Genomic DNA, 288,358 nt, shown 5'->3' on the forward strand with positions numbered 1-288,358 from the left:
GCCCAAATGGCCCCAACTTGACTACCCACAAGTGCAAATGGTACTCCACCTTAAAGGGGCAACAATGGGGCATCCAGGAACCTCAGGTAACAGGGACAGGGGCTGGTGGAGGTGGGGATTTACACCTGGGGGGCTTGGCTTTACATTTGGGAGGTGGAGGAGGCTTGGGTCTGGTCTTTGAAGCTGGTGGAGCAGCCTTGGACTGGGGTGCAGCAGATGTACCTGGGCCAGCACGGGGTCTCTTGCTCACAGGGGAGGTAGCACGGGAATGGAAAGGGTGGACAGGGGCAGGCTGTGACGTGGGAGGAGTGGACAGGACATGAGGTGGGCACGTTTAGGGATGAGACAGGGTGGGCCAGTGGGTTTGAATAGGTCAACACGGGATAGGAAACGTTTTTTAGGAACAATCGGGGTGGACCTGGAGGAAGGTGTGGGAGTGGAGGTAGAGGGAGTGGTCGTGAAAGGTGTAGGTTTGCCTGATGTGGGTGCAGGTGACTGTGCAGTATGCTGAGGTGTTGTGGATGTGTGTCAGGTGTGTGGGTTTCAAACTTACCAATGTGTGCAATTCTTACTGTTGGGTTCCATTGCTGGCCGTGGCGGTCTGTATCGCCAATGGTCGTTCGACTTCCACTGACGACCGCAGCTGTGATTTGTGCATCATTATTTAGAGGGCAGGGAGTTTGTTTGCTCGGTGGTGGCGTGGTGGGATGTCCTGCATTTTCACTTACAAGGTCCTGGCGGTGACTGGTGGCTGGGAAGTTTTTGACGGATTCAGATTTTTGCATCTTTATATGGCGGGTTTCTGTTCACCGCCAATGGCGGGTTTCTGTTCATTGTCACCACGGCAGGGAACGGTGTTTACTGCCATGTTCATAATGACCCCCTAAATGTCACCAACACATTCTGTATTCTGTAGGTTCAAGTACTTTTAAGGCAGTGGTATGTGTGAACAATGTCAGCAGATACTGTGTTATTGGAGTAGTTCAAGGTGTGAATCTAATAGTGCTGTGATGATAAAATGCATTGTTCTTTTAAACTGTGATTATCTTGATTCGTAATGATGTTACATGAGTAGTCAAAGTGCTTATTTGGGTATGTCACAGATGCTTAGCTGGTCACCGGATATTACTATTACATCATCAAATCAATTGCAATATTTGTCTGAGCACCTCAACATTTGAAATTAATAATCAAAATGTATAAACACTAAAACATTCTTCCTATTAGCTTAGCGCAGATTGAACTTGCTTGTTCTTAAGTTATTCTTGGCTGATGTTTTGAGTGAGATCATGCAGATACCCATCTGTTGTTTCTGGGATTGCCTACCTAGTCTGCACCATCCCATAATGTTTAGAGTGACCCACCCTATCAATACAGCTGAAAAAGAGGGGCATTGTGAGATCGCTGTAGACACCTCAGTTGTAGCATAGGTTTGCATGGTGCACACCAGAGAGCTCAGGAAATGTCAATAATAAGGTAACAGTGCAAACCAAAAATAGAGACGCATCAAGAGTTTTTGGAATGCCTGATGTTAGTCTTGACAGCCTTAGGGTGGTCATCTCCCAACTTTATGCCCGCCTCTCTCCATTTTTCTGACTCTGTTTTTGCTGCTTTTAGGACTCTGCACACTTTACCACTACTGTCCAGTGCTAAAGTGCATATGTTCTCTCCCCTGAACATGGTAAAATTGGTTCCTACCCAATTGGCATATTTAATTTACCTGTAAGTCCCTAGTAAACTGCACCACATGTACCCAGGGCATGTAAATTAAATGCTACTAGTGGGCACTGATTGTGCCACCCACATCAGTAGCCCCTTAATCATGTCTCAGGCCCGCCATTGCAAGGCCTGTGTGTGCAGTTTCACTGCCACTTCGACTTGGCATTTAAAACTACTTGCTAAGCCTTAAACCCCCCCCCCCCCCCCTTTTTCTACATACAAGTCACCCCTAAGGTAGGTCCTAGGTAACCCACAGGACACAGTGCTATATAGGTAAAAGGCAAGACATGTACTTAGGTCTTTCACATGTCCTGGTAGTGAAAAACTCATAAATGTATTTCCCAGTACTGTGAGGCCTGCACCTCTCGTAGACTAGCATTAGAACTGTCATCATATACTCTTAAGTGGTGGATTCTGATCTGGAAGAAGTAGCCATGTCTTGTTTGGTGTTGCCAGAATGGTAATAGAAAATTCTGTTTACTAATGAAGCTGAATTTAATATTACTATTTTAGAAGTGCATGTCTGGTGTGTGCCCGTTGACAGCTCCCTTTGTGCATTCCACCCAGACAACCACTAACACAGGACACTAAGGGCCTCATTCCGACCCTGGCCGGCGGCAGTAGCCGCCGTCCTGGCGGGGCCCGCCAGAATACCTCTGCGCGGTCAAAAGACCGCCGCGGTTATTCTGGGTTTCCCGCTGGGCTGGCGGGCGACCGCCAGAAGGCCGCCCGCCAGCCCAGCGGGAAACACCCTTCCATGAGGATGCCGGCTCCGAATGGAGCCGGCGGAGTGGAAGGGGTGCGATGGGTGCAGTTGCACCCGTCGCGATTTTCAGTGTCTGCATGGCAGACACTGAAAATCTTGGTGGGGCCCTGTTACGGGGGCCCCTGCAGTGCCCATGCCATTGGCATGGGCACTGCAGGGGCCCCCAGGGGCCCCACGACACCCCATACCGCCATTCTCTTCCTGGCGGCCAAAACCGCCAGGAACAGGATGGCGGTATGGGGCTCAGAATCCCCATGGCGGCGCAGCAAGCTGCGCCGCCATGGAGGATTCCCCAGGGCAGCGGGAAACCGGCGGTGCACCGCCGGTTTTCCGTTTGACCGCGGCTGTACCGCCGCGGTCAGAATGCCCATGGGAGCACCGCCAGCCTGTTGGCGGTGCTCCCGCGGTCGTCGGCCCTGGCGGTTTTTACCGCCAGGGTCAGAATGACCCCCTCAGTCACATCTGCATTCATCTGCATACTGATTGGGTCTTCCTGAGCAGGAAGGGTGGAGGGGCTCACACTTACATTTCAGAGGCCAATGGCCTGCCCTCAGGCAATGGACTGGTAACCCACCACAGGGATCCTGGCAGACAGGACTGGGCTGAAAGGGAAACTTCTGCACCTCAAAACCACTCTTTGAAGTTTCCTAGACTTACAAGGGATTTGTGGGTATATAAACTGGGTCTTTGACCCCACCAAATCAGACACTTCTGGACCTACACCTGCACTCTGTCAGAGGAACGTCCTGGCTGTCCAAAGGACTCATCTGGACTGCTTTGCTGAGAAGGACTGCTGCCCTACTTGTTGCCCTGCTGCCCTGCTGGCCTCTGACTCTGCTGGAAGGTCTCTGCCTTCCTCCTGAAGTTCTCTCCAAGGGCTTGGATTGAGCTTGTCTCCTGTTACTGAAGTCTCAGGTCCAACAAAGACTTCACCTATTCAAGAAACTCCTTGTGTGTCAAAACTCGATGCAACGCCTGCAGAAACTGACGCAAAGCCTGCATCGCGGCTGGGAAATTGCCGCACCGCCTGGAACGATGAAGCACCGACTTCCCGACGGAGAATTCGAGGAAGCGCCTCCCCTGCAACAGAAAATTCAATGCATCTCCTACCGGATCGATGCAGCACCTGCTCCTTCTACCGAGGCGTCAAGGATTTTGAATGCATCATCCATTGGCATCAAAATATTCCCACATCGCAGTGAGGAACCAAGAGTGCACACCTCAAAAATGACTCAACCCCTTGCAGCATGCAAAGAAATTACGCATCACCTGTGCCACACCAGAAAATCTGACGCAACACCTTATTTTCCAATGCATCTCCTCCTCTGCGGTCCCCGTGCGTTGGTTTTGTGGGCGCAACGCAGGTACTGTAACAAAGAAACAACTGTTGCTTTCTAAGGATTGAGACTCTTTTAAAACTTTTAAAAGTGACATTTCAACTTGTGCTTATTAGATCTTTGTCATTTTGCCTTATTTTATTCAGAAAAAAAATTGCAATTTTTTAAAACCTGTGTGGTGAATTTTTGTGGTGTTTTCACTGTGTTACTGTATGATTTATTGCACAAATACTTTATACATTACCTTTTAAGTTAAACCTGACTGCTCAGGGCCAAGCCTCCAGAGTGGGGGGGGCACAGGATAATTTAGATTGTGTTGTGACTTACCCGGACTACGATTCTGCTCCCTACTTGGACAAGGGTGAATACTTCTGCTAACTAGATACCTCATTTCAAACACCTGAGTACTGTCATACTAGTCCAGGCTGCAGGACAGATGTGCAGTATGGGTGCTTGGCAAATGTTTCAGGGCTTGAAGCCCACAACATAATGAAGGCAGAGATAGAGATGCGTAGTAAAAGCTATGTGAATCTCTTAATATTGGCGTAGTGGCTCTTAGTGCAATCGTAATAAAGGTATATATTGAAAGCCTCTGTTAATGTTTTAAAAAGGACAGTAAATATGCTGAAGAAAAACACTGTTCTTATTTTCAACATCTACTGCTCACTTGCCTGCTGTACTATGAGAGGGCATTTGCATCATATATACCATTGCCTTGTGCTGCGAAGGGTCATTGGTTAATTTTTCCTTTAAGGAGATACATTTGTCCCATCCCTTACTGGGAAATGTTAGCAAAATACTTTGTTAAATATACTCTGTAGCAGTGTGAACGTGGCCCGTTTTCGCTGCATTACCTTTGCCTTGTCAAAAAAATATACCTAAGTCTGGCCTTACTTATGCCTAGCGTCTTACATATTTCACCCGAGGTTGCCCCTCTACTGTCATGCCCAGGTCCCGGCCTAACACTCAGAACTATCTGGGACCAGATGTACAATTATTAGACCTGCAGCGGCTTCTGAAATGTTTGGTGTGATGTGGCTAACATGTTGCTGTTGTTCTTTCTCTGTGCGTGTGTTCAAGGTGGAGGGTCCTACCTTCAATCCAACGATAACGATTTGGAAAGTAATGATGGGGTGTTTGGAGGAGGAGGGAAGCCTGAGGTGGGTGGGGGCAAGGAGGGTGGAAGAGCAAGCCATGTACATTCTGAATGACTTTCTTGATGTCTTGTGTGTTTTTTCTTTGTGCACAGATGGAGGTTGTTATGAGAACACAAACGAGGAAGTGAAACCATGTCCGAAAGGCAGTAATTCTGATGCTACCGTCTTATTCTTCATACTGAACGGAGAGGAGGCCATGGGCATGCCGGGTGAGACTTTACACTCATGAATGATGAACAGATGAAGGAAAATGGTGTAGCAAGAGTGCCTTTAAGATAAAAATGGAAACAAAGAAACTTGGTAATAAAAGAAATACATACTTTTGGATAGTCATGCCAGAGACGTGTGCCTGCTGGACTAATGATAGTCATGTTGTGACAACCATAATGAGTGGCTTCCATCATCCCTACCCCCGGAAGCACATACGAAGTTCTCCAGTATTGGATCTTTCATAGATTCACATGCATAAATCATCCCAGTCGTCAAGGTGGGAGCCTCACGGTAACCTGAAATACATATAGCAGTACATTTTACACACTACGCCTCAAGGGCCTCCTTAGGTTCTTTTATAGTCTATCCATGTCGTTTTGCAAAAAAGACCAAAAGTTGAAATTCAGCCAATCAGGCGTCGACACCCTCTAGAACACTCCCAACAGAGGCTCTTTCCCTCAGATTTTCTACCGCACGTTGCGTGAAGGGAGTCTCCCTGAGCTCTGCTCAGTATACTTTTCTGACAGGAATTTTTCTCTCAGAAAATTTCACTTTTGCAATTCTAGCATGTCTCAGCAGGCTAAGAAAGGTCTGTTTAGAGACTGTGGCAGTTGTGGGAAGAAGAGACTTCACGTTGATGACCCCCACAAAAAGTGTATATACTGCCTCCATCCTGACCACAAGGTGAGAGACTGTAAAATCTGTTGCACCTTTAGTCAGAAAACCCTCAAGGACCGTGAGGGTAGGCTTCTGTTGTGGCTCCAGAAGCAGAAAGCTATGGAAAACCCATTCTCAGATAAAAGTGAAGCATCATCTTGCTCCCTCAAGCGTCATGGAGGAAAAGAAGAACTGTCTGAGGAACCACCAAGGAAGATGGTAAAAAAGACGAAGCATAAGTCTATGGAAAAACAGGGGCACCAGGAGCCTACAACTGCCAGCTCAGAACACCAGGCAAAATTCTTGAAAAAGGTTCCTTCAGAGCCTACAACACCTGTGGCAAAAAAGGCACCCGCAAAAAGTGCCTCTCTGTCACTGTCGCCGACGAGTGATCCGGTAAGGCCTACCCCTGATATCACCAAAAAACGTCAGTCGACGACACCCCCGTCGACGACACCGTCGACGCTCACAGCGACGACGATGACATCCACGTTTACGACGGCAGTATCGCCAATGATTATAAAATCGTCACCACTGTCGTCGACGACGATCATAACGGCCAAGATATTCAAAAAGGCATCGTCGACGGCGGGAGCAGAAGTAGCTTATCCGTCGATGGCAGTATTACCGTCGATGAAGCATCTGTCATCGAGAAAGACAAAAACAACGTCGACGAAAACACCTGCGCCGTCGACGTGACAACAGTCGACGAGACAACCGTCAATGAGGGACCCGTCGACGACACCACCATTGTCGATGACAGATCCGTCGATGGCGCAACCGTCGTCGAGAGTCCTGTCGGCAGCAACACCGTCGATGAGGGAAGTGTTGACGAGGGGACTGTCCACGACGGATACTGAAATGTCAGCAGCAGGGATGGAGGTTCTGTCCACTCAACCGCTGACTATCATACCCTCTTCCGGAGAGTTGGAAGCACAGCAGGAGTCCTCAAGATTCCTCCCTCTTTCTTTTATCTCCAAGGGAGAAAGGACATCTTCAATCCTTCCAAGCCATACATCTCCAAGTAAAGTCCTGCCATATCCACTGCAGCATCTATTAGATGACGATGACGACAAGTATTCCCAGGATGAAGGAATGTTCGGTGCATCCAGTAGCCCATCTCAGCTGCATGTAAAGTGTCAAGACTTGGATGAGGAGGAGGAAGAACAGCAGCAGCTCTGCTATTCTTCGACGGTGTATCAAGAGGGCTCTTCATACCCGATGGATGAGCCGGAACCGTCGTTTCCCATGCTCAGGTCTCTAGTGTCAAATCTGCAGAGTATGCTTAAAGACTACTATAGACGATTTCCACCATCAATGCCGGGGCAACCCCATCTAGACCGCACGGTCCATGGACACCTATACAAGCCCCGTTTACTAGCCTTCCAGGATCGCCGCAAAGAAGTGTCCCATTTGTGCCACCGCCGCAGGAGGAACACATCTCATCAGATGAAGAGAGAGAGGAAGGAGAAATTTCTGAAGCAGCCCCTAGTGAGTGGGATGACTACCTTATTCCTACGCCGTCTCCTCCGCCAGCAGCACCAGTTGACTTGCCCCCGGAGGACATTGGAGGTTTCCACAATTTAATGGAGAGACCGGCCAAAAGGTTCGAATTGCCTATTGTTTCCCAAGAAACAGATTGTTTCTTATACGATTTCAAAGAGCCATCAAGGAAATCGATAAGGGCAATACCAATAGTGGACTTCCTATGGCAAGAGGGATTGAAGGCGATGAAGAACCCAGCCACAGTGCCTTCACAGATGCCGAAGCTGGAGAAGAAATACAAGGCCCCGGACAACACTCCATCCTGCCTAATATTGTAGCCAAAGCCGGACTCAGTAATATCCCAGGCTGCACAGCGCAGGTCAAAGAACCCTTCGGCACCTATTGCAGCGCCTCCGGACAAGGATGGAAGGAGGTTAGATAATATTGGGAAAAAGTTCTCCTCGGTGGCGGCGATCACAGTAAAGGCGGTCAACTCCTTAGCCATTCTAGGGAGGTACGACAGACAGATGTGGGCTGACATGTCAGCTTACGTGGATTTATTACCTGGGGATGTCAAGGTGGAAGCAAGAAAAGTACTGCAAGAGGGGGAGCGGATCGCAGCGGAAATCATTGACTGCACCATTGACATTTCCTTAACAGGATTCCACCAACTCGTAGGAGCAGCAGTCTTGCGTAGGCAGGGATGGCTCAAGTCTACTTCATTCCACCCAGAAGTTCAGAGCCGCATTCCAGATATGCCGTTTGATGGAGAGAGTCTATTTGGGAAGCATGTGGACGACATGCTGCAATCCATAAAGACGGATACTGATACGGCGAGATCGCTTGGTACTTTGCAGTATCGCAGGCAGCCCTTTCGTGGGGCAAGAGGCAGGGGAAATTACTCCTTTCGAGGGGGTTTTCAACAACATAGACCCCAGTATCGGCCCTCTTCATCGGGACCCAGACAGCAATCCAGCCAACATCAACAACATTACCGGTTACCGCCTACCGCAGCATATCGGCATCCGGCGAAAGGAAGATCAGCGCCAAGGGGAAGAGACACCACCAGGAACAAATGACCAGCTAGCCATACCAGCTTCCTACACTACCAGGGGATTCAAGGTCGGGGGTCGCATCACTTCTCATTTTCTTCGTTGGAAGGCCGTAACATCAGACAAATGGGTGTTGGACGTAGTAGCCATAGGACATACTCTGGAATTCATTCAGAAACCACTGAACGTCCTGCCGTCGGGCACTCCACCTCTGCGAGTAGCCCAACTCCTCAAGGAAGTACAAATGATGCTACGCAAGGGAGCAATAGAGCTGGTCCCTGCCCCTCACAGGAACAAGGGGTTCTACTCACGCTTCTTTCTAGTGAAGAAGCCCTCCGGAGACTGGCGCCCCATTCTGGACTTAAGGTTGCTAAACAAGTTTCTGAGAAAACAGTTGTTCAGGATGGTGACATTGCAGGACATATTGCGCCTCCTGAATACCGGAGATCATATGGCATCCCTAGACCTCCAGGATGCGTATTTTCATGTTCCGATACACCGCAACCACCGGAAACTCCTCAGGTTCAAGGTAGCTGGTATGCACCTACAGTTTCGGGTCCTTCCTTTCGGTTTAAAATCAGCCCCCAGAATTTTTACAAAGATACTGGCTCCAGTGGCGGTTCATCTGCGCCAGTCAGGCGTACAGGTGTTTCCCTATCTCGACGACTGGCTGATAAAAGCAGTGTCAAAACACCAGGTGGTGCGTCACATATCTCTCTGCCTCCAGTTGTTCGATGATCTGGGACTTACTGTCAACTACCAGAAATCACATCTTCATCCAACGCAGACATTGAGCTTTTTAGGAGCAATGCTGGACACTGTCCAAAACAAAGCGTATCCGTCGCAGGAAAGGCAATTAAATCTCAGCAGGTTAGCCCGCAACCTCTCAGCAAAAAAGTGCGTTTCAGTTCACACTTACAAATAATTGCTGGGAATGATCTCATCATGCATTCCACTGGTTCCAGACTGCAGGCTACAAATGCGGCTCCTGCAAGAGCAACTGGATTTGCAATGGCATCAGGTTCAGGGGTCTTTCGAAGACAAGATTCTCATCACATCGGACATGAGAGTAGCCATGGATTGGTGGGCAACACCAACAAATTTGTCCAGAGGTGTCACGTTTCTTCATCAGGTGCCTCGCTATGTCGTGACAACGGATGCTTCCCTCGAAGGGTGGGGTGCCCACCTTCAGGATCTTCGCATCAGTGGGTCTTGGACTCTGAAGGACAGACGGCTCCACATCAGTCACCTGGAGCTCAAAGCTATAGATTTCACCATAAAAGCTTTCCTACCAAGGCTTCAGGGCTCAGATGTTTTGATCAGAATGGTCAATACCACGTGCATGTTTTACCTAAACAAACAAGGTGGCACGAAGTCTCTGAGGCTCTCACAGCAGGCTCAAAACATATGAAAATGGGACATAGAGCACAACATTTCCCTGAAATGAAAGCAGAGTATGTCCCAGGACACAACAACACACTGGCAGACACCCTGAGCAGGACAATAATTCCCTACCACGAGTGGTAACTGGATCAGGAGATTCTGGATCAGTTATTCCAGTTATGGGGCAAACCAAACATCGATCTGTTTGCCACATTCAAGAACAGAAAATGCCCCTCTTACGCAAGCTGGCTTCCCCAAAGAGGATCGTGGGGGAGTGCGCTTTCGATAAGATGGTCCGGCATTTATGCCTACGCTTTTACTCCGATCCCACTCATACCGAGGGTCCTCAGCAAGATGAAAGTGGAGGGTTGTCGCATCCTATTAATAGCACCGAGATGGCCCAGACAGGTGTGGTTCACTAAGCTCCTCATGCTCTCGGAACAACCACATGTGCTACTCAAACGGAAACCAGCCCTATTAACGATGCACCAGGGCCAAGTCAGACAACCGGATCCGTCATCTCTCCACTTATCGGCCTGGCTCCTGAGTTCCATGAGTACTCCAACGTAAACATCTCTTCTGAATGCAGAAAGATTCTAGCTAGGGCTAGAGCGGATACTACCAACAAGACCTACAGGCTAAAATGGAAGCGTTTTTGTCTGTGGTGCGCGGATGAAGGGATGCACCCGATCTCTTCACTTCCAGAACAGGTATTACCGTACTTGTTGCACCTGGCAAAGTCTGGACTCTCATACACTTCTATCCGCGTGCAGGTGGCGGCAATTTCAAGATACCGCAGATCTCAGGAGGCGGTTTCATTGTGTTCCACCAGAATTGTGAAACAGTTCCTTAAGGGGCTGTTTCGTACTTTTCCACCAGTGCAGAAACCTCTAACGTTGTGGTCCTTGAACGTGGTCCTGGAGCAGCTCAGAAAGCCTCCTTTTGAGCCCATTCATAGAGCGGAGTTGAAGTTCATTGCATGGAAGGCGGCGCTGTTGCTGGCTCTTACCTCCGCTAAGAGAGTGAGTGACATACAGGCATTCACAATTAAAGAACCTTTTCTTCAGTTCACCACTACTAGCGTGATTTTAAGAACAAATCCCAAGTACATTCCGAAGGTGCCCTCAACTTTCCATCTAAATGAACCGGTTGTTTTGAAGACTTTGTTTCCTAATCCGCAGACGGTGGCGGAAAAAGCACTGCACTTCCTGGACTTTAAAAGATGTCTGAAATTTTACCTGCAAAAGACTCGGAGCATACGCAGGTCAGACCAGTTATTTGTAGCCTTTGGAAACGCAATGAAGGGATTTGCAGTATCCAAACAAACTATAGCTAGGTGGATTGGCCTGGTCATACAGTTCTGTCATACACAAGCTGGTAAGCCTCTCCACAGCAAGGTACGAGCCCACACGACTAGGTCGGTAGCCGCATCAGCTGTCCTCTTCGTTGGAGTACCCCTATGGCAAATCTGCAAAGCAGCTACATGGTCCAGCCAGCACACCTTCACGAGACACTACTGTCTTGAGAAAGCGAATACCATGGACACAGCAGTGGGCCAAGCAGTCTTGAGGCACTTGTTTCGCTAAGGTGAGCCTCTGGGATCATCCCACCTCCACAACCAGGGTAAGGTGAACAACGTTTTTTTCTTATATTAATCAAGATTAGTCTGTTTCATTTCTTATGTTTTTTGCTAGAGCTTGATTATCATAGCAGCAAATGCATATATATATATATATATATATATATATATATATATATATATATATATATATATATATATATATATATATATATATATATTTGTTATACAAAAGTGATCTGGGCTTATTATGATTGATAGTTACTTGCGGAGTAACAACATTATACTCCATTGACCACTAACTAGAACTACGGTTGCCTTCTCTCCTATTGATATCCGAATGTTGGTTCGGTTGGTATAAATATGGCTATATATCTGCTTACTCAATCTCACTGCTCGCTACTCTAATTCAAGCATGTGAATCTATGAAAGGTCCAATACTGGAGAAGAAAATTAGTTACTTACCTGTAACTGTGGTTCTCCAGTATTGGTATCTTTCATAGATTCACATGCAACCCACCCTCCTCCCCGCAGAGGCTCCCCTTATACGTAAACTCTTATCTTCCCACTTGTACTAGAAAATCTGAGGGAAAGAGCCTCTGTTGGGAGTGTTCTAGAGGGTGTCGACGCCTGATTGGCTGAATTTCAACTTTGGGTCTTTTTTGCAAAACGACATGGATAGACTATAAAAGAACCTAAGGAGGCCCTTGAGGCCTAGTGTGTAAAATATACGGCTATACGTATTTCAGGTTACCGTGAGGCTACCACCTCGACAATGGGGATGATTCAAGCATGTGAATCTATGAAAGATACCAATACTGGAGAACCACAGTTACAGGTAAGTAACTAATTTTCTTTCTGGGCAACTTCAGTTCAATTTCTGACATTAAGTTCACTGTCAGATAATGACTGACTGTTATTCAAGGGCTCTGTAGCATGCGAAAGGATGAGGTTAAGGGCAGAGGAAACAACCAAACATAAGATGGATACGAGCCCTAACAGGCTATTATTAGTCCAGCAGGGCAAGGATGATATGGGCATTGGGGATACAACACATAATGGGGATGGGGAGCCAACTGAAGTAGCTCCAAATGCAGTAAGCCATGGTAAGGAAGAATCACAGAACCAGGAGACTGTCGATAACACCTTTGGGCGCCACTATTTCGCTACATGGAATGTGCAGGGCCTACGTGGCAAAACTGAGATGGAAAAATGGGGTTCATTAATCAGTGAGCTAGATGTGGTTTGCATCCAAGAATCCTGGTGTACCTAGCCTGCCTATGTGCATGGATTTACCTCACACTCACTGCCAGCTACACCATCACAATCTGGGAGGGCCAAGGGGGGATCCTGGTGCTTATTTCTGATAAACTCACTGTAGTGGTTAAAAAGACCTTTTACGGAGACCACACATTTCCAATTGCTGTGGCTTCAGCACAAGAATAAGGTAGATATAGTCATAATTAACTACTATAACAACATCTTTGACGCCACCCGTTGTAGGGTTGCCCACGCCCTGGATCAAAGCATAAGTACGTTTCTATACCCCATCAGCTCTATTCCCATTATTATTTGTTCCGGGGATTTTAATATCCAGCCTTGCACCCGTACCTCCCCTCACTCCTGTGGACTTACTACCCCTGATGGGACAGGATTTGATAATTTTTGCCACAATGAGTATGGAGAGGCCCTTAATATGATGCCGTCCACTTCTGACTTCACGTTTATGGAACGTAAGCACGGAGTTTCTGACGAAATAATTCCAACTCATAGGAGCCCCAACTCATCCTCCGTGATAGACCACATTATTTTGTCATCCTTTGCACTAAATGGCTGTGACACCCTATACTGAGCTGACCCTTCTTAGTGATCATGATCCGATTATCCTCCCTATGTCCTTTTGGGGGCCACAGGATGTGTTTTATACTACCCCAAATCGGATCGAAGAACATAGAACCACTGGGGTGAGACAGAAATGGGAAGACATTGAGCTTGCTGATATTCTGCGGGATGTTATATGTGGCTGCCCACATGAAATTGGTTACTGCCTACAGGAGGATAGTGAGGTACTTATGTTATGAAGATGTTTTGGTACAATCACCGCTTATATAGAGGGGCTCCTGACCTATAGCCCACAACTTAGATGACCTTTGCATAAAAAGGGGTGGTTCAACCAGGCCTGCACGAAAGACAGGAGGAATCTTAAACTAGCCCTGCAGACATCTCCTAGAGACCCGATATTAATTAAGTCCCTCCAAATAAAATATAAGAAGACACAGGAACAAAGGAAAAAGGAACTAAGGGAAGAGGCATGGTCCAAACTAGCCATGGCAACAGAGATTAATAATATCAAACTGTTATGGGAAACCATTAATGCCCCCTTCCTTTCAGAATAGATGCCATCATTTCTGGAATCAAGTGTAGACTGTGTAACATGGGTGGCTCACTACTCAGAGGTTTTTAAGGAAGGGAATGGGTCGGTAGATATAATCGGGCAGACCGAGCTGTGTCAACCCAACTATCCGCAGATCACTACAGATGAGGTTCACTCTGCTATCTTAGCTGATGCTGAAGGTAAGGCCCCAGGACCGGATGGTGTTCCAGTGGATGTCTTTAAATAGAACATCTTTTTTGGGGTACCAGTTTTGACTAGAATATTAAATTCGGCCATATCTGGTGACATCCAGCCGACATGGTACACATCCATTATTATACTAATACATAAGAAGGGAGATAAGGCCGACCCTAAAAACTATCAAACAATTTCTCTGCTGGACTCCTCTTTGAAAACATTTAGTAGAATCATATTGGAAAGATTAAACGACTGGGTCATAGAAAATAACATCTTATCACCGGTACAGTTTGGTTTTAGGAAAGGTCTAGGAACCATAGAGCAATGTGTTAACCTAGACCTAATTATAGGAAAGTATACCAAGGCTGAAAAAGGTGCCCTATATCTATGCTTTGTAGACCTCAGTAGCAGACAGTGTTTTTGACCTAGTAGAACATGCTCTCCTATGGCCTACTCTAATTGAGATAGGCGCCCCAAGGTATATCATCAATTTTTTGGCCTTCCTGTATAGAGCTCTGACATGCAAAGTCTGTTTCGGCCAACTTGGAGAATGCACCACCTCTTTCAAGATAGGTAGACGTATCCGCCGAGGTTGCGTCCTTGCCCCACTATTGTTCTCTCTATACATTAATGGGGTAGATAAACATTTGCAGGGTTTACAGGCTGATACCCCGTACGTGGCCGGACATCCTGTGCCTGCCCTACTCTATGCAGACAATGTTGTCCTGATCTCCAGAACACCCATGGGGCTCCAGAAGTTAATGTGTGGATTTGAACAGTTTATGTCATCTAAGGGTATGATAATCAGTAAATCCAAAACATTTACTATGGGCTGTGGCAAGAAGATAAAGAAATGCAGGCGTTTTTACATTCAGAATATGGAGATTAGTACTGTTAACTGCTTTAACTATTTTGGGGTATTATTTTGTAGCAATGGAAACTGGGACCAGCTGGTTTGTTATGGTAGGAACAAACTTAGAAACAATTCAGGTGCTATATTCAGATTTGCTACTAAACTAGGGAGTCGCCCCATAGGCACTATCCTGGACATTTACAGGGCTAGAGTTGTTTCCACGGTTGCGTATGGTGCCGGGGTGTGGGGTTACACCAAAAGCGCTCCCCTACAATTAGAGGAGAATTGTTTCCTAAAACGCATGTTATGTCTACCCACATCAGCCTCTAATTGGATCACGCATCAAGAAATGGGCATACAATATTTGGAAGATGTGCTACAGCTGAGACCCCTGCTTTTATGGCACAGCATATGGTCTAAGGAAGCCACTGGTTTTACTAACAATCTTATATTATACTGTATGAAACTGGACAACGCCATGTGTATATCCTGGATAGCTTTTATTGAATCTTCCTTTAAATCTGTTTTTAACATATCTATAAAACATAATCCAGCGGACGTGCTGTCTTTATCAAAAAAAGTTATCAAGAACACTTTCATGATATTTAAGGCAGACGCTAGGAAGCTAACTGTATCTACCAAATCCACTGTTGGTCTTTACTTATCCTACTCATTGGATGCAAGTAGGTTTGGTTATCTTTCCATAGTCACCAACATGCAGCACAGGTTTGTGTTAATTATACTAAGACTCGGCAATGCGCACCACCTAGGAGCATTTCCTCAAACTAGGCATTGCCCTCTAGAGTCAGATACATGCCCTTGTGATGCAGTTAGCAAACAAAGCACTTTTCATTTTGTCCTATTCTGTAAATTCTATGAACATCTTAGAATCATCTACCTTAAACCACTTTTTAATGTACTTAATAGAAGAACTTATCCTCCCAGAATTTGTTACACAGTGGCAAATTATATCCTAAAAGCAATTCATGTTTTAAGTACCAATTGTATTTTATCTATTTTATCATTTTTAATTTTAATTTCCAATCCTTTTATGAGCTTATTGATTTATGTTCTACTGTTTTATTGTATTTTATCATGCACTTTTATGGCTTACTCTTGGTATAGCCGAATAATGAGTATAAACTGAACGAAGTGGCTTCCATCTTCCCTACCCCCGGAAGGACATACGAAGTTTCTGGGCAACTTGATCATCCATTCTCTGTTCCCCACGGAAATCCTATTGTGAGATCCCCTCCAGTGCCTGATGTCCAATGACTGCCCCCTGCTATATTAATAATAATTTACAATGTACATTCTGCCACCAGCATGGCCTTAAAACCCCTTCAGCAATCAGGACTTTTTCCACAAGTTTCTGGGTTACCACCACAGACAGAGGTCTGATTAAGCTTGTGATGTGTTAGGGACGCTGTGTTCTTGTCATAGTCTCGGTTAGGTGGATTTATAATTATTCATTAAGCTTTGGGTGTATGCTTTTAGTGTTTAAGGGTTAAGGCCAGAGAGTACTGGCCACTTTTTGTAGGCATTTCCTAGTTCGATAGACAGGCCCATTACCCAGCTGAAGGAGATTAGTGTCTTCTCCTGGTGGCAAAAGCTGTTATGTACCCTGATAACTGACTGCTTTGCAACAGGGGCCACGTTGGAGTTCTGCCAAAAAAATGCTGGTGGATGTCAGTACATACCTGGCCATTGTGTGGTGTGTGGTTTTGAGTAAGTGATAAGTAAATGATAGACAACCGAGAAGCATCCCGAACAACGAGTCCTGAACAAAGAAGTCGTGGAAAACGAAAGCGGAACAACGCTTTCGTTTTCCATGACTTCCTTGTTCAGGGCCTTAACCACGCATGTGCTGAACCAAGTACATGCGTGGTTAAGGCACAGAAGAACGCACGATCAGGGAGGAGGTAAGTTGGGCTGGGACTGGGGCTGTTTTTTTGGGGGTAGGGGGCTCAGGGTGATTAAGGTTTAGGGGCAGAGGAGGGAGGTCAGGGTTTAGGTTTTAGGGGTGGGGTGGGGGTTAGGGTGCTTTAGGTTTTAGGGGTGGGGAGTCGGGGTATTTTTAGTTTTTGGGGGTGGGGGGCTCGGGTGATTAAGGTTTAGGGGCGGGGAGGAGGGTCAGGGTTTCGGTTTTAGGAGTGGGGGGTCTGGGTGCTTTAGGTTTTAGGGGAGGAGGGTTGCGGTAATTTTGGGGGTGGGGGTTGGTGTGGCCGTGGGGGTCGCAGTCATTTTTAGGGGGGGGGCAGGGGGCATGCATGCTGGAACCATGCATGCCATTCAATAATGCCTTTACCAGGAATGCCTTTACAAGAAAAATCGTTGTTAAGGCATTCGTGGTAAAGGCATTAGTGGTAACAACGAGGTCGTTGTTCCGACCTCATTGTTCAGGCATGGGTGGTTCGAGCACTCGTTGTTTTTCCGATATATATAACCATAGACAACCCCATCAGATATCTCTGCCTTTTACGTTTTAGTACAATATAGTCTGTATTAAGCGTTTTCTTGAAATGTCCTTGTGTTTCATGCTACATGAGGGGCAAAGTCAAAACCTTTCCCAACACTCAATAATTGGAAAACAAGCAGGGAAGGAAGGACTGGCCATTCTGCCACTCGCACATTTCCTGTTTGCAGAATCGAGGCTGCTTTAGGGAGGGAAGTGTTGCTATGACACAACCATTGCCTCATTTTAATCATGTTCATCTGTGGTGTGGAGCCGTTTTGAACATTTTTAGGGCGAGCCTAGGCAGCTCGCATGTACTGTCTCTCAGCATGCTGTATCTCCTCTGTGGGCTTTCAGCATGCATATTGCTTGTCATTGGTTGGTTCGTGTGTCTTTCAAAATTCCTTACTTTTCATTGGTAAATCACGGCTGTTTGTCCCTCCTTTTGGTGTGTCGTTTCCTCCCATGGCTACTGGCCCTTTAAAGTGGCTTATTTTGCTTCTTGCCATTCGAGTTCATTATGGCGTACTATTTTTTTAGATTGCCACAACTCGTGTGTTTGGAATGCTGTATTTGTTGGCTTTCTGAGGCAAATGCTGTTCTTCTGAATCGGTCAGCCTCTTTATTTCCAGTCAACCAATTTGCCACTCTTATGTATTTTTAGCAACTTCCCCTCTATGTTCAACCACGCTTCCAGGCACACACACCGAAAGTGTCAACCAACCAATTATGAGCCATTGTGACAATGAGTATGGGTGACCGAAAACAAAAGGCAGCGCCTTTAGGCTCTGCACTGCACAAGTTTAGTAGGGGAGGTCATAGTGGTTAAATCTTTAATAGCCTGGCTATGAAAAAGATATGACCCAAAAACTAGTCAACTGTGAAATAATAAACGCAGCTTCTTATGCTCACTGCCAAGTTTTGCCATGCCGTGTGATCCTGGGCGCATCAAATAATGCATGTATGCCAAAGTTGCTTTATCTGCCAAAAATTACACCATTTATAAACTGCTATAAGGGCGATATGTGGAGATGGATATCTTTACTCACTTGTCGGCAAGCTCAGCCAACACTCATGCTCTTCAACGCTCATAGTTATTCCGAGGGACGCCAGATACCTAAACGTGAACCTGCACATTTGACACTTTCTGCCGCACGTGGCTGAACCTCCAGTGATCACACCTCTATTAACTGTCCACAATAAAATACAGCAAACACACTTCTCTCTCTCATGGCACTCGCCAGTGACCTCATTTCAGTTATTCCTCTCTTGTTCACAGCACTACAAAGCCAAGAAAATGCACGAATGTGCTATATAAAGACACGTTTCTTTAGAAAAAAGACAGTGGGACCCCGGTACATGGAAAGGACAACCAACTCTGACCATTATTCAAATTAGTTCATCCTACCTCTAGGCTCCAAAAGGCATGGAATGTGCTTGCCCAATTGCTCTGCAGAGCGCTGCACACGTTGCTTCTGTGTGCTATAAATGTTCTGGCAATGCTTGGAAGTCCAACAGGCGGGTAACTGGTGATACATGGGTATGTCTGTGGCTTCCATGCAGCACTAGGTTGACAGAACACTGAAGCAAATCTGCACATACTTAACACTTGGTCCAATGCATTCTGGCAATTAATCAAGGTATCTATCAATTTATGACGAAACAATAATTATTACTAATGGCCTTACATATTTATTTATTTGATGGCTTTTTTTTCAAACACCATATTAAATATGTCTACCACCAATAATTTACCACACACTTTGATATCTTTATTGGCTAATGTATTGTAACTGATATTGTGCTGCATGGCTAAACACTTATAAGGTCCCAAAGGCGAGACCTTTGGCTATGCCAACGCTTGATGATTTTGGTTTCCATTTCGGCTCTGAGAACAGGTGCTAAGTGTGAGAAGGTAGCCTCTTTCTAGCCTTGTTACCCCCACTTTTGGCCTGTTTGTGAGTGTATGTCAGGGTGTTTGTCACTGTTTTCACTGTCTCACTGGGAACCTGATAGCCAGGCCTCAGTGCTCATAGTGAAAACACCATGTTTTCAGTATGGTTGTTATGTGTCACTGGGATCCTGCTGGTCAGGACCCCAGTGCTCATAGGTTTGTGGCCTATACGTATGTGTCACTGGGACCCTGTCACACAGGGCCCCAGTGCTCATAGGTGTGCATGTGTATGTTCCCTGTGTGGTGCCTAACTGTCTCACTGAGGCTCTGCTAACCAGAACCTCAGTGGTTATGCTCTCTCATTACTTCCAAATTGTCACTAACAGGCTAGTGACCATTTTTACCAATTTACATTGGCTTACTGGAACACCCTTATAATTCCCTAGTATATGGTACTGAGGTACCCAGGGTATTGGGATTCCAGGAGATCCCTATGGGCTGCAGCATTTCTTTTGCCACCCATAGGGAGCTCTGACAATTCTTACACAGGCCTGCCACTGCAGCCTGAGTGAAATAACGTCCACGTTATTTCACAACCATTTTACACTGCACTTAAGTAACTTATAAGTCACCTATATGTCTAACCTTTACCTGGTAAAGGTTAGGTGCAAAGTTACTTAGTGTGAGGGCACCCTGGCACTAGCCAAGGTGCCCGCACATTGTTCAGAGCCAATTCCCTGAACTTTGTGAGTGCGGGGACACCATTACACGCGTGCACTACATATAGGTCACTACCTATATGAAGCTTCACAATGGTAACTCCGAATATGGCCATGTAACATGTCTATGATCATGAAATTGCCCCCTCTATGCCATCCTGGCATAGTTGGCACAATCCCATGATCACAGTGGTCTGTAGCACAGACCCTGGTACTGCCAAACTGCCCTTCCTGGGGTTTCACTGCAGCTGCTGCTGCTGCCAACCCCTCAGACAGGCATCTGCGCTCCTGGGGTCCAGCCAGGCCTGGCCCTGGATGGCAGAACAAAGAACTTCCTCTGAGAGAGGGTGTGACACCCTCTCCCTTTGGAAAATGGTGTGAAGGCAGGGGAGGAGTAGCCTCCCCCAGCCTCTGGAAATGCTTTGTTGGGCACAGAGGTGCCCAATTCTGCATAAGCCAGTCTACACCGGTTCAGGGGACCCCTTAGCCCTGCTCTGGTGCGAAACTGGACAAAGGAAAGGGGAGTGACCACTCCCCTGACCTGCACCTCCCCTGGGAGGTGTCCAGAGCTCCTCCAGTGTGCTCCAGACCTCTGCCATCTTGGAAACAGAGGTGCTGCTGGCACACTGGACTGCTCTGAGTGGCCAGTGCCACCAGGTGACGTCAGAGACTCCTGCTGATAGGCTCCTTCAGGTGTTAGTAGCCTATCCTCTCTCCTAGGTAGCCAAACCCTCTTTTCTGGCTATTTAGGGTCTCTGTCTCTGGGGAAACTTCAGATAACGAATGCAAGAGCTCATCCGAGTTCCTCTGCATCTCTCTCTTCACCTTCTGATAAGGAAACGACTGCTGACCGCGCTGGAAGCCTGCAAACCTGCAACATAGTAGCAAAGACGACTACTGCAACTCTGTAACGCTGATCCTGCCGCCTTCTCGACTGTTTTCCTGCTTGTGCATCCTGTGGGGGTAGTCTGCCTCCTCTCTGCATCAGAAGCTGCGAAGAAATCTCCTGTGGGTCGACGGAATCTTCCCCCTGCTAAAGCAGGCACCAAAAAGCTGCATCACGGTCCCTTGGGTCTCCTCTCACGACGACGAGCGAGGTCCCACGAATCCAGCAAGACTGTCCAAGTGACCCTCACGGTCCAGTGACTCTTCAGTCCAAGTTTGGTGGAGATAAGTCCTTGCCTCCCCACGCCAGACTGCATTGTTGGTTTTCGCGACTTTTGCAACTTCTCCAGCTCCCGTGCACTTTCGGCAGAAATCCTTTGTGCACCCGGAAGCTGGGGTCCCCGGCACTCTAACCTGCATTGCACGACTTCCTAAGTTGTTCTCCGGCAACGTGGGACTCCTTTGTGTGACTTCAGGCGAGCACCGTTTCATGCATCCTCGTAGTGCCTGTTTCTGGCACTTCTCCGGGTGCTACCTGCTGCTGTGAGGGCTCCTTGTCTTGTTCGACGTCCCCTCTACCTCCTGGTCCAATTTGCACCGTCCTGGTCCATCCTGGGCCACAGCAGCATCCAAAAACGCCAACCGCACGATTTGCCGCTAGCAAGGCTTGTTGGCGTCCATCCGGCGGGAAAACACTTCTGCACGACTCTCCAAGGCGTGGGGGATCCATCCTCCAAAGGGGAAGGCTCTAGACCTTGTCGTTGCTGCAGTATTCACAGTTCTTCAGCCTAGTAAGAGCTTCTTTGCACCAACAGCTGGCATTTCTTGGGCATCTGCCCATCTCCGACTTGCTTGTGACTTTTGGACTTGGTCCCCTTGTTCCACAGGTACCCTCAGTCAGGAATCCATCGTTGTTGCACTGCTGATTTGTGTTTTCCTTGCATTTTCCCTCTATCACGACTTCTGTGTCTTTAGGGGAACTTTAGTGCACTTTGCACTCACTTTCAGGGTCTTGGGGAGGGTTATTTTTCTAACTCTCACTATTTTCTAATAGTCCCAGCGACCCTCTACAAGGTCACATAGGGTTGGGGTCCATTCGTGGTTCGCATTCCACTTTTGGAGTATATGGTTTGTGTTGCCCCTATCCCTATGTTTCCCCATTGCATCCTATTGTAACTATACATTGTTTGCACTGTTTTCTAAGACTATACTGCATATTTTTGCTATTGTGTATATATATCTTGTGTATATTTCCTATCCTCTCACTGAGGGTACACTCTAAGATACTTTGGCAGATTGTCATAAAAATAAAGTACCTTTATTTTTAGTATAACTGTGTATTGTGTTTTCTTATGATATTGTGCATATGACACTAAGTGGTACTGTAGTAGCTTCACACGTCTCCTAGTTCAGCCTAAGCTGCTCTGCTAAGCTACCATTATCTATCAGCCTAAGCTGCTAGACACCCTATACACTAATAAGGGATAACTGGGCCTGGTGGAAGGTGCAAGTACCCCTTGGTACTCACTACAAGCCAGTCCAGCCTCCTACATTGGTTGTGCAGTGGTGGGATAAGTGCTTGAGACTACTTACCACTCTTGTCATTGTACTTTTCATAAGAGAAAAATATACAAAACAAGGTCAGTGTATATACACATAGCCAAAAAGTTTTGCATTTCCTCTTTTCACTCTTTTCTAAGTGCTGAAAAGTACTTCTAAACTTTCAAAAAGTTCTTAAAAGTTTAAAAAGTTTTTTCTGTCTTTCCAAAAAGTTCTGAAAACTTTTTTCTCTTTTTCTGTCACTTTAACTCTCTCTAAAAAATGTCTGGCACAGGCCAAACTGTTGATATGTCCAAACTTGCATATGACAACCTTAGCTGGAAAAGAGCAAGGAGTCTCTGTATAGAGAGAGGTTTGAGTGTAGGGAAAAATCCTTCCTTGGAACTGTTACTTAACATGCTTAGAGAACAGGATAAGGCCATAGGTGCCTCATCTGTTGAAAAAGTACCTAATAGTTCTCAATCTGATTCAGGGACTCCCCCAGGAAAAGATTCAGGAAAGAAACTTCCTAGCCTGCCCATTACTAGACAGTCTAGCATAGTTGGTAATGATGATGAGCCACACCATACAAATAGTGTTGTCTCACATCATAGCAAAAGCATTTATTCTCACCATACTGGTAGTAATGTTTCTGTTAACCAAGCTGTTAGGGTGGCTTCTGTAAGGGACAGGTCCCCTTCTGTTCATTCCCATCATACCTCTGTATCTAGGAATGTCCCTCCCACCAACCCTGATGACAGAATGTTAGAGAGGGAACTCAATAAGTTGAGGGTGGAACAAACCAGACTGAAGCTTAAAAAGCAACAGCTGGATTTGGATAGACAGTCTTTTGAATTAGAGAAGGAAAGACAGAAGTTGGGTTTAGATACCCATGGTGGCAGCAGCAGTATTCCCCATAGTCATCCTGCAAAAGAGCATGATTCCAGGAATCTGCACAAGATAGTTCCCCCTTATAAGGAGGGGGATGACATTAACAAGTGGTTTGCTGCACTTGAGAGGGCCTGTGTTGTACAGGATGTCCCTCAAAGGCAGTGGGCTGCTATCCTATGGCTATCATTTAGTGGAAAAGGTAGGGATAGGCTCCTTACTGTGAAAGAAAATTATGCCAATAATTTTACAGTTCTTAAGAATGCACTCCTGGATGGTTATGGCTTAACCACTGAACAGTACAGGATAAAGTTCAGAGAGACCAAAAAGGAGTCTTCACAAGACTGGGTTGATTTCATTGACCATTCAGTGAAGGCCTTGGAGGGGTGGTTACATGGCAGTAAAGTTACTGATTATGAAAGCCTGTATAACACAATCCTGAGAGAGCATATACTTAATAATTGTGTGTCTGATTTGTTGCACCAGTACCTGGTAGACTCTGATCTGACCTCTCCCCAAGAATTGGGAAAGAAGGCAGACAAATGGGTCAGAACAAGGGTGAACAGAAAAGTTCATACAGGGGGTGACAAAGATGGCAATAAGAAGAAAGATGGTGAAAAATCTCAAGATAAGCATGGGGATAAGGGTAAAACCAAAGATCCCACTTCAAATCTTAAACACTCTTCAGAGGGTGGGGATAAAACTAATTCTTCCTCTTCTTCTCAACCTGCACACATTAAAAAGCCTTGGTGCTTTGTGTGTAAAAACAGAGGCCATAGGCCAGGGGATAAGTCCTGTCCAGGTAAACCCCCTGAGCCTACCACCACTAATACATCAAGCTCTAGTGCCCCTAGCAGTAGTGGTACTAGTGGTGGGACTGCTGGCAACAGTCAAGCAAAAGGTGTAGTTGGGTTCACTTATGGGTCCATAGTAGAAACTGGGGTAGTCAGTCCCAAGACAGTTTCTGTCACACCTAGTGGCACTGGCCTTGCCACACTGGCTGCTTGTCCCCTTACAATGGATAAGTACAGGCAGACAGTTTCAATAAATGGTGTTGAGGCCTTGGCCTACAGGGACACAGGTGCCAGTTTCACTTTGGTGACTGAAAACCTAGTGCACCATGATCAACACATCATTGGACAACAGTATAAGATTATTGATGTCCATAACTCCACTAAGTTTCTTCCCTTAGTTATAATTCAGTTTAGTTGGGGTGGAGTTACTGGCCCTAAGCAGGTGGTGGTATCATCTAGCTTACCTGTAGACTGTCTCTTAGGTAATGACCTAGAGGCCTCAGGTTGGGCTGATGTAGAGTTTTATGCCCATGCAGCCATGCTGGGCATCCCTGAGGAATTGTTCCCTCTCATTTCAAGTGAAATGAAAAAGCAAAGGAGAGAAGGCCTGAAAACTCAGGATCCCTCTCCATCAACAGGTAAAAAGGGTATCACAGTATCCCCTAACCACCCTACCATTCAGGATACTATTCCTGTGGTGGGAGAAACCTCTCCTGGGGTGGCACCTGTTCCAAGGGAATCATCAGCTAGCAAAGCTGGACTCCCTGAGGTGGAAGTACCTCTCTGTGGGATAACTAACATTGGTGAGAAAAACAGCACCATTTTAGTTAACATGGAGCACCCCTCCAACCCTCCCAGAGAAACTTTAGTGCAGAAACCCTGCACTACCTCACAACACTTAGGACAGCATCCCTGCCCTAGTGTGGAGCTCATAGGACAGCATCCCTGCCCTGCTCCAACTCAAGAGAAACAGCATCCCTGTTCTCTCTTCCAGCCAGATGGACAACGTTTTTGCCCAGCTATGGCTTTTCTGAGACAGCATCCCTGTCTGGCATTTCCATCACTACAAATAGGTTCAGTGGACAATTCCCACTGCTCTAAACTAAAACTTACTGATAGAAACTCTGAAAATACATCTTCACATTGTTGCTTAGCTAAAAAACTTCAAACAGGGTGGTTTACATCCCCACAGGGAAGTAACCATATAGTGGATGATAAAGGGAGTGACCAGTCTATTGCAGAGCTACTCTCTACTTATCACCACTTAGACAATAAAGTCTCAACTGGCCAAGGTTAGCCTTATTGTCCTTCGTTTGGGGGGGGTTGTGTGAGAAGGTAGCCTCTTTCTAGCCTTGTTACCCCCACTTTTGGCCTGTTTGTGAGTGTATGTCAGGGTGTTTGTCACTGTTTTCACTGTCTCACTGGGAACCTGATAGCCAGGCCTCAGTGCTCATAGTGAAAACACCATGTTTTCAGTATGGTTGTTATGTGTCACTGGGATCCTGCTGGTCAGGACCCCAGTGCTCATAGGTTTGTGGCCTATATGTATGTGTCACTGGGACCCTGTCACACAGGGCCCCAGTGCTCATAGGTGTGCATGTGTATGTTCCCTGTGTGGTGCCTAACTGTCTCACTGAGGCTCTGCTAACCAGAACCTCAGTGGTTATGCTCTCTCATTACTTCCAAATTGTCACTAACAGGCTAGTGACCATTTTTACCAATTTACATTGGCTTACTGGAACACCCTTATAATTCCCTAGTATATGGTACTGAGGTACCCAGGGTATTGGGGTTCCAGGAGATCCCTATGGGCTGCAGCATTTCTTTTGCCACCCATAGGGAGCTCTGACAATTCTTACACAGGCCTGCCACTGCAGCCTGAGTGAAATAACGTCCACGTTATTTCACAGCCATTTTACACTGCACTTAAGTAACTTATAAGTCACCTATATGTCTAACCTTTACCTGGTAAAGGTTAGGTGCAAAGTTACTTAGTGTGAGGGCACCCTGGCACTAGCCAAGGTGCCCCCACATTGTTCAGAGCCAATTCCCTGAACTTTGTGAGTGCGGGGACACCATTACACGCGTGCACTACATATAGGTCACTACCTATATGTAGCTTCACAATGGTAACTCCGAATATGGCCATGTAACATGTCTATGATCATGGAATTGCCCCCTCTATGCCATCCTGGCATAGTTGGCACAATCCCATGATCACAGTGGTCTGTAGCACAGACCCTGGTACTGCCAAACTGCCCTTCCTGGGGTTTCACTGCAGCTGCTGCTGCTGCCAACCCCTCAGACAGGCATCTGCGCTCCTGGGGTCCAGCCAGGCCTGGCCCAGGATGGCAAAACAAAGAACTTCCTCTGAGAGAGGGTGTGACACCCTCTCCCTTTGGAAAATGGTGTGAAGGCAGGGGAGGAGTAGCCTCCCCCAGCCTCTGGAAATGCTTTGTTGGGCACAGAGGTGCCCAATTCTGCATAAGCCAGTCTACACCGGTTCAGGGGACCCCTTAGCCCTGCTCTGGCGCGAAACTGGACAAAGGAAAGGGGAGTTACCACTCCCCTGACCTGCACCTCCCCTGGGAGGTGTCCAGAGCTCCTCCAGTGTGCTCCAGACCTCTACCATCTTGGAAACAGAGGTGCTGCTGGCACACTGGACTGCTCTGAGTGGCCAGTGCCACCAGGTGACGTCAGAGACTCCTGCTGATAGGCTCCTTCAGGTGTTAGTAGCCTATCCTCTCTCCTAGGTAGCCAAACCCTCTTTTCTGGCTATTTAAGGTCTCTGTCTCTGGGGAAACTTCAGATAACGAATGCAAGAGCTCATCCGAGTTCCTCTGCATCTCTCTCTTCACCTTCTGATAAGGAAACGACTGCTGACCGCGCTGGAAGCCTGCAAACCTGCAACATAGTAGCAAAGACGACTACTGCAACTCTGTAACGCTGATCCTGCCGCCTTCTCGACTGTTTTCCTGCTTGTGCATCCTGTGGGGGTAGTCTGCCTCCTCTCTGCATCAGAAGCTGCGAAGAAATCTCCCGTGGGTCGACGGAATCTTCCCCCTGCTAAAGCAGGCACCAAAAAGCTGCATCACGGTCCCTTGGGTCTCCTCTCACGACGACGAGCGAGGTCCCACGAATCCAGCAAGACTGTCCAAGTGACCCCTACGGTCCAGTGACTCTTCAGTCCAAGTTTGGTGGAGGTAAGTCCTTGCCTCCCCACGCCAGACTGCATTGTTGGTTTTCGCGACTTTTGCAACTTCTCCAGCTCCCGTGCACTTCCGGCGGAAATCCTTTGTGCACCTGGAAGCTGGGGTCCCCGGCACTCTAACCTGCATTGCACGACTTCCTAAGTTGTTCTCCGGCGACGTGGGACTCCTTTGTGTGACTTCAGGCGAGCACTGTTTCATGCATCCTCGTAGTGCCTGTTTCTGGCACTTCTCCGGGTGCTACCTGCTGCTGTGAGGGCTCCTTGTCTTGCTCGACGTCCCCTCTACCTCCTGGTCCAATTTGCACCGTCCTGGTCCATCCTGGGCCACAGCAGCATCCAAAAACGCCAACCGCACGATTTGCAGCTAGCAAGGCTTGTTGGCGTCCATCCGGCGGGAAAACACTTCTGCACGACTCTCCAAGGCGTGGGGGATCCATCCTCCAAAGGGGAAGGCTCTAGACCTTGTCGTTCCTGCAGTATTCACAGTTCTTCAGCCTAGTAAGAGCTTCTTTGCACCAACAGCTGGCATTTCTTGGGCATCTGCCCATCTCCGACTTGCTTGTGACTTTTGGACTTGGTCCCCTTGTTCCACAGGTACCCTCAGTCAGGAATCCATCGTTGTTGCACTGCTGATTTGTGTTTTCCTTGCATTTTCCCTCTATCACGACTTCTGTGTCTTTAGGGGAACTTTAGTGCACTTTGCACTCACTTTTCAGGGTCTTGGGGAGGGTTATTTTTCTAACTCTCACTATTTTCTAATAGTCCCAGCGACCCTCTACAAGGTCACATAGGGTTGGGGTCCATTCGTGGTTCGCATTCCACTTTTGGAGTATATGGTTTGTGTTGCCCCTATCCCTATGTTTCCCCATTGCATCCTATTGTAACTATACATTGTTTGCACTGTTTTCTAAGACTATACTGCATATTTTTGCTATTGTGTATATATATCTTGTGTATATTTCCTATCCTCTCACTGAGGGTACACTCTAAGATACTTTGGCAGATTGTCATAAAAATAAAGTACCTTTATTTTTAGTATAACTGTGTATTGTGTTTCCTTATGATATTGTGCATATGACACTAAGTGGTACTGTAGTAGCTTCACACGTCTCCTAGTTCAGCCTAAGCTGCTCTGCTAAGCTACCATTATCTATCAGCCTAAGCTGCTAGACACCCTATACACTAATAAGGGATAACTGGGCCTGGTGCAAGGTGCAAGTACCCCTTGGTACTCACTACAAGCCAGTCCAGCCTCCTACACTAAGATTGAAAATAAGAGCACAGCTGGCTTCTTTCTAATTCTGTCTGCTATTTACTTCCATATAGACGGAGGATCCTATATAAACCGCTCTGAGCTGCTGACCGTAGGAGCTAAGGACATCATCTCAACAGGTAACTGAAAATGGTGGCCTGTGGAAGGCTGCTTGTGCCTGCGGCACAGGGAAGTCTTGCTTTACAGTTCATAACCCTCAATGCTATGCCTCTAATGCTTCCTAACCATAACTGCCAAGCTTTCATATTGCTACGTTTGACGTTTTCAAAATTTCAGTGTAATAATTAGTGACATTTCAACGACTACTTTCTTGCAAGCAAAATCAAGTGATGAAGACAAGTGAACCATATAAATATCGTAATATATCGAGAATCCTATACCCCCGTTGTACACCAGCGCCACCTTGTGGCCTTTGATAGACACTATTTGGAGCTTACGTAGCAAAGGGCCAGATGTAGCAAAGCGTTTGCGAGTCGCAAACGGCGAAAAACGCCATTTGCGAGGCGCAAAAGCCTCACCGGTATTCAGAAATGCATTTTGCGAGTCGGATCCGACTAGCAAAATGCATTTCTGACTCGCAAATAGGAAGGGGTGTTCCCTTCCTATTTGCGACTCGCAATGCAATTCAATTCCATTTGCGACCGCAAAAGCGGTCGCAAATGGAATCGCAGTTACCATCCACTTGAAATGGATGGTAACCCAGTCGCAAACAGGAAGGGGTCCCCATGGAACCCCTTCCCCTTTGGGACTGGAAAAAAAAATATTTTTTCAGAGCAGGCAGTGGTCCAATGGACCACTACCTGCCCTGAAAAAATCAGAAACTAAAGGTTTCATTTTTTTTTTCAAAGTGCAGCTCGTTTTCCTTTAAGGAAAACGGGCTGCACTTAGAAAAAAAAAACTGCTTTATTAAAAAGCAGTCACGGACATGGTGGTCTGCTGTCTCCAGCAGGCCACCATCCCTGTGAGTGCCCATACTCGCAAGGGGGTCGCAAACTGCGACCCACCTCATTAATATTAATGAGGTTGGTCTTTGCGACCCCATTGCGAGTTGCAGAAGGTGTCTGAGACACCTTTCTGCATACCAAATTGCGATTTTTGCAATGCACAAATGCATATTGCGAGTCGTTACCGACTCGCAATATGCATGTGCGACTCGCAAATAGGAAGGGGTGTTCCCTTCCTATTTGCGACTCGCAATGGTATGCAATACCATTTGCGACCGCATATGCAGTCGCAAATGGCATCGCAGTTACCATCCACTTCAAGTGGATGGTAACACAATCGCAAATTGGAAGGGGTCCCCATGGGACCCCTTCCAGTTTGTGATTGCACCCAAAAATAGTTTTTCAGGGCAGGGAGTGGTCCAAGGGACCACTCCCTGCCCTGAAAAAACCGAAACAAAAGGTTTCGGATTTTTTTAAAATGCAGCTCGTTTTCCCTTAGGGAAAACGGGCTACATTTAAAAAAAAAAAAAACCTGCTTTATTGAGCAGCAGGTCGCTAACATGGAGGACTGCTGACGTCAGCAGGCCTCCATGTTAGCGAGTGCCCATAGTCGCTATGGGGCCGCAATTTGCGACCCACCTCATTAATATTAATGAGGTGGGTCTTTGCGACCCCACAGCGACTTGCAGAAGGTGTCTGAGACACCTTTCTGCATCCCAAATTGCGACTTGCAATTTGCGAGTCGCAGAGACTCGCAAATTGCAAATCGCAATTTGGTTTTTTCGTACATCTGGCCCTTTGACACCTCACAGTGACAATCAGATATGGGATGGGTTTACCAAAGTCCATTCTAGCAGATCTCTCCACCATTTCTCCTTCCAACCTATACCAGCACAGGACCATAAACTTTAAACAAAATACCTAAGAAAGGACAACAAGGTGCTGTAATCAGCTAACGGGGGAGCTAGGTTAACTAATAAAACACAGGCACTTAGATCAAATTGCTGACCTGTAGCGCTTGATTTTTGCAACTTGTAAACGTTCACGAAAGTTTATGTACACTGCCACACACACCTAAATCAAAATAGAGGTCCTACAATTCCACCAACACTACGATTTCTGTCCGTATAATTCAGACTGTCATGCGATACGTATTTGGTTAAACTTTTATCTGAGGTAATCTCAAAATGTTCACTCCTACTCACTCCTCGACTTCTGTTCCCTCATGTGGAATGACAGCAACAGCCAGTGCTTTCAAGGCGATGAAAAAGGTGGGGGTATGGTAGCTAAGAGGGGCATGGCCAAATATGCACGACTAGAAATGATTTCCAAAATGCATGGCCTATATAGTTAGGGTACAGCTTAAACATATTGTTTGCCAAACAGTGCCACTTGTCCCGTATTTGGGTGCATCTCTGAGAGTTTTCTCTCACTATATACAATAAGTCACCCAACAACAAACACTCTCCAAAAACAAGTCAGATCTATTGGCATTACCAGTGCTTGTAAGCTGAATCGGGAAAATGATTAGCACAAAGATTTTGTTGTGAGAAATTAGAATTGAAAATCTTCAAGTCTGAAAATATGACACTGTGAATTAATCATTCCTAGGCATGCGGAAGGGGTAGTGGTCTTCAGATTGTCTCCTTCATTTCTTTTCTCTAATTCACCCCACTTTCCTCTGCAGTTTCTCACTTTTCTCTTCATGCCTCTTTTCTTCCCACAACTTTCTGAAATGCTCCATCTGCATATCACTCTTCAACTCCTTCCTCTTCATCAGTGCCTTTTCACCCTGACCTCCTGCAAATACTTCCATGCGTTAGCTCCCCTTAACCATGCCATACTCTCAATCACACAGAAACCCGTTCTCTCTTCTTCTCTCCTCACCTGTAAGACACAGCATTTTCTTCTCCTTTTGTGCTCTCAATATTTCGCCAGCTGTGTACCTCGTTCACACACTTTCACATATAATGGTAATTGCAATGGGAACAAATTTGACCATCACTCTATGCCCTTTGCAGAGTGACTAAAGGACTGGATGATGAGCATCTAGTCTGAACAACTTTATGGTCCACTGACAGGTGCTGTAAGAAATAGTATGTTACTGTAGGAGGCTGGCATGGCTTATAGTGGGTACCTTGTGGTACTTACACCTTGTGCCATGTCCATTTATCCCTTATTAGTAGATTAGAGGTGTTCTAGCAGCTTAGGCTGATAGAGGTAGCTATAGCAGAGCAGCTTAGGCTGAACTAGGAGACATGCAAAGCTCCTACTATTACACTTATATCACTTAGTACTATATCATAAGAAAACACAATACTCAGAGTTACTAAAAATAAAGGTACTTTATTTTAGTGACAATATGCCAAAAGTATCTCAGAGGATATACTCCCTTAGGAGGTAAGTAATATACACAAAATATATACACACAAACCAAATCAGGTAAGTAAACAGTTAGAAAAGTAGTGCAAACACTGTAGAACACAATAGAATGCAATATTGAAAAATAGACCTAGGGGAAACACAAACCATATACTCCAAAAGTGGAATGCGAACCACGAATGGACCCCAGGACTAGTGTAGTGTGTAGAGGGTCGCTGGGAGTGTAAGAAAACACTAAGGGTGTCCAAGATACCCCACCCCAAGACCCTGAAAAGTAGGAGTAAAGTTACCCTACTACCCCAGAAAGACAGTAAAGTCGAGATATGGGATTCTGCAAGGACAACAACTGACTGCAAAGCACTGAAGACGGATTCCTGGACCTGAGGACCTGTAAAGGAAGGGGACCAAGTCCAAGAGTCACGCAAGTGTCCAGGGGGGGACAGAAGCCCACTAAACCCCGGATGAAGGTGCAAAAGGGCTGCCTTTGGGTGGAAGAACCCAAAGATTCTGCAACAACGGAAGGTGCCAGGAACTTTTCCTTTGGTCAGAAGATGTCTCAAGGCGTGCTGGAGGATGCAGAGTTGTTTCCACGCACAAAAACTACAAACAAGCATTGCTAGCTGCAAGAGTCACGGTTGAGGATTTTGGGTGCTGCCAGGGCGCAGGAAGGAACAGGAGGTCGCCCCTTGGAGGAGGAGACAGAGGGGGCGCTCAGCAACACAGAGAGCCTGCGCAGAAGCAGGCAGCACCCGCAGAAGCCCCTGAAAAGGCATCCAGAAGATCTGAGCATGATGGTTGACTCAGCACTACGAAATTGGGTCCCACGAAGGTGGAGTCCAACTCAGCGAGTTGGGCAATGCAGGACGGAGTGCTGGGGACCTGGGCTAGGTTGTGCACAAAGGAAGTCTTGCAAAAGTGCACAGAAGCCCGAGCAGCTGCAGTTCACGCAGTACACAGGATTACTGTCTGGCGTTGGGAGGCAAGGACTTACCTCCACCAAATTTGGATAGAAGGGCCACTGGACTGTCGGGGACACTTGGACCCAGCTCCTGTGTTCCAGGGACCACGCTCGTCAGGATGAGACGGGACCCAGAGGACCGGTGATGCAGAAGTTTGGTGCCTGTATTGGCAGGGGGAAGATTCCGTCGACCCACAGCAGATTTCTTCTTGGCTTCCAGTGCAGGGGGAAGGCAGACAGCCCTCAGAGTATGCACCACCAGGAAACAGTCGAGAAAGCCAGCAGGATGAGGCGCTACAATGTTGCTGGTAGTCTTCTTGCTACTTTGTTGCGGTTTTGCAGGCGTCCTAGAGCAGTCAGCGGTCGATCCTTGGCAGAAGTCGAAAAGAGGGAAGTGCAGAGGAACTCTGGTGAGCTCTTGCATTTGTTATCTGGTGAGATACCCACAGGAGAGACCCTAAATAGCCCTCAGAGGAGGATTGGCTACAGAGAAAGATAAGCACCTATCAGGAGAGGTCTCTGATGTCACCTGCTGGCACTGGCCACTCAGAGATGCCCATTGTGCCCTCACACCTCTGCATCCAAGTTGGCAGAGGTCTGGGACACACTGGAGGAGCTCTGGGCACCTCCCCTGGGAGGTATTGGTCAGGGGAGTGGTCACTCCCCTTTCCTTTGTCCAGTTTCGCGCCAGAGCAGGGCTGGGGGATCCCTGAACTGGTGTAGACTGGCTTATGCAAGGAGGGACCATCTGTGCCCTTCAAAGCATTTCCAGAGGCCAGGAGAGGCTACTCCTCCAAGGCCCTTCACACCTATTTCCAAAGGGGGAGGGTGTAACACCCTCTCTAAGAGGAAATCGTTTGTTCTGCCTTCCTGGGACTGGGCTGCCCAGGCCCCAGGGGGGCAGAATCCTGTCTGAGGGCTGGCAGCAGCAGTAGCTGCAGAGAAAGCCCCGGAGAGTTAGTTTGGCAGTAGCCGGGCTCTATGCTGGAGACCCGGGGATGCATGGAATTGTCCCCCCAATACCAGAATGGTATTGGGGTGACAATTCCATGATCCTAGACATGTTACATGGCCATTTCGGAGTTACCATTGTGACACTACATATTCTGGGGAATTTGCCCTGTACAATGTGGGGGCACCTTGGCTAGTGCCAGGGTTCCCACACACTAAGGGGGTCATTCTGACCCCGGCGGTAAAAGCCGCTTACCGCCGGTCAGAAGACCGCCACAATACCGCCGCGGCCGCGGTCAGCCGCTACGGACATTCTGACCCACAACTGCCAAACCTCCAAAAATCCGACCTCCATTGCAGTCTGCCACATCAGCGGCCAGCGATAAACTGGAGATGACCAAACCTCCACCGCCACGCCAACAGAAATACGCCCATGCCATTACGATCCACAAATCCACGCGGCGGTCTTTCAAACGCGGTAGTCTATTGGCGGTACACACCGCCGCGGTCAAAATACACACACCTTTACAAAACACTACCACATTGGACAATTTGAAATACACACACCTGATACACATACAAACACCACTCCCACACACCCAACACAATATAAAACACACACCCACATCACCCACAAACCCCTACAACCAAAAATCAGAGACGAAGGAGAGAGAGACACATCAGAGAATAGAGAGCCAGACACACAGAGGCACACCACAACATCACACACACCACATAGTAGCACAAAGCACCACACACCAACACACTCATCACCACATACACCACCCCACACCTCATCCACACCACCCCATGGCACCACAAAGACACCCACGCTTTACGGACCAAGAACTCAGGGTGATGGTGGAGGAAATCGTAAGAGTGGAACCCCAGCTCTTCGGCTCACAGGTGCAGCACACCACTATAGCAAGGAAGGCGGAGCTATGGCAGCGGATCGTGGACAGGGTCAACGCGGTGGGACAGCATCCCAGAAATAGGGACGACATCCGCAAACGATGGAACGACCTACGGGGGAAGGTGCGCTCGATGGTGTCGCGACACAACATCGCGGTGCAGAAGACTGGCGGAGGACCCCCACCCACCCCACCAGAATTCACAGCATGGGAGCAAGAAGTATTAAACATCCTGCATCCTTTCGGCCTCGCTGGAGTACCCGGAGGAATGGACTCTGGTAAGTCCTATCTCATATACTACATCCCCCCCACCCCACCAGCCTGCCAACCCACACCCTCACCCCCAACCCCCATCACACATCATCCCTGAGAATGTTTCCCTAGCACAACCCACCCAACCTCTCACCAACCCTTGCATGCCACCACAAACATTGGACACACATTACCTAAGCATGACCACTGCACATACCCATCCCCCCCACAAACCACCCTCACAACACCACCCACAAGGGAATGCCTGCACTGGGGGACAAGGGCACCCATAAATCGCACGCTATTTCACACACAGAAACAATAACCATACTCTCTCACCCCATGCAGGACCCGAACGCCAACACACCGGTCAGGAGGGTCCTCAAATGTCCATCCCACCCCCGGAACAGGCCCCCAGTGATGACAGCAGCTCGGTCGACCTGGAAGCTGATGACCAGCCCGGACCATCGGGGACCTCTGGGCAGTGGGTTCCCCAAACACAGACACAGGCCACAGCAGACCCAAACCCCCCTGGGAACAACAGCACAGCTCCCACCCAGCGGGCCCATGCCTCTGTCTCTAGGACAGGTCAAGCAGCGGTGTGTCTGCCACTACAGGGCACCCAGGCTAACCCAACACCCCAACAACAACAGGGACCTGGGGGCAGTGGTAGTGGGCACACCGTCCAGGGGACAGAGGCCCAGGCAAACAGGGCAACTCGGAGGGCTGCCGTGCGACAGGGGGGGGAGGAGAGGCCCAGGGAACCCACTCTCCAAGAGGCCCTCACTACCATCATGGGAGCATACCACCACTCCCAAGAGACGATGGCGACGGTACTGGCCAGGTTCACCGAGATCCAGGCACAGCAGGAAGAACGCTACATGGGGTTCAGCAACCAACTCACCACCATCGCTACCGCCATGGGGAGCATGGTCCAGGCCCTCAACAGGATAGAGGACACGTTGCGGGACCATGTGGCACCACACAGGGCCACTGTCACTAGCCAGGAAAAGCCTACCACCTCTGCCGGCGCTAGTGGACAGGAGGCCCACACACAACGACAGGCCACAAGAACCCCACCTCCTGCTGAAGAACAACCACCCCACAAGAGGAGCCTAAGACCCAAAAAAAAAACAGAGTAGCATGCCAAGACCACTGCCAGCATGAGATACCCCCAGAAGTCATCCCACTGTCCCACATTGCCACCCTGTCCAAACTCAAACAGCCCCTGCTCCATCCTTCCACAGGCATATGGACAATACACCTGTCAGACTGAGAACTGGACTCTGCCATGGACATTACTCCACCCCCACCCATCACCGTTTTAACATAATGTACCATTATCTAAGCACACAAAATAAAACAATTATTGCACAGAAAACCGTTTGGAGTCATGCTGTATTCTCAAAAAATTGTACAACACATAACAGTTCACCATATGTGATGTCAGTTAGTGATGACAACATACCAATGTCAATACGCTGTAGTACATGGCGAAACCAAGCAGAAGTCGGGCTATGAGTCATTAAGCACTGAGAAAGGAAGGGAAAAAGAATATGTTATTCAAAAGAGCTGGGGGAAATACATAAAGTTGAGATGCATGAGGCTCTAAGTAAATGGGAAATGGCGTGGCTGAACCTTACCTGTGTGCTACTGAAAATACTGTTGTATGACAGCTTCCCTGTTGTCTGTTTCCTCACCGTCGTCTTCCTCCTCTTCACTCTCCACAGGCTCCACGGCTTCTACGACACCACCATCTGGACCATCCTCCTGCAGGAAAGGCACCTGGCGTCGCAAAGCCAGGTTGTGAAGCATACAGCAGGCCACGATGATGTGGCACACCTTCTTTGGTGAGTACATTAGGGATCCACCTGTCATATGCAGGCACCTAAACCTGGCCTTCAGGAGGCCGAAGGTCCTTTCTATGACCCTCCTAGTACGCCCATGGGCCTCATTGTACCGTTCCTCTGCCCTGGTCCTGGGATTCCTCACTGGGGTCAATAGCCACGGCAGGTTGGGGTAACCAGAGTCACCTATTAGCCACACACGCTGTCTCTGTAGCTGTTCCATCACATAGGGGACGCTGCTATTACGCATAACATAAGCGTCATGCACTGACCCAGGAAACTTGGCATTCACATGGGAGATGTACTGGTTTGCCAAACAGACCACCTGCACATTCATAGAATGGTAATTTTTCCTATTTCTGTACACCTGTTCATCGTCGTTTGGGGGTACTAATGCCACATGGGTCCCATCAATGGCACCAATGATGTTGGGGATATGTCCAAGGGCATAGAAATCACCCTTCACTGTGGCCAAATCAGCCTCTTCTGGGAATATGATGTAGCTCCTCATGAGTTTCATCAGGGCAGACAACACTCTGGACAGAATCTTTGAAAACATAGGCTGAGACATTCCAGATGACATGTCCACTGTTGTCTGGAATGAGCCACTTGCCAAAAAATGGAGGACTGATAGAACCTGCACTAGAGGGGGAATTCCTGTGGGTTGGCGGATGGGTGACATCAGGTCTGGCTCCAGCTGGGCACACAGTCCATGTATAGTGGCTCGGTCAAGTCGGTATCGGAGTATTATATGGCGTTCTTCCATTGTCGACAGGTCAACCAGCGGCCGGTACACGGGAGGATTCCTCCTTCTCCTCGCAAGTCCCTGCTGACGGTGCCTAGGAAGGACAACATGGAGCACTGAGTCAATCAATTCACAGGTACGTACAACACAGCTTGCACAGTACACGAAAATGTATTGATTGCTATGTTTGTATGTGTGCAAAAGCAAGGCCTAGGCCTGTGTGACGCAGTAGAATTTAAGCCATGTGGGCCCTTGAAATGGCGGCTGCCTGACCTGTGAAGTGGGACAATGGGATGTGAGGTCAATGCGCTGGCGGGGCACACCGTGGCGGTAGGCGGTCGAAGACCGCTGTACGAAGTCGCATTGGTTAACATTGAACCCTATGGGATTCAGGAGCCAATGACGATGTGCGCCGGCGGTCGCGGTACGCACCGCCGCGGTACGCACCGCCGCGGGCGTGACCGCCATTTTCTATCTGATTAATCACTCGAGACCTGATCATCCACAGGAGAGGACCTATACTGCAAGTGCTGCTGTGAACTCGGTCTGGAAGTGACAATGGCTGCTGCGACTGGGGAAGGGCCCCTGCCTTCATGTCTGAAGAGTTGGAGAAACTTGTGGACGGGGTCCTCCCCCAGTATGCGCTACTCTACGGTCCCCCAGACCAACAGGTGAGTACACTGAGTGCACATTGAATGGGTAATGCCTGTGTGGAGTGGGGTGGCTGTCAGTTGGTGGGGTGGGGAGAAAATGAGGAATGCAACGCACAACTGATGAGAGTATGGGCCACATGGCAAGGTTGGGGAGGGGGGGCATGTACTCCAAACACGCAGAAATGTGACGTTTTCTCTTTCCCACCCTGTACATGTCAAACAGGTGAGCGCCCATCAGAAAATCGATATTTGGCGTGCCATCGCCAAGGAAGTCCAGGCCCTGGGGGTCTACACCAGACGGGGCACCCACTGTCGGAAGAGGTGGGAGGACATCCGCCGCGGAACCCGAAAGACCGCCGAGTCACTGCTGGGGATGGCCTCCCGACCTAGGAGGGGTGCCAGTCGTACCCTGACCCCCCTGAGGTCCCGGATCCTGGCGGTGGCCTAACCTGATTTGGATGGGCGCTGGAGGACATCACAGCAGACACAAGGGGGTGAGTATTAGCACATTCTCCTATCTTTACGCGCAGTGGAGGCGTCTGGGTGGGGGAGGAGGGCTGTGGGTGACAGTAGGCCAGGGCGCTTTCTGTAGTGTAGTCCCCTCCCTTAGACATGGCCCTGTGCCCCCGCCCACCACCTCTGTAGGGTGCCAAGTGCAGCTATCCATGGTCCAACATCACCCATGAGCGCGTCTGTTGTCCCTAGACCTGTTGGCCTAGTCAGAAGTACAGAGTAGTGTACCCCAAGTTCGCGGCTTAGTGCATGAGGCACCTGTGTCTGTCCTTTCCGCCAAGGCTATTGACAAGGCATGCACTCAACTTTGTTTTATTTCTCCCCCCACCCTTATTCTTTGTTTCTTGTGCATTAGCATCATCAGGCGGAGGAGAATTGGCGTCGGAGCACGAGGGAGCTGCAGGTCACCAGGCCCCGGTGGGCACTGACACAGACACCGAGGGCACCAGTGATCCGGAGGGCGAGGGGAGCACCACAACGGGGGCCGGTGGAGACACCAGCGACACGGACACGTCCTCGTGTGGGAGCTCCCTAGCGGGGGCGGCAACATCTGTGCCCCCCGCAACAACAGGTACAGCCACCACCCAGCGCACCAGCACCGCCCTCCCAGCAGCCCCTCAGTCTTCGCTCCGTGCCCGTTCGCCCAGGAAGGCGCGCGTCTCCTTCTCCCCAGGCACCTCAGCCCCTGCCTCTGTTACCCCTGCTGCCCTCAGTACGGAGCTCATTGACCTCGTGAGGACGCTCATTGTTGGGCAGACTACCCTTTTGAATGCCATCCAGGGGGTGCAAAGGGAGGTGCAACAGAGCAATGCCTACCTGGAGGGCATTCATTCGGGTCAGGCTGCCCATCAACAAGCGTTCACTTCTCTGGCCTCAGCACTGACGGCAGCCATTGTCCCTGTCTCCAGTCTCCCTCTTCTAACTGCCTCCAGCCTTTCTCTGTCTCCTGTTCCTCAGCCTATCCCATCCACACCATCTGACCAGCCTGCACACACCTCAACACCCAAGGCCAGCTCATCCAAACATAAGCACCACAGAACACACAAGCATTCACCCAAGCAACACCCAGATGCAGACATACCAACAGTCACTACCACCTCTGTGTCCCCCTCCTCCTCGTCTCCCTCCTCCCTCCCTGTGACGTCTACACTCACACCTGCATGCACACCAACATCAGCCAGTTCTTCCATCACCAGCACACCCTCCACTACAGTCCTCACACGTGCAGTCACCACCCCCACTGCCATGTACACGTCCCCTGTGTCCTCTCCCACTGTGTCTGTCACCCCCTCTTCCAAGACACATAAACGCAGGCAGACACCCAAACAACAGCCAACCACCTCACGACAGCCTACGTCTCAGTCACCTGCACCCAAAGACAGCACACCTGACTCTCCTACAACCACATCCTCTTCCTCCACTTCTATCTCCACTACTCCTACCCTTTACCTTGGTCGAAAGAAATATTTCCTCTCAAATGTTAACCTCTTTCCCTCCCCTGACCCACCCCCTCCATCTGGGAAAAGTCCCAAAGGCACCTCAGCCACCACCAGCCCAGCTTCTAAGGTACAAGTGGTGCATGGAATATGGAGTCCACCCTTTGGCGGCAGTGACACTTCACTGAGCAGCAAGGGGACTGGCAGCCCCCCCCAGGCAAGAGGACCCGGAAAGTGAAGGGCCGCCGTGAGCGGACTGAGACGGCTGCCCCCAAGGAGGTGACTCTGGCCACTTCACCTGCCACAACAGCCAGGGGAGCTAAGGGCCCGAGAGCACCATCTAAGGAGCGGAAGGACAGCAGGGCGGAGAGGCCAGCCAGCAGGAGCGCGGAGCAGGAGGGCCCCACACGCCCCATCCCGGCTGCAAGGGACGACACCAAAGGGCCCAGGACTCCGTCTCCGAAGGGGCCTGACACTGCACGTTCGGAGGGCGAGTGAGCAGGTTGTCCAGGCCAGGTCTGACTCCCTACACTGACTGGAAGAGCACCGCTGAACAGGGCCCCGCCGTGAAGACAGGCACCGCTGAACAGGGCCCCGCCGTGCAGAAGAGCACCGCTGAACAGGGCCCCGCCGTGAAGACAAGCACCGCTGAACCGGGCCCCGCCGTGAAGACAAGCACCGCTGAACCGGGCCCCGCCGTGAAGACAGGCACCGCTGAACAGGGCCCGCCGTGCAGAAGAGCACCGCTGAACAGGGCCCCGCCGTGAAGACAAGCACCGCTGAACAGGGCCCCGCCGTGCAGAAGAGCACCGCTGAACAGGGCCCGCCGTGAAGACAAGCACCGCTGAACCGGGCCCTGCCGTAAAGACAAGCACCGCTGAACCGGGCCCCGCCGTGAAGACAGGCACCGCTGAACAGGGCCCCGCCGTGCAGAAGAGCACCGCTGAACCGGGCCCCACCGTGAAGACAAGCACCGCTGAACCGGGCCCCGCCGTGAAGACAGGCACCGCTGAACAGGGCCCCGCCGTGAAGACAGGCACCGCTGAACAGGGCCCCGCCGTGCAGAAGAGCACCGCTGAACCGGGCCCCGCCGTGAAGACAAGCACCGCTGAACCGGGCCCCGCCGTGAAGACAAGCACCGCTGAACCGAGCCCTGCCGTGAAGACAGGCACCGCTGAACAGGGCCCCGCCGTGCAGAAGAGCACCGCTGAACAGGGCCCTGCCGTGAAGACAAGCACCGCTGAACAGGGCCCCGCCGTGCAGAAGAGCACCGCTGAACAGGGCCCCGCCGTCTCAAGCCCCGCTCCGCTGGGCCCTTCATCTCAAGCACCGCTCCGCTGGGCCCTTCATCACAAGCACCGCTCCGCTGGGCCCTTCCTGTCAAGCACCGCTCCGCTGGGCCCCGCCGTCTCAAGCACCGCTCCGCTGGGCCCTTCATCACAAGCACCGCTCCGCTGGGCCCCGCCGTCTCAAGCACCGCTCCGCTGGGCCCTTCATCACAAGCACCGCTCCGCTGGGCCCTTCCTGTCAAGCACCGCTCCGCTGGGCCCCGCCGTCTCAAGAACCGCTCCGCTGCGCCCTTCATCACAAGCACCGCTCCGCTGGGCCCTCATCACAAGCACCGCTCCGCTGGGCCCCGCCGTCTCAAGCACCGCTCCGCTGGGCCCTTCATCACAAGCACCGCTCCGCTGGGCCCCGCCGTCTCAAGCACCGCTCCACTGGGCCCTTCATCACAAGCACCGCTCCGCTGGGCCCTTCATCACAAGCACCGCTCCGCTGGGCCCCGCCGTCTCAAGCACCGCTCCGCTGGGCCCTTCATCACAAGCACCGCTCCGCTGGGCCCTTCATCACAAGCACCGCTCCGCTGGGCCCCGCCGTCTCAAGCACCGCTCCGCTGGGCCCTTCATCACAAGCACCGCTCCGCTGGGCCCCGCCGTCTCAAGCACCGCTCCGCTGGGCCCTTCATCACAAGCACCGCTCCGCTGGGCCCTTCATCACAAGCACCGCTCCGCTGGGCCCTTCCTGTCAGGCACTGTTCAGGGTTCACTGTGCCCACCATGCATCCTCCTTGTCCAGTGGGGACATTTATCCACCTGATGGACTGTGGCTTTGCACACCCCAGGATGGCACAGTGGGTAAGCCACCCACTGTAGAGACTTGAGAGACTGTGGCTTTGCACTCCCCAGGATGGCACAGTGGGCAATCCACCCACTGTAGAGACTTTGCGAGACTGTGGCTTTGCACTCCCCAAGATATGGCAGTGGGCATGGTGGGCCCTTCGTGGATCTGGCGTCGTGGACTCATGTGGCTGTGGTGCCCCCCCTTCCCTTCCCCCTGAGGTGCCTGTAGTTTTGTCACCAGGTGCCCCTGCAGTGTTCTCTCCAAAGGACTCAGGTCTCCTGCGTGGGCTTTGCCCTTGTTTCGCTACACTTTGGCCCACGGACATGATGGATTCGTAAGATGTGCAGGACTACTTGCTTCAGTTATCCACTGCTGTGTAAATAATTTGTTTATCAGAAAAAATTTTGATGGTTGAAAAATACTTTTCTGACACTATTTTGTACATAAATATTTTTTCTCAATTTGGTTATGTGATTGTATTTTTTCCGGGTGTTTGGGTGGTGTCACTGTGACTTGTTGCTCTGCATTGGTGTGTACATCTTGGGGGGGTGGTGGGGGTCGCATATGTGTGTGCCCGTAACCTTTCCTCCTCCCCCCCTCCCGTGTGTCGTAGGTGCAGTACTCACCGTTGACGTCTGCGGCGGAGTTCGTACTCGTAGTAGATGAGCAGGTAGACGAGAGCAGGTAGGATGTTCAATTCGGGTTCCATGCTGTCCTCCGTCCTCGTGGAGTGCGTAGAGGTGAGCGTTTTCCCGTTCGTAGTCTGTTTCCGCCGTGTTTTTATCGGCGGGGCTCCCGCCCCGGAAAAGGTGGCGGATTGGTGAGTTGTGATAGGGTGGGCGGTACATTGTCTGCCGCCTGCCTGTTGGCGGTGACCGCCGCGCTGTTTGTTTGTCCCGCCGTGGCGGTCGGAGTGTTAAAGTGGCGGTCTCTGTTGGCGGTTCCCGCCAGGGTCAGAATTCCATTTTTTGGACCGCCAGCCTGTTGGCGGGTTGGCCGCCGCTTTATCACCGACCGCCAGGGTTGGAATGACCCCCTAAGTAACTTTGCACCTAACCTTCACCAGGTGAAGGTTAGACATATAGGTGACTTATAAGTTACTTAAGTGCAGTATAAAATGGCTGTGAAATAAGGTGGACGTTATTTCACTCAGGCTGCAGTGGGAGTCCTGTGTAAGAATTGCCTGAGCTCCCTATGGGTGGCAAAAGAAATGCTGCAGCCCCTAGGGATCTTCTGGAGCCCCAATACCCTGGGTACCTAGGTACCATATACTAGGGAATTATAAGGGTGTTCCAGTGTGCCAATAAGAATTGGTAAAATTAGTCACTAGCCTGCAGTGACAATTTTAAAAGCAGAGAGAGCATAAACACTGAGGTTCTGGTTAGCAGAGCCTCAGTGATACAGCTAGGCACCACACAGGGAACACATACAGGGCATACTTTATGAGCACTGGGGTCCTGGCTAGCAGGATTCCAGTGACACAGGCAAAAACAAAACATACATACAGTAAAAACGGGGGTAACATGCCAGGCAAGATGGTACTTTCCTACAGTTACCTATACTTCTTAGTCTTTACATCGTGAATGCTCACATCAAGGGTATTACATCAGGAGTCTTTACTTCGCAGGTAAGTTTTTACTATTTTACTTCACTGACGTTGTCAGCAGGTAAGTTCGTTTTAGTGTCCTAAACTTTACACTATACATACACATATATGTATATAGAGATAGATTGATAGATAGATAGATAGATAGATAGATAGATAGATAGATAGATAGATAGATAGATAGATAGATAGATAGATAGATAGATACAGAGAGAGACAAAGATATTACTCAGTGACAGTCACCACTTTGTTGTTGTAGCTAGGTCTGAGTTTCCATAGGAAAAGTGTTTTTGGGTTCGTAATATCTTTGGAGCCATTTTCAGTATTATACTTTGCTGGTCTTGTCTTTGCTTTCCTGGTGAGCTAGTTATAAGTGTTCTAAATATATATATATATATATATACATATATATATATATATATATATATATATATATATATATATATATATATATATATATATATATATAATAATACATATATAAAAACAAACAACACAGTCCTCCTTATGGCACGCTATTTCATGCTGGTGCAGTTTTGAGGAATGGGCCTTTCCTCTAAATATTTCCAAAACAAACAGTTGAAAACAACTGCAACACTGCACTCCAGGAGAACAATTTACTCTTTTCTTTATTTGCAGTAAAAAAAAGTCACCAACAATCACCACCGACGCGTTTCGACCTACTGGTCTTGTTCACAGTATCTCAATCTTTTTTCAATGTCTATTATTTATAGTCTCTTCACTATTGTCCATTCTAATGCATTATGGGAAATGTAGTGTGATTAAAAACACATATTACAACCTTTTTGAGCCCCCTTTTTCTCTGCTCCCGCTTAACGGATCATCCCCCCTATTTTTTTTGTTTTAAAACTCTTTCTATAAAATTTTTCAACTGGTGCATACCAGATACAAAAAATACTTACTGTACTTTAACACCAAAAGTAGCAAAGGTGGAACAACCGTGAATCCCTCCCTCCCCCCCAGCCTCCACAGACAGACTTGCATAGTCTTAAATAGTTCTTTATGTAGTTCCCGTTCTCTTGAGCATGAGTCTCAGTCCCCCCCATCCTGCCATAGATTACAGACCTCCTTGAGCCCCCATGGAACCGACCGACTTTGCCTCCCTACAGAGATAGTGAATGATACGTTAACCAAGCGCTCCATATCCTTTCAAACTTTCTCAGACAACCTCTGTTTGTATATGTTACCTTTTCTGCCATCATGAAGTCATCCATCCCACTACTCCACGTCTGTACCGTGGGTCCAGGCGCCGTGCGCCACGTCACTCATAGCCACCACCAACCCATGATTGCCGAATAAAAGTTTTGCAGTGGGCACATCTACATCATTGGGGATGCCCAGGAGGATATATTTGTGATCAAGCGGTAGCCACTCTGCATCCCCCTGTAGGTCCCCCCACAGTCTTCCCCCAGTATTCCTGCAGTACCGGCCAACTCATATGGTATGGAAAAAGGTGCCTATCTGCCCCTGACATCGTACACAGTTCGGGTCTTGCACCCACCCCATAGTATGTAGGCGCTGCCTATCATAATAGATTCTATGAAGGATCTTAAATTGAATGAGTCGCAGCCTCGACCTGATGGCAATTTCTCGGGGAAACATCAGCGCAGCTTACCAGTCAATATCCTCCATGTCCACTAAGTCAGCCTCCCATCATCGGCATAGTTTACCAAGGGAGTCCGGCACATTATTATTAAGGGTCCTATATAACGTAGAGACGGCTTTCACCGTTAACTGTTCAGTCAACAGTCTACCTTCCAGCAGGACATATTCTGGTATTTCCATCCCAGGGAGGCCCTCTGCCCTCGAAGCGTGCCTCAGTCGAGCATAGTAAAGGAACTGCATCTCTCTGAGCCCATAGGCGTCCCTCAGTGCACCAAAGGGCATAAGAGTCCCACCTTCCAACACATCTACTAGATCAGAAATTCCAATGCAATCCCATGTCTCAAATCCTGTCAGTTTTCTGATTTTTCACAACCAGCCACCCTCCCGCAGGGGGGGTCATCCTGATGAGTCTGCGCATCCAACCGAGAACCTTAGTTGCCCTAGCCCAGGCTCCAAGAGCCACCTGTGTAGCGGGCAGTAGCCACCGCACTCCCCTACCAACATATAAATAGTGGAAACATGCCCTTCACTCCCATTGCAATCTCTCCAGCCTAAAAGTAGGGTGGTCACCGGGGGCAAACATCCAGTCATTAATGTTGATCAGGTGCACATCCCAATAATATGCTTCCACGTCCAGCAGGGACAGGTCCCCCGCTGTAATGAATACATTGCAGGGTTTTGAGCGCCAGGCGCAGGTGTTTCTTTTTCCATAAAAAGGCTCGCACATCCCACTGTGGGACCCCCTGTGGGATCTGATAATATGTGTTTTGTAGGACATATGATAACTTTAGTAGGGGATCATTTTAAACATGGCCACCCAACCCTATACTGGGCATTGCGTAGTCGAGCTCTGCTTTCTTACTCTGCCACTGCTCTATATTCTGCTCTAGTTAGCTCCAGGCGATGAAGGGCGTAAGGAGTCGGAACCTGTGCCAGGGACCCTTCTATCTCTAGAAGTTGCTGCTCATATTTTTCCAGCATTTCTGATGCCTTCTTCCTCTTCTGTGCCACTAAGTTCTGAGCACTGTCCCTTATCACTGTTTTATACGCCTCCCAGAGTATCACCGAGGGCTCAACTGACCCCTGATTTTCATTAAAGTATAGTTCCGTGTCCATACGGAGCCCATGCGCCACATCATGGTCTTGCAGGTTCCAAGCCCGAGCTTCCATTTTTGGGGTCTCCCTTCTGACTTCCCAATCTGTAGCATTGGGGGGAATGGTCCGATAAACCCATGGCCAGATAATCCACTTGGCGGATCACCTTCACATCCCTGGCGGGGGTAAAAATTTAATCAAACCTAGAAAATAATTTATGTGCCCCTGAAAAGTAAGAGTATTTCCTTTCCGTGGGGTGGGCGCTTCTCCAAAGATCTGACAGACCCAACGTTGCAGCAAATTGGTATAGTGGAGTATGGGAGCCACGCCCCACAGCCACCCATGAGAGATCTAGCTCCATATCCATTACGTCATTAAAGCCACTTCCCACCACGTGGGTCAAGGAGTCCGCTGCCAATAAAATCTATGCAAGCTTATCCAAAACAGGAGCCTGAAGTCTAAGCGGGACATATACACTTATAAACAGTACTTTCTGTCTACGGATTAAAATCGCCACCCCACAGGAAGACTACCCAACACAACCCCTGACACGAGGAAACTTGGGTAATGTCTAGATTGCGGTCCAGCACCACCTACTGCTCCACTTCATCCTTGCATGAGATGGTTCTATCACGTTCAGCTCCTGCTCCTTCGGTCCCACATGATTGCATTGCTTCCAAAGCCCCCCCTTCCACCCCGAGAACCACTTCTTCAGTTTCTAGGTGGGTGATGTCTGCCACCAGCGGATGTGGAGTCCCCGCTGTTGACCCTGCGGTCGTACTCAGGCCATCTCTCCCATGTCCGGCACGGATTCCACCCCTCAGCCTCTCCTCCAGATCACAGGGGCCCGATTGTCCCCTGATTCGGATGATGCCGCTCCGTTCTTTGGCAATCGACTCTCTCGCCACGACGTGACTCCATCTCCCCTTCGCTGCCTCTGTCCCCATCCCCTGGGTCGTGACCGACCTCGCCACCCCGTGGCCAGAGAGGGCCTAGGTCGTCCGTTTGACTCATTGCCACCTCTCCCGGGCAGTTGAGGGCATTCCTCTAGCCACTTCCATGCAACCTCCGGGGATTGAAAGAAAAGCGTTTTTCCTTGGAAGATGACTTTTAGTTTAGCTGGGAGAGGAGCATGTATTGTAGCTGGAGGTTACTGAGTTTAGCCTTCACAGAGTCAAAAGTGCGCCGCTGCCTCTGAAACTCCCTGGTGTAATCAGGGAAGATGAGGATTTTAGAGTTTTCATGCCGCACCTCACCCATCTTACGGACCTCCGTCAGGATCATGTCTCTACTGAATTTTTTTAAATTTAGGAAACGGGTGATCATGGGCCTCGGTGGTGCCCTGGGGCGGGGGGGCAGCCCCCAGAGCCCAGTGGGCACGTTCAATCACGAAGCAGGACGAAAACGTCTCTGTCGGCAAGACAATTTTCAGCCACGTTTCCAGGAACCGGTCTGCATTTTTCCCTTCCGTTCCTTCCAGGAAACCCATGAATTTCAGATTGTTCCTGCGAGCCCAGCTTTCTGCATCCTCCAGCCACCACATAATATCTTTGTTGAGGACCCTAGTCGCGGCCATTTCCATGCTCAGATTCTGGGCCATGTCTTCCAAATCCGATATCCGCGTTTCTGCCAAGGTGACCCTTACTGCCACGTCCCGGAGATCTTGACACAGGAGGGATACCTCAAAATGTTCTTCTCCCACTCGTCCCTCCAGCACCTCCCTCGAGGACTGAATAGCCAACAGAAGGGTGGGGTTATAAGGTACCGCCGGGGGTCAGGAGGCTCACCACCTGCATATAGCCATCTATACGCCCCTGTCTGGGTGGCTTGGGTTCCTTATCTCTCACCATCCTAGTGTTTATGGCCTACAACCTCTTCCACTGACAGTCCTCCACAAACGATCAGGACCTCGGCCCATTCCTTTGCGATGCGCTCCCCCCAGCGAAACCCTGGAGGAGGGGGGGTGTTTCCTGCCAGACAGGCTTTCCTCTCAAACAGGTTAGTCCTTCCAGACAACAGACGGGGGCCGGGCGGGGAGGTCAGACTTCACAATCCTCCACCAAAACACTTCAACTACTGGAACCCACCGTTGGTTACTCGTTGCCACCTCTGGTCTGCCAACCCCCACAAGCCAATCACAGGTCATGAGAGCCAGGTCCGTGAAGGTGCCTTGATCCGTTGGCACCAGTCTCTACCTCAGTGTTACAGCCCCTCGCCCAGGGGGTTTGGAGGGCATGGGGGCGGTATCACCTCCGACCCCCCATGCCTCACTGTGAACTTCTTGCCCCCCTAGCATTGCTTCTTCCTGTAGGGTGGGGTTTGGTGGCGGAGGCCACCAGGGGCCCCTCTGTTTCCCCCCTCTGCCTTTTCTGGCACGACCTCGCCGGCAAAGCTCTGGGCCACGCCTCCGTATCATTTCACTTCATGTCGGGCCCACCTCTCCCGGGCAGTTGAGGGCATTCCTCTAGCCACTTCCATGCATCCTCCGGGGATTGAAAGAAAAGCGTTTTTCCTTGGAAGATGACTTTTAGTTTAGCTGGGAGAGGAGCATGTATTGTAGCTGGAGGTTACTGAGTTTAGCCTTCACAGAGTCAAAAGTGCGCCGCTGCCTCTGAAACTCCCTGGTGTAATCAGGGAAGATGAGGATTTTAGAGTTTTCATGCCGCACCTCACCCATCTTACGGACCTCCGTCAGGATCATGTCTCTACTGAATTTTTTTAAATTTAGGAAACGGGTGATCATGGGCCTCGGTGGTGCCCTGGGGCGGGGGGGCAGCCCCCAGAGCCCAGTGGGCACGTTCAATCACGAAGCAGGACGAAAACGTCTCTGTCGGCAAGACAATTTTCAGCCACGTTTCCAGGAACCGGTCTGCATTTTTCCCTTCCGTTCCTTCCAGGAAACCCATGAATTTCAGATTGTTCCTGCGAGCCCAGCTTTCTGCATCCTCCAGCCACCACATAATATCTTTGTTGAGGACCCTAGTCGCGGCCATTTCCATGCTCAGATTCTGGGCCATGTCTTCCAAATCCGATATCCGCGTTTCTGCCAAGGTGACCCTTACTGCCACGTCCCGGAGATCTTGACACAGGAGGGATACCTCAAAATGTTCTTCTCCCACTCGTCCCTCCAGCACCTCCCTCGAGGACTGAATAGCCAACAGAAGGGTGGGGTTATAAGGTACCGCCGGGGGTCAGGAGGCTCACCACCTGCATATAGCCATCTATACGCCCCTGTCTGGGTGGCTTGGGTTCCTTATCTCTCACCATCCTAGTGTTTATGGCCTACAACCTCTTCCACTGACAGTCCTCCACAAACGATCAGGACCTCGGCCCATTCCTTTGCGATGCGCTCCCCCCAGCGAAACCCTGGAGGAGGGGGGGTGTTTCCTGCCAGACAGGCTTTCCTCTCAAACAGGTTAGTCCTTCCAGACAACAGACGGGGGCCGGGCGGGGAGGTCAGACTTCACAATCCTCCACCAAAACACTTCAACTACTGGAACCCACCGTTGGTTACTCGTTGCCACCTCTGGTCTGCCAACCCCCACAAGCCAATCACAGGTCATGAGAGCCAGGTCCGTGAAGGTGCCTTGATCCGTTGGCACCAGTCTCTACCTCAGTGTTACAGCCCCTCGCCCAGGGGGTTTGGAGGGCATGGGGGCGGTATCACCTCCGACCCCCCATGCCTCACTGTGAACTTCTTGCCCCCCTAGCATTGCTTCTTCCTGTAGGGTGGGGTTTGGTGGCGGAGGCCACCAGGGGCCCCTCTGTTTCCCCCCTCTGCCTTTTCTGGCACGACCTCGCCGGCAAAGCTCTGGGCCACGCCTCCGTATCATTTCACTTCATGTCGGGCCCAGTTGCCCCAGTCAATCTCCCCTCCCCCTTTCCAGGTGGAGGGAGCATCTGGATGGATGGAGACAAAGGCAGAGGGCCAATCAGAAGCCCCCTCCGCCCAGGAGGCCCTCCCGGCGACTCCCAGGGCTTGTGTGGCACCCTCGGACCAGCCCTGCCCTCAGGGAGGATCATGCCTCGCCAGCCAGCCGCTGGTAAGGTGGCTCGGGGGTTGCTGCAGATCTGCCCCCACTGCTACACCGCCATACCTCTGTTTCCCTTCGGGTGCCAGGGCAGATGGGGAAAGAGTCAGGGGGCCGATCAGAGCACCTGTCGCCAGGGAGGCCCGCTCAGCGACTCTTGGACCTCGCTCAGCGACTCTGGTCCGGTCCCGTCTTTGGGACGGCACAGGCCTTGTCGGGCTGCTACCTAGTAAGTGGGTCAGGGGAGTGCTGCACAGCCGCCCCCGCTGCTACGGCCCCATCGGGGGCGCCGCCTCCCCTCCAACTTCACACGGGAGGCCAGCTGGGAGACAGCCGGATCTCCTACCAGGATTTTTTTCCGGGGCCCAGACGGAGCTATCTCAAGGTGCATCCGTCCTCCCGCCATCTGTGTGCAACAAGAATCACTGCAACACTTTTTTGGGAAAATTCTGTGAAGATTCATCAAACGGTGCCAAAGATATAGGCAAGTCAAAAAATGATTTTCCTATGGAAACATAGGTGGTCATTTTGAACATGGCGGTGTGGCCCACCATGCCGGCTGTGGCGGATAAAACCGCCAGCCGGCATGGCAGGCCACACCGCCACATTAAGAAGACCTTGAGGGCCGCCATCGGCAGCCCTCACTCACCGCCAGGCTGCCTCCGTCAGGCAGCCTGTCGGTGGTCGGAATCATTATCCGACAGGGCAGCGGTGCTGCCCCTTGGATAATAATCCCTAATCCTCCAGCCTTTCCCTGGTGGGGAAACCCGGCAGGGAAAGGCTGGCGGAGGGGGTGCCCCAAGGCACCCCTGAGGGCCCCTGCACCGCCCATGCACTTGGCATGGGCAGTGCAGGGGCCCCTGTGCAGTGCCCCATCACTCAGGTCCCTGGCCGATTTTCGGGCAGTGATCTGCATGACGGGTGCAGCTGCACCCACCGCACGGAGGCATTGGCGGCAGCTCCATGTGGAGCCGCCGTCAATGTCCCGGCCAGGCATTCCTCTGGGCCGGCGGGCGGAAACAATGTTTCCGCTCGGTGGCCCAGAGGAATGGTCTTAATATGGCCGGCGGGGATCCGGGGACGCTGGCGGTCAGTGTTTTGATCACCAGCATGAACACGGAAGTTTCGACCGCCGTGTTCATTATGAGGGCCATAGTCCTAACTATAACTATCTAGTGGCAAGTGTCACTAGGTGAGTTATATATATATATTCACTTAAAAAACAAAGGGTACACGGACATTATAGTTAGGCTCACATTTTAAACGCTTGAAACCATAGAAATTCACCAGTTATAGTTAGAGTTCCCTCAAGTAACTATAACTTGGGTCCTAAAGTAACTATAACTCGCCATGCACAGTTTTTTTGTCAAAAATGTTACTGCAAATATTACATTGATATTATCAATGATGTTATCAAAGATGTCATAAGTGCCGTAATTTATGGGGCAATTAGCAGTGCATGGTGAGGGCGCGAGTTATAGTTACCTTAGGGCACAAGCTATAGTTATTTGAGGGAACTGTTACTATAACTGGTGAATTTATATGGTTTTGTACTTTTAAAATGTGAGTCTACCTATAATGTTCCTGTAACATTTGTTTTTTTCAGTGAATTTCTATGTTTTTTTTAACGTACAGTCATTTTCATTACTATACATTAATCCAACCACTGCCGCACACGGGCATCGGCTGTGCCCGGTTGCAGTTGGCCGCAGGGCCTGGTTTTTGGCCAAGCCTTGAGGCCACCCCCCTAAAAGCACCGGACCGTGCACAGCCTTCACCCATGCGCAGTGGAGGTTGCCTGCAAAACCTGGTCTGCAGCCAGACCCTGCGGCAAACTCCCCTAACGAATTTAAAAGAGTAAGATCACCTTTCAGTATGAGCCTTAAACATTTGAAATAAAAATAAAAAAAGAGGAAAATGACCAGGTGTAGGAAAGTACCATCTTGCCTGGCATGTTACCCCCATAGTTCACTGTATATATGTTGTTTTAGTGTATGTGTCAATGGGACCCTGCCAGCCAGGGCCCCAGTGCTCATAAGTGTGCCCTGTATGTGTTCCCTGTGTGATGACTAACTGTCTCACTGAGGCTCGGCCAACCAGAACCTCAGTGGTTATGCTCTCTCTGCTTTCAAAATTGTCACTAACAGGCTAGTGACCATTTTCACCAATTCACATTGGCATACTGGAACACCCTTATAATTCCCTAGTATATGGTACTGAGGTGCCCACGGTATTGTGGTTCCAGGAGATCCCTATGGGCTGCAGCATTTCTTTTGCCACCCATAGGGAGCTCTGATCATTCTTATACAGGCCTGCCACTGCAGCCTGAGTGAAATAACGTCCACGTTATTTCACAGCCATTTACCACTGCACTTAAGTAACTTATAAGTTACCAATAGGTCTAACCTTCACCTGGTGAAGGTTGGGTGCTAAGTTACTTAGTGTGAGGGCACCCTGGCACTAGCCAAGGTGCCCCCACATTGTTCAGGGCAAATTCCCCGGACTTTGTCAGTGCGGGACACCATTACACGCGTGCACTATACATAGGTCACTACCTATGTATAGCGTCACAATGGTAACTCCGAACATGGCCATGTAACATGTCTAAGATCATGGAATTGTCAGACCCGGGTACTGCCAAACTACCTTTCCCGGGGTTTCACTGCAGCTGCGGCTGCTGCCAACCCCTCAGACAGGTTTCTGCCCTCCTGGGGTCCAGCCAGGCTTGGCCCAGGAAGGCAGAACAAAGGACTTCCTCAGAGAGAGGGTGTTCCACCCTCTCCCTTTGGAAAAAGGTGTTAGCGCTGGGGAGGAGTAGCCTCCCCCAGCCTCTGGAAATGTTTTTTGATGGGCACAGATGGTGCCCATCTCTGCATAAGCCAGTCTACACTGGTTCAGGGATCCCCCAGCCCTGCTCTGGCGTGAAACTGGACAAAGGAAAGGGGAGTGACCACTCCCCTGACCTGCGCCTCCCAGGGGAGGTGCCCAGAGCCCCTCCAGCTTGCCCCAGACCTCTGCCATCTTGGATTCAGAGGTGTGCTGGCAAGGGTCGCGGTTAGGGTTTTTGGATGCTGCTGTGGCCCAGGAGGGACCAGGATGTTGCCACTTGGATGAGGAGACAGAGGGGACGCCCAGCAAGTCAGGGAGCCCTCACAGAAGCAGGCAGCACCCGCAGAAGTACCGGATCAGGCACTTAGCGGAGGAATGAACCGGAGTCCACCCGAAGTCACAAAAGGGAGTCCCACGACACCGGAGGACAACTCAGAAGGTTGTGCACTGCAGGTTAGCGTGTCGGGGACCCAGGCTTGGCTGTGCACGATGGAAATCCTGGAAGAGTGCACAGGAGCCGGAGCAGCTGCAAATCACGCGCTACCCAGCAATGCAGTCTAGCGTGGGGAGGCAAGGACTTACCTCCACCAAACTTGGACTGAAGAGTCACTGGACTGTGGGAGTCACTTGGACAGAGTTGCTGAGTTCCAGGGACCAAGCTTGTCGTGCTGAGAGGGGACCCAGAGGACCGGTGATGCAGTCTTTTGTTGCCTGCGGTTGCAGGGGGAAGATTCCGTCGACCCACAGGAGATTTCTTCAGAGCTCCTGGTGCAAGAAGGAGGCAGGCTACCCCCAGAGCATGCACCACCAGGAAACAGGCGAGAAAGCCGTCAGGATGAATCGATACAAGGTTGCAGTAGTCGTCTTTGCTACTTTGTTGCGGTTTTGCAGGCGTCCTGAGCAGTCAGCGGTCGATCCTTTGGCAGAAGGTGAAGAGGGAGATGCAGAGGAACTCTGGTGAGCTCTTGCATTCGTTATCTGAAGAATTCCCCAAAGCAGAGACCCTAAATAGCCAGAAAAGGAGGTTTGGCTACCTAGGAAGGAGGATAGTAAGAAAGGTAAGAGCCTATCAGAAGGAGTCTCTGACATCACCTGATGGCACTGGCCACTCAGAACAGTCCAGTGTGCCAGCAACACCTCTGTTTCCAAGATGGCAGAGGTCTGGAGCACACTGGAGGAGCTCTGGGCAGGTGCAGGTCAGGGGAGTGGTCCCTCCCCTTTCCTTTGTCCAGTTTTGCGCCAGAGCAGGGCTGGGGGATCCCTGAACTGGTGTAGACTGGCTTATGCAGAGATGGGCACCATCTGTGCCCATCAAAGCATTTCCAGAGGGTAGGGGAGGCTACTCCTCCCCAGCCCTGACACATTTTTCCAAAGGGAGAGGGTGTAACACCATCTCTCTGAGGAGGTCCTTTGTTCTGCCTTCCTGGGCCAGGCCTGGCTGGACCCCAGGAGGGCAGAAACCTGTCTCAGGGGTTGGCAGCAGCTGCAGTGAAACCCAGGGAAAGGCAGTTTGGCAGTACCCGGGTTCTGTGCTATAGACCTGGGGGATCATGGAATTGTCCCCACAATGCCAGAATGGCATTGGGGTGACAATTCCATGATCTTAGACATGTTACATGGCCATGTTCTGAGTTACCATTGTGGCGCTATACATAGGTAGTGACCTATGCATAGTGCACACGTGAAATGGTGTCCCCGCACTGACAAAGTCCGGGGAATTTGCCCTGAATGATGTGGGGGCACCTTGGGTAGTGCCAGGGTGCCCACACACTAAGTAACTTTGCCCCCAACCTCCACCAGGTGAATATTACACATATAGGTTACTTATAAGATACTTAAGTGCAGTGGTAAATGGCTGTGAAATAACGTGGACGTTATTTCACTCAGGCTGCACTGGCAGGCCTGTGTAAGAATTGTCAGATATCCATATGGGTGTCAAAAGAAATGCTGCAGCCCATAGGGATCTCCTGGAACCCCAATACTCTGGGTACCTCAGTACCATATACTAGGGATTTATAAGGGTGTTCCAGTATGCCAATGTGAATTGGTGAAATTGGTCACTAGCCTGTTAGTGACAATTTGGAAAGCAGAGAGAGCATAACCACTGAGGTTCTGATTAGCAGAGCCTCAGTGAGACAGTTAGTCATCACACAGGGAACACATACAGGGCACACTTATGAGCACTGGGGCCCTGGCTGGCAGGGTCCCAGTGACACATACACTAAAACAACATATATACAGATAACATGCAAGGCAAGATGGTACTTTCCTACACAACCCCCCCCCCCTCCAAACGAAGGACAATAAGACTAGCCATGATCTGATGAGTCTTCATTGTCTAAGTGGAAATATCTGGAGAATCCATCTTCATTGGAGTGGGTACTCCCAGGTCTATGTTCCACTGTATAGTCCATTCCCTGTAGAGATATGGACCACCTCAACAATTTAGGGTTTTCCCCTTTCATTTGTTTTAGCCAAAGTAGAGGTTTGTGGTCTGTCTGAACAATGAAGTGAGTGCCAAACAGGTATGGCCTCAACTTCTTCAGTGCCCAGACCACAGCAAAGGCCTCCCTATCTATGGCAGACCAACGCTTTTCTCTAGGGGTCAACCTCCTGTTGATAAAAGCAACAGGTTGATCCTGGCCCTCAGAATTGAGTTGAGATAAGACTGCCCCTACCCCTAATTCAGATGCATCAGTTTGAACAAATAATTTCTTGGAGTAACATGGGCTTTTTAGGACAGGTGCAGTGCCCATGGCCTGTTTGAGCTCCTCAAAAGCTTTCTGACAGCTAGCTGTCCACAATACCTTTTTAGGCGTCTTCTTGCTAGTGAGATCATTAAGTGGGGCTGCAATGGAGCCATAGTTTTTAATGAATCTCCTGTAATACCCAGTGAGGCCTAGGAAGGCTCTCACCTGGGTCTGAGTTGTAGGGGGAACCCAATCCATGATTGTCTGGATTTTCCCCTGAAGTGGTGCAATCTGTTCTCCACCTACCAGGTGTCCCAGATAAACCACTTTCCCCTGCCCTATCTGGCACTTTGAAGCCGTGATAGTGAGGCCTGCCTTTTGCAGGGCCTCCAAAACTTTCCACAGGTGGACCAGGTGATCATCCCAGGAGGAGCTAAAGACAGCTATATCGTCCAGATATGCTGCACTAAAAGCCTCAAACCCTTGCAGGACTGTATTCACCAAACTCTGAAAAGTGGCAGGTGCATTTTTCAAACCAAAGGGCATTACTGTGAATTGGTAGTGCCCTCCAATAGTCGAAAATGCAGTTTTTGCTTTAGCATCCTCTGATAACTTGATCTGCCAATTCCCTGCAGTCAAATCAAAGGTGCTTGGATACTTGGCAGATACCAGTGTATCTATGAGCTCATCTGCCCTGGGTATAGGGTGAGCATCAGTTTTTGTTACCTGGTTGAGACCACTGTAATCAACACAAAACCTCATCTCTCTTTTTCCATCTTTTGAGTGAGGCTTTGGTACAAGCACCACAGGAGAGGCCCATGGGCTTTCAGAATGTTCAACCACTCCTAGTTCAAGCATTTTCTGAACTTCTTGTTTTATGCCGTCCCTGACATGATCGGGCTGCCTATAGATTTTACTTTTGACAGGCATGCTGTCTCCAGTATCTATTGTGTGCTCACACCAAGATGTGGTGCCTGGCACAGTTGAAAAGAGTTCAGAAAACTGACCTAGGAGATTTATGCAGTTGTCTTTCTGCTCAGCAGTAAGACAGTCTGCCAACACTACACCTTCCACTAGAGCATCCTGTTCTGTGGAAGAGAAGAGATCAGGGAGAGGGTCACTCTCTTCTTCCTGTCCCTCATCTGTTGCCATGAGCAGGGTGAGATCAGCCCTGTCATAGTAGGGTTTTAGGCGGTTGACATGGAGCACCCTAAGGGGACTTCTGCCAGTGCCTAGGTCAACCAAGTAGGTGACCTCGCCCTTCTTTTCAAGAATGAGATGGGGTCCACTCCATTTGTCTTGGAGTGCTCTTGGGGCTACAGGCTCCAATACCCACACCTTCTGTCTGTTTGGTACTGAATCAGAACAGCCTTCTGGTCATGCCATTGCTTTTGGAGCTCTTGGCTGGCCTGAAGGTTTTTACTGGCCTTTTTCATGTACTCCGCCATTCTGGATCTTAGGCCAAGTACATAGTCCACTATATCTTGCTTAGGAGCTTTTAAAGGTTGTTCCCAACCCTCCTTCACAGGTGTTAGAGGACCTCTTACAGGGTGTCCAAATAGGAGTTCAAAGGGGCTGAAGCCCACTCCTTTCTGGGGTACCTCCCTGTAAGCAAAAAGGAGGAAAGGTAACAGGACATCCCATCTCCTACAGAGGTTTTCAGGGAGTCCCATTATCATTCCTTTAAAAGTTTTATTAAACCTCTCTACCAGTCCATTTGTTTGTGGATGATAAGGTGTGGTGAATTTGTATGTTACACCACATTCCTTCCACATGGCCTTCAAGTATGCAGACATAAAGTTGCTACCCCTGTCTGATACAACCTCTTTTGGAAAACCCACCCTGGAAAAGATCCCCAGGAGGGCTTTTGCCACTGCAGGTGCTGTAGTGGTCCTCAGAGGAATTGCTTCAGGATATCTTGTGGCATGGTCCACTACCACCAAGATAAACCTATTGCCTGAAGAAGTAGGAGGGTCAAGGGGGCCAACTATGTCAACCCCTACCCTTTCAAAGGGAACCCCAACCACAGGCAGTGGAATAAGGGGAGCCTTTGGAGTGCCACCAGTGTTGCCACTGGCTTGGCAGGTCACGCAAAATTTACAAAAGTCTTTTGTGTCCTCTGACATCTTAGGTCATTGAAACAGTGGGACAAGCCTTTCCCATGTTTTAATCTGACCAAAAAGTCCAGCCAAAGGAATGTCATGTGCCAGAGTTAGGAGGAACTCTCTGTACTGCAGGGGAATGACCAATCTCCTGGCTGCTCCAGGTTTTGGATCCCTTGCCTCTGTGTACAAGAGGTTGTCCTCCCAGTAAACTCTATGTGATTCACTGACATCCCCATTTTGCTGTTTGACAGCTTGCTGTCTGAGACCCTCTAATGTGGGACAGGATTGCTGTGCCACACTCAGCTCCTCCCTGGCAGGCCCACCTCCACCCAAAAGCTCAGCAGTGTCTGCTGCCAGCTCCTCTGGTGAAGGTTCTGCACAGGGGGGAAGTTCTTCTTCCTCAGAAGTTGAATCATTTGTAGAGGGAGGGATAGTGGGTAGGGATTTACCCTTACTAACCCTAGCTTTAGGGAGCACTTGGTCCATTGTTCCAGGATCCAAGTCACCCTGTCCTTTTTGCTTTTTGGCCTGAGCCCTTGTCAAAGCAAAAATATGCCCAGGAATGCTCAGCATTGCTGCATGAGCCTCCAACTCCACTTCTGCCCAAGCTGATGTCTCTAAATCATTTCCTAGTAGACAGTCTACAGGTAAATCTGAAGCAACCACAACTTTCTTTGGACCATTAACCCCCCCCCCCAGTTGAGATTCACAACAGCCATGGGGTGGATAAGAGTGTTGTTATGAGCGTCTGTCACTTGGTACTGGTGACCAAGTAGGTGTTGTTCAGAGTGTACCAGTTTCTCTATTACCATGGTAACACTGGCAACTGTGTCCCTGTAGGCCTGAACCTCAACACCATTGATTAGGGGAAGTTGCTTGTACTTATCCATATTAAGGGGACAAGCAACAAAGGTGGCCAAATCAATGGCACCTTCAGAGACTAACACAGCCTCTATGGTCTCCCTAACAAGACCAACCCCAACTAAATTACCAAAAGTGAGCCCAGCTACTCCCTTGGATTGGCTATTGGTAGGTTTGCTCCCACCACCACTGCTATTACTGGGGGAACTAGAGGTTGTAGTAGGGGTTGTGGTAGAGGGAGGTTTGGTGCTTTTCTTTGGACAACTGGCATCAGTTGTCCAATTACCTTTTACTTTACATAAATAGCACCAAGGTTTTTTTACTTGATTAGAAGAGGATTTGGACCCACCACCCCCACCAGAGTGTTTTTGTGGGCCTGATGAAGACTCATTTTTAGATTTGTCCCCACCCTTGTATGAAGACTTACCATCCTTCTTCTTGCCATCATTGTCACCCCCTGTATGAAGTTTTTTGTTCACTCTTGTTCTGACCCATTTGTCTGCCTTCTTTCCCAATTCTTGGGGAGAGGTCAGATCTGAGTCTACTAGATATTGGTGTAACAAATCAGACACACAGTTATTCAGAATATGCTCTCGCAGGATTAGATTGTACAGGCTTTCATAGTCAGAAACTTTACTGCCATGTAACCACCCCTCCAAGGCCTTCACTGAATAGTCAACAAAGTCTACCCAGTCTTGTGAGGACTCTTTTCTTGTTTCTCTGAACTTAACCATCTATTGTCCAGTGGTTAAGCCAAATCCATCCAAGAGTGCATCCTTCAAAACTGCAAAGTTATTGGCATCACTTTCTCTAACAGTAAGGAGCCTATCCCTACCCTTTCCACTGAAAGATAGCCATAGGATAGCAGCCCACTGCCTTTGAGGGACCCCCTGTACCATACAGGCCCTTTCAAGTGCAGAAAACCACTTGTTAATGTCATCCCCCTCCTTGTAAGGGGGAACTATCTTGTGCAGATTCCTGGAATCATGCTCTCTCACAGGATTGCTATCAGGAATACTGCTGCTGCCACCATGGGGTCCAAACCCCAACCTCTGTCTCTCCTTCTCCAGATCTAGGGATTCCCTGTCTACATCCAGCTGTTGCTGTTTAAGCTTCAGCCTGGTCTCTTCCACTCTCAACTTATTGAGTTCCCTTTCTAACAATTTGTCTTGAGGGTGGGTGGGTTGGGAATGCTTTGACACAGAAGAAATATTGGATTCAACAGAGGGAGACCTGCCTCTAACAGCTTGCACTCTAACAACCTGGCCTTCAGGAACAAAAACATCCCTACTGTGATGGGAGCTTATATTACTACCAGCAATGCTAGGTGGTCTGCTAAGGGGCAGATTAGGAAGAGACCTGTACCACTCCCTCAAGGGGCTCCCCTTAGTCAGAGTATGAGCTATCTACTAACTTTTCAGATGAGGTGCCACCCTGGGCCTTATCATTCTCAATAAGCTTGTTAGACAGAAATTCTCTAGAGGGGTTCTTTCCTACCACTAAACCTCTATCAAAGCAGAGACTCCTTAGGCTCTTAAAGTTAAGACTGTCATATGTTGTATTGACCATTTTAAGAGAAGTTCCTACATCAGACTTGATAGAAGAAGGTTTAGGGACAGAGAGAAGAGAGAAAAAGTTTCAGGACTTTTTAAAGAACAGAAAAAAAAACTTTTTCAAACTTTTTCAAACTTTTAGAAAGTTTAGGAGTACTTTTCAGCACTTAGCAGAAAGTGTAAGAGAAGAAAAACAAAACTTTTTGGTAAGGTGTACATACACTGAACTTGTTTTGTGTATTATTCTCTTATGAAAAGTACAATATGAAAAAGTGGTAAGTAGTTACAAGTACTCATCCCACCGCTGCACAACCAATGTTGGAGGCTGGCCTGGCTTGTAGTGGGTACCAAGGGGTACTTACACTCTATACCAGGTCCAGTTATCCCTTATTAGTGTAGAGGAGGTGTTTCTAGCAGCTTAGGCTGGTAGAAGGTAGCTATAGCAGAGCAGCTTAGGCTGAACTAAGAGACACGCAAAGCTCCTACTATACCACTGGTGTCATATGCACAATATCATAAGAAAACACAATACACAGATATAATAAAAATAAAGGTACTTTATTTTTATGACAATATGCCAAAAGTATCTCAGTGAGTACCCTCAGTATGAGGATGCCAAATATACACAAGATATATGTACACAATACCAAAAATATGCAGTAATAGCAAAAGGAAGTAATGCAAGCAATGTAAAGTTACAGTAGATTACAATAGGAGCACATAGGTATAGGGACAACACAAACCATATACTCCAAAAGTGGAATGCGAACCACGAATGGACCCCAAACCTATGTGAGCTTGTAGAGAGTCCTGGGACTGTAAGAAAACAGCAAGGGTTAGAAAAATAGCCCACCCCAAGACCCTGTAAGGTAGGTGTAAAGTGCACCTACAACCCCCAGAGAGCACAGAAGTCGTGATAGGGGGATTCTGCAAGGAAAACCAACAACAGCAATGCAACAACAGTGGATTTCTGGACCTGAGTACCTGTAAGACAAGGGGACCAAGTCCAAGAGTCGCGATAGCGTCGAGAGTGGGCAGGAGCCCAGGAAATGCCAGCTGAGGGTGCAAGGAAACTGCCACTGGATGGGAGAAGCTTGGTGTTTTGCAAGAACGAAGAGGACTAGGAACTTCCCCTTTGGAGGATGGATGTCCCACATCGTGAAGAAGCTTGCAGAGGTGTTCCCACGCAGAAAGACCGCAAACAAGCCTTGCTAGCTGCAAGGGTCGCAGTTGGGTTTTTGGATGCTGCTGTGTCCCAGAAGGGACCAGGATGTCGCCACTTGGATGAGGAGACAGAGGGGGCGCCCAGCAAGTCAGGGAGCCCTCACAGAAGCAGGCAGCACCCGCAGAAGTACCGGATCACGCACTTAGAGGAGGAGTGAACCGGTGTCCACCCGAAGTCACAAAAGGGAGTCCCACGATGCCGGGGGACAACTCAGAAGGTTGTGCACTGCAGGTTAGAGTGTCGGGTACCCAGGCTTGGCTGTGCACGAAGGAAATCCTGGAAGAGTGCACAGGAGCCGGAGCAGCTGCAAATCACGCGGTACCCAGCAATGCAGTCTAGCGTGGGGAGGCAAGGACTTACCTCCACCAAACTTGGACTGAAAAGTCACTGGACTGTGGGAGTCACTTGGACAGAGTTGCTGAGTTCCAGGGACCACGCTTGTCGTGCTGAGAGGGGACCCAGAGGACCGGTGATGCAGTCTTTTGTTGCCTGCGGTTGCAGGGGGAAGATTCCGTCGACCCACAGGAGATTTCTTCAGAGCTCCTGTTGCAAGAAGGAGGCAGGCTACCCCCAGAGCATGCACCACCAGGAAACAGGCGAGAAAGCCGGCAGGATGAAGCGATACAAGGTTGCAGTAGTCGTCTTTGCTACTTTGTTGCGATTTTGCAGGCGTCCTGAGCAGTCAGCGGTCGATCCTTTGGCAGAAGGTGAAGAGGGAGATGCAGAGGAACTCTGGTGAGCTCTTGCATTCGTTATCTGAAGAATTCCCCAAAGCAGAGACCCTAAATAGCCAGAAAAGGAGGTTTGGCTACCTAGGAAGGAGGATAGGCTAGTAAGAAAGGTAAGAGCCTATCAGAAGGAGTCTCTGACGTCACCTGATGGCACTGTCCACTCAGAGCAGTCCAGTGTGCCAGCAACACCTCTGTTTCCAAGATGGCAGAGGTCTGGAGCACACTGGAGGAGCTCTGGGCACCTCCACTGGGAGGTGCAGGTCAGGGGAGTGGTCCCTCCCCTTTCCTTTGTCCAGTTTTGCGCCAGAGCAGGGCTGGGGGATCCCTGAACCGGTGTAGACTGGCTTATGCAGAGATGGGCACCAGCTGTGCCCATCAAAGCATTTCCAGAGGCTGAAGGGGGGGTACTCCTCCCAAGCCCTGACACCTTTTTGCAAAGGGAGAGGGTGTAACACCCTCTCTCTGAGGAAGTCCTTTGTTTTGCCTTCTTGGGCCAGGCCGGCTGGACCCCAGGAGGGCAGAAACCTGTCTGAGGAGTTGGCAGCAGCAGCTGCAGTGAAACCCCAGGGAAGGCAGTTTGGCAGTACCCGGGTTCTGTGCTAGAGACCCGGGGGATCATGGAATTGTCCGCCCAATGCCGGAATGGCATTGGGGGGACAATTCCATGATCTTAGACATGTTACATGGCCATGTTCGGAGTTACCATTGTGACGCTATACATAGGTAGTGACCTATGTATAGTGCACGCGTGAAATGATGTCCCCGCACTCACAAAGTCCGGGGAATTTGCCCTGAACTATGTGGGGGCACCTTGGCTAGTGCCAGGGTGCCCACACACTAAGTAACTTTGCACCCAACCTTCACCAGGTGATGGTTAGACATATAGGTGACTTATAAGTTACTTAAGTGGAGTGGTAAATGGCTGTGAAATAACGTGGACGTCATTTCACTCAGGCTGCACTGGCAGGCCTGTGTAAGAATTGTCAGATCTCTCTATGGGTGGCAAAAGAAATGCTGCAGCCCATAGGGATCTCCTGGAGCCCCAATACCCTGGGTACCTCAGTACCATATACTAGGGAACTATAAGGGTGTTCCAGTATGCCAATGTGAATTGGTGAAATTGGTCACTAGCCTGTTAGTGACAATTTGGAAAGCAGAGAGAGCATAACCACTGAGGTTCTGGTTAGCAGAGCCTCACTGAGACAGTTAGTCATCACACAGGGAACACATACAGGCACACTTATGAGCACTGGGGCCCTGGCTGGCAGGGTCCCAGTGACACATACACTAAAACAACATATATACAGCAAAATATGGGGGTAACATGCCAGGCAAGATGGTACTTTCCTACAGTACCCTCAGTAAGAAGGTAAGTAATATACACAAGTTATATATACACATACCCAAAACAGATAAGTAAGAGTAAGAAAAGTAATGCAAACAGTGTAGAATTACAATGGGATGCAATAGGTGAACATAGGTCTAGGGGCAACACAAACCATATACTCCAAAAGTGGAATGCAAATCACAAATGGGCCCCAGACCTATGGGACCTTGTAAAGGGTCGCTGGGACTGTAAGAAAACAGTCAGGGTGTCCAAGATACCCCACCCCAAGACCCTGAAAAGTAGGAGTAAAGTACACCTACTACCCCAAAAGAGCACAATAGTCGTGATAGGGGGATTCTGCAAGAACCACAAACACCAGCAAAGCACTGAAGACGGATTCCTGGACCTGAGGACCTGCAAGGCAAGTGGACCAAGTCCAAGAGTCGCTATAGTGTCCAGGGGGGGCAGGATCCCAGGAAACCCCGGATGAAGGTGCAAGGAAGCTGCCTCCGGATGGAAGAAGCTTGGATTTCTGCAACAACGAAGAGGACTAGGAACTTCTCCTTTGGATGGAAGATGTCCCACATCGCGATGAAGGTTGTAGAAGTGTTCCCATGCAGAAATACTGCAAACAAGCCTTGCTAGCTGCAAGGGTCGCAGTAGAGGTTTTTGGGTGATGCTGGGGACCAGGAAGGACCAGGATGTGGCCCCTTGGAGGAGGAGACAGAGGGGGCGCTCAGCAACTCAGAGAGCCCCCACAGAAGCAGGCAGCACCCGCAGAAGCACCGGAGCAGGCACTGTGAACCAGATTTGTGAACCGGAGTTCACGCAGAGTTCCAAAGGAGGGTCCCACGACGATGGAGGCCAACTCAGAGGGTTGAGCACTGCAGGATGGAGTGCTGGGGATGCAGGCTAGGCTGTGCATGAAAGAAATCCTGGAAGAGTGCACAGGAGCCGGAGCAGCTGCAAATCATGCAGTACACAGGTTTGCAGTCTAGCGTGGGGAGGCAAGGACTTACCTCCACCAAACGTGGACTGAAGGATCACTGGACTGTGGGAGTCACTTGGATAGAGTTCCTGTGTTCCAGGGACCACGCTTGTCAGGATGAGAGGGGACCCAGAGGACCGGTGATGCAGTCTTTTGGTGCCTGCGTTAGCAGGGGAAAGATTCCGTCGACCCACAGCAGATTTCTTCTTGGCTTCCAGTGCAGGGTGAAAGCAGTTGACCCCCAGAGCATGCACCACCAGGAAACAGTCGAGAAAGCCGGCAGGATGAGGCGCTACAATGTTGCTGGTAGTTGTCTTGCTACTTTCTTGTGGTTTTGCAGGCGTCCTGGAGCAGTCAGAGGTCGATCCTTGGCACAAGTCAAAGAGGGAAGTGCAGGGGAACTCTGGTGAGCTCTTGCATTCGTTATCTGAAGAATTCCACAGAGGAGAGACCCTAAATAGCCAGAAAAGGAGGTTTGGCTACCAAGAAAGGAGGATAGGCTACCAAGAGAGGTAAGAGCCTATCAGAGGGGGTCTCTGACGTCACGTGCTGGCACTGGCCATTCAGAGCAGTCCAGTGTGCCCCCAACACCTCTGTTTCCAAGATGGCATAGGTCTGGGACACACTGGAGGAGCTCTGGGCACCTCCCCTGGGACGTGCAGGTCAGGGGAGTGGTCACTCCCCTTTCCTTTGTCCAGTTTCGCGCCAGAGCAGGGCTGGGGGATCCCTGAACCGGTGTAGACTGGCTTATGCAGAGATGGGCACCATCTGTGCCCATCAAAGCATTTCCAGAGGCTGGGGGAGGCTACTCCTCCCCAGCCCTTCACACCTATTTCCAAAGGGAGAGGGTGTAACACCCTCTCTCAGAGGTAATCCTCTGTTCTGCCTTCCTGGGACAGGGCTGCCTGGACCCCAGGAGGGCAGAAACCTGTCTGAGGGGTTGTCAGCAGCAGCAGCTGCAGTGGAAACCCCGGAAAGGCAGTTTGGCAGTACGCAGGTTCTGTGCTAGAGACCCGGGGAATCATGGAATTGTCCCCCCAATACCAGAATGGTACTGGGGTGACAATTCCATGATCCTAGACATGTTACATGGCCATTTCGGAGTTACCATTGTGACGCTACATATTCTGGGGAATTTGCCCTGTACAATGTGGGGGCACCTTGGCTAGTGCCAGGGTGCCCACACACTAAGTAACTTTGCACCTAACCTTCAGAAAGTGAGGGTTAGACATATAGGTGACTTATAAGTTATTTAAGTGCAGTGTAAAATGGCTGTGAAAAAAGGTGAACATTATTTCACTCAGGCTGCAGTGGCAGTCCTGTGTAAGAATTTTCTGAGCTCCCTATGGGTGGCAAAAGAAATGCTGCAGCCCCTAGGGATCTCCTGGAACCCCAATACCCTGGGTACCTAGGTACCATATACTAGGGAATTATAAGGGTGTTCCAGTGTGCCAATAAGAATTGGTAAATTTAGTGTAGGAGGCTGGACTGGCTTGTAGTGAGTACCAAGGGGTACTTGCACCTTGCACCAGGCCCAGTTATCCCTTATTAGTGTATAGGGTGTCTAGCAGCTTAGGCTGATAGATAATGGTAGCTTAGCAGAGCAGCTTAGGCTGAACTAGGAGACGTGTGAAGCTACTACAGTACCACTCAGTGTCATATGCACAATATCATAAGAAAACACAATACACAGTTATACTAAAAATAAAGGTACTTTATTTTTATGACAATATGCCAAAGTATCTTAGAGTGTACCCTCAGTGAGAGGATAGGAAATATACACAAGATATATATACACAATAGCAAAAATATGCAGTATAGTCTTAGAAAACAGTGCAAACAATGTATAGTTACAATAGGATGCAATGGGGAAACATAGGGATAGGGGCAACACAAACCATATACTCCAAAAGTGGAATGCGAACCACAAATGGACCCCAAACCTATGTGACCTTGTAGAGGGTCGCTGGGACTATTAGAAAATAGTGAGAGTTAGAAAAATAACCCTCCCCAAGACCCTGAAAAGTGAGTGCAAAGTGCACTAAAGTTCCCCTAAGGACAAAGAAGTTGTGTTAGAGGAATAATGCAGGAAAGACACAAACCAACAATGCAACAACTGTGGATTTCCAATCTAGGGTACCTGTGGAACAAGGGGACCAAGTCCAAAAGTCACAAGCAAGTCGGAGATGGGCAAATGCCCAGGAAATGCCAGCTGCGGGTGCAAAGAAGCTTCTACTGGACAGAAGAAGCTGAGGTTTCTGCAAGAACGAAAATGGCTAGAGACTTCCCCTTTGGTGGACGGATCCCACTTGCCGTGGAGAGTCGTGCAGAAGTGTTTTCCCGCCGAAAGAACGCCAACAAGCCTTGCTAGATGCAAATCGTGCTGCTAGCGTTTTTGGACACTGCTGTGGCCCTGGAGGGACCAGGAGGTCGCAAATTGGACCAGGAGAGAGAGGGGATGTCGAGCAAGACAAGGAGCCCTCTCAGCAGCAGGTAGCACCCGGAGAAGTGCCAGAAATAGGCACTACGAGGATGCGTGAAACGGTGCTCACCCGAAGTCGCACAAAGGAGTCCCACGTCGCCGGAGACCAACTTAGAAAGTCGTGCAATGCAGGTTAGAGTGCCGTGGACCCAAGCTTGGCTGTGCACAAAGGATTTCCGCCGGAAGTGCACAGGGGCCGGAGTAGCTGCAAAAGTCGCAGTTCCCAGCAATGCAGCCCAGCGAGGTGAGGCAAGCACTTACCTCCACCAAACTTGGACTGAAGAGTCACTGGACTGTGGGGGTCACTTGGACAGAGTCGCTGGATTCGAGGGACCTCGCTCGTCGTGCTGAGAGGAGACCCAAGGGACCGGTAATGCAGCTTTTTGGTGCCTGCGGTTGCAGGGGGAAGATTCCGTCGACCCACGGGAGATTTCTTCGGAGCTTCTGGTGCAGAGAGGAGGCAGACTATCCCCACAGCATGCACAAGCAGGAAAACAGTCGAGAAGGCGGCAGGATCAGCGTTACAGAGTTGCAGTAGTCGTCTTTGCTACTATGTTGCAGGTTTGCAGGCTTCCAGCGCGGTCAGCAGTGGATTCCTTGGCAGAAGGTGAAGAGAGAGATGCAGAGGAACTCGGATGAGCTCTTGCATTCGTTATCTAAAGTTTCCCCAGAGACAGAGACCCTAAATAGCCAGAAAAGAGGGTTTGGCTACCTAGGAGAGAGGATAGGCTACTAACACCTGAAGGAGCCTATCAGAAGGAGTCTCTGACGTCACCTGGTGGCACTGGCCACTCAGAGCAGTCCAGTGTGCCAGCAGCACCTCTGTTTCCAAGATGGCAGAGGTCTGGAGCACACTGGAGGAGCTCTGGACACCTCCCAGGGGAGGTGCAGGTCAGGGGAGTGGTCACTCCCCTTTCCTTTGTCCAGTTTCGCGCCAGAGCAGGGCTAAGGGGTCCCCTGAACCGGTGTAGACTGGCTTATGCAGAATTGGGCACATCTGTGCCCAAGAAAGCATTTCCAGAGGCTGGGGGAGGCTACTCCTCCCCTGCCTTCACACCATTTTCCAAAGGGAGAGGGTGTCACACCCTCTCTCAGAGGAAGTTCTTTGTTCTGCCATCCTGGGCCAGGCCTGGCTGGACCCCAGGAGGGCAGATGCCTGTCTGAGGGGTTGGCAGCAGCAGCAGCTGCAGTGAAACCCCAGGAAGGGCAGTTTGGCAGTACCAGGGTCTGTGCTACAGACCACTGGGATCATGGGATTGTGCCAACTATGCCAGGATGGCATAGAGGGGGCAATTCCACGATCATAGACATGTTACATGGCCATATTCGGAGTTACCATTGTGAAGCTACATATAGGTAGTGACCTATATGTAGTGCACGCGTGTAATGGTGTCCCTCCACCCACAAAGTTCAGGGAATTGGCTCTGAACAATGTGGGGGCACCTTGGCTAGTGCCAGGGTGCCCTCACACTAAGTAACTTTGCACCTAACCTTTACCAGGTAAAGGTTAGACATATAGGTGACTTATAAGTTACTTAAGTGCAGTGTAAAATGGCTGTGAAATAACGTGGACGTTATTTCACTCAGGCTGCAGTGGCAGGCCTGTGTACGAATTGTCAGAGCTCCCTATGGGTGGCAAAAGAAATGCTGCAGCCCATAGGGATCTCCTGGAACCCCAATACCCTGGGTACCTCAGTACCATATACTAGGGAATTATAAGGGTGTTCCAGTAAGCCAATGTAAATTGGTAAAAATCGTCACTAGCCTGTTAGTGACAATTTGGAAAGAAATGAGAGAGCATAACCACTGAGGTTCTGATTAGCAGAGCCTCAGTGAGACAGTTAGTCACTACACAGGTAACACATTCAGGCACACTTATGAGCACTGGGGCCCTGGGTTACCAGGGTCCCAGTGACACATACAACTACAACAACATATATACAGTGAAAAATGGGGGTAACATGCCAGGCAAGATGGTACTTTCCTACACAACCCCCCCCCCCAAACGAAGGACAATAAGACTAGCCATGACCTGATGAGTCTTCATTGTCTAAGTGGAAATATCTGGAGAGTCCATCTGTATTGGAGTGGCTACTCCCAGGTCTATGTTCCACTGTATAGTCCATTCCCTGTAGGGATATGGACCACCTCAACAATTTAGGATTTTCACCTTTCATTTGTTTTAGCCAAAGTAGAGGTTTGTGGTCTGTCTGAACAATGAAGTGAGTGCCAAACAGGTATGGCCTCAACTTCTTCAGAGCCCAGACCACAGCAAAGGCCTCCCTCTCAATGGCAGACCAACGCTTTTCTCTAGGGGTCAACCTCCTACTAATAAAAGCAACAGGTTGATCCTGGCCTTCAGAATTAAGTTGTGATAGGACTGCCCCTACTCCTAATTCAGATGCATAAGTTTGGACATAGAATTTTTTAGAGTAACAAGGGCTTTTCAGGACAGGTGCAGAGCACATGGCCTGCTTCAGCTCCTCAAAAGCTTTCTGACAGTTTGCTGTCCATAATACCTTTTTAGGCATTTTCTTGGATGTGAGGTCATTAAGAGGGGCTGCAATGGAGCCATAGTCCTTAATGAACCTCCTGTAATACCCAGTGAGGCCTAGGAAGGCTCTCACCTGAGTCTGAGTGGTAGGGGGAACCCAATCAATAATTGTTTGGATTTTCCTCTGAAGTGGTGCAATCTGTTCCCCACCAACTAGGTGTCCCAGATAAACCACCTTACCCTGCCCTATCTGGCACTTTGAAGCCTTGATAGTGAGGCCTGCCTTTTGCAGGGCCTCCAAAACTTTCCATAGGTGGACCAGGTGATAATCCCAGCTGGAGCTAAAGACAGCTATATCGTCCAAATATGCTGCACTGAAAGCTTCCAGCCCTTGCAGGACTGTGTTCACCAACCTCTGAAAAGTGGCAGGTGCATTTTTCAAACCAAAAGGCATTACAGTAAACTGGTAATGTCCTCCAATGGTTGAAAATGCAGTCTTAGGTTTAGCATCTTCTGACAATTTGATCTGCCAATACCGTGCAGTCAAGTCAAAAGTGCTTAGATACTTGGCAGATGCCAGTGTATCTATGAGCTCATCTGCCCTGGGTATAGGGTGAGCATCAGTTTTGGTTACCAAGTTGAGACCTCTATAGTCTACACAAAACCGCATTTCCTTCTTTCCATCTTTGGAATGGGGTTTTGGTACCAGTACCACAGGAGAAGCCCATGGACTGTCAGAGTGCTCAACCACTCCTAGTTCTAACATTTTCTGGACCTCTTGCTTTATGCAGTCCCTGACATGGTCAGGCTGCCTATAGATCTTACTTTTGACAGGCAAGCTGTCTCCAGTATCTATAGTGTGCTCACACCAAGAAGTGGTACCTGGCACAGTAGAGAAGAGTTCAGAGAATTGATCTAGGAGATTTATGCAATTGTCTTTCTGCTCAGCAGTAAGACAATCAGCCAAAACTACACCTTCCACCAGAGCATCTTGTTCTGTGGAAGAGAAGAGATCAGGTAGAGGATCACTGTCTTCTTCCTGTCCCTCATCAGTTGCCATGAGCAGGGTGAGATCAGACCTGTCATAGTAGGGTTTCAGGCGGTTGACATGGAGCACCCTAAGGGGACTCCTGGCAGTGCCTAAGTCAACTAAATAGGTGACTTCTCCCTTCTTTTCAACAATTGTGTGGGGTCCACTCCAGTTATCTTGGAGTGCTCTTGGGGCCACAGGCTCCAAGACCCACACTTTCTGCCCTGGTTGGTACTGAACCAAAACAGCCTTCTGATCATGCCATTGCTTCTGGAGCTCTTGGCTGGCCTGAAGGTTTTTACTGGCCTTTTTCATGTACTCAGCCATCCTTGATCTGAGGCCAAGTACATAATCCACAATATCCTGCTTAGGAGCTTTTAAAGGTTGTTCCCAACCCTCCTTTACAAGTGTGAGTGGACCCCTAACAGGGTGTCCAAAAAGAAGTTCAAAGGGGCTGAAGCCCACTCCTTTCTGGGGTACCTCCCTGTAGGCTAAAAGGAGGCATGGTAGAAGGATATCCCATCTCCTGCGGAGTTTTTCAGGGAGACCCATAATCATGCCTTTGAGAGTTTTATTAAATCTCTCCACCAGTCCATTTGTTTGTGGATGATAGGGTGTTGTGAACTTGTACGTTACACCACACTCCTTCCACATGGCCTTTAAGTATGCAGACATGAAATTGCATCCCCTGTCTGATACTACTTCCTTTGGGAAGCCCACCCTGGAAAATATTCCCAGGAGGGCCTTTGCCACTGCAGGAGCTGTAGTGGTCCTTAAAGGAATAGCTTCAGGATATCTTGTGGCATGGTCCACTACCACTAAGATGAATCTATTGCCTGAAGCAGTGGGAGGGTCAAGGGGGCCAACTATGTCAACCCCTACCCTTTCAAAGGGAACCCCAACCACAGGCAGTGGAATAAGGGGTGCCTTTGGGGTGCCACCTGTCTTGCCACTGGCTTGACAGGTTTCACAGGACTTACAAAATTCCTTTGTGTCCTCAGACATCCTAGGCCAATGAAACAATGGAACCAGTCTGTCCCAAGTTTTCATTTGACCCAGGTGCCCAGCTAGGGGAATGTCATGTGCCAGGGTTAGGAGGAACTTTCTGTACTCCTGAGGAATCACTAATCTCCTGGCAGCTCCAGGTTTAGGATTCATATGCTCAGTGTACAAGAGGTTGTCCTCACAGTAAACTCTGTGAGAGTCACTGACATCCCCATTAGCCTGTTTGACAGCTTGCTGTCTGAGACCCTCTAATGTGGGACAGGTTTGCTGTGCCACACTCAGCTCCTCTCTGGCAGGCCCCCCTTCACCCAAAAGCTCAGCAGTGTCTGCTTCCAGCTCCTCTGGTGTAGGTTCTGCACAGGTAGGGAATTCTTCTTCCTCAGAAGTAGAATCCACTGTAGAGGGAGGGATAGTAGGAAGTGGTTTGCTTCTACTAGCCCTAGCTTTAGGGAGCACTTGGTCCATTGTTCCAGGATCCAAGCTTCCCTGTCCTTTTTGCTTTTTGGCCTGAGCCCTTGTCAAAGCAAAAATATGCCCTGGGATGCCCAGCATTGCTGCATGGGCCTCCAACTGCACATCTGACCAAGCTGATGTCTCCAAATCATTCCCTAATAGACAGTCTACAGGTAAATCTGAAGCTACCACAACTTTCTTTGGACCAGTAACCCCCCCCCAGTTGAGATTTACAACAGCCATGGGGTGGCTAAGTGTGTTGTTGTGAGCATCGGTTACTTGGTACTGGTGACCAAGTAGGTGTTGTTCAGGGTGGACCAGTTTCTCTATGACCATAGTCACACTGGCACCAGTGTCCCTGTAGGCCTGAACCTCAACACCATTTATTAGGGGTAGCTGCTTGTACTTATCCATATTAAGGGGACAAGCAACTAAGGTGGCTAAATCAATAGCCCCCTCAGAGACTAACACAGCCTCTGTGGCCTCCCTAACAAGGCCAACCCCAACTAAGTTACCAATAGTGAGCCCAGCTACTCCCTTGGATTGGCTATTAGTAGGGTTGCTCCCACCACCACTGCTATTAGTAGGGACACTAGGTGTAGCAGTAGGGGTTGTAGTGGTAGGAGGCTTGGTGCCTTTCTTTGGACAACTGGGATCTGTTGTCCAATGGCCTTTTATTTTACATAAATAGCACCATGGTTTCTTTTCCTTGTTCTGATTAAAAGAGGATTTGGGCCCACCACCCCCACCAGAGTGTTTTTGTGGGCCTGATGAAGACTCATTTTTAGATTTGTCCCCACCCTTGTCAGAAGACTTACCATCCTTCTTTTTGTTGCCATCTTTGTCACCCCCTGTATGAACTTTTCTGTTCACCCTTGTTCTGACCAGTTTGTCTGCCTTCTTTCCCAATTCTTGGGGAGAGGTCAGATCAGAGTCCACCAAGTACTGGTGCAACAAATCAGACACACAATTATTAAGAATATGCTCTCTCAGGATCAAGTTATACAGGCTGTCATAATCAGTAACTTTACTGCCATGTAACCACCCCTCCAAGGCCTTCACTGAATGGTCAATGAAATCAACCCAGTCTTGTGAAGACTCCTTTTTGGTCTCTCTGAACTTTATCCTGTATTGTTCAGTGGTTAAGCCATAACCATCCAGGAGTGCATTCTTAAGAACTTGGAAATTATTAGCATCATTTTCTTTCACAGTAAGGAGCCTATCCCTACCTTTTCCACTAAATGATAGCCATAGGATAGCAGCCCACTGCCTTTGAGGGACATCCTGTACAACACAGGCCCTCTCAAGTGCAGCAAACCACTTGTTAATGTCATCCCCCTCCTTATAAGGGGGAACTATCTTGTGCAGATTCCTGGAATCATGCTCTTTTGCAGGATGACTATGGGGAATACTGCTGCTGCCACCATGGGTTTCTAAACCCAGTTTCTGTCTCTCTTTCTCTACTTCTAAAGTCTGCCTATCCAAATCCAGCTGTTGCTTCTTGAGCTTCAGTCTGGTTTGTTCCACTCTCAATCTATTGAGCTCCCTTTCTAACAATCTGTCATCAGGGTGGGTGGGAGGGACATGCCTTGAAACAGAAGTATGGTGAGAATGGACAGAAGGAGACCTGTCCCTTACAGAAGCCACCCTAACAGCTTGGCTAACAGAAACATCACTACCAGTATGGTGAGAATAAATGCTTTTGCTATGATGTGAGACAACACTATTTATATGGTGTGGCTCATCATCATTACCAACTATGCTAGACTGTCTAGTAATGGGCAGGCTAGGAAGTTTCTTTCCTGAATCTTTTCCTGGGGGAGTCCCTGGATCAGATTGAGAACCATTAGCTATTTTTTCAACAGGTGGGGCACTTCTAGCCTTATCCTGTTCTCTAAGCATGTTAAGTAACAGTTCCAAGGAAGGATTCTTCCCTACACTCAAACCTCTCTCTACACAGAGACTCCTTGCTCCTTTCCAGCTAAGGTGGTCATATGCAAGTTTGGACAGATCAACATTTTGGCCTGTGCCAGACATTTTTAGAGAGAGTTAAAGTGATAGTAAAAGATAAAAAGTTTGTCAGAGCTTTTAGAAAGACAGAGAAAAAAAAATTGTTAAACTTTTTAGAACTTTTTAGAAAGTTAGGAGTACTTTTCAGCACTTAGAAAAGAGTGAAAAGAGGAAATGCAAAACTTTTTGGCTATGTGTATATACACTGACCTTGTTTTGTATATTTTTCTCTTATGAAAAGTACAATGACAAGAGTGGTAAGTAGTCTCAAAGCACTTATCCCACTGCTGCACAACCAATGTAGGAGGCTGGACTGGCTTGTAGTGAGTACCAAGGGGTACTTGCACCTTGCACCAGGCCCAGTTATCCCTTATTAGTGTATAGGGTGTCTAGCAGCTTAGGCTGATAGATAATGGTAGCTTAGCAGAGCAGCTTAGGCTGAACTAGGAGACGTGTGAAGCTACTACAGTACCACTCAGTGTCATATGCACAATATCATAAGAAAACACAATACACAGTTATACTAAAAATAAAGGTACTTTATTTTTATGACAATATGCCAAAGTATCTTAGAGTGTACCCTCAGTGAGAGGATAGGAAATATACACAAGATATATATACACAATAGCAAAAATATGCACTATAGTCTTAGAAAACAGTGCAAACAATGTATAGTTACAATAGGATGCAATGGGGAAACATAGGGATAGGGGCAACACAAACCATATACTCCAAAAGTGGAATGCGAACCACGAATGGACCCCAAACCTATGTGACCTTGTAGAGGGTCGCTGGGACTATTAGAAAATAGTGAGAGTTAGAAAAATAACCCTCCCCAAGACCCTGAAAAGTGAGTGCAAAGTGCACTAAAGTTCCCCTAAGGACAAAGAAGTCGTGTTAGAGGAATAATGCAGGAAAGACACAAACCAACAATGCAACAACTGTGGATTTCCAATCAAAGGTACCTGTGGAACAAGGGGACCAAGTCCAAAAGTCACAAGCAAGTCGGAGATGGGCAAATGCCCAGGAAATGCCAGCTGCGGGTGCAAAGAAGCTTCTACTGGACAGAAGAAGCTGAGGTTTCTGCAGGAACGAAAAGGGCTAGAGACTTTCCCATTGGTGGAAGGATCCCACTCGCCGTGGAGAGTCGTGAAGAAGTGTTTTCCCGCCAAAAGAACGCCAACAAGCCTTGCTAGCTGCAAATAGTGCGGTTAGCGTTTTTGGATGCTGCTGTGGCCCTGGAGAGACCAGGAGGTCGCAAATTGGACCAGGAGAGAGAGGGGACGTCGAGCAAGACAAGGAACCCTCTCAGCAGCAGGTAGCACCCGGAGAAGTGCCAGAAACAGGCACTACGAGGATGCGTGAAATGGTGCTCACCCGAAGTTGCACAAAGGAGTCCCACGTCGCCGGAGACCAACTTAGAAAGTCGTGCAATGCAGGTTAGAGTGCCGTGGACCCAGGCTTGGCTGTGCACAAAGGATTTCCGCCGGAAGTGCACAGGGGCCGGAGTAGCTGCAAAAGTCGCCGTTCCCAGCAATGCAGCCCAGCGAGGTGAGGCAAGCACTTACCTCCACCAAACTTGGACTGAAGAGTCACTGGACTGTGCGGGTCACTTGGACAGAGTCGCTGGATTCGAGGGACCTCGCTCGTCGTGCTGAGAGGAGACCCAAGGGACCGGTAATGCAGCTTTTTGGTGCCTGCGGTTGCAGGGGGAAGATTCCGTCGACCCACGGGAGATTTCTTCGGAGCTTCTGGTGCAGAGAGGAGGCAGACTACCCCCACAGCATGCCCAAGCAGGAAAACAGTCGAGAAGGCGGCAGGATCAGCGTTACAGAGTTGCAGTAGTCGTCTTTGCTACTATGTTGCAGGTTTGCAGGCTTCCAGCGCGGTCAGCAGTCGATTCCTTGGCAGAAGGTGAAGAGAGAGATGCAGAGGAACTCGGATGAGCTCTTGCATTCATTATCTAAAGTTTCCCCAGAGACAGAGACCCTAAATAGCCAGAAAAGAGGGTTTGGCTACCTAGGAGAGAGGATAGGCTACTAACACCTGAAGGAGCCTATCAGAAGGAGTCTCTGATGTCACCTGGTGGCACTGGCCACTCAGAGCAGTCCAGTGTGCCAGCAGCACCTCTGTTTCCAAGATGGCAGAGGTCTGGAGCACACTGGAGGAGCTCTGGACACCTCCCAGGGGAGGTGCAGGTCAGGGGAGTGGTCAATCCCCTTTCCTTTGTCCAGTTTCGCGCCAGAGCAGGGCTAAGGGGTCCCCTGAACCGGTGTAGACTGGCTTATGCAGAATTGGGCACATCTGTGCCCAACAAAGCATTTCCAGAGGCTGGGGGAGGCTACTCCTCCCCTGCCTTCACACCATTTTCCAAAGGGAGAGGGTGTCACACCCTCTCTCAGAGGAAGTTCTTTGTTCTGCCATCCTGGGCCAGGCCTGGCTGGACCCCAGGAGGGCAGATGCCTGTCTGAGGGGTTGGCAGCAGCAGCAGCTGCAGTGAAACCCCAGGAAGGGCAGTTTGGCAGTACCAGGGTCTGTGCTACAGACCACTGGGATCATGGGATTGTGCCAACTATGCCAGGATGGCATAGAGGGGGCAATTCCACGATCATAGACATGTTACATGGCCATATTCGGAGTTACCATTGTGAAGCTACATATAGGTAGTGACCTATATGTAGTGCACGCGTGTAATGGTGTCCCCGCACTCACAAAGTTCAGGGAATTGGCTCTGAACAATGTGGGGGCCCCTTGGCTAGTGCCAGGGTGCCCTCACACTAAGTAACTTTGCACCTAACCTTTACCAGGTAAAGGTTAGACATATAGGTGACTTATAAGTTACTTAAGTGCAGTGTAAAATGGCTGTGAAATAACGTGGACGTTATTTCACTCAGGCTGCAGTGGCAGGCCTGTGTACGAATTGTCAGAGCTCCCTATGGGTGGCAAAAGAAATGCTGCAGCCCATAGGGATCTCCTGGAACCCCAATACCCTGGGTACCTCAGTACCATATACTAGGGAATTATAAGGGTGTTCCAGTAAGCCAATGTAAATTGGTAAAAATGGTCACTAGCCTGTTAGTGACAATTTGGAAAGAAATGAGAGAGCATAACCACTGAGGTTCTGATTAGCAGAGCCTCAGTGAGACAGTTAGTCACTACACAGGTAACACATTCAGGCACACTTATGAGCACTGGGTTACCAGGGTCCCAGTGACACATACAACTAAAACAACATATATACAGTGAAAAATGGGGGTAACATGCCAGGCAAGATGGTACTTTCCTACACAACACCCCCCCAAACGAAGGACAATAAGACTAGCCATGACCTGATGAGTCTTCATTGTCTAAGTGGAAATATCTGGAGAGTCCATCTGCATTGGAGTGGCTACTCCCAGGTCTATGTTCCACTGTATAGTCCATTCCCTGTAGGGATATGGACCACCTCAACAATTTAGGATTTTCACCTTTCATTTGTTTTAGCCAAAGTAGAGGTTTGTGGTCTGTCTGAACAATGAAGTGAGTGCCAAACAGGTATGGCCTCAACTTCTTCAGAGCCCAGACCACAGCAAAGGACTCCCTCTCAATGGCAGACCAACGCTTTTCTCTAGGGGTCAACCTCCTACTAATAAAAGCAACAGGTTGATCCTGGCCCTCAGAATTAAGTTGTGATAGGACTGCCCCTACTCCTAATTCAGATGCGTCAGTTTGGACATATAATTTTTTAGAGTAACAAGGGCTTTTCAGGACAGGTGCAGAGCACATGGCCTGCTTCAGCTCCTCAAAAGCTTTCTGACAGTTTGCTGTCCATAATACCTTTTTAGGCATTTTCTTGGATGTGAGGTCATTAAGAGGGGCTGCAATGGAGCCATAGTCCTTAATGAACCTCCTGTAATACCCAGTGAGGCCTAGGAAGGCTCTCACCTGAGTCTGAGTGGTAGGGGGAACCCAATCAATAATTGTTTGGATTTTCCCCTGAAGTGGTGCAATCTGTTCCCCACCAACAAGGTGTTCCAGATAAACCACCTTACCCTGCCCTATCTGGCACTTTGAAGCCTTGATAGTGAGGCCTGCCTTTTGCAGGGCCTCCAAAACTTTCCATAGGTGGACCAGGTGATCATCCCAGCTGGAGCTAAAGACAGCTATATCGTCCAAATATGCTGCACTGAAAGCTTCCAGCCCTTGCAGGACTGTGTTCACCAACCTCTGAAAAGTGGCAGGTGCATTTTTCAAACCAAAAGGCATTACAGTAAACTGGTAATGTCCTCCAATGGTTGAAAATGCAGTCTTAGGTTTAGCATCTTCTGACAATTTGATCTGCCAATACCCTGCAGTCAAGTCAAAAGTGCTTAGATACTTGGCAGATGCCAGTGTATCTATGAGCTCATCTGCCCTGGGTATAGGGTGAGCATCAGTTTTGGTTACCAAGTTGAGACCTCTATAGTCTACACAAAACCGCATTTCCTTCTTTCCATCTTTGGAATGGGGTTTTGGTACCAGTACCACAGGAGAAGCCCATGGACTGTCAGAGTGCTCAACCACTCCTAGTTCTAACATTTTCTGGACCTCTTGCTTTATGCAGTCCCTGACATGGTCAGGCTGCCTATAGATCTTACTTTTGACAGGCAAGCTGTCTCCAGTATCTATAGTGTGCTCACACCAAGAAGTGGTACCTGGCACAGTAGAGAAGAGTTCAGAGAATTGATCTAGGAGATTTATGCAATTGTCTTTCTGCTCAGCAGTAAGACAATCAGCCAAAACTACACCTTCCACCAGAGCATCTTGTTCTGTGGAAGAGAAGAGATCAGGTAGAGGATCACTGTCTTCTTCCTGTCCCTCATCAGTTGCCATGAGCAGGGTGAGATCAGCCCTGTCATAGTAGGGTTTCAGGCGGTTGACATGGAGCACCCTAAGGGGACTCCTGGCAGTGCCTAAGTCAACTAAATAGGTGACTTCTCCCTTCTTTTCAACAATTGTGTGGGGTCCACTCCAGTTATCTTGGAGTGCTCTTGGGGCCACAGGCTCCAAGACCCACACTTTCTGCCCTGGTTGGTACTGAACCAAAACAGCCTTCTGATCATGCCATTGCTTCTGGAGCTCTTGGCTGGCCTGAAGGTTTTTACTGGCCTTTTTCATGTACTCAGCCATCCTTGATCTGAGGCCAAGTACATAATCCACAATATCCTGCTTAGGAGCTTTTAAAGGTTGTTCCCAACCCTCCTTTACACGTGTGAGTGGACCCCTAACAGGGTGTCCAAAAAGAAGTTCAAAGGGGCTGAAGCCCACTCCTTTCTGGGGTACCTCCCTGTAGGCTAAAAGGAGGCATGGTAGAAGGATATCCCATCTCCTGCAGAGTTTTTCAGGGAGACCCATAATCATGCCTTTGAGAGTTTTGTTAAATCTCTCCACCAGTCCATTTGTTTGTGGATGATAGGGTGAAGAGAAAAAAGTTTTCAGAACTTTTTGGAAAGACAGAAAAAACTTTTTAAACTTTTAAGAACTTTTTGAAAGTTTAGAAGTACTTTTCAGCACTTAGAAAAGAGTGAAAAGAGGAAATGCAAAACTTTTTGGCTATGTGTATATACACTGACCTTGTTTTGTATATTTTTCTCTTATGAAAAGTACAATGACAAGAGTGGTAAGTAGTCTCAAAGCACTTATCCCACCGCTGCCACCAATGTAGGAGGCTGGACTGGCTTGTAGTGAGTACCAAGGGGTACTTGCACCTTGCACCAGGCCCAGTTATCCCTTATTAGTGTATAGGGTGTCTAGCAGCTTAGGCTGATAGATAATGGTAGCTTAGCAAAGCAGCTCAGGCTGAACTAGGAGACGTGTGAAGCTACTACAGTACCACTTAGTGTCATATGCACAATATCATAAGAAAACACAATACACAGTTATACTAAAAATAAAGGTACTTTATTTTTATGACAATATGCCAAAGTATCTTAGAGTGTACCCTCAGTGAGAGGATAGGAAATATACACAAGATATATATACACAATCGCAAAAATATGCAGTATAGTCTTAGAAAACAGTGCAAACAATGTATAGTTACAATAGGATGCAATGGGGAAACATAGGGATAGGGGCAACACAAACCATATACTCCAGAAGTGGAATGCGAACCACGAATGGACCCCAAACCTATGTGACCTTGTAGAGGGTCGCTGGGACTATTGGAAAATAGTGAGAGTTAGCAAAATATCCCTCCCCAAGACCCTGAAAAGTGAGTGCAAAGTGCACTAAAGTTCCCCTAAGGACAAAATAGTCGTGTTAGAGGGAAAATGCAAGGAAAACACAAATCAGCAATGCAACAACGATGGATTCCTGACTGAGGGTACCTGTGGAACAAGGGGACCAAGTCCAAAAGTCACAAGCAGCTCGGAGATGGGCAGATGCCCAAGAAATGCCAGCGGTTGGTGCAAAGAAGCTCTTACTAGGCTGAAGAACTATGAATACTGCAGGAACGACAAGGGCTAGAGACATCCCCTTTGGAGGATGGATCCCCCACGCCTTGGAGAGTCGTGCAGAAGTGTTTTCCCGCCGGATGGATGCCAACAAGCCTTGCTACACGCAAATCGTGCGTTTGGCGTTTTTGGACGCTGCTGGGGCCCAGGAGGGACCAGGAGGTCGCAAATTGGACCTGCAGAGAGAGGGGACATCGAGCAAGACAAAGAGCCCTCACTAAAGCAGGTAGCACCCGGAGAAGTGCCAGAAACAGGCACTACGAGGATGCGTGAAACGGTGCTCGCCGAAGTTGCACAAAGGAGTCCCACGTCGCCGGAGACCAACTTAGAAAGTCGTGCAATGCAGGTTAGAGTGCCGTGGACCCAGGCTTGGCTGTGCATGAAGGATTTCCGCCGGAAGTGCACAGGGGCCGGAGTAGCTTGCAAAGTCGCGGTTCCCAGCAATGCAGCCCAGCGAGGTGAGGCAAGGACTTACCTCCACCAAACTCGGGCTGAAGAGTCACTGGACTGTGGGGGTCACTTGGACGGTGTCGCTGGATTCGAGGGACCTCGCTCGTCGTGCTGAGAGGAGACCCAAGGGACCGGTAATGCAGCTTTTTGGTGCCTGCGGTTGCAGGGGGAAGATTCCGTCGACCCACGGGAGATTTCTTCGGAGCTTCTGGTGCAGAGAGGAGGCAGGCTACCCCCACAGCATGCACAAGCAGGAAAACAGTCGAGAAGGCGGCAGGATCAGCGTTACAGAGTTGCAGTAGTCGTCTTTGCTACTATGTTGCAGGTTTGCAGGCTTCCAGCGCGGTCAGCGGTCGATTCCTTATCAGAAGGTGAAGAGGGAGATGCAGAGGAACTCGGCTGAGCTCATGCATTCGTTATCTAAAGTTTCCCCAGAGACAGAGACCCTAAATAGCCAGAAAAGAGGGTTTGGCTACCTAGGAGAGAGGAAAGGCTACTAACACCTGAAGGAGCCTATCAGCAGGAGTCTCTGACGTCACCTGGTGGCACTGGCCACTCAGAGCAGTCCAGTGTGCCAGCAGCACCTCTGTTTCCAAGATGGCAGAGGTCTGGAGCACACTGGAGGAGCTCTGGACACCTCCCAGGGGAGGTGCAGGTCAGGGGAGTGGTCACTCCCCTTTCCTTTGTCCAGTTTCGCGCCAGAGCAGGGGCTAAGGGGTCCCTGAACCGGTGTAGACTGGCTTATGCAGAATTGGGCACATCTGTGCCCAACAAAGCATTTCCAGAGGCTGGGAGAGGCTACTCCTCCCCTGCCTTCACACCATTTTCCAAAGGGAGAGGGTGTCACACCCTCTCTCAGAGGAAGTTCTTTGTTCTGCCATCCTGGGCCAGGCCTGGCTGGACCCCAGGAGGGTAGCTGCCTGTCTGAGGGGTTGGCAGCAGCAGCAGCTGCAGAGAAACCCCAGGAAGGGCAGTCTGGCAGTACCAGGGTCTGTGCTACAGACCACTGGGATCATGGAATTGTACCAACAATGCCAGGATGGCATAGAGGGGGCAATTCCATGATCATAGACATGTTACATGGCCATATTCGGAGTTACCATGGTGAAGCTACATATAGGTAGTGACCTATATGTAGTGCACGCGTGTAATGGTGTCCCCGCACTCACAAAGTTCAGTGAATTGGCTCTGAACAATGTGGGGGCACCTTGGCTAGTGCCAGGGTGCCCTCACACTAAGTAACTTTGCACCTAACCTTTACCAGGTAAAGGTTAGACATATAGGTGACTTATAAGTTACTTAAGTGCAGTGTAAAATGGCTGTGAAATAACGTGGACGTTATTTCACTTAGGCTGCAGTGGCAGGCCTGTGTAAGAATTGTCAGAGCTCCCTATGGGTGGCAAAAGAAATGCTGCAGCCCATAGGGATCTCCTGGAACCCCAATACCCTGGGTACCTCAGTACCATATACTAGGGAATTATAAGGGTGTTCCAGTAAGCCAATGTAAATTGGTAAAAATGGTCACTAGCCTGTCAGTGACAATTTGGAAAGAAATGAGAGAGCATAACCACTGAGGTTCTGATTAGCAGAGCCTCAGTGAGACAGTTAGTCACTACACAGGTAACACATTCAGGCACACTTATGAGCACTGGGGCCCTGGGTTACCAGGGTCCCAGTGACACATACAACTAAAACAACATCTATACAGTGAAAAATGGGGGTAACATGCCAGGCAAGATGGTACTTTCCTACAGTTGTGAACTTGTACGTTACACCACACTCCTTCCACATGGCCTTTAAGTATGCAGACATGAAATTGCATCCCCTGTCTGATACTACTTCCTTTGGGAAGCCCACCCTGGAAAATATTCCCAGGAGGGCCTTTGCCACTGCAGGAGCTGTAGTGGTCCTTAAAGGAATAGCTTCAGGATATCTTGTGGCATGGTCCACTACCACTAAGATGAATCTATTGCCTGAAGCAGTGGGAGGGTCAAGGGGACCAACTATGTCAACCCCTACCCTTTCAAAGGGAACCCCAACCACAGGCAGTGGAATAAGGGGTGCCTTTGGGGTGCCACCTGTCTTGCCACTGGCTTGACAGGTTTCACAGGACTTACAAAATTCCTTTGTGTCCTCAGACATCCTAGGCCAATAAAACAATGGAACCAGTCTGTCCCAAGTTTTCATTTGACCCAGGTGCCCAGCTAGGGGAATGTCATGTGCCAGGGTTAGGAGGAACTTTCTGTACTCCTGAGGAATCACTAATCTCCTGGCAGCTCCAGGTTTAGGATCCCTATGCTCAGTGTACAAGAGGTTGTCCTCCCAGTAAACTCTGTGAGAGTCACTGACATCCCCATTAGCCTGTTTGACAGCTTGCTGTCTGAGACCCTCTAATGTGGGACAGGTTTGCTGTGCCACACTCAGCTCCTCTCTGGCAGGCCCCCCTTCACCCAAAAGCTCAGCAGTGTCTGCTTCCAGCTCCTCTGGTGTAGGTTCTGCACAGGTAGGGAATTCTTCTTCCTCAGAAGTAGAATCCACTGTAGAGGGAGGGATAGTAGGAAGTGGTTTGCTTCTACTAGCCCTAGCTTTAGGGAGCACTTGGTCCATTGTTCCAGGATCCAAGCTTCCCTGTCCTTTTTGCTTTTTGGCCTGAGCCCTTGTCAAAGCAAAAATATGCCCTGGGATGCCCAGCATTGCTGCATGGGCCTCCAACTCCACATCTGACCAAGCTGATGTCTCCAAATCATTCCCTAATAGACAGTCTACAGGTAAATCTGAAGCTACCACAACTTTCTTTGGACCAGTAACCCCCCCCCAGTTGAGATTTACAACAGCCATGGGGTGGCTAAGTGTGTTGTTGTGAGCATCGGTTACTTGGTACTGGTGACCAAGTATGTGTTGTTCAGGGTGGACCAGTTTCTCTATGACCATAGTCACACTGGCACCAGTGTCCCTGTAGGCCTGAACCTCAACACCATTTATTAGGGGTAGCTGCTTGTACTTATCCATATTAAGGGGACAAGCAACTAAGGTGGCTAAATCAATAGCCCCCTCAGAGACTAACACAGCCTCTGTGGCCTCCCTAACAAGGCCAACCCCAACTAAGTTACCAATAGTGAGCCCAGCTACTCCCTTGGATTGGCTATTAGTAGGTTTGCTCCCACCACCACTGCTATTAGTAGGGACACTAGGTGTAGCAGTAGGGGTTGTAGTGGTAGGAGGCTTGGTGCCTTTCTTTGGACAACTGGGATCTGTTGTCCAATGGCCTTTTATTTTACATAAATAGCACCATGGTTTCTTTTCCTTGTTCTGATTAAAAGAGGATTTGGGCCCACCACCCCCACCAGAGTGTTTTTGTGGGCCTGATGAAGACTCATTTTTAGATTTGTCCCCACCCTTGTCAGAAGACTTACCATCCTTCTTTTTGTTGCCATCTTTGTCACCCCCTGTATGAACTTTTCTGTTCACCCTTGTTCTGACCAATTTGTCTGCCTTCTTTCCCAATTCTTGGGGAGAGGTCAGATCAGAGTCCACCAAGTACTGGTGCAACAAATCAGACACACAATTATTAAGAATATGCTCTCTCAGGATCAAGTTATACAGGCTGTCATAATCAGTAACTTTACTGCCATGTAACCACCCCTCCAAGGCCTTCACTGAATGGTCAATGAAATCAACCCAGTCTTGTGAAGACTCCTTTTTGGTCTCTCTGAACTTTATCCTGTAGTGTTCAGTGGTTAAGCCATAACCATCCAGGAGTGCATTCTTAAGAACTTGGAAATTATTAGCATCGTTTTCTTTCACAGTAAGGAGCCTATCCCTACCTTTTCCACTAAATGATAGCCATAGGATAGCAGCCCACTGCCTTTGAGGGACATCCTGTACAACACAGGCCCTCTCAAGTGCAGCAAACCACTTGTTAATGTCACCCCCCTCCTTATAAGGGGGAACTATCTTGTGCAGATTCCTGGAATCATGCTCTTTTGCAGGATGACTATGGGGAATACTGCTGCTGCCACCATGGGTTTCTAAACCCAGTTTCTGTCTCTCTTTCTCTACTTCTAAAGTCTGTCTATCCAAATCCAGCTGTTGCTTCTTGAGCTTCAGTCTGGTTTGTTCCACTCTCAATCTATTGAGCTCCCTTTCTAACAATCTGTCATCAGGGTGGGTGGGAGGGACATGCCTTGAAACAGAAGTATGGTGAGAATGGACAGAAGGAGACCTGTCCCTTACAGAAGCCACCCTAACAGCTTGGCTAACAGAAACATCACTACCAGTATGGTGAGAATAAATGCTTTTGCTATGATGTGAGACAACACTATTTATATGGTGTGGCTCATCATCATTACCAACTATGCTGGACTGTCTAGTAATGGGCAGGCTAGGAAGTTTCTTTCCTGAATCTTTTCCTGGGGGAGTCCCTGGATCAGATTGAGAACCATTAGCTACTTTTTCAACAGATGGGGCACTTCTAGCCTTATCCTGTTCTCTAAGCATGTTAAGTAACAGTTCCAAGGAAGGATTCTTCCCTACACTCAAACCTCTCTCTACACAGAGACTCCTTGCTCCTTTCCAGCTAAGGTGGTCATATGCAAGTTTGGACAGATCAACATTTTGGCCTGTGCCAGACATTTTTAGAGAGAGTTAAAGTGATAGTAAAAGATAAAAAGTTTGTCAGAGCTTTTAGAAAGACAGAGAAAAAAAATTTGTTACACTTTTTAGAACTTTTTAGAAAGTTAGGAGTACTTTTCAGCACTTAGAAAAGAGTGAAAAGAGGAAATGCAAAACTTTTTGGCTATGTGTATATACACTGACCTTGTTTTGTATATTTTTCTCTTATGAAAAGTACAATGACAAGAGTGGTAAGTAGTCTCAAAGCACTTATCCCACCGCTCCACAACCAATGTAGGAGGCTGGACTGGCTTGTAGTGAGTACCAAGGGGTACTTGCACCTTGCACCAGGCCCAGTTATCCCTTATTAGTGTATAGGGTGTCTAGCAGCTTAGGCTGATAGATAATGGTAGCTTAGCAGAGCAGCTTAGGCTGAACTAGGAGACGTGTGAAGCTACTACAGTACCACTCAGTGTCATATGCACAATATCATAAGAAAACACAATACACAGTTATACTAAAAATAAAGGTACTTTATTTTTATGACAATATGCCAAAGTATCTTAGAGTGTACCCTCAGTGAGAGGATAGGAAATATACACAAGATATATATACACAATAGCAAAAATATGCAGTATAGTCTTAGAAAACAGTGCAAACAATGTATAGTTACAATAGGATGCAATGGGGAAACATAGGGATAGGGGCAACACAAACCATATACTCCAAAAGTGGAATGCGAACCACGAATGGACCCCAAACCTATGTGACCTTGTAGAGGGTCGCTGGGATTATTAGAAAATAGTGAGAGTTAGAAAAATAACCCTCCCCAAGACCCTGAAAAGTGAGTGCAAAGTGCACTAAAGTTCCCCTAAGGACAAAGAAGTCGTGTTAGAGGAATAATGCAGGAAAGACACAAACCAACAATGCAACAACTGTGGATTTCCAATCTAGGGTACCTGTGGAACAAGGGGACCAAGTCCAAAAGTCACAAGCAAGTCAGAGATGGGCAAATGCCCAGGAAATGCCAGCTGCGGGTGCAAAGAAGCTTCTACTGGACAGAAGAAGCTGAGGTTTCTGCAGGAACGAAAAGGGCTAGAGACTTCCCCTTTGGTGGACGGATCCCTCTCGCCGTGGAGAGTTGTGCAGAAGTGGTTTCCCGCCAAAAGAACACCAACAAGCCTTGCTAGCTGCAAATCGTGTGGTTAGCGTTTTTGGACACTGCTGTGGCCCTGGAGGGACCAGGAGGTCGCAAATTGGACCAGGAGAGAGAGGGGACGTCGAGCAAGACAAGGAGCCCTCTCAGCAGCAGGTAGCACCCGGAGAAGTGCCAGAAACAGGCACTACGAGGATGCGTGAAATGGTGCTCACCCGAAGTCGCACAAAGGAGTCCCACGTCGCCGGAGACCAACTTAGAAAGTCGTGCAATGCAGGTTAGTGTGCCGTGGACCCAGGCTTGGCTGTGCACAAAGGATTTCCGCCGGAAGTGCACAGGGGCCGGAGTAGCTGCAAAAGTCGCGGTTCCCAGAAATGCAGCCCAGCGAGGTGAGGCAAGCACTTACCTCCACCAAACTTGGACTGAAGAGTCACTGGACTGTGGGGGTCACTTGGACAGAGTCGCTGGATTCGAGGGACCTCGCTCGTCGTGCTGAGAGGAGACCCAAGGGACCGGTAATGCAGCTTTTTGGTGCCTGCGGTTGCAGGGGGAAGATTCCGTCGACCCACGGGAGATTTCTTCGGAGCTTCTGGTGCAGAGAGGAGGCAGACTACCCCCACAGCATGCCCAAGCAGGAAAACAGTCGAGAAGGCGGCAGGATCAGCATTACAGAGTTGCAGTAGTCGTCTTTGCTACTATGTTGCAGGTTTGCAGGCTTCCAGCGCGGTCAGCAGTCGATTACTTGGCAGAAGGTGAAGAGAGAGATGCAGAGGAACTCGGATGAGCTCTTGCATTCGTTATCTAAAGTTTCCCCAGAGACAGAGACCCTAAATAGCCAGAAAAGAGGGTTTGGCTACCTAGGAAAGAGGATAGGCTACTAACACCTGAAGGAGCCTATCAGAAGGAGTCTCTGACGTCACCTGGTGGCACTGGCCACTCAGAGCAGTCCAGTGTGCCAGCAGCACCTCTGTTTCCAAGATGGCAGAGGTCTGGAGCACACTGGAGGAGCTCTGGACACCTCCCAGGGGAGGTGCAGGTCAGGGGAGTGGTCACTCCCCTTTCCTTTGTCCAGTTTCGCGCCAGAGCAGGGCTAAGGGGTCCCCTGAACCGGTGTAGACTGGCTTATGCAGAATTGGGCACATCTGTGCCCAACAAAGTATTTCCAGAGGCTGGGGGAGGCTACTCCTCCCCTGCCTTCACACCATTTTCCAAAGGGAGAGGATGTCACACCCTCTCTCAGAGGAAGTTCTTTGTTCTGCCATCCTGGGCCAGGCCTGGCTGGACCCCAGGAGGGCAGATGCCTGTCTGAGGGGTTGGCAGCAGCAGCAGCTGCAGTGAAACCCCAGGAAGGGCAGTTTGGCAGTACCAGGGTCTGTGCTACAGACCACTGGGATCATTGGATTGTGCCAACTATGCCAGGATGGCATAGAGGGGGCAATTCCACGATCATAGACATGTTACATGGCCATATTCGGAGTTACCATTGTGAAGCTACATATAGGTAGTGACCTATATGTAGTGCACGCGTGTAATGGTGTCCCCGCACTCACAAAGTTCAGGGAATTGGCTCTGAACAATGTGGGGGCACCTTGGCTAGTGCCAGGGTGCCCTCACACTAAGTAACTTTGCACCTAACCTTTACCAGGTAAAGGTTAGACATATAGGTGACTTATAAGTTACTTAAGTGCAGTGTAAAATGGCTGTGAAATAACGTGGACGTTATTTCACTCAGGCTGCAGTGGCAGGCCTGTGTACGAATTGTCAGAGCTCCCTATGGGTGGCAAAAGAAATGCTGCAGCCCATAGGGATCTCCTGGAACCCCAATACCCTGGGTACCTCAGTACCATATACTAGGGAATTATAAGGGTGTTCCAGTAAGCCAATGTAAATTGGTAAAAATGGTCACTAGCCTGTTAGTGACGATTTGGAAAGAAATGAGAGAGCATAACCACTGAGGTTCAGATTAGCAGAGCCTCAGTGAGACAGTTAGTCACTACACAGGTAACACATTCAGGCACACTTATGAGCACTGGGGCCCTGGGTTACCAGGGTCCCAGTGACACATACAACTAAAACAACATATATACAGTGAAAAATGGGGGTAACATGCCAGGCAAGATGGTACTTTCCTACATTTAGTCACTAGCCTGCAGTGACAATTTTAAAAGCAGAGAGAGCATAAACACTGAGGTTCTGGTTAGCAGAGCCTCAGTGATACAGTTAGGCGCCACACAGGGAACACATACAGGGCACATACTATGAGCGCTGGGGTCCTGCCTAGCAGGATCCCTGTGACACAGGGGCTAAAACATACATACATTGAAAATAGGGGTAACATGCCAAGCAAGATGGTGCTTTCCTACACAACTCCCCCCCCCCCAAACGAAGGACAATAAGAATAGCCATGTCCTGATGAGTCTTCATTGTCTAAGTGAAAATATCTGGAGAGTCCATCTGCATTGGAGTGGGTACTCCCAGGTCTATGTTCCACTGTATAGTCCATTCCCTGTAGAGATATGGACCACCTCAACAATTTAAGATGTTCACCTTTCGTTCATTTTAGGCAAAGTAGAGGTTTGTGGTCTGTCTGGACAATAAAGTGAGTGCCAAACATGTATGGCCCCAACTTTTTCAGTGCCCAGACCACAGCAAAGGCCTCCCTCTCTATGGCAGACCAACGCTTTTCTCTAGGGGTCAACCTTCTACTGATAAAAGCAACTGGTTAATCCTGGCCATTAGAATTCAGTTGTGATAAGACTGCCCCTACCCCTAATTCAGATGCATCCGTTTGAACAATTAATTTTTTGGAGTATGTAGGAGGCTGGACTGGCTTGTAGTGAGTACCAAGGGGTACTTACACCTTGCACCAGGCCCAGGTATCCCTTATTAGTGTAGAGGGGTGTCTAGCAGCTTAGGCTGATAGAAAAGGTAGCTTAGCAGAGCAGCTTAGGCTGAACTAGGAGACGAGTGAAGCTCCTACAGTACCACTAGTGTCAAATGCACAATATCATAAGAAAACACAATACACAGATATACTAAAAATAAAGGTACTTTATTTTTATGACAATATGCCAAAAGTATCTCAGTGAGTACCCTCAGTATGAGGATAGCAAATATACACAAGATATATGTACACAATACCAAAATATGCAGTAATAGCAATAGAAAACAGTGCAAACAATGTACAGTCACAATAGAATGCAATGGGGGCACATAGGGAGAGGGGCAACACAAACCATATACTCTAGAAGTGGAATGCGAACCACGAATGGACCCCAAACCTATGTGACCTTGTAGAGGGTCGCTGGGACTGTAAGAAAACAGCGAGGGTTAGAAAAATAGCCCACCCCAAGACCCTGAAAAGTGGGTGCAAAGTGCACCTAAGTTCCCCAAAGAGCACAGAAGTCGTGATAGGGGTATTCTGCCAGAAACAACAACACCAGCAATGCAACAACAATAGATTTCCTGACGAGAGTACCTGTGGAACAAGGGGACCAAGTCCAAGAGTCACAATCAAGTCGGGAGTGGGCAGATGCCCAGGAAATGCCAGCTGTGGGTGCAATGAAGCTGCCACCGGATGGTAGAAGCTGTGGATTCTGCAAGAACGACAAGGGCTAGAAACTTCCCCTTTGGAGGATGGATGTCCCACGTCGTGAAGAGTCGTGCAGAAGTGTTTCCGTGCAGAAAGACCGCAAACAAGCCTTGCTAGCTGAAAGGATTGCGTTTAGGGTTTTTGAATGCTGCTGTGGCCCAGGAGGGACCAGGATGTCGCCAATTGCGTGAGGAGACAGAGGGGGTGCCCAGAAAGAGAAGGAGCCCACTCAGAAGCAAGCAGCACCCGCAGAAGTGCTGGAACAGGCACTACGAAGAGGAGTGAACCAGAGCTCACCCGAAGTTGCACAAGAGGGTCCCACGAAGCCGGAGGACAACTCAGGAGGTCGTGCAATGCAGGTTACAGTGCCGGGGACCCAGGCTTGGCTGTGCACAAAGGAAATCCTCGAAGAGTGCACAGGAGCTGGAGTAGCTGCAAAACACGCGGTTCGCAGCAATGCAGTCTACCGTGGGGAGGCAAGGACTTACCTCCACCAAATTTGGACTGAAGAGTCACTGGACTGTGGGAGTCACTTGGACAGAGTTGCTGAGTTCAAGGGACCTCGCTCGTTGTGCTGAGAGGAGACCCAGAGGACCGGTGATGCAGTTCTTTGGTGCCTGCTGTTGCAGGGGGAAGATTCCGTCGACCCACGGGAGATTTCTTCAGAGCTTCTATTGCAGAGAGGAGGCAGACTACCCCCACAGCATGCACCACCAGGAAAACAGTCGAGAAGGCGGCAGGATCAGCGTTACAAGGTCGCAATAGTCGTTCTTGCTACTTTGTTGCAGTTTTGCAGGCTTCCAGCGCGGTCAGCAGTCGATTCCGTGGCAGAAGGTGAAGAGAGAGATGCAGAGGAACTCTGATGAGCTTTTGCATTCGTTATCTAAAGAATTCCCCAAAGCAGAGACCCTAAATAGCCAGAAAAGGAGGTTTGGCTACTTAGGATAGAGGATAGGCTAGCAACACCTGAAGGAGCCTATCAGAAGGAGTCTCTGATGTCACCTGCTGGCCCTGGCCACTCAGAGCAGTCCAGTGTGCCAGCAGCACCTCTGTTTCCAAGATGGCAGAGGTCTGGAGCACACTGGAGGAGCTCTGGGCACCTCCCAGGGGAGGTGCAGGTCAGGGGAGTGGTCACTCCCCTTTCCTTTGTCCAGTTTCGCGCCAGAGCAGGGCTGGGGGATCCCTGAACCGGTGTAGACTGGCTTATGCAGAGATGGGCACCATCTGTGCCCATGAAAGCATTTCCAGAGGCTGGGGGAGGCTACTCCTCCCCAGCCCTGACACCTTATTCCAAAGGGAGAGGGTGTAACACCCTCTCTCTGAGGAAGTCCTTTGTTCTGCCTTCCTGGGCCAAGCCTGGCTGGACCCCAGGAGGGCAGAAACCTGTCTGAGGGGTTGGCAGCAGCAGCAGCTGCAGTGAAACCACGGGAAAGGTAGTTTGGTAGTACCCGGGTCTGTGCTAGAGACCCGTGGGATCATGAGATTGTCTCACAGGATGGCATTGGGGGGGCAATTCCATGATCTTAGACATGTTACATGGCCATATTCGGAGTTACCATTGTGAAGCTTTACATAGGTAGTGACCTATGTATAGTGCATGCGTGTAATGGTGTCCCCGCACTCACAAAGTCCGGGCAATTTGCCCTGAACAATGTGGGGGCACCTTGGCTAGTGCCAGGGTGCCCACGCACTAAGTAACTTAGCACCCAACCTTTACCAGGTAAAGGTTAGACATATAGGTGACTTATAAGTTACTTAAGTGCAGTGGTAAATGGCTGTGAAATAACGTGGACGTTATTTCACTCAGTCTGCAGTGGCAGGCCTGCGTAAGAATTGTCAGAGCTCCCTATGGGTGGCAAAAGAAATGCTGCAGCCCATAGGGATCTCCTGGAACCCCAATACCCTGGGTACCTCAGTACCATATACTAGAGAATTATGAGGGTGTTCCAGTATGCCAATGTAAATTGGTAAAATTGGTCACTAGCCTGTTAGTGACAATTTGGAAAGAAATGAGAGAGCATAACCACTGAGGTTCTGATTAGCAGAGCCTCAGTGAGACAGTTAGTCATAACACATGTAACACATACAGGGCACACTTATGAGCACTGGGGCCCTGGCTGGCAGGATCCCAGTGACACATACAACTAAAACAACATATATACAGTGAAATATGGGGGTAACATGCCAGGCAAGGTGGTACTTTCCTACAGAGTAACCTGGGCTTTTTAGGACAGGTGCAGAGCACATGGCCTGTTTGAGCTCCTCAAAGGTTTTCTGACAGCTAACTGTCCATAACACCTTCTTAGGCATTTTCTAGCTTGTGAGATCATAAAGAGGGGCTGATATGGAGCCATAATTCTTGATGAATCTCCTGTAGTATCCTATGAGGCCTAAAAAGGCTCTCACCTGGGTCTGAGTTGTAGGTAGAACCCAATCCATGATTGTCTGGATTTTCCCCTGTAGTGGTGCAATCTGTTCTCCACCTACCAGGCGTCCCAGATAAACCACTTTCCCCTGCCCTATCTGGCACTTTGAGGCCTTGATAGTGAGGCCTGCCTTTTGCAGGACCTCCAAAACTTTCCAAAGGTGGACCAGGTGTTCATCCTAGGTTGAGCTAGAGACAGCAATATCATCAAGATATGCGGCACTGAAAGCCTCCAACCCTTGCAGGACTGTGTTCACCAACCTCTGAAAAGTGGCAGGTGCATTTTTCAAACCAAACGGCATTACTATGAATTGGTAGTGCCCTCCTATAGTAGAAAATGCAGTCTTTGGTTTAGCATCTACTGCCAATCTGATCTGCCAATACCCTGTCAATGAGCTCATCTGCCCTGGGTATAGGGTGAGCATCAGTTTTTGTTACCTGATTGAGCCCTCTGTAATCTACATAAAACCTCATCTCCCTTTTTCCATCTTTCCAACCCACCCACCCTGAGGATAACTTGTTAGAAAGGGAACTCAAAAAGTTGAGGGTTGAAGAGACCGGACTGAAGCTTAAACAGCAACATCTGGCCTTAGATAGGGAATCCCTAGACATTGAGAAGGAAAGACAGAGGTTGGGGTTAGGACCCCATAGTGGCAACAGCAGTATTCCTGATAGTAAGCCTGTTAGAGAGCATGATTCCAGGAATCTGCACAAGATAGTCCCCCCTTACAAGGAGGGGGATGACATCAACAAGTGGTTTGCTGTATTTGAGAGGGCCTGTATGGTACAGTTGGTCCATCAAAGGCAGTGGGCTGCTATTTTGTGGCTATCTTTCACTGGAAAGGGTAGGGATAGGCTCCTTACTGTTAGAGAAAGTAAAGCTAACAACTACACAGTATTGAAGGATGCACTCTTGGATGGATTTGGTTTAACCATGAACAATACAGGTTTGAGTTCAGAGACACCAGAAAAGAGTCCCCTCAAGACTGGACAGATTTTGTGGACTGTTCAGTGAAGGCCTTGGAAGGGTGGTTACATGGCAGTAACTTATCTGACTATGAAAGCCTGTATAATCTTATTCTGAGAAAGCATATTCTGAACAACTGTATGTCTGACTTCTTGCACCAATACTTAGTGGACTTGGATCTGACCTCTCCCCAAGAATTTGGAAAGAAGGCAGACAAGTGGGGCAGAACAAGGGTGAACAGAAAAGTTCATACAGGGGGTGACAAGGATGGCAAGAAGAAGGATGGTAAGTCTTCTGACAAGGTTGGGGACAAAAGTAAACATTCTGAGTCTTCATCAGGCCCACAAAATCCTCTGGGGGTGGTGGGTTAAAATCCTCTTCCAATAATCAACCTAAAAAGCCTTGGTGTTATTTGTGTAAAGTCAAAGGCCTTTGGGCACCTGAATCCAGTTGTCCAAGGAAAAACACCAAACCTCCCACCACCACAACCCCTGCTGCAAATTCTAGTGCCCCAGGTAATAGATGTGGTGGTGGGAAATCTGCTAATAGCCAATCCAAGGGTGTAGCTGGGCTCACTTTTGGCAATGTAGTTGGGGTTGGTCTTGTTAGGGAGACCACAGAGGCTGTTTTAGTCTCTGAAGGTGCCATTGATTTGGCCACCTTGGTTGCTTGTCCCCTTAATATGGATAAGTAAAAGCAACTTCCCCTAATAAATGGTGTTGAGGTCCAGGCCTACAGGGATACGGGAGCCAGTGTAACTATGGTGATAGAGAAACAGGTCCACCCTGAACAACACCTTCTTGGTCAGCAGTACCAAGTGACAGATGCTCATAACAATACTCTTAGCCACCCCATGGCTGTTGTGAATCTCAACTGGGAGGGGGGGGGGTTACTGGTCCAAAAAAAGATGTGGTTGCCTCAGATTTACCTGTAGACTGTCTACTAGGGAATGATTTAGAGACATCAGCTTGGGCAGAAGTGGAGTTGGAGGCTCATGCAGCAATGCTGGGCATTCCTGGGCATATTTTTGCTTTAACCAGGGCTCAGGCCAAAAAGCAAAAAGGACAGGGTAACTTGGATCCTGGAACAATAGACCAAGTGCTCCCTAAAGCTAGGGGTAGCAAGGGTAAATCCCTACCCACTATCCCTCCCTCTACAGATGATTCCCCTTCTGAGGAAGAGGAATTTCCTCCCTGTGCAGAACCTTCACCAGATGAGCTGGCAGTAGACACTGCTGAGCTTTTGGGTGGAGGGGGGCCTGACAGGGAAGAGCTGAGTGTGGCACAGCAAACCTGTCCCACATTAGAGGGTCTCAGACAGCAAGCTGTCAAACAGCAAAATGGGGATGTCAGTGACAGTCATAGAGTATACTGGGAGGACAACCTCTTGTACACAGAGGCAAGGGACCCAAAACCTGGAGCAGCCAGGAGATTGCTCATTCCCCTGCAGTACTAAGAGTTTATTCTCACTCTTGCACATGACATTCCTTTGGCTGGGCATTTGGGCCAGATAAAAACACGGGAAAGACTTGTCTCCTTGTTTCACTTTCCTAGGATGTCAGAGGACACCAAAGATTTTTGCAAGTCTTGCGTGACCTGCCGGGCCAGTGGCAAGACTGGTGGCACTCCAAAGGCCCCCCTGATCCCACTTCCCGTGGTTGGGGTACCCTTTGAAAGGGTAGGGGTTGACATAGTTGGCCCCCTTGACCCTCCTACTGCTTCAGGCAATAGGTTTATCTTGGTGGTTGTGGACCATGCCACAAGATATCCTGAAGCAATTCCTCTAAGGACCACTACAGCTCCTGTAGTGGCAAAGGCCCTCCTGGGAATCTTTTCCATGATGTGTTTTCCTAAAGAGGCAGTATCAGACAGGGGTAGCAACTTCATGTCTTCATACTTGAAAGCAATGTGGAAGGAGTGTAGTGTTACCTACAAGTTCACCACTCCTTACCAACCACAGACTAACGGACTGGTAGAGAGGTTTAATAAAAGGGGGGGTCTCTGACATCACCTGCTGGCACTGGCCATTTAGAGCAGTCCAGTGTGCCCCCAACACCTCTGTTTCCTAGATGGCAGAGGTCTGGGACACATTGAAGGAGCTCTGGGCACCTCCCCTGGGAGGTACTGGTCAGGGGAGTGGTCACTCCCCTTTCCTTTGTCCTGTTTCGTGCCAGAGCAGGACTGGGGGATCCCTGAACCTGTGTAGACTGGCTTATGCAGATATGGGCAGCATCTGTGCCCATCAAAGCATTTCCAGAGGCTGGGGGAGGCTACTCCTCCCTAGCCCTTCTCACCTGTTTCCAAAGGGAGAGGGTGTAACACCCTCTCTCAGAGGAAATCCTTTGTTCTGCCTTCCTGGGCCAGGGCTGCCTGGACCCCAGGAGGGCAGAAACCTGTCTGAGGGGTTAGCAGCAGCAGCAGATGCAGTTGAAACCCCGAAAGGCAGTTTGGCAGCACCCAGGTTCTGTGCTAGAGACCAGGGGGATCATGGGATTGACCCCCCCCCCCCAATACCAGAATGGCATTGTGGTGACAATTCCATGATCTTAGACATGTCACATGGCCATGTTCGGAGTTACCATTGTGACGGTATACATAGGTAGTGACCTATGTATAAGGCACGCGTGTAATGGTGTCCCGCACTCACAAAGTCCGGGGAATTTGCCCTGAACGATGTGGGGGCACCTTGGCTAGTGCCAGGGTGCCCACACACTAAGTAACTTGGCACCCAACCTTCACGAGGTGAAGGTTAGACATATAGGTGACTTATAAGTTACTTATGTGCAGTGTAAAATGGCTGTGAAATAACGTGGATGTTATTTCACTCAGGCTGCAGTGGCAGGCCTGTTTAAGGATTGTCAGAGCTCCCTATGGGTGGCAAAAGAAATGCTGCAGCCCATAGGGATCTCCTGGAACCCCAATACCCTGGGTACCTAAGTACCATATACAAGGGAATTATATGGGTGTACCAGTGTGCCAATGAGAATTGGTAAATGTAGTCACTAGCCTGCAGTGACAAATTTAGAAAGCAGAGAGAGCATAAACACTGAGGTTCTGGTTAGTAGAGCCTCAGTGATGCAGTTAGGCACCACACAGGAAACACATACAGGGGCTACAACATACATACATACAGTGAAAATGGGGGTAACATGCCAGGCAAGATGGTGCTTTCCTACAATAACTATAACTACCTAGTGGTGACCGCCATTAGGTTGAAATAAAATATACAGATATATATATATATATATATATATATATATATATATATATATATATATATATATATATATATATATATATATTGTATATATTTATATGTATATATATATATATATATACACACACACACATATTTATCCATATATATATATATATATACATATATACACATATATACATATATCTATATATATATATACATATATATCTACATATATATATCTATATATCTATACGCAAACACATACATATATATTTATACACACACACATATATATACACACACACACATATATATACACACACACACATATATACACACACACACACATATATATATATATTTAGATATATAGAAATACAAATATATATATACACACACACACACACATTACTATATGTATTTATATATAAGATGTATATATAACTATATATGTATTCAGCTGTTATAGTTACAGACATTTCAAGTAGCTATAACTCGTTCACTAAGGTAACTGTAACTCGCGCCTTCACCATGCACAGTTTTCTCATCAATGATTTTACTGCAAATGTTACAGTGACATGATCAATGATGTCATAGAAGATGTAATGAGTGATGGAATATCTGGGGTAATTAGCAGTGCATAGTGAGGGCGCAAGTTGATAGTTACCTTAGGGCAGAAATTATAGTTATTTGAAATTGCTCTAACTTAGCTGAATTTCTATGGTGTTGTGCGTGTTAATTAAGAAAGTAACCATAACGTCCCTGTAACCTTTGTTTTTTTCAGTGAATTTCTAAGGTTTTTGTAATGCTAAATCCTGAATATAACGTCCCTGTAACATTTGTTTTTTTCAGTGGATTTCTGTGGGATTTTTACGCAGTGGGGAGATGGCCCTTCGGCCAACCTCCCGCATGCATCCAGCCCTGTGCACACCCTTACGCTGTGCAAGATGGGGTTAACACAGGGTCTGGCCTGTGGCCAGGCCCTGCAGCCAACCCCTGCAATCATCCAGCCCCGCGCCATGCACACACTTCACCTGTGTGCGGCGGGGATAGTCCACAGGGCCTCGCCACAGGCCAGGCCCTGCAGCCAACCTGCCGTCGGCATCCAGCTCTGCGCCTCACTAGCCATTCGACCATGTGCAGGGGGGTTGGCTTTGGCCAAGACCAACAACTTGGAATAATTTGTACTTTATGGAAGTAGAGCTTCCGTTGTGGCACCTGCTTTTATAGTTGTAATTGCTTCCCATTGTGATTTAAGTTTTGTGAAATGAGCATTGGTGCTAGAATGCATCTTGATCTGCTTATTTATCCAAGGAGAGTCCAGAGTGTTACACAAAATGTTTACCTAACAGGAGTACTTTCTACTGCCTAATTAATAAGTGCTAACTCAATGGGTAAATGTATAGTGCATCTCCTACAATACAGCTGCATAAAGGAGCACAAAGTAATGTCTCTAGGGACCTTGTGTGTCTGTAGTTTTGGCAATGTGATAGTTCCTTGAGCATCTACATACGGAAATCTATGATAGCGTGAATCCTGGTGTGGCGAAGACGACAAGACTACAAAGAGTTGAATCTCCAGCAAACAATTGTACTTTCTCTTAATTCTATGTAGTGAATGCTCTGTTTGGTGGAGATGTGCTTATATTCCTTTGCATCAAGAATACATCTTTAAAATCACCTGGGAAATGCACTTCGTTTTTTTTTTAGTGTGCTATCCATCATCCTGAGAAAAGGCGGGAAGACCTTACATACCACTAACGTATACTGTATGTGCGGGGCCAAGTGGGTGGGTCTTCTAGGTCATTTTACATACTGGTAGATGTTAAAAGCGAGTGTGACAATGTTTGATTCTCCTTGGGACCGGGGGAGCCTCAACACCCCTGCAGTGCCTGCCGGCTCCTCGCCTCCAGTTGGAGCCTGCATTGCTCCCCAATTCACAAAGCAGCTGAAAATGCTGCTCCTTGTGTGCACAACTAATCCTTTAATTAAACAGATGAAAATTCCGCTCCCAGTGAGCGGGAACAGTTTTCCTGTTCCTGCCCGCTGCGAGCGGTTTAAAGTTTGCTCTCGCTTGGATGGAGCTGTCAAAGCATCCTCCAAGCAAAAGCAAACTGCTGTCTCCCGAGGGTAGGCTCCACAGGAGATAGAGAGCCGGCCCTGAGGGGTGGCAGTACCCACTGCCATTAGTGGCTTTAGAACGGGGGGCACGCGACCGCCCTCCTTTCTTTTTGCATGGGCCAGCCCCAAGTGGGTGGTGGTCCCAGGAGCCGTTGATGGCCTGGGAAAGTCCAACTCTCCCTTAATTTTAATTTATGGCCTGGGGCAGTAGTGGTCCCTGGAGTCCTCTAGGGCTATGGAGCAGAGTCTGTGCAGCCCCTCCAATAAATTAACTATTACCAGGAACAGGAAGGGGGCCACGTTGCCTCCCTCCAATTTTTAAAATATGTCCCAGGGAGGTGGTGGTCCCCGGTGCTCCAAGGAGCCTGTGGCGGGGGGTCCAGCAGCCCCTCTTCCAATACACAATATAAAGTCCCACATAGGTGATAGTCTCCAGAGCTCAAATGAGCTTCAGGAGGGGAGCTGCAAGCACTCCTCCTCCATTTTGAAAAATCTGCATGCCCCTGGGACCTGGTTCATCCGGGGGCTGATAGAAAAAACAAATGTGGGAAACCAGGCTTGGTTTTATTTTTTTTTCCATTTTTCACCAGATCCACTGCAGTTTCTGCCAAAAAGGGGCAAAAATGGCTTTCTGCCCTCGTGGGGTCCCAGGGGGACCCCAGCACCAGGGCTAGGGGGTCAGGGCATTCCTGCGCTGCCCCCGTTTCTTTATGTTTATGTTTTGTTTTGGAACTCAACTCAGTCCGACTCCCAAAATAGCTGCCAACACTTCCTGGTTGAAGTGTTGGCACCTAGTCAGATTTCAGCACGGGGACTGTTGGATCCATGGAGGAGCGAGTGTCCCTAGATATAAAAATGTTGTTTTCAGTTAATACCTCTAAAACTCCTGAACACCAAATAACAAAAAGGGCTCTTTCTGGACCATGAGCAAGCTTCCTTCCAAATTTGGTGTAATTCCGTCAGGCGATTTGGGCTGTAGTTGTGTTCTAAATACCTATGGGAAACCTCATGTGGAAAACACGTTTTGAGAACACTGTTTTTCTCTCCCGCCTCTTGACGTATCACCCCAAAACCTTTAAGACAGCACCTGAAGTAGCTGGCAAACTAGTTTTGAAAATTCTGTGAAGAATCGTCAAACTGCACTAAAGTTATTGTATTGGCAAAACAAAAAACATTTCTATGGAAACTGTCCTAACTATAACTACCTAGTGGCGACCCCAGTAGGTGATATATACTTGTACCCCAAGGTAACTTTAAGACATGCCCTCACCATGCACAGCTAATTACCCCACATTTTACACCATTGATGACATCTTTTATGGCATCATTGATAGGATCACTGCAACATTTGCAATAAAACTATTGATGAGAAAACTTTGCATGGAGGGGCCGCAACTCTATGAGAGCTGAATTTCCATGGTTTTGTGCATGTAAATTCAGAACCCAACTTCAACGTTTTAACTGTAACCTTTGTTTTTTTCAATGAATTTTTAAGTTTCTTTTAAAATTCTGCTTCCTAACTATAACATCTCCATAACCTTTGTTTTTTTAGTGAATTATATTGGGATGGAAGAGAGATTGTCATTACAATAGTCTCTATATGCATTGATTCCAAAGAGTAAGACTACAAGATGTTTGGTATGAATGTTATATTTATGTTTGGATGCCAAGCAGAACAGAGTCACTTCTGGGCTAATGGTCAAGGTCTTGTGCTGTCACTCAGTAGGCTGAAGCTTCAAATCCTAGTATTGCTTGGCAGTGTGTTTGTTTATTTACTAGTGTTTGGAAATATATCATTCTAAGTATATCATTCATCAAAACCCAAAAATGTCTCTGTCTCCCTCTCACTCTATTTCTCTCTCAGTTTCTCTTTTTTTAATCTCTTTCTCCCACTCCGACACTACTTAGACCCTTACGCACCTACTCACAGACCCACTCAGACACTCACACACCCACTCACAGACCCACTCAGACCCTCATGCACCCACTCACAGTCCCACTCAGACCCTCCTGCACCCACACACAGACCCACTCAGACACTCACACACCCACTCACAGAACTACTGAAACCCTCACACACCCAATCACAGACCCACACAGACACTGACGCACCCACTCACAGACTCAGTAAGACACTGATACACCCACTCTCACACCCAGATATTCTCACAGCCACTCTCACACCCAGATCTACCTTCTCACTCCTATTCTCACACCCAGAGAGAGAGGCCGTGGCCAACTCCTGCCATGCAGGGCTAAAGGCCATGCATAGAGTGGGTTTGGGTGGTTAAGGGGTTGGCCACATGGCCTCCCCAAAGGCCTGGCCCTGCGGTCAAATCCCTCTTCTCACGGCGAAAGGTGAGTGTGGTGGTGGTTGGATTAACGTATAGTAAAGAAAATTCATTTACGTTAAAAAAAAAATGAAATTCACTGAAAAAAACAAAGGTTACATGGGTTTTTATAGTTAGGAAATAGAATTGAAAAAAACATCAAAATTTACTTTAAAAAAACAAAGGTTACAAGCACGTTATAGTTAGACTCACGTTAAAGGGACAAAGGCATAGAAATTCTCCTGTTATAGTTAGAGGTGGGAGTGGTGTAGTTACATTAGGGCATGAGTTATAGTTACTTGAGATAACTGTAATTATAACAGGTGAATTTCTATAGTTTTGTATGTTTATAAAATGACCTTAACTATAACATCCCTGTAACCTTTATCTTTTTAGGTGAATTTCTATGTTTTTTTAGTTCCATTTCCTAACTATAACATCACTGTAACCTTTGTTTTTCAGGGAATATATATATATATATATATATATATATATATATATATATATATATATATATTACCTAGTGGTAGTCGCCACTAGGTAGTTATAGTTAGGACCTAGTTTCGATAGAAAAAGCTGTTTTTTGCTTCCCTATATCTTTGCCGCCGCTAGAGGAATCTTTACGAAAGTTTCCCAAAAGATTTGACAGTCATGTGAACTGCTATCTGAAAACTTTTGGGGTGATTTTTCAAGCGGGCCGAGATAATGGGGGGGGGGGGGGAAATTTTGAGCGTTTCCAATGTTAATTCCCATAGGAAAAATTGAACAGCAATAGCACAAAAAACACTGAACAGAATTACACAAAATTTGGCAGTAAGGTAGGTCTTGGTCCAGAAAGAGCCCTTTTTGTTATTTGGTGTAAATCGGTTCAGTAGTTTTTGAGAAATTTTAGGAAAATCCAAATTTGTATATATGGGGACGCAATAGATTCACGACCCCTCCTGATCTCGTGCTGAGATCTGATTGGTTAAGAACACTACAACAACAGAAGTGTTGTCAGCCATCTTGGGGCCTTCGCCATGCACTGCTAATTACCCCACAAATTTGACAAAAAAACTGTGCATTGCAGGGGTGCAAGTTATAGTTACCTTATGGCACGAGTTATAGTTACTCGATGTAACTATAACTGTTGAATTTCTATGCTTTTGTACATTTAAAATGTGAGCCTAACTATAACGTCCCTGTAACTTTTTTTGGGGTTGAGTGAATAAATATATATGTGTGGGTGTGTGTGTATATATATATATATATATATATATATATATATATATATATATATATATGTATATATATATACACACACACACATGCTACCACTGGCAGCTGTGGTGCTCCAGAATGAGGGGGCGGGCGGTGTCCGGTGCCAATTTGAAATCTGAAAAAGGTCAGACACAGCAAGGATCTGTGCAAACAATTCACTTATTGCATTACCACCGCACAATGCATTTAGGCCGATCAACATGCTGTAATTCCAATATATAAAAAGGGTGACCGCCTTAAGCCAGCCTGTTACAGGCCAATTTCCCTGCTGGACACAACAGCTAAACTAGCAGGGAGAATAATCCTGAATAGGCTGCAATCATGGGCAGAGGAAAAGAACGTTCTATCTCCGGTCCAGTATGGATTCCGGAAAGGAATCGGAACAGTGGAACAAAGTCTAAATCTAAGTCTCATCATCGCAAAGTATACTAAGATTAGAACAGGCAATTTGTACCTGGCCTTTATTGACTTATCATCAGCTTTCGACTGCGTAATCCATGACAAATTGTGGGACATCTTAAAAAGCATGGGGGTGGAACCAGCCCTAATTCAATTTATTCGCGAAATGTACACAGGGTGCAGAGCAAGAGTGAGGTACAGCCTAAAAGGGGAATGTACTCGCCCCTTTGGTCTACACAGAGGAGTGCGCCAAGGCTGCGTTCTCGCACCGTTTCTGTTCTCAATGTATATAAACAATCTAGACAAAGAATTGCCCACTAGGTGTAAAGATGTACCACAAATAGATAAGCAACCTGTCCCAGCATTACTTTACGCAGAAGACGCAGTACTAATGGCCAGAACACCAATAGCTCTCCAGAAACTTCTAACAACCTGTATTACATACATGACACAGCTGGGACTCACTGTCAATCGCTCTAAAACCTTCATCATGAACTGCGGAAGGAAGCGCGGCAAGACTTATAACACCACCATTCTAGATAGCAAGGTCGAAATCACGCAAACCTTTTCATACCTGGGCATAACATTTGATAAGCTGGGTTCCTGGGCCAACTGCAGGAAGATGAAGAGAGTACACCTGACCAAAACAACGATGGCACTTCGACTCTTCTCCAAAAGACTTGGGGGGATTACACCACCTAACATGATAAAGATCTATAAAGCTAAGTGTATTCCGGCCGTTACGTACGGGGCTGGAATTTGGGGACATACAAACTGTGATTTAGTGCAGACAGTGGAAAATGACTTCCTACGGCATTTGCTGAGGGTACCAAAAGGCACCTCATCGTATGTCACACATTCGGAACTCGGGGTTCCCTACATCACAGACTTGATAAAGATCCAGCCACTACTACAATGGCACAAAGTCTGGACTTCGGAACACACCAGTTTTAATAAGGCTATCCTGACCGACTGTACGAAATCATTATACATATCAAGGGTATCATGGTTAAAACACATCATGACCTTTTTCGAAAAAATGGGCAAGCAAGACTACTACACAAACCCAGTCTCTTTGCAGAAGATATCCAGGAAGGACCTGAGTATCTTGGAACTAAACTATCTAGAAGACATACGATGGGAGGTGGAATCAAAAAAAACCTCAGTCATTTATAATCAAATAATTTTGACGGCTGAGGGTATGCAGCCGTATTTGGCAAACATGGTACTTCCTCGCCACCGTTACGTTCTCACAAGATTTAGACTAGACACATTCCACCGTCTAGTCTCATTCCCAAATATGAACGATTGGTCCACTGTGTTAAAACCATGTCCCTGTGATGCAAAAACACTTCAATCTACAATTCATGTGGTTTTATTCTGTAATTTCTACGCCTACCAGAGGAAGCGTCTAGTTGTTCCGCTTCTAAGGTCAATTAATTCCCCCCAGTGTCGCACAGCCTATGTCTGTCTCCAGTCACTATCTTCTTTAGAGATGTGCGGAATCCTAGCTAATTTTTTATGTTCTGTATTAAAGATAAGGAAATCTATGGAGGAGGCGATTGAATTGTAACTCATTTTTGATAAGGTTTTTATTTTTTTATTTATTGATATATTAGACTGACTCTGTGTTGTGTGCTTTTACATCTTTTTATTATTATTCTTACTATTTTATCTTATCTCCTTGACTTTTTTTTTCTTTTCTTTTTTTTTTATCATTGAATTGTATGCACGCATCATAATTGGAGATCTTTTATGACTGTTATGTCTTTTATGACTTGTTGAAAGTCGAATAAAGATTTTTGTACTATTAGTGAGAGACACTTTTTTTCCTGTATTTTTAGTACAACGCACCAACGTACTCAATAGAGAAAAATTCTGTGCTTTTAAAGTTGATAATGCCTCATAATTACAAAAACTGAAATATAAACAGTGAAAACTTAACTAAATACCAGCAAACCATATGACAAAGCTATCTCATCAAATAGGAGAAAATTGGTTAACAAGGACACAAAAATTGTCAAACAAAGCAGAAAAGCAATACACACCATTTTAAGCAATATACACTGATTATCAAATCCGAATGTCTCAGTTGTGCAGAATTTATTGATTCTTCATAATTAAACACATTCATTACACATTCTAAATATTACAAGCATCAATTAGCAACATGGATCTTATTGCAAGATCATGCCCAAGTGGAGTGTGCTCAAATTGTGAATACCAAAAAATATGTTGTCATTTAGCCCGAAAACACGTATCTACATACATGACGATTTACCACACTTATAAAGATATAATCACTGTTCCTGAGAATGTATATGGGCACCATAGATAAATACCATGAGCTGGAATTCTGCCCAAGTGGGCTATTCTCTGACCGACAGCATGAATAAACCAAACAAAACAAAAGCATGATTTGAAAAAAAAGGCATATCAAATACTTAAACAGCTTCAACTAAAAGAAATTGTAATTTCTCATAGAAGATAATTGCTTGAACGCTGCAGAAGCAGAGAGGTATTAAAGATGTACATATAGTGCTTCTTCAGTATTCAAACCTACTGGCATTTTAATGTTCACACTTAAAATATAAACTCTGATCTTTATTCTTTATTGCTCTCACATCCTGGAGAATCCTCTTATGGATGTGCACGATTGTGCTTCCTAAATACAATTTAGGACCCTTGAGAACACATACAACAAAATCAACATTACAATGGTAAGCACCACAAATTTTGAATGGAGTATTTGTCTTTGGCATCATGACTTCAGTTGATTTAACCTCATATTGACAAGCCTTATATTTACAGCATTTTTAGAAATCCTTGTTGCTGGTTAACCAATTATTTGCTGGTTTCATTTCAGGACTACTGATTACCATTTACTGTCTCATAGATTTAGCCTGTGTAAAGGTCAACTGTGGTTTGCTGTGCATAGTATGCCCAATAATGCGATCAATCTTGATTAAGTGCCAATGCTTAGTTAGTATTTTCCTGTTCTACACAGTATCCTGTAATCATCCTAATCATATGTTGCTGACATGTCTGCTGGGCTTTCTTTGAGAACACAAGAGTTTCTTGTTTTTTGTATCTGCAGCTCCTGAATGGTATCTTGGCAGTATCCCCTATAAACAAATCTATCTGGGAGCTCAATTTGTGCCTGTCCTAATTGTTTATCCTCACTACAATTCCTCCGTATACACAGAATCTCAGCATAAGGGATATTCCTTTTAAGTCTGTTAGGATATAAGCAAAGACATGTAATTTAGTAATACCAGCATTGGGTTCCTGTATGTTTTAGTATGTTTCCTATTGCCCTTGACATACACTGTCAAATCTAAAAAGTGTACTTATTGTCTGCTGACCAAACTGCTAAAATGTAAATTCAAAATTTTCTAATAAATTTTCTCTGTAAAGTTAAATTTGTAAATATCGGGTCCATGAAACCACATTTTCTGTACACTCTTCAGCAAAGTGTTGTACCAGCACCCGCTCCTCCCACTAACCCATAAACAGATTAGCATAGCTGATTGCTCATCAAACAAGAAAAGGGAGACCAATTGTGTCCTCCATCAATTCCCTACGTAAAAGCCAGTATGGATTTCCTGATTAGGATCTAAGGAAAAGATTTGGAGGATGATATTCTGTTACTGACCCTTGACGTAGCAAGCCTGTACACACATATGAAACATTCTGATGGCATTGGCACCTGCAAGCAATTTTTTAAGGGCCAGATCCCTCTCATTATTTTGTCATACAGATATGTGCTTCAAATGATTCAATTCTGTCTTCAACATAATTCTTTTGTAATTGGAAACAAACTCTTCTGTCAAAAGCAAGGGACCACAATGGATACCTGCACTAAGGCTTCTAATGGGCTGAATATAGTTGAGGTACTGTCTGTCCACCTAGGCTGATGAGAATAGATGAAATATTCTAAATATTTGTACTTAGATTATTCACTTATCTTTGTTTTGCTCCTTTGTATAGATTTCTCCCTCCCCTTTAGCATCAATCTCTTGTTCTATATGAATTACTGGATGCGTTACCTGCCAGTCTGTTTTGGATAGCTGCTATTCTTCTCCTCTGTGTGAGTTTTCTAAAACGATTTTATGATTTCACACTCGATGTAATGTACATGTTTGTTGTTCACCACACTTTTGCTTGGGTTGCACGGTATGTACATATCAGTTTTTCTCATTGCATTACAGGTACTTTGCTTATTGGAATGTATGGCCTGTACTTATCTTGAGAAATTGTGGAGATATTTTGCTTATTTTTTGTGAGTTATTGATGTCTATCAAGAACTACATGGTAGGGTAATATTGGTGTCTGTTTTACTCCTGTATTTTGGCCCGTGGAAGACATCACTTTGTCTATGGACAACACAAACTTTGGCCCAAATAGTTCAATTTCCATTGGTTCTAATATGAAATTTCCCACTTGGACATTATGTTATATAGTGTAGCAATTTAAACTGTGATGATTTTTTTGGTTTCCTCTTGTTTAAGTGCCCAACATGATGCCTAGTCATTGGTGACATTATGGCCCTCATTACAACCCTGGCGGTAAAAGCCGCTTACCGCCATGCTGGCGGCCGCCAACATACCGTGACCGTGGCAGTAATCCGCCACAGGTATTATGACCCACACATAGAAAAACGCCACTATACAGACACTCACACAAGTCCGCCAGACCAAAGGTCAGTGATAAACTGGCGATAGCAAAACCCACACTGTTATGCCAACAGGAATACGCCCACAGTATCACGACCCACGAATCAATGCAGCAGTCTTTCAACCGTGGTAAACCATTGGCGGTACACACCGCCGCACTCAAAATACACACACATTTACAAAACTACACCACATTGGACAATTCAAAATACACACACCTGACACATATACACACACCACACCCACACACTCACACCACTATAAAACACATACCCACATTACCCACAACCCTTTACGACCAACAATAATTTGCGAACAGAGAGAGACACAAGCCAGGAGCACCCACTCAATCTGAGCCACAGAACACCCATACACCATCCAAGCAACTCACAGCACACACCACAACACAGCACCCCACACCTCACCCCACACATCCTCACACATATCACTCACACCACATCCAAGGCACCCCAAAGACACCCCAGGTTCTCAGAGGAGGAGCTAAGGGTCATGGTGGAGGAAATCATCCGGGTAGAGCCACATCTATTCGGATCACAGGTGCAGCAGACATCTACTGCAAGGAAGATGGAGCTATGGCGGAGAGTCGTGGACAGGGTCAACGCCGTGGGACAGCATCCAAGAACAAGAGATGACATCAGGAAGAGGTGGAATGACCTGCGGGGGAAGGTGCGTTCCATGGCCTCAAGACACCAGATTGCTGTACAGAGGACTGGTGGTGGACCACCCCCACCTCCTCCCCCACAACTAACAACATGGGAGGATCAAGTCTTGGCGATCATGCATCCTGAGGGCCTCGAAGGAGTAGCAGAAGGACTGGACTCTGGTAAGTCAAATCTTTACTACTTTATTCCCCCCCCTTCCTGCATGTCATCACAAACACCTACCCCCAGCCCCATCACTCCACCAACTCACATATACCCCACTAACACAACCCACCCATCCGAAGACCAAGCACTGTATGCACTCCAATGCATGGACACCAATCAAAGTCCTGCATGGACACCCATCACCCCAGCATGCTCAACAGTGAAACTCATCCAGCCCACAAAATCACCACTCACACAAGTCCAAGACGACAGGTAAATCACATTCATAGAGGGAAACACATCCATGCACAAGATGGCACACACAGATACATTGACAATGCATTTTCCTCCCAACAGGACCCCTACCCAACGTCACCGCAGAGGAGGTGCCAGCCACATCCAGCCCCCCCCCCCAGAAGAGGCCCACAGTGATGACAGCAGTTTTGCACGTCTGGATCATGATGACCAACCTGGCCCAGTCCCAAACCACCACTGAGCCTCCCCCTCAGGAAACACCAGCACAGCACCCACCCAGCGGGCCAATCCCTCTGTCCCCAGGACACGTCAATCATTAGTGTGTCCACCACTACAGGGACCCCATGCAACCCCACAAACACAGGACGATCAGGGACCTGGGGTCAGTGGCAGTGGGCACACGGTTCAGGGAACAGAGGCACAGGACAACAGGGAAGCTGGGAGGGCTGCTGTGTGACAGGGGGAGGACAGGCCCAGGAACCAACCCTCCACAAGGCACTCTCAAACATCATGGGAGCGTACCACCATTCCCAGGAGACCATGGGCCAGGTACTGCTCAAGTTACAGGAGACCCAGCGGCTGCAGGAGGGACAGTACCTGGGGATCAAGGAGGACCTAACAAAAATATACACCATCCTGGTCACCATTGCAGGGGTGCTGGCTGACATGGGCAAGACCATGAGGGAGTCAGTGGCACAACAACGGGCGCCTGACACTAGCCAAACCTAGGAACAGCCTTCCACCTCAGCCGGCGCTAGTGGAGAGGAGGCCCCGCCACAGGACCAACAGGCCACCAGAAACACTCCCTGCAGAAGGAGCCCCGCAAACGGTCCCTGCAATCCAGGAAGAAGACAGAGACCCCTGCCAGGAAATAAGAGCCTCCTGATTGTCACCCTTCGGTCCCACCATGTCACCCTGTCCACTTCGTATGTGCCCTTGGACAACGCACCTGTGATACCAATAGCCTGGACTCTAACTGGACATTCCCCCACCATCACCCCAGCCCCTTGCACATACCCCCATACTTATTGGGCACAAAAATAAACACCCATGAAACAAATACCATATTGGAGTCAGTGTCATGAATTGATAAATGTATTAGTACAACATTATCAAAGCATTGCAATGTATATCTACAGTGAAATGTACTACAGGATGACCTTTGGTGGGCAGCAGTACATATAGCAGGAGCCAGAATGGGGGACACAGATCTGAGAATACAGAATCCAAAGAGTACAGTCAGTATCCATAGACAGAGGGTAAGAGGCTGCCATGTACAATGTCCAAAAGATTACTGAAAAGTAAAGTTGAATTACAGTCTCATACCTGTGTGTCACTGGACGTACTGCTGTATAATGTTTGTTCTGTTTTCCACATCTTCTTCATCTGCCTCCTCCTCCTTACTGTCCACAGGCTCCACCGCTGCCACAAGACCATCTCCAGGCTCATCCTCCTGCAGAAAAGGCACTTGACATCTCAAGGCCAGGTTGTGCAACATACAGCATGCCACGATTATCTGGCACACCTTCTTGGGTGAGTAGTACAGGGATCCACCGGTAAGATGGAGGCACCGGAACCTGGCCTTCAGGAGGCCGAAGGTTCTCTCACTAATCCTCCTTGTACGCCCATGCGCCTAATTGTAACGTTCCTCTGCCCTTGTCCTGGGATTCCTCACTGGGGTCAGTAGCCATGACAGGTTGGGGTAACCACAGTCACCTGTAAATATGGAGGGACAACTGTTAGACACACACTAACCCTTAGGGACAACCCCATACCCAGACACCCACTTATAGTGGGTGGGGACCTTGGGCTCACCTATTAGCCACACCCGGTGCCTCTAAAGTTGGCCCATCACATAAGGGATGCTGCTATTCCTCAAGATATAGGCGTCATGCACAGAGCCAGGATATTTGGCATTGACATGGGAGATGTACTGGTCCGCCAAACACACCATCTGCATATTCATCGAGTGATAGCTTTTCCTATTCCTGTAAACCTGGTCATTTCTCCGGGGGGAACAAATGCCACATGTGTACCATAAACAGCATCAATGATGTTTGGGATATGTCCCAAGGCATAGAAGTCAGCTTTCAGTGTGGCCAAATCCTCCACTTGGGTGAATACGATGTAGCTGCGCATGTGTTTCAGCAGGGCAGACAACACTCTGGACAACATGTTGGAGAACATTGGCTGAGACATTCCTGATGCCATGGCCACTGTAGTTTGAAATGAACCACTTGCCAGGAAATGCAGCACTGACAGAACCTGCCCTAGAAGGGGTATTCCTGTGGGCTGGCGGATAGCTGACATCAGGTCTGTCTCCAACTGGTCAAACAGCTCTTGAATTGTGGCACAATCAAGTCTGTTTGTAATGATAATGTGTCTGTCCTCCATTGTCGACAGGTCCACTAGGGGTCTGTACACCGGAGGATGTCGCCATCGCATCATCTGCCTCAGCGGTTGTAGCCTATGGAAGAGAACGGTGAGCAGAAGGTCATATTTCCACATAGAATGCACAACTGTTGCTGAAGTTAGGTCACAGAAGCAGTATGTGAAGTCGAGAGTCTGTTGATGGGCCAATGTCTGCTGTGACGCAGTTAGGTGCCATGCCATGTGCCCCCCTGAAATGGTGGCTGCCTGACCTGTGAGGAAGGACAAGTGGAAATGAGATAAGTGCGCTGGTGTTGTGCGGCTTCGCGGTAGGCTGTCGATGACCACTGCGCAACTTCACATTGGTTATCATTGAGCTCTATGGGTTCCAGGGCCAATGGCGATGTACGCTGGAGTTGACGGTACGCACCGCCGTGGACCTGGCCGCCAATTTCCAACTACTCACTGACTTGCTACCTGACCGTCAACAGGAGAGGACCTCCACTGCAAGTGCTGCTGTGAACTGAGTCTGGAAGCGACAATGGCTACAGTGTCTGGGGAAATGGCCCCTGCCTTCACTGCAGAGGAGTTGGAGAAACTGGTGGATGGGGTCCTACCCCAGAACACAGTACTCTACGGTCCTCCAGACAAACAGGTGAGTACAGTGAGAGCATGATGTGTGGGCAATGCATGTTTGGAGTGGTGTGGATGTAAGCCACATGTTGGGGGGTGCTGAGGCATCCTGGCCTGTGAGCTACATGAGAGGTGGTCAGTGTATGTGTGTCAGGGCATGGGTGGGAACTGGGGGGCAATGAGTATGCCGGTCCAGACGGGTGAGTAATTTCCTTTCCTCCTGTCTTTTCCCTCTAGGTCAGCGACCACCAGAAAAAGGGTATTTGGCGTGCCATCGCCAAGGAGGTGCGGACCCTGGGGGTCTATCACAGGCGGAGCACCCACTGCTGCAAGAGATGGAAGGACCTGCACCGTTGGACGAAGAAAACAGCAGAGGCCCAGCTGGGGCTGGCCTCCCAACGTGAAAGGGGTGCCCGTCGCACCATGACCCCCCTGGTGTTCCGCATCCTGGTGGTGGCCTATCCGGAGTTAAATGGGCACTTGAGGGCATCACAGCAGCCACAAGGGGGTGAGTACAGATCCTGAATCCTGACTTTGCGCACTTTAGGAGGTAGCTGGGTAGGGAATGTGGGCTGTGGAGGACACTAGGCCCGGGTGATCATGGCAGGGTAGGTCCCCTGTGTGCAGGTTCTGAAGCACTCCAAACCCAATGGTGTAAGTGGGCATATACTACTGGGCAGGGTCCTGTGGGTGTCAGGTGTGCAGATGCCTGTGTTAGCCATTGGACCCCATGGGCTTGTGACTACCTTAGTGACTGGTTGGGCATGGCCTAGTGCATAGGGCCGCTCCCTGTGTGTTGTGTACGCCAACGGTAGTGTTGATGCTGGCATTGGCCAAGTGTATCCTCTGTCTCTCCCTCCCTTTTTGTTTTGTCACCCTGTCCTTGTGTGCATTAGCGTCATCTGGTGGAGGAGCAAATGCACCAGCGACGAAGGGAGCTGCATCCCACATGGCCCATGAGGGCGAATCCACTGAGGGTAAAGGCACCAGTGGGATGGAGGGAGAGGGGAGCACCACGATGTGGACAGGAGGGGAGACCAGTGACAGCGACTCCTCCTCCGATGGAAGCTCCCTGGCGGTAGAAGACACCTCTGTGCCCACCCCAACAACAGGTACAGCAGCCACCCCCCCTTCTAGCACCGCCCTCCCAGCAGCCCCTCAGTGTGTTTCCCCTGCCCGCTCACCCAGGAGGGTGGGCATCTCCTTCGCCCCAGGCACCTCAGGCCCTACCCCAGTCAGCCCTGCTGCCCTCAGTGAGGAGGCTATTGACCTCCTGAGATCCCTCCCTGTTGGGCAGACAACTATTCTGAATGCCATCCAGGGTGTTGAGTTGCATTTTCAACAAACAAATGCATACCTGGAGGGCATTCACTCTGCCGTGGCGGCCCAACAGAGAGCATTTCAGGCTCTGGCATCAGCACTGATGGCAGCCATTGTCCCTGTGTCTAGCCTCTCCCCTCCAACTTCCCCTACCTAGTCCCAATCCACTCAACCCCAGCCTAACCCAAGCACACCTTCAGACCAACAGTCACCCAAGTCAACACACAGAAGTGGCTCAGGCAAACACAAGCACCACACTTCATCCCACAGGCACTCACACAAGCACCATCCCCATGCAGACACACCAACATCCACTGGCTCCACTGTGTCCCCCTCCTCCTCCTCGTCCGCCCCCTCCCAGTATCGTTTCCACTCACAGCTGCATGCACTACATCCTCATCCACTACATCCATCACCAGCACACCGATCACAACACACTCCTCATGAGCTGTCACCACCCCTACAACCATGCACATGTCCCCTGTGTCTTCTCGCAGTGTGTCTGTGACCCCTCCTCCCAAAGCACACAAACGCAAGAACCCACCCACCCAACAGCCATCCACCTCACAACAGCATCCAGCCCATGCACCTACACCCAAACTCAGCAGAAAGACACCTCCTACAACCACTCCCACTTCCTCCACTCCCAAACCCTCTCCATCTTCATGTCCCAGTGTGTCTAAAAACATTTCCTTGCAAAGTTTGACCTCTTCCCTACGCCTCCCCACGTCCTTCCCCTCGGGCCAGGGTGTCAAGATCCAGGCCTCCAAGTCCCAGGGGATCAAAGGGGTACCTGTCAGGGCTGCCAGTGTGCCAGCGACCCCTGCAAAGGACTAACCCATTCCACCACCTGCCAAGGTGAAGAGGGTGCCAGCAAGCAGCACGGCCAAAAAGCACGACCCACCCAGCAAGGCCTCCTCCAAAACTGCATCTGCCAGTGCCAAGGTCCCAGCAGCGTCTGGCAAGGTGGGGAAGGGCAAGAAAACCCAAGGCAAGGCATGCCAGGCCTCAGAGCCTCCAGGTGATGGACTGGTGCCCACCATAAGTACTGACAGCCCAGCAACCTGTACCGCGGAAGGCACCGCCACAGGCACTGCCACCTGCACCGCCATCTGCCCTGCCACCTGCACCGCCACCTGCACCGTCGCTGCCACAACAACAGTCAGCAGTATCATCCACAGTGGACAACCGTCCGAGGCTGCAGGAGATGGCCTGGACCCACCACTTGAAGCACCACCACCAGCACCAGCACTACCAGCAGTTTGCAGCCTAAGTCGCCGCAGGATGAACTGTGGCTCTGCCTCCATGGAGTATCATGCTACCTGTTCCCTGCACACCTCGTGCCTCAGACACCCAGGTGAGGGAATGGGAACTGCCACACCCCAGATGCAATATCACTGGGCACAGGGCCCCCTCCAGAACAAGTGGAGATATGCATCCACTATCACTTTCCTTGGCAGGATGAAGCATCACTGGGCACAAGGCCCCCTCCAGAAAACAGTGGAGATATGCATCCACTATCACTTTCCTTGGCAGGATGAGGCACACTGGGCACTAAGCCCCCTCCAGAACCAGTGGAACATGTCACCCACTTGAGAGACTGTGGCTTTGCACTCCACAGGACTAAGCAATGGGCAAACCACCCACTTGAGAGACTGTAGCTTTGCACTCCCCAGGACCAAGCAGTGGGCAAACCAACCACTTGAGAGACTGTGGCTTTGCTCTCCCCAGGACCAAGCAGTGGGCAAACCACCCACTTGAGAGACTTGAGAGACTGTGGCTTTGCACTCCCCAGGACATCGCCGTGGGCATGTTGCCCCCTCCAGGAGCAGTGGCGTAGTACTATCTTCCGGCTGAGGTGCCCCCCCCCCTTCCCCCTGAGGTGCCTGTGTGTTTTCAACCTGATGCCCATGCAGTGTTCTCTCCGTTTTGAGGCAGGAGTCGAGTGTGGGCTTCGCCCATTTTTGTTTACTGTAGGAAAGTACCATCTTGCCTGGCATGTTACCCCCATTTGTCACTGTATATATGTTGTTTTAGTTGTATGTGTCACTGGGACCCTGCCAGCCAGGGCCCCAGTGCTCATAAGTGTGCCTGAAAGTGTTACCTGTGTTGTGACTAACTGTCTCACTGAGGCTCTGCTAATCAGAACCTCAGTGGTTATGCTCTCTCATTTCTTTCAAATTGTCACTAACAGGCTAGTGACCAATTTTACCAATTTACATTGGCTTACTGGAACACCCTTATAATTCCCTAGTATATGGTACTGAGGTACACAGGGTATTGGGGTTCCAGGAGATCCCTATGGGTTGCAGCATTTCTTTTGCCACCCATAGGGAGCTCTGACAATTCTTACACAGGCCTGCCAGTGCAGCCTGAGTGAAATAACGTCCACGTTATTTCACAGCCATTTTACACTGCACTTAAGTAACTTATAAGTCACCTATATGTCTAACCTTTACCTGGTAAAGGTTGGGTGCTAAGTTACTTAGTATGTGGGCACCCTGGCACTAGCCAAGGTGCCCCCACATTGTTCAGAGCCAATTCCCCGGACTTTGTGAGTGCGGGGACACCATTACACGCGTGCACTACATATAGGTCACTACCTATGTGTAGCTTCACAATGGTAACTCCGAATATGGCCATGTAACATGTCTATGATCATGGAATTGCCCCCTCTATGCCATCCTGGCATTGTTGGTGCAATCCCATGATCCCACGGGTCTCTAGCACAGACTCTGGCACTGCCAAACTGCCTTTCCCGGGGTTTCACTGCAGCTGCTGCTGCTGCCAACCCCTCAGACAGGTTTCTGCCCTCCTGGGGTCCAGCCAGGCTTGGCCCAGGATGGCAGAACAAAGGACTTCCTCTGAGAGAGGGTGTTACACCCTCTCCCTTTGGAAAATGGTATGAAGGCAGGGGAGGAGTAGCCTCCCCCAGCCTCTGGAAATGCTTTCATGGGCACACATGGTGCCCATTTCTGCATAAGCCAGTCTACACCGGTTCAGGGACCCCTCAGCCCTGCTCTGGTGCGAAACAGGACAAAGGGAAGGGGAGTGACCACTCCCCTGACCTGCACCTCCCCTGGGAGGTGCCCAGAGCTCCTCCAGTGTGCTCCAGACCTCTGCCATCTTGGAAACAGAGGTGCTGCTGGCACACTGGACTGCTCTGAGTGGCCAGGGCCAGCAGGTGATGTCAGAGACTCCTTCTGATAGGCTCCTTCAGGTGTTGCTAGCCTATCTTCTCTCCTAAGTAGCCAAACCCTCTTTTCTGGCTATTTAGGGTCTCTGCTTTGGGGATTTCCTTAGATAACGAATGCAAGAGCTCATCCGAGTTCCTCTGCATCTCTCTCTTCACCTTCTGCCAAGGAATCGACTGCTGACCGCGCTGGAAGCCTGCAAAACTGCAACAAAGTAGCGAAGACAACTACTGCAACTCTGTAACGCTGATCCTGCCGCCTTCTCGACTGTTTTCCTGGTGGTGCATGCTGTGGGGGTAGTCTGCCTCCTCTCTGCACTAGAAGCTCCGAAGAAATCTCCCGTGGGTCGACGGAATCGTCCCCCTGCAACCGCAGGCACCAAAGAACTGCATCACCAGTACCCTGGGTCTCCTCTCAGCACGACGAGCGAGGTCCCTTGAATCCAGCAACTCTGTCCAAGTGGCTCCCACAGTCCAGTGACTCTTCAGTCCAAGTTTGGTGGAGGTAAGTCCTTGCCTCCCCACGCCAGACTGCATTGCTGGGAACCGCGACTTTTGCAGCTACTCGGGCCTCCGTGCACTTCCGGCGGAAATCCTTTGTGCACAGTCCAGCCTGGGTCCACAGCACTCTAACCTGCATTGCACGACCTCCTAAGTTGTTGGCGGTCTTTCTTCAGGAAAATACTTCTGCACGACTCTCCACGGCGTGGGTGATGCGTCCTCCAAAGGGGAAGTTCCTAGGCCTTGTCGTTCCTGCAGAATCTTCAGCTTCTACTGTCCAGTAGCAGCTTCTTTGCATCCACATCTGGCATTTCCTGGGCATTTGCCCATCTCCGACTTGCTTGTGACTTTTGGACTTGGTGCCCTTGTTCCACAGGTACCCTCGTGTGGAAATCCATCGTTGTTGCATTGCTGATTTGTGTCTTTCCTGCAGAATTCCCCTATCACGACTTCTATGTCCTTTGGGGAACTTTAGTGCACTTTGCACTCACTTTTCAGGGTCTTGGGGTGGGCTATTTTTCTAACCCTAACTGTTTTCTTACAGTCCCAGCGACCCTCTACAAGGTCACATAGGGTTGGGGTCCATTCGTGGTTCGCATTCCACTTTTGGAGTATATGGTTTGTGTTGCCCCTATCCCTATGTGTCCCCATTGCATCCTATTGTAACTATACATTGTTTGCACTGTTTTCTAATACTATACTGCATATTTTTGGTATTGTGTACATATATCTTGTGTATATTTGCTATCCTCATACTGAGGGTACTTGTAGGAGGCTGGACTGGCTTGTAGTGAGTACCAAGGGGTACTTGCACCTTGCACCAGGCCCAGTTATCCCTTATTAGTGTATAGGGTGTCTAGCAGCTTAGGCTGATAGATAATGGTAGCTTAGCAGAGCAGCTTAGGCTGAACTAGGAGACGTGTGAAGCTACTACAGTACCACTTAGTGTCATATGCACAATATCATAAGAAAACACAATACACAGTTATACTAAAAATAAAGGTACTTTATTTTTATGACAATATGCCAAAGTATCTTAGAGTGTACCCTCAGTGAGAGGATAGGAAATATACACAAGATATATATACACAATAGCAAAAATATGCAGTATAGTCTTAGAAAACAGTGCAAACAATGTATAGTTACAATAGGATGCAATGGGGAAACATAGGGATAGGGGCAACACAAACCATATACTCCAGAAGTGGAATGCGAACCACGAATGGACCCCAAACCTATGTGACCTTGTAGAGGGTCGCTGGGACTATTAGAAAATAGTGAGAGTTAGAAAAATAACCCTCCCCAAGACCCTGAAAAGTGAGTGCAAAGTGCACTAAAGTTCCCCTAAGGACAAAATAGTCGTGTTAGAGGGAGAATGCAAGGAAAACACAAATCAGCAATGCAACAACGATGGATTCCTGTCTGGAGGTACCTGTGGAACAAGGGGACCAAGTCCAAAAGTCACAAGCAGCTCGGAGATGGGCAGATGCCCAAGAAATGCCAGCGGTTGGTGCAAAGAAGCTCTTACTAGGCTGAAGAACTGTGAATACTGCAGGAACGACAAGGGCTAGAGACTTCCCCTTTGGAGGATAGATCCCCCACGCCTTGGAGAGTCGTGCAGAAGTGTTTTCCCGCCGGATGGACGCCAACAAGCCTTGCTACACGCAAATCGTGCGTTTGGCGTTTTTGGACGCTGCTGGGGCCCAGGAGGGACCAGGAGGTCGCAAATTGGACCTGCAGAGAGAGGGGACGTCGAGCAAGACAAGGAGCCCTCACTGAAGCAGGTAGCACCCGGAGAAGTGCCAGAAACAGGCACTACGAGGATGCGTGAAACGGTGCTCGCCGAAGTTGCACAAAGGAGTCCCACGTCGCCGGAGACCAACTTAGAAAGTCGTGCAATGCAGGTTAGAGTGCCGTGGACCCAGGCTTGGCTGTGCACGAAGGATTTCCGCCGGAAGTGCACAGGGGCCGGAGAAGCTTGCAAAGTCGCGGTTCCCAGCAATGCAGCCCAGCGAGGTGAGGCAAGGACTTACCTCCACCAAACTTGGGCTGAAGAGTCACTGGACTGTGGGGGTCACTTGGACGGTGTCGCTGGATTCGAGGGACCTCGCTCGTCGTGCTGAGAGGAGACCCAAGGGACCGGAGATGCAGCTTTTTGGTGCCTGCGGTTGCAGGGGGAAGATTCCGTCGACCCACGGGAGATTTCTTCGGATCTTCTGGTGCAGAGAGGAGGCAGACTACCCCCACAGCATGCACAAGCAGGAAAACAGTCGAGAAGGCGGCAGGATCAGCGTTACAGAGTTGCAGTAGTCGTCTTTGCTACTATGTTGCAGGTTTGCAGGCTTCCAGCGCGGTCAGCGGTCGATTCCTTATCAGAAGGTGAAGAGGGAGATGCAGAGGAACTCGGCTGAGCTCATGCATTCGTTATCTAAAGTTTCCCCAGAGACAGAGACCCTAAATAGCCAGAAAAGAGGGTTTGGCTACCTAGGAGAGAGGAAAGGCTACTAACACCTGAAGGAGCCTATCAGCAGGAGTCTCTGACGTCACCTGGTGGCACTGGCCACTCAGAGCAGTCCAGTGTGCCAGCAGCACCTCTGTTTCCAAGATGGCAGAGGTCTGGAGCACACTGGAGGAGCTCTGGACACCTCCCAGGGGAGGTGCAGGTCAGGGGAGTGGTCACTCCCCTTTCCTTTGTCCAGTTTCGCGCCAGAGCAGGGGCTAAGGGGTCCCTGAACCGGTGTAGACTGGCTTATGCAGAATTGGGCACATCTGTGCCCAACAAAGCATTTCCAGAGGCTGGGGGAGGCTACTCCTCCCCTGCCTTCACACCATTTTCCAAAGGGAGAGGGTGTCACACCCTCTCTCAGAGGAAGTTCTTTGTTCTGCCATCCTGGGCCAGGCCTGGCTGGACCCCAGGAGGGCAGCTGCCTGTCTGAGGGGTTGGCAGCAGCAGCAGCTGCAGTGAAACCCCAGGAAGGGCAGTTTGGCAGTACCAGGGTCTGTGCTACAGACCACTGGGATCATGGGATTGTGCCAACTATGCCAGGATGGTATAGAGAGGGCAATTCCATGATCATAGACATGTTACATGGCCATATTCGGAGTTACCATGGTGAAGCTACATATAGGTAGTGACCTATATGTAGTGCACGCATGTAATGGTGTCCCCGCACTCACAAAGTTCAGGGAATTGGCTCTGAACAATGTGGGGGCACCTTGGCTAGTGCCAGGGTGCCCTCACACTAAGTAACTTTGCACCTAACCTTTACCAGGTAAAGGTTAGACATATAGGTGACTTATAAGTTACTTAAGTGCAGTGTAAAATGGCTGTGAAATAACGTGGACGTTATTTCACTCAGGCTGCAGTGGCAGGCCTGTGTAAGAATTGTCAGAGCTCCCTATGGGTGGCAAAAGAAATGCTGCAGCCCATAGGGATCTCCTGGAACCCCAATACCCTGGGTACCTCAGTACCATATACTAGGGAATTATAAGGGTGTTCCAGTAAGCCAATGTAAATTGGTAAAAATGGTCACTAGCCTGTCAGTGACAATTTGGAAGTAATGAGAGAGCATAACCACTGAGGTTCTGGTTAGCAGAGCCTCAGTGAGACAGTTAGGCACCACACAGGGAACATATACATGCACACCTATGAGCACTGGGGCCCTGTGTGACAGGGTCCCAGTGACACATACATATAGGCCACAAACCTATGAGCACTGGGGTCCTGACCAGCAGGATCCCAGTGACACATAACAACCATACTGAAAACATAGTGTTTTCACTATGAGCACTGAGGCCTGGCTATCAGGATCCCAGTGAGACAGTGAAAACAGTGACAAACACCCTGACATACACTCACAAACAGGCCAAAAGTGGGGGTAACAAGGCTAGAAAGAGGCTACCTTCTCACACAACCCCCCCCCAAACGAAGGACAATAAGGCTAACCTTGGCCAGTTGAGACTTTATTGTCTAAGTGGTGATAAGTAGAGAGTAGCTCTGCAATAGACTGGTTACTCCCTTTATCATCCACTATATGGTTACTTCCCTGTGGGGATGTAAACCACCCTGTTTGAAGTTTTTTAGCTAAGCAACAATGTGAAGATGTATTTTCAGAGTTTCTATCAGTAAGTTTTAGTTTAGAGCAGTGGGAATTGTCCACTGAACCTATTTGTAGTGATGGAAATGCCAGACAGGGATGCTGTCTCAGAAAAGCCATAGCTGGGCAAAAACTTTGTCCATCTGGCTGGAAGAGAGAACAGGGATGCTGTTTCTCTTGAGTTGGAGCAGGGCAGGGATGCTGTCCTATCAGCTCCACACTAGGGCAGGGATGCTGTCCTAAGTGTTGTGAGGCAGTGCAGAGTTTCTGCACTAAAGTTTCTCTGGGAGGGTTGGAGGGATGCTCCATGTTAACTAAAATGGTGCTCTTTTTCTCACCAATGTTAGTTATCCCACAGAGAGGTACTTCTACCTCAGGGAGTCCAGCTTTGCCAGCTGATGATTCCCTTGGAACAGGTGCCACCCTAGGAGAGGTTTCTCCCACCACAGGAATAGTATCCTGAATGGTAGGGTGGTTAGGGGATACTGTGATACCCTTTTTACCTGTTGATGGAGAGGGATCCTGAGTTTTCAGGCCTTCTCTCCTTTGCTTTTTCATTTCACTTGAAATGAGAGGGAACAATTCCTCAGGGATGCCCAGCATGGCTGCATGGGCATAAAACTCTACATCAGCCCAACCTGAGGCCTCTAGGTCATTACCTAAGAGACAGTCTACAGGTAAGCTAGGTGATACCACCACCTGCTTAGGGCCAGTAACTCCACCCCAACTAAACTGAATTATAGCTAAGGGAAGAAACTTAGTGGAGTTATGGACATCAATAATCTTATACTGTTGTCCAATGATGTGTTGTTCAGGAGGCACTAGGTTTTCAGTCACCAAAGTGAAACTGGCACCTGTGTCCCTGTAGGCCAAGGCCTCAACACCATTTATTGAAACTGTCTGCCTGTACTTATCCATTGTAAGGGGACAAGCAGCCAGTGTGGCAAGGCCAATGCCACTAGGTGTGACAGAAACTGTCTTGGGACTGATTACATCAGTTTCCACTATGGACCCATAAGTGAACCCAACTACACCCTTTGCTTGACTGTTGCCAGCAGTCCCACCACTAGTACCACTACTGCTAGGGGCACTAGAGCTTGATGTATTAGTGGTGGTAGGCTGAGGGGGTTTACCTGGACAGGACTTATCCCCTGGCCTATGGCCTCTGTTTTTACACACAAAGCACCAAGGCTTTTTAATGTGTGCAGGTTGGGAAGAAGAGGAAGAATTTGTTTTATCCCCACCCTCTGAAGAGTGTTTAAGATTTGAAGTGGGATCTTTGGTTTTACCCTTATCCCCATGCTTATCTTGAGATTTTTCACCATCTTTCTTCTTATTGCCATCTTTGTCACCCCCTGTATGAACTTTTCTGTTCACCCTTGTTCTGACCCATTTGTCTGCCTTCTTTCCCAATTCTTGGGGAGAGGTCAGATCAGAGTCTACCAGGTACTGGTGCAACAAATCAGACACACAATTATTAAGTATATGCTCTCTCAGGATTGTGTTATACAGGCTTTCATAATCAGTAACTTTACTGCCATGTAACCACCCCTCCAAGGCCTTCACTGCCTGGTCAATGAAATCAACCCAGTCTTGTGAAGACTCCTTTTTGGTCTCTCTGAACTTTATCCTGTACTGTTCAGTGGTTAAGCCATAACCATCCAGGAGTGCATTCTTAAGAACTTGGAAATTATTAGCATCATTTTCTTTTACAGTAAGGAGCCTATCCCTACCTTTTCCAGTGAATGATAGCCATAGGATAGCAGCCCACTGCTTTTGAGGGACATCCTGTACAGCACAGGCCCTCTCAAGTGCAGCAAACCACTTGTTAATGTCATCCCCCTCCTTGTAAGGGGGAACTATCTTATGCAGATTCCTGGAATCATGCTCTTTTGCAGGATGACTATGGGGAATACTGCTGCTGCCACCATGGGTATCTAAACCCAACTTCTGTCTTTCCCTCTCTACTTCTAAAGACTGTCTATCCAAATCCAGCTGTTGCTTCTTGAGCTTCAGTCTGGTTTGTTCCACTCTCAATCTATTGAGCTCCCTTTCTAACAATCTGTCATCAGGGTGGGTGGGAGGGACATTTCTAGATACAGAGGTATGATGGGAATGAACAGAAGGAGACCTGTCCCTTACAGAGGGCACCCTAACAGCTTGGCTACCAGCATAATGTGAGAGCACATCATCAGTATGATGTGATTCAACCTCTGTACCAACTATGCTAGACTGTCTAGTAATGGGCAGGCTGAGAAGTTTCTTTCCTGAACCTTTTCCTGGGGGAGTCCCTGGATCAGATTGAGAACCATTAGCTACTTTTTCTACAGATTGGGCACTTATGGCCTTATCCTGTACTCTAAGCATATTAATTAACAGTTCTAAGGAAGGATTCTTCCCTACACTCAAACCTCTCTCTATGCAGAGACTCCTTGCTCCTTTCCAGCTAAGGTGATCATATGCAAGTTTGGACAGTTCAACTTTTTGGCCTGTGCCAGACATTTTTAGAGAGAGTTAAAGTGATAGACAAAGAGAAAAAAGTTTTCAGAACTTTTTAGAAAGACAGAAAAAACTTTTTAAACTTTTAAGAACTTTTTGAAAGTTTAGAAGTACTTTTCAGCACTTAGAAAAGAGTGAAAAGAGGAAATGCAAAACTTTTTGGCTATGTGTATATACACTGACCTTGTTTTGTATATTTTTCTCTTATGAAAAGTACAATGACAAGAGTGGTAAGTAGTCTCAAAGCACTTATCCCACCGCTGCACAACCAATGTAGGAGGCTGGACTGGCTTGTAGTGAGTACCAAGGGGTACTTGCACCTTGCACCAGGCCCAGTTATCCCTTATTAGTGTATAGGGTGTCTAGCAGCTTAGGCTGATAGATAATGGTAGCTTAGCAGAGCAGCTTAGGCTGAACTAGGAGACGTGTGAAGCTACTACAGTACCACTTAGTGTCATATGCACAATATCATAAGAAAACACAATACACAGTTATACTAAAAATAAAGGTACTTTATTTTTATGACAATATGCCAAAGTATCTTAGAGTGTACCCTCAGTGAGAGGATAGGAAATATACACAAGATATATATACACAATAGCAAAAATATGCAGTATAGTCTTAGAAAACAGTGCAAACAATGTATAGTTACAATAGGATGCAATGGGGAAACATAGGGATAGGGGCAACACAAACCATATACTCCAGAAGTGGAATGCGAACCACGAATGGACCCCAAACCTATGTGACCTTGTAGAGGGTCGCTGGGACTATTAGAAAATAGTGAGAGTTAGAAAAATAACCCTCCCCAAGACCCTGAAAAGTGAGTGCAAAGTGCACTAAAGTTCCCCTAAGGACAAAATAGTCGTGTTAGAGGGAGAATGCAAGGAAAACACAAATCAGCAATGCAACAACGATGGATTCCTGTCTGGAGGTACCTGTGGAACAAGGGGACCAAGTCCAAAAGTCACAAGCAGCTCGGAGATGGGCAGATGCCCAAGAAATGCCAGCGGTTGGTGCAAAGAAGCTCTTACTAGGCTGAAGAACTGTGAATACTGCAGGAACGACAAGGGCTAGAGACTTCCCCTTTGGAGGATAGATCCCCCACGCCTTGGAGAGTCGTGCAGAAGTGTTTTCCCGCCGGATGGACGCCAACAAGCCTTGCTACACGCAAATCGTGCGTTTGGCGTTTTTGGACGCTGCTGGGGCCCAGGAGGGACCAGGAGGTCGCAAATTGGACCTGCAGAGAGAGGGGACGTCGAGCAAGACAAGGAGCCCTCACTGAAGCAGGTAGCACCCGGAGAAGTGCCAGAAACAGGCACTACGAGGATGCGTGAAACGGTGCTCGCCGAAGTTGCACAAAGGAGTCCCACGTCGCCGGAGACCAACTTAGAAAGTCGTGCAATGCAGGTTAGAGTGCCGTGGACCCAGGCTTGGCTGTGCACGAAGGATTTCCGCCGGAAGTGCACAGGGGCCGGAGAAGCTTGCAAAGTCGCGGTTCCCAGCAATGCAGCCCAGCGAGGTGAGGCAAGGACTTACCTCCACCAAACTTGGGCTGAAGAGTCACTGGACTGTGGGGGTCACTTGGACGGTGTCGCTGGATTCGAGGGACCTCGCTCGTCGTGCTGAGAGGAGACCCAAGGGACCGGAGATGCAGCTTTTTGGTGCCTGCGGTTGCAGGGGGAAGATTCCGTCGACCCACGGGAGATTTCTTCGGATCTTCTGGTGCAGAGAGGAGGCAGACTACCCCCACAGCATGCACAAGCAGGAAAACAGTCGAGAAGGCGGCAGGATCAGCGTTACAGAGTTGCAGTAGTCGTCTTTGCTACTATGTTGCAGGTTTGCAGGCTTCCAGCGCGGTCAGCGGTCGATTCCTTATCAGAAGGTGAAGAGGGAGATGCAGAGGAACTCGGCTGAGCTCATGCATTCGTTATCTAAAGTTTCCCCAGAGACAGAGACCCTAAATAGCCAGAAAAGAGGGTTTGGCTACCTAGGAGAGAGGAAAGGCTACTAACACCTGAAGGAGCCTATCAGCAGGAGTCTCTGACGTCACCTGGTGGCACTGGCCACTCAGAGCAGTCCAGTGTGCCAGCAGCACCTCTGTTTCCAAGATGGCAGAGGTCTGGAGCACACTGGAGGAGCTCTGGACACCTCCCAGGGGAGGTGCAGGTCAGGGGAGTGGTCACTCCCCTTTCCTTTGTCCAGTTTCGCGCCAGAGCAGGGGCTAAGGGGTCCCTGAACCGGTGTAGACTGGCTTATGCAGAATTGGGCACATCTGTGCCCAACAAAGCATTTCCAGAGGCTGGGGGAGGCTACTCCTCCCCTGCCTTCACACCATTTTCCAAAGGGAGAGGGTGTCACACCCTCTCTCAGAGGAAGTTCTTTGTTCTGCCATCCTGGGCCAGGCCTGGCTGGACCCCAGGAGGGCAGCTGCCTGTCTGAGGGGTTGGCAGCAGCAGCAGCTGCAGTGAAACCCCAGGAAGGGCAGTTTGGCAGTACCAGGGTCTGTGCTACAGACCACTGGGATCATGGGATTGTGCCAACTATGCCAGGATGGTATAGAGAGGGCAATTCCATGATCATAGACATGTTACATGGCCATATTCGGAGTTACCATGGTGAAGCTACATATAGGTAGTGACCTATATGTAGTGCACGCATGTAATGGTGTCCCCGCACTCACAAAGTTCAGGGAATTGGCTCTGAACAATGTGGGGGCACCTTGGCTAGTGCCAGGGTGCCCTCACACTAAGTAACTTTGCACCTAACCTTTACCAGGTAAAGGTTAGACATATAGGTGACTTATAAGTTACTTAAGTGCAGTGTAAAATGGCTGTGAAATAACGTGGACGTTATTTCACTCAGGCTGCAGTGGCAGGCCTGTGTAAGAATTGTCAGAGCTCCCTATGGGTGGCAAAAGAAATGCTGCAGCCCATAGGGATCTCCTGGAACCCCAATACCCTGGGTACCTCAGTACCATATACTAGGGAATTATAAGGGTGTTCCAGTAAGCCAATGTAAATTGGTAAAAATGGTCACTAGCCTGTCAGTGACAATTTGGAAGTAATGAGAGAGCATAACCACTGAGGTTCTGGTTAGCAGAGCCTCAGTGAGACAGTTAGGCACCACACAGGGAACATATACATGCACACCTATGAGCACTGGGGCCCTGTGTGACAGGGTCCCAGTGACACATACATATAGGCCACAAACCTATGAGCACTGGGGTCCTGACCAGCAGGATCCCAGTGACACATAACAACCATACTGAAAACATAGTGTTTTCACTATGAGCACTGAGGCCTGGCTATCAGGATCCCAGTGAGACAGTGAAAACAGTGACAAACACCCTGACATACACTCACAAACAGGCCAAAAGTGGGGGTAACAAGGCTAGAAAGAGGCTACCTTCTCACAGTACTCACTGAGATACTTTTGGCATATTGTCATAAAAATAAAGTACCTTTATTTTTAGTATATCTGTGTATTGTGTTTTCTTATGATATTGTGCAAATGACACTAGTGGTACTGTAGGAGCTTCACTCGTCTCCTAGTTCAGCCTAAGCTGCTCTGCTAAGCTACCATTATCTATCAGCCTAAGCTGCTAGACACCCTATACACTAATAAGGGATAACTGGGCCTGGTGCAAGGTGTAAGTACCCCTAGGTACTCACTACAAGCCAGTCCAGCCTCCTACAACATTGGTTGTGCAGTGGTGGGATAAGTGCTCTGTAACTACTTACCACTTTTGTCATTGTACTTTTCATAAGAGAAAAATATACAAAACAAGTTCAGTGTATGTACACCTAACCAAAAAGTTTTGCATTTCTTTTCTCACTTCTTTTCTAAAGTGCTGAAAAGTACTTCTAAACTTTTAAAAAGTTCTTAAAAAGTTAAAAAAGTTTTTTTCTGTCTTTCAAAAAGTTCTGACAAACTTTTTGTTCCTTTTTCTGTCACTAAAACACTTTCTAAAATGTCTGGCACAGGCCAAACTGTTGATCTGTCCAAACTTGCTTATGATCACCTTAGCTGGAAAGGAGCAAGGAGTCTCTGCATAGAAAGAGGTTTAAGTGTAGGGAAGAATCCCCCCAGAGAACTATTGGTTAACATGCTTATAGAACAGGATAAGGCTAGAGGTGCCCCATCTGTTGAAAAAGTAGCTAATGGTTCACAATCTGATCCAGGGACACCCCTAGAAAAAGATTCAGGAAATAAACTTCCTAGCCTGCCCATTACAAGACAGCCTAGCATAGTTGGTACTGAAGTAGAGTAACACCATACTAATAGTGTTGTCTCACATCATAGCAAGAGTATTCCTTCACATCATAGTAGAAGTGATGTTTCTGTTAACCAAGCTGTTAGGATGCCTTCTGTAAGGAATGGGTCTCCTTCTGTACATTCTCACCATACTTCTGTTTCAAGGAATGTCCCACCCACCCACCCTGATGACAGAGTGTTAGAAAGGGAGCCCAATAGTTTGAGAGTGGAACAAACCAGACTGAAGCTCAAGAAGCAACAGCTGGATTTGGATAGACAGTCCTTAGAAGTGGAAAGGGAAAGACAGAAATTGGGTTTGGAAACCCATGGTGGTAGCAGCAGTATTCCCCATAGTCATCCTGCAAAAGAGCATGATTCTAGGAATCTGCACAAGATAGTTACCCCTTATAAGGAGGGGGATGACATTAACAAGTGGTTTGCTGCACTTGAGAGGGCCTGTGTTGTACAGGATGTCCCTTAAAGGCAGTGGGCTGCTATCCTATGGCTATCATTTAGTGGAAAGGGTAGGGATAGGCTCCTTACTGTGAAAGAAAGTGATGCCAATAATTTTACAGTTCTTAAGAATGCACTCCTGGATGGTTATGGCTTAACCACTGAACAGTACAGGATGAAGTTCAGAGAGACCAAAAAGGAGTCTTCACAAGACTGGGTTGATTTTGTTGACCATTCAGTGAAGGCCTTGGAGGGGTGGTTACATGGCAGTAAAGTTACTGATTATGAAAGCCTGTATAACGTGATCCTGAGAGAGCATATTCTTAATAATTGTGTGTCTGATTTGTTGCACCAGTACCTGGTAGACTCTGATCTGACCTCTCCCCAAGAATTGGGAAAGAAGGCAGACAAATGGGTCAGAACAAGGGTGAACAGAAAAGTTCATACAGGGGGTGACAAAGAAGCAATAAGAAGAAGGATGGTAAGTCTTCTGACAAGGGTGGCGACAAATCTAAAAATGAGTCTTCATCAGGCCCACAAAAACACTCTGGTGGGGGTGGTGGGCCCAAATCCTCTTCTAATCAAAACAATGAAAAGAAACCATGGTGTTATTTATGTAAAATAAAAGGCCATTGGACAACAGATCCCAGTTGTCCAAAGAAAAGCACCAAGCCTCCTCCCACTACAACCCCTACTGCTACACCTAGTGTCCCTACTAATAGCAGTCGTGGTGGGAGCAAACCTACTAATAGCCAATCCAAGGGAGTAGCTGGGCTCACTTTTGGTAACTTAGTTGGGGTTGGTCTGATTAGGGAGACCACAGAGGCTGTGTTAGTCTCTGAGGGGGCTATTGATTTAGCCACCTTAGTTGCTTGTCCCCTTAACATGGATAAGTACAAGCAACTACCCCTAATAAATGGTGTTGAGGTTCAGGCCTACAGGGACACTGGTGCCAGTGTTACTATGGTAATAGAGAAACTGGTCCACCCTGAACAACACCTACTTGGTCACCAGTACCAAGTAACCGATGCTCACAACAACACACTTAGCCACCCCATGGCTGTTGTAAATCTCAACTGGGGGGGGGGTTACTGGTCCAAAGAAAGTTGTGGTTGCCTTAGAGTTACCTGTAGACTGTCTACTAGGAAATGATTTAGAGACATCAGCTTGGTCAGATGTGGAGTTGGAGGCCCATGCAGCAATGCTGGGCGTCCCAGGGCATATTTTTGTTTAACCAGGGCTCAGGCCAAAAAGCAAAAAGGACAGGGTGACTTGGATCCTGGAACAATGGACCAAGTGCTCCCTAAAGCTAGGGCTAGTAGAAGTAAAGCACTACCTACTATCCCTCCCTCTACAGTGGATTCTACTTCTGAGGAAGAAGAATTTCCACCCTGTGCAGAACCTACACCAGAGGAGCTGGAAGCAGACACTGCTGAGCTTTTGGGTGAAGGGGGGCCTGCCAGGGAGGAGCTGAGTGTGGCACAGCAGACCTGTCCCACACTAGAGGGTCTAAGACAGCAAGCTGTCAAACAAGCAAATGGGGATGTCAGTGACTCTCACAGAGTTTACTGGGAGGACAACCTCTTGTACACTGAAGCAAGGGATCCTAAACCTCGAACTGCCAGGAGATTAGTGATTCCTCAGGCGTACAGAACGTTCCTCCTAACTCTAGCCCACGACATTCCCTTAGCTGGACATTTGGGGCAAATGAAAACTTGGAACAGGCTTGTTCCCTTGTTTCATTGGCCTAGAATGTCAGAGGACACAAAGGAATTTTGTAAGTCCTGTGAAACCTGTCAAGCCAGTGGCAAGACAGGTGGCACTCCAAAGGCACCCCTTATTCCACTGCCTGTGGTTGGGGCTCCCTTTGAAAGGGTAGGGGTTGACATAGTTGGCCCCCTTGACCCTCCTACTGCTTCAGGCAATAGGTTTATCTTGGTGGTAGTGGACCATGTCACCAGATATCCTGAAGCAATTCCTCTAAGGACCACTACAGCACCTGCAGTGGCAAAGGCCCACCTGGGAATATTTTCCAGGGTGGGCTTCCCAAAAGAGGTGTTATCAGACAGGGGAAGCAATTTCATGTCTGCTTACTTAAAGGCCATGTGGAAGGAGTGTGGTGTGACATACAAGTTCACTACACCCTATCATCCACAAACAAATGGACTGGTGGAGAGATTTAACAAAACTCTCAAAGGCATGATTATGGGACTCCCTGAAAAACTCTATAGGAGATGGGATATCCTTTTACCATGCCTCCTTTTTGCTTACAGGGAGGTACCCAAGAAAGGAGTGGGCTTCAGCCCCTTTGAACTCCTCTTTGGACACCCAGTAAGAGGTCCTCTAACACTGGTTAAGGAGGGTTGGGAACAACCTTTAAAAGCTCGAAAGCAAGACATAGGCCCTCATTCTGACCTTGGCGGGCGGCGGAGGCCGCACGCCAAAGTCCCGCCGTCAGGTTACCGTTCCGCGGTCGAAAGACCGCGGCGGTAATTCTGACTTTCCCGCTGGGCTGGCGGGCGGTCGCCTTCAGACCGCCAGCCAGCCCAGCGGGAAAGAGGCTTCCACGATGAAGCCGGCTCGGAATCGAGCCGGCGGAGTGGAAGCTGTGCGACGGGTGCAGTTGCACCCGTCGCGTATTTCACTGTCTGCGCAGCAGACAGTGAAATACATGTAGGGGCCCTCTTACGGGGGCCCCTGCAATGCCCATGCCAGTGGCATGGGCACTGCAGGGGCCCCCAGGGGCCCGCGACCCCCCCTACCGCCATCCGGATCTCGGCGGTCCGACCGCCGGGATCTGGATGGCGGTAGGGGGGGTCGGAATCCCCGCGGCGGTGCAGCAAGCTGCGCCGCCGCGGAGGATTCAATGGGGCCGCGGTACACTGGCGGGACCCCGCCAGTGGTGCCGGTCCGACCGCGGCTTTACCGCCGCGGTCGGAATCCCCATTGGAGCACCGCCGGCCTGTCGGCGGTGCTCCCGCGGTCCTCCGCCCTGGCGGTCAAAGACCGCCAGGGTCAGAATGACCACCATAGTGGACTATGTACTTGGCCTCAGATCAAGGATGGCTGAGTACATGAAAAAGGCCAGTAAAAACCTTCAGGCCAGCCAAGAGCTCCAAAGGCAATGGCATGACCAGAAGGCTGTTTTGGTTCAGTACCAACCAGGGCAGAAAGAGTGGGTCTTGGAGCCTGTGGCCCCAAGAGCACTTCAAGATAAATGGAGTGGGCCCCACACAATTGTTGAGAAAAAGGGTGAAGTCACCTACTTAGTTGACTTAGGTACTGCCAGGAGTCCCCTTAGGGTACTCCATGTCAATCGCCTGAAACCCTACTATGACAGGGCTGATCTCACCCTGCTCATGGCAACTGATGAGGGACAGGAAGAAGAGAGTGACCCTCTCCCTGATCTCTTTTCTTCCACAGAACAAGATGCTCTAGTGGAAGGTGTAGTTTTGGCTGATTGTCTTACTGCTGAGCAGAGAGACCATTGCATAAATCTCCTGGGTTAGTTTTCTGAACTCTTCTCTACTGTGCCAGGTACCACTTCTTGGTGTGAGCACACTATAGATACTGGAGACAGCTTGCCTGTCAAAAGTAAAATCTATAGGCAGCCTGACCATGTCAGAGACTGCATAAAGCAAGAGGTGCAGAAAATGTTAGAACTGGGAGTGGTTGAGCTCCCATGGAAAGTCCATGGGCTTCTCCTGTGGTACTTGTACCAAAACCTCATTCCAAAGATGGAAAGAAGGAAATGCGGTTTTGTGTAGACTACAGAGGTCTCAACCAGGTAACCAAAACTGATGCTCACCCTATACCCAGGGCAGATGAGCTCATAGATACACTGGCGTCTGCCAAGTATCTAAGCACTTTTGACTTGACTGCAGGGTATTGGCAGATCAAATTATCAGAAGATGCAAAAGCAAAAACTGCATTTTCAACCATTGGAGGCCATTACCAATTCACAGTAATGCCTTTTGGATTGCAAAATGCACCTGCCACTTTTCAAAGGTTGGTGAATACAGTCCTGCAAGGGCTGGAAGCTTTTAGTGCAGCATATCTGGACGATATAGCTGTCTTTAGCTCCAGTTGGGATGATCACCTGGTCCACCTATGGAAAGTTTTGGAGGCCCTGCAAAAGGCAGGCCTCACTATCAAGGCTTCAAAGTGCCAGATAGGGCAGGGAAAGGTGGTTTATCTGGGACACCTGGTTTGTGGAGACCAGATTGCACCACTTCAGGGGAAAATCCAAACTATTATAGATTGGGTTCCCCCTACTACTCAGACCCAGGTGAGAGCCTTTTTAGGCCTCACTGGGTATTACAGGAGGTCCATTAAGAACTATGGCTCCATTGCAGCCCCTCTTAATGACCTCACATCCAAGAAAATGCCTAAGAAGGTATTGTGGACAGCTAGCTGTCAGAAAGCTTTTGAGGAGCTGAAGCAGGCCATGTGCTCTGCACCTGTCCTGAAAAGCCCTTGTTACTCTAAAAAATTCTATGTCCAAACTGATGCATCTGAATTAGGAGTAGGGGAAGTCCTATCACAACTTAATTCTGAGGGCCAGGATCAACCTGTTGCTTTTATTAGTAGGAGGTTGACCCCTAGAGAAAAGCGTTGGTCTGCCATTGAGAGGGAGGCCTTGTAGGAGGCTGGACTGGCTTGTAGTGAGTACCAAGGGGTACTTGCACCTTGCACCAGGCCCAGTTATCCCTTATTAGTGTATAGGGTGTCTAGCAGCTTAGGCTGATAGATAATGGTAGCTTAGCAGAGCAGCTTAGGCTGAACTAGGAGACGTGTGAAGCTACTACAGTACCACCTAGTGTCACATGCACAATATCATAAGAAAACACAATACACAGTTATACTAAAAATAAAGGTAATTTATTTTTATGACAATATGCAAAAGTATCTTAGAGTGTACCCTCAGTGAGAGGATAGGAAATATACACAAGATATATATACACAATAGCAAAAATATGCAGTATAGTCTTAGAAAACAGTGCAAACAATGTATAGTTACAATAGGATGCAATGGGGAAACATAGGGATAGGGGCAACACAAACCATATACTCCAAAAGTGGAATGCGAACCACGAATGGACCCCAAACCTATGTGACCTTGTAGAGGGTCGCTGGGACTATTAGAAAATAGTGAGAGTTAGAAAAATAACCCTCCCCAAGACCCTGAAAAGTGAGTGCAAAGTGCACTAAAGTTCCCCTAAGGACAAAATAGTCGTGTTAGAGGAATAATGCAGGAAAGACACAAACCAGCAATGCAACAACTGTGGATTTCCAATCTAGGGTACCTGTGGAACAAGGGGACCAAGTTCAAAAGTCACAAGCAAGTCGGAGATGGGCAGATGCCCAGGAAATGCCAGCTGCGGGTGCAAAGAAGCTTTGACTGGACAGAAGAAGCTGAGGTTTCTGCAGGAACGAAAAGGGCTAGAGACTTCCCCTTTGGTGGACGGATCCCTCTCGCCTTGGAGAGTCGTGCAGAAGTGTTTTCCCGCTGAAAGGACGGCAACAAGCCTTGCTAGCCGCTAATCGTGCGTTTGGCGTTTTTGGACGCTGCCGGGGCCCAGGAGGGACCAGGAGGTCGCAAATTGGAACTGAAGAGAGAGGGGACGTCGAGCAAGACAAAGAGCCCTCACTGAAGCAGGTAGCACCCGGAAAAGTGCCAGAAACAGGCACTACAAAGATGCGTGAAATGGTGCTTGCCGAAGTTGCACAAAGGAGTCCCACGTCGCCGGAGACCAACTTAGAAAGTTGTGCAATGCAGGTTAGAGTGCCGTGGACCCAGGCTTGGCTGTGCACAAAGGATTTCCGCCGGAAGTGCACAGGGGCCGGAGTAGCTGCAAAGTCGCGGTTCCCAGCAATGCAGCCCAGCGAGGTGAGGCAAGGACTTACCTCCACCAAACTTGGGCTGAAGAGTCACTGGACTGTGTGGGTCACTTGGACAGAGTCACTGGATTCGAGGGACCTCGCTCGTCGTGCTGAGAGGAGACCCAAGGGACCGGTAATGCAGCTTTTTGGTGCCTGCGGTTGCAGGGGGAAGATTCCGTCGACCCACGGGAGATTTCTTCGGAGCTTCTGGTGCAGAGAGGAGGCAGACTACCCCCACAGCATGCACAAGCAGGAAAACAGTCGAGAAGGCGGCAGGATCAGCGTTACAGAGTTGCAGTAGTCGTCTTTGCTACTATGTTACAGGTTTGCAGGCTTCCAGCGCGGTCAGCGGTCGATTCCTTATCAGAAGGTGAAGAGAGAGATGCAGAGGAACTCGGCTGAGCTCATGCATTCGTTATTTAAAGTTTCCCCAGAGACAGAGACCCTAAATAGCCAGAAAAGAGGGTTTGGCTACCTAGGAGAGAGGATAGGCTACTAACACCTGAAGGAGCCTATCAGCAGGAGTCTCTGACGTCACCTGGTGGCACTGGCCACTCAGAGCAGTCCAGTGTGCCAGCAGCACCTCTGTTTCCAAGATGGCAGAGGTCTGGAGCACACTGGAGGAGCTCTGGACACCTCCCAGGGGAGGTGCAGGTCAGGGGAGTGGTCACTCCCCTTTCCTTTGTCCAGTTTCGCGCCAGAGCAGGGGCTAAGGGGTCCCTGAACCGGTGTAGACTGGCTTATGCAGAATTGGGCACCTCTGTGCCCAACAAAGCATTTCCAGAGGCTGGGGGAGGCTACTCTTCCCCTGCCTTCACACCATTTTCCAAAGGGAGAGGGTGTCACACCCTCTCTCAGAGGAAGTTCTTTGTTCTGCCATCCTGGGCCAGGCCTGGCTGGACCCCAGGAGGGCAGATGCCTGTCTGAGGGGTTGGCAGCAGCAGCAGCTGCAGTGAAACCCCAGGAAGGGCAGTTTGGCAGTACCAGGGTCTGTGCTACAGACCACTGGGATCATGGGATTGTGCCAACTATGCCAGGATGGCATAGAGGGGGCAATTCCATGATCATAGACATGTTACATGGCCATTTTCGGAGTTACCATTGTGAAGCTACATATAGGTAGTGACCTATATGTAGTGCACGCGTGTAATGGTGTCCCCGCACTCACAAAGTTCAGTGAATTGGCTCTGAACAATGTGGGGGCACCTTGGCTAGTGCCAGGGTGCCCTCACACTAAGTAACTTTGCACCTAACCTTTACCAGGTAAAGGTTAGACATATAGGTGACTTATAAGTTACTTAAGTGCAGTGTAAAATGGCTGTGAAATAACGTGGACGTTATTTCACTCAGGCTGCAGTGGCAGGCCTGTGTAAGAATTATCAGAGCTCCGTATGGGTGGCTAAAGAAATGATGCAGCCCATAGGGATCTCCTGGAACCCCAATACCCTGGGTACCTCAGTACCATATACTAGGGAATTATAAGGGTGTTCCAGTAAACCAATGTAAATTGGTAAACATGGTCACTAGCCTGTTAGTGACAATTTGGAAAGAAATGAGAGAGCATAACCACTGAGGTTCTGGTTAGCAGAGCCTCAGTGAGACAGTTAGGCACCACACAGGGAACACATACATGCACACCTATGAGCACTGGGGCCCTGTGTGACAGGGTCCCAGTGACACATACATATAGGCCACAACCTTATGAGCACTGGGGTCCTGACTAGCAGGGTCCCAGTGACACATAACAAACATACTGAAAACATAGTGTTTTCACTATGTGCACTGGGGCCTAGCCATCAGGCTCCCAGTGAGACAGTGAAAACAGTGACAAACATCCTGACATACACTCACAAACAGGCCAAAAGTGGGGGTAACAAGGCTAGAAAGAGGCTACTTTTTCACAGGCCTTTGTTGTGGTCTGGGCACTGAAGTTGAGGCCATACCTGTTTGGCACTCACTTCATTGTTCAGACAGACCACAAACCTCTACTTTGGCTAAAACAAATGAAAGGTGAAAATCCTAAATTGTTGAGGTGGTCTATATCCCTATAGGGAATGGACTATACGGTGGAACATAGACCTGGTGTGGTGTTTATCACTTTATCGGTGCCTCGCGAAGACGGTTTCCACGGTGACGCCGTGTGAGAACCCTCGCGCGGGCCCCGTGGGAGGCGAGTGGCTCGCGGAAGGGGGAGACGGTTGGTGGCGGTGGAGTAATGTCGGAGATGCGTTACTGATGGCTGGGGCATTTATATAATAAACTCACCTTAAAGATCGGCGAGTCTGTTGTTGTATTTAACGCCCGATCTCACACTGGCGACGAGGATGGTCCAATTGTTGCCCAAACATCAAAGGGAACTTCTATAACGGCAAACCGAGGGTCCATTGGTGGAACACGTGCGTCTTTCAACGCGAGGAGCAAATAGCAAGGAAAACGAAGGGAGTACACTGGAGTCGTGTTGAGGAGGTGAAAGACTCTGGATTTATTGAGTTCCTGGAGGCAGGGTTTCATCTTAAAGGCATGGATGTGGAACAATTTTAAAGGGGAGGTTTTCCTTTCTACACAGAAGAAAGGGCAATGATTTCAGGATTTCCTGGAGGCATGGCTTTTACTTAAAGGGATAGTTGTGGAACAACGTTAAAGGGGAAGTGTTGCACACTGTTGTACTGCATTGTCAAGGATGGATTCCTCTGTTGAACTGCATTCTAAATGATGGATTCAATAAGTTGGAAGATCTGCGGTATCAGTACACGGTGATAGGCACACCTTTTACATCTAAGTGCATTTGCCTGTCATGTACATTGCACAGTGACGGGCACACCTATTGGAAGTGAGATTTTGAAGAGTTCAAACACGTTTTCAAAATTCTGTTTTAATTTGCCAGTCGTATACATTTGTACGGTGACAGGCACACCATTGGGAAAGGGATTATTTTGAATGAGTTTAAACGCGCAGATAACTTGAATATGTGTATTGATGAAAATTACATAGGAAATTTGAGGATTTAGGATTCTGTCTACAATAGCACAGTTAGTGTTTGTGTTAGTTATTTTTTTTAAATGTAATTACATCAAAATGCAGAACGTAACACCCCCTCCCTTTTTCTTAAGCAGTCCAGGTGATCCTACATATTCTTGGTCTAAGTGGAAAAAAATGTTTGTTCACTATGCTAGAGTGTGTGGACCGACACTCAGCGCAGAGAGGAAACACGCACTTTTAATGCACTGTTTAGGGGGTGAAGGTCAAGAGGTACTTGAAAACCTACCAGATTTAAGTCTTGAAGAATCTAGAAATCTAAATGAATACGAATTGTGCATTAAAAAGTTGGACAAACATTATATACCAAGAATCAGTACAATAATGGAGAGGTACTATTTTGGGAGAAGGGAACAAGGGAAAGATGAATCGGTGGAAGAATACATTACTAGTTTGAGAAAACTGGCAGCCTCTTGTAAATTTGGATCTTTAGTGGATGAAAGAATTAGAGATCAGTGTGTGATTAGGTGCAGTAGTGACAAAATAAGGGAAGAATTGTGGTTAAAGGATGAACCACCTTTAGAAGAAGTAATTTTGGTAGCTAAAGGAGTTGAGCATATGCTTAAATGTGTTAAAGAACTAGGCAGTAACAAAGTTATAACTGGTGATTCTACAAGGGTTGATGAAGTGATTTGTGAAGTAAAAAGTACAGAACTTACTACTTTGAGGAAAAAAAATGATGAGTCTAAGTTTAAAGGAGAATGTTTTCGATGTGGGAGAACTGGCCACAAAGCCAATGCTAGCAATTGTCCAGCTCTAAATGTGGTGTGCAATGGCTGTGGGAGAAAAGGTCACTACTATAGATGTTGTCGTAACAAGAATAAAAAGTATGGTAACAGCAACACCATGAAAGAGATTAAAGAAGTGTCTCAGGAGGTGGTTTTCCAAGTTAAAGCATGGGAGAAATGTAAGGAACATCCAAGTGAAGTGATGAAAGTAGAGGGAGTTGATCTGTTGATGAGGTTTGATTCATGTTCACAATTAACAATAATTTCTAAGAAAAACTTTGACCTATTAGCAAAGAAAGTTAGAGTTTTGAATAAAATGGATGTATGTCCAGGTGGTTATGGTGGACAACCAATAACAATGTTAGGATACTTTGAGGGTCATCTTGAACTAAAAGGGAGACATGTAATAGGAAAAGTCTATGTGTCCAATCAAGGGGACAATCTTTTAAGTTGGGCACATCAAAGGTTGTTGGGGGTAGTATTAAATCCCAATGCACAACCACAAGTGCAGGTACAGTGTGTTAAGGGTGTGGAAGAAGGGGTAATCTCTGAATTTCATGGAGTGTTTTTGGAGACGTTAGGTTGTCTAAAAGGATACAGACATAGAATTAGATTGAAGAAGGGTGCCACTCCGGTAGTAGCTAAGGTGAGGAAAATACCTTTGGCGCTACAAGACCCGGTGAGGTCAGAGCTCAAAAGATTGCATGATTTGGGTATAATAGAGGAAGTGGAAGCAACAGAATGGTTAGCACCCATAGTGGTAGCAAGGAAGGGAGATGGAGACATCAGATTATGTGTGGATCTTAGAGCTCTAAACAGAGAAGTTGTAGTGGACAGATTTCCTCTTCCAAATATTGAAGAAATTGTGTCCACGATTGGAGGAGCAAAATATTTTTCCACTTTAGACTTAACATCAGCGTACCATCAGGTTGAGCTAGAAGAGAGTTCACAGGAGTTGACGGCATTCATCACTCCTTTTGGCGCCTTTAAATTTAAGAGGATGCCTTTTGGATTAGTATCGGCAGCCTCTGTATTCCAACGCATTATGCACAAGGTTTTGGGGAATGTAGAGGGTGTGAAATGTTACCAGGACGATGTTTTAATCTTTGCAGACACAGTGGGAGAACATTGGGAGCGTGTGAGGTTAGTGTTGAGGAGGTTAAGTCAAGCTGGTTTTACTCTTAAAAGGAAAAAATGTTGGTTTGGTCTAAAGGAAGTCGAGTATTTAGGACATTTAATCACAGGGGAAGGTGTGAAACCCAAACCTGAGTTAGTCTCGACAATAAGAAAATTATTAGCTCCTCAAACCAAGGAAGAAGTGTGTTCATTTTTGGGGATGGTAGAGTATTATGGGAGGTACATCAAGAACTTGTCTGAGAAGACTACGAACATGAGACTTCTTTTAAAAAAAGGGAAGGAATTTATTTGGGACACTGATTGTGAAAAGGAATTTATTAAGGTTAAGGAAGAATTGAACAATGCTCCTTGTCTTCAGGCTTTTAAACCGGACAAGTCTACCTTTATTGTCACTGATGCCAGTGCGAAGGGTTTGGGTGCAATTTTAATGCAAGATGACAAAGGGAAGAAATGTTTAATTGCTTGTGCATCTAAAGCTTTGAGTGGAGCTGAGAAAAATTACTCTGTAATAGAAAGGGAGTCATTGGCCATTCACTGGGCACTAAGGAAATTCAAGCATTTTGTTTGGGGAACAGAATTTGTGGTGCTATCCGATCATAAGCCTTTAGTTGAGGTATTTTGCAACAAAGGTTTGAATTCTATTTCTGCAAGAATCCGGAGGTGGATTATTTCTCTGCAAGAATTCAGATTTAAAGTGGAATATCTGCCAGGGATGTTGAATTTTAGCGCAGATTGTCTATCCAGATTGGTTGTGGAAGATGTTAAGGAGAATGGAAAAGGATTACAGGGACAGGAAGATAAAGATTATGAATTATTCTCTGATGTATGGAAATTACATGTGGGGTGATATCTGAGCAAGAGTGGAAAGAAGCGATGAAGGATGATGTAGAACTGCGGGAGGCGTGTGAAGCACTGGAGAATGGAAGATTTAGATCACTAAATAGAGTGTGGTTTTTGATAAAAAAATGAATTAGCAGTGGATAATGGCATGTTGTTGAGAGGCACAAGATTGGTTCCACCTGAAGTATTAAGGACTAAAATAATGAACCAAGCTCATGAGGGTCATATGGGAATTGTTAAGACAAAAGAAAGTTTGAGAGAGTGTTTCTGGTGGCCAGGAATGGATTTGGAGGTGGAACGTGTGGTGAGAGAGTGTATACCATGTTCGCAAAGTGATAAAGTATTGAGGACTCGCAATGTACCTATGTGTTGTAGGCAATTGCCTTGCAAACCCTGGGATGAAGTTGCTATAGACATTGTTGGTCCATTATCGGGTGAACATTCTACCCCATATTTGATTGTATTAATTGATTTATATTCCAGATGGGTGGAGGTCAAAAGTGTATGTGATGTCTCCTCTTCCAGTGTAATGTGTTTCTTAGAGGACATTTTTAGGAAAGAAGGTTTTCCTAAATCTTTGCTATCTGACAATGGTCCACAATTTTGTTCTACTAGCTTTGAGAAATTTATGAGAGAGTGTGGCATCAAACACAAAAAATCAGCAATATATCATCCCGAGACAAATGGCGCGGTGGAGAGATTTAATAAATTTATTAAAGAAAGTATCCAACTGGCAAAGGTGAACACATTAAATTGGAGGACAGAGCTTTTGAAGAGGATCACAAGTTATCAATTTTCACCACATGCCACCACTGGGAAGTCTCCTTTTGTGTTGTTCAAGAAGAGATTACCAAATACCAAGTTGTGTCCTGGTTGGATGGATTGGAGGAAAAATTGCTTCAATTTAGACAATTCTGATTGGCGGGACAGAGAACTAAGACTTTTGGAGAAGAGGAAACAAGAATTTGATGCAAGGAAAAAAGTTTCGGAAATGAAGCTAGCTGTAGGTGATGTGATAAAGATTAAGGCACCCACAGGGTGTGTAAAAAATTCAAATTTCACAAGACCTTTTGTAGTGATCAAACTTTTTAAAAATGCTATAAAAACTTCTGATGGCAGAATTTGGATCATGAACCGAGTGGTTCGCATTAATGATGTGGTGCGACCAGAGTCAAGTAATGGAGGTAAAAGCAGTAGTAATTCTGAGTCAAGAACACAAAGTGACAGCCTGTGTGGTGATACTAGGTGTGAAGGGATAAGAAGAAGTTGTAGAAGGAGAACTTCTCCTGAACACCTGAAGGACTTTGTTCTGAATTGAATGTAGTTTCTTAACACCTGAAAGACTATTGTTATAAATTGAATGTAATTTTGTGTAATAGGTTATGGGGTGTTTTATTCTCTGATTTCTTAGAGCAATATTTCATACAAGAGATAATGGTTGTGGGGTCTCTGTTTGGGATGCAATCATCTTTTGGGAAACATTTACGGTAGTTGGTCTATGTTCATGATCTTTCATTTAGTTAAAATACTCTTCTATGTTGAAAATGTTGTTCATTATAAGGGAGGGAGATGTGTGGTGTTTATCACTTTATCGGTGCCGCGCGAAGACGGTTTCCACGGTGACGCCGTGTGAGAACCCTCGCGCGGGCCCCGTGGGAGGCGAGTGGCTCGCGGAAGGGGGAGACGGTTGGTGGCGGTGGAGTAATGTCGGAGATGCGTTACTGATGGCTGGGGCATTTATATAATAAACTCACCTTAAAGATCGGCGAGTCTGTTACAGTGGAACATAGACCTGGGAGTACCCACTCCAATGCAGATGGACTCTCCAGATATTTCCACTTAGACAATGAAGACTCATCAGATCATGGCTAGTCTTATTGTCCTTCGTTTGGGGGGGGTTGTGTAGGAAAGTACCATCTTGCCTGGCGTGTTACCCCCATTTTTCACTGTATATATGTTGTTTTAGTTGTATGTGTCACTGGGACCCTGCCAGCCAGGGCCCCAGTGCTCATAAGTGTGCCTGAAAGTGTTACCTGTGTTATGACTAACTGTCTCACTGAGGCTCTGCTAATCAGAACCTCAGTGGTTATGCTCTCTCATTTCTTTCAAATTGTCACTAACAGGCTAGTGACCAATTTTACCAATTTACATTGGCTTACTGGAACACCCTTATAATTCCCTAGTATATGGTACTGAGGTACCCAGGGTATTGGGGTTACAGGAGATCCCTATGGGCTGCATCATTTCTTTTGCCACCCATAGGGAGCTCTGACAATTCTTACACAGGCCTGCCACTGCAGCCTGAGTGAAATAACGTCCACGTTATTTCACAGCCATTTTACACTGCACTTAAGTAACTTATAAGTCACCTATATGTCTAACCTTTACCTGGTAAAGGTTGGGTGCTAAGTTACTTAGTGTGTGGGCACCCTGGCACTAGCCAAGGTGCCCCCACATTGTTCAGGGCCAATTCCCCAGACTTTGTGAGTGCGGGGACACCATTACACGCGTGCACTACATATAGGTCACTACCTATGTGTAGCTTCACAATGGTAACTCCGAATATGGCCATGTAACATGTCTAAGATCATGGAATCGCCTCCTCTATACCATCCTGGCATTGTTGGTGCAATCCCATGATCCCACGGGTCTCTAGCACAGACCCTGGCACTGCCAAACTGCCTTTCCCGGGGTTTCACTGCAGCTGCTGCTGCTGCCAACCCCTCAGATAGGTTTCTGCCCTCCTGGGGTCCAGCCAGGCTTGGCCCAGGATGGCAGAACAAAGGACTTCGTCTGAGAGAGGGTGTTACACCCTCTCCCTTTGGAAAATGGTGTGAAGGCAGGGGAGGAGTAGCCTCCCCCAGCCTCTGGAAATGCTTTCATGGGCATAGATGGTGCCCATTTCTGCATAAGCCAGTCTACACCGGTTCAGGGACCCCTCAGCCCTGCTCTGGCGCGAAACTGGACAAAGGGAAGGGGAGTGACCACTCCCCTAACCTGCACCTCCCCTGGGAGGTGCCCAGAGCTCCTCCAGTGTGCTCCAGACCTCTGCCATCTTGGAAACAGAGGTGCTGCTGGCACACTGGACTGCTCTGAGTGGCCAGGGCCAGCAGGTGACGTCAGAGACTCCTTCTGATAGGCTCCTTCAGGTGTTGCTAGCCTATCTTCTCTCCTAAGTAGCCAAACCCTCTTTTCTGGCTATTTAGGGTCTCTGCTTTTGGGGATTTCATTAGATAACGAATGCAAGAGCTCATCCGAGTTCCTCTGCATCTCTCTCTTCACCTTCTCCCAAGGAACCGACTTCTGACCGCGCTGGAAGCCTGCAAAACTGCAACAAAGTAGCGAAGACGACTACTGCAACTCTGTAACGCTGATCCTGCCGCCTTCTCGACTGTTTTCCTGGTGGTGCATGCTGTGGGGGTAGTCTGCCTCCTCTCTGCACTAGAAGCTCTGAAGAAATCTCCCGTGGGTCGACGAAATTGTCCCCCTGCAACCGCAGGCACCAAAGAACTGCATCACCGGTACCCTGGGTCTCCTCTCAGCACGACGAGCGAGGTCCCTTGAATCCAGCAACTCTGTCCAAGTGACTCCCACAGTCCAGTGACTCTTCAGTCCAAGTTTGGTGGAGGTAAGTCCTTGCCTCTTCACGCCAGACTGCATTGCTGGGAACCGTGACTTTTGCAGCTACTCCGGCCTCCGTGCACTTCCGGCGGAAATCCTTTGTGCACAGTACAGCCTGGGTCCACTGCACTCTAACCTGCATTGCACGACCTCCTAAGTTGTCCTCCGGCGGCGTGGGACTCCTTTGTGCGACTTCGGGTGAGCACTGTTTCACTCCACTTTATAGTGCCTGTTCTGGCACTTCTGCGGGTGCTGCCTGCTTCTGAGAGGGCTCCTTATCTTGCTCGACGCGCCCTCTGTCCCCAGACGCAATTGGCGACATCCTGGTCCCCCCTGGGCCACAGCAGCATCCAAAAACCCAAACCACATGATTTGCAGCTAGCAAGGCTTGTTTGCAGTCTTTCTTCAGGAAAATACTTCTGCACGACTCTCCACGGCGTGGGAAATCCGTCCTCCAAAGGGGAAGTTCCTAGCCCTTGTCGTTCCTGCAGAATCTTCAGCTTCTACTGTCCAGTAGCAGCTTCTTTGCATCCACAGCTGGCATTTCCTGGGCATCTGCCCATCTCCGACTTGCTTGTGACTTTTGGACTTGGTCCCCTTGTTCCACAGGTACCCTCGTTTGAAAATCCATTGTTGTTGCATTGCTGATTTGCGTCTTTCCTGCAGAATTCCCCTATCACGACTTCTATGTCCTTTGGGGAACTTTAGTGCACTTTGCACTCACTTTTCAGGGTCTTGGGGTGGGCTATTTTTCTAACCCTAACTGTTTTCTTACAGTCCCAGCAACCCTCTACAAGGTCACATAGGTTTGGGGTCCATTCGTGGTTCGCATTCTACTTTTGGAGTATATGGTTTGTGTTGCCCCTATCCCTATGTGTCCCCATTGCATCCTATTGTAACTATACATTGTTTGCACTGTTTTCTAATACTATACTGCATATTTTTGGTATTGTGTACATATATCTTGTGTATATTTGCTATCCTCATACTGAGGGTACTCACTGAGATACTTGTGGCATATTGTCATAAAAATAAAGTACCTTTATTTTTAGTATTTCTGTGTATTGTGTTTTCTTATGATATTGTGCATATGACACTAGTGGTGCTGTAGGAGCTTCACTCGTCTCCTAGTTCAGCCTAAGCTGCTCTGCTAAGCTACCATTATCTATCAGCCTAAGCTGCTAGACACCCTATACACTAATAAGGGATAACTGGGCCTGGTGCAAGGTGTAAGTACCCCTAGGTACTCACTACAAGCCAGTCCAGCCTCCTACATTTGCCCACTGGGCCACGGACATTTGCAAAGGACAGTGTCCTGCCTTCTGTACATATTGTAAATATTTGCATTTACTGTTGTTTACAATCTTTAACTTTATCTGCATATTTCTAAATATCACTATTTGCACTCAATTCCTTTTGTCCTTGCGTTCTTCCAGGGGGTTACAGGGTGTAAATGTAATGTTGCTGCATGTTTTTGTGTGTATGGTGTTGTTGGTGAGGGTAGGGGTGGGGATGTTGCATGTTGCATGTGTGTGTCACTCTCTTTTTTCTCCCCCCTCCCCTGTGTGCACGGTGCAGTACTCACTGTGGCCGTCGCCACCGCCTTCTTTGATATTCCTGGTGTATTAGCAGATACACCAGCATCGGCAGGACCTATAGTTCGGGCTCCATGGCGTCCTGGTTCTTCGTTGAGTGTTGAAAGGTGAGTGGTTCCCCTTCTGTGTACTGTTTCTGCCGTGCTTTTGATGGCGTTGGTACCCCCTGGAAAAGCTGGCGGATTGGTGGGTTGTGATAGGGTGGGCTGTACATTGTCTTCCGCCTGTCTGTTGGCAGTGACCGCCGCGGTGTTTGTTGCTACTGCTGTGGCGGCCTGAGTGTTAAAGTGGCTGTCTGTGTTGGCAGTTTCCGCTGTGGTGGTGATCCCATTTTTTTTACCACCAGCCTGTTGGCGGTATTACCGCCGCTTTAACACCGACCACCAGGTTTGTAATGAGGGCCTATGTGTGCTTTCCTTCGTTATCAGAAGTAAGCACCATGCATACTATACATTTTTTGTGATATATTTTGGTGTGCCACAATTTTCTTTAGAGGCATTTTATTTATATATTATTTTTCCTTTAAGTGGGGTCCTGGACTATTTTTATTTGTTGCACTTGATATATGTGAGCGTTACATATGGAACATATTCTTACTTTGATCTTTTATTAGATCCATTGGAGGGCTTTGCCCACTTGAGCATTGTATGACATTTATATGAGCAGCACTTGTATACCTTCCCTTTACCATTAGGAAGATTATGCTATTTATAAAAGACATTTGTAGTCTCTGCATACATGGCTAGTGGAAATGATCTGGCAGCCCTTTCTTTTAAATGCCCGTGTTACAAAATTGTTTGTTGACCCTCAGGGCAATTATTAATGAATCTGATTTATTGCTTACACATGCACAGCGCCCATAGGTCGGGACTAAGGGCCTCTTTATGAGGCTTGCGGTCCAAGGACCGCTAGCCTCGCAGTGACAGTCGGACCGCCTCAACTGTGGCGGTTCGACTTCCACATTACAACCCTAGTGGGCGGACCCACCATGAGACCACCATTCCCGCCGGGAACATTGTTCCTGACTGGGTGATTGCTGTCTCAGTTGTACTCAGGGCGGTGCTGAACTGAGTGCCGCCTGGCTGATTACAACTCATCTTACCACCAGCCTTTTTGTGGCGGTCACCCAGCCATGGTAAGGCTGACGGTAAGGGTGTGCACTGCTCCCACTGATCAGCCCGGCGGAAACACGTTCTGTTGGTCAGCCCGGCAGGAACATTGTAATATGCTCGGGGAGACGCCACCACCATGGCGGTGACTTTCTCCTCGCAAGTTTGGCGGTCCCGCGGTGGGACCAACAAACTCCTAATTAGACCCTATTTTTATGCCCCCCCAAATATGAATTAATGTCACTGGCAGTATACGTGGTAAAATTTACATTTCTGTTCTTATTTAAAAATACATTTTTTCTCTAGGATTATTTATTCTGATTACATTAAGAGTGCCACCATGCACTAATGTTCTTTACTATGTGGATGTTATTTCGTATTTGAGGCAATGTATTGATGGCTGCCACACTATGTACCTGCAGCTGGGAGATATGCTTGTCCTTTTTTATGTTTTCACTGGGTGATAAATACTTTGTGAGTCCATGACGACTTACATGTAAACAAGGCCCGGGGACCGAAACATGCAGCGTGCTATCATCCATTTTATGTATGACATTATTAAAAAAAAAAGACTACCTTCTAGCACGCACTGCTGGAGTGCTCCTATGCTGCTGGGGAGAGCACTACTTTGTTCCCAGTGAGTTTGTGGATTATAGTGGGAAGCCTTGCCCGAGTATAGTATAGTAATTGTAACTCACGACCTAAGGTACCTGTAACTCCCGCCCTCGCCCTGCACTGCTAACTACCCCAGCCATTACAGCGTTCATGATAACTTTTATAACGTCAATAAAAATATCAATGAAACAATAGCAGTCAAATTATTGAAGAAAAATCTATGCATGGCAGGGGCGTGAGTTATGGTTACCTAAAGTTGCGAGTTATTGTTGAAATAACTATAACTATAACTGCTGAATTTGCCTGTTTTTGTGCGAGTAAATTCAGTACCTAACTATAACGTCCCTGTAACTTTAAGTGAATTTCTATGGTATTTTTAATTCTATTTCCTACCTCTTATGTCCCTGTGACCTAGAGAGAGAGAGATTAGAAAGTGGGACTCACTATTTTGTAGTTATAGTTAGGTCAGAGTTTCCATAGGAAGAGTGCTTATTTTTTTACAAATAACTTTGATGCCATTTGACAACGGTGTAACAAACATTGCAAACAGAAAAATTCATACACTTCAGTTCCTTTCTGGAATGTTTCAGGGTGATCCATGAAGCAGGAGCCAAAAAAAAGGGGGGTTTGGGGAATGGGGGGGAGCAGACAGATGAAGAGTCCCAAAGCATTGATTTTCCATGTTAATTTGGATAAGAACTTTTGTAAAACGGTACAGAAAAAACAGAGAATGGCCTTACACCAGATTTGGTGGAATACTCAGAAACACTTTACTTAGAAAGCACGCTTTTTGTTATTTGGTGTAAATCTGTTGTCATTTTCAAAAAATGTGTTTAAAGAGGGGCTTGCGTTGGCATGGACAGGGATAAATATTATTGGTGTCCAGATGTGCTCTGATTGGCCTATTTAAAGGAGACTAGCAATCATGCTTGGACTCAGGGCAGGGCCCTCGCATCCTAAAAATTTATTAAAAAAATATAAGGGGGGCAGGGCCAGCACACCCTAACCCCCACAGGAATGTGGTGGATCCTTTGGCTGGCCACAACATGAACAGCATGTTGTGGCAGCCATTAGAGTTCTCATGGACGAGTCTTCATTAACATATTGTAACCGGGTAGCAAGGGCCCTGGCTACAAATATTGACCCTGGCCCGATCGACCTATGCCCCGGGGGTAACCAGCAGTAGAACAGAGGTGGCAAAGTCCCTCTCAAGCCCGGATATCCGGGTTACAAAGAAAGTAAAAGAAGGACTATCGGCGCGCTCGGCGCCGGAGAAAAGGATAGAAGATGGATGCCGGCCGGAGCATGGAACAGAGCGTCTGAATACAGAGGAGGAGAGAGGAACTCCAGGAATCGGGGGCTTGAGCGGTGATCAAGGCACAGAGACGCCGATTGCGGAACAACATTTGGAACAGTTTCCCGCCACGTCCCTGGAGGGATGTGGCTCTCGCAGGTACGTACCTGCTTCTGGAAACCTCATAACCTACTTTTCGGGTGGGGAAGGAAGGCGGGTGGGGTGGGGACAAGTGCAGGCGAAGGATAACAAAATTAACCCAGCACCAATGACTTGACCAATAATTTTTTTTTTTTTTCTCTTCGTTTCCAATTTCTTGTTTTAACTTCGCACTAACTTGCACAAAACAAGAGCTGTGAAACTTAACAGTCTCACTTCTAGATGCAAGAAGGAAACTTGTAAGACACCCGAACACACTGGTGAGACGTTGGGCACCTATTACGTTTTTTTTCCTTTCTGTCCCAGCCCCACCACGCTGCACTTTTCTTTCTAACCCTTACCAAAAGTCCCTGAACAAACCACTTACCTTTCGTTATTTTTATTTTTTTCTGTTCTGTTCAGTTCTGCCCGGACATTGGCAAGGTTCAAGCCGAAGAAGGAGATCCCTAAAAGAAAAGAAACAAAGGGCAAGTTAGAACCAGAGAAAACATAAGAAAGGAGAAACACAGAGGACAGAAGAATCTAAAAGAAAGAAACACAAAACAAAGAGGACACTGATTGGATAGAATCCTTGAGAAACTACGGGACTTAAATAAATGTGAAAATAAATAATGTTATTACCAAAGAAAACTGAGTTATTTATATCGCTCCTTCAGTCATGCTATACCCTAGCCTCTACAGTGGTGTCAGAAGTGGGATAGCGCTAGTGGAAGAAGGGAGAGGCCATAGTCCATCCTCTGAAATGGAAGTTAGACCCACGATTGAGGACATGATCCAGCAGCTGGCAGAGGGACAACGCCACCTACAAGTCGTATGGGAGGAACACCAAAGGGAAGCGAGAACAGACAGAGAAACCCTCCAAAGTGCATTCAAAGAGAAAGGCCATTATTATAGCGAATAACCAGCTTGTTCATGAGACCGTGTTACACAAACTAACTGAAACCATAGCTGCAACATGGGTCCATCCCAACGTGCCTAGCTCTGTCCTCCAGAAGTATCAAGAAGGTGAAGTTCCTGATGCATTCCTCACCAACTTTGACGTGGCCAGAAGATAGGTGGGGACAGTATGTGGCCCCCCTACTGACGCGCAATCTACAAGCTGCATATCAAGCGGTGAACCCTGGGGGTACTACCCCGTATGCGGACATAAAGAAAAGTATATTGGAGTGGGCTGGCTTTGATACTGCATACTACAGACTGAAATTTAGGAAAACAAAGTGGTGTCCGTCAGAAAATCCCCGTGCCCTCTATTTCCGGGTACAGGATCTGGGGCTGAAGTGGTTGGGACCTATTGGCACCGACAGAGAGGATGTTATTCAAGCAATCCTTCTCGAACAATACCTGGATGCCTTACTGTCAGCCACACACAACTGAATCAAACAGCACCCCAATGTGGATACTACTGCAGCAATCGACCTGGCGTGTGCATAGCATTGATCCGTGGACTTCAAAGCTGGACCGTCAAAAGGAACCCACCCCACCGGTCGACCTATAGGAACCTCATACTGTCCTACACCTCAAAAGAACCCTGAGGAAACCTTTATTTCCAGATTCATCGAGAAAAGCCCTAACCAACAACCCCAGTGCTACAATTGTGGGGACTGGGGCCACATTGCCCGCACATGTCCCCACAAAGAAGAGAAACCGAAACCCATGGAAATCGGTGTTACCCATGGAAGGGTATTTTATACCGGAAAAGAGAACTCGAAGTATACGAAAGAGATGGTTGTTAATGGACACAACACTACCGTACTAGTTGACTCAGGCTGCAGTCAATCCGTTATTAGAGCAAACTTGGTGGACCCAGAAACACTTTCTATATGTTGTATTCACGGTGACATGAGGGAAGATCCTTTGGTCTCTGTCTCCGTTGCATGGGAAGACCGATGAGACGTAATAGAGATGGGAGTCATCGACCATTGAGGAAGTCATTGTGGGCACTGTTTACATATATTTTTCCGATCTATTGGGTAGTACACAAACCAAAAACCAGATGGACCTATGGTGGGAGGAAGACCCCTTTGCTGGAATACACATATAACCGGGGGAATACCTGTACAAACTCAGCAAGAAGTAAAAAAGAGAAGGAAAGAAATTACACCAAGTGAAAGAAGAGACCAGTAGATTGAGAGATACAAAGAAGGTAGAAGTCACCTCTCTTCCCCCTTTCGCAGTAGCCAAAGAGGGGATCCTACCCTCCAACATGCCTGGAGATCAGCTACGTCCGAGATAACGGGAGAGGTGGGTCCCTATTTTCTTGTACAAAAGGGCCTCCTATATAGGGTCATGAAATATAATAACCAGGAAAAAAAACAGTTATGATTCCGGAACCCTACCGCACTCAAGCCCTACATCTAGCTCATAGCCACATGGGGGGGAGGACACTTCAGGAGGGAAAAGACGGAAGAATACCTGTTGCACCAGTTTTACTGGCCTGGTGTATTTTCACATATCCGATGGTTCTGCCAACAGTGTCTCAGAAGCCACCTAATAAACCCTGGACCCCAAAAAAGAGCACCCCTGTACCTTATGCCTATTATCGGCATTCCATTTTCAAGAATAGGTATGGACCTGGTAGGCCCACTCGTTCCCTCCTCCACAGGGTATACTTATATCCTTGCCCTAGTCGACTACGCGACTAGGTACCCAGAGGCTATACCTCTATCTAGGATGAACACCAAAAGTGTGGCACATGCCATGGTCGGGTTCTTCTCGCGAGTAGGGTTCCCCAAGGAAATTCTAACAGATCAGGGAACCCCGTTCATGTCACATCTAGGGGGTCATTACGACCCTGGCGGACGGTGTTAAAGGTGCGGTAATATCGCAAACAGGCCGGCGGACCAAAAAATTGAATCATGCCCCTGGAGGAATCCGCCAACAAATACAGCCACTTTAACACACCGCCCGCCACGGCGGTACAGACAAGCAGCGCAGCGGTCACCGCCAACAGACAGGCAGAAGACAATGTACCGCCCACACTATTACAACCCGCCAATCTGCCACCTTTTCCGGGGCAGATTCACCGTGGATAAAAACACGGCGGAAACAGTTTCTGCAATGGGAAAACGCTCACCTTCGCACATCCCACGAGGAAGGAGGACACCATGGAGCCGGAATTACAAATCCTACCTGCCCTTGTTTTTCTGCTCCTTTACGACCAACAGCTACGTAGGCACAGAAGATACCGGTGAGTACTGCATCTACGACACGGGGAGGCAAAAGTTAGGGGGACACCCACCAAACACCCCCACCCCCATCCTCGCATATTACAACATACACACCAATGCAGTCACAAAAATCACAGTAACAACCCACAATCCCCCCGGAAGAATGCAAAGACAATGCGAAATTCGGTCAAACATTATAATGTGCCAATATACATGTCATACAAAAATATACAGATATATATCTCAAAATCACTCTTATTTACACATACAATCCGAGAAGTAGTGCAGATATGTACACAACAATGCCCGTGCACCAACAGTCCAAAAATGCATGGGCAAGCCCCACAATAGATACCTGATCAAAATCTGAGAGAACACTGCCGGGGCATCAGATAGAAACACTACAGGCACCTCAGGGGGAAGGGAAGGGGGGGCACCTCAGCCAGATGAATGCGAAGCCAGATCCACGACGGGGCTACATGCCCATTGATGTATCCTGGGGAGTGCAAAGCCACAGTCTCTCAAGTCTCTACAGTGGGTGGGTTGCCCACTGTGCCATCCTGGGGAGTGCAAAGCCACAGTCTCTCAAGTCTCTACAGTGGGTGGCTTGCCCACTGTGCCATCCTGGGGAGTGCAAAGCCACAGTCTCTCAAGTCTCTACAGTGGGTGGGTTGCCCACTGTGCCATCCTGGGGAGTGCAAAGCCACAGTCTCACAAGTCTCTACAGTGGGTGGTTTGGCCACTGTGCCATCCTGGGGAGTGCAAAGCCACAGTCTCTCAAGTAGATGCAGGTCTCCACTGGTTCTGGAGGGGGACTGGTGCCCAGACTGGATGAGTCTCCCCGTGAAAGTGCCTGTCCTGTCCCTGTCCCAGCTGCACATGGGAGAAGGATGCCTGATGTGGCGGTCCATTCATTCCTACACGGTGCATGCCCTGTTCAGCGGTGCTTTGACATGGCGGTTCTGGACTGTTCAGCTGTGCTTTGCCATGGCGGTCTTTGCCCTGTTCAGCGGTGCTTTGCCATGGCGGTCTTTGCCCTGTTCAGCGGTGCTTTGACATGGCGGTTCTGGACTGTTCAGCCGTGCTTTGCCATGGCAGTCTTTGCCCTGTTCAGCGGTGCTTTGACATGGCGGTTCTGGACAGTTCAGCGGTGCTTTGCCATGGCGGTCTTTGCCACGTTCAGCGTTGCTTTGCCATGGCGGTCTTTGCCCTGTTCAGTGGTGCTTTGACATGGCGGTTCTGGACTGTTCAGCGGTGCTTTGCCATGGCGGTCTTTGCCCCGTTCAGCGGTGCTTTGCCATGGCAGTCTTTGCCCTGTTCAGCGGTGCTTTGACATGGCGGTTCTGGACTGTTCAGCGGTGCTTTGCCATGGCGGTCTTTGCCCCGTTCAGCGGTGCTTTGCCATGGCGGTCTTTGCCCGGTTCAGCGGTGATTTGACATGGCGGTTCTGGACTGTTCAGCTGTGCTTTGCCATGGCGGTTCTGATACGGACATTGGTGTGTGGCATGTCGATCTCTACACTGGGCATTGGTGTGTGGCATGACGATCTCTACACTGGGCATTGGTGTGTGGCATGACGATCTCCACACTGGGCATTGGTGTGTGGCATGACGATCCCTACAATGGGCATTGGTGTGTGGCATGACGATTCCTACAACGGGCATTGGTGTGTGGCATGACGTTCCATCATTGACCAGCGGGGCTGTGGCATCCTGGCCCCTCATGGGCTGTGACTCTGGTGGTGGTCTCTGGACCAGTGACGATACTTGTGCCCTCCTGGGCTGTGACTCCGGCGGTGGTCTCTGGACCAGTGACGATACTTGGGCCCTCCTGGGCTGTGACTCCGGCAGTGGTCTCTGGACCAGTGACGATACTTGTGCCCTCCCGGGCTGTGACTCCGGCGGTGGTCTCTGGACCAGTGACGATACTTGGGCCCTCCTGGGCTGTGACTCCGGCGGTGGTCTCTGGACCAGTGACGATACTTGGGCCCTCCTGGGCTGTGACTCCGGCGGTGGTCTCTGGACCAGTGACGATACTTGTGCCCTCCTGGGCTGTGACTCTGGCGTTGGTCTCTGGACCAGTGACGACGGTGCTGGCGGTTGTGTCTGGACTGCCGGAAATGATGGCGCACTTCTCCGCCGTGACACTCACAACAGGCTGGGCAGACTTCCTCTGGACCTTCCCCCCCTTTTTGGAGTTACAGCTGACTCACCAATCGCCTTCGATCCCATGTCACTTGTTGTCCCACCAGGAGTCTTAAGACGGTCCCGTCGTCCTCTCTCCAATTTCAGAGCCTTTACAGGGGGTGGGCTGCCAGTGCCTTGGCTCCGGGTCCTACTGCCTGCCCTGGTGGCCGGTGCACTCCAAAAACCTGGAACACGCACCACTGGTACTGGAGGCTTTTTGGCTGAGGCGCTACGACGGGACTGATGAATTGGAGAGGGGGTGGGGGAAAAAAGGTCAATTTGACATAGGGACAGTTTCTGATGGACACTGGGATGGGTAGCTGGAGGGGGTCTGGGAGTGGAGGTAGAGGAGGTGGTTGCAGGAGGTGTCACTTTAGGTGTTTTGGGTGCAGGTGCAGGCACTGGAGGCTGTCATGAGGTGGATGGATGTTGGGTGTGTGATTGCCGGCGTTTGTGTACTTTGGGAGGGGGCGTCACAGACACACTGGGAGAGGACAGGGGACGTGTAAATGGCAGTGGAGGTGGTGAGTGCAGGTGAGCGGCTTGTGGTGCTGGGTGTCCTGGTGCGAGTCCTAGTGCCTGTAGATGTGGTGCATGCAGGTGTGTGTGTAGACGAGACTGGGAGGGAGGAGGGAGAAGAGGAGGAGGGGGACACAGTGGAGGCAGTGGATGTTGCTGTGTCTGTATGTGGGTGAGGCTTGCGTGAGTGCCTGTGGTGTGTGTGGTGCCTATGTTTGCTTGAGCTACTTTTGTGTGTTGACTTGTGTGCATGCTGGTCTGTAGGTGTGCTTGGGATGGGCTGGGGTACAGGAGATTGGGTCTGGGTGGAGGAAGTTGGAGGGGGGAGGCTAGACACAAGGGCAATGGCTGCCATCAGTGCTGAGGCCAGAGATTGCTGGGTTCGCTGAAGGACAGCCTGACCAGAATGAATGCCCTCCAGGAATGCATTACCGTGTTGCAACTCCCATTCTACACCCTGGATGGCATTCACAATGGTAGACTGCCCAACAGTGAGTGACCTGAGGAGGTCAATGGCCTCCTCACTGAGGGCAGCAGAGGTGACTGGGGCAGGGCCAGAGGTGCCTGGGGCGAAGGTGATGCCCACCCTCCTGGGTGAGCGGGCACGGGGCGAACGCTGAGGGGCTGCTGGGAGGGCGGTGCTGGTAGGGGAGGTGGCGGCTGTACCTGTAGAAGTGGGGCGCACAGATGGTGCCACCACCACAGGGGGGCTCCCATCGGCGGACGAGTCTGTGTCGCTGGTTGGTGATCCAGTGGCCGACGTGAAGCTCCCCTCGCCCTCCATCCCACTGGTGCATTCAGAGTCTGTGGTGTGGCCCTCCATGGCCATGTGGGATGCAGCTCCCTCGTGCTCCGGTGCCACTGTACGTCCGCCTGATGATGCTGATGTACAAAAGGACAGGGAGAGCAGGAAAAGGGGGGGAGACAGAACAAAGAGAGTTTTAGTGCATGGCATGCCGCTACCGTTGGCGGACAAGACAGACGCAGCAGCCCCCTGCATTACGCCGTGCTCAACTTGGCACTCTGCTGAGGTGGGGTTGAGTGCCACATGGCCTACATTACGGAGGGGCCTTGCCTACCTAACTCGCCCTGGCATAGGGACACCCACAGCCCACCTCCCCCACCCAGACACCTCTACTGCGCGCAAAGTCAGCAGAATGAGGTTGTACTCACCCCCTTGTGTCTGCTGTGATGCCCTCAAGCTCCCATCCAACTCCGGGTAGGCCACCTCCAGGATCCGGAACATCAGGGGGGTCATGGTGCGACGGGCACCCCTCCCACCTTGGGAGGCCATCCCCAGCTGAGCCTCTGCCGTCTTCTTGCTGCAGCATCGAATGTCCTCCCATCTCTTACGGCAGTGGGTGCCCCGTCTCTGGTGGGCCCCAAGGAGCCGGGCCTCCTTGGCGATGGCACGCCAAATGTCCCTCTTCTGGTGGGCGCTGACCTACATGACATGCACAAGGGAAGAGGAACAGTCATTACCAACTGCACCGTCAATGTGAGTGGCCCCCTCCCTACTCTGGCCATGTGGCCCATTCATTCCCAGGCATTAATGTTCTATGAACTCTGGCCCCTTCCCTCTTCCACCCAGCACTCTCCACCCAGGCCTAGCCCATACAACGTGCTCCCTGTGTACTAACCTGTTGGTCTGGAGGACCGTAGAGTAGCATGTACTGGGGAAGGACCACATCCACAAGTTTCTCCAACTCCTGTGCAGTGAAGGCAGGGGCCCTTTCCCCAGACGCAGCAGCCATCGTCGCTTCCAGACCGAGGTCACAGCAGCACTAGCAGTGTAGGTCAGTATGAGGATGCCAAATATACACAAGATATATGTACACAATACCAAAAATATGCAGTAATAGCAAAAGGAAGTAATGCAAGCAATGTAAAACTACAGTAGATTGCAATAGGAGCACATAGATATAGGGGCAACACAAACCATATATTCCAAAAGTGGAATGCGAACCACGAATGGACCCCAAACCTATGTGAGCTTGTAGAGGGTCTCTGGGACTGTAAGAAAACAGTGAGGGTTAGAAAAATAGCCCACCCCAAGACCCTGTAAGGTAGGTGTAAAGTGCACCTACAACCCCCAGAGAGCACAGAAGTCGTGATAGGGGGATTCTGCAAGGAAAACCAACACCAGCAAAGCAACAACAGTGGATTTCCGGGCCTGAGTACCTGTAAGAGAAGGGGACCAAGTCCAAGAGTCGCGACAGTGTCGAGAGTGGGCAAATGCCCAGGAAATGCCAGCTGAGGGTGCAAGGAAGCTGCCACCGGATGGGAGAAGCTTGGTGTTTTGCAAGAACGAAGAGGACTAGGAATTTCCCCGTTGGAGGATGGATGTCCCACGTCGCGAAGAAGCTTGCAGAGGTGTTGCGGTTAGGGTTTTTGGATTCTGCTGTGGCCCAGGAGGGACCAGGATGTCGCCACTTGGATGAGGAGACAGAGGGGATACCCAGCAAGTCAGGGAGCCCTCACAGAAGCAGGCAGCCCCCGCAGAAGTACCAGAACAGGCACTTAGAAGAGGACTGAACCGGATTCCACCCGAAGTCACAAAAGGGAGTCCCACGACGCCGGAGGACAACTCAGAAGGTTGTGCACTGCAGGTTAGAGTGTCGGGGACCCAGGCTTGGCTGTGCACGAAGGAAATCCTGGAAGAGTGCACAGGAGCCGGAGCAGCTGCAAATCACGCGGTCCCCAGCAATGCAGTCTAGCATGGGGAGGCAAGGACTTACCTCCACCAAACTTGGACTGAAGAGTCACTGGACTGTGGGAGTCACTTGGACAGAGTTGCTGAGTTCCAGGGACCACGCTCGTCGTGCTGAGAGGGGACCCAGAGGACCGGTGATGCAGTCTTTTGTTGCCTGCGGTTGCCGGGGGAATATTCCGTCGACCCACGGGAGATTTCTTCAGAGCTCCTGGTGCAAGGAGGAGGCAGGCAACCCCCAGAGCATGCACCACCAGGAAACAGGCGAGAAAGCCGGAAGGATGAAGCGATACAAGATTGCAGTAATCGTCTTTGCTACTTTGTTTGCGGTTTTGCAGGCGTCTTGAGCAGTCAGCAGTCGATCCTTTGACAGAAGGTAAAGAGGGAGATGCAGAGGAACTCTGGTGAGCTCTTGCATTCAGTATCTGAAGAATTCCCCAAAGCAGAGACCCTAACTAGCCAGAAAAGGAGGTTTGGCCACCTAGGAAGGAGGATAGGCTAGTAAGAAATGTAAGAGCCTATCAGAAGGAGTCTCTGACGTCACCTGATGGCACTGGCCACTCAGAGCAGTCCAGTGTGCCAGCAACACCTCTGTTTCCAAGATGGCAGAGGTCTGGGGCACGCTGGAGGAGCTCTGGGCACCTCCCCTGGGAGGTGCAGGTCAGGGGAGTGGTCACTCCCCTTTCCTTTGTCCAGTTTCATGCCAGAGCAGGGCTGGGGGATCCCTAAACCGGTGTAAACTGGCTTATGTAGAGATGGGTAGCATCTGTGCCCATCAAAGCATTTCCAGAGGCTGGGGGAGGCTACTCCTCCTCAGCCATCACACCTATTTCCAAAGGGAGAGGGTGTCACACCCTCTCTCAGAGGAAATCCTTTGTTCTGCCTTCCTGGGCCAGGGCTGCCTGGACCCCAGGAGGGCAGAAACCTGTCTGAGGGGTTGGCAGCAGCAGCAGCGGAGACCCCGGAAAGGCAGTTTGGCAGTTCCCGGGTTCTGTGCTAGAGACCCGGGGGATCATGGAATTGTCTCCCCAATGCCAGAATGGCATTGGCGTGACAATTCCATGATCTTAGACATGTTACATGGCCATGTTCGGAGTTACCATTGTGACGCTATACATAGGTAGTGACCTATGTATAGTGCACGCGTGAAATGGTGTCCCCGCACTCACAAAGTCCGGGGAATTTGCCCTGAACAATGTGGGGGCACCTTGGCTAGTGCCAGGGTGTCCACACACTAAGTAACTTTGGACCTAACCTTCACCAGGTGAAGGTTAGACATATAGGTGACTTTTATGTTACTTAAGTGCAGTGGTAAATGGCTGTGAAATAACGTGGACGTTATTTTACTCAGGCTGCACTGGCAGGCCTGTGTAAGAATTGTCAGATCTCCCTATGGGTGGCAAAAGAGATGCTGCAGCCCATAGGGATCTCCCGGAACCCCAATACCCTGGATACCTCAGTACCATATACTAGGGAATTATATGGGTGTACCAGTATGCCAATGTAAATTGGTGAAATTGGTCACTAGCCTGTTAGTGACAATTTGGAAAGCAGATAGAGCATAACCACTGAGGTTCTGGTTAGCAGAGCCTCAGTGAGACAGTTAGGCATCACACAGGGAACACATACATGTAGGCCACAAACTTATGAGCACTGGGCTCCTGGCTAGCAGGGTCCCAGTGACACATAACAAACATACTGACAACATAGGGTTTTCACTATGAGCACTGGGCCCTGGCTAGCAGGATCCTAGTGAGACAGTGAAAACACCCTGACATATACTCACAAACAGGCAAAAAGTGGGGGTAAGAAGGCTAGAAAGAGGCTACTTTCTCACACAACCCCACCCCCCCAAACGAAGGACAATAAGGCTAACCTTGGGCAGTTGAGTCTTTATTGTCTAAGTGGTGATAAGTAGAGAGTAGGTCTGCAATAGACTGGTTACTCCCTTTATTATCCACTATATGGTTACTTCCCTGTGGGGATGGAAACCACCCTGTTTGAAGTTTTTTAGCTAACCAACAATGTGAAGCTATATTTTCAGAGTTTCTATCAGTAAGTTTTAGTTTAGAACAGTGGGAATTGTCCACTGGACCTATTTCTAGTGATGAGAATGCCAGACAGGGATGCTGTCTCAGTAAAGCCATAGCTGGGCAAAACTTTGTCCATATGGCTGTAAGAGAGAACAGGGATGCTGTTTCTCTTGAGTTGGAGCAGGGCAGGGATGCTGTCATATGAGCTCCACACTAGGGCAGGGCTGCTGTCCTAAGTGTTGTGAGGCAGTGCAGGGTTTCTGCACTAAAGTTTCTCTGGGAGGGTTGGAGGGATGCTCCATGTTAACTACAATGGTGGACTTTTTCTCACCAATATTAGTTATCCCACAGAGAGGTACTTCCACCTCAGGGAGTACAGCTATGCCAGCTGATGATTCCCTTGGTACAGGTGCTACCCCAGGAGAGGTTTCTCCCACCACAGGAATGGTATCCTGAATGGCAGCGTGGGTAGGGGATACTGTGATACCCTTTTTACCTGGTGTTGGAGAGGGATCCTCAGTTTTCAGGCCTTTTTCTCTCCTTTGCTTTTTCATTTCAGTAGAAATGAGAGGGAACAATTCCTCAGGGATACCCAGCATGGCTGCATGGGTATAAAACTCTACCTCAGCCCAACCCAAGGTCTCTAGGTCATTACCTAAGAGACAGTCTACAGGTAAGCTAGGTAACACTACCACCTGCTTAGGGCCAGTAACTCCACCACAACTAAGCTGAACTATAGCTAAGGGAAGAAACTTAGTGGAGTTATGGACATCAATAATCTTGTACTGTTGTCCAATGATGTGTTGTTCAGGAGCCACTAGGTTTTCAGTCACCAAAGTGATACTGGCACATGTGTCCCTGTAGGCCTGGGCCTCAACACCATTTATTGAAACTGTCTGCCTGTACTTATCCATTGTAAGGGGACAAGCAGACAGTGTGGCAAGGCCAATGCCACTAGGTGTGACAGAAACTGTCTTGGGACTTACTACCCCAGTTTCTATGATGGACCCATAAGTGAACCCAACTACACCCTTAGTTTGACTGTTGCAAGCAGTCCCACCAATATTACCACTACTGCTAGGGGCACTAGAGTTTGATGTATTAGTGATGGTAGGCTCAGGGGGTTTACCTGGAAAGGACTTATCCCCTGGCCTATGGCCTTTATTTTTACACCCAAAGCACCAAGGCTTTTTAATGTGTGTATGTTGTGAAGAAGAGGAAGAATTTGATTTATCCCCACCCCCTGAAGAGTGTTTAGGATTTGAAGAAGGATCTTTGGTTTTACCCTTATCCCCATGCTTATCCTGAGATTTCTCACCATCTTTCTTCTTGCCATCCTTGTCACCCCCTGTATGAACTTTTCTGTTCCCTCTTGTTCTGACCCATTTATCTGCCTTCTTTCCCAATTCTTGGGGAGAGGTCAGATCTGAGTCCACTAGATATTGGTGTAACAAGTCAGACACACAGTTATTCAGAATATGCTCTCTCAGAATTAGATTGTACAGGCTTTCATAGTCAGAAACTTTACTGTCATCGAACCACCCCTCCAAGGGCTTCACTGAACAGTCAACAAAGTCTATCCAGTCTTGTGAGGTGTCTTTTCTGGTGTCTCTGAACTTAATCCTGTATTGTTCAGTGGTTAAGCCAAATCCATCCAAGAGTGCATCCTTCAAAACTGCAAAATGTTTGGCATCACTTTCCTTCACAGTAAGGAGCCTATACCTACCCTTTCCATTGAAAGATAGCCATAGGATAGCAGCCCACTGCATCTGAGGGACCCCCTGTACAACACAGGCCCTCTCAAGTGCAGCAAACCACTTGTTAATGTCATCCCCCTCCTTGTAAGGGGGAACTATCTTATGCAGATTCCTAGAATCATGCTCTTTCACAGGATTACTATCTGGAATACTGCTGCTGCCACCATGGGGTCCAAAACCCAACCTCTGTCTCTCTTTTTCTAAGTCTAAAGATTCCCTGTCTAGAGCCAGCTGTTACTGTTTAAGCTTCAGCCTGGACTCGTCCACTCTCATTCTATTCAGTTCCCTTTCTAACAATCTGTCATCAGGGTGGGTGGGTTGGGCATGCTTTGACACATAAGAATGATGTGAATGAACAGAGGGAGACCTGTCCCTAACAGTTGGCACCCTAACAACCTGGCCTGCAGGAATAACATCATCCCTACTGTGATGTGAGGTCACATTACTACCAGCTATGCTAGGTGGTCTGCTAAGTGGCAGGTTGGGAAGGTCACCTTCTAACACTCTTACTGGGGGCTCCCCTGAGTCAGAGTGTGAACTATCTCCTAACTTCTCAATGGAAGTGCCAGCTAAGGCCTTTTCATTCTCAATAAGCATGTTAGACAACAATTCTCTAGAGGGATTATTTCCCACCCCTAAACCTCTATCAATGCAGAGACTCCTTAAACCCTTCCAGTTAAGGTGGTCATAAGCTGAGCTGACCAAGTTAGTAGAAGTTCCTACATCAGACAAGATAGAAAAAGGTTTAGGGACAGATAAAAGAGAGAAAAAGTTTCAGGACTTTTTAAGGAAACAGAAAAAAAACTTTTTCAACTTTTTAGAAACTTTTTGAAAATTTAGAGGTACTTTTCAGCACTTAGCAGATAGTGTAAGAGAAGAAAAGCAAAACTTTTTGGTTAGGTGTACACACACTGAACTTGTTTTGTATATTATTCTCTTATGAAAAGTACAAAATGACAAAGTGGTAAGTAGTTACAAGTACTTATCCCACCGCTGCACAACCAATGTAGGAGGCTGGCCTGGCCTGTAGTGGGTACCAAGGGGTACTTACACCTTGTGCCAGGTCTAGTTATCCCTTATTAGTGTAGAAGAGGTGTTTCTAGCAGCTTAGGCTGATAGAAGGTAGCTATAGAAGAGCAGCTTAGGCTGAACTAGGAGACATGCAAAGCTCCTACTATACCACTGGTGTTACATGCACAATATCATAAGAAAACACAATACACAGATATACTAAAAATAAAGGTACTTTATTTTTATGACAATATGCCAAAAGTATCTCATTGAGTACCCTCAGGATGAGGATGCCAAATATACACAAGCTATATGTACACAATACCAAAAATATGCAGTAATAGCAAAAGGAAGTAATGCAAGCAATGTAAAGTTACAGTAGATTGCAATAGGAGCACATAGGTATAGGGGCAACACAAATGATATACTCCAAAACTGGAATGTGAACCACGAATGGACCCCAAACCTATGTGAGCTTGTAGAGGGTCGCTGGGACTGTAAGAAAACAGTGAAGGTTAGAAAAATAGCCCACCCCAAGACCCTGTAAGGTAGGTGTAAAGTGCACCTACAACCCCCAGAGAGCACAGAAGTCGTGACAGGGGGATTCTGCAAGGAAAACCAACACCAGCAAAGCAACAACAGTGGATTTCCGGGCCTGAGTACCTGTAAGAGAAGGGGACCAAGTCCAAGAGCTGCGACAGTGTCGAGAGTGGGCAAATGCCCAGGAAACGCCAGCTGAAGGTGTAAGGAAGCTGCCACCGGATGGGAGAAGCTTGGTGTTTTGCAAGAACGAAGAGGACTAGGAACTTCCCCTTTGGAGGATGGAAGTCCCACGTCATGAAGAAGCTTGCAGAGGTATTCCCACGCAGAAAAAACGCAAACAAGCCTTGCTAGCTGCAAGGGTCATGGTTAGGGTTTTTGGATGCTGCTGTGGCCCAGGAGGGACCAGGATGTCGCCACTTGGATGAGGAGACAGAAATGGCGCCCAGCTAGTCAGGGAGCCCTCACAGAAGCAGGCAGCACCCGCAGAAGTACCGGAACAGGCACTTAGAAGAGGAGTGAACCGGATTCCACCCGAAGTCACAAAAGGGAGTCCCACGACGCCAGAGGACAACTCAGAAGGTTGTGCACTGCAGGTTAGAGTGTCGGAGACCCAGGCTTGGCTGTGCATGAAGAAAATCCTGGAAGAGTGCACAGGAGCCGGAGCAGCTGCAAATCATGCGGTACCCAGCGATGCAGTGTAGCTTGGGGAGGCAAGGACTTACCTCCACCAAACTTGGACTGAAGAGTCACTGGACTGTGGGAGTCACTTGGACAGAGTTGCTGAGTTCCAGGGACCACGCTCGTCGTGCTGAGAGGGGACCCAGAGGACCGGTGATGCAGTCTTTTGTTGCCTGCGGTTGCCGGGGGAATATTCCGTCGACCCACGGGAGATTTCTTCAGAGCTCCTGGTGCAAGGAGGAGGCAGGCAACCCCCAGAGCATGCACCACCAGGAAACAGGCGAGAAAGCCGGAAGGATGAAGCGATACAAGATTGCAGTAATCGTCTTTCCTACTTTGTTGCGGTTTTGCAGGCGTCCTGAGTAGTCAGCGGTCAATCCTTTGGCAGAAGGTGAAGAGGGAGATGCAGAGGAACTCTGGTGAGCTCTTGCATTCGGTATCTGAAGAATTCCCCAAAGCAGAGACCCTAAATAGCCAGAAAAGGAGGTCTGGCTACCTAGGAAGGAGGATAGGCTAGTAAGAAATGTAAGAGCCTATCAGAAGGAGTCTCTGACGTCACCTGATGGCACTGGCCACTCAGAGCAGTCCAGTGTGCCAGCAACACCTCTGGTTCCAAGATGGTAGAGGTCTGGGGCACACTGGAGGAGCTCTGGGCACCTCCCCTGGGAGGTGCAGGTCAGGGGAGTGGTCACTCCCCTTTCCTTTGTCCAGTTTCGTGCCAGAGCAGGGCTGGGGGATCCCTAAACCGGTGTAAACTGGCTTATGCAGAGATGGGCAGCATCTGTGCCCATCAAAGCATTTCTAGAGGCTGGGGGAGGCTACTCCTCCCCAGCCATCACACCTATTTCCAAAGGGAGAGGGTGTAACACCCTCTCTCAGAGGAAATCCTTTGTTCTGCCTTCCTGGGCCAGGGCTGCCTGGACCCCAGGAGGGCAGAAGCCTGTCTGAGGGGTTGGCAGCAGCGGAGACCCCGGAAAGGCAGTTTGGCAGTACCCGGGTTCTGTGCTAGAGACCCGGGGGATCATGGAATTGTCTCCCCAATGCCAGAATGGCATTGGGGTGACAATTCCATGATCTTAGACATGTTACAGGGCCATGTTCGGAGTTACCATTGTGACGCTATACATAGGTAGTGACCTATGTATAGTGCACGTGTGAAATGGTGTCCCCGCACTCACTAAGTCCGGGGAATTTGCCCTGAACAATGTAGGGGCACCTTGGCTAGTGCCAGGGTGCCCACACACTAAGTAACTTTGCACCCAACCTTCACCAGGTGAAGGTTAGACATATAGGTGACTTATAAGTTACTTAAGTGCAGTGGTAAATGGCTGTGAAATAACGTGGACGTTAATTCACTCAGGCTGCACTGGCAGGCCTGTGTAAGAATTGTCAGATCTCCCTATGGGTGGCAAAAGAGATGCTGCAGCCCATAGGGATCTCCTGGAACCTCAATCCCCTGGGTACCTCAGTACCATATACTAGGGAATTATATGGGTGTACCAGTATGCCAATGTAAATTGGTGAAATTGGTCACTAGCCTGTTAGTGACAATTTGGAAAGCAGAGAGAGCATAACCACTGAGGTTCTGGTTAGCAGAGCCTCTGTGAGACAGTTAGGCATCACACAGGGAACACATACATATAGGCCACAAACTTATGAGCACTGGGATCCTGGCTAGCAGGGTCCCAGTGACACATAACAAACATACTGACAACATAGGGTTTTCACTATGAGCACTGGGCCCTGGCTAGCAGGATCCCAGTGAGACAGTGAAAATATTCTGACATATACTCACAAACAGGCCAAAAGTGGGGGTAACAAGGCTAGAAAGAGGCTTCTTTCTCACTCCGGTGATGCAGACGTATGGTGCCTGCGTTGGCAGGGGGGAAGATTCCGTCGACCCACGGGAGATTTCTTCTAGGCTTCCAGTGCAGGGTGAAGGCAGACAGCCCTCACAGCATGCACCACCAGTAAACAGTCGAGAAAGCCGGCAGGATGAAGCGCTACAATGTTGCTGGTAGTCTTCTTGCTACTTTGTTGCAGTTTTGCAGGCGTCCTGGAGCAGTCAGCGGTCGATCCTTGGCAGAAGTCGAAGAGGGAAGTGTAGAGGAACTCTGGTGAGCTCTTGCATTTGTTATCTGGTGAGATACCCACAGGAGAGACCCTAAATAGCCCTCAAAGGAGGATTGGCTACAGAGAAAGGTAAGCACCTATCAGGAGTCGTCTCTGACGTCACCTGCTGGCACTGGCCATTCAGAGCTGTCCATTGTGCCCTCACACCTCTGCATCCAATATGGCAGAGGTCTGGGACACACTGAAGGAGCTCTGGGCTTCTCCCCTGGGAGGTGCTGGTCAGGGGAGTGGTCACTCCCCTTTCCTTTGTCCAGTTTCGCGCCAGAGCAGGGCTGGGGGGATCCCTGAACCGGCTTCAAAGCATTTCCAGAGGCCAGGAGAGGCTACTCCTCTCAGGCCCTTCACACCTATTTCCAAAGGGAGAAGGTGCAACACCTTCTATCAGAGGAAATCCTTTTTTCTGCCTTCCTGGGACTGGGCTGCCCAGGCCCCAGGGGGGCAGAAACCTGTCTGAGGGTTGGCAGCAGCGGTAGCTGCAGAGAAACCCCCGGTAAGTTAGTTTGGCAGTACACGGGCTCTATGCTGGAGACCCAGGGATGCATGGAATCGTCACCCCAATACCAGAATAGTATTGGGGTGACAATTCCATGATCCTAGACATGTTACATGGCCATGCTCGGAGTTACCATGGTAATGTGACATACAGGTATTGACCTAAATGTAGTGCACACCTGTAATGGTGTCCCCGCACTCTCAAAGTTTGGGAAATTGCCCTGAACAATGTGGGGGCACCTTGGCTAGTGCCAGGGTGCCCTCACACTAAGTAACTTTGCACCTAACCTTCACTAAGTTACTTAAGTGCAGTGTAAAATGGCTGTGAAATAACGTGGACGTTATTTCACGCAGGCTGCAGTGGCAGTCCTGTGTAAGAATTGTCTGAGCTCCCTTTGGGTGGCAAAAGAAATGCTGCAGCCCTCCTGGAACCCCAATACCCTGGGTACCTAGGTACCATATATTAGGGAATTATAAGGGTGTTCCAGTGTGCCAATCAGAATTGGTAAAATTAGTCACTAGCCTGCAGTGACAATTTTAAAAGCAGAGAGAGCATAAATACTGAGGTTCTGGTTAGCAGAACCTCAGTGATACAGTTAAGCACCACACAGGGAACACATACAGGGCACACTTTATGAGCACTGGGGTCCTGACTAGCATGATCCCAGTAACACATAGGCAGAAACAAACATACATACAGTAAAAATGGGGGTAACATGCCAGGCAAGATGGTACTTTCCTACACAGTTAAATGTTCTTCTTGCCAAACTTAAGTCACTATTTTCCTCGTGTAGGAGGCTGGACTGGCTTGTAGTGAGTACCAAGGGGTACTTGCACCTTGCACCAGGCCCAGTTATCCCTTATTAGTGTATAGGGTGTCTAGCAGCTTAGGCTGATAGATAATGGTAGCTTAGCAGAGCAGCTTAGGCTGAACTAGGAGACGTGTGAAGCTACTACAGTACCACTTAGTGTCATATGCACAATATCATAAGAAAACACAATACACAGTTATACTAAAAATAAAGGTACTTTATTTTTATGACAATATGCCAAAGTATCTTAGAGTGTACCCTCAGTGAGAGGATAGGAAATATACACAAGATATATATACACAATAGCAAAAATATGCAGTATAGTCTTAGAAAACAGTGCAAACAATGTATAGTTACAATAGGATGCAATGGGGAAACATAGGGATAGGGGCAACACAAACCATATACTCCAGAAGTGGAATGCGAACCACGAATGGACCCCAAACCTATGTGACCTTGTAGAGGGTCGCTGGGACTATTGGAAAATAGTGAGAGTTAGAAAAATAACCCTCCCCAAGACCCTGAAAAGCGAGTGCAAAGTGCACCAAAGTTCCCCTAAGGACGAAATAGTCGTGTTAGAGGGAGAATGCAAGGAAAACACAAATCAGCAATGCAACAACGATGGATTCCTGTCTGAAGGTACCTGTGGAACAAGGGGACCAAGTCCAAAAGTCACAAGCAGCTCGGAGATGGGCAGATGCCCAAGAAATGCCAGCGGTTGGTGCAAAGAAGCTCTTACTAGGCTGAAGAACTGTGAATACTGCAGGAACGACAAGGGCTAGAGACTTCCCCTTTGGAGGATGGATCCCCCACGCCTTGGAGAGTCGTGCAGAAGTGTTTTCCCGCCGGATGGACGCCAACAAGCCTTGCTACACGCAAATCGTGCGTTTGGCGTTTTTGGACGCTGCTGGGGCCCAGGAGGGACCAGAAGGTCGCAAATTGGACCTGCAGAGAGAGGGGACGTCGAGCAAGACAAAGAGCCCTCACTAAAGCAGGTAGCACCCGGAGAAGTGCCAGAAACAGGCACTACGAGGATGCGTGAAACGGTGCTCGCCGAAGTTGCACAAAGGAGTCCCACGTCGCCGGAGACCAACTTAGAAAGTCGTGCAATGCAGGTTAGAGTGCCGTGGACCCAGGCTTGGCTGTGCACGAAGGATTTCCGCCGGAAGTGCACAGGGGCCGGAGAAGCTTGCAAAGTCGCGGTTCCCAGCAATGCAGCCCAGCGAGGTGAGGCAAGGACTTACCTCCACCAAACTTGGGCTGAAGAGTCACTGGACTGTGGGGGTCACTTGGACGGTGTCGCTGGATTCGAGGGACCTCGCTCGTCGTGCTGAGAGGAGACCCAAGGGACCGGAGATGCAGCTTTTTGGTGCCTGCGGTTGCAGGGGGAAGATTCCGTCGACCCACGGGAGATTTCTTCGGAGCTTCTGGTGCAGAGAGGAGGCAGACTACCCCCACAGCATGCACAAGCAGGAAAACAGTCGAGAAGGCGGCAGGATCAGCGTTACAGAGTTGCAGTAGTCGTCTTTGCTACTATGTTGCAGGTTTGCAGGCTTCCAGCGCGGTCAGCGGTCGATTCCTTATCAGAAGGTGAAGAGGGAGATGCAGAGGAACTCGGCTGAGCTCATGCATTCGTTATCTGAAGTTTCCCCAGAGACAGAGACCCTAAATAGCCAGAAAAGAGGGTTTGGCTACCTAGGAGAGAGGAAAGGCTACTAACACCTGAAGGAGCCTATCAGCAGGAGTCTCTGACGTCACCTGGTGGCACTGGCCACTCAGAGCAGTCCAGTGTGCCAGCAGCACCTCTGTTTCCAAGATGGCAGAGGTCTGGAGCACACTGGAGGAGCTCTGGACACCTCCCAGGGGAGGTGCAGGTCAGGGGAGTGGTCACTCCCCTTTCCTTTGTCCAGTTTCGCGCCAGAGCAGGGGCTAAGGGGTCCCTGAACCGGTGTAGACTGGCTTATGCAGAATTGGGCACATCTGTGCCCAACAAAGCATTTCCAGAGGCTGGGGGAGGCTACTCCTCCCCTGCCTTCACACCATTTTCCAAAGGGAGAGGGTGTCACACCCTCTCTCAGAGGAAGTTCTTTGTTCTGCCATCCTGGGCCAGGCCTGGCTGGACCCCAGGAGGGCAGCTGCCTGTCTGAGGGGTTGGCAGCAGCAGCAGCTGCAGAGAAACCCCAGGAAGGGCAGTCTGGCAGTACCAGGGTCTGTGCTACAGACCACTGGGATCATGGAATTGTACCAACAATGCCAGGATGGCATAGAGGGGGCAATTCCATGATCATAGACATGTTACATGGCCATATTCGGAGTTACCATGGTGAAGCTACATATAGGTAGTGACCTATATGTAGTGCACGCGTGTAATGGTGTCCCCGCACTCACAAAGTTCAGTGAATTGGCTCTGAACAATGTGGGGGCACCTTGGCTAGTGCCAGGGTGCCCTCACACTAAGTAACTTTGCACCTAACCTTTACCAGGTAAAGGTTAGACATATAGGTGACTTATAAGTTACTTAAGTGCAGTGTAAAATGGCTGTGAAATAACGTGGACGTTATTTCACTCAGGCTGCAGTGGCAGGCCTGTGTAAGAATTGTCAGAGCTCCCTATGGGTGGCAAAAGAAATGCTGCAGCCCATAGGGATCTCCTGGAACCCCAATACCCTGGGTACCTCAGTACCATATACTAGGGGATTATAAGGGTGTTCCAGTAAGCCAATGTAAATTGGTAAAAATGGTCACTAGCCTGTCAGTGACAATTTGGAAAGAAATGAGAGAGCATAACCACTGAGGTTCTGATTAGCAGAGCCTCAGTGAGACAGTTAGTCACTACACAGGTAACACATACAGGCACACTTATGAGCACTGGGGCCCTGGGTTACCAGGGTCCCAGTGACACATACAACTAAAACAACATATATACAGTGAAAAATGGGGGTAACATGCCAGGCAAGATGGTACTTTCCTACACAACCCCCCCCCAAACGAAGGACAATAAGACTAGCCATTACCTGATGAGTCTTCATTGTCTAAGTGGAAATATCTGGAGAGTCCATCTGCATTGGAGTGGCTACTCCCAGGTCTATGTTCCACTGTATAGTCCATTCCCTGTAGGGATATGGACCACCTCAACAATTTAGGATTTTCACCTTTCATTTGTTTTAGCCAAAGTAGAGGTTTGTGGTCTGTCTGAACAATGAAGTGAGTGCCAAACAGGTATGGCCTCAACTTCTTCAGAGCCCAGACCACAGCAAAGGCCTCCCTCTCAATGGCAGACCAACGCTTTTCTCTAGGGGTCAACCTTCTACTAATAAAAGCAACAGGTTGATCCTGGCCCTCAGAATTAAGTTGTGATAGGACTGCCCCTACTCCTAATTCAGATGCATCAGTTTGGACATAGAATTTTTTAGAGTAACAAGGGCTTTTCAGGACAGGTGCAGAGCACATGGCCTGCTTCAGCTCCTCAAAAGCTTTCTGACAGTTTGCTGTCCATAATACCTTTTTAGGCATTTTCTTGGATGTGAGGTCATTAAGAGGGGCTGCAATGGAGCCATAGTTCTTAATGAACCTCCTGTAATACCCAGTGAGGCCTAGGAAGGCTCTCACCTGAGTCTGAGTGGTAGGGGGAATCCAATCAATAATAGTTTGGATTTTCCCCTGAAGTGGTGCAATCTGTTCCCCACCAACAAGGTGTCCCAGATAAACCACCTTACCCTGCCCTATCTGGCACTTTGAAGCCTTGATAGTGAGGCCTGCCTTTTGCAGGGCCTCCAAAACTTTCCAAAGGTGGACCAGGTGATCATCCCAGCTGGAGCTAAAGACAGCTATATCATCCAAATATGCTGCACTGAAAGCTTCCAGCCCTTGCAGGACTGTGTTCACCAACCTCTGAAAAGTGGCAGGTGCATTTTTCAAACCAAAAGGCATTACAGTAAACTGGTAATGTCCTCCAATGGTAGAAAATGCAGTCTTAGGTTTAGCATCTTCTGACATTTTGATCTGCCAATACCCTGCAGTCAAATCAAAAGTGCTTAGATACTTGGCAGATGCCAGTGTATCTATTAGCTCATCTGCCCTGGGTATAGGGTGAGCATCTGTTTTGGTTACCAAGTTGAGACCTCTATAGTCTACACAAAACCTCATTTCCTTCTTTCCATCTTTAGAATTGGGTTTTGGTACCAGTACCACAGGAGAAGCCCATGGACTGTCAGAGTGCTCAACCACTCCTAGTTCTAACATCTTCTGAACTTCTTGCTTTATGCAGTCCCTGACATGGTCAGGCTGCCTATAGATCTTACTTTTGACAGGTAAACTGTCTCCAGTATCTATAGTGTGCTCACACCAAGAAGTGGTGCCTGGCACAATGGAGAAGAGTTCTGAAAATTGTCCTAGGAGATTTATGCAATTATCTTTCTGCTCAGCAGTAAGACAATCAGCCAAAACTACCCCTTCCACAAGAGCATCTTGTTCTGTGGAAGAGAAGAGGTCAGGTAGAGGATCACTGTCTTCTTCCTGTCCCTCATCTGTTGCCATGAGCAGGGTGAGATCAGCCCTGTCATAGTAGGGTTTCAGGCGATTGACATGGAGCACCCTAAGGGGACTCCTGGCAGTGCCTAAGTCAACCAAGTAGGTGACTTCACCCTTCTTTTCAACAATTGTGTGTGGACCACTCCATTTATCTTGGAGTGCTCTTGGGGCCACAGGCTCCAAGACCCACACTTTCTGCCCTGGTTGGTACTGAACCAAAACAGCCTTCTGATCATGCCATTGCTTCTGGAGCTCTTGGCTGGCCTGAAGGTTTTTACTGGCCTTTTTCATGTACTCAGCCATCCTTGATCTGAGGCCAAGTACATAATCCACAATATCCTGCTTAGGAGCTTTCAAAGGTTGTTCCCAACCCTCCTTTACAAGTGTGAGTGGACCCCTAACAGGGTGTCCAAAAAGAAGTTCAAAGGGGCTGAAGCCCACTCCTTTCTGGGGTACCTCCCTGTAGGCAAAAAGGAGGCATGGTAGAAGGATATCCCATCTCCTGCGGAGTTTTTCAGGGAGTCCCATAATCATGCCTTTGAGAGTTTTATTAAATCTCTCCACCAGTCCATTTGTTTGTGGATGATAGGGTGTTGTGAACTTGTAAGTTACACCACACTCCTTCCACATGGCCTTTAAGTATGCAGACATGAAATTGCTTCCTCTGTCTGATACTACTTCCTTTGGGAAGCCCACCCTGGAAAATATTCCCAGGAGGGCCTTTGCCACTGCAGGAGCTGTAGTGGTCCTTAAAGGAATTGCTTCAGGATACCTTGTGGCATGGTCCACTACCACTAAGATAAACCTATTGCCTGAAGCAGTAGGAGGGTCAAGGGGGCCAACTATGTCAACCCCTACCCTTTCAAAGGGAACCCCAACCACAGGCAGTGGGATAAGGGGTGCCTTTGGAGTGCCACCTGTCTTGCCACTGGCTTGACAGGTTTCACAGGACTTACAAAATTCTTTTGTGTCCTCAGACATCCTAGGCCAATGAAACAGTGGTACCAATCTGTCCCAAGTTTTCATTTGACCCAGGTGCCCAGCTAAGGGAATGTCATGTGCCAGTGTTAGGAGGAACTTTCTGTACTCCTGAGGAATCACTAATCTCCTGGCAGCTCCAGGTTTAGGATCCCTATGCTCAGTGTACAAGAGGTTGTCCTCCCAGTAAACTCTGTGTGAGTCACTGACATCCCCATTAGCCTGTTTGACAGCTTGCTGTCTGAGACCCTCTAATGTGGGACAGGTTTGCTGTGCCACACTCAGCTCCTCTCTGGCAGGCCCCCCTTCACCCAAAAGCTCAGCAGTGTCTGCTTCCAGCTCCTCTGGTGTAGGTTCTGCACAGGGAGGGAATTCTTCTTCCTCAGAAGTAGAATCCACTGTAGAGGGAGGGATAGTAGGAAGTGGTTTGCTTCTACTAGCCCTAGCTTTAGGGAGCACTTGGTCCATTGTTCCAGGATCCAAGCTTCCCTGTCCTTTTTGCTTTTTGGCCTGAGCCCTTGTCAAAGCAAAAATATGCCCTGGGATGCCCAGCATTGCTGCATGGGCCTCCAACTCCACATCTGACCAAGCTGATGTCTCCAAATCGTTCCCTAATAGACAGTCTACAGGTAAATCTGAAGCTACCACAACTTTCTTTGGACCAGATACCCCCCCCCCAGTTGAGATTTACAACAGCCATGGGGTGGCTTTGTGTTATGTTGTGAGCATCGGTTACTTGGTACTGGTGTCCAAGTATGTGTTGTTCAGGGTGCACCAGTTTCTCAATCACCATTGTGACACTGGCACCTGTGTCCCTGTAGGCCTGGACCTCAACACCATTTATTAGGGTTAGTTGCTTGTACTTCTCCAAGTTATGGGGGCAAGCAACCAAAGTGGCTAAGTCAATAGCCCCTTCAGAGACTAAAGTAGCCTCTGTGGTCTCCCTAATCAGACCAACCCCAACTAAATTACCAAAAGTGAGCCCAGCTACTCCCTTGGATTGGCTATTAGTAGGTTTGCTCCCACCACCACTGCTATTAGTAGGGACACTAGGTGTAGCAGTAGGGGTTGTAGTGGTAGGAGCTGTGGTGCCTTTCTTTGGACAACTGGGATCTGTTGTCCAATGGCCTTTTATCTTACATAAATAGCACCATGGTTTCTTTTCCTTGTTCTGATTAGAGGAGGGTTTGGGCCCACCACCCCCACCAGAGTGTTTTTGTGGGCCTGATGAAGACTCATTTTTAGATTTGTCCCCACCCTTGTCAGAAGACTTACCATCCTTCTTTTTGTTGCCATCTTTGTCACCCCCTGTATGAACTTTTCTGTTCACTCTTGTTCTGACCCATTTGTCTGCCTTCTTTCCCAATTCTTGGGGAGAGGTCAGATCAGAGTCCACCAAGTACTGGTGCAACAAATCAGACACACAATTATTAAGAATATGCTCTCTCAGGATTAAGTTATACAGGCTGTCATAATCAGTAACTTTACTGCCATGTAACCACCCCTCCAAGGCCTTCACTGCCTGGTCAATGAAATCAACCCAGTCTTGTGAAGACTCCTTTTTGGTATCTCTGAACTTGATCCTGTACTGTTCAGTGGTTAAGCCATAACCATCCAGGAGTGCATTCTTAAGAACTTGGAAATTGTTAGCATCATTTTCTTTTACAGTAAGGAGCCTATCCCTACCTTTTCCAGTAAATGATAGCCATAGGATAGCAGCCCACTGCCTTTGAGGGACATCCTGTACAGCACAGGCCCTCTCAAGTGCAGCAAACCACTTGTTAATGTCATCCCCCTCCTTGTAAGGGGGAACTATCTTATGCAGATTCCTGGAATCATGCTCTTTTGCAGGATGACTATGGGGAATACTGCTGCTGCCACCATGGGTATCTAAACCCATTTTCTGTCTTTCCCTCTCTATTTCTAAAGACTGTCTATCCAAATCCAGCTGTTGCTTCTTGAGCTTCAGTCTGGTTTGCTCCACTCTCAATCTATTGAGCTCCCTTTCCAACAATCTGTCATCAGGGTGGGTGGGAGGGACATTTCTAGATACAGAGGTATGATGGGAATGAACAGAAGGAGACCTGTCCCTTACAGAGGGCACCCTAACAGCTTGGCTACCAGTATAATGTGAGAGCACATCATCAGTATGATGTGATTCAACCTCTGTACCAACTATGCTAGACTGTCTAGTAATGGGCAGGCTGAGAAGTTTCTTTCCTGAACCTTTTCCTGGGGGAGTCCCTGGATCAGATTGAGAACCATTAGCTACTTTTTCTACAGATTGGGCACTTATGGCCTTATCCTGTACTCTAAGCATATTAATTAACAGTTCTAAGGAAGGATTCTTCCCTACACTCAAACCTCTCTCTATGCAGAGACTCCTTGCTCCTTTCCAGCTAAGGTGATCATATGCAAGTTTGGACAGTTCAACTTTTTGGCCTGTGCCAGACATTTTTAGAGAGAGTTAAAGTGATAGACAAAAGAGAAAAAAGTTTTCAGAACTTTTTGGAAAGACAGAAAAAAAACTTTTTAAACTTTTAAGAACTTTTTGAAAGTTTAGTAGTACTTTTCAGCACTTAGAAAAGAGTGAAAAGAGGAAATGCAAAACTTTTTGGCTATGTGTATATACACTGACCTTGTTTTGTATATTTTTCTCTTATGAAAAGTACAATGACAAGAGTGGTAAGTAGTCTCAAGCACTTATCCCACCACTGCACAACCAATGTAGGAGGCTGGACTGGCTTGTAGTGAGTACCAAGGGGTACTTGCACCTTGCACCAGGCCCAGTTATCCCTTATTAGTGTATAGGGTGTCTAGCAGCTTAGGCTGATAGATAATGGTAGCTTAGCAGAGCAGCTTAGGCTGAACTAGGAGACGTGTGAAGCTACTACAGTACCACTTAGTGTCATATGCACAATATCATAAGAAAACACAATACACAGTTATACTAAAAATAAAGGTACTTTATTTTTATGACAATATGCCAAAGTATCTTAGAGTGTACCCTCAGTGAGAGGATAGGAAATATACACAAGATATATATACACAATAGCAAAAATATGCAGTATAGTCTTAGAAAACAGTGCAAACAATGTATAGTTACAATAGGATGCAATGGGGAAACATAGGGATAGGGGCAACACAAACCATATACTCCAGAAGTGGAATGCGAACCACGAATGGACCCCAAACCTATGTGACCTTGTAGAGGGTCGCTGGGACTATTGGAAAATAGTGAGAGTTAGAAAAATAACCCTCCCCAAGACCCTGAAAAGTGAGTGCAAAGTGCACCAAAGTTCCCCTAAGGACGAAATAGTCGTGTTAGAGGGAGAATGCAAGGAAAACACAAATCAGCAATGCAACAACGATGGATTCCTGTCTGAAGGTACCTGTGGAACAAGGGGACCAAGTCCAAAAGTCACAAGCAGCTCGGAGATGGGCAGATGCCCAAGAAATGCCAGCGGTTGGTGCAAAGAAGCTCTTACTAGGCTGAAGAACTGTGAATACTGCAGGAACGACAAGGGCTAGAGACTTCCCCTTTGGAGGATGGATCCCCCACGCCTTGGAGAGTCGTGCAGAAGTGTTTTCCCGCCGGATGGACGCCAACAAGCCTTGCTACACGCAAATCGTGCGTTTGGCGTTTTTGGACGCTGCTGGGGCCCAGGAGGGACCAGAAGGTCGCAAATTGGACCTGCAGAGAGAGGGGACGTCGAGCAAGACAAAGAGCCCTCACTGAAGCAGGTAGCACCCGGAGAAGTGCCAGAAACAGGCACTACGAGGATGCGTGAAACGGTGCTCGCCGAAGTTGCACAAAGGAGTCCCACGTCGCCGGAGACCAACTTAGAAAGTCATGCAATGCAGGTTAGAGTGCCGTGGACCCAGGCTTGGCTGTGCACGAAGGATTTCCGCCGGAAGTGCACAGGGGCCGGAGAAGCTTGCAAAGTCGCGGTTCCCAGCAATGCAGCCCAGCGAGGTGAGGCAAGGACTTACCTCCACCAAACTTGGGCTGAAGAGTCACTGGACTGTGGGGGTCACTTGGACGGTGTCGCTGGATTCGAGGGACCTCGCTCGTCGTGCTGAGAGGAGACCCAAGGGACCGGAGATGCAGCTTTTTGGTGCCTGCGGTTGCAGGGGGAAGATTCCGTCGACCCACGGGAGATTTCTTCGGAGCTTCTGGTGCAGAGAGGAGGCAGACTACCCCCACAGCATGCACAAGCAGGAAAACAGTCGAGAAGGCGGCAGGATCAGCGTTACAGAGTTGCAGTAGTCGTCTTTGCTACTATGTTGCAGGTTTGCAGGCTTCCAGCGCGGTCAGCGGTCGATTCCTTATCAGAAGGTGAAGAGGGAGATGCAGAGGAACTCGGCTGAGCTCATGCATTCGTTATCTGAAGTTTCCCCAGAGACAGAGACCCTAAATAGCCAGAAAAGAGGGTTTGGCTACCTAGGAGAGAGGAAAGGCTACTAACACCTGAAGGAGCCTATCAGCAGGAGTCTCTGACGTCACCTGGTGGCACTGGCCACTCAGAGCAGTCCAGTGTGCCAGCAGCACCTCTGTTTCCAAGATGGCAGAGGTCTGGAGCACACTGGAGGAGCTCTGGACACCTCCCAGGGGAGGTGCAGGTCAGGGGAGTGGTCACTCCCCTTTCCTTTGTCCAGTTTCGCGCCAGAGCAGGGGCTAAGGGGTCCCTGAACCGGTGTAGACTGGCTTATGCAGAATTGGGCACATCTGTGCCCAACAAAGCATTTCCAGAGGCTGGGGGAGGCTACTCCTCCCCTGCCTTCACACCATTTTCCAAAGGGAGAGGGTGTCACACCCTCTCTCAGAGGAAGTTCTTTGTTCTGCCATCCTGGGCCAGGCCTGGCTGGACCCCAGGAGGGCAGCTGCCTGTCTGAGGGGTTGGCAGCAGCAGCAGCTGCAGAGAAACCCCAGGAAGGGCAGTCTGGCAGTACCAGGGTCTGTGCTACAGACCACTGGGATCATGGAATTGTACCAACAATGCCAGGATGGCATAGAGGGGGCAATTCCATGATCATAGACATGTTACATGGCCATATTCGGAGTTACCATGGTGAAGCTACATATAGGTAGTGACCTATATGTAGTGCACGCGTGTAATGGTGTCCCCGCACTCACAAAGTTCAGTGAATTGGCTCTGAACAATGTGGGGGCACCTTGGCTAGTGCCAGGGTGCCCTCACACTAAGTAACTTTGCACCTAACCTTTACCAGGTAAAGGTTAGACATATAGGTGACTTATAAGTTACTTAAGTGCAGTGTAAAATGGCTGTGAAATAACGTGGACGTTATTTCACTCAGGCTGCAGTGGCAGGCCTGTGTAAGAATTGTCAGAGCTCCCTATGGGTGGCAAAAGAAATGCTGCAGCCCATAGGGATCTCCTGGAACCCCAATACCCTGGGTACCTCAGTACATTATACTAGGGGATTATAAGGGTGTTCCAGTAAGCCAATGTAAATTGGTAAAAATGGTCACTAGCCTGTCAGTGACAATTTGGAAAGAAATGAGAGAGCATAACCACTGAGGTTCTGATTAGCAGAGCCTCAGTGAGACAGTTAGTCACTACACAGGTAACACATACAGGCACACTTATGAGCACTGGGGCCCTGGGTTACCAGGGTCCCAGTGACACATACAACTAAAACAACATATATACAGTGAAAAATGGGGGTAACATGCCAGGCAAGATGGTACTTTCCTACACCTCGACACCCGGGAAGAACACCCTAATCCAACACCACATTAAAACCCAACCCGGAAAGGTGATTCGCCTCCGACCTTATCGAATCCCAGAAGCCCAGAAACAACTGGAGGAACAAGAAATGGGGAAAATGCTACACATGGGCATTATAGAACCCTCTGTGAGTCCATGGTGCTCCCCAGTCGTTCTTGTGCCTAAACTGGATGGATCCATCTGGTCTTGTATTGACTTTAGGCAGTTAAACAGTATATCGCAATTAGACACTGTAGGAGGCTGGACTGGCTTGTAGTGAGTACCAAGGGGTACTTACACCTTGCACCAGGCCATGTTATCCCTAATTAGTATATAGGGTGTCTAGCAGCTTAGGCTGATAGATAATGGTAGCTTAGCAGAGCAGCTTAGGCTGAACTAGGAGACGAGTGAAGCTCCTACAGTACCACTAGTGTCATATGCACAATATCATAAGAAAACACAATACACAGATATACTAAAAATAAAGGTACTTTATTTTTATGACAATATGCCAAAAGTATCTCAGTGAGTACCCTCAGTATGAGGATAGCAAATATACACAAGATATATGTACACAATCCCAAAAATATGCAGTATAGTATTAGAAAGCAGTGCAAACAATGTATAGTTACAATAGGATGCAATGGGGACACATAGGGATAGAGGCAACACAAACCATATACTCCAAAAGTGGAATGCGAACCACGAATGGACCCCGAACCTATGTGACCTTGTAGAGGGTCGCTGGGACTGTAAGAAAACAGTTAGGGTAAGAAAAATAGCCCACCCCAAGACCCTGAAAAGTGAGTGCAAAGTGCACTAAAGTTCCCCAAAGGACATGGAAGTCGTGATAGGGGAAATCTGCAGGAAAGACACAAATCAGCAATGCAACAACGATGGATTTCCAAACGAGGGTACCTGTGGAACAAGGGGACCAAGTCCAAAAGTCACAAGCAAGTCGGAGATGGGCAGATGCCCAGGAAATGCCAGCTGTGGGTGCAAAGAAGCTGCTACTGGACAGTAGAAGCTGAAGATTCTGCAGGAACGACAAGGGCTAGGAACTTCCCCTTTGGAGGACGGATCCCCCACGCCGTGGAGAGTCGTGCAAAAGTACTTTCCTGAAGAAAGACCGCCAACAAGCCTTGCTAGCTGCAAATCGTGCGGTTAGGGTTTTTGGATGCTGCTGTGGCCCAGGAGGGACCAGGATGTCACCAATTGCGTCTGGGGACAGAAGGGGCGTCGAGCAAGAAAAGGAGCCCTCTCAGAAGCAGGCAGCACCCGCAGAAGTGTCAGAACAGGCACTACAAAGTGGAGGGAAACGGTGCTCACCCGAAGTTGCACAAAGGAGTCCCACGCCGCCGGAGGACAACTTAGGAGGTCGTGCAATGCAGGTTAGAGTGCCGTGGACCCAGGCTGGACTGTGCACAAAGGATTTCCACCGGAAGTGCACGGAGGCCGGAGTAGCTGCAAAAGTCGCGGTACCCAGCAATGCAGTCTGGCGTGGGGAGGCAACGACTTACCTCCACCAAACTTGGACTGAAGAGTCACTGGACTGTGGGAGTCACTTGGACAGAGTTGCTGGATTCAAGGGACCTCGCTCGTCGTGCTGAGAGGAGACCCAGGGTACCGGTGATGCAGTTCTTTGGTGCCTGCGGTTGCAGGGGGACGATTCCGTCGACCCACAGGAGATTTCTTCGGAGCTTCTAGTGCAGAGAGGAGGCAGACTACCCCCACAGCATGCACCACCAGGAAAGCAGTCGAGAAAGCGGCAGGATCAGCATTACAGAGTTGCAGTAGTAGTCTTCGCTACTTTGTTGCAGTTTTGCAGGCTTCCAGCGCGGTCAGCAGTCGATTCCTTGGCAGAAGGTGAAGAGAGAGATGCAGAGGAACTCGGATGAGCTCTTGCATTCGTTATCTAAGGAAATCCCCAAAGCAGAGACCCTAAATAGCCAGAAAAGAGGGTTTGGCTACTTAGGAGAGAAGATAGGCTAGCAACACCTGAAGGAGCCTATCAGAAGGAGTCTCTGACGTCACCTGCTGGCCCTGGCCACTCAGAGCAGTCCAGTGTGCCAGCAGCACCTCTGTTTCGAAGATGGCAGAAGTCTGGAGCACACTGGAGGAGCTCTGGGCACCTCCCAGGGGAGGTGCAGGTCAGGGGAGTGGTCACTCCCCTTCCCTTTGTCCAGTTTCGCGCCAGAGCAGGGCTGAGGGGTCCCTGAACCGGTGTAGACTGGCTTATGCAGAAATGGGCACCATGTGTGCCCATGAAAGCATTTCCAGAGGCTGGGGGAGGCTACTCCTCCCCTGCCTTCACACCATTTTCCAAAGGGAGAGGGTGTAACACCCTGTCTCAGAGGAAGTCCTTTGTTCTGCCATCCTGGGCCAGGCCTGGCTGGACCCCAGGAGGGCAGAAACCTGTCTGAGGGGTTAGCAGCAGCAGCAGATGCAGTGAAACCCCGGGAAAGGCAGTTTGGCAGTGCCAGGGTCTGTGCTAGAGACCCGTGGGATCATGGGATTGCACCAACAATGCCAGGATGGCATAGAGGGGGCAATTCCATGATCTTAGACATGTTACATGGCCATATTTGGAGTTACCATTGTGAAGCTACACATAGGTAGTGACCTATATGTAGTGCACGCATGTAATGGTGTCCCCGAACTCACAAAGTCCGGGGAATTGGCCCTGAACAATGTGGGGGTACCTTGGCTAGTGCCAGGGTGCCCACACACTAAGTAACTTAGCACCCAACCTTTACCAGGTAAAGGTTAGACATATAGGTGACTTATAAGTTACTTAAGTGCAGTGTAAAATGGCTGTGAAATAACGTGGACGTTATTTCACTCAGGCTGCAGTGGCAGGCCTGTGTAAGAATTGTCAGAGCTCCCTATGGGTGGCAAAAGAAATGCTGCAGCCCATAGGGATCTCCTGGAACCCCAATGCCCTGGGTACCTCAGTACCATATACTAGGGAATTATAAGGGTGTTCCAGTAAGCCAATGTAAATTGGTAAAATTGGTCACTAGCCTGTTAGTGACAATTTGAAAGAAATGAGAGAGCATAACCACTGAGGTTCTGATTAGCAGAGCGTCAGTGAGACAGTTAGTCATAACACAGGTAACACATTCAGGCACACTTATGAGCACTGGGGCCCTCGCTGGCAGGGTCCCAGTGACACATACAACTAAAACAACATATATACAGTGAAAAATGGGGGTAACATGCCAGGCAAGATGGTACTTTCCTACACAACCCCCCCCCCCAAACGAAGGACAATAAGACTAGCCATGACCTGATGAGTCTTCATTGTCTAAGTGGAAATATCTGGAGAGTCCATCTGCATTGGAGTGGGTACTCCCAGGTCTATGTTCCACTGTATAGTCCATTCCCTGTAGGGATATGGACCACCTCAATAATTTAGGATTTTCACCTTTCATTTGTTTTAGCCAAAGTAGAGGTTTGTGGTCTGTCTGAAGAATGAAGTGAGTGCCAAACAGGTATGGCCTCAACTTCTTCAGTGCCCAGACCACAGCAAAGGCCTCCCTCTCAATGGCAGACCAACGCTTTTCTCTAGGGGTCAACCTCCTACTAATAAAAGCAACAGGTTGATCCTGGCCCTCAGAATTAAGTTGTGATAGGACTGCCCCTACTCCTAATTCAGATGCATCAGTTTGGACATAGAATTTTTTAGAGTAACAAGGGCTTTTCAGGACAGGTGCAGAGCACATGGCCTGCTTCAGCTCCTCAAAAGCTTTCTGACAGCTAGCTGTCCACAATACCTTCTTAGGCATTTTCTTGGATGTGAGGTCATTAAGAGGGGCTGCAATGGAGCCATAGTTCTTAATGAACCTCCTGTAATACCCAGTGAGGCCTAAAAAGGCTCTCACCTGGGTCTGAGTGGTAGGGGGAACCCAATCTATAATAGTTTGGATTTTCCCCTGAAGTGGTGCAATCTGGTCTCCACCAACCAGGTGTCCCAGATAAACCACCTTCCCCTGCCCTATCTGGCACTTTTGAACCCTTGATAGTGAGGCCTGCCTTTTGCAGGGCCTCTAAAACTTTCCATAGGTGGACCAGGTGATCATCCCAACTGGAGCTATAGACAGCTATATCGTCCAGATATGCTGCACTAAAAGCTTCCAGCCCTTGCAGGACTGTATTCACCAAGCTCTGAAAAGTGGCAGGTGCATTTTTCAATCCAAAAGGCATTACTGTGAATTGGTAATGGCCTCCAATGGTTGAAAATGCAGTTTTTGCTTTTGCATCTTCTGATAATTTGATCTGCCAATACCCTGCAGTCAAGTCAAAAGTGCTTAGATACTTGGCAGATGCCAGTGTATCTATGAGCTCATCTGCCCTGGGTATAGGGTGAGCATCAGTTTTGGTTACCTGGTTGAGACCTCTGTAGTCTACACAAAACCGCATTTCCTTCTTTCCATCCTTGGAATGAGGTACCACAGGAGAAGCCCATGGACTTTCAGAGTGCTCAACCACTCCCAGTTCTAACATTTTCTGCACCTCTTGCTTTATGCAGTCTCTGACATGGTCAGGCTGCCTATAGATTTTACTTTTGACAGGCAAGCTGTCTCCAGTATCTATAGTGTGCTCACACCAAGAAGTGGTACCTGACACAGTAGAGAAGAGTTTAGAAAACTGACCCAGGAGATTTATGCAATGGTGTCTCTGCTCAGCAGTGAGACAATCAGCCAAAACTACACCTTCCACTAGAGCATCTTGTTCGGTGGAAGAGAAGAGATCAGGGTAAGGGTCACTCTCTTCTTCCTGTCCCTCATCAGTTGCCATGAGCAGGGTGAGATCAGCCCTGTCATAGTAGGGTTTCAGGCGATTGACAAGGAGCACCCTAAGGGGACTCCTGGCAGTGCCTAAGTCAACTAAGTAGGTGACTTCACCCTTTTTCTCAAGAATTGTGTGGGGTCCACTCCATTTATCTTGGAGTGCTCTTGGGGCCACAGGCTCCAAGACCCACACTTTCTGCCCTGGTTGGTACTGAACCAAAACAGCCTTCTGGTCATGCCATTGCTTTTGAAGGTCTTGGCTGGCCTGAAGGTTTTTACTGGCCTTTTTCATGTACTCAGCCATCCTTGATCTGAGGCCAAGTACATAGTCCACTATTTCTTGCTTTGGAGCTTTTAAAGGTTGTTCCCAACCCTCCTTAACAAGTGTTAGAGGACCTCTTACTGGGTGTCCAAAGAGGAGTTCAAAGGGGCTGAAGCCCACTCCTTTCTGGGGTACCTCCCTGTAAGCAAAAAGGAGGCATGGTAAAATGATATCCCATCTCCTGCGGAGTTTTTCTGGGAGTCCCATAATCATGCCTTTGAGAGTTTTGTTAAATCTCTCCACCAGTCCATTTGTTTGTGGATGATAGGGTGTAGTGAACTTGTATGTCACACCACACTCCTTCCACATGGCCTTTAAGTAAGCAGACATGAAATTGCTTCCCCTGTCTGATACTACCTCTTTTGGGAAGCCCACCCTGGAAAATATTCCCAGGAGGGCCTTTGCCAATGCAGGTGCTGTAGTGGTCCTTAGAGGAATTGCTTCAGGATATCTTGTGGCATGGTCCACTACCACCAAGATAAACTTATTGCCTGAAGCAGTAGGAGGGTCAAGGGGGCCAACTATGTCAACCCCTACCCTTTCAAAGGGAACCCCCACCACAGGCAGTGGAATAAGGGGTGCCTTTGGAGTGCCACATGTCTTGCCACTGGCTTGACAGGTTTCACAGGACTTACAAAATTCCTTTGTGTCCTCTGACATTCTAGGCCAATGAAACAAGGGAACAAGCCTGTCCCAAGTTTTCATTTGCCCCAAATGTCCAGCTAAGGGAATGTCGTGGGCTAGAGTTAGGAGGAACTTTCTGTACTCCTGAGGAATCACTAACCTCCTGGCAGTTCCAGGTTTAGGATCCCTTCCTTCAGTTTACAAGAGGTTGTCCTCCCAGTAAACTCTGTGAGAGTCACTGACATCCCCATTTGCTTATTTGACAGCTTGCTGTCTTAGACCCTCTAGTGTGGGACAGGTATGCTGTGCCACACTCAGCTCCTCCCTGGCAGGCCCCCCTTCACCCAAAAGCTCAGCAGTGTCTGCTTCCAGCTCCTCTGGTGTAGGTTCTGCACAGGGTGGAAATTCTTCTTCTTCAGAAGTAGAATCCACTGTAGAGGGAGGGATAGTAGGTAGTGCTTTACTTCTACTACCCCTAGCTTTAGGGAGCACTTGGTCCATTGTTCCAGGATCCAAGTCACCCTGTCCTTTTTGCTTTTTGGCCTGAGCTCTTGTCAAAGCAAAAATATGCCCTGGAATGCCCAGCATTGCTGCATGGACCTCCAACTCCACATCTGACCAAGCTGATGTCTCTAAATCATTTCCTAGTAGACAGTCTACAGGTAAATCTGAGGCAACCACAACTTTCTTTGGACCAGTAACCCCCCCCCCCCAGTTGAGATTTACAACAGCCATGGGGTGGCTAAGTGTGTTGTTGTGAGCATCGGTTACTTGGTACTGGTGACCAAGTAGGTGTTGTTCAGGGTGGACCAGTTTCTCTATTACCACAGTAACACTGGCACCAGAGTCCCTGTTGGCCTGAACCTCAACACCATTTATTAGGGGTAGTTGCTTGTACTTATCCATGTTAAGGGGACAAGCAACCAAGGTGGCTAAATCAATAGCCCCCTGTAGGAGGCTGGACTGGCTTGTAGTGAGTACCTAGGGGTACTTGCACCTTGCACCGGGCCCAGTTATCCCTTATTAGTGTATAGGGTGTCTAGCAGCTTAGGCTGATAGATAATGGTAGCTTAGCAGAGCAGCTTAGGCTGAACTAGGAGACGAGTGAAGCTCCTACAGTACCACTAGTGTCATATGCACAATATCATAAGAAAACACAATACAGAGATATACTAAAAATAAAGGTACTTTATTTTTATGACAATATGCCAAAAGTATCTCAGTGAGTACCCTCAGTATGAGGATAGCAAATATACACAAGATATATGTACACAATACCAAAATATGCAGTAATAGTCTTAGAAAACAGTGCAAACAATGTATAGTTACAATAGGATGCAATGGGAACACATAGGGATAGGGGCAACACAAACCATATACTCCAAAAGTGGAATGCGAACCACGAATGGACCCCAAACCTATGTGACCTTGTAGAGGGTCGCTGGGACTATTAGAAAATAGTAAGGGTTAGAAAAATAGCCCACCCCAAGACCCTGAAAAGTGAGTGCAAAGTGCACTAAAGTTCCCCAAAGGACATAGAAGTCATGATAGGGGAATTCTGCAGGAAAGACACAAACCAGCAATGCAACAACGATGGATTTCCAGTCGAGGGTACCTGTGGAACAAGGGGACCAAGTCCAAAAGTCACAAGCAAGTCGGAGATGGGCAGATGCCCAGGAAATGCCAGCTGTGGATGCAAAGAAGCTGCTACTGGACAGTAGAAGCTGAGGTTTCTGCAGGAACGACAAGGGCTAGGAACTTCCCCTTTGGAGGACGGATCTGCCACACCATGGAGAGTCGTGCAAAAGTTTTTTCCTTAAGAAAGACCGCCAACAAGCCTTGCTAGCTGCAAATCGTGTAGTTAGGGTTTTTGGATGCTGCTGTGGCCCAGGAGGGACCAGGATGTCGCCAATTGCGTCTGGTGACAGAGGGGGTGTCGAGCAAGACAAGGAGCCCAATCATAAGCAGGCAGCACCCGCAGAAGTGCCATAACAGGCACTACGAAGATGCGTTAAACGGTGCTCACCCGAAGTCGCACAAAGGAGTCCCACGTCGCCGGAGGACAACTTAGGAGGTCGTGCAATGCAGGTTAGAGTGCCGTGGACCCAGGCTGGACTGTGCACAAAGGATTTCCACCGGAAGTGCACGGAGGCCGGAGTAGCTGCAAAAGTCACAGTTCCCAGCAATGCAGTCTGGCGTGGGGAGGTAAGGACTTACCTCCACCAAACTTGGACTGAAGAGTCACTGGACTGTGGGAGTCACTTGGACAGAGTTGCTGGATTCAAGGGACCTCGCTCGTCGTGCTGAGGGGAGACCCAGGGTACCGGTGATTCAGTTCTATGGTGCCTGCGGTTGCAGGGGGACGATTCCTTCGACCCACGGGAGATTTCTTCGGAGCTTCTAGTGCAGAGAGGAGGCAGACTACCCCCACAGCATGCACCACCAGGAAAGCAGTCGAGAAGGCGGCAGGATCAGCGTTACAGAGTTGCAGTAGTCATCTTTGCTACTTTGTTGCAGTTTTGCAGGCTTCCAGCGCGGCAGCAGTCGATTCCTTGGCAGAAGGTGAAGAGAGAGATGCGGAGGAACTCGGATGAGCTCTTGCATTCGTTATCTAAGGAATCCCCAAAGACAGAGACCCTAAATAGCCAGAAAAGAGGGTTTGGCTACTTAGAAGAGAGGATAGGCTAGCAACACCTGAAGGAGCCTATCAGAAGGAGTCTCTGACGTCACCTGCTGGCACTGGCCACTCAGAGCAGTCCAGTGTGCCAGCAGCACCTCTGTTTCCAAGATGGCAGAGGTCTGGAGCACACTGGAGGAGCTCTGGGCACCTCCCAGGGGAGGTGCAGGTCAGGGGAGTGGTCACTCCCCTTCCCTTTGTCCAGTTTCGCGCCAGAGCAGGGCTGAGGGGTCCCTGAACCGGTGTAGACTGGCTTATGCAGAAATGGGCACCATGTGTGCCCATGAAAGCATTTCCAGAGGCTGGGGGAGGCTACTCCTCCCCTGCCTTCACACCATTTTCCAAAGGGAGAGGGTGTAACACAGGGTGTAACACCCTCTCTCAGAGGAAGTCCTTTGTTCTGCCATCCTGGGCCAGGCCTGGCTGGACCCCAGGAGGGCAGAAGCCTGTCTGAGGGGTTGGCAGCAGCAGCAGCTGCAGTGAAACCCCGGGAAAGGCAGTTTGGCAGTACCAGGTTCTGTGCTACAGACCACTGGGATCATGGGATTGTGCCAACTATGCCAGGATGGCATAGAGGGGGCAATTCCATGATCATAGACATGTTACATGGCCATATTCGGAGTTACCATTGTGAAGCTACATATAGGTAGTGACCTATATGTAGTGCACGCGTGTAATGGTGTCCCCGCACTCACAAAGTCCGGGGAATTGGCCCTGAACAATGTGGGGGCACCTTGGCTAGTGCCAGGGTGCCCTCACACTAAGTAACTTTGCACCTAACCTTTACCAGGTAAAGGTTAGACATATAGGTGACTTATAAGTTACTTAAGTGCAGTGTAAAATGGCTGTGAAATAACGTGGACGTTATTTCACTCAGGCTGCAGTGGCAGGCCTGTGTAAGAATTGTCAGAGCTCCCTATGGGTGGCAAAAGAAATGCTGCAGCCCATAGGGATCTCCTGGAACTCCAATACCCTGGGTACCTCAGTACCATATACTAGGGAATTATAAGGGTGTTCCAGTAAGCCATTGTAAATTGGTAAAATTGGTCACTAGCCTGTTAGTGACAATTTGAAAGAAATGAGAGAGCATAACCACTGAGGTTCTGGTTAGCAGAGCCTCAGTGAGACAGTTAGGCATCACACAGGGAACACATACATATAGGTCACAAACTTATGAGCACTGGCGTCCTGGCTAGCAGGGTCCCAGTGACACATAACAAACATACTGAAAACATAGGGTTTTCACTATGAGCACTGGGCCCTGGCTGGCAGGATCCCAGTGAGACAGTGAAAACACCCTGGCATACACTCACAAACAGGCCAAAAGTGGGGGTAATAAGGGTAGAAAGAGGCTACTTTCGCACACAACCCCCCCCCCCCCAAACGAAGGACAATAAGGCTAACCTTGGCCAGTTGAGACTTTATTGTCTAAGTGGTGATAAGTAGAGAGTAGCTCTGCAATAGACTGGTTACTCCCTTTATCATCCACTATATGGTTACTTCCCTGTGAGGATGTAAACCACCCTGTTTGAAGTTTTTTAGCTAAGCAACAATGTGAAGATGTATTTTCAGAGTTTCTATCAGTAAGTTTTAGTTTAGAGCAGTGGGAATTGTCCACTGAACCTATTTGTAGTGATGGAAATGCCAGACAGGGATGCGGTCTCAGAAAAGCCATAGCTGGGCAAAAACTTTGTCCATATGGCTGGAAGAGAGAACAGGGATGCTGTTTCTCTTGGGTTGGAGCAGGGCAGGGATGCTGTCCTATCAGCTCCACACAAGGGCAGGGATGCTGTCCTAAGTGTTGTGAGGCAGTGTGAGAAAGTAGCCTCTTTCTAGCCTTGTTACCCCCACTTTTGGCCTGTTTGTGAGTGTATGTCATGGTATTTTCACTGTCTCACTGGGATCCTGCTAGCCAGGGCCCAGTGCTCATAGTGAAAACCCCATGTTTTCAGTATGTTTGTTATGTGTCACTGGGACCCTGCTAGTCAGGACCCCAGTGCTCATAAGTTTGTGGCCTATATGTATGTGTTCCCTGTGTGGTACCTAACTGTCTCACTGAGGCTCTGCTAACCAGAACCTCAGTGGTTATGCTCTCTCATTTCTTTCCAAATTGTCACTAACAGGCTAGTGACCATTTTTACCAATTTACATTGGCTTACTGGAACACCCTTATAATTCCCTAGTATATGGTACTGAGGTACCCAGGGTATTGGGGTTCCAGGAGATCCCTATGGGCTGCAGCATTTCTTTTGCCACCCATAGGGAGCTCTGACAATTCTTACACAGGCCTGCCACTGCAGCCTGAGTGAAATAACGTCCACGTTATTTCACAGCCATTTTACACTGCACTTAAGTAACTTATAAGTCACCTATATGTCTAACCTTTACCTGGTAAAGGTTAGGTGCAAAGTTACTTAGTGTGAGGGCACCCTGGCACTAGCCAAGGTGCCCCCACATTGTTCAGAGCCAATTCCCTGAACTTTGTGAGTGCGGGGACACCATTACACGCGTGCACTATATATAGGTCACTACCTATATGTAGCTTCACAATGGTAACTCCGAATATGGCCATGTAACATGTCTATGATCATGGAATTGCCCCCTCTATGCCATCCTGGCATAGTTGGCACAATCCCATGATCCCAGTGGTCTGTAGCACAGACCCTGGTACTGCCAAACTGCCCTTCCTGGGGTTTCACTGCAGCTGCTGCTGCTGCCAACCCCTCAGACAGGCATCTGCCCTCCTGGGGTCCAGCCAGGCCTGGCCCAGGATGGCAGAACAAAGAACTTCCTCTGAGAGAGGGTGTGACACCCTCTCCCTTTGGAAAATGGTGTGAAGGCAGGGGAGGAGTAGCCTCCCCCAGCCTCTGGAAATGCTTTGTTGGGCACAGATGTGCCCAATTCTGCATAAGCCAGTCTACACCGGTTCAGGGGACCCCTTAGCCCTGCTCTGGCGCGAAACTGGACAAAGGAAAGGGGAGTGACCACTCCCCTGACCTGCACCTCCCCTGGGAGGTGTCCAGAGCTCCTCCAGTGTGCTCCAGACCTTTGCCATCTTGGAAACAGAGGTGCTGCTGGCACACTGGACTGCTCTGAGTGGCCAGTGCCACCAGGTGACGTCAGAGACTCCTTGTGATAGGCTCCTTCAGGTGTTGCTAGCCTATCCTCTCTCCTAAGTAGCCAAACCCTCTTTTCTGGCTATTTAGGGTCTCTGTCTCTGGGGAAACTTTAGATAACGAATGCAAGAGCTCATCCGAGTTCCTCTGCATCTCTCTCTTCTCCTTCTGCCAAGGAATCGACTGCTGACCGCGCTGGAAGCCTGCAAACCTGCAACATAGTAGCAAAGACGACTACTGCAACTCTGTAACGCTGATCCTGCCGCCTTCTCGACTGTTTTCCTGGTGGTGCATGCTGTGGGGGTAGTCTGCCTCCTCTCTGCACTAGAAGCTCTGAAGAAATCTCCCGTGGGTCGACGGAATCTTCCCCCTGCAACCGCAGGCACCAAAAAGCTGCATTACCGGTCCCTTGGGTCTCCTCTCAGCACGACGAGCGAGGTCCCTCGAATCCAGCAACTCTGTCCAAGTGGCCCCCACAGTCCAGTGACTCTTCAGTCCAAGTTTGGTGGAGGTAAGTCCTTGCCTTACCTCGCTAGACTGCATTGCTGGGAACCGCGACTTTTGCAGCTACTCCGGCCTCCGTGCACTTCTGGCGGAAATCCTTCGTGCACAGCCAAGCCTGGGTCCACGGCACTCTAACCTGCATTGCACGACTTTCTAAGTTGGTCTCCGGCGACGTGGGACTCCTTTGTGTAACTTCGGGTGAGCACCGTTTCACGCATCCTCGTAGTGCCTGTTTCTGGCACTTCTCCGGGTGCTACCTGCTGGTGAGAGGGCTCCTTGTCTTGCTCGACGTCCCCTCTCTCTCCTGGTCCAATTTGCGACCTCCTGGTCCCTCCAGGGCCACAGCAGTGTCCAAAAACTCTATCCGCACGATTTGCAGCTATCAAGGCTTGTTGGCATTCTTTCGGCGGGAAAACACTTCTGCACGACTCTCCAAGGCGAGAGGGATCCGTCCACTAAAGGGGAAGTCTCTAGCCTTTTTCGTTCCTGCAGAAACCTCAGCTTCTTCTGTCCAGTAGAAGCTTCTTTGCACCCGCAGCTGGCATTTCCTGGGCATCTGCCCATCTCCGACTTGCTTGTGACTTTTGGACTTGGTCCCCTTGTTCCACAGGTACCCTAGATTGGAAATCCACAGTTGTTGCATTGTTGGTTTGTGTCTTTCCTGCATTATTCCTCTAACACGACTTCTTTGTCCTTAGGGGAACTTTAGTGCACTTTGCAATCACTTTTCAGGGTCTTGGGGAGGGTTATTTTTCTAACTCTCACTATTTTCTAATAGTCCCAGCGACCCTCTACAAGGTCACATAGGTTTGGGGTCCATTCGTGGTTCGCATTCCACTTTTGGAGTATATGGTTTGTGTTGCCCCTATCCCTATGTTTCCCCATTGTATCCTATTGTAACTATACATTGTTTGCTCTGTTTTCTAAGACTATACTGCATATTTTTGCTATTGTGTATATATATCTTGTGTATATTTCCTATCCTCTCACTGAGGGTACACGCTAAGATACTTTGGCATATTGTCATAAAAATAAAGTACCTTTATTTTTAGTATAACTGTGTATTGTGTTTTCTTATGATATTGTGCATATGACACTAAGTGGTACTGTAGTAGCTTCACACGTCTCCTAGTTCAGCCTAAGCTGCTCTGCTAAGCTACCATTATCTATCAGCCTAAGCTGCTAGACACCCTATACACTAATAAGGGATAACTGGGCCTGGTGCAAGGTGCAAGTACCCCTTGGTACTCACTACAAGCCAGTCCAGCCTCCTACATTGGTTGTGCAGCGGTGGGATAAGTGCTTTGAGACTACTTACCACTCTTGTCATTGTACTTTTCATAAGAGAAAAATATACAAAACAAGTTCAGTGTATATACACATAGCCAAAAAGTTTTGCATTTCCTCTTTTCACTCTTTTCTAAGTGCTGAAAAGTACTTCTAAACTTTCAAAAAGTTCTTAAAAGTTGTAAAAGTTGTTTTTCTGTCTTTCTAAAAAGTTCTGAAAACTTTTTTCTCTTTTTCTATCACTTTAACTCTCTCTAAAAATGTCTGGCACAGGCCAAAATGTTGATCTGTCCAAACTTGCATATGATCACCTTAGCTGGAAAGGAGCAAGGAGTCTCTGCATAGAGAGAGGTTTGAGTGTAGGGAAGAATCCTTCCTTGGAACTGTTACTTAACATGCTTAGAGAACAAGATAAGGCTATAGGTGCCCTATCTGTTGAAAAAGTACCTAATAGTTCCCAATCTGATTCAGGGACTCCCCCAGGAAAAGATTCAGGAAAGAAACTTCCTAGCCTGCCCATTACTAGACAGTCTAGCATAGTTGGTAATGATAATGAGCCACACAATACAAATAGTGTTGTCTCACATCATAGCAAAAGCATTTATTCTCACCATACTGGTAGTAATGTTTCTGTTAGCCAAGCTGTTAGGGTGGCTTCTGTAAGGGACAGGTCTCCTTCTGTTCATTCCCATCATACCTCTGTATCTAGGAATGTCCCTCCCACCAACCCTGATGACAGAATGTTAGAGAGGGAACTCAATAAGTTGAGGGTGGAACAAACCAGACTGAAGCTTAAAAAGCAACAGCTGGATTTGGATAGACAGTCTTTTGAACTAGAGAAGGAAAGACAGAAGTTGGGTTTAGAAACCCATGGTGGCAGCAGCAGTATTCCCCATAGTCATCCTGCAAAAGAGCATGATTCCAGGAATCTGCACAAGATAGTTCCCCCTTATAAGGAGGGGGATGACATTAACAAGTGGTTTGCTGCACTTGAGAGGGCCTGTGTTGTACAGGATGTCCCTCAAAGGCAGTGGGCTGCTATCCTATGGCTATCATTTAGTGGAAAAGGTAGGGATAGGCTCCTTACTGTGAAAGAAAGTGATGCCAATAATTTTACAGTTCTTAAGAATGCACTCCTGGATGGTTATGGCTTAACCACTGAACAATACAGGATAAAGTTCAGAGAGACCAAAAAGGAGTCTTCACAAGACTGGGTTGATTTCATTGACCATTCAGTGAAGGCCTTGGAGGGGTTGTTACATGGCAGTAAAGTTACTGATTATGAAAGCCTGTATAACACAATCCTGAGAGAGCATATACTTAATAATTGTGTGTCTGATTTGTTGCACCAGTACCTGGTAGACTCTGATCTGACCTCTCCCCAAGAATTGGGAAAGAAGGCAGACAAATGGGTCAGAACAAGGGTGAACAGAAAAGTTCATACGGGGGTGACAAAGATGGCAATAAGAAGAAAGATGGTGAAAAATCTCAAGATAAGCATGGGGATAAGGGTAAAACCAAAGATCCCACTTCAAATCTTAAACACTCTTCAGAGGGTGGGGATAAAACAAATTCTTCCTCTTCTTCTCAACCTACACAATTTAAAAAGCCTTGGTGCTTTCTGTGTAAAAACAGAGGCCATAGGCCAGGGGATAAGTCCTGTCCAGGTAAACCCCCTGAGCCTACCACCACTAATACATCAAGCTCTAGTGCCCCTAGCAGTAGTGGTACTAGTGGTGGGACTGCTGGCAACAGTCAAGCAAAGGGTGTAGTTGGATTCACTTATGGGTCCATAATAGAAACAGAGGTATGATGAGAATTGACAGAAGGAGATCTATCCCTTACAGAAGGCACCCTAACAGCTTGGTTAACAGAAACATCACTTCTACTGTGGTGAGAAGCAATACTCTTGCTATGATGTGAGATAACACTATCTGTATGGTGTGCCTCTACATCAGTACCAACTATGCTAGACTGTCTTCTAATGGGCAGGCTAAGAAGTTTCTTTCCTGAATCTTTTCCTAGGGGAGTCCCTGGATCAGATTGGGAACCATTAGCTACTTTTTCAACAGATGGGGCCCTTCTGGCCTTATCTTGCTCTTTAAGCATGTTAAGCAATAATTACAAGGAAGGATTCTTCCCTACACTCAAACCTCTCTCTATGCAGAGACTCCTTGCTCCTTTCCAGCTAAGGTGATCATATGCAAGTTTGGACAGATCAACATTTTGGCCCGTGCCAGACATTTTTAGAAAGAGTTTAAGTGACAGAAAAAGAGAAAAAAGTTTTCAGAACTTTTAGAAAGACAGAAAAAAAAAAAACTTTTTAAACTTTTAAGAACTTCTTAGAAAGTTTAGAGGTACTTTTCAGCACTTTAGAAAAGAAGTGAGAAAAGAAATGCAAAACTTTTTGGTTAGGTGTACATACACTGAACTTGTTTTGTATATTTTTCTCTTATGAAAAGTACAATGACAAAAGTGGTAAGTAGTCTCAAAGCACTTATCCCACCGCTGCACAACCAATGTAGGAGGCTGGACTGGCTTGTAGTGAGTACCTAGGGGTACTTACACCTTGCACCAGGCCCAGTTATCCCTTATTAGTGTATAGGGTGTCTAGCAGCTTAGGCTGATAGATAATGGTAGCTTAGCAGAGCAGCTTAGGCTGAACTAGGAGACGAGTGAAGCTCCTACAGTACCACTAGTGTCATATGCACAATATCATAAGAAAACACAATACACAGATATACTAAAAATAAAGGTACTTTTTATGACAATATGACAAAGTATCTCAGTGAGTACCCTCAGTATGAGGATAGCAAATATACACAAGATATATGTACACAATACCAAAAATATGCAGTATAGTATTAGAAAGCAGTGCAAACAATGTATAGTTACAATAGGATGCAATGGGGACTCATAGGGATAGGGGCAACACAAACCATATACTCCAAAAGTGGAATGCGAACCACGAATGGACTCCAAACCTATGTGACCTTGTAGAGGGTCGCTGGGACTGTAAGAAAACAGTTAGGGTTAGAAAAATAGCCCACCCCAAGACCCTGAAAAGTGAGTGCAAACTGCACTAAAGTTCCCCAAAGGACATAGAAGTCGTGATAGGGGAATTCTGCAGGAAAGACACAAACCAGCAATGCAACAACGATGGATTTCCAGTCGAGGGTACCTGTGGAACAAGGGGACCAAGTCCAAAAGTCACAAGCAAGTCGGAGATGGGCAGATGCCCAGGAAATGCATGCTGTGGGTACAAAGAAGCTGCTACTGGACAGTAGAAGCTGAGGTTTCTGCAGGAACGAAATAGGCTAGGAACTTCCCCTTTGGAGGACGGATCCCTCACACTGTGGAAAGTTGTGCAGATGTGTTTTCCTGAAGAAAGACTGCCAACAAGCCTTGCTAGCTGCAAATCGTGCAGTTAGGGTTTTTGGATGCTGCTGTGGCCCAGGAGGGACCAGGATGTCGCCAATTGCGCCTGGGGACAGAGGGGGCGTCGAGCAAGACAAGGAGCTCTCTCAGAAGCAGGCAGCACCTACAGAAGTGCCGGAACAGGCACTACAAAGATGCGTGAAACGGTGCTCACCCGAAGTCGCACAAAGGAGTCCCACGTCGCCGGAGGACAACTTAGGAGGTCGTGCAATGCAGGTTAGAGTGCCGTGGACCCAGGCTGGACTGTGCACAAAGGATTTCCACCGGAAGTGCACGGAGGCCGGAGTAGCTGCAAAAGTCGCAGGTCCCAGCAATGCAGTCTGGCGTGGGGAGGCAAGGACTTACCTCCACCAAACTTCGACTGAAGAGTCACTGGACTGTGGGATCACTTGGACAGAGTTGCTGGATTCAAGGGACCTCGCTCGTCGTGCTGAGAGGAGACCCAGGGTACCGGTGATGCAGTTCTTTGGTGCCTGCGGTTGCAGGGGGACGATTCCGTCGACCCACAGGAGATTTCTTCAGAGCTTCTAGTGCAGAGAGGAGGCAGACTACCCCCACAGCATGCACCACCAGGAAAGCAGTCGAGAAGGCGGCAGGATCAGCGTTACAGAGTTGCAGTAGTCGTCTTTGCTACTTTGTTGCAGTTTTGCAGGCTTCCAGCGCGGTCAGCAGTCGATTCCTTGGCAGAAGGTGAAGAGAGAAATGCAGAGGAACTCGGATGAGCACTTGCATTAGTTATCTAAGGAATCTCCAAAGACAGAGACCCTAAATAGCCAGAAAAGAGGGTTTGGCTACTTAGGAGAGAGGATAGGCTAGCAACACCTGAAGGAGCCTATCAGAAGGAGTCTCTGACGTCACCTGCTGGCACTGGCCACTCAGAGCAGTCCAGTGTGCCAGCAGCACCTCTGTTTCCAAGATGGCAGAGGTCTGGAGCACACTGGAGGAGCTCTGGGCACCTCCCAGGGGAGGTGCAGGTCAGGGGAGTGGTTACTCCCCTTTCCTTTGTCCAGTTTCGCGCCAGAGCAGGGCTGAGGGGTCCCTGAACTGGTGTAGACTGGCTTATGCAGAAATGGGCACCATGTGTGCCCATGAAAGCATTTCCAGAGGCTGGGGGAGGCTACTCCTCCCCTGCCTTCACACCATTTTCCAAAGGGAGAGGGTGTAACACCCTCTCTCAGAGGAAGTCCTTTGTTCTGCCATCCTGGGCCAGGCCTGGCTGGACCCCAGGAGGGCAGAAGCCTGTCTGAGGGGTTGGCAGCAGCTGCAGTGAAACCCCGGGAAAGGCAGTTTGGCAGTACCAGGGTCTGTGCTACAGACCACTGGGATCATGTGATTGTGCCAACTATGCCAGGATGGCATAGAGGGGGCAATTCCATGATCATAGACATGTTACATGGCCATATTCGGAGTTACCATTGTGAAGCTACATATAGGTAGTGACCTATATGTAGTGCACGCGTGTAATGGTGTCCCCGCACTCACAAAGTCCGGGGAATTGGCCCTGAACAATGTGGGGGCACCTTGGCTAGTGCCAGGGTGCCCTCACACTAAGTAACTTAGCACCTAACCTTTACCAGGTAAAGGTTAGACATATAGGTGACTTATAAGTTACTTAAGTGCAGTGTAAAATGGCTGTGAAATAACGTGGACGTTATTTCACTCAGGCTGCAGTGGCAGGCCTGTGTAAGAATTGTCAGAGCTTCCTATGGGTGGCAAAAGAAATGCTGCAGCCCATAGGGATCTCCTGGAACCCCAATACCCTGGGTACCTCAGTACCATATACTAGGGAATTATAAGGGTGTTCCAGTAAGCCAATGTAAATTGGTAAAATTGGTCACTAGCCTGTGACAATTTGAAAGAAATGAGAGAGCATAACCACTGAGGTTCTGGTTAGCAGAGCCTCAGTGAGACAGTTAGGCATCACACAGGGAACACATACATATAGGTCACAAACTTATGAGCACTGGGGTCCTGGCTAGCAGGGTCCCAGTGACACATAACAAACATACTGAAAACATAGGGTTTTCACTATGAGCACTGGGCCCTGGCTGGCAAGATCCCAGTGAGACAGTGAAAACACCCTGGCATACACTCACAAACATGCCAAAAGTGGGGGTAATAAGGCTAGAAAGAGGCTACTTTCTCACACCCCCTCAGAGACTAACACAGCCTCTGTGGTCTCCCTAATCAGACCAACCTCAACTAAGTTACCAAAAGTGAGCCCAGCTACTCCCTTCTATTGGCTATTAGTAGGTTTGCTCCCACCACCACTGCTATTAGTATGGACACTAGGGGTAGCAGTAGGGGTTGTAGTGGTAGGAGGTTTGGTGCTTTTCTTTGGACAACTGGGATCTGTTGTCCAATGGCCTTTTATTTTACATAAATAGCAACATGGTTTCTTTTCTTTGTTTTGATTAGAAGAGGATTTGGGCCCACCACCCCCACCAGAGTGTTTTTGTGGGCCTGATGAAGACTCATTTTTAGATTTGTCCCCACCCTTGTCAGAAGACTTACCATCCTTCTTCTTGTTGCCATCTTTGTCACCCCCTGTATGAACTTTTCTGTTCACCCTTGTTCTGACCCATTTGTCTGCCTTCTTTCCCAATTCTTGGTGAGAGGTCAGATCAGAGTCTACCAGGTACTGGTGCAACAAATCAGACACACAATTATTAAGAATATGCTCTCTCAGGATCAAGTTATACAGGCTTTCATAATCAGTAACTTTACTTCCATGTAACCACCCCTCCAAGGCCTTCACTGAATGGTCAACAAAATCAACCCAGTCTTGTGAAGACTCCTTTTTGGTCTCTCTGAACTTCATCCTGTACTGTTCAGTGGTTAAGCCATAACCATCCAGGAGTGCATTCTTAAGAACTGTAAAATTATTGGCATCACTTTCTTTCACAGTAAGGAGCCTATCCCTACCCTTTCCACTAAATGATAGCCATAGGATAGCAGCCCACTGCCTTTGAGGGACATCCTGTACAACACAGGCCCTCTCAAGTGCAGCAAACCACTTGTTAATGTCATCCCCCTCCTTATAAGGGGGAACTATCTTGTGCAGATTCCTAGAATCATGCTCTTTTGCAGGATGACTATTGGGAATACTGCTGCTGCCACCATGGGTTTCTAAACCCAATTTCTGTCTTTCCCTTTCCACTTCTAAGGACTGTCTATCCAAATCCAGCTGTTGCTTCTTGAGCTTCAGTCTGGTTTGTTCGACTCTCAATCTATTGAGCTCCCTTTCTAACAATCTGTCATGAGGGTGGGTGGGTGGGACATTCCTTGAAACAGAAGTATGGTGAGAATGTAGAGAAGGAGAGCCATCCCTTACAGAGGGCATCCTAACAGCTTGGTTAACAGAAACATCACTTCTACTATGATGTGAAGGAATACTCTTGCTGTGATGTGAGACAACACTATCAGTATGGTGAGACTCTACATCAGTACCAACTATGCTAGGCTGTCTTGTAAAGGGCAGGCTAGGAAGTTTCTTTACTGAATCTTTTTCTAGGGGAGTCCCTGGATCAGATTGGGAACCATTAGCTACTCTTTCAACAGAAGGGGCACCTCTGGCCTTATCCTGTTCTATAAGCATGTTAACCAACAGATCTCTGGGGGGATTCTTACCTACATTTAAACCTCTTTCTATGCAGAGACTCCTTACTCCTTTCCAGCTAAGGTGATCATAAGCAAGTTTGGACAGATCAACAGTTTGGCCTGTGCCAGACATTTTAGAAAGTGTTTTAGTGACAGAAAAAGGAACAAAAAGTTTGTCAGAACTTTTAGAAAGACAGGGAAAAAAACTTTTAAAACTTTTTAAGAACTTTTTAGAAAGTTTAGAAGTACTTTTCAGCACTTTAGAAAAGAAGTGAGAAAAGAAATGCAAAACTTTTTGGTTAGGTGTACATACACTGAACTTGTTTTAATATTTTTCGCTTATGAAAAGTACAATGACAAAAGTGGTAAGTAGTTGCAAGCACTTATCCCACCACTGCACAACCAATGTAGGAGGCTGGACTGGCTTGTAGTGAGTACCAAGGGGTACTTACACCTTGCACCAGGCCCAGTTATCCCTTATTAGTGTATAGGGTGTCTAGCAGCTTAGGCTGATAGATAATGGTAGCTTAGCAGAGCAGCTTACGCTGAACTAGGAGACGAGTGAAGCTCCTACAGTACCACTAGTGTCATATGCACAATATCATAAGAAAACACAATACACAGATATACTAAAAATAAAGGTACTTTATTTTTATGACAATATGCCAAAGTATCTCAGTGAGTACCCTCAGTATGAGGATAGCAAATATACACAAGATATATGTACACAATACCAAAAATATGCAGTATAGTATTAGAAAGCAGTGCAAACAATGTATAGTTACAATAGGATGCAATGGGGACTCATAGGGATAGGGGCAACACAAACCATATACTCCAAAAGTGGAATGCGAACCACGAATGGACCCCAAACCTATGTGACCTTGTAGAGGGTCGCTGGGACTGTAAGAAAACAGTTAGGGTTAGAAAAATAGCCCACCCCAAGACCCTGAAAAGTGAGTGCAAAGTGCACTAAAGTTCCCCAAAGGACATAGAAGTCGTGATAGGGGAATTCTGCAGGAAAGACACAAATCAGCAATGCAACAACGATGGATTTCCAAACGAGGGTACCTGTGGAACAAGGGGACCAAGTCCAAAAGTCACAAGCAAGTCGGAGATGGGCAGATGCCCAGGAAATGCCAGCTGTGGGTGCAAAGAAGCTGCTACTGGACAGTAGAAGCTGAAGATTCTGCAGCAACGACAAGGGCTAGGAACTTTCCCTTTGGAGGACGGATCCTCCACGCCGTGGAGAGTCGTGCAGAAGTGTTTTCCTGAAGAAAGACCGCCAACAAGCCTTGCTAGCTGCAAATCGTGCGGTTAAGGTTTTTGGATGCTGCTGTGGCCCAGGAGGGACCAGGATGTCGGCAATTGCGTCTGGGGACAGAGGGGGCGTCGAGCAAAACAAGGAGCCCTCTCAGAAGCAGGCAACACCCGCAGAAGTGCCGGAACAGGCACTACGAAGTGGAGAGAAATGGTGCTCACCCGAAGTTGCACAAAGGAGTCCCACGCCGCCGGAGGACAACTTAGGAGGTCGTGCAATGCAGGTTAGAGTGCCGTGGACCCAGGCTGGACTGTGCACAAAGGATTTCCGCCGGAAGTGCATGGAGGCCGGAGTAGCTGCAAAAGTCGCGGTTCCCAGCAATGCAGTCTGGCGTGGGGAGGCAAGGACTTACCTCCACCAAACTTGGACTGAAGAGTCACTGGACTGTGGGAGTCACTTGGACAGATTTGCTGGATTCAAGGGACCTTGCTTGTCGTGCTGAGAGGAGACCCAGGGTACCGGTGATGCAGTTCCTTGGTGCCTGCGGTTGCAGGGGGACGATTCCGTCGACCCACGGGAGATTTCTTCGGAGCTTCTAGTGCAGAGAGGAGGCAGACTACGCCCACAGCATGCACCACCAGGAAAGCAGTCGAGAAGGCGGCAGGATCAGCGTTACAGAGTTGCAGTAGTCGTCTTCCCTACTTTGTTGCAGTTTTGCAGGCTTCCAGCGCGGTCAGCAGTCGATTCCTTGGCAGAAGGTGAAGAGAGAGATGCAGAGGAACTCAGATGAGCTCTTGCATTCGTTATCTAAGGAAATCCCCAAAGCAGAGACCCTAAATAGCCAGAAAAGAGGGTTTGGCTACTTAGGAGAGAAGATAGGCTAGCAACACCTGAAGAAGCCTATCAGAAGGAGTCTCTGACGTCACCTGCTGGCCCTGGCCACTCAGACCAGTCCAGTGTGCCAGCAGCACCTCTGTTTCCAAGATGGCAGAGGTCTGGAGCACACTGGAGGAGCTCTGGGCACCTCCCAGGGGAGGTGCAGGTCAGAGGAGTGGTCACTCCCCTTCCCTTTGTCCAGTTTCGCGCCAGAGCAGGGCTAAGGGGTTCCTGAACCGGTGTAGACTGGCTTATGCAGAAATGGGCACCATGTGTGCCCATGAAAGCATTTCCAGAGGCTGGGGGAGGCTACTCCTCCCCTGCCTTCACACCATTTTCCAAAGGGAGAGGGTGTAACACCCTCTCTCAGAGTAAGTCCTTTGTTCTGCCATCCTGGGCCAGGCCTGGCTGGACCCCAGGAGGGCAGAAGCCTGTCTGAGGGGTTGGCAGCAGCAGCAGCTGCAGTGAAACCCCGGGAAAGGCAGTTTGGCAGTGCCAGGGTCTGTGCTAGAGACCCGTGGGATCATGGGATTGCACCAACAATGCCAGGATGGCATAGAGGTGGCAATTCCATGATCTTAGACATGTTACATGGCCATATTCGGAGTTACCATTGTGAAGCTACACATAGGTAGTGACCTATATGTAGTGCACACGTGTAATGGTGTCCCCGCACTCACAAAGTCCGGGGAATTGGCCCTGAACAATGTGGGGGTACCTTGGCTAGTGCCAGGGTGCCCACACACTAAGTAACTTAGCACCCAACCTTTACCAGGTAAAGGTTAGACATATAGGTGACTTATAAGTTACTTAAGTGCAGTGTAAAATGGCTGTGAAATAACGTGGACGTTATTTCACTCAGGCTGCAGTGGCAGGCCTGTGTAAGAATTGTCAGAGCTCCCTATGGGTGGCAAAAGAAATGCTGCAGCTCATAGGGATCTCCTGGAACCCCAATACCCTGGGTACCTCAGTACCATATACTAGGGAATTATAAGGGTGTTCCAGTAAGCCAATGTAAATTGGTAAAATTGGTCACAAGCCTGTTAGTGACAATTTGAAAGAAATGAGGGATCATAACCACTGAGGTTCTGATTAGCAGAGCCTCAGTGAGACAGTTAGTCATAACACAGGTAACACATTCAGGCACACTTATGAGCACTGGGGCCCTGGCTGGCAGGGTCCCAGTGACACATACAACTAAAACAACATATATACAGTGAAAAATGGGGATAACATGCCAGGCAAGATGGTACTTTCCTACAGACACCTACCCTATTCCACGGGTTGACAAACTCCTAGAACGGCTAAGAAAAGCCCAATATATGTCCACGTTGGACCTCACTAGACTATACCACTTTACTGTACTCCCTTTTGGGTTGCATTGGGCCCCGGCAACCTTCCAAAGACTCATGGATACTTTGCTAAGATCTCACACTACCTACGCTGCTGCCTACCTCGATGACATAGTGATTTATAGTGAATCATGGGCAGAACACGTTGTCGCGTAGGCTCTCATTATTCTAATGAGACTACTGGGTTTTGAGCAGCAAGATTGTCCAAGGTGTGGGAGACTGAGTCTGACCCACTGTGGGCGACACCTGTCGCTCCAAATCCGGGTTTTGCTCTGGCTAACTAGCAGTGCCTCATCTCTACCAGAGGATATTGATGATTGGGCAGCCGAGCGCATGACATATTAGGCTTCTCAGGGAAGTCGTGGTTACTCAGGTCGCATCCGGTTCTCTCATTCACAATTCAGTCTCATATATAAATGACAAACAAACGCAGTATATGTTTTAATGATTGGTTTAATAAACCAACTGCAACTTACATAGCAAAGCGTGAGCTGCAATAACCAGGACGACACAACATGACAGTTTTAAAATGGTGACGAGAAGAGTGAAGCATAAGAATAACGCTATCATATTGTCACTATAATCGATGGATTATTTCTTATTTAAGTCATAATTTGAGCACAGCATGTTAAGCTTTAATTTTGCCTTTCAGGTTCCCCCGGGGAGACATCAACCCTCATACCTGAGCAAAGGCCTGTAGTCTGCATTAGCATCTGTAACGAAGCATTCAGCGATCAGAGTACAGTCGTGGTTCCCTGGCTGGAATCTCCCTCTTAACGTATAATGGGACTAGGAAGTGTTTATATAATAATACAGCTAATGTTCTGAGAAAATGTCCCTACATAAGGATGTGTATTTTCTACGAATGTTGGAGACTAAGGGGATCATTTCGACCTCGGCGGTCTTTTGACAAGACCGCCGAGGGACCGCCGTGCTGAAGACCGCCAGTGGTGGCAGTTTTCTGCTCGGCGTATTATGCCTGCTGGCAGCCCTCCGTCCTTTTTCCGGACGGAGAGCTGCCAGCAGCCATACTGGCGGGGAAGTGGAGGTTGCTCCACCTCCACGTCAACAGAACACCGCCCACCGAATCACGTTTTGTGATTCGGCGTGACGGTGTCCTGTTGATGGTGTGGTGGCGGCAGAGCAGCCCCCATGGATCCCGTCCCCTCCCGGAGGATCAACAGACCAGGTAAGTTGATCGTCCGTTAGGGGAGGGGTGTGAAGGGGTGTTGTGTGTTGTGTGCATGCATGGGGGTGTGCGTTTGTGTATGTAGAGGGGGTGTGTGAGTGCGTGTATGCATGCAGGGGTGTTGTGTGTTTGGAAATGAGTGCGTGTCTGTCTGTATGTATGTCTGTATGGATGTGTGCATGTATGTCTGAATGTGGGTGTGTGCGTATGACTGTGTGTGTGGCTGTTGGCATGTATGTTGGTGTGTGTGCGGGTATGTGTGTTGGTGGTGCCTGCGTGCATGTCGGGTGTGAATGTGTAATGTAATGTTGGGGGTAGGAGTGGGGAGGGGGGTCCTGCCACCTTTGGGGGTGGCAGGGGTGGTGGGGGGTGTAGAGGAAGGACTCATGGTGGGGGTGGGGGGTGGGGGAGACCCCTATGAGTGCCAGGGAAGGAATTCCATGGCACTGATAGTGCTCACCGCCATGGATTTCATGGCGGTTCCAAACCCCATGAAAATAATGGCGGTCAGCCGAGTCATGTTACTGCCGGTGGTATTGTGACGACCGCCGGGCTGGAGACCCAGGTCTCCAGCCCAGCGGTCATCTCCGCCCTGGCAGGTGGATCGGAGAAGTGGCGGATGACCATGGCGGTAACCGCCATGGTCATAATTCCAAAATTGTTACCGCCAGCCTGTTGGCGGTAGGACCGCCGCTTCTCTGCCAACCGCCAGGGTTGTAATGAGGGCCTAAGTTTCTACCACGTTCACCGGCAATGTACCGAACTGTAGCCTTGAATGAAGCACAAAGTGATCAAGAATGTCTTGTTTGAGAACACAGTGCTAGGCTAAGCAAAACAGTTAGATAGATGAAAAATAAAACAAGACCGTAAAAATGGTTATTGTAAAATAACAATGCAAAGCCAAATAGAATATCTAGGTTAAAGTGCACAGTGGCCTGGTGTGTTAAAATAACGTGCATGGAGCTATAACTAAAATGGCTAGACAACACCCTCACCTTGTCGCTTGAAAGTGGTTCAAAGCCAAAACTTAAATTTCATTACTAAAAGCTCAACCTAGGATATTTAAAAACCAGGTCTATTTGGACAAGTTAAAAAGACACACAAGCATACTACGTGGCAATTTAAAACATGAGCATGTGACCTATAGCTGAATTAAAAGGACATGTCAATTTAGAAAAGTTCCAAACTAGGTACGAGTCATGGAGAACAGGAGATCTTCCACTTCAGCAGATGTCAAAGCTGGAAAGTCCTCGCCTAAAAGGATCAAGGAGCAGGTGTGTGCCATAGCCACAGTGTCAACCAAGGCGGCATCCCGTGGAGTGCCCATTGATGAGTTGTCAACAACTTCCTCCAGGAAGGGTAACTCATAAAGGGCTTCACGCAGCAAATGCAACCTCACTGCGCATGTCTGGTAATGAACCCTCAGCGAGAACATCAACAGATCAGCATCTACTGCAGGCAAGCACTGCTGTGAAAGACAAACTTCCAGTGCATGTTCGAAAGAGCACCACAGGCACCGAAACACGGGCTGCACACAATACAGAACCAGTCTGAATGACAAAGACCAGTCACACTCCAATTGCTCCAGGAGTGTTGCTCGAAAATACTGCATCATACGCTCACGACACAGCTGCGCTGATGGGAGCACCGTCATTTCTCCTCGTTGCGACTGGATAGCCATTGCGCATAAACAACAGCAACAGCAGGATGCCAGCTAATAAAGCCAAAGTTATCAGAAATCCCCCACAAATACTACTGAAAATTGAGTGGATAGCTGAAGGTATCAAACCGAATATGGAGGAGAAGGTGTGAACGAAACCAGAACCAACAGCTTTGAAAAAATTGTGATTCCAGTTGTACTGGACGCATTAAATATTCATCCCACGAGTTCACCAAAGTGTCTTGGAAAGTTTGTATTTAACAGGGACTGTATTTCTGCTGAAGACCTTGCCACTTGAAGTGCATAGGTCTCGCGCGCAGATGTAGGGCCACATGCTTTTGAAACAATAAAGCCTTGAGTCTACTTAACTTGTTGAAATTCAAGTTTGAAGTAGCAATGTAAGGCCAAATATCAGCTACCTCCTTAAATTTAGTGGGGGGAAAACAGTACGTTCCCGCAGCATGTAACAACCTTAGAGACCGAAACAACGCAAACTATTCCGGCCTGCATGCCACAAAACCTTCACTATTGAGAAGGACGTAGTTGCTGTTTGAAAGCACCTGGAACGTAGGTCTAATAAAAGGGACTGGGACTCCCTTCACATAACAAGCCAAGTTTGCAGCTGAGGCGTTACACGCCCCATGCAAGGACAGCTGTTTACAAATCATCGAATGGCTGACTGAGGTCTCGCATTCACTACCGCTAAGAAAGACCTCTTCCATGGCACTGAAGCATTTGTACGAGAAGGGAAGCTCCCACACCTCATGAATGTAACTATCTCCCAGTTTTTCATATCTGCCTACCGGAATGTGTTTTCAACAGGAGGTGAATTGTAGTGTGGAAATAGGCAGATTAATAACCCCATGTATTAGCCACTCAGCCGAGGGTATTTCGGCCATGGTAAAAGGCAACTTTTCTAATTTCCTGATGTTAAGCATGACATAAGTCGTTTCCTTCTTAGCCATTAGTTGTTGTTGTCGCGTTAGATTAAAAGAAGAAAATATCTGCCTTGCACTGAAGTGCTGCCATGGGACGCGACCAGCCTTCAATGTTTGAAGCGTCCAACCCAACTGCATAATGGACCTGATCTGACAATGTCCATGGTGTAGAAGACATATCTGATTGTATAATGTCTATAGCTTAAGAGACAATATTATTTATGGTGTATATCCGGTCGGACAAAGTGTTAATCCCATTATCCACAATAGCTAATGCCTTTTTTAGATTTTCCTGATCTATTTGCCTTAACCGGGCAGCAGCATCTTGTTGGGAAAGATTCCAAATCTCATTATATACTGCATATAAGAAACGCTTCCTACGTGGAGTTCTGGGGCCTGACAAGAAATCTTGTACATCAGTAGGGTTAGACAGGAGACTGAGGTGTTCTCTAACCGTGTCTAGTGAGCATGATTTTAGCCACTGCTGGCATAATTTTCCCACACTATATGTTGTAATTATATCTGCATGCTCTGATGATATATAGCGAGGGTCTGGCCTACTTGTCCTAAAACCCCGAGGAGTTAATAAAACATTGATGACACCCATTGGTATCTATTGGCCACAATAGCCACCCGCCAGGACGTGTCAGTGAAGCATTAAATGTACCATTCTGGACCCACTCATCAAGCTCATTTTCAGTTACATTTGGATATTTTTGCCATTTATAAAACTATGCGGGGGCAGGTATACTGAGCATGCTTAATTCCCTAATTTTAGCTAAGCCTAAAAAATTTGTCTGTTGTACCGTTTCATTTAAAAAGATAATTTGTACAGGAATAAAGCATGCTCTAAACAATGTTTCCTTTCCCTTAATTTGCCAATTTTTTGTTCCCCACACACTTTTCAGATCAATTGATTTGAACCAATATTCATAGCCTTCTACCGCTAACTGGGAAACAAACGATTCCGAATATATTAATTTCGTATTGGACAATAACATATGTATGTCCTTAGTAGGTGGTACTTTAAAGTAATATGACTCAGCATTCTTTTGATTGTGCCCAGAAAAATATGCAAACTTTCCAGAATATGTTTTGGAACTCCCTTGTGGCAGGGTCGGACAATGTTCCCATTGCGTGTAATTAAAAACAGTTTTAGGACTGCTCGCTCTATGTATGAAGTGGTGCCCATAATAATTATAACAAAACATATCACGATATTTTTCCTTAAATTGGTAAACATCTTTGTTTTCAAAGACAGTATAATATTGCAATTCAGTCATCATACAATCTACTGTTTTCACATCCCAGTCATCAGAGACAATGCCTGGTATCACTATATCATTCATTGATAATTTGAACACATACGGTATTTGAATAACTTCCGTGGGACCATATATATCAAACATTACTTTGGCCCAAACAATCCCATCAGGAATTGGCACTGCGGAAATGTTCACAAAAGATAAGTCTCTTCGGACTTTATGTGATGAAAAATGTGGTTTCAAAACCTCCTCCACCAGTTCAACTGTTGATCTTTCAGGAAGAAAATGACCATGTATTAAAAAGAAAAATGTTATGACAAAACCAAATCAAAGTAGAAAGGCTAGGACAGTCAAAGAGAGTCATTGATAGTTCCATGGAAAAATAAAATACATTTCTTTAGGCCAGTTTGTTAGCTTCCGTGTATTTGACAAATCAGCTGTCAAAGAGGCAAATGAGTCTGAGAAATCATCATTGAAGTCGGCAAAAGAACCAAAGGCAGTTCGTGCAAATGGCAGAGCCATTGTCAGTGGTGGAGTTGGTGTTTCCTGCGGTGGCAGCCTATAGATAGCACCATCCCTTTGTGTAGGAGTCGAGTTGACATGGTTAAATGTTTCTAAATTAGTTGACGTTAGTGGAACTTATGCAAGATCATCTTCCACCCTCCCCAAGCTCGGAGAGGTGCCGGTGTAACCAACTTGTAGAGGAATTTCTTCACCAGTAGTGAGAGAGATTCGGAAACTACTGGATGTTCCTCTTGGTCGGCTGTGCAGGATCGGCCACGTGGTGTAGTTTGACATTGTCAATGGAGACAAAATGATTTTCTGTGGCACCCGCCAACGGTGGTAGAATAACAGTTCTGGTACCGTGTATCCCTAGCATAGGGACTGGTGCTCGATAAGAAGGGTCAAATTCCTTTTTCACAGCGACTTTCTCACGTACAAGATCCCCAACTCTGGGAATCCAGCCGGTAGATGTTACAGGCACATCCTTAATTCCTGTGGAGGTGGCACTGTTAGAAGAATTATCATCACGGAACTGTTGCAATTCCTGTAAGACAGTGACACGTTCATTTATGTCAAAAGGTGTTTCTGCTGCCTCCACGCCAGGAACATCAAGATACGGAACATACATTTGAGTTCCGAACAGGCACTCATATGAAGTACTACCCCCTAGGGACCTTCTAGGCAGGTTATTTAGTGCTCTTTGGACGCCATACAGGTGATTAAGCCAACTATGACCCGTACCTAAGACTCTGGCTGTTAAGGATTGCTTTAAATCACGGTTTATTCGCTCCACAACACTATTTCCCTTGGGATGAAATGGAGATGAGTACTGGAGTTGGACCCCCAACAAAGCCATGGTGTCCCTGAATGCCCCTGAGGCGGAAGCAGGGCCCTGGTCAGAATGGAAAGCCGCAACTGCATATGTACCGATAAAGACTCGCAAATCTTTAATAACAGTCCGAGCGTCAGCCAAGCGTTGTGGCCACACCCATACAAATATGGAGCTTGAATCAACAGCGACTAAAATATATTTGCATGCACTATCAAGTGTTAGGGGACCACAGTGGTCCAAGTAAACACATTGTAATGGTTTGTTTGAAATTAAGAGGTGTCTGCGGCGGGCGCTTGGCAGTGGAAAAATTGATTTGTTGACAGATGTCACAACAAAGGACATACTGCTTAGTCTCTTTGTAGAGACCTGGCCACCAATAACGGGCCTGCAAGATCGAAATTGTAGCCGCCACACCACCATGGGCAGATGCCACCCCCTCATGTGCTGCTTTAATCAATTGTGATCTTATGTCTTTGTTGGGGATGTCTTGTACACCTACGCCTGGTATCTTAACCTCAGCGTTCAGCATACCTCCCATACAATAGTGATATTTGTTAGGAAATCCTTTAGGATAGGGCGTACCATCAGCCGTAGCTGTCACAGCAGCCCAAATGTCTGCATCCGGTTTTGAACTCAAACAAGTCACTGCAGCTACAGCGGCCAAAGCCACTGCTGACTTTGCGGCTTCATCAGCCAGTGTATTTCCAGCAACATGTATTCCAACGCGCTGGTGTCCAAGTGTGTGCACAACATTGACATTCAATAGCGTCTCTTTCAGGTCAGCCACTCTCCCCCACAGTAGTCTGTGTTTAATGGTGTTGCCTTTGGAATCTCTGAACCCATTCTGGCGCCAATAATGCAGGTATTCATGAAAGGACTGGACACAATAATATGAATCACAAACAATCAGCATAGGCTGTGCAGGATCTGTGTGTTCCAGTGCCATCAGCAGAGCTTTTAGCTCTGCCAATTGTGCTGTACAATCCCCTAGAGTTTGTGTAAAGATATGTAGAGGCCAAAATGTATTGCCCTCCATGTAGCCACTTACGACTGCGCGAGCAGCAGAATATTGATGTTTAGTTCCAATTGCAGGTTGTGCTGAGCCATCAGTGTACATGACTCTATGATATTGTTCAATAGGCAATGTATTAGCTGGAACTGGGTATTCCATTTCATATTGTAAAAATTCCTCAGTTTGTAGCTTTGGGTCAAAAATGTAGTCTACATCAGTGGCTGTCAGAGACGTAGCCCATTGTATCCAACGTGGATGTAATGCTTTTGCGTTTGGAACACTAGCTTTTGTAACAGCCTCTAGAGTTGGGATTAGAGAAACGACAATAATGCGTTTTCCTTGGGCAAGAGGTCTTTCTTTAATGACAGCCATCTGTACAGCAGTGAGAATTTTCTCAGACGGGAGCAAAGCATTGTTCTGCTGCTGAGTACAAGTACAATTTGTAAGCAATCGGGACTGTCTCACCCTCATTAAATGTCACATGGTTGAAACCGATGGCCCCAGCTATTACTCTGATTACCAAATGTGTTTTGTTGTCCCTCGTATGTAAATGTTGTGCTGCAAGCATATCTGTCTGCAACTCTCGAAGAATACGTGTATGTTCAATTGTCCAGAACTTACTTGAAAAATTGGGACATATTAAGTCATATAAAGGTTTTATGAGTGTAGCATAATCTGGAATGTATGTTCTGCCAAAATTTAGGAAACCCAATAGTGATTGGAGTTTTTTTAATCGTATTCGGTGATTGTAACTGCGCATTTCTCTAAGAATTGTGGCGCTATGCTCATCCCTTCACTTGACAGCTCATATCCTAAGAACAGGACGCTGAGGAAGGCTATTTTTTTAAAAATTTTTATTAAATGTGTAGCAAAATTCACCAAAATCCTACAACAATGCGGGCTACCTGTCTTAAATGTTGTAGGAATTCATCATCCGTGAGATAGATATCATCTACATAGGACAATGCTTCAGGGTCAATCTCGTGCAAAATAGCAGTGACACGAGCTGCAAACAGTCCTGGGCTGTTCTTATACCCCTGGGGTAAACAACAGAATTTGTTCTGGGAACCTTGTGCACTGAAACTTGTTAAGTCTCTACTCTCAGGTGCTATATTCTTGCAGAAAAACCCATTGGAAATGTCCAGTGTTGTTTTGTATTTTTTACGCATTATGTTGCTCATTAGTGCTTTGCTATGCGAGTTTTGGATAGCATGGGTACGTGTATGACTATTTAAATGTCTGTAGTCTAAGACTATTCTGTATGAATGGTCTGGTTTAGCTACGGAGAATAATGGGTTATTCATTGGCGAGACACAGGGTTCAATCACACCCTGGTACTCTAATTGCGTGAGTATTTCCCTCACTGGTGCTTTTGCTTCATGTTTTGTAGGATGCTGCGGTTGTGGCTGAGGTTCACTTTTGATTGGAATTACATGGTAGGGGGATACTTTATCCGATCATACATGATTTCTGTATAATGCAGGTGCTTGTGCCAAAGCCCATTCAATGGAATAGGATTCAGCGAATTCCTCTGGAACAAGGGGCGAGAAGGAAGGATTAATGACTTCTTCTCCATATGGGCAGGTACGGACAAAGTCAGGTGGCTAATCTTGTTCGGCTAACAAGACATCATATACTTTTACCACGCGATCCTAAAAGATTGCGTCTATTGTGCATTCAATGTCTCCTTCTAACTGTAACGTTTCTTTGTACACCCTATCAGGCTTGGAGACACGCATGTCCGCAGTCTCTACTTGTATAAAGTCACCAGTTGCTTTCACCTCCAGATGCTCTAGAAGATTCAGCCGAACTATTGTGACCTCTACCGCGCTGTCTAGCAATGCTAGAGCCCAATTCTTGTTCTTCAAGAGGACCCTCTTCCTGTGTGGCATGTCGGACTACAACCGCTGCCACTTTTTTCTTTTTAGATTGTTGTTTTTGTTGGGCGGGTTTCTCTTACTTTTTAACAGAAACCTCCTAAGAGCGTTGTGATTCCTTTCTCGGTTTCATGTACTCTGTTCTTCGCTCTGATTGCCCACCTCTCTCATTTCTTTTTTCCGATGAGTCCTGAAAGGAACGAGATTGACGTGTATCAGTATATTGACATCTATCAGGCGGTTTTATATTATCTCTGTTTCTGAGATTATACCTATTCTGTGGGGTCTCCATGCGTGGAGATTCTCCCCTGTCTTTTTTAGGTGTTTTTTGCTTTTTATCCCAGCGTTTCTTATTACCCTCAGGTGCTTGCTTGGGGTAATCTTTGTTCGATTTACCCTGAAATTGTGTTTTTTGTGATCTGGCCCCTAAGCTATCTCAACCAATACTCAAATAGGTCTCAGCTATTATTTTAGGCAGCTCTCGTTCCTGATCCTGTTGTGGAACGTCACAAAGCCGCATGCGCACTGCAAGTGCGACCGCTTCCCCTTTAAGGTTACTTAAAATGACTGAGGATACCGTGGCAAAATTGCCCATCAATTGTATTCCCAAATCTAGGGCGTAGGCAGCCCTGCATTTATCTTCAATTTACTTCCGGTAAATTGGCACATGTCTGTGTACCATGTGCGGTTGTATAGAGCGCGGCAAATACCGTGCCCCAGGTATTACAGTTTTCTACTGTAGGGACCATCCGAAAAGGCAAGCACATTGTTAGTATTCTATGTTTATCCTGAGGTCCCGTATGGGGAAATACTGCCTCCAGCGTATTAATTTTCTGTGCTAACCAAAACTGAGCCTCCTCTCGTTTGGATGGTACTTTACCCATAATGGAATGTACTGTCGCAGGATTTATACCTGGCGTTGCTGCATGTGGATGTGCTGGAGCAGCACGTGCTGGGTTTGTATTTAGTGTTTGCATCACAAATTGTACTAATCGTCTATATATTGCTATTAATTCAATTATAAGCGACGAACCTCAGCTACTGCTAAATTTGCAACAGCAGGATGTGGTGTATAGGTGTCCAATAAAGGCCAGGTAGGACCGTCATTACTTAGTGGACCTAACCTTACTGGTAATATTGTGTGGGGTAGGACGCCATCAAGCCAATTATTATGTTCTTGATAAGATAGAGGTATCTCTAAATATGCATATGCTCTGTATTGTCCAGGCGCATTTGCAGGTGTATATTGGTGAAATGTATTCGTGTTCCCATCAACTGCTGGAAATGTGACCCAAGAGTAAAAAAGTTCTGTTCTATAAGCTGCATGGGCGTCCACCACAAATGTGACTGGACCCTCCTGGGCCGTTAGGCCATTCGCTAACAAATGTGCAGTTAGAGGTCGTCTCATGTTAACCGCTATTTGTACCTGTTGTGGATTCGCCATGATAGTAACACTATGAGTTCAGAGAAGGCACACCAAAATAGGGTTTTCCTTTTAAAGTTCAAGCTTGAACAACCTCCAGCTGTAGTAGGATCACCTACACAGCTGTGGTGAAAATCCTCAGCACCACGGACGTCTCCGCCTATGGCATTGAGGTGTCATTATATATAATGAAACAGAAATGCCCTGGAGGATCCAAAAATTACAGCCTGACCAAACGTTGGGCGCCATGTCGCGTAGGCTCTCATTATTCTAATGAGACTACTGGATTTTGAGCAGCAAGATCATCCACGGTGTGGGAGACTGAGTCTGACCCACTGTGGGTGACACCTGTCGCTCCAAATCCGGGTTTTGCTCTGGCTAACTAGCAGTGCCTCATCTCTACCCTAGGATAGTGATTATTGGGCAGCCAAGCACATGACATATTAGGCTTCTCAGGGAAGTCGTGGTCACTCAGGTCGCATCCGGTTCTCTCATTCACAATTCAGTCTCATATATAAATGACAAACAGAAGCAGTATATGTTTTAATGATTGGTTTAATAAAACGACTGCATCTTAGATAGCAAAGCGTGAGCTGCAATAATGAGGACAACACAACATGACAGTATTAAAATGGTGATGAGAAGAGTGAAGCATCAGAATAACACTATCATTTTGTCACTATAATCAATGGATTATTTCCTATCTAAGTCATAATTTGAGCACAGCATGTTAAGGTCTAATTCTGCCTTTCAGGTTCCCCCTGGGAGACATCAATCGTCATAGCTGAGCAAAGGCCTGCAGTCTACATTAGCATCTGTAACAAAGCATTCAGCGATCAGCATACAGTCGTGGTTCCCTGGCTGGAATCTCCCTCTTAACGTATAATGGGACTAGGAAGTGTTTTTCTAATAACACAGCTAATGTTCGGAGAAAATGTCCCTACGTAAGGATGTGTATTTTCTACGAATGTTGGTGACTAAACTTCTACCACTTTCACCGGCAATGTATCGAACTGTACCTTGAATGAAGCACAAAGTGCTCAAGAATGTCTTGTTTGAGAACACAGCGCTAGGCTAAGCAAAACAGTTAGATAGATGAAAAATAAAACACAACCGTAAAAATGGTTATTGTAAAATAACAATGCGAAGCCAAATAGAATATCTAGGTTAAAGTGCACAGCAGGCTAGTGTGTTAAAATAACATGCATTGAGCTATAACTAAAATGGCTACACAACAAAGTGGCTCACCTAGACAACATTTTCCAAATGTTATAAAACACAGGACTCACCGCAAACCCTTCTAAATGTAAACTAGAATGCATCGAGATTGCATATCTCGGCTGTTATATAGGAAGAGGCCAAATTAAACCTCAGATAAGTAAAATAGAAGCCATCCTCCGAATACCTACCCCGTCCACGAAAAAAGACTTACGCTCCTTTCTAGGTCTGGTAGGATACTATAGAAGGTTTATCCCACACTATTCCACACTAGCTGCCTCTTTAACTGATCTCTTAAAAAAGGGTCAACCCACAAATATAGCAAGCCTTACTCTGGCCCAACAACACAGCTATTCCAGCCTACAGAGAAGTCTCACCACTGAACTAGTGTTACGTTGCCCAGACTTTCAGAAACAATTCTATCTACAAACTGATGCTTCTGACATGGGAATAGGGGCCGTATTGTTTCAAAAAGATGAAGCAGATAACAACCACCCCATTGTATTCATAAGTCATAAACTCCTGCCCCGTGAACAACGCTACCCCATAATTGAAAGACAGTGTCTGGCAATCAAATGGGCCATCGGGAATCTCCAATATTACCTGTTGGGACACCCCTTTATACTACATACCGATCATGCTCCCCTCACATGGCTGTCCCACCATAAGAATACTAATTCACACATACTTTGTTTGTTTATGGAACTGCAACTGTTTACCTTTCAGGTACAACACCTCCCAGGACATCAACTGTGTACTGCTGATTATTTATCAAGATACCCCATTGACCAGGAACTCGAAAAGTTCCTTTCAAGGGAGGGGATGTGTGACCGGGTAGCAAGGGCCCTGGCTATAAATATTAAACTTGGTCCGATTGGCCTATGCCCCGGGGGCACCGACGGGAGAACAGAGGCGGAAAAGTCCCTCTCAAGCCCGGATATCCGGGTTACAAAGAAAGTAAAAGAAGGACTATCGGCGCGCTCAGCGCCGGAGAAAAGGATAGAAGATGGAGGCGTGCCGGAGCATGGAACAAAGCATATCGATACAGAGGACGAGAGGAACTCCAGGAATCGTCGGCTTGAGCGGTGATCAAGGCACAGAGACGCCGATAGCGAACAACGTTGGGAAGCGGTTTCCCGCCACGTCCCTGGAAACCTCCTAACCTACTTTTCGGGTCGGGGAAGGAAGGGGGGTAGGGTGGGGACAAGCGCAGGGGAAGTATAACAAAACGAACCCAGCGCCAGTGACTTGACCAGTAAAATATTGTTTTTTTTCTCTTCGTTTCCGATTTCTTGTTTTAACTTCGCATTAACTTGCACAAAACGAGGGCTGTGAAACTTAGTTTCACTTCTAGATGCAAGAAGGAAACCTGTAAGACACCCGAACACACTGGTGAGACGTTGGGCACCTATTAAGTTTTTTTTCCTTTCTGTCCCAGCCCCACCACGCTGCACTTTCCCTTCTAACTCTTACCAAAAGTCCCTGAACAAACCACTTACCTTTCGTTGTATTTTTTTTGTTTTCCGACCGGTGGTCCCTCCGGTACTGCCCGGACGTTGGCAAGGATCAAGCCGAAGAAGTAGATCCCTAAAAGAAAAGAAACAAAGAACAAGTTAGAACCAGAGAGAACATAAGAAAGGAGAAACATAGAGGACAGAAGAATCCAAAAGTAAGAAACACAAAACAAAGAGGACACTGATTGGATAGAACCCTTGAGAAACTACAGGACTTAAATAAACGTGAAAATAAATAACATTGGGTCTCCAACTGAGTTTTTTATATCACTCCTTCAGTCACGCTATGCCCTAGCCTCTACACATACATTACATGAATGCCAGGTGTTAGGGGTCACAAATAAGAGCATATTTAAGGTAAGGGTGATAACAGATTTTAGTCACAATATAAATCATTTGTTCATGGTTTTATATTAATTTTAGAAACACTGGTGAGTTCTATATCATTAAAGCAGGGGGAAACGTTGATGCCCCCCACCTTTATGGGTTACCACTACTGCTGGGCACTTTGTGTAGGAGGCTGGACTGGCTTGTAGTGAGTACCAAGGGGTACTTGCACCTTGCACCAGGCCCAGTTATCCCTTATTAGTGTATAGGGTGTCTAGCAGCTTAGGCTGATAGATAATGGTAGCTTAGCAGAGCAGCTTAGGCTGAACTAGGAGACGTGTGAAGCTACTACAGTACCACTTAGTGTCATATGCACAATATCATAAGAAAACACAATACACAGTTATACTAAAAATAAAGGTACTTTATTTTTATGACAATATGCCAAAGTATCTTAGAGTGTACCCTCAGTGAGAGGATAGGAAATATACACAAGATATATATACACAATAGTAAAAATATGCAGTATAGTCTTAGAAAACAGTGCAAACAATGTATAGTTACAATAGGATGCAATGGGGAAACATAGGGATAGTGGCAACACAAACCATATACTCCAAAAGTGTAATGCGAACCACGAATGGACCCCAAACCTATGTGACCTTGTAGAGAGTCGCTGGGACTATTAGAAAATAGTGAGAGTTAGAAAAATAACCCTCCCCAAGACCCTGAAAAGTGAGTGCAAAGTGCACTAAAGTTCCCCTAAGGACAAAGAAGTCGTGTTAGAGGAATAATGCAGGAAAGACACAAACCAACAAAGCAACAACTGTGGATTTCCAATCTAGGGTACCTGTGGAACAAGGGGACCAAGTCCAAAAGTCACAAGCAAGTCGGAGATGGGCAGATGCCCAGGAAATGCCAGCTGCGGGTGCAAAGAAGCTTCTACTGGACAGAAGAAGCTGAGGTTTCTGCAAGAACGAAAAGGGCTAGAGACTTTCCCTTTGGTGGACGGATCCCTGTTGCCGTGGAGAGTCGTGCAGAAGTGTTTTCCCGCCGAAAGAACGCCAACAAGCCTTGCTAGCTGCAAATCATGCAGTTAGCGTTTTTGGATGCTGCTGTGGCCCTGGAGGGACCAGGAGGTCGCAAATTAGACCAGGAGAGAGAGGGGACGTCGAGCAAGACAAGGAGCCCTCTCAGCAGCAGGTAGCACCCGGGGAAGTGCCAGAAACAGGCACTACGAGGATGCGTGAAACGGTGCTCACCCGAAGTTACACAAAGGAGTCCCACGTCGCCGGAGACCAACTTAGAAAGTCGTGCAATGCAGGTTAGAGTGCCGTGGACCCAGGCTGGACTGTGCACAAAGGATTTCCGCCGGAAGTGCACGGAGGCCGGAGTAGCTGCAAAAGTCGCGGTTCCCAGCAATGCAGTCTAGCGAGGTGAGGCAAGGACTTACCTCCACCAAACTTGGACTGAAGAGTCACTGGACTGTGGGAGTCACTTGGACAGAGTTGCTGGATTCGAGGGACCTCGCTCGTCGTGCTGAGAGGAGACCCAAGGGACCGGTAATGCAGCTTTTTGGTGCCTGCGGTTGCAGGGGGAAGATTCCGTCGACCCATGGGAGATTTCTTCGGAGCTTCTAGTGCAGAGAGGAGGCAGACTACCCCCACAGTGTGCACCACCAGGAAAACATTCGAGAAGGCGGCAGGATCAGCGTTACAGAGTTGCAGTAGTCGTCTTTGCTACTATGTTGCAGTTTTGCAGGCTTCCAGCGCGGTCAGCAGTCGATTCCTTGGCAGAAGGTGAAGAGAGAGATGCAGAGGAACTCGGCTGAGCTCTTGCATTCGTTATCTAAAGTTTCCCCAGAGACAGAGACCCTAAATAGCCAGAAAAGAGGGTTTGGCTACCTAGGAGAGAGGATAGGCTAGCAACACCTGAAGGAGCCTATCACAAGGAGTCTCTGACGTCACCTGGTGGCACTGGCCACTCAGAGCAGTCCAGTGTGCCAGCAGCACCTCTGTTTCCAAGATGGCAGAGGTCTGGAGCACACTGGAGGAGCTCTGGACACCTCCCAGGGGAGGTGCAGGTCAGGGGAGTGGTCACTCCCCTTTCCTTTGTCCAGTTTCACGCCAGAGCAGGGCTAAGGGGTCCCCTGAACCGGTGTAGACTGGCTTATGCAGAATTGGGCACATCTGTGCCCAACAAAGCATTTCCAGAGGCTGGGGGAGGCTACTCCTCCCCTGCCTTCACACCATTTTCCAAAGGGAGAGGGTGTCACACCCTCTCTCAGAGGAAGTTCTTTGTTCTGCCATCCTGGGCCAGGCCTGGCTGGACCCCAGGAGGGCAGATGCCTGTCTGAGGGGTTGGCAGCAGCAGCAGCTGCAGTGAAACCCCAGAAAGGGCAGTTTGGCAGTACCAGGGTCTGTGCTACAGACCACTGGGATCATGGGATTGTGCCAACTATGCCAGGATGGCATAGGGGGGGGCAATTCCATGATCATAGACATGTTACATGGCCATATTCGGAGTTACCATTGTGAAGCTACATATAGGTAGTGACCTATATGTAGTGCACGCGTGTAATGGTGTCCCCGCACTCACAAAGTTCAGGGAATTGGCTCTGAACAATGTGGGGGCACCTTGGCTAGTGGCAGGGTGTCCTCACACTAAGTAACTTTGCACCTAACCTTTACCAGGTAAAGGTTAGACATATAGGTGACTTATAAGTTACTTAAGTGCAGTGTAAAATGGCTGTGAAATAACGTGGACGTTATTTCACTCAGGCTGCAGTGGCAGGCCTGTGTAAGAATTGTCAGAGCTCCCTATGGGTGGCAAAAGAAATGCTGCAGCCCATAGGGATCTCCTGGAACCCCAATACCCTGGATACCTCAGTACCATATACTAGGGAATTATAAGGGTGTTCCAGTAAGCCAATGTAAATTGGTAAAATGGTCACTAGCCTGTTAGTGACAATTTGGAAAGAAATGAGAGAGCATAACCACTGAGGTTCTGATTAGCAGAGCCTCAGTGAGACAGTTAGTCACTACACAGGTAACACATTCAGGCACACTTATGAGCACTGGGGCCCTGGGTTACCAGGGTCCCAGTGACACATACAACTAAAACAACATATATACAGTGAAAAAATGGGGGTAACATGCCAGGCAAGATGGTACTTTCCTACACTTTGTAAAGACCCTTGGAGCAGCAGAGATTCAGCATTTTGAAGATGGTAAAATAACCTTGTGAAAAATAGTGAATCTCTACTGGGATTTGATGAATCATGTTTGAGAGAAAACTGTCTTCTCTCATGATTTTCTCATAGAGGTTACAGAAGGTGCTCCATTTTTCTCATACCTGATTGACTTATTTGCTGTTGTTGTGTCTTGCTTGAAGAATAAGAGAACTATTTGCTAAGCGTGACCCCTTTTCACTAATATCCACAATTACCCCCCCTTTTCCCAGTACACCCTTTTTCTTACTATTTCACCACACTCTCTCTCCAAACCCTCTCACCATACTAAAACAGTCCAAGAAGCAAATCCAGAGTTACGACTTACCTTACCTTCTTTCCTTTCCCGGCTTCTCTGACGACTTCATTCCACCACGAGATCTTCGGTGGGACTCCAGAAGACCTGAAAGAGAGAAGAGGAAAGAAAAGATTATTACACTGAGAGAGAGAGAGAGAGAGAGAGAGAGAGAGAGAGAGAGAGAGAGAGAGAGAGAGAGAGAGAGAGAGACTGACTCATGGACTGATAGAGAGGACTTGTGAATTACCAATAAAATACCCATCTTTCACAAACCTCAAAACCCAAGTTGTCTCATATGTCCTTACCGCTACGCTCACCGCCACAGTGGTGTCAGAAGTGGGATAAGAAAGTAGCGGCTGAGTACAGGAGGACATACTCAACACCGGAATACCATGGAGGTGAAGCCAACCGTTGAAGTCATGATCCAACAACTGGCTGAAGGACAACGCCATCTTCAAGTAGTGTGGGAAGCCCAACAAAGGGAGGCCAAAGCCGATAGAGAAGCCATCCATACTGCCCTGAAGAGCCAAGCCACCATTATCGCGAATAATCAGTTGGTACATGAGACGGCCTTACAAAAATTGACAGATACTATCGCCGCCAGCAAGGTCCACCTCAAGGTCCCAAGCTCTGTCCACCAAAAATATCAGGAGGGGGAAGATCCTGATGCATTTTTCACAAACTTTGAACGAGTGGCTTCATCTGCCACATGACCCGAGGAACGATGGGGTCAATATGTGGCTCCGTTACTAACGGGCACACTACAGACCGTCTATCAGGCCGCTAACCCAGATGGAACAACTCCACATAACAAAATAAAGAAGAGCATACTAGAACGCGTGGGCCATGATGCAGAACATTACCAACTGAGATTCTGGAAGACAAAGTGGTCCCCTTCAGAGGACCCTAGGACTTTATATGACAGGGTAAAAGATCTAGGGCTTAAATGGTTAGGTCCGATTGGGACGGAACGGGAAGACATCATAAAAGCTATTCCTCTCGAACAGTATCTAGAGACCCTCCCTTCCCTTACCTGCAATTGGATCCGACAGCATCCCAATGTAGACACCAACATGGCTATTGACCTAGCTTGTGCGTATCATAGGTCAACCGAGTTTAAAATGGGACCTGCTAAGTTGACGAGTTCCACTAATCGACCCCCAAGTTTAACCTACCGCCCTACTACTCGAAAGAATGTCGAAGATGCCCCCCTCCTTGGACAGTTGAAAAGCATCCTATGCAACAGCCTCAATGCTATAGTTGTGGCGAGTTGGGCCATATAGCCAGACTATGCCCCCATAAAGAAGAAAAGGGCGAACCCATGGAGATCGGGATGACCCGAGGGTGCGTCCTATGTACCGGAAAAGACAACTCTAGATATGCTCAGGAGATAACGGTTAATGGCCAGAGCATTAGGGCCTTAGTGGACTCTGGGTGTAGCCAGTCTGTTATTAAGGCCGACTTGGTTGGTCCCAGCGTCCCACATCCCAAAAAAATAGTTTCCATCTGCTGCATACATGGGGAAAGGAAAGACTATCCCTTAGTTTCTGTTCTCCTCGAGTGGGAAGGGAAACAGGATTCAGTTACAATGGGGGTTATTGACCACCTGGTAGAGGAATGCATTGTGGGCACAGACTATGTACATTTCACCGACCTACTACAGAGCGTAGAGAAAAAGAATCGACTACAGTCATGGTGGGCAGAGGTCCCCTTTTCGGAGACCCCGATAGAAACCAGAATCATACGATATAGACCTAGCAAGAGGGAGAAAAGAGACAATAAAAAGCTTTATTTCGTGAGGGACGAGAAGAAAGATTCAAGGAAAGTGCAGAGTGTAACCTTTCCCCCTCTACCTTCATTCCGTAGTAGCCAACGAGAGGACCTCTCCCTCCAGCATGCTTGGGGAGCGGCTAAAGCAGAGATCACCGGTGAGGCGGGTCCTTATTTTTTTATACAAAAAGGCCTCTTATATAGAATTACCAATCATAACAATCACGAAAAATGGCAACTAGTCGTACCGGAGCCATACTGAGTACAAGTATTAAACCTTGCTCTCAGTCAACCCGGAGGGGGACATCATGGTAGAGATAAAACTGAAGAATATTGTGAGAAGGTAGCCTCTTTCTAGCCTTGTTACCCCCACTTTTGGCCTGTTTGTGAGTGTATGCCAGGGTGTTTGTCACTGTTTTCACTGTCTCACTGGGATCCTGATAGCCAGGCCTCAGTGCTCATAGTGAAAACACTATGTTTTCAGTATGGTTGTTATGTGTCACTGGGATCCTGCTGGTCAGGACCCCAGTGCTCATAGGTTTGTGGCCTATATGTATGTGTCACTGGGACCCTGTCACACAGGGCCCCAGTGCTCATAGGTGTGCATGTATATGTTCCCTGTGTGGTGCCTAACTGTCTCACTGAGGCTCTGCTAACCAGAACCTCAGTGGTTATGCTCTCTCATTACTTTCAAATTGTCACTAACAGGCTAGTGACCATTTTTACCAATTTACATTGGCTTACTGGAACACCCTTATAATTCCCTAGTATATGGTACTGAGGTACCCAGGGTATTGGGGTTCCAGGAGATCCCTATGGGCTGCAGCATTTCTTTTGCCACCCATAGGGAGCTCTGACAATTCTTACACAGGCCTGCCACTGCAGCCTGAGTGAAATAACGTCCACGTTATTTCACAGCCATTTTACACTGCACTTAAGTAACTTATAAGTCACCTATATGTCTAACCATTACCTGGTAAAGGTTAGGTGCAAAGTTACTTAGTGTGAGGGCACCCTGGCACTAGCCAAGGTGCCCCCACATTGTTCAGAGCCAATTCCCTGAACTTTGTGAGTGCGGGGACACCATTACACGCGTGCACTACATATAGGTCACTACCTATGTGTAGCTTCACAATGGTAACTCCGAATATGGCCATGTAACATGCCTATGATCATGGAATTGCCCCCTCTATACCATCCTGGCATAGTTGGCACAATCCCATGATCCCAGTGGTCTGTAGCACAGACCCTGGTACTGCCAAACTGCCCTTCCTGGGGTTTCACTGCAGCTGCTGCTGCTGCCAACCCCTCAGACAGGCAGCTGCCCTCCTGGGGTCCAGCCAGGCCTGGCCCAGGATGGCAGAACAAAGAACTTCCTCTGAGAGAGGGTGTGACACCCTCTCCCTTTGGAAAATGGTGTGAAGGCAGGGGAGGAGTAGCCTCCCCCAGCCTCTGGAAATGCTTTGTTGGGCATAGAGGTGCCCAATTCTGCATAAGCCAGTCTACACCGGTTCAGGGACCCCTTAGCCCCTGCTCTGGTGCGAAACTGGACAAAGGAAAGGGGAGTGACCACTCCCCTGACCTGCACCTCCCCTGGGAGGTGTCCAGAGCTCCTCCAGTGTGCTCCAGACCTCTGCCATCTTGGAAACAGAGGTGCTGCTGGCACACTGGACTGCTCTGAGTGGCCAGTGCCACCAGGTGACGTCAGAGACTCCTGCTGATAGGCTCCTTCAGGTGTTAGTAGCCTATCCTCTCTCCTAGGTAGCCAAACCCTCTTTTCTGGCTATTTAGGGTCTCTGTCTCTGGGGAAACTTTAGATAACGAATGCATGAGCTCAGCCGAGTTCCTCTGCATCTCTCTCTTCACCTTCTGATAAGGAAACGACCGCTGACCGCGCTGGAAGCCTGCAAACCTGCAACATAGTAGCAAAGATGACTACTGCAACTCTGTAACGCTGATCCTGCCGCCTTCTCGACTGTTTTCCTGCTTGTGCATGCTGTGGGGGTAGCCTGCCTCCTCTCTGCACCAGAAGCTCCGAAGAAATCTCCCGTGGGTCGACGGAATCTTCCCCCTGCAACCGCAGGCACTAAAAAGCTGCATTACCGGTCCCTTGGGTCTCCTCTCAGCACGACGAGCGAGGTCCCTCGAATCCAGCGACGCTGTCCAAGTGACCCCCACAGTCCAGTGACTCTTCAGCCCAAGTTTAGTGGAGGTAAGTCCTTGCCTCACCTCGCTGGGCTGCATTGCTGGGAACCGCGACTTTGCAGCTACTCCGGCCCCTGTGCACTTCCGACGGAAATCCTTCGTGCACAGCCAAGCCTGGGTCCACGGCACTCTAACCTGCATTGCACGACTTTCTAAGTTGGTCTCCGGCGACGTGGGACTCCTTTGTGCAACTTCAGCGAGCACCGTTTCACGCATCCTTGTAGTGCCGGTTTCTGGCACTTCTCCGGGAGCTACCTGCTTCAGTTAGGGCTCTTTGTCTTGCTCGACGTCCCCTCTCTCTGCAGGTCCAATTTGCGACCTCCTGGTCTCTCCTGGGCCCCAGCAGCGTCCAAAAACGCCAAACGAACTATTTGCGTGTAGCAAGGCTTGTTGGCGTCCTTCCGGCGGGAAACCACTTCTGCACGACTCTCCAAGGCAAGAGGGATCCGTCCACCAAAGGGGAAGTCTCTAGCCCTTTTCGTTCCTGCAGAAACCTCAGCTTCTTCTGTCCAGTCGAAGCTTCTTTGCACCCGCAGCTGGCATTTCCTGGGCATCTGCCCATCTCCAACTTGCTTGTGACTTTTGGACTTGGTCCCCTTGTTCCACAGGTACCCTAGATTGGAAATCCACAGTTGTTGCATTTCTGGTTTGTGTCTTTCCTGCATTATTCCTCTAACACGACTACTTTGTCCTTAGGGGAACTTTAGTGCACTTTGCACTAACTTTTCAGGGTCTTGGGGAGGGTTATTTTTCTAACTCTCACTATTTTCTAATAGTCCCAGCGACCCTCTACAAGGTCACATAGGTTTGGGGTCCATTCGTGGTTCGCATTCCACTTCTGGAGTATATGGTTTGTGTTGCCCCTATCCCTATGTTTCCCCATTGCATCCTATTGTAACTATACATTGTTTGCACTGTTTTCTAAGACTATACTGCATATTTTTGCTATTGTGTATATATATCTTGTGTATATTTCCTATCCTCTCACTGAGGGTACACTCTAAGATACTTTGGCATATTGTCATAAAAATAAAGTACCTTTATTTTTAGTATAACTGTGTATTGTGTTTTCTTATGATATTGTGCATATGACACTAGGTGGTACTGTAGTAGCTTCACACGTCTCCTAGTTCAGCCTAAGCTGCTCTGCTAAGCTACCATTATCTATCAGCCTAAGCTGCTAGACACCCTATACACTAATAAGGGATAACTGGGCCTGGTGCAAGGTGCAAGTACCCCTTGGTACTCACTACAAGCCAGTCCAGCCTCCTACATTGGTTGTGCAGTGGTGGGATAAGTGCTTGAGACTACTTACCACTCTTGTCATTGTACTTTTCATAAGAGAAAAATATACAAAACAAGGTCAGTGTATATACACATAGCCAAAAAGTTTTGCATTTCCTCTTTTTCACTCTTTTCTAAGTGCTGAAAAGTACTTCTAAACTTTCAAAAAGTTCTTAAAAGTTTAAAAAGTTTTTTTTTCTGTCTTTCCAAAAAGTTCTGAAAACTTTTGTCTCTTTCTCTATCACTTTAACTCTCTCTAAAAAATGTCTGGCACAGGCCAAAGTGTTGATCTGTCCAAACTTGCATATGACAACCTTAGCTGGAAAGGAGCAAGGAGTCTCTGTATAGAGAGAGGTTTGAGTGTAGGGAAGAATCCTGCCTTGGAACTGTTAATTAACATGCTTAGAGAACAGGATAAGGCCAGAGGTGGCCCATCTGTTGAAAAAGTACCTAATAGTTCCCAATCTGATTCAGGGACTCCCCCAGGAAAAGATTCAGGAAAGAAACTTTCTAGCCTGCCCATTACTAGACAATCTAGCATAGATGGTAATGATGATGAGCCACACCAAAGAAATAGTGTTGTCTCACATCATAGCAAAAGCATTTACTCTCACCATACTGGTAGTAATGTTTCTGTAAACCAAGCTGTTAAGTTGGCTTTTGTAAGGGACAGGTCTCCTTCTGTTCATTCCCATCATAGCTCTGTTTCTAGAAATGTCCCTCCCACCAACCCTGATGACAGAATGTTAGAGAGGGAACTCAATAAGTTGAGGGTGGAACAAACCAGACTGAAGCTTAAAAAGCAACAGCTGGATTTGGATAGACAGTCTTTTGAATTAGAGAAGGAAAGACAGAAGTTGGGTTTAGATACCCATGGTGGCAGCAGCAGTATTCCCCATAGTCATCCTGCAAAAGAGCATGATTCCAGGAATCTGCACAAGATAGTTCCCCCTTATAAGGAGGGGGATGACATTAACAAGTGGTTTGCTGCACTTGAGAGGGCCTGTGTTGTACAGGATGTCCCTCAAAGGCAGTGGGCTGCTATCCTATGGCTATCATTTAGTGGAAAAGGTAGGGATAGGCTCCTTACAGTGAAAGAAAATGATGCCAATAATTTCCAAGTTCTTAAGAATGCACTCCTGGATGGTTATGGCTTAACCACTGAACAGTACAGGATAAAGTTCAGAGAGACCAAAAAGGAGTCTTCACAAGACTGGGTTGATTTCATTGACCATTCAGTGAAGGCCTTGGAGGGGTGGTTACATGGCAGTAAAGTTACTGATTATGAAAGCCTGTATAACACAATCCTGAGAGAGCATATACTTAATAATTGTGTGTCTGATTTGTTGCACCAGTACCTGGTAGACTCTGATCTGACCTCTCCCCAAGAATTGGGAAAGAAGGCAGACAAATGGGTCAGAACAAGGGTGAACAGAAAAGTTCATACAGGGGGTGACAAAGATGGCAATAAGAAGAAAGATGGTGAAAAATCTCAAGATAAGCATGGGGATAAGGGTAAAACCAAAGATCCCACTTCAAATCTTAAACACTCTTCAGAGGGTGGGGATAAAACAAATTCTTCCTCTTCTTCCCAACCTGCACACATTAAAAAGCCTTGGTGCTTTGTGTGTAAAAACAGAGGCCATAGGCCAGGGGATAAGTCCTGTCCAGGTAAACCCCCTGAGCCTACCACCACTAATACATCTAGCTCTAGTGCCCCTAGCAGTAGTGGTACTAGTGGTGGGACTGCTGGCAACAGTCAAGCAAAGGGTGTAGTTGGGTTCACTTATGGGTCCATAGTGGAAACTGATGTAATCAGTCCCAAGACAGTTTCTGTCACACCTAGTGGCATTGGCCTTGCCACACTGGCTGCTTGTCCCCTTACAATGGATAAGTACAGGCAGACAGTTTCAATAAATGGTGTTGAGGCCTTGGCCTACAGGGACACAGGTGCCAGTTTCACTTTGGTGACTGAAAACCTAGTGCACCCTGATCAACACATCATTGGACAACAGTATAAGATTATTGATGTCCATAACTCCACTAAGTTTCTTCCCTTAGCTATAATTCAGTTTAGTTGGGGTGGAGTTACTGGCCCTAAGCAGGTGGTGGTATCACCTAGCTTACCTGTAGACTGTCTCTTAGGTAATGACCTAGAGGCCTCAGGTTGGGCTGATGTAGAGTTTTATGCCCATGCAGCCATGCTGGGCATCCCTGAGGAATTGTTCCCTCTCATTTCAAGTGAAATGAAAAAGCAAAGGAGAGAAGGCCTGAAAACTCAGGATCCCTCTCCATCAACAGGTAAAAAGGGTATCACAGTATCCCCTAACCACCCTACCATTCAGGATACTATTCCTGTGGTGGGAGAAACCTCTCCTGGGGTGGCACCTGTTCCAAGGGAATCATCAGCTGGCAAAGCTGGACTCCCTGAGGTGGAAGTACCTCTCTGTGGGATAACTAACATTGGTGAGAAAAAGAGCACCATTTTAGTTAACATGGAGCATCCCTCCAACCCTCCCAGAGAAACTTTAGTGCAGAAACCCTGCACTACCTCACAACACTTAGGACAGCATCCCTGCCCTAGTGTGGAGCTCATAGGACAGCATCCCTGCCCTGCTCCAACTCAAGAGAAACAGCATCCCTGTTCTCTCTTCCAGCCAGATGGACAAAGTTTTTGCCCAGCTATGGCTTTTCTGAGACAGCATCCCTGTCTGGCATTTCCATCACTACAAATAGGTTCAGTGGACAATTCCCACTGCTCTAAACTAAAACTTACTGATAGAAACTCTGAAAATACATCTTCACATTGTTGCTTAGCTAAAAAACTTCAAACAGGGTGGTTTACATCCCCACAGGGAAGTAACCATATAGTGGATGATAAAGGGAGTAACCAGTCTATTGCAGAGCTACTCTCTACTTATCACCACTTAGACAATAAAGTCTCAACTGGCCAAGGTTAGCCTTATTGTCCTTCGTTTGGGGGGGGGTTGTGTGAGAAGGTAGCCTCTTTCTAGCCTTGTTACCCCCACTTTTGGCCTGTTTGTGAGTGTATGCCAGGGTGTTTGTCACTGTTTTCACTGTCTCACTGGGATCCTGATAGCCAGGCCTCAGTGCTCATAGTGAAAACACTATGTTTTCAGTATGGTTGTTATGTGTCACTGGGATCCTGCTGGTCAGGACCCCAGTGCTCATAGGTTTGTGGCCTATATGTATGTGTCACTGGGACCCTGTCACACAGGGCCCCAGTGCTCATAGGTGTGCATGTATATGTTCCCTGTGTGGTGCCTAACTGTCTCACTGAGGCTCTGCTAACCAGAACCTCAGTGGTTATGCTCTCTCATTTCTTTCAAATTGTCACTGACAGGCTAGTGACCAATTTTACCAATTTACATTGGCATACTGGAACACCCTTATAATTCCCTAGTATATGGTACTGAGGTACCCAGGGTATTGGGGTTCCAGGAGATCCCTATGGGCTGCAGCATTTCTTTTGCCACCCATAGGGAGCTCTGACAATTCTTACACAGGCCTGCCACTGCAACCTGAGTGAAATAACGTCCACGTTATTTCACAGCCATTTTACACTGCACTTAAGTAACTTATAAGTCACCTATATGTCTAACCTTTACCTGGTAAAGGTTAGGTGCAAAGTTACTTAGTGTGAGGGCACCCTGGCACTAGCCAAGGTGCCCCCACATTGTTCAGAGCCAATTCCCTGAACTTTGTGAGTGCGGGGACACCATTACACGCGTGCACTACATATAGGTCACTACCTATATGTAGCTTCACCATGGTAACTCCGAATATGGCCATGTAACATGTCTATGATCATGGAATTGCCCCCTCTATACCATCCTGGCATAGTTGGCACAATCCCATGATCCCAGTGGTCTGTAGCACAGACCCTGGTACTGCCAAACTGCCCTTCCTGGGGTTTCACTGCAGCTGCTGCTGCTGCCAACCCCTCAGACAGGCAGCTGCCCTCCTGGGGTCCAGCCAGGCCTGGCCCAGGATGGCAGAACAAAGAACTTCCTCTGAGAGAGGGTGTGACACCCTCTCCCTTTGGAAAATGGTGTGAAGGCAAGGGGAGGAGTAGCCTCCCCCAGCCTCTGGAAATGCTTTGTTGGGCACAGAGGTGCCCAATTCTGCATAAGCCAGTCTACACCGGTTCAGGGACCCCTTAGCCCCTGCTCTGGCGCGAAACTGGACAAAGGAAAGGGGAGTGACCACTCCCCTGACCTGCACCTCCCCTGGGAGGTGTCCAGAGCTCCTCCAGTGTGCTCCAGACCTCTGCCATCTTGGAAACAGAGGTGCTGCTGGCACACTGGACTGCTCTGAGTGGCCAGTGCCACCAGGTGACGTCAGAGACTCCTGCTGATAGGCTCCTTCAGGTGTTAGTAGCCTATCCTCTCTCCTAGGTAGCCAAACCCTCTTTTCTGGCTATTTAGGGTCTCTGTCTCTGGGGAAACTTTAGATAACGAATGCATGAGCTCAGCCGAGTTCCTCTGCATCTCTCTCTTCACCTTCTGATAAGGAAACGACCGCTGACCGCGCTGGAAGCCTGCAAACCTGCAACATAGTAGCAAAGACGACTACTGCAACTCTGTAACGCTGATCCTGCCGCCTTCTCGACTGTTTTCCTGCTTGTGCATGCTGTGGGGGTAGCCTGCCTCCTCTCTGCACCAGAAGCTCCGAAGAAATCTCCTGTGGGTCGACGGAATCTTCCCCCTGCAACCGCAGGCACCAAAAAGCTGCATTACTGGTCCCTTGGGTCTCCTCTCAGCACGACGAGCGAGGTCCCTCGAATCCAGCGATGCTGTCCAAGTGACCCACACAGTCCAGTGACTCTTCAGCCCAAGTTTGGTGGAGGTAAGTCCTTGCCTCACCTCGCTGGGCTGCATTGCTGGGAACCGCGACTTTGCAGCTACTCCGGCCCCTGTGCACTTCCGGCGGAAATCCTTCGTGCACAGCCAAGCCTGGGTCCACGGCACTCTAACCTGCATTGCACGACTTTCTAAGTTGGTCTCCGGCGACGTGGGACTCCTTTGTGCAACTTCGGTAAGCACCATTTCACGCATCCTTGTAGTGCCGGTTTCTGGCACTTCTCCGTGTGCTACCTGCTTCAGTGAGGGCTCTTTGTCTTGCTCGACGTCTCCTCTCTCTGCAGGTCCAATTTGCGACCTCCTGGTCCCTCCTGGGCCCCAGCAGCGTCCAAAAACGCCAAACGCACGATTTGCGTGTATCAAGGCTTGTTGGCGTCCCTCCGGCGGGAAAACACTTCTGCACGACTCTCCAAGGCGAGAGGAATCCGTCCACCAAAGGGGAAGTCTCTAGCCCTTTTCGTTCCTGCAGAAACCTCAGCTTCTTCTGTCCAGTCGAAGCTTCTTTGCACCCGCAGCTGGCATTTCCTGGGCATCTGCCCATCTCCAACTTGCTTGTGACTTTTGGACTTCGTCCCCTTGTTCCACAGGTACCCTAGATTGGAAATCCACAGTTGTTGCATTGCTGGTTTGTGTCTTTCCTGCATTATTCCTCTAACACGACTACTTTGTCCTTAGGGGAACTTTAGTGCACTTTGCACTCACTTTTCAGGGTCTTGGGGAGGGTTATTTTTCTAACTCTCACTATTTTCTAATAGTCCCAGCGACCCTCTACAAGGTCACATAGGTTTGGGGTCCATTTGTGGTTCGCATTCCACTTCTGGAGTATATGGTTTTTGTTGCCCCTATCCCTATGTTTCCCCATTGCATCCTATTGTAACTATACATTGTTTGCACTGTTTTCTAAGACTATACTGCATATTTTTGCTATTGTGTATATATATCTTGTGTATATTTCCTATCCTCTCACTGAGGGTACACTCTAAGATACTTTGGCATATTGTCATAAAAATAAAGTACCTTTATTTTTAGTATAACTGTGTATTGTGTTTTCTTATGATATTGTGCATATGACACTAGGTGGTACTGTAGTAGCTTCACACGTCTCCTAGTTCAGCCTAAGCTGCTCTGCTAAGCTACCATTATCTATCAGCCTAAGCTGCTAGACACCCTATACACTAATAAGGGATAACTGGGCCTGGTGCAAGGTGCAAGTACCCCTTGGTACTCACTACAAGCCAGTCCAGCCTCCTACAAATATCTATTACGATGCTTTTACTGGCCAGGAGTCTATGCTCAAATACGTCGTTTTTGTATGCAATGCCCTAAATGTCAGCTGGTAGACCCAGGACCCCAAAAGAAAGCACCGTTACAACCATCGCCTATAATAGACATCCCCTTTTGCAGGGGGGGAATGGATTTGGTAGGTCCCCTCCTGTTGGAGGCTGGCCGTGCTTATAGTGGGTAACTTGTGGTACTGACACCCTGTGCCAGGTCCAGTTATCTCTTATTAGTAGAATAGAGATGTTTCTAGTAGCTGAGGCTGATAGAAGGTAGCTATGGCAAAGCAGCTTAGGCTGAACTAGTAGACATTCAAAGCTCCTACTATACCACTTATATCATATAGCACAATATCATAAGAAAACACAATACTCAGAGTTACTAAAAATAAAGGTACTTTATTTTAGTGACAACATGCCAAAGGTATCTCAGAGACCCTCACTTAGGAGGTAAGTAATATACACAAGTTATATGTACACAAACCCAAAACAGGTAAGTAACAGTAAGGAAAGTAGTGCAAACAATGTACAATCACAATAGGATGCAATAGGTAGACAGAGGTCTAGGGGCAACACAAACCATATACTCCAAAAGTGGAATGTGAATCACAAATGGACCCCATACCTATTGGAGATTGTAGAGGGTCGCTAGGACTGTGAGAAAACAGAAAGGGTGTCCAAAATACCCCACCCCAAGACCCTGAAAAGTAGGAGTAAAGTTACCCTACTACCCCAGAAAGACACAATAGTCGTGATAGGGGATTCTGCAAGAACCACAAGCACCAGCAAAACACTAAAGACGGATTCCTGGACCTGAGGACCTGTAAAGGAAGGGGACCAAGTCCAAGAGTCGTGATAGTGTCCAGGGGGGGCAGGAGCCCAGGAAACCGCGGATGAAGGTGCAAAAGGGCTGCCTCCGGGTGGAAGAAGCTGCAGATTCTGCAACAACGAAAGGGCTAGGAACGTCTCCTTTGGATGGAAGATGTCACGCGGCGTGCTGGATGTTGCAGAAGTGTTCCCAGGCAGAAATACCGCAAACAACCCTTGCTAGCTGCAAGGGTCGCAGTGGAGGTTTTTGGGTGCTGCTGGGGACCAGGAAGGACCTGGATGTCGCCCCTTGGAGGAGGAGACAGGGGGGCGCTCAGCAACTCAGAGAGCCCCCGCAGAAGCAGGAAGCACCCGCAGAAGTACAAGAACAGGCACTCAGAGTCACAAAAGGAGGGTCCCACGACGTCGGAGTCCAACTCAGCGGGTTGAGCACTGCAGGACGGAGGGCTGGGGACCCAGGCTAGGCTGTGCACAAAGGAATCCTTGGAGAAGTGCACAGAAGCCGGAGCAGCTGCAAATCACGCAGTACACACGTTTGCTGTCTGGCGTGGGGATGCAAGGACTTACCTCCACCAAATTTGGACAGAAGGGCCACTGGACTGTGGGAGACACTTGGACCCAGCTCCTGTGTTCCAGGGACCACGCTTGTCAGGATGAGAGGGGACCCAGGGGACCGGTGATGCAGAAGTTTGATGCCTGCGTTGGCAGGGGGAAGATTCTGTCGACCCAATGGAGATTTCTTCTTGGCTTCCAGTGCAGGGTGAAGGCAGACATCCCTCAGAGCATGCATCACCAGGAAACAGTCGAGAAAGCCGGCAGGATGAGGCCTACAATGTTGCTGGTAGTCATCTTGCTACTTTGTTGCGGTTCTGCAGGCGTCCTGGAGCAGTCAGCGGTCGATCCTTGGCAGAAGTCAAAGAGAGAAGTGCAGAGGAACTCTGGTGAACTCTTTCATTCGTTATCTTAGGAATAGCCCAGAGGAGAGACCCTAAATAGCCAGAAAAGGAGGTTTGGCTACTAAGAAAGGAGGCTTGGCTACTGAAAGAGGTAAGCACCTATCAGGAGGGGTCTCTGACGTCACCTGCTGGCACTGACCACTCAGAGCTGTCCATTGTGCCCCAACACCTCTGAATCCAAGATGGCAGAGGTCTGGGACACACCTGAGGAGCTCTGGGCACCTCCCCTGGGAGGTACTGGTCAGGGGAGTGGTCACTCCCCTTTCCTTTGTCCAGTTTCGCACCAGAGCAGGGCTGGGGGATCCCTGAACCGGTGTAGACTGGCTTATGCAGAGATGGGCACCATCTGTCCCCCTCAAAGCATTTCCAGAGGCTGTGGGAGGCTACTCCTCCTCAGCCCTTCACACCTATTTCCAAAAGGAGAGGGTGTAACACCCTCTCTCAGAGGAAATCCTTTGTTCTGCCTTCCTGGGACTTGGCTGCCCAGACCCCAGGGGGGCAGAAACCTGTCTGAGGGGTTGGCAGCAGCAGCAGCTGCAGTGGAGACCCCGGAAAGGCAGTTTGGCAGTACCCAGGTTCTGTGCTAGAGACCCGGGGATGCATGGAATTGTCACCCCAATACCAGAATGGTATTGGGGTGACAATTCCATGGTCCTAGACATGTTACATGGCCATGTTTGGAGTTACCATTGTGACGCTACACATAGGTAGTGACCTATGTGTAATGCACGCATGTAATGGGGTCCCCGCACTCACAAAGTTCGGGGAATTTGCCCTGAACAATGTGAGGGCACCTTGGCTAGTGCCAGGGTGCCCACACACTAAGTAACTTGGCACCTAACTTTCACCCAGTGAGGGTTAGACATATAGGTGACTTATAAGTTACTTATGTGCAGTGAAAAATGGCTGTGAAATAACGTGGACGTTATTTCACTCAGGCTGCAGTGGCAGTCCTGTGTAAGAATTGTCTGAGCTCCCTATGGGTGGCAAAAGAAATGCTGCAGCCCATAGGGATCTCCTCGAACCATAATATCCTGGGTACCTAGGTACCATATACAAGGGAATTATAAGGGTGTTCCAGTGTGCCAATGAGAATTGGTAAAATTAGTCACTAGCCTGCAGTGACAATTTTAAAGCAAAGAGAGAGCATAAACACTGGGATTCTGGTTAGCAGAGCCTCAGTGATACAGTTGGGCACCACACAGGGAACACATATATGCCACAGACATATGAGCACTGGGGTCCTGGCTAGCAGGATCCCAGTGACACATATCAAACACACTGACAACATAGGGCTTTCACTATGAGCACTGGGCCCTGGCTAGCAGAATCCCAGTGAGACAGTAAAAACACCCTGACATATGCTCACAAAAAGGCCAAAAGTGGGGGTAACAAGGCTAGAAAGAGGCTACCTTCCTACAGCTCCTTCCATCAACAAAAGGGTATACTTATATATTGGTCCTTGTAGATTATGCCACAAGATATCCTGAAGCCATACCCCTCTCCAGCATGACAACCAAGAATGTGGCTCATGCTATGATTGGTTTCTTTTCCCGGGTGGGTTTCCCAAACGAAATTCTGACCGACCAAAGGACTCCATTCAAGTCAAACTTACTGGCCCAAATCTGCCAAATCTTGGGAATCAAACAGCTCAAAACCTCAGTGTACCATCCACAAACAGACGGTCTCGTTGAGAGATATAACCGTTCTCTGAAGTCCCTATTGAGAAAAACTGTCTCAGAGCCAGGACGAGACTGGGATAAGAAATTACCTCTTGTTCTCTACGCAATAAGATCCCATGTACAAGCCTCCACGGGCCATAGTCCCTTTGAATTGGTCTTTGGATGTCAATCCCGTACTCTTCTAGACATGGCTGCCGAATTTTGGGAGGAAGAGGAGGGGGAGGGGAAGACCCATACTAGAGTATACTCAACAACTCAAAACCCAGCTCCACACAGTTTGGGAAGACGTCCGTTTACATATGGAAAGGGCACAAGGAAAACAAAAATGGTACTATGACCATGGTGCTAAATTGTGACAACTACAACCAAACGATAAAGTTCTCCTTTTACTCCTGAGCTCAGATAATAAATTGCTAGCTAAATGGCAAGGCCCATACAAAATAGTGTAGGCAATAACCCCTGTCACTTATCTGGTTGAGATATTGCAAAACCCAAGGAGGACACAGATCTACCACATTAACCTGTTAAATAAATGGGAAGAGCCAAGTACCTCCCTTCCTCCAATAGCGACGGGGTTTCTGGTAACCCCTAACAAAACATTAGACATAGAACTGTGCCCCACTACTCCAGATTCGGAGCTGAAGCGACCTCAAATCTGTCCCACACTACAAGACAAGCAACAACACCAAATCAACACTCTCCTAACACAGCATGCGAGGTTCTTCTCCTCGAAACCCGGGAGGACCTCACTGACGCAGCACCAGATCAAAACCCCAGATTGCCAAATCGTTCGCCTCCGCCCCTATCATATCCCAGAAGCCCGAAAACATCTGGTAGAGCAGGAAGAAGAGAAAATGCTCCAAATGGGGGTTATTGAACCATCCATCAGCCCCTGGTGTTCTCCAATTGCACTAGTCCCAAAGCCAGATGGCTCAGTTCGTTTCTGTATTGATTTTCGGTGACTAAACGCAATATCTCAATTTGATACCTACCCTATCCCTCGGGTTGAGAAATTGCTAGAAAGACTAGGTAAAGCCCAATATCTATCAACCCTTGATCTGACCAAAGGGTATTGACAAATACCGTTGGCCTCGGCAGATCGAGAAAAGACAGCTTTCTCTACACCTTCAGGGCTATACCATTTCACCATACTTCCCTTCGGATTGCATGGCACTCCCGCTACCTTCCAAAGGTTAATGGACCAACTCTTGAGACCTCACTATACATACGCAGGAGCTTATTTAGATGATATAGTGGTCTATAGCGAATATTGGGAAGACCATCTTAACCACCTAGATCAAATATTCTGATTGTTATATTCTGCTGGCCTTACGGCCAACCCCACCAAGTGTCACCTGGCCTACAATAACATCGCGTATCTTGGGCATTTTATAGGCAAAGGACAAAACCAACCGCAAAAGAGAAAAGTAGAGGCCATACACCAAGTACCGGTCCTAGACACCAAGAGGGAACTTCGATCTCGCCTAGGCCTGGTAGGCTATTACAGGCGATTCATACCGATCTATTCCACTTTGGCGGCCCCTCTTACTGACCTATTACGAAAAGGACAACCGTCAGGAATACCAAACCTAACCCCAGGTCAACTATCTAGTTTTCACACCTTAAAGAACATCCTCACCACTAAACCCGTCTTAAGTTGTCCAGACTTTGCAAAAACATTCCATCTCCAAACTGACGCCTCCAATGTAGAGATAGGTGCTGTACTTTTCTAAACAGATGAAGCAGGCCATAACCACCCTATAGAGTTTATTAGCCGGAAACTTCTGCCACGCGAGCAACGTTATCCGATAATTGTGAGGGAGTGCTTAGCCATCAAATGTACAGTATTACCTTTTGGGTCATCCTTTTTTTTATATACCGACCATGCTCCCCTCACCTGGTTGTCTACAAACAAAAACACAAATTCCCGCGTTCTGCGGTGGTTCATGGAGCTCCACCCCTTTTCGTTTCAGGTCCGTCACATCCCGGGGCACCAGGAATATACGGCGGATTACTTATCCTCTTACCCCTTTGGCACGGAACTCCACTAGTCCCTTTCTAGGGAAGGGAGATGTAGTAGGGCGCCAGAACACCCGGCCACTGACAATGGCGGCCTCTAGGCAGCCTGATACCCCAGGGGCACTGCTGGGGCGGGACAGGAAAACACACCCCTCGGGAATCCGGATATCCGGATTCCCGTAGTCCAAAACCACGCGGAACGTCCGCGGCAGAGAGAGGACGATACAAGAGCAGAGGAGAAGACAGAAGAGGACGATGCTGGAACAGAAGAGAAAACAGAGCGGGAAGACACAGAAGCAGGGGAGAGACGGAGCGAAGGACCACACAAAGAGCGGAGCCGCCCAGAACTGCTGACTTCCGGAGAAAACCTTGACGGAGGGAAAGGAAGCCCATAAATGCAGAGGCTCCGCCACGTCCCAGGAGGGGCGTGGCTCCAGCAGGTATGGTCCTGCTTACAAAGCAGGATAAACGCTTTGGTGGGGAAGGAGGAGGGAGAGAGAGGGAGGAAAAAGGGTGAAGGAGGAAGAGGGAGGAAGGGAAGGGACTAAAAAGGGAATAACTGGCAGAAATTGTCATAGAATTATTTTTTCATACCTGATTGCCTTATTTGCTGTTGTTGTGTCTTGCTTGAAGAATAAGAGAACTATTTGCTAAGCGTGACCCCTTTTCACTAATATCCACACTTACCTTTATGACACAGGTGATGTGAGTTTGACGTGTCCTCCATAGGGATCTAGCCCACTAAGGTGTTTGCACTATCGGGTTACCCCCCCTTTTCCCAATACCCCCTTTTCTTACTATTTCACCGCACTCTCTCTCCAAACCCTCTCACCATACTAAAACAGTCCAAGAAGCAAATCCAGAGTTACGACTTACCTTACCTTCTTTCCTTTCCCGGCTTCCCTGACGACGCCATTCCACCATGAGATCTTCGGCGGGACTCCAGAAGACCTGAAAGAGAGAAGAGGAAAGAAAAGATTATTACACTGAGAGAGAGAGAGAGAGAGAGAGAGAGAGACTCATGGACTGATAGAGAGGACTTGTGAATTACCAATAAAATACCCATCTTTCACAAACCTCAAACCCCGAGTTGTCTCGTATGTCCTTACCGCTACGCTCACCGCCACAAGCACATTTTTATATTTTCACACACAAGCTTTATTCGGTCATAAACAACCATCAAAACATAAAATTACAACAGTCCAAAATTTATACACACAATAAATACGTAAATATAAAAGTTTAAGAACAAGTGTCACTATTATTTTTTTTTTTTTTTAAACGAGTACGTTATACCATGCGGCCGCAAGGAACTTGCTAACCGCACAAATTAAGACAGAAGTGTCACTCCTCAATATCCTAAGGGCAACTTTACATTGTCTTATGCCCATATTCCTACAAACTGGATGTATCCATTTTCGCCAAGCAGAGGCATAAGCTGGACAAAAAAACATAAAATGTGCTACAGATTCAGATACACAATTACAACTAGGACATAAATCAAGTGTTAGTAATGATCGCCAGCTACCAGTACAGGACTTTAACAGTAGACACCCAAATCTAAAACGAGCATACAAGCTCTTACCTAGTAAATCGGGGATTAAGTCCAAATAAGATTCAAACTGGGGATGCCATGTAAAAACAAGAAATTGTGTTGTCAACCGACCATGAGATGTACATAGAAGATAATTATTCCTAACATAGGACCAGTAAACAGATTTCAAGAGTTGTTTCTGGGCCCTCCCCAAATTGTGATGGTTCTCCCAAAAATTCCCAAGTCCCAAGATGTAAAACCACTTAGAAACATGCTTGAGCCAAGGAATAGAAACTGCGTTAGGTCTATCTAAAATATCTTGAAGCGAGTCCCTGTAAACAGTAAGCTCAGGAGTGGTCCAAATTCGTACCCAGAAGAGTAAGGGCCTTAAAACTATCACATCAGAGATGCGATGAAATCCAGGGTCCAGAAAAACCGGGATCAATGGTGTACTACGAGGGCATGCAAGAAGAGCTCTTGTGAAATTATTTTCGCCCACAGACAATTTGTTGGTATTAGAAGGACCCTACACCTCAGCGCCATAAGTCGCTGCATCCTGCGCCTTTGCCAAATACATTTTAATAGCCAGAGAAACAGCTTTCGCAATGGTGGTATTAAAGAAGCGCAGAATAGCACTTGACCCATGCTGAAGAAGTGAAACACTTTTACCAATCTAATCCTCCCACTGCATGTTGTTTGTAATTCTTACTCCCAGGTAATCTATAGAATGTACCTTACTTAAGGGAGCCCCATCTAAGGTAATAGTACATCTCCTAACAAAACCCGTGCTTAATATCATTAATTTAGTTTTACTGCCATTACGTTCCAGGCCACGGTCCACACAAAAAGCATTAAACCTATCAGCCAAGATCTGCAGACCCATGGGGGTTTTGGAAATCAAAAGAGAATCAGCTGCAAATAATAGAATAGGGATTTTTTGCGCATTCAGCGAGGGTCGCGCTGCTCGGAGGAGACTCTTGCTGCTGCTGGGGAGGGACCACATCCCCCAGCATTCCTTGCACCCCCTGGTGCTTCATTAGGGGGCCCTGACAAACACATTTTTAAATGTTAAAGCTATATTCTTCACCCTTGTGAGAATGAAGTCTGGTATTCTGAGTAAAACATATTCTTCCAACAGCAGCAGCAGCCTGTGGGATTATTCTCCAGGGTTCTACTGTATCTACCCACGGTGTTCTAACGAACAACTAGAGTGATAGCATTCAGTTTCTATGACAAATGATGGGTATGCATGAAGCCTTCTTGATGGAATCAAAGCTGTAAAACCGAAAAGCTCCCAGTACACAAAATGTGCTCATTTCAAACTGCTCACACACACATTCAAGGCACGGTACATCTTAGGCTCCACCTACCTGAACAGTCCCAGCTCCTTCCACCAGTCACCCAGACAGCACTGCTCCACAGGACTCCTACTTGCACGCATCCCATTCATTCACAGAATCATATCAAGAGGATGGTTGGTCTCTTATTTCACTCCTGAAGCATGGTACGCCCTCCCGCTTCACATCAGAGCCTCCTCCCCTCTTCTAGAATTGAACAAGATGCTGGAGACCTGGCTTTTCAGTTATCCAACCTACCATAGGCAGGGCTAGGCACACACATCTACTCAGCACCAGGATAGCCTTGTGGCTGATAGCGTTCTTTACAAATACAAATACTAACATAAATTATAATTATAGTTCGTGCTAGAGAAATATAAAATGAGGCCATGTCCTCAAATACCTTTTTTATCCATGAAAGTAAAACGTTCTGACATGCAGACTCAAAAATGTACTTTCAACACCACCAGCAGTCTGCCAGTTGGTTCCCCATTGTTTACTGCAGCTTCCTATAGTGTTTTCATGAATAATTAGAACACTGACATTCTGTATTTATGACAAAACTGTGGCACACCTAAAACCATCTTGATGGAACGAAACGTGTAAAACATAAAACATTTGTTTTTTAAATGAACAAAATGAGGGGGTTCTTTTCCACATAATGATGTTTAATGCTCTAAAAACCTAAAATGAGGGCACATTTCTAGAGTTCTCAAATATCTTCCTTATCTATTTCAGTAAAATATTTTGATATGCAGAGTGAAACATGTACCTCCAATACTACTAGCAATCTGTCAGTTAACACCCTAAAAATCAACTGCAGTGTCACAAGAGTTCTAATAAACAACTAGAGAGCTAACATATTGTGTTCAATGCAAAAAACAGTCACTCCTGAACACCATTTTTTTGGAATAAGAGCTATTGGATTTAAAGCCTTTCCTGAAGAGCAGGTTATAATAAATGAGTACTGAATGGTTAAAGCAGGTATGAAACCAGAGGGTTAGAAATGTGAAGGTATGTGTGGATTTGTAGTAATTTGAGTAATTTCTAAAGGGGCTGAATATAGTTAAAGAGAGAGACGGTTGCATACGTTCAGTATCCCCTTTCCACATTTGTTTACTCAACCTACCCATCTTCTTAGTTATTAAAAATCTTTCTAATATTAAAATAGTAACATTTTAGTTGACATAAATGTATATGTAGCATATATTGCTAAAGACAGGCTTCCTATCCATACTCCTGCCATCAAGTTTTGGGCTAAGACTTTGCAACTAGTTTTTCTTCGAAGAAAGTCTGTCAGGTTATGAGATGTACTGTGATTCCGCCGTTAGTTGACAATGTGCATAGGCACCAAGTCAATTTTAGATTGATTTTCCTGTCATCAGGTTCAGACGTGTACTACCAGGGCTCCAAGCTTTCAACATGTTCTTCACTCTTTCACTCGGGCCCAGACGGTGCAAATTCGGTTCTGATCTTCTATAAAAGCCTTCACCATCTTTATGCGTCTTGTGACATCCTCCAGAGACTGACGTACTCATTGATTCTCAATTGTTAGTGCTTTGGGCCACCTTCTGGCCCATGGTTCCCTCTTCTTATGATTTTCCAGCAAGAATACATGTGCATTGATGGAATGAATGTCATTCTAATACTATCCCCAGTTCCACACCAAATATCTGTAGGTTGATCGTCATGAGGTTAGTAACCCCAGATTCTGCCCTGACCACAACAACACTGCATGTCAGGTCTGTCTGACCTTCCATTTGAGGAAGAAACCTCTTCTGCCACCAACATCACCTCCATTTCCCCCACCCTTACTGGAGGGGCCAACTTACTCTTGTGAGGAAGGCAGCTTCTTCAGCCCTCCTGACACTTATGAGGCACCAGTTGACCCAGTGCCAACAGGTGACGATGTCTGTCCCCTGGGAGATCCATACTTGGATCATTATCCTGATATGACATCTCTCCAGGATGACAGCACTCCATTTCATGATATGATTCAACAGATGGCCACTTTCCACAAAGTGGACATGCATGCCCACCATGAGGAAGACAATTTCCTCATGGCACACTGCCCAAGTTAGAGAGAAATGTCCAGTTCCTCCTAATGATAGAGGACATGCTAAAATCATTCACCAGCACCTTTAGGAAGCCAGTCAAGGCCAGGGTGGTAACACCACGGGTAGAAAAAAAAATGTGAGCCTTCTCCCAATGACTTGGCCTAATTCAAGGGTCAGATCCCACCCGGACTCCTTTGTCATCCATAAAGCATAGAAGCGGGCTTCCACTCAGGCCATGTCTGACGCTTCCCCCAATAAACAGAGCAAAAGGCGTGACGCTGCTAGTAAGAGGGTAGCAGTAGGGGTCACTACCCATAGAAGAATAGCCAACTCCGTTGGCCCTTTTTCCCTCTGTGACAGTGCTTCGTTGGACGAGGTATAAGAACTAGTCAAGCATCTCTCTGAGTAATTCAAAAAGAGGGGGAGACATAGTCATACAGGGGAAAGCTATCTCCAATGCCACCATCCACTGCCCCCTTGACACCGCGGACACCACATCCTATGAGGTCAATACCAGCTTCTTCATGGGACAACATGTCTGGCTCTCCATTTCAGGCTTCAAGTCAGAGGTCCAGTAATCTGCCTTTTGATGGGGAACATCTGTTTGACCTGCAGGATGCTCAAATGTTAGAAAAAAACAAAAAATTCACAGCAAAAGCCATGGGTACCCTTCAGTCCCCATCACCTAGGGGTTGCTTTCAGGGACAAATCTCCAGGGAGAGCTCCTAAGCCTCCTCCACCGGACCCTACACCCATACACTAGAAGCAGTTGCAGTCATACCACCAGCAGACGACACAAGCTTACACCAGGTGAGTCCATAAGGCCAACATTAACTAGACACAGGCAAAGGAAGTTCTTGCAAAGGGGCTTCCACCTCAAAACAGCCCTTATCTCCCGATGATCACACAACACCTGCTGGGGGGAGACCTCAGATTTTCCTTCCCTCCTTGCAGGAAATCAGTCAAGATGTTTCTTTACTTACTCATTCTGGATCTCAGCCCCCTAAAAAAGTACCTCCTCTCTGAACATTTCCATATGGTAACTCTGCAGGATGTCAATACTCTACTTCAAACGGTGGTTACATGGTGGCATTAGACCTCAAGGATGCCTACTTCCATATCCCCAGTGTAGGAAGGTAGCCTCTTTCTAGGCTTGTTACCCCCACTTTTGGCCTGTTTGTGAGTATGTGTCAGGGTGTTTTTTCTATCTCACTGGGATCCTGCTAGCCAGGACCCCAGTGCTCATAGGTTTGTGGCCTGTATGTGTTCCCTGAGTGGTACCTAACTGTATCACTGAGGCTCTGCTAACCAGAACCTCAGTGTTTATGCTCTCTCTACTTTTAAAATTGTCACTGCAGGCTAGTGACTAATTTTAACAATTCTCATTGGCACACTGGAAAACCCTTATAATTCCCTTGTATATGGTACCTAGGTACCCAGGGTATTGGGGTTCCAGGAGATCCCTATGGACTGCAGCATTTCTTTTGCCACCCATAGGGAGCTCAGACAATTCTTACACAGGACTGCCACTGCAGCCTGAGTGAAATGACGTCCACGTTATTTCACAGCCATTTTACACTGCACTTAAGTAACTTATAAGTCACCTATATGTCTAACCCTCACTTGGTGAAGGTTAGGTGCAAAGTTACTTAGTGTGTGGGCACCCTGGCACCAGCCAAGGTGCCCCCACATTATTCAGGGCAAATTCCCCAGACTTTGTGAGTACGGGGACACCATTAAACGTGTGCACTACATATAGGTCAATACCTATATGTGGCGTAACCATGGTAACTCGGGACATGGCCATGTAACATGTCTAGGATCATGGAATTGTCACCCCAATGCCATTCTGGTATTGGGGGACAATTCCATGCATCTCCGGGTCTCTAGCACAGAACCCGGGTACTGGCAAACTGCCTTTTCGGGGTCTCCACTGCAGCTACCGCTGCTGCCAACCCCTCAGACAGGTTTCTGCCTCCCTGGGGCCTGGGCAGCCTGGTCCCAGGAAGGCAGAACAAAGGATTTCCTCTGAGAGAGGGTGTTACACCCTCTCCCTTTGGAAATAGGTGTGTAGGGCTGGGGAGGAGTAGCCTCTCCAGCCTCTGGAAATGCTTTGATGGGCACAGATGGTGCCAATCTCTGCATAAGCCAGTCTACACCGGTTCAGGGATCCCCCAGCCCTGCTCTGGTGCGAAACTGGACAAAGGAAAGGGGAGTGACCACTCCCCTGAGCAGCACCTCCCAGGGGAGGTGCCCAGAGCTCCTCCAGTGTGTCCCAGACCTCTGCCATCTTGAATACAGAGGTGTTGGGGCAGACATCTCTGAGTGGCCAGTGCCAGCAGGTGACGTCAGAGACCCCTCTGATAGGTGCTTACCTTTCTCAGTAGCCAGTCTTCCTTCCTGGGCTATTTAGGGTCTCTCCTCTGAGCTATTCCTCAGATAACGAATGCAAGAGCTCACCAGAGTTCCTCTGCACTTCCCTCTCTGACTTCTGCCAAGGATCGACCGCTGACTGCTCCAGGACACCTACAAAACCGCAAGAAAGTAGCAAGAAGACTACCAGCAACATTGTAGCGCCTCATCCTGCCGGCTTTCTCAACTGTTTCCTGGTGGTGCATGCTCTGAGGGTTGTCTGCCTTCACCCTGCACTGGAAGCCAAGAAGAAATCTCCTGTGTGTCAACGGAATCTTCCCCCTACTAATGCAAGCACCAAACTTTTGCATCACCGGTCCTCTGGGTCCCCTCTCATCCTGACAAGCGTGGTCCCTGGAACACAGGAGCTGGGTCCAAGTGTCTCCCACAGTCCAGTGGCCCTTCTGTCCAAATTTGGTGGAGGTAAGTCCTTGCCTCCCCACGCCAGACAGTAATCCTGTGTACTGCGTAAACTGCAGCTGCTCTGGCTTCTGTGCACTTTTCCAAGGATTCCTTCATGCACAGCCTAGCCCAGGTCTCCAGCACTCCATCCTGCATTGCCCAACTTGCTGAGTTGGACTCCGACGTCGTGGGACCCTCCTTTGTGACTCTGAGTCGACCACTGTCCTCAGATTTTCTAAGTGCCTGTTCCGGTACTTCTGCAGGTGCTGCCTGCTTCTGTATGGGCTCTCTGAGTTGCTGAGTGCCCCCTCTGTCTCCTCCTCCAAGGGGCGACATCCTGGTCCTTCCTGGTCCCAAGCAGCACCCAAAATCCTCTACCGTGACTCTTGCAGCTAGCAAGGCTTGTTTGCGGTCTTTCTGTGTGAAAACAACTCTGCATCCTCCAGCACGCCGTGGGACATCTTCTGACCAAAGGAGAAGTTCCTGGCACCTTCCATTGTTGCAGAATCTTTGGATTGTTCCACCCAGAGGCAGCCCTTTTGCACCTTCATCCGGGGTTTAGTGGGCTCCTGCCCCCGGACACTTGCGTGACTCTTGGACTTGGTCCCCTTCGTTTACAGGTCCTCAGGTCCAGGAATCCGTCTTCAGTGTTTTGCTGGCAGTTGTTGTCCTTGCAGAATCCCCTATCTCGACTTTACTGTCTTTCTGGGGCATTAGGGTAACATTACTCCTACTTTTCAGGGTCTTGGGGTGGGGTATCTTGGACACCCTCAGTGTTTTCTGACACTCCCAGAGACCCTCTACAACGTACATTAGGCCTGGGGTCCATTCGTTGTTCTCATTCCACTTTTGGAGTATATGGTTTGTGTTGCCCCTAGGCCTATTCCTACCTATTGCATTCTATTGTGATTCCACATTGTTTGCACTACTTTTCTTACTATTACTTACCTGTTTTTGGTTTGTGTACATATAATTTGTGTACATTACTTACCTCCTAAAGGAGGGTATCCTCTGAGATACTTTTGGCATATTGTCACTAAAATAAAGTACCTTTATTTTTAGTAACTCTGGGTATTGTGTTTTCTTGTGATATAGTGCTATATGATATAAGTGGTGTAGTAGGAGCTAGGACACCTCTAATCTACTAATAAGGGATAACTGGACCTGGCACAAGGTGTAAGTACCACAAGGTACCCACTATAAGCCAGGCCAGCCTCCTACACCCAGCCATGCATCCATCCCACCATCGGTGCTAGTTCCTCTTCATGGTAATGGCCAGAACACCCCTTCGGAGTGACCAGTGAGCCATGGGCCTTCACAAAGTGCCTAGGAGTAGTAACCACACACCTAAGGAGGGGGACATCCACAGTGTCCCCTACTTTGATGATTGGCTGATGAAAAGTGCAGGCAAGACCAGTGCCTAGCAGATACATAGATTAATAACTCGCTGCTACACGGCCTCAGGTTCACAAAAATGCCACCAAATCTCACCTATAACCCCTTCAAGTCCTGCCCTTTCTAGGGACACTACTAAACTCAGTTACAGGAAAAGCTACCCCATTCCACAGAGGGTGTTAGCCTTTCAGTGGCTCATATCTCTTTTTGAGCCAAATCATCAACTCTCAGACCCATTATGTGCCTACTGTGCATGAAGTCTTTATGCACCACCATAGTACCACATGACAGGCTCCATGTGCATCCAAACAACACTTCCTCTCGGCTTAATGGTCTCAATCAGAGGACCAATAGCAAGATGTTCTTCTGGTAAATGCCACTGCTAATTGTTCTCTGCAGTGGTGGAGCAGCCAAAATCTATTGCATGGCAGACCCTCCCTAGCCCCAATTCCAGAAGTAATCATCACCACAGATGCCTCTGAAGCTAGCTGTGTGGTGCAGCTAAATCACATGAACACACAATCTGTGATGGCTCTTCATCACTAAGAGTACCACAATATCGTCCTCAGGCTCCTTGCCATATATCTCATCCTCAAAGCCTCCCTCTCATTCAGGGCAAAGTAGTACAGTTCAAAACAGACAGCGTGACAGCCATGTACTACCTCCAGAAACAGGGCAGTACTTTCTTCCCCACTACTGGCACAGAAGATGTGGCACTGGGCACACCGCCCCTGCATTCAGTTCCAGGCAGATTATCTACTGGGGGTGAACAATAACACAGGGTCCTTCTCAGCAGGATGCATCAACAAGTCCACGAGTGGAACTGCAAACTTAAAATCCCATCCCACTACTTTCCGCCCTATTCAGCACCCCCAAAAACACAAAATGGCCAAACTATGCCTCCAGCTATCCACACCCACAGTACATGGGCAATGAACTATGGATGAACTGGTCCTGGATCTTTGCTTATGCTTTTCTGTCTCTCCCTCTTCTTCCATTTGTATTCCGGAAGATGCAGCAAACTTCCCAGACTTTTATCCTCATAGCCCCACCGAGGCCTGACAGCCCTGGTACTCAACATGCCTAGAGATGTCAGTCAGCACACACAAGAAGCTCCATGACAGGCTGGACCTTTTAACCAGGAGACAAGGCAAAATCAGACATCCAGACCCCAAGCAGCTCAATCAAGCGATTTGTCACCACAGGTCCTGGAGTTTGATTACTTATGTCTCCCACAAAAATGCATGGACATCCTACAATAGTCCACCACACTAGCCTGCAATGCAGCAAAGTGAAAATGTTTTGTCAATTATTAAATCCCTAAAGATCTGGAACCCCTAAACCTGTGATTCAAGATTCTGCTATTTGCTCACCTGCAAAAATCAGATTTCACCTAAACTCGCATATTGCTCCATTTAGCAGCAGGAGCTGTTCACATGCAAAACAAGGAACATTCCTCCCTTTTGTGCATACCAGAATTTAAAGCCTTCATGGCTGGCCTGAAAGAGTCATTTCTATTAGAGTTCCCCCACACTCATTTGAAATCTCACTATAGTTCTCACTAGACTCATAGAATCCTCTTTGAATCTGTACCTCTCCAGTACCTTTCCTGGAAGGTAGCTTTTCTTGAGGTCATAACATCTTTTAGATGTATTAGTGACTTGCAAGCCTTCACAGTACAAGAATCCTTTATTCAGGTTCGGAAGGGTTGCGTGGTACTCATGACTAACCTAAAGTTCCTTCTCAAATTAGTTTCCCTTTTCACCTCCGTGAAACCATAGAGCTCCTAGGGGCAGATTTAAGAAAAGTGGCACTGCACATAGCTGGCAAATTCTAACATTGGAGAAATATATAGAAGTAGGGAGAGTCCCAAGAGGTTTAAGGATTTTTACATTGCCAAATCATCCAGATACAAAATCAGAAATGTTTGAAGAATGGGGTACGGACAGCATGTAGTGCTCAAAGAACACGATGTGTATTATTATCAAATATGCTATAAAAGATATTGAAGAGATCTTGAAGGGCATAAATGAAATAGAAGAAAACATTATTTCATTCCGAAAGAAAGAAGAAAGTGACAAGTTAAGGATAACAATGGAGGCGAACTTGGAAAAATATGAGAAGATGGTAAAAGAACGTAAACAGAGAAAGTTTAAAAGGGACGAGAATGACTATGAGACTGGGAGAATATTAACATTTGCTAAAAGATTTGACATATTAAAACAACAGACATGCACATGGTTTGATGATAAAATGCAATTCCCTAACACATCAGTTAGTGAATTAGATACAGCTATCAGTGAAGGTGAAGGAACAGCTGTACCCGTAAGAAAGACAACTTTTTTAGACGAAATTAAACTGATTTACATGGATCAGAGAACAACAAAAGGCAGAGGCAGAGGTCAAACATGAGGACGTGGAAAAAAGTTTGTATCCGATGCAGGAAATATCGAAACACAAGAAGGGGATCTAGAAAGAACAAGAGGATATCCATTGAGGAGCAAACAAAAAAGCAAAACCAACTAGTGGATGTAAGACAGAATAGGAATTTGATTGTCAATCCTTCAAACCATCAATTGACGAAACAAGAAACAAAAGAGCAAAGCCAACTAGTGGATGCAAGACAGAATGAGAATTTGATCGTCAATCTTTCAAACCATCAATTGACGAAACAAGAAACAACTCTTTCAAATAAAGGTTTAACCTTCTGCCCAGAAAAACATTATGATTATGTAGAAACTAGGATTGATCTGTACAAGTTTGTACGAAAATTGAAATTGTCTAAATTCTTCTCTAAAAATGCCCTTAAGGAACAACCACAAGATGAACATGGACTTTTGACAACCAGTTTGATCATTGAACAAAAATCAGATATCAAAACAGCTTATGATTTGATACATGATCTTGAAGATGAATTATCTGAAACTCAAATATTGGAAGTATTAGAAATCAATACAGAAGGACATCCTCACACTAACTTCAAGCCAAAATCTAAATTTTTCCCAGCATTCTCACCAGGCAATAGGATAGATATATTTCATGATCTTATCTTGTAGTGGGAGAACTAGAAAGATTGGAAAATATCAAACAGATGAAAAAAGATTATATTACTTTTCAAGAACAAGAGGCTCTAAAGGGACTTATGGGGAATCATAATTTGGAAATTAAACCAGCCAAAAAAGGCGGTAATATAGTGATCATGGATAAAGAAAAATATATGGAGGAATCATATCATCAACTTAATGTAAGCAATCACTATTCAAAACTTGAGAGTAACCCCATTAATGAGCTAACTATGGAGTTGAATAAATACTTGGATATATGAATAAGGAAGGCCTGTTAAATGATGGTGTAAGATCATTTTTGAGAAATGATAGCCCCATTATACCCACAATATATTTCCTCCTGAATATACATAAATGTTTGAAGAAACCACCTGGGTGACTGATAATATCAAGTTGTGGATCCCTATATGAAAATGTTTCAGTATATGTGGACCATTTTTTAGCCCCCATGGTATTGAATCTCAGTTCATACATAAAAAGATACTAGTAATTTCTTGGGAGTACTAGCTGGAATAGGATGAGAAGAAGGATATAAGTTAATAACCATTGATGTAGTATCTTTGTATACATCAATAAGGCATGAGTTAGGTCTAACCGCAGTACGATATTTTTTACAACGAGATATGAAGGAATTAAAGCACTCACAAATGTTATTAAAGATGATTGAATTGTGCTTGAGAAATAATGTTTTTCTCTTTAATCATCAAATGTATGCATAAATATGTGGGACGGCGATAGGAGTTTCCTTTTCACCGAGCTACTCCAACCTTACTATTAGTTGGTGGGAGAAACATGTAGGCTGGGGAAAGGAAAATGAAGAATATGCAGAGAAAGCAATAATCTGGTTGATATATATAGATGACTTATTCATTGTTTGGAATGGAACAGAGACAGAATGTATGCAATATTTTAAAAGGTTGAATAAGAATGAAGGGGGATTACAATTCACATACAATATGAGCACTAATAATGTTCAATTTCTGGACCTATTAGTCTGTGTAGAGAACAATAGGATTGAAACCACTCTGTATCAGAAAACATCATCAACAAATAGTATATTGCACAGAGGCAGTTTTCATCCAAGATCGTTAAAGAAGAGCATACCATATGGTGAGTTTATTAGGATGATACGCAACTGCTCTACGAAACAGGAAATGGAGAGGAAGTTTGCTGAAACCAAACAAAGATTCATTCAGAGAAAATATAAATACAAAGACATAAAATCTGGTGATCAAAAAGCAAGGTCTCTAACAAGAATGGAGATTCAAAATAGACCAATGACAAAGACAATGAATAAAGAGTGTAATATTAGGATGGTGATGACATGCAGCAAAGAAAACCGTTTGATTTTGAATAAATACTGGGATATATTAAAGAAAGATCCAGATGTTGGAAAATTGGTTGGAGTTAGACCGATGATTACATACAAAAAAGTACCATGCTTGCAAGATCTCCTGGTAAGGAGTCATTTCCAAATGAATAAACCGTCAAATTGGCTAATGGTTTAGACAAACGGTTTTATATGCTGTGGGAAATGCAAAGCATGTCGTATTGGGCTAAATACAAAAGAATACCAAGATTCTAAAGGCAATAAGATGGTGATCAATAAAAGGATTACATGTAACACCACTTATGTGGTGAATATAATCGAATGCCTTTGTGGATTACGATATGTGGGGAGCACGATATGTCCCCTAAAGAAACACATTTTGGAGCATATTGGAGCTGTACAGAATAAAGACTTGAATAATGCCATGGCGAGGCATTTGAAAACACATGATGGAAAAAATTGGACAAATGTGAAATTCTTTGGCATCGCAAGTATTGATAAGGATGAGAGAGGAGGAGATTGTGAATTAAAACTAAGGCGATTGGAATTACGATTAATAATACAGTTAAAAACTAACACCTGAGGGGTCTTAATGGAGATGAAGAGCATTGTAGTCACTTATAAAAGGAGAACTAGTATAATACAATTGATCATATAAGATATTTGAGTTATCAAAAGTGGTGCGTTGAGATGCAATATGAATCAGTGATAGAGAATTTGTGTATGCCACTAAAGTAGGATGGACATAATATGAAGAAATATAGTTTAGTTGATGAAATATAATGAATTATAAGCTGGATGCCATGTCTGATGGTTAAATGATAAAAGGAAAACGTTTAATTTGGGGAACTCCTTGCAAATAAGAGCTATTAATAACGTCAAGAATGAGGTTATTATCAGGGACTCTTAACGCTCTTCATGTTGAACAATGTGTGGACTTCATATTGAACATGCATGGAAAGCTTTGGAAGAATTGATTTGTTTTTAACTTTTAATTATAGTTTTTTCACTACGTTTCCCATAATGCATAATATGGCTATGTGTGAGAAAAAGTATAAAAGAGAGACATAGAGAATGCACTTACAAACTGTGAACAAGACCTTTTGGTTGAAACGCGTTGGTGGTGGCTTTGGTGTGGTACACTATAAAAATAAAGCAAATAACTCTTCTGGAGTGCAACGGCTACAATTGATTACAATTGTTTGGTTTGAAATATATATACATTTATATATATATATATATATATATATATATATATATATACGCCACCAGTTCTGTTGCAGTTGCAGCTTGCGTCTTCAAAGCAATGCACATAATTCAACTGACGCGTTTCAACTGTAGCTTTTACGCAGCAATAAAAAAGTCAAGTAACTCTTGTGATTATGTTTCTGTTAGAAAAGGATCTAACTTTTGTCTAGTGGCAGTTTTGATGCCATAAAGTAGCGCAGAACGATTATATGCCTACTGTAAGGATCAAAAATGTATTATGTGTGAATAGCTGAGTGGATTAGTAAAGCCAGCCATTACCTGCGCTATAATTAAAATGAAATGTATGTGCGAGGGGGGCTATGGAGAGATCAAATGCACTTATGGTGGGTGGTAGTGAGGGAATCAGAGGATGAGGTAATGGGAGAACCAATAATGATTGTTGGACTGGGCTCTAGAGGCGCTAAAGACTGTGACGATTGGTATGTGACGAGGTGAAGTATTAGTGTGTCTTTTTTTGTTTTTTTGAGTGTCTTGAGAGAACATGCTGATTGAGGGAAGAAGCGAAGGTAAGGTGACCTCTGCTGTTGCAGGTATCACACACACACCCACCAGCAGTTTTATGACTGTCTACGTAGGCTAGTGTTTTAGAGCGACAGTTTAGCCAGTAGCAGAGATGCCATCTCGTTTGATGACCGCTGCTCAAGCCCTAACCTGGGTTATAGAGGACAGCTTTGACATAGGATCGGAGACTGAGACAGCAGATACTGAGGCAGCATCTGAGGGATAGGACAGTGGGGCAGACTTTGGGAGTGATTTTTAGTCGAGGAGTCCCATTCGATAACTCATCTTCCAGTGATTATGAGGGAGGTGATGAGGACAGTCCTGCTGTTCCTTCGCAAGCACAGTCTGCGCAGCCGAACAGAAGCAGGTTAGCCCAACCCAGAAAGCAGGTGCATGCAACGGCAAGCACAGAAAGAGTGCTCTCTTGGGAGCTTCCCAATTTAGTTCAGCACCAAATTCCACAGCCCAAATCGTATTGTGGAGACATCAAAATTATCACAAAACAACCTGGTTTTGTAAGGCAGACACCTGCGTTTTTGGTCCTGGGCTTGGCTGCCATATAGGGAAACCTACCAAACCCAGACATTTCCGGAAACTAGACATCCGGGGGAGTCCACAAAGGTGTGACCTGTGTGGATTCACCAATGTCTTCCTATCCAGAATACCCTACAAAGCTGAAATGTTGAATAAAAACCCTTTTTTTCTTGCATTTCTGTCACACAAACTACAGGAATATGCTGGGATCCACAAATTTTCTACCACAGTGCCTGTACCTAGGGCCTGTGTCAGGAATGGATCACCCCAGGGTCAACAGTTGCCCTCTTGTAAGGACCAACATTGACCAATGTGTGATCTATTTCTGACACTGGCATTAGGCCTGCCCACACAAGTGAGGTGACATTTTTATCGGGATACTTGGTGGAATGCTGGGTGGAAGGAAATTTGTGGCTCCTCTCAGATTCCAGAACTTTCTATCGCCGAAATATGAGGAAAAAGTGTTTTTTTTGCCAAATATTGAGGTTTGCAAAGGATTCTGGGTAACAGAACCTGGTGAGAGCACCACAAGTTAAACCCCATCCTGGGTTCGCCTAGGTGTCTAGTTTTTAAAAATGCACAGGTTTGGTAGGTTTTCCTAGGTACCAGCTAAACTAGAGACCAAAATCCACAGCTAGGCACTTTCCAAAAAATACTTCAGTTTCCAATGTAAAAATTTGATGTATCCATGTTGCCTTTTGGGGCATTTCCTGACGTGGGCACTAGGCCTACTAACACAAGTGAGGTACCATTTTTATCAGAAGACGTGGGGTAACGCTGGGTGGAAGGAAATTTGTGGCTCATCTCAGATTCCAGAACTTTGCAGGACCGAAATCTGAAGGAAAAGTGTTTTTTTTGCCAAATTTTGAGGTTTGCAATGGATACTGGATAACAGAACCTGGTGAGAGCCCCACAAGTCACCCCATTCTGAATTCCCCTAGGTGTATAGTTTTCAAAAATATATAGGTTTGCTACATTTCCCTAGGTACCGGCTGAGCTAGAGGCCAAAATCCACAGCTAGGCACTTTGCAAAAAACACGTCCATTTTCATTGGCAAAATGTGATGTGTCCACGCTGTGTTTTGGTGCATTTCCTGTTGCGGGCACTTAGCTTACCCACACAAGTGAGGTACCATTTTTATCGGGAGACTTGGGGGGAATGCTGGGTGGAAGGAAGTTTGAGGCTCCTCTCAGATTCCAGAACGTTGCAGCACCGAAACGTGAGGGAAAAGTATTTTATTTGCCAAATTTTGAGGTTTGCAATGGATTCTGGGTAACGAAACCTAGTGACAGCCCCAAAAATCAACCCCATCCTGGATTCCACTAGGTGTCCAGTTTTCAAAAATGCACAGATTTGGTAGGTTTCTCTAGGTGCCGGCTGAGCTAGAGGCCAAAGACCGCAGCTATTCACTTTCCAAAAAAACAAGTCAGATTTCAATGTAAAAATGTGATGTGTCCATGTTGTGTTTCCTGTCGCTGGCAGTAGGCCTACCCACACAAGTGAGGTTCCATTTTTATCGGGAGACTTTGGGAAACACAGAGTAGCACAAGTGTTATTGCCCCTTGTCTTTCTATACATTTTTCCTTCCAAACGTAAGCCAGTGTGTAAAAAACACGTCTATTTGAGAAATGCCTGGTAATTCACATGCTAGTATGGGGACCCCAGACTTCAGAGATGTGCAAATAACCACTGCTTCTCAACACCTTATCTTGTGCTCATTTAGAAATATAAAGGTTTCCTTGATACCTATTTTTCAATCTTTATATTTAACAAAATGAATTGCTGTATACCCGGTACACAATGAAAACCCATTGCAAGGTGCAGCTCATTTATTGGCTCTGGGTACCTAGGGTTCTTGATGAACCTACAATCCCTATATATTCCTGCAACCAGGAGAGTCTAGCAGACGTAACAGGATATTGCGTCCAAAAATCTGCCATAGCTGGAAAAAGTTAAGGAAGGAAACGCGGACAGAAATTGCTATTTTTTTTCACCTCAATTTCAATATATGTTTGATTTAGCTGTTACTTTCTGTAGGAAAACCTTGAAGGATCTACACAAATGACCCCTCGCTGAATTCAGAATTTTGTCTACTTTTCAGATTAGTCAAGAACAGGTCGTACTGCCTTTTTACATCATTGTAGTGGGGAGGTCTGCCTACGGTTTCCTGCTGATCATAGCCCCTTCGCCTTGTACTCCCTCTGAAGATCGAATCTTTCCCCTAGGTGGTTTGGGGTAGGGAGGCTTTGTCACAGCTGTTGTTGACCATCCTGTAGGAGGCTGGACTGGCTTGTAGTGAGTACCTAGGGGTACTTGCACCTTGCACCAGGCCCAGTTATCCCTTATTAGTGTATAGGGTGTCTAGCAGCTTAGGCTGATAGATAATGGTAGCTTAGCAGAGCAGCTTAGGCTGAACTAGGAGACGTGTGAAGCTACTACAGTACCACTTAGTGTCATATGCACAATATCATAAGAAAACACAATACACAGTTATACTAAAAATAAAGGTACTTTATTTTTATGACAATATGCCAAAGTATCTCAGAGTGTACCCTCAGTGAGAGGATAGGAAATATACACAAGATATATATACACAATACCAGAAATATGCAGTATAGTCTTAGAAAACAGTGCAAACAATGTATAGTTACAATCGGATGCAATGGAGACACATAGGGATGGGGGCAACACAAACCATATACTCCAAAAGTGGAATGCGAACCACGAATGGACCCCAAACCTATGAGACCTTGTAGAGGGTCGCTGGGACTATGAGAAAATAGTGAGGGTTAGAAAAATGGCCCACCCCAAGACCCTGAAAAGTGAGTGCAAAGTGCACTAAAGTTCCCCAAAGGACAAAGAAGTCGTGATAGGGGAATAAGGCAGGAAAGACACAAACCAACAATGCAACAACACTGCATTTCCAATCTGGGGTACCTGTGGAACAAGGGGACCAAGTCCAAAAGTCACAAGCAAGTCGGAGATGGGCAGATGCCCAGGAAATGCCAGCTGCGGGTGCAAAGAAGCTTCTACTGGACAGAAGAAGCTGCGCTTTCTGCAGGAACGCAAAGGGCTAGAGACTTCCCCTTTAGAGGACGGATCCCTCTCGCCTTGTAGAGTTGTGCAGAAGTATTTTCCTGCCGAAAGAATGCCAACAAGCCTTGCTAGCTGCAAATCGTGCGGTTAGCGTTTTTGGATGCTGCTGTGGCCCAGGAGGGACCAGGAGGTCGCAAATTGGACCAGGAGGTAGAGGGGACATCGAGCAAGACAAGGAGCCCTCTTAACAGCAGGTAGCATCCGGGGAAGTGCCAGAAACAGGCACTACAAAGATGCGTGAAACGGTGCTCACCCGAAGTCGCACAAAGGAGTCCCACGTCGCCGGAGACCAACTTAGAAAGTCGTGCAATGCAGGTTAGAGTGCCGTGGACCCAGGCTTGGCTGTGCACAAAGGATTTCCGCCGGAAGTGCACAGTGGCCGGAGTAGCTGCAAAAGTCGCGGTTCCCAGCAATGCAGTCTAGCGAGGTGAGGCAAGGACTTACCTCCACCAAACTTGGACTGAAGAGTCACTGGACTGTGGGAGTCACTTGGACAGAGTTGCTGGATTCGAGGGACCTCGCTCGTCGTGCTGAGAGGAGACCCAAGGGACCGGTAATGCAGCTTTTTGGTGCCTGCGGTTGCAGGGGGAAGATTCCGTCGACCCACGGGAGATTTCTTCGGAGCTTCTAGTGCAGAGAGGAGGCAGACTACCCCCACAGCATGCACCACCAGGAAGACAGTCGAGAAGGCGGCACGATCAGCGTTACAGAGTTGCAGTAGTCGTCTTTGCTACTATGTTGCAGTCTTGCAGGCTTCCAGCGCGGTCAGCAGTCGATTCCTTGGCAGAAGGTGAAGAGAGAGATGCAGAGGAACTCGGATGAGCTCTTGCATTCGTTATCTAAGGAATCCCAAGAGACAGAGACCCTAAATAGCCAGAAAAGAGGGTTTGGCTACTTAGGAGAGAGGATATGCTAGCAACACCTGAAGGAGCCTATCACAAGGAGTCTCTGACGTCACCTGGTGGCACTGGCCACTCAGAGCAGTCCAGTGTGCCAGCAGCACCTCTGTTTCCAAGATGGCAGAGGTCTGGAGCACACTGGAGGAGCTCTGGGCACCTCCCAGGGGAGGTACAGGTCAGGGGAGTGGTCACTCCCCTTTCCTTTGCCCAGTTTCGCACCAGAGCAGGGCTAAGGGGTCCCCTGAACCGGTGTAGACTGGCTTATGCAGAATTGGGCACATCTGTGCCCAAGAAAGCATTTCCAGAGGCTAGGGGAGGCTACTCCTCCCCTGCCTTCACACCATTTTCCAAAGGGAGAGGGTGTAACACCCTCTCTCAGAGGAAGTCCTTTGTTCTGCCATCCTGGGCCAGGCCTGGCTGGACCCCAGGAGGGCAGATGCCTGTCTGAGGGGTTGGCAGCAGCAGCAGCTGCAGTGAAACCCCGGGAAAGGCAGTTTGGCAGTACCAGGGTCTGTGCTACAGACCACTGGGATCATGGGATTGTGCCAACTATGCCAGGATGGTATAGAGGGGGCAATTCCATCATCATAGACATATTACATGGCCATATTCGGAGTTACCATTGTGAAGCTACATATAGGTAGTGACCTATATGTAGTGCACGCGTGTAATGGTGTCCCCGCACTCACAAAGTCCGGGGAATTGGCCCTGAACAATGTGGGGGCACCTTGGCTAGTGCCAGGGTGCCCACACACTAAGTAACTTAGCACCCAACCTTTACCAGGTAAAGGTTAGACATATAGGTGACTTATAAGTTACTTAAGTGCAGTGTAAAATGGCTGTGAAATAACGTGGACGTTATTTCACTCAGGCTGCAGTGGCTGGCCTGTGTAAGAATTGTCAGAGCTCCCTATGGGTGGCAAAAGAAATGCTGCAGCCCATAGGGATCTCCTGGAACCCCAATACCCTGGGTACCTCAGTACCATATACTAGGGAATTATAAGGGTGTTCCAGTATGCCAATGTAAATTGGTAAAATTGGTCACTAGCCTGTCAGTGACAATTTGAAAGAAATGAGAGAGCATAACCACTGAGGTTCTGGTTAGCAGAGCCTCAGTGAGACAGTTAGGCATCACACAGGGAACACATACCTATAGGTCACAAACTTATGAGCACTGGGGTCCTGACTAGCAGGGTCCCAGTGACACATAACAAACATACTGAAAACATAGGGTTTTCACTATGAGCACTGGGCCCTGGCTAGCAGGATCCCAGTGAGACAGTGAAAACACCCTGACATACACTCACAAACAGGCCAAAAGTGGGGGTAACAAGCTAGAAAGAGGCTACTTTCTCACACAACCCCCCCCCCCAAACGAAGGACAATAAGGCTAACCTTGGCCAGTTGAGACTTTATTGTCTAAGTGGTGATAAGTAGAGAGTAGCTCTGCAATAGACTGGTTACTCCCTTTATCATCCACTATATGGTTACTTCCCTGTGGGGATGTAAACCACCCTGTTTGAAGTTTTTTAGCTAAGCAACAATGTGAAGATGTATTTTCAGAGTTTCTAGCAGTAAGTTTTAGTTTAGAGCAGTGGGAATTGTCCACTGAACCTATTTGTAGTGATGGAAATGCCAGACAGGGATGCTGTCTCAGAAAAGCCATAGCTGGGCAAAAACTTTGTCCATATGGCTGGAAGAGAGAACAGGGATGCTGTTTCTCTTGGGTTGGAGCAGGGCAGGGATGCTGTCCTATGAGCTCCACACTAGGGCAGGGATGCTGTCCTAAGTGTTGTGAGGCAGTGCAGAGTTTCTGCACTAACGTTTCTCTGCGAGGGTTGGAGGGATGCTCCATGTTAACTAAAATGGTGCTCTTTTTGTCACCAATGTTAGTTATCCCACAGAGAGGTACTTCTACCTCAGGGAGTCCAGCTTTGCCAGCTGATGATTCCCTTGGAACAGGTGCCACCCCAGGAGAGGTTTCTCCCACCACAGGAATGGTATCCTGAATGGCAGGGTGGTTAGGGGATACTGTGATACCCTTTTTACCTGTTGATGGAGAGGGATCCTGAGTTTTCAGGCCTTCTCTCCTTTGCTTTTTCATTTCAGTAGAAATGAGAGGGAAAAATTCCTCTGGGATGCCCAGCATGGCTGCATGGGCATAAAACTCTACATCAGCCCAACCTGAGGCCTCTAGGTCATTACCTAAGAGACAGTGTACAGGTAAGCTAGGTGATACCACCACCTGCTTAGGGCCAGTAACTCCACCCCAACTAAACTGAATTATAGCTAAGGGAAGAAACTTAGTGGAGTTATGGACATCAATAATTTTATACTGTTGTCCAATGATGTGTTGTTCAGGAGCCACTAGGTTTTCAGTCACCAAAGTGATACTGGCAACTGTGTCCCTGTAGGCCAAGGCCTCAACACCATTTATTGAAACTGTCTGCCTGTACTTATCCATTGTAAGGGGACAAGCAGCCAGTGTGGCAAGGCCAATGCCACTAGGTGTGACAGAAACTGTTTTGGGACTGACTACCCCAGTTTCTACTATGGACCCATAAGTGAACCCAACTACACCCTTAACTTGACTGTTGCCAGCAGTCCCACCACTAGTACCACTACTGCTAGGGGCACTAGAGCTTGATGTATTAGTGGTGGTAGGCTCAGGGGGTTTACCTGGACAGGACTTATCCCCTGACCTATGGCCTCTATTTTTACACACAAAGCACCAAGGCTTTTTAAATTGTGTAGGTTGAGAAGAAGAGGAAGAATTTGGTTTATCCCCACCCCCTGAAGAGTGTTTAAGATTTGAAGTGGGATCTTTGGTTTTACCCTTATCCCCATGCTTATCTTGAGATTTTCCACCATCTTTCTTCTTATTGTTCTCTTTGTCACCCCCTGTATGAACTTTTCTGTTCACCCTTGTTCTGACCCATTTGTCTGCCTTCTTTCCCAATTCTTGGGGAGAGGTCAGATCAGAGTCCACCAAGTACTGGTGCAACAAATCAGACACACAATTATTAAGAATATGCTCTCTCAGGATCAAGTTATACAGGCTGTCATAATCAGTAACTTTACTGCCATGTAACCACCCCTCCAAGGCCTTCACTGAATGGTCAATGAAATCAACCCAGTCTTGTGAAGACTCCTTTTTGGTCTCTCTGAACTTTATCCTGTATTGTTCAGTGGTTAAGCCATAACCATCCAGGAGTGCATTCTTAAGAACTTTGTAATCATTAGCTTCATTTTCTTTTACAGTAAGGAGCCTATCCCTACCTTTTTCACTAAATGATAGCCATAGGATAGCAGCCCACTGCCTTTGAGGGACATCCTGTACAGCACAGGCCCTCTCAAGTGCAGCAAACCACTTGTTAATGTCATCCCCCTCCTTATAAGGGGGAACTATCTTATGCAGATTCCTGGAATCATGCTCTTTTGCAGGATGACTATGGGGAATACTGCTGCTGCCACCATGGGTTTCTAAACCCTGTTTCTGTCTCTCCTTCTCTACTTCTAAAGTCTGTCTATCCAAATCCAGCTGTTGCTTCTTGAGCTTCAGTCTGGTTTGTTCCACTCTCAATCTATTGAGCTCCCTTTCTAACAATCTGTCATCAGGATGGGTGGGAGGGACATGCCTTGAAACAGAAGTATGGTGAGAATGGACAGAAGGAGACCTGTCCCTTACAGAGGGCACCCTAACAGTTTGGCTAACAGAACCCTCATTTCTACTGTGATGAGAATGAATGCTCTTGCTATGATGTGAGACAACACTATCTGTATGGTGTGACTCAACATCAGTACCAACTATGCTAGACTGTCTAGTAATGGGCAGGCTTGGAAGTTTCTTTCCTGAATCTTTTCCTGGGGGAGTCCCTGGATCAGATTGGTAACCATTAGCTACTTTTTCTACAGATGGGGCACTTCTAGCCTTATCCTGTTCTCTAAGCATGTTAAGTAACAGTTCCAAGGAAGGATTCTTCCCTACACTCAAACCTCTCTCTATGCAGAGACTCCTTGCTCCTTTCCAGCTAAGGTGATCATATGCAAGTTTGGACAGATCAACATTTTGGCCTGTGCCAGACATTTTTAGAGAGAGTTAAAGTGATAGAAAAAGAAAAAAAAGTTTGTCAGAGCTTTTTAGAAAGACAGAGAAAAAAAACTTTTTAAACTTTTTAGAACTTTTTAGAAAGTTAGAAGTACTTTTCAGCACTTAGAAAAGAGTGAAAAGAGGAAATGCAAAACTTTTTGGCTATGTGTATATACACTGAACTTGTTTTGTATATTTTTCTCTTATGAAAAGTACAATGACAAGAGTGGTAAGTAGTCTCAAAGCACTTATCCCACCGCTGCACAACCAATGTAGGAGGCTGGACTGGCTTGTAGTGAGTACCTAGGGGTACTTGCACCTTGCACCAGGCCCAGTTATCCCTTATTAGTGTATAGGGTGTCTAGCAGCTTAGGCTGATAGATAATGGTAGCTTAGCAGAGCAGCTTAGGCTGAACTAGGAGACGTGTGAAGCTACTACAGTACCACTTAGTGTCATATGCACAATATCATAAGAAAACACAATACACAGTTATACTAAAAATAAAGGTACTTTATTTTTATGACAATATGCCAAAGTATCTCAGAGTGTACCCTCAGTGAGAGGATAGGAAATATACACAAGATATATATACACAATACCAGAAATATGCAGTATAGTCTTAGAAAACAGTGCAAACAATGTATAGTTAGAATAGGATGCAATGGAGACACATAGGGATAGGGGCAACACAAACCATATACTCCAAAAGTGGAATGCGAACCACGAATGGACCCCAAACCTATGAGACCTTGTAGAGGGTCGCTGGGACTATTAGAAAATAGTGAGGGTTAGAAAAATAGCCCACCCCAAGACCCTGAAAAGTGAGTGCAAAGTGCACTAAAGTTCCCCAAAGGACAAAGAAGTCGTGATAGGGGAATAAGGCAGGAAAGACACAAACCAACAATGCAACAATGCTGGATTTCCAATCTGGGGTACATGTGGAACAAGGGGACCAAGTCCAAAAGTCACAAGCAAGTCGGAGATGGGCAGATGCCCAGGAAATGCCAGCTGCGGGTGCAAAGAAGCTTCTACTGGACAGAAGAAGCTGCAGTTTCTGCAGGAACACAAAGGGCTAGAGACTTCCCCTTTGGAGGACGGATCCCTCTCGCCTTGTAGAGTCATGCAAAAGTGTTTTCCCGCCGAAAAAACGGCAACAAGCCTTGCTAGCTGCAAATCGTGCGGTGAGCGTTTTTGGATGCTGCTGTGGCCCAGGAGGGACCAGGAGGTCGCAAATTGGACCAGGAGGTAGAGGGGACGTCGAGCAAGACAAAGAGCCCTCTTAGCAACAGGTAGCATCCGGAGAAGTGCCAGAAACAGGCCCTACGAGGATGCATGAAACGGTGCTCACCCGAAGTTGCACAAAGGAGTCCCACGTCGCCGGAGACCAACTTAGAAAGTCGTGCAATGCAGGTTAGAGTGCCGTGGACCCAGGCTTGGCTGTGCACAAAGGATTTCCGCCGGAAGTGCACAGGGGCCGGAGTAGCTGCAAAAGTCGCGTTTCCCAGCAATGCAGTCTAGCGAGGTGAGGCAAGGACTTACCTCCACCAAACTTGGACTGAAGAGTCACTGGACTGTGGCAGTCACTTGGACAGAGTTGCTGGATTCGAGGGACCTCACTCGTCGTGCTGAGAGGAGACCCAAGGGACCGGTAATGCAGCTTTTTGGTGCCTGCAGTTGCAGGGGGAAGATTCCGTCGACCCACGGGAGATTTCTTCGGAGCTTCTAGTGCAGAGAGGAGGCAGACTACCCCCACAGCATGCACCACCAGGAAAACAGTCGAGAAGGCGTTACAGAGTTGCAGTAGTCGTCTTTGCTACTATGTTGCAGTTTTGCAGGCTTCCAGCGCGGTCAGCAGTCGATTCCTTGGCAGAAGGTGAAGAGAGAGATGCAGAGGAACTCGGATGCGCTCTTGCATTCGTTATCTAAGGAATCCCAAGAGACAGAGACCCTAAATAGCCAGAAAAGAGGGTTTGGCTACTTAGGAGAGAGGATAGGCTAGCAACACCTGAAGGAGCCTATCACAAGGAGTCTCTGACGTCACCTGGTGGCACTGGCCACTCAGAGCAGTCCAGTGTGCCAGCAGCACCTCTGTTTCCAAGATGGCAGAGGTCTGGAGCACACTGGAGGAGCTCTGGGCACCTCCCAGGGGAGGTACAGGTCAGGGGAGTGGTCACTCCCCTTTCCTTTGTCCAGTTTTGCGCCAGAGCAGGGCTAAGGGGTCCCCTGAACCGGTGTAGACTGGCTTATGCAGAATTGGGCACATCTGTGCCCAAGAAAGCATTTCCAGAGGCTGGGGGAGGCTACTCCTCCCCTGCCTTCACACCATTTTCCAAAGGGAGAGGGTGTAACACCCTCTCTCAGGGGAAGTCCTTTGTTCTGCCATCCTGGGCCAGGCCTGGCTGGACCCCAGGAGGGCAGTTGCCTGTCTGAGGGGTTGGCAGCAGCAGCAGCTGCAGTGAAACCCCGGCAAAGGCAGTTTGGCAGTACCAGGGTCTGTGCTACAGACCACTGGGATCATGGGATTGTGCCAACTATGCCAGGATGGTATAGAGGGGGCAATTCCATGATCATAGACATATTACATGGCCATATTCGGAGTTACCATTGTGAAGCTACATATAGGTAGTGAGCTATATGTAGTGCACGCGTGTAATGGTGTCCCCGCACTCACAAAGTCCGGGGAATTGGCCCTGAACAATGTGGGGGCACCTTGGCTAGTGCCAGGGTGCCCACACACTAAGTAACTTAGCACCCAACCTTTACCAGGTAAAGGTTAGACATATAGGTGACTTATAAGTTACTTAAGTGCAGTGTAAAATGGCTGTGAAATAACGTGGACGTTATTTCACTCAGGCTGCAGTGGCTGGCCTGTGTAAGAATTGTCAGAGCTCCCTATGGGTGGCAAAAGAAATGCTGCAGCCCATAGGGATCTCCTGGAACCCCAATACCCTGGGTACCTCAGTACCATATACTAGGGAATTATAAGGGTGTTCCAGTAAGCCAATGTAAATTGGTAAATTTGGTCACTAGCCAGCGCTTAATAGCATGGTCCGGTGTCTCCTCCCCCAAAGTGGCAGCACCTCCTGGAGTGGTGCGTTGTGGGACCGAGAGTCCCTTCCGGCAAACAAGTGGTTTTGGTGTCCCGCGCAGCGGGAGAGCAGTCATCGCTCTATAGCGTCATCCGATGTTTCCTCCCCCAAAGAGACAGTGCCTCCTGGTTCGGTGCATTGTGGGACCAAGAGTCCCTTCCGGCAAACAAGTGGTATTGGCGTCCCGCACAGCAGGAGAGCAGTCAGCGCTTCATAGCGCGATCCGGTGTCTCCTCCCCCAAAGTGACAGCGCCTGCTAGTCAGTTAAGTCAAGGTTGAAATATCTAAATCCCACAGGGAGCGAGGTGTAGTGGGGTGCTGTAGGAAAGTAACATCTTGCCTGGCATGTTACCCCCATATTTCACTGTATATATGTTGTTTTAGTCTATGTGTCACTGGCAGGGCCCCAGTGCTCATAAGTATGTGCCCCGTATGTGTTCCCTGTGTGAACCTCAGTGGTTATGCTCTCTCTGCTTTCCAAATTTGTCACTAACAAGCTAGTGACTAAATTTACCAATTCACATTGGCATACTGGTACACCCATATAATTCCCTAGTATATGGTACTGAGGTACCCAGGGTATTGGGGTTCCAGGAGATCCCTATGGGCTGCAGCATTTCTTTTGCCACCCATAGGGAGCTCTGACAATTCTTACACAGGCCTGCCACTGCAACCTGAGTGAAAAAACGTCCACGTTATTTCACAGCCATTTACCACTGCACTTAAGTAACTTATAAGTCACCTATATGTCTAAAGTTCACCTGGTGAAGGTTGGGTGCAAAGTTACTTAGTGTGTGGGCACCCTGGCACTAGCCAAGGTGCCCCCACATCGTTCAGGGCAAATTCCCCGGACTTTGTGAGTGCGGGGACCCCATTACACGCGTGTACTGTACATAGGTCAGTACCTATATACAGCGTCACAATGGTAACTCCGAAGATGGCCATGTAACATGTCTAAGATCATGGAATTGTCACCTCAATGCCATTCTGGCATTGGGGGGACAATTTCCTGATCTCCCGGGTCTCTAGCACAGAACCCGGGTACTGCCAAACTGCCTTTCCGGGGTCCCACTGCAGCTGCTGCTGCTGCCAACCCCTCAGACAGGTTTCTGTCCCCCTGGGTTCCCGGCAGCCCTGGCCCAGGAAGGCAGAACAAAGGATTTCCTCTTTGGAAATAGTTGAGAAGGCTGGGGAGGAGTAGCCTCCCCCAGCCTCTGGAAATGCTTTGATGGGCACACATGGATCTGTTCAGGGATCCCCCAGCCCTGCTCTGGTGCGAAACTGGACAAAGGAAAGGGGAGTGACCACTCCCCTGACCTGCACCTCCCAGGGGAGGTGCCCAGAGCTCCTCTAGTGTGTCCCAGACCTCTGCCATCTTGGAAACAGAGGTGTCTGTGGCACACTGGACTGCTCTGAGTGGCCAGTGCCAGCAGGTGACGTCAGAGGCTCCTTCTGATAGGCTCTTACCTCTCTTGATAGCCAATCCTCCTTCCTAGGTAGCCAAACCTCCTTTTCTGGCTATTTAGGGTCTCTTCTTTGGGGATCTCACGAGATAACGAATGCACGAGCTCATCAGAGTTCCTCTGCATCTCCCTCTTCACCTTCTACCAAAGGATCGACCGCTGACTGCTCAGGATGCCTGCAAAACCGCAACAAAGTAGCAAGATGACTACTAGCAACCTTGTATCACTTCATCCTGCCAGCTTTCTCGACTGTTTCTAGGTGGTGCATGCTCTGGAGGTAGCCTGCCTCCTTTCTGCACCAGGAGCTCTGAAGAAATCTCCCGTGGGTCGACGGAATCTTCCCCCTGCAACCGCAGGCACCAAAAGACTGCAACACTGGTCCTCTGGGTCCCCTCTCAGCACAACAAGCGTGGTCCCTGGAACTCAGCAACTCTGCCAAAGTGACTCCCACAGTCCAGTGACTCTTCAGTACAAGTTTGGTGGAGGTAAGTCCTTGCCTCCCCACGCTAGACTGCATTGCTGGGTACCGGGTGATTTGCAGCTGCTCCGGCTCCTGTGCACTCTTCCAGGATTTCCTTCATGCACAGCCAAGCCTGGGTCCCCGACACTCTAACCTGCAGTGCACAACCTTCTGAGTTGTCCTCCGGCGTCGTGGGACTCCCTTTTGTGACTTCGCGTGGACTCCGGTTCACTCTTCTTCCAAGTGCCTGTTCAGGTACTTCTGCGGGTGCTATCTGCTTCTGTGAGAGCTCCCTGACTTGCTAGGCACCCCCTCTGTCTCCTCTTCCAAGTGGCAACGTCCTGGTCCCTCCTGGGCCACAGCAGCATCCAAAAACCTCTAACGCAACCTTTGCAGCTAGCAAGGCTTGTTTGCAGTCTTTCTTCGTGGGAATACCTCTGCAAGCTTCATCGCGACGTGGGACATCCATCCTCCAAAGGGGAAGTTCCTAGCTCTCTTTTTTCTTGCAGAACTCTAAGCTTCTTCCATCCAGTGGCAGCTTCCTTGCACCCTCAGCTGGCATTTCCTGGGCTCCTGCCCACTCTCAACACTGTTGCGACTATTAGACTTGGTCCCCTTGTCTTACAGGTACTCAGATCCGGAAATCCACTGTTGTTGCATTGCTGGTGTTTGTTCTTCCTGCAGAATCCCCCTATCACGACTTCTGTGCTCTCTGGGGGTAGTAGGTGCACTTTACACCTACCTTTCAGGGTCTTGGGATGGGCTATTTTTCTAACCCTCACTGTTTTCTTACAGTCCCAGCGACCCTCTACAAGCTCACATAGGTTTGGGGTCCATTCGTGGTTCGCTTTCCACTTTTGGAGTATATGGTTTGTGTTGCCCCTATACCTATGTGCTCCTATTGCAATCTATTGTAACTTTACACTGCTTGCATTACTTTTCTTGCTATTACCTGCATAATTTTGGTTTGTGTACATATATCTTGTGTATATAACTTATCCTCATACTGAGGGTACTCACTGAGATACTTTTGGCATATTGTCATAAAAATAAAGTACCTTTATTTTTAGTACTTCTATGTATTGTGTTTTCTTATGATATTGTGCATATGACACTAGTGGTATAGTAGGACCTTTACATGTCTCCTAGTTCAGCCTACGCTGCTTTGCCATAGCTACCTTCTATCAGCCTTAGCTGCTAGAAACACCTCTTCTACACTAATAAGGGATAACTGGACCTGGCACAAGGTGTAAGTACCTCTGGTACCCACTACAAGCCAGGCCAGCCTCCTACAGGTGCACTGTCTGCAATCAGCCAGCTTCTGACAGCAAGCCACAGTGGCACTAAAAATTGGTTTTTGAGCAGTTCAGTTCTTAGCAATGTGGAATTCAGACCCTGTCCTAGAACGTATTTTACACATAATGTAACAAAGCTGGTTATACTGTCAGAACTCCTCAAGCTATCATATTGTAATGTACGATAAGAACCCTAACCCGGCACACACTAGCAGTGCAGTTAGCATATCTTTCAGCCTCATGATTTTATGAGTCTCCAGGGAACCTGAGATACAGTGGTTTTTGAGAGTTATCTGATTGATATCAATGGAAAATACACATTTGGCAAGTAATGTCTCTAGGGTTGGTGATTCCATTCAAGTCAAAGGGTGGTGTTTGAAAGATGAGTTGGAAGTGGGCGACATCTACCAAATGGCTGTGACTTGAGAGACATGGCAATGTGGCAGTTGCCAGCTGGTAACTTATGGTACACCCGCTCAGGCTCTGACTTTAATGTCACCACAGTAGCCTGACTGATTGCGTGAAGTTGATGTCCAGAATGGTGTGATCTACATACATTCAGTACCATGTCATGTGTGACCAGTGCTCAATACCTGGATCAATAAGATAGCCCAGCTGTTTGAGTTCCTTGTGCAGGGATTTTTGCAACATGGAGGACAAGTTTACCAATGCCAGCCAGTTGACTCCACGTTTGATTCTTGTGAAACTGATACTTGGTAATGACTGTATTGGAATTGCATTTCCATAGCACATGAAGTCTAGCTGCGTGTTTGGTAATATTACCATGTCTCCTCCAGACACAGCCTTTGTGTAGTGATACCAATCGCAGAAGGGTAGTCTCTTCCAGGAGAACCCCAAAACAGACGCAAAGAGTTGTGAGGTTTCTGCACTTTGTCATCAACACAACTGAAATTGTAATAAAGGGAGAAAAAAGGTTGGGCTTTACCTAAACGGTCATATTAATCCTGCACAAGAGTCTACAGTACCATCCTTTACATTTACCACCTATCAAAGGGCAGTGGTTCAGGAAGTCTAATCAGCAGCCTATTGCTAACAAAGTCTTCTCAACATCCTTCCCCTTCAGTGTTTGGATCTCCACCCTCCAGCCACACACTGCAGGCAACACACATTCACTGTCTGGGGAAACAGTCCTCACCTTCCATCTTGTGCAGTGTCAAACTAGAGTAATTCAAAATGTACTCCGCTTTGCTTCATGATTAATACGGGGAGCCAAACTTGCCGATAATTATCAGAAGACATCCACTCCCAAATTTGCAGAATTTCCTTTTCAATGTTTGATTAATGATATTAAGCCATATATTTTCTCAAATTGCTTTATTCTTGAGGTTACTGCTTCCTTGAGTGCGAGCTAATACTCTTGATGTTTCACTGTATATACATTTTGCTATTACTTTACGCTTACAACACCTAAATTGATAAGCTGCTTTTTCTGAAGTGGTGGTCTGCAGGTAACCTAACCAATCAGTGTACAGACTATTCACCTGATTCTAATGCATGTCAAAGTGCCTATTAGAGCAATATCTTCACATACAAGTAATGTTTATTTCTACTGTCTAGTATCCTCAAAATTGTATGCCATGTAAAAAAAGCATCCTCTGCATCTCTAAAATATGCCTTGAAAACTGATGTTTACTTAAGACGTCTGATTGTCACCACACCTTTTTTTCTTTGAAATGGTTCTCCATTTTATTCTTTGCATACCTTGCTTCGTCTGACCACAACCTTCCCTAAGTCACAAGCATAATTGCTTTCATCTCAATTTATGTATCTCCGCAAAATGCCCACAAACCTTTCAAAGAACACAACTTCTCCTTCTTTGAAAGTCAAACCTCTGCAACTTAAAAAACCTACTTTCCTGTCACTCAGCTATTATGCCAATCAGCCATCGGCACAAACTCCCATAGCCCCTCACTAAGGATCACACCTAATTCTTGTTAATTTATTCTACCACAACTAAATGGGATTAAGTGCATAGAATGATTTTTGCTTGAGCACTCAAGCCTAAGGGGCCGCTTAGGAGTCTGGTGGTCGGACTGCCAGACCGCCATGGGGGCGGTCGGGAGGACACCACCAAGTCGGCACCCTCCTGACTGCTGTATTATGACATTCCTGTGGGGCTGGCAGGGCTGGCGGCGCAGCCAGTGCAGCTGGCATTGGCTCTAGCTGCAGAAGCCCACTGACACCAATGCCCGCTGCACTACTTGGACAGCCAGCAAGTCAGGCGCACTGTTGCCATTCACCATGTCGTTCATGGCAGACAGTGCCCGCTGCGATGATGCTGGCAGGGATCCCTGCAATGCCAACAACATTGGCAATTGCCATCCTGGGGCTCCCTTGTGGCCCCTTCCCTGCTTTCCTGCTGACCTTGTCATGGTGATGTCCCCGCCTTGAAAAGGTCAACAGAAAGGCAGATTGGAATATGGACGATAGTGCCACTGCTCTTCCACCTGTCATGGTGAGGCAGAAGTTGGCGGTGGCGATGGTCTTGTGGGAGTTCTACCTCCACCTTCCAAAGCGGGCAGTCGAACTACCAAGAACGCAGCGGTTGCACTCCAAAGTTGGTACATTGGTCTTGGGACCACCGTACTCGTAATTGGCCCCTAAAACTAATAACTATCAATACCCAATAGCACTGGAAAAGCCACTTACCTTGTGATCCATAGCTGCACCCTTCCTAGCATAAAGCATTTACCTGTAAGCATCTGTTCATAGTGTGGTGCTGTAGATTTACATGCACACACCCTCCTCTTCTGTAGCTTGTGACTGTGATCACAGATCTCATCTTTTACTAAATAATTTTCTTTACCAACACATATGTCCGCTATACTTTCTTTACTCACCACTCCATAATACTGCCATCTGCTGTGCAGAAAACAATCTACCATGGATTCCATGCCCATGCACATTGGCAACGAATGAAAGAGTCACAGTGCATCTTGTGACTCGAAAGGCTTTCTTTAAGAAAAACAACTTGTAAACATCTGAGCTCAACACTAGATTACAGAAGTATGCAGAGGATGTGAATATACATCACACTACAAACAGATGGGATAAGTAACATTCTGTATATATATATATATATATATATATATATATATATATATATGTATATATATTTTTTTTTACAATGGGATGCTTCACCCTTGCAACCAAGGCCGCCCTGCAAGGTCTGTGGCCCTCGCATGGAGCAGATGGATTTGGATTGAATCTTGAGATGGGCCGACCCATTCCCTTTTGGGAGAAATGGCATTTATCCAAAACATTGATGGAGGTGAGCAAGGGATGGGCGGGAGGTATTTTACCTCTCTTCTAGCTCCTCACTGAATCTGTGGCAGTGGGCGTTATCATATTGAGCAGCAGCAGTACAAACATGTGGAGAATGAATTAGAGACATTTGATACACTCACAATTTGTTGTTGAAACTGGGGTGCATGTGATGGTTTTTCAAATTTATGGAGATTAAGTACTCCAGTGACAAAGACATACGTATTGAACAGTGCATTGTGGGAATCGTATTTCGACTATGGAGTCACATGAATGATAATTCAAAAGCACTGGTAGTAATCACATTTGCTTCTACTCACATGTGAACATGGCATTGTGTGCCAAAACGCGTCAGGAGGATTGACAAGCCTGCTGCTTAAAAGGGTGAATAAACGCTCAGATTTACGTGAATTGGTGGCTTGGTCTTTTGTGTTGGGATTAATATTACAATGGGATATACAGCACACTACAAACAGATGGGGTAAGTAACATTATTATATATATATATATATATATATATATATATATATATATATATATATAATATTACAATGAGATGCTTCACCCTTGCAACCAAGGCCGCCCTGCAGGGTCTGTGGCCCTCGTATAGAGCAGATAGATTTGGATTGAAACTTGAGCGGGCCCAACCTGTTTGCTTTCGGTTTCGGGAGAAATGGCATTTATCCAAAACAACGATAGAGATGAGTATATATATATATATATATATATATATATATATATATATATATACATATATATATGGTCTCTGTACAGAAAAAGACAAAAGTGAAGTAGTAATAAAATATTAATTTACAGTAAAAAAGAACTCCTAGAAATTCCCTGAAAAAACAGATTAAAGTGACATTATAGTTAGGTGTTGACATATGGTAGAAATGTTTTAAAAAACTAAAAAACTGAAATTCACCAGTTATAGTTTACTGAGCTAACTATAACACATAACTTGTGCCCCGCCATGCAGTGCTTATGATCTCACATGACATCACTCATCACATGTTCATTACATTATTGATGGCATCACTCATGACATCTCAAATTACATCATTGTTAACATCACTGATGATAACATCATAGGGGGAGCAGTTTGAAAGCCCAGCAGGGCTTGTAAAGACTTCAGGCATCAACGTCCATTGCTGTAGGAGCTGCACACATCCACCTGCAACACCTCAAGTGCGTTCGGAGCACTATGTCAGCAGGGCATGGCACCACAGCGCGGGAGCAGTCTGAAAGCCCAGCGCAGCTTTTAAAGACTTCAGGCATTAATGTCCATTGCAGCAGGAGCGCACCCGCCCACCTGCTACACCTGAAGTACGTTTGGAGCGCTATATCTGCAGCACACTGCACTGCAGCGTGGGCCACACTCAGGATGTGCCCCGGCCAAGACTTGGCCAAGAGCAGGCCCAACTGTGGTCATGCAAGGCTGGACTGGTCCCGCTCTCTTTGAAGCATGGCACTGTTTGATCTAAACATGGGTACCCTTCTTTCCTGCTTTCCGCAGGTTTGATTGTGTGAGTACGGGGCTCAGTCCTTTTAATTAATTAATATGCCCAAGCGCAAAATAACAGGTGGTTCTATTGGGGTGCAATCTTTTGTGACCATAGATAGTATGTTGGCGAGGGCAGTGGGAATTATTTCTAATGAGATTACTCTTCCGGGGTGTAGGCTCTCCTTGGAAAAAGGCCTCCAGTGTTGTTGCTGACATTTTCTCCAACCCCTTTGAATTTGTGGAGCCAATATTGGGGCCTCTGCATTCTCAGTCACCCTCTAGTGACTCACATTGCCAAATTGGAGCCCCTCCCATCTGGCGAAGAACCAGTTGTGGAAAGGAAGAGGCTCACTGGGAAACCTGCACCTGCCAAACAGAGCACTGAAAAAACCCAGCCTGTAAGTTGTGGAGGTCAGCAAGCCCAGTGGTCCTTTCTCACTAATTAGTGACACTCAACTCAAACGTCTGCTAACTCTCCCCAGCAACTCCCAGTCAAATGGGCATATGCAAGAGGTTCTGTTCGATTCTGGATGAGATGCTGCAACTGTTAAACACTAGGCTGGATTGTATTGAGCTCCTCATAACAGCGCTGACGGTTAGGCATGGAGGTGGTACTGCTGCTTCGATTCCAAGAGCTTCTAATTGCTTTTCAGCAAGTATCAACAAGGACACTGCTTTATCGTCTGAACTGTTGTCCACCAGTACTCAGGTGCCATCTTCCTCCGACCTCCTAAAACCCAGGAACCTCTCACAACAGAAGGGATTGGACACAACTGTGGCTGCCATTAATAAGACTGAAACCCTACCCAAGGTTAATACTACCATAGGGGGAAAACAGGATGACGGTGTAGGGTGGTGTTTGCAATCCAGACGTTTTGAGCCTACCTTGAGTAGCAAGTCCCTACGTTTTAGTTCTTGCTAGAGTTCCTCCACTTAGACCTGGTCAAAAGGAATCCTGGGGTCAGTTGCACAACAAAACTGGGAACTGGTTGAATAAGCATAAAAACTGTAATATGCAGGGCTTAAAATGAGATTATTATGGTCAGGAGGCTGGGCTGGATGGGACATACACAGAAAAACATTAGAGGCGACTTCATTGTCATGACGTTTAGGAATACCACTAGTATTCATAACATATTGGTCTTAAGTGAGTTTGTCAAGCAATTCGAGACCCGTATTATTGCCCTTCCTCCTGGCTATTTTTATTAGACCGGCAGATTTGCATTCCCATCCGCATGCCGACCCAGAGTTAGTGTTTCCCCTCTCTAACGCAAACAGGTGTGCTCCCTAGGCTGACCTAGAAGTTGTTGATTGAGGATTGGAGATCCGACCATACATTCATCTCCAGCATACTAAGGCCTGCATGTAAGGCTCCTAGTATCCTTCCCAACCTCAACATTCCTTGCTCAGCTTTAGCTTCCATTCCGCTAGTGTTCTAACCCCTGCGATTGTTGAGTTGGAACATTGCTGGTATATGTTCTAAAATCAGCCAGCCGGATTGGATCACTTTTCTTCAGGGTTTTGATGTTGTCTTGCTGCGGGACACTTGGGATATTCAGCCTCGTGGGTATGACAGGTTTAAGGGGCATATTTATACTCTGTCTGCGCCGAATGTGCGTCAAAACGTTTGACTCACATTCAGCGCAAACCTTGCCCCGTATTTAAACTTTGACGCCCGAGCCCGCGGACAACAAAATTCCGCCGTGTGCATCATTTTTCGGATGCGGCAACCCGCCTTGCGTTAATCATATGTAAGGTAGGTGTTCCTGTCCAAAAAAGGACTTAAACGGCCGTGCGTCGTATTTATGCTTTCGGGCAAAAATGACGCACGGCCGGGTGGCGGAGCCGGAAAATGACGCACAGCCCGTTTTGCCTCAAGGGCAGGCGTTAAAATGGGGTAAACACACCTGTATTTAATCAGAACACACAGAAGCAACAGCAGAGCAGCAAAAGGGAGGCGTGCACGCAGACGCAGAGCCCAGCAGCAACAGCAGCAGCTACCACAACACCAGCAGGGACCCCAAAGGCAGCGCAGAAGGCAGGAGAGTATATTCCGCCCCAGAACAACCCTTCATGGCCTCAGGGAACATGACATCATCCAGAGGTACAGGTTGAACTGGCAGCCCATTCAGCAGCTGCTGCGAAATATACAGCCACAGTTGGTACCGGCCTTGCTGACACCCCGCACCATCCAAACAGAAGCCAAGCTGCTTGCCGTACTTCACATGATGGCAAGTGGCTCTTTTCAAACAACTGGTGCCCTGGTTGCCGGAATATCACAGCCGTCATTCTCTGCCTTTTTGCCCAAAGTCCTGGATGCCATCATTGGACTCACACCCCGCCACATCTGCTTCCCTAACACACTGCAGAAGCAACAGGAAACAAAACAAGGGTTTTACCTCATTAGTGGCTTTCCACATGTCCTTGGTGCAATCGACAGCACACATGCACGCCTTGTGCCACCTGCTGCAACTGAACACCTCTACCGCAACAGGAAGCTGTAGGAAAGTACCATCTTGCCTGGCATGTTACCCCGATTTTTCACTGTATATATGTTGTTTTAGTTGTATATGTCACTGGGACCCTGTTCACCAGGGCCCCAGTGCTCATAAGTGTGCCTGAATGTGTTACCTGTGTAGTGACTAACTGTCTCACTGAGGCTCTGCTAATCAGAACCTCAGTGGTTATGCTCTCTCATTTCTTTCAAATTGTCACTAACAGGCTAGTGACCAATTTTACCAATTTACATTGGCTTACTGGAACACCCTTATAATTCCCTAGTATATGGTACTGAGGTACCCAGGGTATTGGGGTTCCAGGAGATCCCTATGGGCTGCAGCATTTCTTTTGCCACCCATAGGGAGCTCTGACAATTCTTACACAGGCCTGCCACTGCAGCCTGAGTGAAATAACGTCCAAGTTATTTCACAGCCATTTTACACTGCACTTAAGTAACTTATAAGTCACCTATATGTCTAACCTTTACCTGGTAAAGGTTAGGTGCAAAGTTACTTAGTGTGAGGGCACCCTGGCACTAGCCAAGGTGCCCCCACATTGTTCAGGGCCAATTCCCCGGACTTTGTGAGTGCGGGGACACCATTACACGCGTGCACTACATATAGGTCACTACCTATATGTAGCTTCACAATGGTAACTCCGAATATGGCCATGTAATATGTCTATGATCATGGAATTGCCCCCTCTATACCATCCTGGCATAGTTGGCACAATCCCATGATCCCAGTGGTCTGTAGCACAGACCCTGGTACTGCCAAACTGCCTTTCCCGGGGTTTCACTGCAGCTGCTGCTGCTGCCAACCCCTCAGACAGGCATCTGCCCTCCTGGGTCCAGCCAGGCCTGTCCCAGGATGGCAGAACAAAGAACTTCCTCTGAGAGAGGGTGTGACACCCTCTCCCTTTGGAAAATGGTGTGAAGGCAGGGGAGGAGTAGCCTCCCACAGCCTCTGGAAATGCTTTCATGGGCACACATGGTGCCCATTTCTGCATAAGCCAGTCTACACCAGTTCAGGGACCCCTTAGCCCCGCTCTGGCGTGAAACTGGACAAAGGAAAGGGGAGTGACCACTCCCCTGACCTGTACCTCCCCTGGGAGGTGCCCAGAGCTCCTCCAGTGTGCCCCAGACCTCTGCCATCTTGGAAACAGAGGTGCTGCTGGCACACTGGACTGCTCTGAGTGGCCAGTGCCACCAGGTGACGTCAGAGACTCCTTGTGATAGGCTCCTTCAGGTGTTGCTAGCCTATCCTCTCTCCTAAGTAGCCAAACCCTCTTTTCTGGCTATTTAGGGTCTCTGTCTCTTGGGATTCCTGAGATAACGAATGCAAGAGCTCATCCGAGTTCCTCTGCATCTCTCTCTTCACCTTCTGCCAAGGAATCGACTGCTGACCGCGCTGGAAGCCTGCAAACCTGCAACATAGTAGCAAAGACGACTACTGCAACTCTGTAACGCTGATCCTGCCGCCTTCTCGACTGTTTTCCTGGTGGTGCATGCTGTGGGGGTAGTCTGCCTCCTCTCTGCACTAGAAGCTCTGAAGAAATCTCCCGTGGGTCGACGGAATCTTCCCCCTGCAACCGCAGGCACCAAAAAGCTGCATTACCGGTCCCTTGGGTCTCCTCTCAGCACGACGAGCGAGGTCCCTCGAATCCAGCAACTCTGTCCAAGTGACTCCCACAGTCCAGTGACTCTTCAGTCCAAGTTTGGTGGAGGTAAGTCCTTGCCTCACCTCGCTAGACTGCATTGCTGGGAACCGCGACTTTTGCAGCTACTCCGGCCTCCGTGCACTTCCGGCGGAAATCCTTTGTGCACAGTCCAGCCTGAGTCCACGGCACTCTAACCTGCATTGCACGACCTCCTAAGTTGTTCTCCGGCGACGTGGGACTCCTTTGTGTAACTTCGGATGAGCACCATTTCACGCATCCTTGTAGTGCCTGTTTCTGGCACTTCTCTGGGTGCTACCTGCTGCTGAGAGGGCTCCTTGTCTTGCACGACATCCCCTCTCTCTCTTGGTCCAATTTGCGACCTCTAGGTCTCTCCAGAGCCACAGCAGCATCCAAAAACGCTAACCGCACAATTTGCAGCTAGCAAGGCTTGTTGGTGTTTTTTCGGCGGGAAAACACATTTGCACGACTCTACAAGGTGAGAGGGATTCGTCCTCCAAAGGGGAAGTCTCTAGCCCTTTGCGTTCCTGCAGAAACCGCAGCTTCTTCTGTCCAGTAGAAGCTTCTTTGCACCCGCAGCTGGCATTTCCTGGGCATCTGCCCATCTCCGACTTGCTTGTGACTTTTGGACTTGGTCCCCTTGTTCCACAGGTACCCCAGATTGGAAATCCAGCGTTGTTGCATTGTTGGTTGGTGTCTTTCCTGCATTATTCCTCTAACACGACTTCTTTGTCCTTAGGGGAACTTTAGTGCATTTTGCACTCACTTTTCAGGGTCTTGGGGAGGGTTATTTTCCTAACTCTCACTATTTTCTAATAGTCCCAGCGACCCTCTACAAGGTCACATAGGTTTGGGGTTCATTCGTGGTTCGCATTCCACTTTTGGAGTATATGGTTTGTGTTGCCCCTATCCCTATGTTTCCCCATTGCATCCTATTGTAACTATACATTGTTTGCACTGTTTTCTAAGACTATACTGCATATTTTTGCTATTGTGTATATATATCTTGTGTATATTTCCTATCCTCTCACTGAGGGTACACTCTAAGATACTTTGGCATATTGTCATAAAAATAAAGTACCTTTATTTTTAGTATAACTGTGTATTGTGTTTTCTTATGATATTGTGCATATGACACTAAGTGGTACTGTAGTAGCTTCACACGTCTCCTAGTTCAGCCTAAGCTGCTCTGCTAAGCTACCATTATCTATCAGCCTAAGCTGCTAGACACCCTATACACTAATAAGGGATAACTGGGCCTGGTGCAAGGTGCAAGTACCCCTTGGTACTCACTACAAGCCAGTCCAGCCTCCTACATTGGTTGTGCAGCGGTGGGATAAGTGCTTTGAGACTACTTACCACTCTTGTCATTGTACTTTTCATAAAAGAAAAATATACAAAACAAGTTCAGTGTATATACACATTGCCAAAAAGTTTTGCATTTCCTCTTTTCACTCTTTTCTAAGTGCTGAAAATTACTTCTAACTTCATAAAAAGTTCTAAAAAGTTTTAAAAGTTTTTTTTCGCTGTCTTTCTAAAAGCTCTGACAAACTTTTTTCACTTTTTCTATCACTTTAACTCTCTCTAAAAATGTCTGGCACAGGCCAAAATGTTGATCTGTCCAAACTTGCATATGATCACCTTAGCTGGAAAGGAGCAAGGAGTCTCTGCATAGAGAGAGGTTTGAGTGTAGGGAAGAATCCTTCCTTGGAATTGTTACTTAACATGCTTAGAGAACAGGATAAGGCTAGAAGTGCCCCATCTGTTGAAAAAGTAGCTAATGGTTCCCAATCTGATCCAGGGACTCCCCCAGGAAAAGATTCAGGAAAGAAACTTCCTAGCCTGCCCATTACTAGACAGTCTAGCATAGTTGGTACTGATGTTGAGTCACACCATACAGATAGTGTTGTCTCACATCATAGCAAGAGCATTCATTCTCATCACAGTAGAAATGATGTTTCTGTTAGCCAAGCTGTTAGGGTGCCCTCTGTAAGGGACAGGTCTCCTTCTGTCCATTCTCACCATACTTCTGTTTCAAGGCATGTCCCTCCCACCCACCCTGATGACAGATTGTTAGAAAGGGAGCTCAATAGATTGAGAGTGGAACAAACCAGACTGAAGCTCAAAAAGCAACAGCTGGATTTGGATAGACAGACTTTAGAAGTAGAGAAGGAGAGACAGAAACTGGGTTTAGAAACCCATGGTGGCAGCAGCAGTATTCCCCATAGTCATCCTGCAAAAGAGCATGATTCCAGGAATCTGCACAAGATAGTTCCCCCTTATAAGGAGGGGGATGACATTAACAAGTGGTTTGCTGCACTTGAGAGGGCCTGTGTTGTACAGGATGTCCCTCAAAGGCAGTGGGCTGCTATCCTATGGCTATCATTTAGTGGAAAAGGTAGGGATAGGCTCCTTACTGTGAAAGAAAGCGATGCCAATAATTTTACAGTTCTTAAGAATGCACTCCTGGATGGTTATGGCTTAACCACTGAACAGTACAGGATAAAGTTCAGAGAGACCAAAAAGGAGTCTTCACAAGACTGGGTTGATTTCATTGACCATTCAGTGAAGGCCTTGGAGGGGTGGTTACATGGCAGTAAAGTTACTGATTATGACAGCCTGTATAACTTGATCCTGAGAGAGCATATTCTTAATAATTGTGTGTCTGATTTGTTGCACCAGTACCTGGTAGACTCTGATCTGACCTCTCCCCAAGAATTGGGAAAGAAGGCAGACAAATGGGTCAGAACAAGGGTGAGCAGAAAAGTTCATACAGGGGGTGACAAAGAGAACACTAAGAAGAAAGATGGTGAAAAATCTCAAGATAAGCATGGGGATAAGGGTAAAACCAAAGATCCCACTTCAAATCTTAAACACTCTTCAGGGGGTGGGGATAAAACAAATTCTTCCTCTTCTTCTCAACCTATACAATTTTAAAAGCCTTGGTGCTTTGTGTGTAAAAACAGAGGCCATAGGCCAGGGGATAAGTCCTGTCCAGGTAAACCCCCTGAGCCTACCACCACTAATACATCAAGCTCTAGTGCCCCTAGCAGTAGTGGTACTAGTGGTGGGACTGCTGGCAACAGTCAAGTTAAGGGTGTAGTTGGGTTCACTTATGGGTCCATAGTAGAAACTGGGGTAGTCAGTCCCAAGACAGTTTCTGTCACACCTAGTGGCATTGGCCTTGCCACACTGGCTGCTTGTCCCCTTACAATGGATAAGTACAGGCAGACAGTTTCAATAAATGGTGTTGAGGCCTTGGCCTACAGGGACACAGGTGCCAGTATCACTTTGGTGACTGAAAACCTAGTGCACCCTGATCAACACATCATTGGACAACAGTATAAGATTATTGATGTCCATAACTCCACTAAGTTTCTTCCCTTAGCTATAATTCCGTTTATTGGGGTGGAGTTACTGGCCCTAAGCAGGTGGTGGTATCACCTAGCTTACCTGTAGACTGTCTCTTAGGTAATGACCTAGAGGCCTCAGGTTGGGCTGATGTAGAGTTTTATGCCCATGCAGCCATGCTGGGCATCCCTGAGGAATTGTTCCCTCTCATTTCTACTGAAATGAAAAAGCAAAGGAGAGAAGGCCTGAAAACTCAGGATCCCTCTCCATCAACAGGTAAAAAGGGTATCACAGTATCCCCTAACCACCCTACCATTCAGGATACCATTCCTGTGGTGGGAGAAACCTCTCCTTGGGTGGCACCTGTTCCAAGGGAATCATCAGCTGGCAAAGCTGAACTCCCTGAGGTAGAAGTACCTCTCTGTGGGATAACTAACATTGGTGAGAAAAAAAGCACCATTTTAGTTAACATGGAGCATCCCTCCAACCCTCCCAGAGAAACTTTAGTGCAGAAACTATGCACTGCCTCACAACACTTAGGACAGTATCCCTGCCCTAGTGTGGAGCTCATAGGACAGCATCCCTGCCCTGCTCCAACTCAAGAGAAACAGCATCCCTGTTCTCTCTTCCAGCCACCTGGACAAAGCTTTTGCCCAGCTATGGCTTTACTGAGACAGCATCCCTGTCTGGCATTCCCATCATTACAAATAGGTTCAGTGGATAATTCCCACTGCTCTAAACTAAAACTTACTGATAGAAACTCTGAAAATACATCTTCACATTGTTGCTTAGCTAAAAAACTTCAAACAGGGTGGTTTACATCCCCACAGGGAAGTAACCATATAGTGGATGATAAAGGGAGTAACCAGTCTATTGCAGAGCTACTCTCTACTTATCACCAATTAGACAATAAAGTCTCAACTGGCCAAGGTTAGCCTTATTGTCCTTCGTTTGGGGGGGGGGTTGTGTGAGAAAGTAGCCTCTTTCTAGCCTTGTTACCCCCACTTTGGGCAGGTTTGTGAGTGTATGTCAGGGTGTTTTCACTGTCTCACTGGGATCCTGCTTGCCAGGGCCCAGTGCTCATAGTGAAAACCCTATGTTTTCAGTATGTTTGTTATGTGTCACTGGGACGCGGCTAGTCAGGACCCCAGTGCTCATAAGTTTGTGACCTATAGGTATGTGTTCCCTGTGTGATGCCTAACTGTCTCACTGAGGATCTGCTAACCAGAACCTCAGTGGTTATGCTCTCTCTTTACAAATTGTCACTAACGGGCTAGTGACCAATTTTACCAATTAACATTGGCTTACTGGAACACCCTTATAATTCCCTAGTATATGGTACTGAGGTACCCTGGGTATTGGGGTTCCAGGAGATCCCTATGGGCAGCAGCATTTCTTTTGCCACCCATAGGGAGCTCTGACAATTCTTACACAGGCCTGCCACTGCAGCCTGAGTGAAATAACGTCCACGTTATTTCACAGCCATTTTACACTGCACTTAAGTAACTTATAAGTCACCTATATGTCTAACCTTTACCTGGTAAAGGTTAGGTGCAAAGTTACTTAGTGTGAGGGCACCCTGGCACTAGCCAAGGTGCCCCCACATTGTTCAGGGCCAATTCCCCGGACTTTGTGAGTGCGGGGACACCATTACACGCGTGCACTACATATAGGTCACTACCTATATGTAGCTTCACAATGGTAACTCCGAATATGGCCATGTAACATGTCTATGATCATGGAATTGCCCCCTCTATGCCATCCTGGCATAGTTGGCACAATCCCATGATCCCAGTGGTCTGTAGCACAGACCCTGGTACTGCCAAACTGCCCTTCCTGGGGTTTCACTGCATCTGCTGCTGCTGCCAACCCCTCAGACAGGCATCTGCCCTCCTGGGGTCCAGCCAGGCCTGGCCCAGGATGGCAGAACAAAGGACTTCCTCTGAGAGAGGGTGTGACACCCTCTCCCTTTGGAAAATGGTGTGAAGGCAGGGGAGGAGTAGCCTCCCCCAGCCTCTGGAAATGCTTTGTTGGGCACAGATGTGCCCAATTCTGCATAAGCCAGTCTACACCGGTTCAGGGGACCCCTTAGCCCTGCTCTGGCGCGAAACTGGACAAAGGAAAGGGGAGTGACCACTCCCCTGACCTGCACCTCCCCTGGGAGGTGTCCAGAGCTCCTCCAATGTGCTCCAGACCTCTGCCATCTTGGAAACAGAGGTGCTGCTGGCACACTGGACTGCTTTGAGTGGCCAGTGCCACCAGGTGACGTCAGAGACTCCTTGTAATAGGCTCCTTCAGGTGTTGCTAGCCTATCCTCTCTCCTAGGTAGCCAAACCCTCTTTTCTGGCTATTTGGGGTCTCTGTCTCTGGGGAAACTATAGATAATGAATGCAAGAGCTCATCCAAGTTCCTCTGCATCTCTCTCTTCACCTTCTGCCAAGGAATCGACTGCTGACCGCGCTGGAAGCCTGCAAACCTGCAACATAGTAGCAAAGACGACTACTGCAACTCTGTAACGCTGATCCTGCCGCCTTCTCAACTGTTTTCCTGGTGGTGCATGCTGTGGGGGTAGTCTGCCTCCTCTCTGCACTAGAAGCTCCGAAGAAATCTCCCGTGTGTCGACGGAATCTTCCCCCTGCAACCGCAGGCACCAAAAAGCTGCATTACCTGTCCCTTGGGTCTCCTCTCAGCACGACGAGCGAGGTCCCTCGAATCCAGCAACTCTGTCCAAGTGACTCCCACAGTCCAGTGACTCTTCAGTCCAAGTTTGGTGGAGGTAAGTCCTTGCCTCACCACCTAGACTGCATTGCTGGGAACCGCGACTTTTGCAGCTACTCCGGCCTCCGTGCACTTCCGGCGGAAATCCTTTGTGCACAGTCCAGCCTGGGTCCACGGCACTCTAACCTGCATTGCACGACCTCCTAAATTGTTCTCCGGCGACGTGGGACTCCTTTGTGTAACTTCGGGTGAGTACCATTTCACGCATCCTCTTAGTGCCTGTTTCTGGCACTTCTCTGGGTGCTACCTGCTGCTGAGAGGACTTCTTTTCTTGCTCGACGTCCCCTCTCTCTCCTGGTCCAATTTGCGACCTCTTGGTCCCTCCAGGGCCACAGCAGCATCCAAAAACGCTAACTGCACGATTTGCAGCTAGCAAGGCTTGTTGGCGTTCTTTCGGCGGGAAAACACTTCTGCACAACTCTACAAGGCGAGCGGGATCCGTCCTCCAAAGGGGAAGTCTCTAGCCCTTTGCGTTCCTGCAGAAACCACAGCTTCTTCTGTCCAGTAGAAGCTTCTTTGCACCCGCAGCTGGCATTTCCTGGGCATCTGCCCATCTCCGACTTGCTTGTGACTTTTGGACTTGGTCCCCTTGTTCCACAGGTACCCCAGATTGGAAATCCAGCGTTGTTGCATTGTTGGTTGGTGTCTTTCCTGCATTATTCCTCTAACACGACTTCTTTGTCCTTAGGGGAACTTTAGTGCACTTTGCACTCACTTTTCAGGGTCTTGGGGAGGGTTATTTTCCTAACTCTCACTATTTTCTAATAGTCCCAGCGACCCTCTACAAGGTCACATAGGTTTGGGGTCCATTCGTGGTTCTCATTCCACTTTTGGAGTATATGGTTTGTGTTGCCCCTATCCCTATGTTTCCCCATTGCATCCTATTGTAACTATACATTGTTTGCACTGTTTTCTAAGACTATACTGCATATTTTTGCTATTGTGTATATATATCTTGTGTATATTTCCTATCCTCTCACTGAGGGTACACTCTAAGATACTTTGGCATATTGTCATAAAAATAAAGTACCTTTATTTTTAGTATAACTGTGTATTGTGTTTTCTTATGATATTGTGCATATGACACTAAGTGGTACTGTAGTAGCTTCACACGTCTCCTAGTTCAGCCTAATCTGCTCTGCTAAGCTACCATTATCTATCAGCCTAAGCTGCTAGACACCCTATACACTAATAAGGGATAACTGGGCCTGGTGCAAGGTGCAAGTATCCCTTGGTACTCACTACAAGCCAGTCCAGCCTCCTACAGTGCCTCTCTAAAGATTTTATACTGGACTGCCTTTCTTGCAAGGAAGGCCTGCGTATTCCCTGGTTATCATACATAAAATCAGAAGTTGCTAACATTCATTTATTACATGTTTTCGATGTACCAGAGCACTGTATTGCCACACACAGAAAGCATGTTATACAGGCTATACAAAGCTGGCGGCGTTGACAAAGAATCAGTAGAAAAATGAACAAATGGACTAATATTGCTTAAGGGAATCTTCACCTGCCCTACCCACGCACCACCTACCTTTTGCGAGCGCAAGGTTACTGGGAGCATTCATTATTATTTTGCTTGAGGGCAGACACTATAAAGTTATTGTAGTGTTTCCCACTAGGTTACATGAAAAACCTTGAGGATTTATACTGTATTGTCTGTATAATGGTACTTCCTGGGAAACCATGTTGCATTTTTCCTGTTTTGTAAATTTTATGTTGTCTAGACGAAGCAATTTTAATACCACTTTTAAGACTAAAAAGTAGTGAACACTTGCATTTTAAATATGCCTTTATCCTTTTATTACAATTACCTTTATCCTTTTATTACAATTACCTGAGATTACTCTACACGTGAGCTCCTTTTTGAGGGCGGCTGGGAAAGCCCAGAGATCAATGTTATGCTAGTCATCCTCCTAATACTGGGATGGTGGGGGTTGCTTCTTTGATATGCTGTTTCATCATATGAATTTTATACAGTATTGGTTATTGTGCATAGTCTTTGTTTGTTTGTACTTTCGTTTGTACTTTTATGGATGTTTACTTCATCGAAATAAAGATGAATTGGAATTGAAATTGATAACATCATAGCTATACACAGCATGAAGTTACTGAGTGTACACATGTTAATCACTAGCATGAAAATAGCAGAAGCCCTGAAGACAAGTGTAACTGTACATTTAAAAAAGCATATGTTGCGCTGTTTACATATCACTAGATTTCGGGGTGAAAGAAGTACTCCATGTTACAAGTTAAAGGCAGAGGGTAGGTTGTGGCTTAAAGCTAAAGCCTGTTCTAAAACAAATCTGTGAGAAAGGCCAAAACTGCTGTTGACAATACTTTAACCACTAGTGGATATCTAGGTATGTGCTCAGGTTAAATAGTAGTAGTACAGGGTATAGGCAGATTGTGTGAGCTGTGTTTATTTCCAGAACTTCACTAAAGATTTTGAGACAATGCATATTATTGAATAATGTAAAATGTAGGGGCACCCCACTTAGAGGTGGTTTATTTGATACTAATGTGGTAAGCATTTCACTAAAGTTCAATGCCATTATGCCTATCTCATTAATGTGTATAGTGTATTTACTAAACTACAGAGCATTGTTCACTGGGCCTGACAAAAGGTGTCTTTATAGTGCCAAAATAATAACTGTCAACATCTTGACTTAAAATTGTGTGTCATGTGAAGTCTTTAAGAGAGTAGTCCCAATAAGGTGAACAGAAAATTGTTCACAGGCGTAGCATGTTTTATCACTTCATGCCCACAAACCCCAAAGGACAATGTCACAATGACTGTATGATGTTATCAGTGATATCAACTATGTAATTTGAAATGCCATCAGTGATGCCATTAATTATGTAATTTAACATGTCATGGGTGCTGTAATATGTGAGGTCAGAAGCAGTGGATGGTGGGGGGCAAGTTATGGTTAGCTCAGTAAACAACAACTGGTGAATTTGAGAGGTGTTTGTTTTTTAGAAATCAGTTTTTACTTTATTTCAACACCTAATGTCCCTTTAACCTTAGGTTTTCAGAGAGCTTATATGTACATATCATTGTAGTTAGGTCAGAGTTTCCATAGGAAAGAGAGGGTGAATGGATTTGCACCAAACTTGGTAACAAGTTAGAACTTTGTTCAGAAAGGATGCTTTTTGGTATTTGGTGTAAAGCCATTATGCTGTTTTCAAGAAATTTGGGCCAGATGTAGCAACTGTGCAAATTGCGAGTTGCAATTTGCGAGTCCGAGCGACTCGCAAATTGCAACTCGCAATTTGCAATGCAGAACGGTGTCTCAGACACCGTCTGCTAGTCGCTATGGGGTCGCAAAGACCCACCTCATTAATATTAATGAGGTGGGTCGCAAATTGCGGCCCCATAGCGACTATGGGCACTCACGGGTATGGAGGCCTGCTGGGACCAGCAGACCTCCATGTCCGTGACTGCTTTGAAATAAAGCATTTTGTTTTTTTTCAAGTGTAGCCGGTTTTCCTTAAAGAAAAACGAGCTGCACTTAAAAAAAAAACGAAACCTTTAGTTTCGGATTTTTTCAGGGCAGGTAGTGGTCCCTTGGACCACTGCCTACTCTGAAAAAATATTGGTGGGTCCACTCACAAAGGGGAAGGGGTCCCATGGGGACCCCTTCCAATTTGTGAGTGGGTTACCATCCACTTCAAGTGGATGGTAACTGCGAGTCCATGCAAATGGAATTGCATACCACTGCAAGTCGCAAATAGGAAGGGAACACCCCTTCCTATTTGCGACTCTGAAATGCATTTTGCGAGTCGGTCCCGACTCGCAAAATGCATTTCTGCATAGCAAACTCCGGTTTGCGACTCGCAAACGGCGATTTTTGCCATTTGCGAGTCGCAAACTGGTTGCTACATCTGGCCCTTTGTCTTTAAAAAGGGGGCTCGTTTTGGGCATGAAACATATCTGCATGGTTGGTCTCATGGTACTCCTGGGGAACAGTACAGCAGGATAGAAATTCACCTGAATGGTCAAGAAAGCTTTTTTTCCTGTTGGCCATTTTGGTACCATGTGGCTGGTCCTGATCTCTCAGTGCCTAAACAACATTGGAGAAAATGTTGTGGCTGCTATTACAGGCCTCAGGGACTCAGTCCCCAAGTCCTGTAAAAGAAAGGACATATAAGTAGTCAGGATGAGTGCACCTCGACAACCAGGTCTATGTGGGGATGGGGAGGGTACAACAAAACCACCTAGCATTAAACAATTTCACAAAAAGCCATTATTTTCACTGGTACCATAGTACTCCCATTGGATCAAGCTTGGTCCTCTGTGAGGTACCGCTGTACTCCCATGATACCACTAGTACCATGGGAATACTATGGCACCAAAAATTATTAAAATAAAAAATACAATAGCAATCTCACAAAGACCTTTATCAGTGGGGGTTAGCTTCTTCATGAGGGGCTGGGTACAGGACCTAGCCACAGGCCAGATCCTGGACCAACCACAGCTGCACATGGCCTTTGGCCATGCACAGCAGAGGGTTGCCACTGCATTGCATTTTGGGGCGTGGCCAGGCTTTGCAACCAACTCCATGGGGGTGTTCGTTGAGTAGGGGCCTGGTGGACACATATTTCTGTCGTTTTGGAGGGTAAAAATAGCCAAAATAACAGAACATCTAAACTTGGGCCCAAAAATGTTTTTGAAAAATTCTATTTCTTGCAGTCCACAAGGGGAGAAGCCAATGTTTAGCTGCTGTACCTTGCTTGCCAATAGATATTATTTTTGCATACTTCATGCAATATGTCCGTACAAGGGGTTGATGTATCCGGTTTGAGTGGCAGTCACTTCTGAAGAAAGTGAATAGTCAGGTTACATACTCTGGACTGGAGAAGAAGACGTTGACACTCTTTTCACTTAGCCACACTAAATTGTATGCTGTGGCATGTATTAATGTGCTTGATTGTTCCTGTTGTTCCGCAGGAATACTTTTTACCAGTGTCTCTTGCACATTCTTAGAGCTACAGGTTGAATCTTACCACTTTAGCAGACACCTTTTTTTCTCCCAGACCGAAAACAAATCTCCAAACAATGGACTGTGATGAGATCCTTTGCTCCTAATCCTCTTCCAGAGTCTCACCTGTTCCTCTCCAATTTTTCCAGATGGCATCTTAAATGTTTTTTTAGTTTATCCTCCCCCACACTCCAAATAAAAAAATCACTTAAAAAGCAGAAGTGAGAGAGAGTGAAGCATATGTACATAGTGAATACACTCAAGTGCAACACCCTAATGACAGTGATGGGACAGGAATTCCTTCAAAATACTTCAAGAACATCAACCAATCAGACATGGTTTCACTGTGAGTCAGAGGTACAGCAGCACCAATGAGTTATTGGGCTTACAAGATCTGGGATGCACCTGTGCTCTGAGATTGGTACTAAACCTGAGAAGACGGTGAGCAGCATTGCTAGCACCTTAGATTGCACTTGTTGCTCTCTTTTGAAGAAGGGCAACAATCCTGAAATATGCATCTCGAGATACACAGCAGTGGCTTCACTAAAAATGGGGAATACTAAATACTTTCACTTAAGTGAATGTTAAGTATGCACTGCATTTGCCACAGTGCATTTGGACTAATTGTGAGCTTGTAGGCCAAGCAGTGCGCACCCTCCTTCTCTTGTGATTGGCTCCTCATGGAAAGAGTCCATCCCAAACCTTGTTCTTCTAGCCCCTCAACCCCACTGCTTTTTAGTTTAAACATTTGAGTTGCACACTCCCCAAATCTCACTGATGAATCAAAGGTCCTGAAAGAGGAGTAGCTGTGCACTATATATAGAGAGAAGGCCAGCTTGTCATGAAGGCGTCCTGGTCAGTGTTGCTGTTTTTGTAAGTGAGCCCATCTGGCTCCAAGAGGAGGTAGAATCCTGTGTGCTCTTTCCATTAGCATGGGCTCCCCATCTCATGTCTTGAGAATGGCTGCGAATAGGGCCTTAAGGTAGTTTAAGAAGGCAGCATCTGAGGCATGGGTTGGTATGTTTTGTATACGGATATTGTTACTGTGCAAGCTGTTCTCAAGGTCCTCACATTTTGCTTGTAAAAGAAGTGTTGATCTTCGAGCTGGAGGAGGCATTGTTGCAAGGCTTCAGATCCTTCACATTGCCAATCTATGGAGGTGTTTGCTTAGGCCATTCTTTCCCCAAAGCCATCAAATTCTTGCAGCAGAGTACATAGATCCTGTTGTAGGTCTGTTTTGACCCCTTGGATATTGTCCCTATCCGTGAACACCAATTCTTCATTTATATTAAGTACATATATGGTGATCAAACATCAAGTTCATTATTTTTCATCAGATACTACTGCCACCACATAGATATATTCTACCTTGCATGCCTATCACCATCTCATACTATGGATTCCCGCAATATGCCAAGAGTTATCATCATAATACTAGGGCCAGCTTTATAACAAGGGTGGGCATACAGTGTTACAGCAACATCTCAAGTGGCAGCTCCAGCGCCATAGCCTTCAGGGTGGGTGACAGGAATGCGAGCAGCACAATGATGAAGTGATGCACAAAGTCTAGTGCAGTTAACAGCAGGAACTGTCGAGAGTTGGGTGGGACACATAAATCTTCAGATCAGGACCGGTTTCACTTCCTGTCAGCAGTCAGCTACTTCAGCTGGTTCTACATATGTGGACAACACTGGGCTTCTGCTCCTGGACAGTCCTTCCTCCTGCAGGGATAGGCACTCTCCTTTCCTCTCTCAGCAGGAAGGCAGCCTCAGCTTCTACAGCAAGCTGCAAACTTCAGGTAATGTCCACTCACTTCTCAGAGACTGTCATGCAGACAGTCATGCAGCTTGGGCACAGCTCTGTTACCTCCCTTGGTGCCACAATTAGACAACAGCACTAGGCTGATATGGGTATGAGCTGGTGACACACTGTCCAGCATCTCGGAATATGTGTAGGCTAGGCATGGTGGATCATAAGGAAATAAAAACATTGGAATCCCATATTTCCTAAATAATAGACTGGTTTACGCAGACTAAGGGTCTGATTGAGATCTTGGGGGATCTGGTCGGGCCATTGTTTTTCTATTGGATTTCCACTGACTAGGTGGGCTGCCTGCTTTATTTAGATGTTGACGGACACATAGACAAAAGTCAGTTGGAGAACCACTGTCACTGCAAGAGGTTTGAACCCCCGTCGACGTCGCCATAGGCAACAGGAGCTAGTGGAGGGACCACAGGCAGTTTTACCACCGGGTCAATAACGATGTGCCTTACCACTGACGTAACTGTGGCAGCTAAACCTCCACACCTGAGTTGGTGGGTTCAAAGGCATATAAGGTCAAAACTTCCCTTTGTCCTATTTTTCACTTCC

At 47.8% G+C, this 288,358-nt stretch overlaps 1 protein-coding gene across 1 annotated transcript in view; it reads left to right on the forward strand.

Annotated features, from left to right (window-relative positions):
- Nucleotides 1-5,208, forward strand: part of LOC138246886 (uncharacterized) — a 727,672-nt gene extending 722,464 nt beyond the window's left edge. Inside the window, exon 8 of the mRNA XM_069201635.1 lies at nt 5,072-5,208. Within this exon, the coding sequence (XP_069057736.1) occupies nt 5,072-5,208 (137 nt within the window). The remainder of the gene's footprint in view (nt 1-5,071) is intronic.
- Nucleotides 5,209-288,358: the final 283,150 nt, after the last annotated feature.

This window comes from Pleurodeles waltl, chromosome 7, assembly GCF_031143425.1.
Source record: "Pleurodeles waltl isolate 20211129_DDA chromosome 7, aPleWal1.hap1.20221129, whole genome shotgun sequence".
Lineage (NCBI taxonomy): Eukaryota > Metazoa > Chordata > Amphibia > Caudata > Salamandridae > Pleurodeles > Pleurodeles waltl.